The sequence below is a fragment of the Sorghum bicolor genome, chromosome 2, assembly GCF_000003195.3.
Source record: "Sorghum bicolor cultivar BTx623 chromosome 2, Sorghum_bicolor_NCBIv3, whole genome shotgun sequence".
Lineage (NCBI taxonomy): Eukaryota > Viridiplantae > Streptophyta > Magnoliopsida > Poales > Poaceae > Sorghum > Sorghum bicolor.
In genome coordinates, this window is record NC_012871.2 from 63,575,940 (window position 1) to 63,809,755 (window position 233,816).

Here is a 233,816-nt window from a genome sequence, read left to right on the forward strand (position 1 = left end):
GTGGTTTCGATCGATCGATCGATCGACGCAATGTGATGCTTGGCAGGCTCGTCATTGATCGAGTATATAGTGCTGATGATGAGTTGCTGGATCGTGCCGAGGCCAACGTGCTTGTATTAAAGACGGACAAGGATTCCACACCGAGTTGGGGACGGGATCGTCCTCCAGTACTCTTCGGAAATACTACAGTGGCACATGGGAAGTCTGCGACGGCCACCACATTTCACAAATCACAGCCGCGACATAAAAAAAAAATCATCTCATAAAACAACAATAAGATGATTGATCAAAGCAGATTTTGAGTTCCAAACTAAGCAACGACATGAGGATGATGGATAAAAACAGGTCACTTGACAAGCATCTTCATAACTGAATAATAATTTAGGCTACAGGAGTTCTACAATTATAGGATCAAATCAGGTGTTGGACCGAGTTCATGGACGCAATGGGCTACACGAGAAGGGAATTCACGGTCTACGGTTAGGAATCCCCAGTTCCACCCTGAAAAAAAACCCAGAACGGCAATGTAAGGCGCACAAAACCAGGGTGACCAAGTGCTCCATGTCTCGTGGCGTGACGACCGGACGAAGAAGGCGGCAGTGCTTGCTGGGAAAAGTTGTGTCCCTACAGGGACCAGTTCATTGCGTTGGTGGTGGAATGGCTGAAGGTGCCGCTGGAGCTGCCATGGTCGACGTGCGGCATGTTTGGCGGCGGCGGTGGCCCGCTTCCCTGCAGGGCGAGCTCGAGCTCGCCGGAGAAGTGGCCGTGGTGGACCGGGCCTGGATGGACCAGGTGCAGAGCATCATCGTGATGCTGCTGCGCGTTCCTGGCACCGTCGGCAGGGTCCCGTGAGGCCGTCCAGGTGCTTGACGCCGTGTAGCTGCTCGCCATGACGGACGGCGCCACCGGGGTGCCTTCGAAGGCGCTGGCCGCGGCGGACATTGCTGGGGACCGGTTGTGGCTGCCACTTTGGGGGGTTGTATCCCATGGCTGAGTTGACAGAAGAGAGAGAGCACAGCTGGAGTCGGTGGTAACTCCTGCAACACATCCGCCGGGCGGGAGCTCAAAGGCAGAGGGGAGCATGGAAGCCCCTGCCACCAAGCCACCATGGCAGTTGTATGCATGGTTGCCATAGCCCGCAGCTGCACTGCGGTGTGGGTGAGGTTCTTGGTTCCCATGCCACTGGATGGTACCCAGCATCCTGTCGCCGCCGGGCTGAACTCCTTGCCACGCATCTCTCACGCTGCTTGGAACCCTTGGGTACGAGAAGTCAAGCAGGAAGCTTCTGAACCTACCAGGCTCTGAACAAACAATAGATTTGAGAAACAGCGGATTGGCATATGCATTTGAAAATAACTGAGTATGCATCTCTACAACTCTAGTACATAATAAGATGCAAAAACACTTGATACCTTGAAATGATGCAGCAAGCCGGCCATATCGTGAAGTGAGAGGTCCAGGTGGTGGCTTCCTCCGGCGCTCATTGTGACCAATGAGGCGTCGGCGGCAGCTACGTTTCCCTTGGTCAAATTCAGGTAACTGGTGGAACCTGTGATTACAGTGAATAGGTTTACTCACAGTACAGACTTAACATGTGAATTTACTGATCAAAGCAGGGTCACAAGACAACCAATAGTAGTAGGTCAACGGCTAGTGCAGTCACCCAAAAAAATGTTGGGAAAATAGGTAGCACATCTATAATTCAGACCATTTATAACGGAATAATGTCATGAACACAGTTATAATCTATAATCAGCAATGAGATTGCACAAGATAATAATTAGTACTTACATAACAAACAGCAGACTAAGGAATATCCACGGATCAACAACAGTGTAGAAAACTATTATATTTCTAGCACATGGAAAGAGGGAATTGTTAACTCGGTAATCAAGACTCTGCTACTTGCTTATATCTTAATACCAACTCGCATCAGATGAACAAACATACAAAGCAAACCAGATGTCATGTGAAAAGCTGCGTCGATACAAGCAGCGTGCGTGTGTTTTCTAAGCCCCCTGAACTAACATTTTTATTCGAAGTATATGTAGTGACATTAACCAAAGACACAGCTTTCATGATTAGATCCACACATCAGGGCCCCATGAAAAAGATTTAAAAGGTTACCATGTGGGAAGAGCACCTGCAATCATTCACAGGGAGCGGACACGCGTATAGAGCCTTTGTAAAGTGATGTGTTTATCAATGAAACAAGAGGATTTATCTATCAATGAACGGTCAGAACCTTCTCTTTACCGGTGATGCAAAAGGCTACAGACAATGTGAGTACAACGCTTGGACCCCTCCCCAAAGAGTTCATCAAGAATTCAAGATGCAACAAAGCGACACCATTTGGAGTTAGGACTATGATATGCGCGTGTAACCTTACACAGTTACACTGTACACACGATGCAGATTTAGATTAAACAAAGTTAAGCAAAAGCACCGTTATCAACCAACAAGCATGGACCATACGTGATGAACTTAGAAATATTTTCAGCATCAGCAGTTCAGCACAGCCATTCCAGCCCTGTTTGTTTCATAACCAACTCCTGTTCCATTTCATTTAGGCGTTTAAATAGTGTCGTGCAGGTACTGTACCAGCCAATATCCATTCACATAGGCTACCTACAGTAGAATAAGAAAAAGATAAATCTAGGCTTCCTATTTATGTGCTGCTCAGACAAGATACTGTGAATGTTCACATCTATGTCCCTTACTATTCTGGTCAGATTCCACTTGCCCAAAATTTACACCAACAACTAGACGCACACCAAACAATTGTGCACCAACGGTACTCCCAGAATCCTATGTAAAAAACGCATGCGCATAGAAGCAGAATTTGTGAACTCGTCAGTGAAGACAGAAGACTATTAAAGAGATTAAGAGAGTTGGATGGTTGGAAATGGTCAGAAATCGTTGTTTTTCAGTTGGAAAGTGAAGTGAGATGAGCCAACTGCAGAGGTTGGCTTCTGAATTTTTTTTCACCCAAAGATACTCTACTCCTATGTGGACATGTGGTACATTCAGTCAGCTACTGCCTACTGACGAGACGACCCTGTATTTCCCAAGGTATCACGAGCGGAATAGTAGACCGAAGCAGCAGCTAGCTGGTCCAGTCCAGTGCTCACAGGAACGCACAATTTTTCGATGCCCAATTTGGGCTGGTACTGGGAGACGGAAGGAGAATGACTAGAGTAGTGGGATTTTTTTTTTACCTGCTGCACTGTTGGCAGAAGCGCTGCTCGATGCCGGCGACGACGACGCGCGGCTCCTTGGAGTGCATGTAGCACACCTTGTGGCGGCAGTAGTACTGCTTGACGGCGCTCAGATCCACGCCGCACCCATCCACCTGGCACCTCGGCGGCTGGGTGGCAGAGGCGGCGCTGGCGGACGCCGGCCTGCCGCCACCGGTGGCCACGCCCTTCCCCTTCCTGCCGCCCGCCGCCGCAGTCGCGCTCCCGCTCCCGCTTCCGCCTGCGGCGGCGACGGCCGCGTCCTGCTCGAAGTAGATCTTCTTGCCAAACGTGAGCCCGTGGACATCGTCGCTCCCGCTGCCGCCGGTCGCCATTGCCACCCGCTTCCGTGCTTCCCCCCGACGCTGTTAACGTCTGTGGCGGCGTAGCTTCCCTAGCCCGCCCTCCACTGACCCTCCTCTCTCTCTCTCTCTCTCTCTCTCTCTCTCTCTCTCTGTCCAGTGGTGGGAGTGGGAGGGAAGCGCGCGCGAGAGACAGAGCTTCAGCGAGGGTAGGAGTAGGAGGCCTCCCGAGTGTGGATGGAGGGAGGCGACAACAGTGGTTGCGCCGCCCTTAAAATAACGCTTGTGGCGTGTGTGGTGCAGTGTGCGCGCGTGTGCGCCTGTGTGCTGTGCTCCTGCTGCCGTCCCTTTCTTTCCCTCAGCTCAGCTCCCTCCCTCCCCTCCCACGTCCTCACTCACCAGCGTAGTAGCAGTAGTACACGCACTCCCACTCGGCTCCCTCCCAGTCGGTCGCGGCAGCCTGCCCTGCTGCTGCTAGCTCGGCCGCCACTACTACCACCGCACCCGCGCCACCAAGCTCCTCTTTTCTCGCGCCGCTCCCACTGTTCCACGCGGCTCCTACGCGGCTCCTACTGCTTGGCTTCCTCTCCGGTTTGCTTTCCTTGCTGGCTGCGCCGGCCTTATATAGCGCGCGTGTGTTTGGGTGGAAAAGTCCGTCCGCCCCGCGCGCGCCCCCGTTCGCTTCCCCGTTCCCACAGTGTCTGCCTCCGGCGATCCCATCACGCGCGAGCGCAGGCACAGGGGGAGGGCCCCCCGTCGTCAAGTGCCGTCGATGCTGACGCGGACGGTGGCGCGCAACAGTAGCCCGCCCGGCCTCGGCCTCGGCCTGTAACATGAACAGCACCGGCAGGGCAGCGGCAGCCAGCACTGTGCTCCTGGTGCGCGCGCCACCGTGGCTGCCCGGTCGATGTGTAGCGTAGCGTAGCTAGCCGCTGCGTCTCTGCGTCGGCTTCTCCCGCTCCCGCATGGGGGCCGCGCGCCCCCGCGCCGTGCTTTGCTCGTTCTCGTTGCTACGTCCACACCGCACCGCACCACCGGACCCGCACGGAGGCGTACGTGCGATCAAGTCAGGTCTATCAAACCACCAGCCGGCCGGGCTATGTGAACAGAGCATGCATCCAGGCCAGCGGAGGCAGGCGCGCTCGTGCACGCATGGCCATTGGCCGGCGCCAGCAGCTGCCACTGCTCACTTTTGCACAGCGGGCGTCGTGCACTATTGATGGCCGGTGGTGGTGGTGGCGGGTCCGGGGAACGGCCGTGAACAACGCTGCGGCACTGCATGCCTCCTATTATTGAGGAGGTGAGGCCGTGAGGTGAGGAGCTACTGTGTCTCAGCCGCGCGGTATATTTTACAGGTTGCGGTTGTGGTGGATCAGCAGGGGGCTTTGCGTTTGGTCTAACTCGCGTGACGCTACAGAGTACAACAGTCCGGCCTTTTTATTCCGGCTAGAGGGCTAGTACAGTATTCAATGGCATCAAGTACCACGCTCCTGAATCTTATTGTAAGACTCAGATATAGGTCTTGTCACGACTTTTAATCTAATTATTGGTACGAGCGTACCTTCCTTAAACTTCATATCATATGATTATTAGGTTGTACACTTGTACTTACTATATTAAAGTAAGTATAGAAAACATCTCTTTGAAGATATGACTACTTTGTAGGTACACGTAAAACTACGAAACTTTTCAGTTTGTGCCCATTCAAATAACTTTTACTCTAGAAAAACATTTCAGCCCTAGGCACTAGAAATTTAAGGCTACAAGAATTGTCTAATGCACGCAGGTTTGCCTAGAGGTACAAGCCATGCATGTCTTGCACATCGTCACTTTGCTCTCTTTTGTTCTATATATGTGGTTACATATATGACTCTTTTTAATATAGTATTCTCATGGCTTTCTATAATATGGTAGTTATACCTTGATCAATTAATTTGACCTATTTACAGACAAGATTTTATTAAAGGAGAAGACAAAAATGGAGCCTAATGATTTAGTTTACAAATTCAATTAAAATGTTTATAGTTCTTTTTTATTTGGAAACCTCTATTTTTATCTTAAATAGGATGTAATTTTGGTTTCAACTAGTCAAAAGCATTTTAACTCCCTCCCTCTTATCTTTTATGATAGACATTTGTAGATATATTCAATTAAAATTGTTTTTGCTTAGCTTTTTTGTCATGAATTATATTTTTTGATTAACGAGAGGTTTGTCAGGCGTGTATATCAATAAATAAGGAGCAAGTGACAACAATGACCACCAAACAAGACACAACAGACAAAACAACGAAGCCTCTTAATTAGCACGAATGATCAGTCTCTAAAACTAAGTACATACTTGTACTCTATCCGTTCCAAATTATTATAAATTGCTTTGACTTTTTTTTATATTTTTTTTATATGTATTTAGGTATATTAAAATTGATGTATCAGAAAAGTTAAAATGACTTATAGTTTTGAAAGGGGTATTTGATAGATTAAATTCAAATTTGAAAATAAAATTGCACAATGACAATATAAGCACTCCTCAATGTGCAGCCTCTGGCTTGCATGGCGCTGGTCTTCCGATCCATTTGCCGTTGTGCGCGTAGCTGCCTCCACAGAAAATATAAAGCAGGTAGCATTAGCGCAGTCTTCGGTGAGACATAACAAAACGAAGGGTTACATGGTGGGGGTATGGGGCGATGGACGTTCTTGGCCTCTAGCCTCACGCTTTTGAGCTCGACAAGACGTCTCTTGCCATAGTTTAACCGCTGGTCTAGCCCCGGGTCAGAGCATGCCTTGGCGTGTTCGGATTGGTGTAGAATCTCTTTTCAGCGCGGGAGCTTTCAAAAGTTCTCAGCAGTGAGCTTTGGATTTGCCTCAAAATGCTCCAACTGATTGGTATGGGGCTTCGTGCTCGCAGCTCGCTATACGTAGCAGGCCGGGGCACTATTTTATGCAACTTGCCTCTTCGAATGCTTGAATCGCTGAATCTGAAGACTGAAGTGCATGATGCCTTGATCGTTTAAAAAGAAAAGTTCACGGTGAGTTTAGTAATATGTCTCGTCATCTCAAAAACTAGTTGGTAGCTTATTGTACTCCGTTGAACTAAATTTTAGTCACCTAATATTTGTCCTAGATCATACTCCGTTAAACATGTAATGCAACTTTTAGTTTAGCGTAACTAGTTGATAGTCCCTCTGGAGTTCATCCCATGTATTCAAACACCAAAGAACCAAACTATAGTCATCTTAATTTTCACCTATGCTTTCACTGAACCAAAAAAAAAAATAGTCCAAATAATCTAAATAAACTCTTAGTTGCGATGTGGACTAAACATTAATAAAACCATTAGTTGATATCTAAGTATACCCTAATAATATTCAAGCTGAGAAGCACGTACGTACGTTCATGGACTAAAAATATACTCTAGTATTTAAGCTGAGAAGCACGTTCGTGAGTACAGTACTATACAAGAGCTTTGAAGTACACACATGAGTGCATTCGTGCAGGTAAACAAAGTGCAGGACCATATGTACAGGAGAATTAGATCAGTAGGAGGGATTAAAGAATTTAATAACTAGGGCATGGATGGCAGTGGCAGATTAATCTGTGACGACGGAAGTACATAAACCACGGATCGAAGTCATTCGATGGAGATCCAGCTAGCAACGGTGGCTGTCCTTGCTTTAGCTGCTGCAATCTGCTGGGTTTCTTGAAAAAGCCATGCCCTGTACTGTACTACTAGGTCCCATAATGACTGTCTGCACAAAGGCGAGTGCATCAGTTCTCCGATCTCTCATCTCATCTCTGTAAATACAGAAGCGCACAAGTCATGTAGTACCACTACTACTCACTCATCTTATCCAAGCTTTTCAGCTAATAGCCATGTGCATGTGCTCGATCGGCAGCGCTGAGATGATTTTCCGAGTGAAATGATTCGTTGAGGAGCAGGAAAAAAAAAAGCAGTGGTACGTACTCGCTCGCCGGCAGTGTGTCTAAGGATTGGCGACACAACAAGCACTGGTTTTTGGCAGTTGTGTCCTTCGCCTTTTGTCCCTCGAGGAGTTGGTTTTTGGCTCCGACAATAGGCCGGTTTCCCGTACTTGGATCATGCTTGAGCCAGCAACAAATCCATTTGGGACTTGGCGATTCACACACAGTCGCCTAACCTACGTAAGTACTCAAGCTGCTTTGTTGCTGTGCCAAAGGGATTCAAGAATCATTGTGACAAGAGAGAGAGGGAGGGAGGGAGAACTGTTTCGACGACGGCAGCAGTGGATCCTGATCTTTTCTTTTCTCGGTTCAATGGCCAAGGCCAGGCAAACAATGCATGCAATCGATCGAGGTCACCGGCTGGGTCGTCGTTCGCCTACAGTACCTGGTCGTACAGTGGTAGTACCACGGGGCGCGAGCGTTGGTATGCTGCTGGTAGCTCCGTGATCCCGTTGCTTCCTCGCCGTCGCGCGCTCCGCTGCCCGCCATGCAGGTGGGTGCCCCAGCCAGCAGCTCTCCCCGATCACCTCATGCAGTGCAGGAGCGCGCGAGCGCCCATGCGCGCGTCGTATTCGGAAACCCACCGCGGTGACGTCGTGTACACCGCCCCCGGGCCGGGCGGGCAGCAGCACGCATGCACCCAGCACGGAATCTTGCGGCTGCCGCTGGGGGCGCCTGGCTGGCGGCCTGGGCTGCTGGTGTACCGGCGCGCGGGCGGGACTGGGCGCGCTGGCCAAGCCTCAGCTACAGAGACGCGACGGCGACGGTGGGAGACGCCGAGACGGGGGATCAACAGAGAGCAGCCAGCACGGCCAGCCGGCCAGCGATGTGCCACGAAGCGAGCGAGCGAGAGAGAGAGAGCGAGACGGGGCCGGCCAGCCCGTCCGGCCGAGGGCCGACGATGCAGCTGCTGCTGCCGCTGCTGGCACTGTTGCTGACGCTTACCGGCGGTGACTGTGCGCCTGGTGGGTCGCTGGCGCACGTGGGCCGCGGCGCTCTGGGCGCCGTGCCGGCCCCCCGCGCGCTACTGTGCGTCTGTGACTGTGCGCGTGTGAGATGGGCCGGGGCGCGCAGCGACGGTGCCTCCTCCTGCGTGCCTGGTCTGGTATGGCGATTTTGACAGGCCGCACTTGTGGTGGCTCGGATATCCAAATGCGTACTGCTACTATTGAGAGTAGCGTGGTAGGCGAGTAGGCAAGTGAAGTCCAAAACATGTTACGATACGAGCTGTAGAAAGCAACAGTTGGACCGCTTTTCCCTCCTTGGTTGGTAAAAAAGGGCATGGCAAACATGGCTAGTAGAGCGATGTGCTTATCTTTGTTCCTCACAACCCACCATGCTTCTCTCCCGTGGTTCCTTCCACCCTTTTTTAACCAAGGTTCAAAATACAGATCCATCGATGATGATTCTGCAGTGGTCAGTGCTCTTCTCGCAGTTTTTGCCCGGCTGGCTGGCCCTGTGCTGTGCTGTCTGCGGAGGTGGTGGGGGGTCCGTCGCGCGAGAGCGAGATTCGGTCGCGGGTGGTAGTGGTACAGCGCGATGCGGATCCAGGCGGCCAGGCCCGCGGATTGGCCCGTTGCTGTGTTGGCCGGCCGGACAGAAGAAACAGTGCGTGGGCTGTGATCGCTGCGCGCGGAGGGAGGAGGAGAGGTCGCTTTCGGCTTTCCTATGGGCTGGCTGGAGCTGGACGCTGGAGCAGCCCGTGCACTGTTTCTCTCGTGCGGGGGGCCGCGACCGCGAGGCGCGCGAGCCCCTCCTCCTGCCAGCTGCGCCATTTGCCATCTTCCCTGTCGCAAGGCGCAAGCAAAGGCAGAACGCCCCCCCCAACCGGCGGCCTCGTTCGTACACACGCGCCGCAGGTTCTCCCGGCGCGGCCCGGTGGGAGCAGCCGGTGCGTACACTGGCACAGTTCGCGTCGGATTCGACGGCACGATAGAGTGAGTGTCCACACTGGGGGGGGGGAAATAATGAGCCGCTGACTGCTGAGGAACAGAGGAAGATACGTCTTTCTGGCTCCATCCATGCATAGGCGCCCGCCCGCCTGCGTGCTACACCTGCGACTCTTCTTTTTTGACGTGATTTTACTGTTGCCGTCGCATATGTGCAACGACAACAAAAGCGATCAATTGATGTACCGATGGGGACGGCTTCATTTCAGATAGCGCGCCAGAAACAAACCCACGTACCTACACCCGTCCTATAATGCACACACTGCTTCCTCTATCGCATAGCTCCAAAAACTCGAGCCTCTCGTTCTAGTTAGAGCCCCCCACAAGAATATTTTTGTAAATACTATGCTACTCTATAGATAGCCTTGGGATTTTCTTCACACGTTAGTGGATCTATGAGATTTCTCTCCTCAACCGCTTCTCGTCGTGTTCACTATTGACCTTCAGGTTCAAACGTCACGAGACTTGTTCTCTCCTACTCTATAGATAGCCTTAGGATTTTCTTCACACGTGAGTGGATCTATGAGATTTCTCTCCTCAACCGCTTCGCGTCGTGTTCACTATTGACCTTCAGGTTCAAACGTCACGAGACTCGTTCTCTCCGATGCAAGATAGACGGACACACCACAAGCGATTGGTGTGAACTCATAAGATTATAAGCCCTTTTGATGGCTAGAGCACTAGAGATGAGTCTCGACTTAGTAGAAATGTTCATTGGCTCTAATAACACTCAAATGACCGTTTGGGAGGGTATATACAACCTTCACTCCAAGATTATAAGCCATTGACATTGGATTGCACTCGTGTAGCATTCACCAGAAAGTTTCAGTGAGAGCACTAAAGTTTTTGGTGGCTACGACCTGTGCTAGCAGTTAAGGTAGGCGTTGTTGTCCATTGAGTGGCTCTTTATTTCAAACTACTTTCGTCATTCTACATATAAGTAATTTTTTTTCACATACATATAACAAGTGAGATCCCTTTACGAATGTTTGATGGGAACATGTGCTTGATTAACTGCTAACGCCTGAACGTCCGATCCAGACGCTAGCGTCTAGACGCTAGCGTCTAGACGCTCGTGGCAGTTGTGTCTGACCATGCGGCCCTACTCAAGTTATCACCTCCGCATCTGTTTTCGTCTGCTCTACGCATACGGCCTAATTTGAGGCATCTCAAGCACTGCTTGTATCCACCGCAATAAGGTATCTCAAGCACTTATGACATATAACTTAGCATCTCAAGCACCGCCTCAAATTAGTTGCTTATGGCTAGCGAATCAATCGGTAAAATGTATAGGAGTCAAAGAGACACTTGTATTTTGAGCCAATTCTTGAATCCATTCATGGGGAGGGATGCAAGAGCTGGAGCAATCGGCAGTATTCAAGATGTATTTCGTGCCTGCACTTCTTGTTAGCAGAGGTCATTTCAACATTTGGATAGCTTGTTTCATTTAACTCTTCAGTTTGATGGATCTAATTGGTAGGAGCTTCTAGTTCTAGGCTTCTAGCTAAGCTATTTATTACGAATGAACAAGCTATTTATTAGGAATGACCAAACACAATGTATTATTGTGCACAAGAAAATACATCTGAAATGCAATTATAGGTGTGAAAATGTGCAGTGCCCCCAAACAGGGCTATCTATTTTCACCTTATCATGTTTATCGTACAACATTTTTAGCTTGAGTAAAACCTAGTTTTGCCACTGGCCTAGATCGAAGATGAATATACTCATAAGCGCCATCTTGGAGAGCGGGTATAATAATTGTCTTATGGCCAAACAACTGTTGATATGAAGGAGAGAAGGAAGGAGAGAGATAAGAAGCTTAGTTCTCATGTAAGCACCAAACTAGACACAAATACATAGGTAGTAGTGAATCCATACACTAAGTGAATATAAGGAGGATTATGAAAGAGAAGATTGAGCATAAGTTAACTAACAATAAAAAAAAATTATAGACAAATACTCTCTTCATACCCACAAAAAAGTCGTTTAGGACACTGATACGGTCTTCAAAGCCTAACTTTAACTCTTTATTTTTATAAAAATATTTATCAAAAATTGTTATATGTATATTTTTATAAAACCATTTTTTTTCAAGACAAATCTATTCATATGGTTCCCATATTTCCACACTCAACAACTTAAAAAATATTCATGATTTATATTCTCAAAATGTTTGACTCAAACGACTTTCCTTACACGTATGGAAAGAGTAAAAGACTAATATTATATATCTTAGCTTTTGCAACTTGGCTAATAGATAAATATTTGGCTCTATTATTGACCTTGCCGGAAGAGAAGATGGAAACAACCGACTGTACATACTAGCTCATTCAGAAATCACCAATAAATGCCAACTTGTGTGGGTTTGACCGTATTTTTTGTGGTCATACTGTAGTACTTTATGCATGTCCGTTTATAAAATGGCCGTGTTGACACTTATTTTAGATAGATATTTATGAGGCATCATGCATCTACCAGTATCTTGTTAATTTATTTGCAGCTAGCCAAATTAAAATTGACTCTATCTAAAAACGAGGTATTAGCTAGCAACAATAAATGATAGAAAACGTATTTGATTTGTGCTTGCCTTCTTCTTTCTCTCTCTGTACAGTATATATGGAAGGAAACACCAAATCCAAACGAGGTTCTTCTTCTTCTTCTCCATCATGGCGCTGCTTGTTAATAAGAAGGGCACCGCCGGTGCTGTGTTGCTAGCGGCGGCTGTCATGGCCATCCTCCTCCTCCTCTATGCTGCATCCTACATGGTGAGCACGCCACCACGTGCAGCAAGCCGACGGCAATACTACGGCCATGCTGAATACTACCGAACCTACCTCGTCATCCTCCGGAAGCCACCAAACGCCGACGCCATGGACGAAGATGCGCACCGCCGTTGGCACGAGTCTTTCCTGCCGACCACCGTGATTGGCTACTCCGGCGAGCCACGCCTCCTGGACTCCTACTACAGGTACGTCAGGTACGGGATCTACGCCTTCTCCGCGAGGCTGACCTTCGCCGAGATCGAGGATGTGGCCAAGAAGCCAGGCGTCCTGGGCTCGCGGCATTGCCCTCCAAAAGGGGTTACTACGCAGTGCACAATGTGCCAGGCTGACGACTGGGATTGTGGTGCCCTTGTTGTTTCCAAGCCAGCTGCTACTGCTAGTCAGAAATAGAAATCGCTAGCTAGGAATGATTTGATTGCGCAACGATTTCTTTAATTTTCTCATGTATAAGTTGATCTGGTTCGGATCCTAACAAAAATAAATCAAAGCGCAGTGATTTCCCTTGCTTCTCTTTATTCAATCTGATTTCTGGATCAATTCCCATGCAATATTTCTTTTTCTCTCGATCTGGTGGTGCAGTGGTGCTTACTCTGAGCTCCGGTCCGGTTCACTTGCCTGCTTTCTCAACTTGTAATCAATTTAATGCGAGATTCTTCTTATTAAAGATATGGCTATTCCTCACCGTCCAAATGCTTGAATATATAAATACATGATTTTTTTAAGGTCAACTTCGGGGGATCAAAACAGATCCCCACCTGTATTCCATTTCACAGGTACTCTGGAGAGACTACCGGTTGGTGAAAGACGAAAGTCTTGCACGGTCTTACATCAAGTACATAAAGAGGGAGAGGGAAGTGTGTAGATTACATAGACCACGCTAGTCTCCAACTTTGGGTAGTTGCTTCATTTCTGATCCTTGATATACATGAAAATGATAATCTCGATGGACGGAAAAGGGCTTTCAGAGTTGTCTTCTAGGTAAAACAGTATTCAATAATTTCAAATGGCCTCACAAGAACAGTCGTTAATGAAAAAATGCATCGAATATTTTTGTTCTTGGCAAATTAAAGGAGAATAATAGTTCTAGGAAAATTGAGCAACATCCAGGTCTAGATCGAGCAGGGGGCCGGCGTGTTGCACAGTGAGCTTAAGGCTGGATAACGAGGCAGCTCGGCTCGTTTTGATTCATTAGGATAATGAGTTAGCTCGGCTTAGCTCGTTATCTTAACGAGTCAGAAAGTCAGTTTGGCTCGGCTCGTTAAAAGCTCAAGCTGACCCGTTAATCTCGCGAGTCAGGTATATAAAATATAATATTTATATATACAATAATAATATATCTAATAGTCTTAAGTCTAAAAAAATTTTCATATGAGTTAACATATCAACTATTTATAAAGTATAAGGCATTAACTAATATAAAACTAATAAGTTATGATGATTTTTTCTCTAATACTGTAGCTCGTTTGGCTCGCGAGCAGATCGTGAATTGGCTCGAGTTGGCTCGTTATAACTAACGAGCTAAAATCTTGGTTCGGCTCGGCTCGTTAACCTAACGAGCCAGCCACGAGCCGAGCGAGCTAATATGCTTCGAGTTTTTTGTCCAGACTTAAGTAAGCTTGCCCAGGCCTCCATGCATAAGTTGCTTATTTTTCCAAGAAAAATTCTATTATCAGCCCATTCTTCATCAATCCCTACGGATAGCAATCATGGAGTATTTTGTTTATTGAATCACATGAAATTCTAGGGAACTCCACATATGTATTTGATACATGTATTGAATAGACACGATTTCAACAAAAAAAAATGAATTTACCAAAGGTAGAATTAGAATACAAACGAATTGATAAAACAGCCCTAGCGGCCGGCCAGGTTTGTGGCTTTACTGAACCACACTAGATCTCTTTTTTTTTTGAGATTATACAGTACAACGCAGACACTCAATATGCACGCACACTCACCTCTATGAACACACGTACGCAAACTCTACCCCTATGAGCACTTTCTAAGGACTGAGCCGGCAAATCTTGAAGTTCACGAAGTCACCACAGGCAGCTCGCTGTCGATGGACACGTCGCCTACCACTTAATGCATAGCTTCGGAAAATCTTGGAATAAATCCAGAATAAAATGCCGCTCCCAGAATTTGAACCATGGGTAGGAGCCTCCCAACCAATGGCCTTTGCCATTGCGCCGTGAACCCCGGCACCACACTAGATCTCTACCAGGCTGCTGGGACTAGACTACTAGTATACGTAACCCTGCACGTGGTATTCCGTCCAAACAGCTAGCTTCCTTGTTTCGAGCTCAAGAATATTCCATGTGTTTCCCTGTTCAATGAACTACGGTCTACGGAGTATGTAAGAATACTTCCAGCATTTCTGAAGAAAATGCACATCCAAACATTTCCTATCCGGCAAGGCGCAACTGCCGTGGCGTGCGCCAGCTTTCGTGGACACTGAAACACCCACCGGCCACAGGCCAGCGTCGAGGGCGCGTGAGTTTGGCATCACAGGCACGTAACGATCCGATCGATCGGATGGAACACCCCAACTAGCAGTCGAGTGGTCTTGGGGGGTGTTCCGAGCTTAGCAGGAACATAGGGTACGTGGTACGTGAACGTGATACGCGGTACGACATTTCATAAACTATGGAACGTAGGGGGTATATAGCTTCGTCTCGTTCCTTTAAGTTGCGGAACGCGTTCCACTTTCTAAAGAAACGTGTTTGGGACGTAGTGGTTAGCTCAGGTAGTTTTACGTGTTGTTTTGAATCAAATGAGTTTGATTCCTAGTGTGATATAATTTACTATTGTATTTTTGTTTCATTTAGAGCTGTCCAACTCCAACCTTAAGGCTCATTGCAGGTATAAGCCAATGAGTCAATCACCATCTAGATTTTTCGCCGACCGCTCATGGACGGGCACGGCGCAGTATGCACACACACCACGAAGTTCCATAGTCGTTTGGGACTGACGTTTCTATGATTGCTCCTATATATGATTCGTGTTCCACCGCATTTGGGAACGATGTTCCATGATGTTTCCGTTCCACGTTTCGGGACGAAGTTGCCAGAACAGAGAACGTGCCCATATTCCCGTACCCTAAGCTTGCGAGTACGAGTCGTGCGGCGTGCCTACTCCTATGTCGGGACCGGCGCTAGCAGGAGTACATCGAGAGCTTACCATTCAGATGCCATGCCAGATGTATGGGGGACATTTAGCTTTGTTTTTTCTTTTTTTCTTTTTCTCAAAGGGTCCTCGCTTGGGACTGAATCAGCATCTGGACCTTCACGCGTATACTACGACGAGTATAGGAAGCAATAAAACTAGATCTGAACAGAAGGCGAAAATGTCATCAGTTGCCACAACAACTGTAGTAGTACAGGTTTACAATTGCATCCCGCGTTCTTATTCTAGGGCCTTGTTTAGTTCCTGAAAAATTTTGCAAAATTTTTCAGATTCCCCGTCACATCGAATCTTTAGACGTATGCATGAAGTATTAAATAAAGATAAAAATAAAAACTAATTGCACAGTTTGGTCGGAATTGACGAGACGAATCTTTTGAGCCTAGTTAGTCCATAATTGGATAATATTTGTCAAATACAAACGAAAGTGCTACTATTCCTATTTTGCAAAAAAATTTGGAAGTAAACAAGGCCTAGGTGTCCGTTGGAGCTTTGCCAGCAACAAGAAAAGCTATAGTCCCCGATTTCACGGTGATGACCGGGACGCTTTTTGCGGTACGTTGCGTGTATCGTAGCAACTGCCAAGGACCGAGTGACGTTGCTTAGACCTAGCTCATCTTGAACCGTCCGATTAAATTGACGGCCGAGATCCACCAGACATCACATATAAACCTTCGCTTCCCTCTCAACCCTAGCTCTGTTCTCCTTTCCCAGCCCATCCCGCGCCGCCGCGTCCACACTCTGCAACATGCTAGAGCTTCAGCGGCCTTGGTTCCTGCCCATCCCGCACCGGCGCGTCACCGGCCGCCGGCGTCGCGCCCGCGCCGTCATCGCCTTCAGCTCCCAGTGGAAGATCCCTGTTCCTCGTAGATGCGGTGCGGGAGCGGGTACGGTCGTGGATGTCCTTGGCGTGGGGCGCGGTCTCCGACGCGGCGCACGCGGCGCGGGAGAGGGATAGGCACAAGGAGGAGCCCGAGGGTGGGAAGAAGAAGCAGCGGCAGGAGGTGGTCTTTGAGGATCAGGCGCTCGTTGTGGTGCTGGAGGTCACCGTGGAGACACAGGTGCCCCAGGGTTGGCTCTCGTTCGACGCCGTCGTCTCCATCGAGCAGTTCGCCAGGTATGGTCAACCAGTATGTGCTTGCGCATCTATGCATTGGTGTGTCTCCTATGCTGATTCTACTACCGAATTAGCGAGGTTCATTGGGAAATCACTAGAGGTAGCCCTATCAGATCCTGCCGTGCTGGGATCCACCGAGGGCCTCTACTTCGTGGAGCGGTAGCTGCTTCTCGTTGACGTCTACATCTTTGGAGCCTGGAGCGGCATCTGCTCAGCTCGTCCAGTGCTTGACGGCTGATTTATTTGCCTGCTCTGAGATTTTCTTTTTTCCTTTGTTCAGACACATAGATCCAGCAACAAGGATATGTGAGAGCAGCAGCAGTTGGAACAGATGACGGTATGTAAAAAAACTTCAGTGCAAAGCGAAGTTCTAAAGTATTTTATGCATGCCTTACTTTATTTAGACACTAGTTTTTTTTCATCGGTTTACAAATGTGAAGTGATAGCCCTGTATTGTTCAGACACATAGTTTTTCTTCCTCAATATACAAATGACATGTGCTAGCCCTGTTATTGTTGTTCAGAAGTTATCTGCTAAAGTATTCTTATGCATGCCTTTCTTTTGTTGCTTCAAACATTGCTTTGCGATAACTATAATAATATCTGGATCCTTCGCTCCATACAGAAATTTGTACACATCCATTTGACTATTGTGATATCATTGTCCTTAGAAGAGTCCTGTATTAAGATTGACATTTTATCATGTACAATTGATTTACTTTTTGGCAATTTTTTTTGCATTGTAGAAGTCTGGTCCTATTTTAATTCATGGGAGAAGAAGCTTCAGCGTGCTCCTCTCTTGAAACAAAGTTAAACTTCTGTCCGTTTGTATGGCAGGTTCTTTTATGCATCAAGTGTCTGTGCTGCTGTGCCTACATCTACTTTGAATTTAAGCAGTTGGAAACTGATTGGCAGCTGGAAACTGTACTTAGAGGAGCCAAATACTGATAGCGAGGATTTGATAATTGCCATATAATGCAGATTCTTGAATTGTAAGACTGGTGATTTAGAGATAATATTATGTGATGTATGGGCTGATTTCTGTGATGTATGAGTTGTATTGGTTGAATTCTGTGATGTATGGGTTGTATTGCCTAAATTTAGTGAGCTGGAAAAATAGATGGACTGAAATTGTAGTGCTGAAAAATTGAATGGGCTGCAATTAATAAAATGGATATGGGCAAGAAAAAAGAAAAAATAATGGGTTCCACAATTTCAGCCCATAAAAAGAGCTTGTGTGGCCCATGAAGTGCCTGGTTGCTATATGGGCTTCAATAGGCCAAAATTGATTTTATGACATTTATTTTTCTGTGTCATGTCATCGCCATGTCAGCTTTTCATCTTAAGTGGCATTTTGCCATGTGGCGTGGTCTCAGATATTATGATAAATAACCAATGTCATACTTTATGACAAAGAATATACAGATGTCACATGATCTATTTATGAAAGTGATTTTTTGACATATAGTTTTTTGTCAACTAATTGTCACAACTCTAATGTTGTGACATTATTTTCATATATAATGACATAAATAGAAAGTCAAAAAATCACAGGATTCTTGTAGTGTCATATGCTAATAATAGACTAATTAGGTTTAAAAAATTTATCTTACGGTTTTTTACGGAGTCTATAATTTTTTATTAGTATAAGAACACCCCACGAGACACTCATATGTGACATTTATTGTGACATCCCAAAATTTTATACCGTGATTTTTCAAAAGATTATACTCTATTCCATCGAATATTTGAAAAATATATAAAATATTAAAAATAACTAACTGCATAAATTATGACTATTTTACAAGATAAATCTTTTAAGTCTAATTAGTTCATAATTTGATAATAAAATATTACAGTAATACATGTGCTAATGATAAAATAATTAGAGTAAATTACACGACCGGTTCTTAAAGTATTACGTAGTTTTCATCTAGGTTCTCAAACTACAAAATCGCACGTCTGACTCTCTAATGTATTTAAGTGATCTTATCTAGGTCCCCAAACTACGAAATCGCACGTCTGACTCCCTAATGTATTTAAGTAATCTCATATAGGTCCAAAATATACATAAGAAGGGTTAGAAACTGACATGGTCATCCATATTGATATGATTTAAGCACATGACCCCTGATTTAAGCCCACGTGTGCGGCCGCTGGCTCGTCTCTGCTCACCATCACAGTGCCCGCAACATACGACCTGGTCATATAGGAAGCAATGGCGGCCGGTTACACTACCGAGCGGGGTAAGGTAGATATGGGAGAAGAGGGGCTTGGTTCGCGGTTATCCAGTGTTACGCTCACTCGTGTGACCCGCCGCCATTGTCGTCTACATGATCAGATCGTGTGCCGTGGGCGCTGTGATAGTGAGCAGGGACGAGCCAGCGGCTGCACCCGTGGACTTAAATCAGAGGTCATGTGCTTAAATCATATCCATGTGAATGATCATGTTAGCTTTCTAACCCTCCTTATGTGTATTTTGGACCTATATGAGATCACTTAAATACATTAGGGAGTCAGACATACGATTTCGTAGTTTGGGGATCCAGATGGGATCACCTAAATACATTAGAGAGTCAGACGAGCGATTTCATAGTTTGAGGACCTAGATGAAAACTACATAATACTTTAAGGACCGGCCGTGCAATTTACTCAAATAATTATGCTGAATAAATTTATCTCGTAGTTTATTGATAAATTTTGTAATTTCTTTTTTATTAGTGTCAAACACCCCATGCAATAACCCTACCCCACACCCCGAACTTTCCACCTGCAACTAAATGCCTAATCATTCGCATTATCACAAACATCTTATACAGCATGCTCATGCTCATGCTCCTGGAAGCTTGATCAATGCAGCAGGAAGCAGGACCAAAAATGAAAAAAGAAATAAAAAACGCAATGCGCCATGAACAGGCTGCTAGACTCCACTTGGTAACACATCTTGATACTCGACAATTGGTATTTCAATATAGTACTCCCTGCGTCCCGAAATTATAAATCATTGTAAAAATCTTGGAGAGTTGAAATATCTCAAGTTTGATTAGATTTATATAATAAGATAATAATAATGATATCAACTAAATTTATCATTGATTTTTTTATTAACTATATTTTTCATAGTACATCTATTAACTAAACAAGGGCCTTGTATTTGCTGCCCGAAAAAATTTCGGAACAATGTAGCATTTTCGTTTATATTTGACAAATATGTTCCAATCATAGATTAACTAGGCTTAAAAGATTCGTGTCGCAAATTACAGACAAATATGTAATTAGTTTTTATTTTTATCTATATTTAATATTTCATGTATGTGTGTCGACGTGATAAAGAATTTTAAAAAGTTTTTGGAAGGAAGTTAAACAAGGCTCAGACCTAGGATGATCAGCGACGCAAGGCAGCGAAAACCCGAGGCGATCCAAGCACTGACGGACCTTCCCTATGGGCGGGGTGGGGCGGCCGCCCCAGCTACCGGCGCCGTAGCAGCAGACCCCAAGACCCCATCTTCGCCGTTCTTCTCTATCTCTGGCGAGCGGCGAAGAACCACAACGACGCAAGGTGAGCGAGCGGCATGAACAACGCGAGGACAATGCAGCATTAGCTAATTCTTGATGGGCTTTATTATTTTGTTCAGCCCACTCCCAGTAAAAGGCCCAATTAGGTCCTCTATTCCCCAAATCCCTAGCTCCCGTGTGACTCTACCGCCGCTATCCCACCCGGCGCCGGCTTCCTCACGACTTCGCCAGGCGCGGCGCCGCATCGCTCCTCTGTGGCTCCGCCCCGCTCGCTTCCTCGACCACCGCCTAGCCTAGCCACGAGGTCGTCGGGTGCGCTCGCTGCCCGACTAGACGCCGAGCAAGGCAGCAGCCAGCAAGCTCGTGCTCGTGGAGATGGAGGGAGGAGGCCAAGGAGGCAACGGAGGAGGGGAGGAGGAGCAGGAGCTGGTGCCTGGTATTGAGGGGTCTGGGGCTGGCCATGGTCGCGGTAGCGGACAGGTTAGCGCCGGCGGAGGAGCAAGCGCTCCTGTAGCTCCACCAACATCTGGATTCCACCGAGGTCGAGGTTCAAGCCTTCAAGGGGCGTCTCCAGGAGTGGCATTGGCAAGAAAAATGGTATTGAATCATTACTTCGTTATCAATTTAGCATCTCAAATTGTTAGCAACTTATAAATTCTATTTTGACAAATAATTTTATGCAAACTTTTTTTTGAGCAAGCATTTTTTTTGAGACAGATGCTTGGATAATATGTGATAATATGTCGCAAATTAACTAGGCTCTTGTATACAAATAATTTTATGCAAACTTGAAGAGTTATTTTCCAACTTTGAGTATTGGTTCGAGTTCAATGTGATAATATGTAAGTGCGGTGCGTTGATGTCTTCTTGGTTCATTTTCTTTGGATTTCGCCCCAGCTAAAAATTTTTTTCTAGGTCCGTCATTGGATCCAAGCATCTGTCTCCACCAGAATTGAGACGAACAATTGAGACGGCGTCCTCGTAATAATGCTATCAAATGTTCTCCAGTTGCCCTCCTTCTAAACCATCCAGACGAGCAGCAAGAGAGTCGAAGTTCGCTTGAAGGATATACAAGAGCCATCAGGCGGCACCAAATGCTGCATCCTCACCCTTGACAGCAGTTTGTGCCAAACCTCATGAGTGAACACGCAAGAAGCCAACAAGTGGTCGACTGGTCGGTGGTCTCGTGATGCTGATCACAAGGCATTCCGCATGTACTCCCTCCGTCTCTGAAAGAATCAATTCCTAAGATCCGTACCAGTCAAACTTTTTAAAGTTTGATTAACTTTATATAAAAGAGTAACAACATTTATAATATAAAATACACATTATATAAAAATATATTTTATGATGAATCTAATAATACTAATTTGATACTATAAATCTTAGCATTTTTTTCTAGAAATTTAGTCAAAGTTTAAAAAATTTGACTTAGAACAACTCTAGAAATTGATTCTTTCATGACGGAGGGAGTAACAATCGGCGCTGCAGCTGCACACGGCAGCCAGAACGACTTGGGTCTGGGCCTTGTTTAATCCCGAAAGAAAAAAAATTCGTAATACTTTAGCACTTTTGTTTGTTCATGATAATTATTTTCTAACTATAGACTAATTAGGCTTAAAAGATTCGCCTCGTCAATTCCGACCAAACTGTGTAATTAGTTTTTATTTTCGTCTATATTTAATACTTCATACATACGTCTAAAGATTCGATGTGATGGAAAAAATTTGGATTTTTGGGTGAAAGTAAACAAGGCCTTGGGTTTCTTTAAAAAAAATTCATCACATCGAATCATTAAATATAGAAAAAAAATAAAAACTAATTACACAGTTTATCTATAATTTATGAGATAACTCTTTGGAACCTGGTTAGTCAATGATTAGGTGTGCACACACGTATGTCACTCCTTTCAATTGTGAAATTAATTAAAATATATAGCTCCTAACATTAACATAATATGAACCCCATTATTTTAAAAAATATATTAATATGAACCTCTGGGCTTTATTTGATTTAGTTGAATTAAGTACGAAAAAGAAAAAAGTCTATATAACTCCCAAAATTATCTAGGGTGGACTACTTCACCTCCGAACTATAAAACTAAATTTTTTATCCCCTGAACTTTCAAAACCGGTCAAATAACTCCCTGGAGTGGTTTTAGACGGTGATTTTGTCTTTTTCTTTTTAATTTATTTCTGTTGAATCTTTGAAAAATCATAATAAATCACAAAAAAATCATAAAATAAAAATTTTAATTTTGTTGGACTCCTAATGAGTGCATCTACACAGTTGATTAATATGGTATACTTTAGTACAAAGTTTTTGTTGTAGCTTTAAATTTATGTTTTTCTATAATTAATTCGAATAATTCATATATGCAATTCCTATGGTCCAATTGTGATAAAATTTTTATGGAGGGCTCATTATTGTATGCTTGAACTATGTTAAAATTTTAATACTCATTGGATCATGTATAACTTAGTTTTAGATAAATCATAGATTTAACAAGAATAGAGCTAAATAAATCGATAACTAAGTTATACATGATCCAATGGGTATGAAACTTTTATCATAGTTCAAGCATACAATAATGAACCCTCCATAAAAATTTTACCACAATTAGACCATAGAAACTACATATATGAATTATTCAAATTAATTAAAAAACATAGATTTAAAGCTACAACAAAAGTTTTGTACTAAAATATATCATATTATATATTCGATATATCATATTATATATTCGCTGTGTAGATCTACTCATCGAGAGTCCAACAAAATTAAATTTTTTATTTTATGAATTTTTGCGATTTATTATATTTTTTCAAAGATTCAGTAAAAATAAATTTAAAAAAGACAAAACCACCATCTAAAACCACTCCAGGGTTTATTTGACCTGTTTTGAAAATTCAAGGGGTAGAAAATTCGGTTTATATTTAGAGGTAAAATAGTACACTGTAGATAGTCGGGGGTTATATACACAAAACGGGTCGACGAAGTGGCATAGCCAAAGGTCGAAGCAGAGTCCTCAACAGTAAGGAAGCAGAGTGACCGGAACGCTGATGCCAAATCAGCAGCTTACCATTCGCACAAATTCATAGTACAGCATGCTCATGCTCCTGGAAGCTTGATCGATCAATGCAGCAGGAAGCAGGAGAAAAAAATGAAAAAGAAATCGAAAACGCAATCCGCCGTGACTGGCATAGTCACATGCGCGACCTCACTTGCACTCCACTCCTGCCTCGGCAGCTCGCCGCGGGGTGCTCTTCCGGCGGCTCCCATGATGCCGGAATCCGCCGCTCCGCTTGACGGCCGCCTCGTCCTTCTCCTCGGCCGCGGACGAGTCGTAGCCGCGCTTCGGCTGCCGCCGCCGTCTCCTCTTCTTCCCTCCTCCGTCGTTCTCCGGCGAGGCCATGACCACCGGCACGACCGGTTGTTTCGCGTCCTCCAGCATGGGCTCGGCCTTGGCAGCAGCGTCGTCCTCCTCCTCCTCCCCGTCGGTGTCATCAGCCTTGTGGTAGTGCTTCTGCGGCCGCCCCCTCCTCTTGTAGGCTGGCGTCATCACGGCCTCCTCTTCTTCGCCGCCGCTGCCGGCATCAGCGTCTTCGCTCTTGGTAGCTTGGGACGACGGCGGCCGTTTAGCCTTTCCTCCTCTTGGCCTGCCCATTCTTCCTCCCGGAATGGGGAAACTCTCAGAACTTCTTTGGACCTGCAGGATGGATAAGAACACATGATTGATTCTAGTAACATCTGAAACATGCACTAGCGCTACTATTGTAGCCCAGAAGGAAGACCATGGCACGCGGGAGGTACGATTCGTTTATAGGAACACGAAAAGGTTAGGGGGAAAAGCAGGGAAGAAAAGAAAGAATCTGCAACTAGAAATACTCCTAGTTAATAGAAGGGAGATGACAGATCAAACAACTGCTGGTTTCTATTTTGACAATCGGATATTGGGGAAGGGAGATTGCAGCGCCATAAATCTGTTCTTGAAGTAGTATTAATGAATAACAGATCAGAAGCAACAACAACAACAAAGGGGACTACTGGACCATTCGATAACGGAAGGACAGTGTCCCAAGCTAGCCCACATATATCTGCTAGTAGTAGTTCTATCTCCAAGACATAGTAGACCAACTCAAGAAGCTCCGGAGCACGATATAGGTGCTGAATAAGAGCATAAAACAAGAACGAGAGTATGAAGACGCGGTTTTTACCTGCTACAGCCTACAGGAGGCGGCGTATTTTTCGACGGTAAAATAGAGCGACGAGCGTTGGAGGTTTCCCGCAGGAGCTCCGAGAGCTTATCTGAGCAGGGGAGGAGAGGAGGAAGAAGGCCGCGCGCACAAGAACTGGTTCCACTGTTCTGCTGCTTGTGCGGGGAGAGAGAGAGAGGGGGGGGGATGCTTGCTGCCTTGCTTGGCTTGGCCGCCAGAAATACTCTAACGAGTCCCTGAGCCAGAAACACTAACGAGGACTTACAACGTACTACCAGGCAGGGGGCCAGGGACAGGCGTCACAGTAAAAGCCGTTCCGCGCACTATTACAGCGCGAGAAGAAAAAAAAAAGAAAAAAAAGAAGAAACGGGAGGTGTCGTAAACCTGCGACACACCAATGTGCCGTGTCCCTGCTGGCTCAGGACACGCGCTGCTCCTTGCCGTACGTACGAAACGGAGGAGACGCCATCGATGAGACGAAACGTGAGGAGGAACACCCAACAAGCCTGTCTCGGCTCAGCGCTGAACCAGCCGCCGCCGGGCTCCCGTCGACGGTTTAAGCGAAACCGTGTGCGTGCCGCCGCGTGCGAAAACCAGCCCTATTTCGCAGATCCCGGGGGGGAGGCCATATTCGGATCGCTCGCTCACACCGGACCGGTTGGATTGGATCTTTTGCTGCAGGGTGCAGGGTCGTGATACGTCGTGGATGGCGCTGGAGCAGTGGCGTTGAGGACGGAGGCCATTGACGGCCGGCCCTCAGGGAACGATTTTTTTTTTTTGGCTATATGATCGTGTCATGCGTAGCGTTGTCCTTTGGGGATAATAATCTTGTGAGATGGAAAAGGAAGAAGCAGCGGCCGTGAGGTGGAGCCGTGGAACGGAAGGCGCCGCGCGCGCGCGGGGGGAGCTGGCGGCGGTCGCGTCCGGCACAAGGAAAGCCAGCCGGTACCTGCGGCTGCGGGCGGCTTCCCCCTCACTCTTCTACCTATCCGTCGTCCGCCCAAAGTCTCCAACCGCATCATGCACGGCAGTCGAAAGTCACGGCTCGCTCGTCGGTGCGAGTGATGTTCCTCGACGAATACGTGCGGGTGCGTGCCTGAGCTCTCTCTTTTTTTTTTCCCTTCTTATCACACTTTGGGCTTCCGAAAAGATTTCGGATTTCGGTACTGTAGCACTTTCGTTTGTTTGTGACAAATATTATCCAATTATGGACTAACTAGGATCAAAAGATTCGTCTCACGATTTCCAGTTAAACTGTGTAATTAGTTTCTGCTTTTGTCTATATTTAATGCTTCATGCATGTGCCACAAGATTGTGACGGAGAATCTTGAAAACTTTTTGCTTTTTGGGGTGAACTAAACAAGGCCTTGGTCTGGCACTGGCAGGCATGCAGGGCTCGGTGGCGCGGCGTCGATTGGGAGACAAGCGAGTACAAGAGCGAGCGTGGGCGCGGGCAGGCGGAACGGAGGCTCTGGCGCAGCACGGCATGCATCAGCGGCGTTGGTGGTGTCTGCCGGGCTGCCCGTGCCGCTGGTGCGCGCTGGCCCGACAGCCCCGTGCCAACTGCCAAGGCCGGCCCGCAGGCGCGTGCTCGTGCCCGCCTGCCGCCTGCCCCGCCCCCGCTCGCGCGCTCGGCTTTGCCGGGTTCAGACCAGCCACCAGCCACCACGGCGTGCCCGACTACTGCCCGCCCGTGGATGCATAGATATAGATGCAACAATGTGTCCCGCGGATGCGAACGCGGCCGTCCGTGTTGCGTTCAAACAGGCGAGGGAGGATGCGCATACGCCGGGCAGACGCAGACGCGTGCGCACGCTGGGAGGAGGGGCAGTCAAGGCTCCAATGATCCCTTGGTCGCCACGACGCGTTGCCTAGGACTAGGAGCGGCAAAGCCAGCTCAGTGGAAGCAGAAACGTGCTGCCGTGTTGCTGTCAGCTGACCTCTCTCTATTTTTCCCCTCTTTTTTTTTAGTGTGAGACAGAGGAACTGGAGTACTACTTTTCTTTGCTTTCATTTTCATTTATATGTCAAAATTGAGTAAGATGTATCTGTACTTATGTGTATACCTAATGTTCAAAGAGTAAAATTCTTCATTTGTCCGTCGTCTCTTACTTGCACTATTCTTATTTTCATGAATTTAGAGCCGTAAAATCTTTATTTACATCATGACTTGGCCTCTCTTCTCATTTTTAGTTTGGAGCCTCTCCTCATTTTGACTTCGGAGCAGCAAAATCTTTTTTTTTCAAAGACTTAGTTACCGCTTATAAACACGAGCGCACACATATCCCTATCAACACAGACAATCTAAAAGTTGTCCAATCCTAGCCTTTAGAATTTATATGCTTCCAATCATCCTAAACTCATATTTCACAATCTAGTTTCCACAATCTAGAACAATCCAAACAAGGCCTTAGTTGTTACTAGTGTGACTATTCCGAGCATAGCCGTTTTCTCTCTTGGCACGGGAGTCGAAACTTGTAAACACTAACTTTTTCTGTTCAATTTTGCTATATTTATACCTAAAATTTGAAACGGTGTATCGCAAGGAAGCATGAGAAGATTACACATGACATAGGTCCTTCAAATATGGAGGACCCTATTATCTCCTCACGTGACATTTATCTAGTGGGCATGTTTGGATCACCTTGAACTAAAGTTCAGGTGGACTAAAGTTTAGTTGGAATTAAGTTTGGTGGCTAAAGTTTATTTCAGTGTTGTTCGGGTACATAGTCTAAAAGTAAACTAGAAGGGAGTAAGTTCCATGACAAAGATTCATGTGCGCCTTTTGGTCATATTAGTTCACCTTTGTCAACTAATGAACTGACTTATAGTTTGGTTAAAAACTAAAAAATTAGTTCACTTTTAGCTCACCTATTTGGATACTAGGACTTAATTTCAAGGGACTTAAGTTTAGTCCATAGTATCCAAATGGGCCATAAGTTAATCTATTATCTTATTACGATAGCTTCATGTCATTTACATCGTAATTGTTCTCTTAACACCTTTCACCTAGCAATGCTTTGATATATGGTGAGTCATTCACTTTATCATAACTACTCAAGATGGCAACAGGAACATCCTCGGCAGGGACTGGCACTCGTCCCCATCCCCGATGTTTGCGATTCCCCCCACTCCCCGTCCCCGTTGCCCGTGTCGGGCCTGTCATTCTCCCATCCCGTTATCAATTGGAGTCACAGGGCCCCGACGGGTGCCATGAACCCAATTGTTGCTTCGTCTGTGTCGGTGTCACCATGGTAAAGCAGAAGGGTGAGGGGAAGCGGAGCCGAGGAACCGTGGGAGCAAGGCGACATGAGAGCTGATGTCGACAGAGGGAGCCACAACATCGCAAGAAGAAGCCATTGCTCAGACCTTTAGTCTCTAGATCTCCATGTTAGTTGTCGTAATGGAGGGCGGTTGTAGGGTCGAGATGGCGGACTAGAGGGGGGGTGAATAGTCCTTTCTAAAACTTATAGTGCCGGCTAACCGAAACAAATGCGGAATTAAAACTATCGGTCTAGCCAAGACTACACCCCTCTATCTAAGTTCTCTAGCACCTTGTAAAAAATCCTAAACAAGAAAATAAGGTGCTACCTTAGCAAGAGCTCACCTAACCAATTCTAGAAGCAAGGTCACACAAACCTATGCAACTAGTACTTTGCAAACCGGGGGAGCTCCTACACAAACTAGTGAGGCAAAGCGCACAAAGCCTAAGCTCACTAGCAAGCTCAATAACAAGGCAACTAATGCCAAATTAGAGAGCGCAACTTACTTAGCTACACAAACTAAGCAATGTGACTAACAAGGTTACACAAACCGAATTAGCCACGCAAGGGAACTACTTCTAGCTACACAAGCAAGAAGGTAACTAGCAAGCTACACAAGCTAAACTAATTACAAAAGCAACTACACAAGCACAAGTATATAAAGAATGTAAATACAAGCTCGTGTATAGCGAATGCAAACCACCGAGAAGAGTAGACAATGTTGACACGGTGATTTTTACCGAGGTTCACTTGTTTGCCACCAAGCTACGTCCTCGTTGTGGCGATACACCCACTTGATGGATCACGAGCTAATTGGCATTCCAAAGCCGAACCCTCAGCGGGTGCCGCACATCCACTCTCAAGATGGGGATCCTCCAAGCCACAAGCAATCCACTAGAATTGCTCTTTGCGATCTCCGCGGGGTGAGCACCGTACCCCTCACAATCTCTTCTCCGGAGCACCGCACAATCTCCTTGCGTGCTTCGACGGAGTCACAAGCCACCAAGCCATCTAGGAGGTGGCAACCTCCAAGAGTAACAAGCACCACCGGCTTGCAACACTAACACCTAGTGCCACACGATGCAATCTCTCAATGCAACACACTAGAATCGCTCACTCACACAATCGGATGAACACTATCAAGCATAAGCGAGTTAGAGGCTTTACTAGCACTCTCCAAGCATGGACACTAAGTCCCAAGGGTGCTCAACTCCAGCCAAGGCCGGCCACCACTTCTATTTATAGCCCCAAGGGCTAAACTAGCCGTTGCCCCTTCACTGGGCAAAAGTCGTGAGCACCGGACTCACTGTAGGTAGCACCGGACGCTGGAACAGTGCGTCCTGTGCTCCAGAAACAGCCACGTGTCACTAGCCATTTGAACTCGACCGTTGCCACCAACGGCTAGCACACGCACGCGTGTCTGGAACAGTAGCACCGGACGCTCTGCTGCTTCACACCGGACGCGTCCTGTGCGCAGTTCAACTTGTTAGGTTGCTAACTTTTAGCTCCGAACTCCGAATTCGATGATCTTGTACATTTTGGAAAGCTTACTTAGAGTGCTATCCAATCTATATGAATAATCAATCCAAATAAAAATGGATCAAAGCAGTATTCCAATCTAAAGGCCATCCTAATGTTCGGAGAACACCGAAAGACAACTCTCTCTTCTCCAAGTTGATCAAAATCAACTCCAACACCTTCTCCTTAGCAAATGTGCCAACACCACCAAGAGTACACCACCATGTGCAAGTGTGTTAGAATTTTCACAAATATTTTCCCAAAGGAGTTAGCCTCTCAACTTGCCACGTCACTCGATCCTAACACGTATGCAAAGTTAGATCGCTCAAGTGGCACTAGATGACCGATATGCAAACAAGTTTGCCCCTCTTGATAGTATGGCCATCTATCCTAAATCTGGTCATAAACTTCTCTACACACCTATGACCGGTGAAATGGAAATGCCCTAGGTTATACCTTTGCCTTGCGCATTCCATTCCATCTCCTCCAATGTTGATGCAACACATGCACCAACCAATCACCAAATGATATGATCCACTTCATATCATCACGTGACCGTATTGGTTCATCGATCTTGACCTCACTTGCTCTTCATCGTTGCCTAGGTCCATCAGCGCCAAGTCTTGCTCAAGCTTCATCGTCACACGCGGTCCCTCGCTTCAAAGCCTCCGACTTGCCCTTCACTCTTGCAACCGGTCCATCAAGCCAAGCCTCATCTTGATCTTCTCCACCTTGGTCACATGACTCCATGTCATGTCTCATATGCAATGAGCTCCTTCATCTTCACATAATCACCTGTGGACTAATCTCCTGTGTATCTCACATAAACACTATTAGTCCACCTAAGTTGTCACTCAATTACCAAAACCCAACAAGGACCTTCAGCGGTGCGGGCGTGTGGCGGGAGTCAGGTGTGGACGTGCAGCAGGAGTGGAGTGTGGCGGGAGTGAGGGAGTGGAAGTGCGTGGAGCGACATGACTCCGCATTCACATCTATGTCATATCCGACTTTGCGTCGCGAGCGTGAGTCATGAGGGCAGGCAGGCGGCGATCGCGAATCGTGGAAAGAACGGTGAGAGTGAGAGGTAGTGTAGCTAGGATTATCAGCAATTTATACCTTGTATTTAATTTGGATTGGGCTAAATATCTAGCACTGGGCTTTTTCTGGCCTACTAGTTGGGCCACCCGACGGGTAACGGGGATGGGGATCAGCTTTAGTCTGCGAACATCCCCGTAGGGATCAATTTTAGTCTACGAAAATCTCCTAATGGATGAAATCCCCGATAGAGATCGAGGATCGAGGCCCCGTTGCCATCTTGATTAACTACATGCAAATTTTGCATTGGCATCTTAAAGGCCGCTTGTTTTAAGTCCATTCAAATGCACCTATTGAGAGGGACTTCCACATGCTAATGGATTTGAAATCCTTATTTCAGTTACTTTTATTGTGAAATTAGTTTTGCTTCCATGAATTAAAAAAATGTGAAGATTGAAAATACATCTAGACTCTCTAAGTGGGGTTATGGCAAATTTTAATGTCACGACATTGAGGAAATAATGAGTTTACCAAGTGATGAGTAGATACTAAAATATGATATGAGAGTTAAATGTATAGGATGTCCATTAACTTGTGTCAGAGTTTTAGTTAGGTACACCAACTCTGAAATTGAATATTTGAGTTTACAAACCTTTTTAAGTTGTGTCATCCAAGGAACCGGATAGAGTGGGTGAATAGATAGTAGCCACTAACAATTAAAGGAACTAGGTAAATTTGATTAGTAATACAAGAGATCCTAATAGCTACTTCCTAACTATGGATGCTAATAATGTTGCCTTAGGTGAAGCATCAAAACAATCATGAATGTTAGTTCAATGGCTAAAGGTCTGTTTAGATTTGAAATTTTTTGGCCCAAAGAGAAATTTTTTGTGGAATTGGAGCCTGAGAACTAAACAGGGCAAAAAAAATTTAGGGCCAAAATTTTAGGCTGCAACTGTGCAGCACTTCTATGGAAGCCCACCAATAACAACTTGGGCTGCATGCAGTTGCAGTTGTCATTGGTGAGCTTCTATGGGAGTGCGTGCACAGTTGTAGCCCAAAATTTTGGCCCCAAAATTTTTTAGCCCCGTTTAGTTCTCAGACCCCAATTCCACAAAAAATTTTCTCTTTGGACCAAAAAATTTCAAATCTAAACAGGCCCTAAATGACTCTAAAATGTTGGTTTCAAAATATTTGTATTGATTGGCTCAATCCTTGTGTATGAATGTTTGGTTAATGGCTCGCATGATAAATGAAATGTTCTATCTAAAATTTGCCATGTTGTACTCAGGTAATTCACAATGGACATTAGCCTAGATTGAAATATTAAAAAATGGTCATGTCTTATTTTACTATTAATTGACCATTTTAGAGTTCACAAAAACAATTCATTCCGTTGGGCCTCACATTTCATTTCCTCATTATAGCAAATATATACATATCCCACATTAGGCTACACAAAATAACAAGAAAATACACTTCAATGGCACATGAATTTCATTTCTAATTCCTACTAAAATACCAATATTTAATTCTATATTAGAGTTCTTCACTTCGTTTCGTTTCACTTATTTTGCTTCACTGCTACGTTGTCCACCTCCAGCCATTGATCCCACTTACCTTCAACTCTTGTAACTTGATTTTTGGACCTTCAACAACTCCAAACACTCTTCTTCCCACTTCCAAAATGGCATTCATTACTATCAAGCTATATTAGAGCAATAACAATGCACAAGTTGAACTCAAAAGGTCAAAACTGACTACATTTGGCACAAATCAACTCAAAATAACAAACTCTAACCTTTCCAGTAAGGGACCTGTAGAGGATACTCTCATAATTATCATTCTTATGACTGCACACCACTATTTTGGTCGTGTATTGTTCGCATTTTTAGTACAAAGCCATATATAATGGGTCCTGTGAACTCCTTTTATGTCGTCAAAGAGCTCGACTAGGCTACCATGGCGAAGGGTAAGGAGGTGCCTACTCCTTGGTGACGACAAGTGGGGATAGTGGTGGCTGCTCCTTGTCCCCAATGATGTTGTGTCGAGGGATTGTGTGGCTAGGGATTTGATGGAGTTTTTTGTCCTGGTTTTATGTTAGGAGATGTGTGAATTTGCGCCTGAAAATGGATGGTAAAATCCATGCCTACCATAAAAAAAATGAGATCCAACCTAGGAGAAACTAGGTGTTTTTTCATTAATAATAAAATAAATACTTAAATTCAGTTCAAGACGGAACTTAAACCTAGATGGTTGGGTGCATTGCCACACCTCTCACACAACAAGTTGAGCTAGGCTCACTTCCTAGATCCATGCCTACCATGTACACACGCCACATCGATACCTTGTTTTGGATCAAGACTTAATTGGTTGACCAGTAAGACTCGAACATTGATTAGAGGCTTAAATATATATGCATTTTGAGAGGACAAATGATCAAGATGACACCGGCCATGCACATAATAAAAAGGATAAAGCTTAAGGTTGGCATTTCACTTAAAATGATAAGATTACACAGTATGCAACCATGTTACCATGATAAGAAGCTAGTTAATGCAGAATTTTTACTGAGTGCCAAACTGCAAATGCACTTGATCATTCAATTTAAGATGTGCTCCGGTACTCCTCATTTAGGAAACTGCACATACTGTATGCAGTATGCTATATAGCTAATCTAGTTGAAAGAAATGCAGAGCAGGAGAAAGACAGAGATTATCCGAGACCAAAGCCAACGGCGAGCATGAAGATCCGACCAACTGATTCGTTATTCTGGGACACCTTGTTCACACAAGATAAAAACCAGTGATCATTCCATTAGCCTGAAGCCCTGAACCTGTGAACCACGAACTAGTATCAGTTGCAGGGAGGGAGCGGCGTGCCGCACAGGCACTGGTTGTGCGCGTAGCAGTCTGCCCCGTGCATCGACATGAACCTTCCCGCCGGCACCTCGCCGCAGAGCTGGTTATAGCTGACGTTGAAGTGCTCCAGCTTCACGTCCATCAGCGACTTGGCCACTCTGCCCGTGACCCTGTTGTGGCTGAGGTCCAGGAACCTGAGATGGTGCGGGAAGCTGACCTCCGTCAGGTCGAACTCGAGCTGGTTCCACGACAGGTCGATCTTGACCGCCGGCTTCGTGATGCCGAACAGGAACGGCGAGGGGTCACCGGTGAGCTGGTTACGCGAGAGGTCGATGGTGTCGACGTCGCCGTCGCCGTAGTCGCTTGGTATCTCCCCCGTGAGCCGGTTGTTGGACAGGATGAGGAACCTGGAGCCACCGTGCAGCAGCCCCGGCGGGATGGCGCCGCTGAGCATGTTGCCGCTGAGGTCCAGGTACCGGAGGCCCTGGAGCGCGGCCAGGGAGGACGGGATGGGCCCGGCGAGCTTGCTGTTGGCGATGACGAGCGTCCTCAGGTTGACGGCGCCGGCGAGGAGGCAGCCCGGGACAGGGCCCGAGATGGAGGTGCCGTTGATGTCGAGGTCCAGGAGGCGCGTGAGGTTGGCGAAGGAGGCCGGGACGGGGCCCGCCAGGCCAGGCACGGAGTCGACCTGGAGGATCTCGAGCGCGGCGAGGTCGCCGAGCGCCGGCGGGACGCGCGCCGAGACGTCGGGGAGGGAGTAGAGCGCCAGCCCCGTGACGCGGCCCGCCGCGTCGCAGAACACGGCGGGGTCCCACGCGCAGCAGTTGGTGGACGGCAGCCACGAGGAGAGCCCGGCCGGGTCGCCGAGCTGCGCCTTCACCCGCAGCAGCGCGGCGCGGTCCGCGGGGTCGCAGTCCGCGGCGGAGGAGGGGCCGGTGTAGCAAGCTGAGAACAGAAGCAGCAGGGCGAGCGACATGGACGAGATCAGCGGTGTGCTCGACGACATAGTCGACATTGCCGTGATCGCCTTTGCTCTGGCCCTGGCCGCCATGGCACAATCTGGTGGTGCGCTTCATATAGCACTGGGCGCTGTGAAGGATCGGAGCAGATAGCATGCATGGGGCGTGATTCCGCATCAGGATCGTGTACCGGCCAATGAAAACTGCTCAAGCCGTGCATGGCTCCACAAAGATGCCTGAGCACGCTCCTCAAGTACAGGTCGGTTAGTTCGGCGAACATCTCGATCAGGATCAGTTGCAGGGTACGTACACACAGACAGTTGAAAGACTTCTACGCGCCCTGTTTCTGGTCTTCGCAGTAAACTTCAAGTTTTAAGGCCTTGTCCAGTTCCCAAAAAATTTTGCAAAATTTTTCAGATTTCCCGTCACATCGAATCTTTAGAGGTATGCATGAAGTATTAAATATAGACGAAAATAAAAACTAATTACACAGTTTGGTCGGAATTGACGAGACGAATCTTTTGAGCCTAGTTGGGCCATGATTGGACAATATTTGTCAAATAAAAACGAAATTAGTACTATTCACATTTTGCCAAAAATTTTGTACTTCTCTGAAAATTTTGCAAAATTTTTCACATTCCCCGTCACATCGAATCTTTAGACGCATGCATGGAGTATTAAATATAGACGAAAATAAAAACTAATTGCACAGTTTGGTCGAAATTGACGAGACGAATCTTTTGAGTCTAGTTAGTCCATGATTGGACAATATTTGTCAAATACAAACGAAAATGCTACAGTGTCCATTTCCCAAAAATTTTCGGAACTAAACAAGGCCCTAATTTTAAATAGCAGCACAGTTTTGGGGTTGAGGCCTTGTTTACAGTTTCTAAAAAATTTTGCAAAATTTTTTAGATTCCCCGTCACATCGAATCTTGCGACATGTGCATGAAGCATTGAATATAGATAAAATAAATAACTAATTGTACAATTACCTATAATTTGCGAGACGAATCTTTTGAGTCTACTTAGTCTATGATTAGACAATATTGGTCAAATACAAATAAAAGTGCTACAATGTTCATTTTACAAAAAAAATTTGAACTAAGCAAGGCCTAGAACTAACAAAGCAAACAAATAAATTTTAAGTTTGGGATCAATAATAATTCAGTGATATTTTTATTCAACTTTAAAATTTTAGGGAACTTAAGTATTGCACATGTTCATTGTAGTATTCAGCAGCAGCATTTCTACCTTTGCACTATATAGTGTTTTGTAGCTAATAATACTTGTCACAGCTTGAGTATGCAACAAACATGCTAATATTTATAGTAATTACACATTATTTCCCACCATAAGATTACTCTGTCTGGTAAATTAGAACAACAATAAAGTTAGATGGAGATTTATAAGATTAGTGTAGAGCTTACCAAGATTTCAAGAGCATGAGCCAACGACCCTAGGTTAGAGTAGATGGCTTGTTGGTGAAGCTTCTTCTTCTTCCTCCTCTTTCCTCTTCTTCCCCACCACAATAGGAGAAAAGAGCTCTTCCAATGTTCTGCCCTAGCAATAGGAAATGCCTTGGTGGTCTTTGCCGCAGCTTGGTGCTTCTCCTTCCCCTTGCCTTTTTCTTTCTTTTTCCCTACTTCTCCTTCTCATTGTTCTCTTCCCCCTTCCTACTACCGTTTCTTATCTTGCTAGAGAGATATTGCATTGAGAGAACAAAAGAAAGATAGAGAAGAGGGTGTAATGTGTTTCAAGCTGACGATGTGGTCCCAAGAGAGGTGTGTGTTTTGGAGTGGACAACTCTTTGTTTGCGTGGACTAATAGAGTGCTTGATTTCTATGACCATTTGAGTCACAACTTTTATTGTCTGCTTATTGTTGTGGCATGTCCAACAATCATAATTGGATCACCTGCCACTCCACATGAGTGTCAGGTTTGGTTGTACTTAACATAATTTTTGTAAATACATAAAGTTTCTAGTATGTTTATGCTTGTCATAAAATGCATAACCCGACAAACGCAAGTTGAGTCGTTACACTTTGTTTGGCTATTGAATTATCGTATTTTGTTACAGACTTTGTGAATTAATCTTGGTTATGATCATAAAATCCAATAGTGGTGGCAGTCTAGCTAGTACACACATTGGACTTTGTCATGTTTTTAGGAATCTTTGAATTAATCTAGACTATTGGATGGTTAAAAATTCCAAAAGTGCTAGCAGGATTCTATGGTCGGCAATTGGAAAGATGCATGAGTGACTTATGGCCCACCTATCACTGGTCGAAGGGACGAAGAAAGGAAAAAACACTTTTGGTTTAATATAAAATTGATTAAATTGAGATAAGTGGTCCAATTTCTTTCCTGTGAAGAAGACGAAGCTAATTATTCTTTTCATTATTATAAAAATATCTGTAGCGGGAACTTGTGACCCTAGCGGGGGCATCAAGGTGGTGTGGATGCTTTGCGACAGTTTCTCTGGGCCTGGGCCTGTGGTGTGCCTTTGCTGGCCTGCCCGTCCCAAGTTGGTAGTGGTTGGCGGGGCTCTTGCGAAAGCTTGGTCCTCTCTAAACCTAAAGCGGCAGGAATGGCGTGAGGCTGGCTTCACAGAGCAGCGATCATTGTCCGCTTTCAACGGTGGGAGGATAACAGGCCGCTGCATCATGCGCCCAACTCCAGGGCCGAGAGCCTCACTAATCACTATAACAGACCACCATCTTAAAAAAAAGATATTGTAAAAAAAAAGGTTGTAGAGTACCTCTATTTTAATTTCCTTTTCACAAGTCAATAATCTATCAATAATAAAATGAATCTGTTAAGGTCATGTTTGGATCCCTATAAATAATAATTATTTACTAATAGTTATCTATTTTAGAACTAAACATGTGCAACTAATAAAATAGCTAATTGTTAGCTAGACCTCTAGATAAAACTATCTCACTAGTTGGACCAAATCAGTTAATAACAATAAATAGTTATTAGTATTTTTATTACCTGTCTATTCAAACACCCTCTAGCTAATATATTGCTAATACTAGTTAGCTAGCTAATATTAGATATGAGCTATTACCAACAAACTACTAGCAAACAATGGATCTAAATAGGACTAATTAGTGGTTCTAATGTAACATCTTTTAAACAAGAACTTTTTCCCACAGAACTTTAATTTAACCTAAACTTTCTTTTGAACTAGAATATTTTCATTTAAACTGGGATTATTTTTTGTTAGGAATGAACGATTTTCTATGAACGGTGAGTAGAAGTAAAACATTTTTCTTCTATGTACAAAACCTAAAACAATTTTTTTTTCGAAGCTGAGGCATTATCTCTTGAAAGGAAAACACGCTCCCGAGTCCCGACGGCCAACGCGCCTTAGAGCATCTCCAACCATTATGCATTTGAAGTTATGCATTTTAGGCAAATTGCAAACCCCCAAATGAAAATGGCAAGGCTAAAATCGGGTGATCTCCAACCGTTATGCAAAATGCCAAGTCCATCATCTTTTTTTTTCTCAGAAATTTTGTTTCGCGGCACTCCTTCCCACGCGGCCAATCGATCCCGCGCCAAACAGCCCGCCGTCGTTGATGAAGAAGGCGTACCTGGCCGGCGTTGATGAGGAAGGCGTCGTAGATTCGTCCTATCGCGCGCTGCGTCGTCCTATTGTGCGCTGCTTCGTCCAAACGCGAGCGCGAAGCTGGCGAAGGAGGACGCGCGATGCTTTTCCTATCGCGCGAAGTGGTGGCGGCGCGAAGGGAAACCATGCGAAGGGAAGAAAAAAGCCCACGAGGTGGAACTGAGAATCTCGTGATCTCTATTTGCATAGCCGGACTCCTTTGGCATATATGTCAAGTTTCGCCCTCCAAATACATAGCTATGTAAAATGCAAAGTCCAAATGCATAACGATTGGAGGAGTTTTTTTTTAAGTTTTATACATTTTGGTAAATGCTAAGTCCATTTGCGTGCATAATGGTTGGAGTTGCTCTTGCAGCTAATCCGGCGGCTACGGGCCTACGAAATAAAACATCTCCCAGTTCACCCCCTTCCTTCCTTTTTTTTCTTTTCCCGTTCGCCTCCCACGCGCGCCCTCTCCCTCTCGCGGCGCAGCTGGGCCTGGGCGACCGCTTCCACCGGCGCGACGCCCTAAGCTACGCCAGCGGGTCGTCGTCGGTCCCTTTGCTAGGTATTCGTCGGGCCCTTCACCGGCGACGAGCACCCACCAGGTATGCGCAACTTATCTTTCCCTCCTGCTGTGCGAGACCGAGTGCCCGAACCCTAGTTTCAGCTGTTTGGCTATTTGTATTCGGATCTGATCTAGTTACAAGCTACTAACTACGATTCTTGCGCAAAAAATGTTGGGTGTACATGTGCGCACCCATGTCCTTTACCTGAGCTCAGACGCGCCGGTGCCCGGATCCGGCGGAATTGCTGCAGGTTTCGGCGGTTCGTCTCTCTCGTCGTTTCCGGCGGGGTTATGAAGGCGGCGGGATACAACCCCTACGATAGCAGCGGTGAGTTTGCCCGAATCGACCAAGTTTAAGCCTGATTGTTTTTTTTTCTTGGTTAAGGATTCCCGTTCTGTTGGGTCAATTTGTATTTCAGCCTGACTGTATGGTGGCTTGTTTTTTGAGATTGATATATCTGTTGCCACAAAGCAATGTAAATACAGCAGAAGATTTAAGTTGTGGCGTTATAAAGATAGCCCAATGGATAACTTGCTGAAACTTTCTTTTCCTCCAAACTTTGGATTTTTACTCCTGACGCCCAGGATTAAGGGGCTGTTTGCTTTGAAGCCTCCCAGGCAGAGCTCACGCCAGGCAGTGAAAATCGGACGCTTGGGAGAAGCTCCTGCGCCAGGCAACTTAGCCAGACTGCAAAGCAAACAGGATAAAGAAAACAAAGAATATCACAACTGTATAAGCAAGAAGTTTGAGAATAAGCATTATAATCTCCATTTTTTTCCATTAAGGAGTAGAGTACCCATTTTTCCTTACCACATGGATCCACTAGGATGGGCCTTCTTTATTTTGACACAAAAATAATGCAAAAACCATTTTTATTATTTTTTTCAGCTTCCATTAAATATAATCCAGGGGCTTGTTTATAGGGTTTTAGAGATGTAATACAGAGTATTGGCTATGAAAAACTCTATACCAGTGCTGTAGTAGTTTTACTTGATGAATTGGATGTGTCAGGAAATATTTTCTACTTTACAGTTTATACACTTATGGTAACCTGGATTTGGATTCATGATACCATGTCACTTACATTCCCTGACTAGCGTCTATTTCTGGGCTTCTGGCCCACTAGGTACCAAATTATAAATTCGAGTTACAAGTATAGTTGGTGGTGTTGCAGTCATAGGATTACATAGTCCACATGTATACCTTATGACTTTCTGTCAAGTTGTGCATTTCATATGCTACAGTATTGATTCGTCTCCCTTTGTTGTAGGGACTGATGACGATCTCCCCCCAGCACAAAATAGAGGACTAAGAGGACGATCTTTCAGTGGGAATGGCCGAGCATCTGCTGGGGCATTTCCTTACATGAGGGCAAATAATGATTTGGAGAGTGAAATACATCGGGTTGAGCAAGATGCATATACTGGTGTTCTTAGAGCATTTAAAGTGCAATCTGATGCAATATCCTGGGTATACCAAATTGAAACTTGTGCTGTCAGTTTGAGTAGTCAAATCTTAGCCCGTTTTTTGTGCTGAAAATAAGATAGATGTGCTTCTGTACAGGAAAAAGAGAGTTTGATTACTGAACTCAGGAAAGAACTGAGGGTTTCTGATGAGGAGCATAGGGAGCTATTAAATAAGGTCAATGAAGATGGGGCCATCCGTCGAATGAGGTATCTCCTAAAGCATTTATTATGCATGTGTTTTACTTTATCATCAATATATCATCCTTTATTATTTGCTTTCACCAAAAATGTCTCCAGGGAGTTAAGACAGGCAGGTGGAACCCCAGGTGGTCTGCATCGTGGCAACAGGGTTTTATATGATGCAGATCCTGGGCCCACTACCAAGAGGCAAAGGGCATCTCATTCGATTCCTTCGCAATCTGCAGGCCTCCAGTCCCCTATGATGCCCTCCCACTCAGTTCCATCTGCAAAATGGGGTCCTTTGTCAGCAAGAGGCAAGAAAGCGAAGACGGTATATGCATAATATTTTTTTTCCCATCCTGAGATCTTTTTTTATGACAGCCTGAGACCAATTTTATAATGGATTCTGGATTTGTACAGCCCATTCCTCTGGCGCTACCATCTGTTGATCCAGGTTCATTAATAAACCATAAAGTTTATACAAGGTGGCCAGAGGACAACAACTTCTATGAGGCCACCATAACACAATATAACCCTGTGACGGTTGGTTTCAATTTTCACTACTGTTTGCTCCTTGATGCAAATATGCATCAGTGCCCAGTAACCTTCTTTCATGATCTATTTAGGGTGAGCATTCACTCGTCTATGACATGGGCACACAAGCCGAGACTTGGGAATCGGTTAGGCTTTGTGATGTAAGCACTGTTTGCCTGCAATGCTTGTATCATTTTCTATATATCCCTTTCTTTCCTCTTTTACTCTGTTTAGTTGTGTTCTTCCATTATATGCCATCTAAGTGCTTACTTTTTTTTGTTATGCTTTCTCAACCATTGGCTATGAATATTTGTTTTTTTTTTGTTACTTGTGCTAGTCTCTATTGATTGATGCCAACAAGATACTATCTGCTCCAATAAGCTTAAAATGTAAAGTGTAAAAGATTTGTCGTTGCAGCTTTGACCTTACCAAAATTATGTTTTTGCAGTGGTGCAGTAGCCTAGATACTATACTCCTACTGTTCTGCTGGAGCTGAAATTTACTTGCTTGTATTGTATGATCTAGAGTATGGATATGTGTTGAATTAACATGTTTGATCTGTAGGTGAATTAAAATTTGCCTGCTGAATTTGCCTGGCTGATTGCCACATTGCCATTAATTATTCAGTTGAAGATTGATAAACGCTCCTTAAACAGATGGCACCTGAAGATATAAGATGGGAATTTGATGGACATCTTTCAAATCGTGATGGCTGGGGCCCTTCTGGCCCTATGTTGAAGAGGCACCCAACCAATAATGGTGCTGTGGCAGGTTCATTCAGGGGAAGAGGGAGGTTATCAATAAATGAGCCTATAAAGGACTATGCTCCACCTCAAAATGGCATCAATAGGAATTTTGATCATGTTGACATACCAAACACAGAAAGTGTTGTTACGGAGGTAAATTTCAATCAACGGTCAGACATAAAAAAGGTTGTCAGATTTAACTTTTATCTCATGGTTGTAATGTTCCCGACACAGGTGGAAAGGGTATTGTCCAATCCAAATATGCCTGAAATCGAGAAGGCAAGGAAACTGCTGAAAGTGAGTTGATTCTTCTGTTCAAATGTTCTTTTCATTTGAAAATGATGTGTGGTTGAAAAAGCTTGTTATCACACTTGTTTTTTTAGGATCAGGAGCAGTCATTGCTTGATGCAATTGCCAGACTTGATGAAGCATCGGATAGCGATAGTGGTAAGTTCCTGGCCAGTTTTACCTCGTTGAGGGTCAGATTATACTGTACAGAAAGATAGTACTCACTCCATCACAGAAGTTAGATGTTTTAGATTTTTCCAATGCCATACTTTTCTAACTTTGATTGACCAATTTAGAGTAAATTAGACCGTCTGTCTGTAAACTATTACATCATTCTCATCTAGGTCCCTGGACTAAGAAATTGTAGATCTAGGTCCCTAAACTATTAAGTACCCCAATTCTGATCCAAAGCAGCCATATCATAGCAAAGTTAGAATGTGGCGGCAGTGGCGCTCTAGCGTCGAATTTCTATGTTGCTCCATGGCTCATATACATGGTCGGTCCCTAAACTATACTTGATTCTCACAAAGGTCCCAAAACTATGAAATTGCAAATCTAGATCTATTGAAATACTCAAATCCCCGCCCAAAGCATCTACATATCTCCTCCATTGTTCTAAGGGCGACACGCTTGAGACCTACGCATGACGGTGGCTACTGTGCTGTGCATTATCAAGAATGACACCTAGTGAAGCTAACAAACATTAGTAGTTTACTATGACCACAGATAGTTTTGAATCAGTCACCATGAAGGCAAGAACAACCGATGTCTGTGCACACCGTTAGAATGAGCGAGGAAGCTCACTAAGACGGTGTCCATGCATGCTGCCCAGAATGAGTTGCTTCCACTTAGGGTCGTTGTGCAGATGCTCTTCTACAAGAAAGCATGTGTAACGACACTATCTGGCCCTAGTCACAGAAGATGGCATCAAAATGTTGCTTGCCACGACAAGATGGGTGGCGAAACACAAGGATGTCGAGAACGAGCAAAGGCTCTTAACGTCTCCGGTGTGACGGATGACAATTTTGTAATTTGGGGACCTAAATGAGAGTGATTTAATAGTTCAGGGACCACTGGTGTAGTTTGCTCTTATTGGAGAAAATATTAATTAACATCAATACCAAATACATGTACTTGGCAGGTGTTGTTGCCTTTTTCTACACACTTTCAAGACAAAGATAAGGTTGAATCAGGAGAAAACTAAAATGACAAAAAAATTTGGAACAGAGGTGGTATTTGCTAATGGTTTAGTATAAAATAGGATACTTGGATGAATCTTTTGAGGTATTGTAGTTTTAACTGGTGGTATATTGACGTCTTCCTGGATGCTTGTTAAATGGACATCAGAAATGTACATTCGTCAGCTGATGCGTCTGTCTTGGTGTGTTCATGCTTCGTATATTTCCCTGACCCTTTTTTTGTGTTACAGAAGATATGGCCATGGAAGGCCGAATGGGTTCTGCTGGGGAAAGGAACGGTATTGCTACTTAGGTGCTGTTTGGTTGTATTCGGTAACGTAAATGGAAAAGGATTGAAGCTATGGATGTTACGGCAAGACATACCACTTGAACAAATTTCATTTCCATTTGCGCTACAGATGTACGAACCAAACTGCACATTAGTTGCTTCTGCCATGTTGGAATTGGAATATTAACATGCATTTGTGTACCACCTACCTCGACCACAGAACAAAGAAACCGCATTATGGCAAAACTGACATGCCAGAAAATGGTGTCTTGGAAACTGTTGACGCCTGCATTGTGAGCTTTCGGCTACACCAAATTGAGCGCACGGAGGGGCAGGGATAGGCAAATGTTAAAGAGCTGTTTATGTGCCATCGCATGGTGTTTCCTATGTAGCAGACTAGAAGTAACTTAAATGTTGTAGTTTATCATTAGCATGGATCACTTAGCATTCTTGATTCAGTACAGGTAGATGTCTAACTCTAGCATAATATCCAACTTGGCTGTTCTTGTACTCTAATGTAAAAAAGGATACTGTTTTGCACGCTTTTCGTGTATGCTGCTGGAGTATTCTGGACTTTGGCCATGTTAGTTCTTTTTTCTTTTTTTTTTCTTTTTTTTTTTGCAAAATGGACGCTAGCACTTTCGTCTGTATTTGATAAATATTGTCTAATTATGGATCACAAGTGAACTGTGTAATTTGTTTTTATTTTCGTCTATATTTAATACTTCATATATACGTCTAAAGATTTGATGTGACGGGGAACCTAAAAAATTTTGCTAATTTTTTTTGTAAGTAAACAAGGCCTTTGTGCAGGCTTTTCATGTATGCTGCTGGAGTAGCTTGTCTGACCGTGTCCCGATGTGTTAACGATTCTTAAAAAATATTTATCATGATTGTTACTTCATTCCAAATTGTGAGTAGTTACCATGTAATTTTTAATATATGCATAGATATACACTGTTTAGATACATGTTTTTGTAGGGTTTTTTTGCCATGTAATTTTTAATATATGCATAGATATACACTGTTTAGATACATGTTTTTGTAGGGTTTTTTTGGATTGCTAGTGGTATATTTCAGAAGCGTGAAAATTGTAATGGCAAGACTCATAATTTAGAACGCATGGAGTACTATAACTTCTACTAGAACGACTAATAATGTGGAACTTGGATCGTACTAATAGAATTTGTGTTGTATAAGAGGGACGGTTATATTAACTTTGAACCTGGATCTTTTTCATTCTTTTAGTACAATGAACAATGAATGATACGAGGTCGAGGAATATCAACGAGGCAAAAAGAAACTTTGGAACACTAAAAAAAAAGTTTTTGCAGCTCGGCAGCCATCCATTGTTGCATGACCAAAGCTATGAGTTCAAGCGGAGCTCCACGACCAGAATGAATTTTAAAAAAAAAACTGCAGAACCAGAAACACAAGATCTGTCAGTCGCACAAACAGCATGTCAGCTCGGCTCCTTCTCTACCAGCTACCACAACCTACTGTACGTGATTTTACACACAGCTGAAACTGAAACAGTGAAACCACTATGGCTTTACTTCGGTCGCTAGTTGCCACAGTACCGACCACCACCGCTTATGAGGTCTTCTACCCTCATCCTCATTCTACCTACTTCTCCCGCCGCGCTTCCCCGTTCCTGACGACAACTTATCCGACCTGCCGTTCGTCTTGGCTCTCTTGGATGGCGGCGGCGTGGCTGGTGCCGGGCCTCGTTTCTGCGGCCGCCCGACGCCTCTCTTCGTCCCGGCAGCCTTGCCGCCCCTCCTGGATCCACCGCGCCCGGTGCCCTCCTTCCGGCCGGTTCCTCTCTTCCGGGTAGTCGTCGACTGCTGCTCCATCGCCGCCGACCGCTTTCGCGTCGTCCCCAGCTGGGACCCCGACCCCCGCTTTTTCCTGGGAGGCGACTGGTTCAGGCGCTTCAGGAAGTCCACGGCGTTCCTCTTCTTGGCGAGCCCGCCGGCGCCCTTCCTCGGCCCGTCTGCATCGTCCGCCGCCGCCGCCGCCGCCTTCGCCAGATTCCGGCCAGGACCCGCCGAGTTCTTGCCACCGCGGCTCTTCTTCGTCCTCACCCCCCACGCCTTGTCCTTAGTCGCCGTGGCCACGGATCTCTTCTCATCCTCGCTCTCTTCCTCCGCCGCCGCCTCAGCCTCACCCTTCATCGTCGTGCTCTCCTCCTTTCTCACGGACGCCGCCGCGGCCTTCGCGATGGAGCTCCGCTTGCGGCACACGATCAGCGGCTTCTTCCCCTTCTCGATCAGCGAACCGACGATGTCAGCGCCCGCCGGTGCCGGCGCCGCCGCCACGGCCACGTGCTCCTGCTTCGGGTCGTGGAGCACCGCCGACGCGTGCCCGGTGACGATCGCGCGGGCCTTGAGGGCCGCCGCGTGCTCGGGGGTGCCACGCGGGAAGAAGACCACGGCGTTCGTGCAGAGCAGCAGCAGGTCACGGTAGAGCTCGCGCGCGGGGAAGTGGTGGTCATCGTCGGCGCCGCGCGAGGCCGCCGCCGACGCGTCCAGCCGACGGCGCACGCTCTCCAGGTCCACGTGGCGCCTGATCGTGCCAAGGTACGCGGCGGACTCCTGCAATTGGATCGGATTGACCAGGACATAAATAAATAAACAAAAAAGCTTTAATGGAAAAGAAAAAAAAAAGGAAATATCTGCCCCCATCGTCTAGCTACAGGGCACCCGGCCACGGCCACATATGATTGATTGCAACGCTGCACCCAACTTGGTCGTGCTACCATAGAATGCACCCAGCAAAAAGATGGTAAACATACCTTTCGTCACCAAGAAATTGAATTTTTCACGCGGCTACTGTACTATTGCAAGAGATTCGCTGTGTTTTATTGAAACACCTTTAAAACTAGTAAGAAATTTTAAAGTCATGCAGCTATTATTATTATTATTGTACGAATCAGAGAAAAATGAAGCGTTTGCATGCGCTTCTTCCCAACCTCCATACGGTGCTACACTGCATGTGCAACCTGAAGTCATCCTACTCATATGCCATTTCGCAAATCAGGTAGCTCACGGATTTAGGGCTTCTAATCACAGGTCATCGGTGCATGCTACGTGCACGCCAAATTTTATCCAATATTTCCACACCAAGGAGACCAGTCCAGTTATTAATCAAGGGTGGGAGTGGGACCCGAACCCTGACATGTTACCAGCTTTTTGGAAAAATTCATGTTACCAGCTTTTAAAGTTTATCCTTTCATACTGATTTTTAACCCCGGTAAACATCCAAGGGCAGAAAAAGACGATCAGAGGCGGTAATTACCGGGGCACCTACCTCGCTGTCGTGCTCGCGTAGCCGCTGCAGCACGGGACCGAGCTTGGTCGAGACCGCGTCGACCAGGGAGGCGAGCGGAGGGGACCGGGCGGGAGGTGGGCGGGCCGCGGACGCCGCCTCCTCCTCCTCCTCACCGTCAGCCTTCTCGCTTCCGCCGCTGCGGCGGCGGCACAGGCTCGCGGAGCTCCGCACGTCGCTGCTCTCCTTGGACGCGGCGGCCGACTCAACGGACGCCTCCTGCTTCGCAACCTCCTCCTCTTTGGCGCCGCCGCCGCCGCCCTGGTGGCCGCCGGGGTGCTTGGGGGGCTTCAGATCTGTGGAGTTGGACTCCCTGCACGACCGCCCGGGCTCCTCGCTGGGGGAGGAGAGCCGGTCGTTCACGCTCACCTCGTCCGGCTTAGCCTCGCCGGAGACGCTCCGCTCCCGCTCTCGCTCCTCTCTCAGGCGTTTCACTTTCGACTGCAGCGACCTGTGCGAATAGAAAAATCGAATTGTAATTCTCCATTAAATAAATCCTCACCGGCCGATCGCCATCAAACGGTAAGGAAAACGGGCGAGGGTTTTCAAAAGGTAGTTTTTCTTGTTTGGATTTTTTCAGTCTCCGGCCGGATTCCATACCCGATGGAGAGATCGCATCGCTCGACGTCGCGGCGGAGCTCGGCGACGCGCAGCCGCCGGAGCTCGTCCACCCACCCCTCGGCAGCGGAGGCGTCGGGGTCCTCCTCGGCGTCGGCCTCCTCCCCGCCGCTGCCGACGGTGGAGAACCGGCGGTGGAGGTGTCGGAAGCGAAGGCGGCAGCTGTGCGGCGTCAGGCCCGGCCGCGCCGCCACGGGGCTCCGTGTCTGCACCTCCATGGCCACCGAGTCCCAGCTCCCCGTGCCGTGCCGGGTCACGGCGCACGCCAGGAGCAGCTCCTCCAGCGTTCCCCAGATCTCCCCGCCCTTCACGGCTGCCGCCGTCGCCTCCGACTCCGGCGACACGTCGGTGCCGTCCGACCCGTCCGCCATCCTTCCTGCGTGCTCGCCCGTGAGGCAGTGGAGGTGTGGTCTCACCGTCTCAACCCCGCCCTGGCCGTTGCCCTTGCGGCCTTGCCTCCGCCCTCCGTTGCTTCCCCCCGTTGCTTTTTCCTTCCTCGGCCTGGTTTGATTTTTATCGGTAATAAAGAAGATGGCATGGTGGTCATGGCAATCAGCCATTCAGCCGCCGAGTCCCGCGCGGCCGAGCGCACCCTGGCACCTGTGTCAATTTCTCAGTTATCCAGGGGCTTTTCTGTAAGAAAAATTCAAAGTGGGCCCACCTGCGGCTATTCCTTGTGCAATGACCGTGTTACCCCTGGTAAGTGGTCAGCTACCACCAGCCGTGTGCGTTCGTGACCTTCCTGCAAAGCACCCTGTTTAGGTCATATTTAGTTCCCTGTCCAAATTTTTTCATCCATCAATTTGGATATACATATTGAATATTAAATATAGATAAAAAATTTATTATATAATTTAGTTGTAAATCGTGAAACGAATCTTTTAAGTTTAATAAATTTATCTTACAGTTTTCAGACGAGCTATGTAATTTTTTTTATTAGTATCAAAAACTTCTTCTAACATTCTTCTAATACATGCAATGCGATATCCAAAAATTTTTTTCGCAAACTAAACAAGACATAAAGCTACACAACTGCACTACACAAGGCCTAAAGCCAAGTCCAAAGCATCCAAGATTCAATCAAGGAGAATAGCTTGATCCGGAAGGTAAATCCAGGTAAATGGTGAGTTTGGCCTGGTTGTTTTATAAATTTTAGGACGCTTCTGCAAATCAATTGCAAAATATCGTTTTGTATAAGCAAGTTTAAAAGCTGCCTGTTACTTGAAAAGCAAGCTTGTGTGAGCGTGTGACAAACAAGTTTCTCGCAAAAAGAAAGCTTAAACAACCAGGCGCTAGTTGGGGGCCTATCTTCTGGGGCTTATTCAGTGATCTGGTTGAGGGAAAATGTTAACTGTTTTAACTGAATGATGAATCAGCTTGATCTGGCAGTTTCAGCTTGTACGTGTTTGTGCCCAATCTAACATTGATCGTCGCCCTGAATGCCCTAAATTAACATAGGATTTTCGAACGGATATCACTGAAACAATTCAAAGTTTTATTGGAGCATGTTCAGTGGTCATGCCAGACCGTTACTTTCTGAGTTCCACATTTCAGAAGCCGTGGTTCCTACTTTATCAGCCAAACCGCTTAAGATATAGGCAACCTGGGAGAATCAACAACGCTCAACGCTCGATTCAAAGGAACAGATGCACATACCCAATTTCAGAGATTAATGCCACATCCATCAATGGTGTCTGTTGAAAAAACTAATCCTTCATTCATTTAAAATTGAAAGATGCGAATTTATACAGAACAGGATATCCTAACACAAGCAATGGAAATAGAATTGAGGCAAAACTACTACATCACCTATGGCTATGGCAAATGGCAACCTCACTTGCCTCCAGCGAGGGATGTAAACTGCCCTTACCAATCTTCTCCAGCAAGGAAATATTATTATTAAGCACAAAACTTGACACAGCCGTCAGCAGCAATGTCATATTGTAGGGCTTGCAATGTCAGCAAGCCCTAGCTAGGTGCTTCCTTCTTTACTTCCTCCGGGCCTCGAGTGCCTTCTTCAACTCCTCACTTGCTTCATTGGGAGCTGGTTTCGTCCCACTGTCCACCAATTCCTTCGCATTGCTGTGGAAATGGCGATCTGGTTTCGACACGAATGAATGCTGTGGAGGTGGCATTGCTGCTGGCAGCTTACGACCATCGCCTTTGCCAGCTCCAATCTCAGCACGCAAGTCCTCAACTGAACGACGCAGCATTGTGCTCTCCACATTCAGCTTCTCCAGTTGCCTCTTCATCAGTGAGAACTCCTCGCACTCGGCTGCTGGTGGGGCGTCTTTCTTCCTCTTCTTGTCCGTCTCAGACTGTGAAGGCACCTTGGGCGTGTGCTCGATGGTGATCTTGTTCATCACCAGCAGAGGCAGCTTGCTGATGGCGAGGCTCCCAGCCTTGCGCCCGTAGCCATCGTCTGCGAGCGCGGCCTTGATCTCCGGCGGCACGCGCAGCCCCCACTGGAACCGCAGACTCGCCTTACTCCACAGTGGCAGCACGCTCCTGGTCGTGAGCCGCATCCCAGACAGCAGCGCGCCAACTCCGCCGCCGTCCTTCCCCGCAGCGGCCGCCACGTTCGCCGCGAACCCATTCCCGGCGAAGGAGAAGCCGTTACCGTGCGCTTCGCGGTCGTGGTCGTCGCCGTTGGCGGTGAGGTCGGCCATCTTGATCGCCAGAGGGGGTGGGGTGGATGCGGGCGGCGGTGGCGCCGGGGAGCGGACGGAGCTGGCGACGGCGAAGTCCCCGATCCGGGGCTTGAAGAGGAGCGAGAAGGCGGGCGGGTTGGAGGAGGTGAGGTTGAATTCGGCGGCGAGGGCGAAGGGGGCGCGGATGGGGGACCCCAGCGGGCCCAGCCCCGTGCGGATGGAGAGGGCGAAGGGCTGGAGCGGCTCGTTGGGGCGGTACGAGAGGCGGAGCGCCGGGCCGGAGGGGAAGGCGGTGGAGAGGTCGAAGCGGAGGTCCTTGCCGTCTCCCCCCGCCGCGAGGCCCGAGAGGAAGGGCAGCCCCAGCACGCCGACCGGCACTTTGGCGCGCAGCAGCGGGCGGTCGTCGTCGCGGAACTTGATCGACGCCTTCATGGCGGGCGGATGGGCGGTTAGGGTTACCCTATTTGGATTCGGGATTTGCCGGGTTGGGGAGGTGCGGTGGTGGTGGGGATTTGAAGTGTGGAGGCGAGGGAATTGGGGGCGGAGGTTACGGCACCACGGGGGCCGGGGAGACGGCGGCGGCCGCGGCCGGATTTAATTTGGGGCGGAGGTCATGGAGGTGGAGGGGGCCTCTGACTGAAATGGGGGAGGAGGTGGAACTGGGATTGGATTTGGTGTCGAGCTCGCCGGACCGTTTGTTTTCTCCTTTTACTGCGTCGCTCCCTTTTTTTTCGCTTTTATTACCGCTGATTAAGCACGTTTTAGTTGGAGGAACATGACAGTAAAATGCGGCGGTTTGGGCCTTTAAGTTGCGCTTTTTTTTAGTGATTGATTCTTGATTCAGATGGGCTACGTCCAAATAAGGCCCGTTCTACTAGTCTGCTGTATGAAAAGGGCTGGTAAATCATAGACCAACTTTCATAAAGTTAGGCTAAGGCCCATACAATAGTTTTTTTTTTTGCTTTGCTCAAGTGTCATTTCTTTTTCCTCTCAAAAAGAAAAGTGTCATTTCTTTTCTTCCATAAAAAACCGTCATTCAAAAAAAAGTCACCCTATTTGCAGAACTTCATTCAATTCAATAAGAAATATGAAATTTCAAACCTCATCCATCTTTTCGGTTTTCTTGTTTAGATCCAAAAAGTTTTTGGATTTTGATCTTATAGCACTTTCGTTTTTATTTGACAAATATTGTCCAATCATGGGCTTAAAAGATCCGTCTCGTGATTTACAGATAAATTGTGCAATTAGTTTTTGTTTTCATCTATATTTAATGCTCTATGAATGTGCCGCAAGATTTGATGTGACGGAGACTTTTATTTTTTTTTTTTTGGTTTTTGAGGTAAACTAAACAAGACCTTATTTTCACTCGAAATGTTTCACGTCTGACGAAGCATTCAATATAATAGAGAGAGAGACGAAAAAATAAAACGGCATACAAATCAATTCTACACACGATTTCAATGAATAATCAATCCTAATTAAATAATCAGTCACTAATTCTAATAAGAAGCAACATGAAGCCATGAAAGGGAAGCTCTCCTTATGACTCGACGGCGGCGACCCTACACGCGCCGAACGAACGCGCGTTCCATGACACGCCCTCATCGGCCATCCACGCTCCGTCGTCGAAGTTGCGCGCGTAGCTCGCCGAGTCGTACTCGTACCTCGTCGCCGCCTTCGCCCGCAGCGGCCGGGCCACCCACAGCCTCCGCATGCACGACCGCCGCCGCCGCGCGGCGTAGAGCCGGGCGACCCCTGCGGCTGCCCGCCTCAGCGAAGCCCACGCCCACGCCGCCCTCGCGGCGGCGCCACCCTCGGGCCGCTCCGACGACAGCCTCTGGTACGACGTGACTCGCATCGCGGAGGCCGGCCGGCTCGACCGGAGCTGGAGCTGGGGCTTTAGCTTAGCTTTGCTTCTAATCGTCCTTCACTGACGTGCGCACGCCGACGTGGTTGGCGACTTGGTTCAATTCAATATGGACGCGGCTCGCCCGGGGATTTATAATCGTGGCGCAGCATGATCGCCATGCCACCGTGGTAATGTGTTCGATCCAGGGGGTGTTTTGGGGTTTTCCAGGAGGGCATCTCGTGGAGTTGTTTGGCACAACTTTCTCGGTCGAGCTGGAGCTGGACAGTGGGGCGGGCGGGCCTCAAGCTGGACTGGAGAAGGACGGCGACCTCCTCTTCGTCTCCCCAGCTGCCAAATGGACCCACTGCTACGGATTGTTCTCTGTACTCTGATCATTCTTAATTAGTGGCATTTTCCACCCCCAAGACTATCGATTTTTCTGTACGGTTTTTAAAAGAGTGGCTGACAAGGCTTTTGTGGTCTTTATTAGTATTTTTTGTTTTATAATAATTGAGTGTGTGGTATTAGCATTTTCTTAGTACAAAGTGGCACATTTCCCTAGTTGCCAACAACATAATTCTTAACAATTATGTTATTACTTAACAAAATATAATATAAACCGTATCGGCGTTTTCCTAGATGCCATGATTGGTATCGTTCGGCAAAAACATGATCTGCTTTCCTACACGACATGATTGGCATAGTTCTCAGACGAAGACGTGCATAAATTGGGACGACGAACGACAGGCCATTTGATTGCATCTGGTGAACTGAATTGCAAGCGCCAGTCGCTGCACTAAAACTTTGTTCGATTCTTTACTAGTTCCAAACTAGCTGTTCAGAACCGCAATTCCCCTTTGTTTATAAGTTTTCTGGGATGTTTACAGCTGGGGTCAGACTCAGACAACAGCAATGCAAGCTATCGACAGCTTCTTAGCATCCAATCAGCTCGAACGCCGACAAAATCTGATACACCAACCAGGCCACAGCAGAGCAGCTGACCATTTTTACGAACTCTGAACTCATATTTTAGAGCCAGCATTGGGCTGATCTAGCCGGCAATAACCTGTAAACATATCAGCAAGAACAAGGCATCACAACTAGCAACAATCTTCAGTTATCATTACCTCCCACTGTAGCTGTTCTAGCTGCCAAGTTTTTTTATATTTATATAAACATGGCAGCTTTAGCATAAGTATCTGCTATTCTATTAAGGAACATTCCAGGATTTCCTGTACAAGGAAAAAGAATAATATCTGAATCAAAATAAGGGTTTGCAAGACTATGTGGCTATATTCCAGCACTGACTACAGAGCATGTGTTGGTCCAGTTCAGTGCCAGTCCACCTCTCATTTCTTCGCCTTGGAGAAACGGAGGCACCTGTACTTCTCACCACTGACAGTGATCTCAAGGGCTCCATCTTGGTTGTCTTGGCTGGATGCTGTTCCCATGAGGACGCTCTTTTCCTTCTCTAAATTCTCCTTTTCCATCTTCAGCCTGGCTTCTTGCCGTGCAATCTCAGCCTGTACAGGACAGAATTGAAATAAGTCATGTTGCAGGTCCCAAATTACAGTTAATGGTGACGAATTGAGACATGCTTGGTTCTCATCCATCAGGAAGATCCTCGAATGCATACTGCTCGCTCTAAGCCTCTAATACATTTCAAGAAAACTTAACTGGCACAAGCTTCAATTAATTCTGCTCCTAATTAGGAAAAATAAACCCAGCTTTACAGTTCTCGCTCCAATACTACAGCCTACAGGGCATAACGCTGATGTTAATGATGATGATTCAGAACCAAGTGACTGAGCACTTTCTTTCTCCATAAAAGACCTTGTTACAGTTTGCATAACTAAGCCATTCCCATATCATACACTTCAAATTAAGCCTTCCCTATAATCAGAGTTATTGATTCAACATATGAGCACTTGTACATAACACAGCATCACTTGAACTTATCAGCACGGCTTATCAGCCATTGTACAGTGTTTTTCTCTCACAGCAAATCAGCAAACAGTATCAACATAAGCGAAATTTCAGCGAACGATAAAGACATAACTACACTACTGCAACAAGTCAGGTACTAAATATGTAAGGAGAAACAGGCCAAATGTGTGCAATCAGCTTCCACAAGTGAAGCAACAATGGCTAGACATATCTTATTCTAGTGGTACTAACCATGGCAAAACAATACATAGCACAACAAAATGCTAACACAAACACAAGGAGTAAACAAATTATGGATGTATATGTCTAATTCAAATGATTCCCCCCCCCCCTCCCCACCCACACACACACACACCTAAATTTGGCTAGATATCTCGTATTCTTGTGGTTGATGTGGCACCCCTGTATATGTATTTGACCTCCTCACCTATATACATTCTCCAGTCCAAGCACACAAGCACAAACCCCACCCAACACCTCTCTCTCCTCGGTGCCACCACTCAATCACATCCAGCAAATTACCAAGCCTCCACTCCCACTGTGCGAACCCAAACTTCCCTGCGAATCCGGTGTTAGCGGCTCACACTGCTGCCTTCTAAACATTTCTCGTTGCCCCTCCAATCTCCCCTGCTGACACCAATACATACTGCCAGGCAATGGCTGCACAGCTAATTCTTGGGTTTCACATAAATGAAACCTAAATCCTGAACTGACATCCCAGCTTGCGCCTTGGAGCACAAATCTCAACACACGGAATTCATGGTTGAAATTGGGATGATTTTCATCTACTATGTGAGAGCTATCAAAACACAATTTGTATGAAAGGATCAATTATTAAAAGGAGAACACCTTAAGACGGGCAGCGCCAAAAAAACATACTGTAGAATCCTAAACTCGATGTAAACTACTTCACTTCAATGGCTGTGTGCCTAAAGCGGATTACAAGCACCGATTGCAGAAGTGAAAAATTGTCGACATTGGGCAACATCGGCCAACTCATCAACGGCAAGTACAGCACGCAAGCAGGAGCAGCGCGCACTGATTGTTTGAGGTTTCAACGCTAAGACGTGAGTTGGAAAAAAAAAGGGGGCCTGCGGCGATTACCTCGCGGCGGGAGAGCTCGGCCTTCCAGGCGGCCTCCCGCTCGGCGACCTCGCGCTCGCGCTCCTCGATGTAGCTCTGCATCTCGCGCTCCTTCATGATGCGGTCCTGGATGTCCGCGTCCAGCGCCTCCTGCAGCTCCTTCACGAACCGGTCTACTACCGCCTTGATCCGCACCGACATCGCGCCCCGCCCGCCTCTCCCACTCGCTTCTTCCCTTCTCCCTTTCTCCTCCCCCGCGCCACACCGCACGCCTCGGGTACGGGCGTCGGGATTAACAAGGTCAACGGACGTACTCCTTTGCGTATCGCTATCGGCGCCTGTCTCCGGCGATATCCATGGGCGAGGGCGGACGGGCGGATGGACGGGGCGGCTAGGGTTCCGTTCCGAGGTGGCGAAGGGGGGGCCGGAGTTTCGTGGGCCGCTAGTTCAATTTCCTGGTCGGTCGTTTGGGTGCTTCCCGTTGCTGCGTCCTCGTGTCGTCGTGTGGCAGAGAAGAGGCCGGGTCCAGCGACAGCGAGACGAGGCAGCCAGCATACGTCTCCTCGTTTTGAAGGCGTCTTTTTGGAAGGCCGTAGATGTTAGCATTGTGAGTTTGTGACCTTCGCTAATCGCTATACATAAACGTATTATGAACGTGTATCGTTTTCATTTTTCCGAGCGGCAGAAATATATTTTGGGGATTTAGTTTACTATACATATACATATTTCCAATCCTAGAAAGTACAATCCATTTGATCTTTGCAGTGCAACGCAGATTATGGGAAAATTATCCGAGAGAAAAAGAAGTCTCATACTGAAAGTTCAGTAGTCAGATATCGGGTTCTTATGTGCCAAGCATTTTGACGAGAAAAGCTAAAGCTGACGTGAAAAATAGGTGATACATATTATTTGCTTCATCCTTCAACAAGGCGGAGAAAATCGCGTGTGCGCCACACAGTACTCAGTAGAAACCAAAGAACTTCCAACGTGCTGCATAGGGTCATAGATTCAGTACACGGCATCCATTCCATTCCATTCCAGACGACAGTAAGCAACCACCTAACAATGCACGATTAACACCTAGTACAGTACAGCAAGAGCTACAGAGTCTTGACACCACCTACAAGCTACTGTACTGCTGCTGCTTCTCCCTCCCTGAGTGAGCTTTCGTTCATCCTTCAGCCGCTGAAACACTCTTCTTTCTGCCAGTTCTACCACGGTCAGATTCAGACGGTATCCGGGATCTGGTCATTTCCAGGACAGGCCGGAGAAGACCCCTGGCTGCTGCTGCTGCCCATGGCCGCCGCCGCCGCCGCTGGCCCCTGCGTGCGGCGGGCTCGGGGCGCCGCTGGATGACTCGCTCAGGCTCAGTGTCCCTCTCGACGGCGGGCTGCTCGGCCCTGCCGCCACGCCCGTCGTCGCCGGCGCGAGCTTTAGTGGCGCCGGCGATGGGTCTGACGGTGACGGAGCAAGCTTCTTCCGCTTCGGCTCCTTCTTTCCATCGGCGTCGAAGCTCCCCACTACGATCTGTACAGTACAGATACCATTGGTGGTCAATGATCACTATGCAATCGGAGAAACAGTCGACGACAGCGATCTGTGTATCTTTCGGAAAAAAGACGACAATGCTCTGTAAATGCTTGTACATCTACTACCACGAATTGAAACCAGGAAGGTACAAATTTCAGCAGGATCCAGAGAGAGCAACGGTTGTTAGAGATGCACGTGTAAACAGCGCTGAATGAAGACGAAATCTACTCATCAGATGATTGATGAATGGGACAGAGATGTGGCAGACCTGTACCGGTGAAGCAGCTGTCAGAAGTCCGGCAACACTACCGCCCAGGACACGGCCATCTGGGCCTGCTAGCGAAACGCTGAGCCCACCAGTTCGACTGCGATGGCCGCCATTCTCTGACAGAAGAAACGACCCGGACAGAGACAGTATCTCGAAACGACCCTGTTCATGATTTCAGGAAACGAGATCTCAGTTTTCTTTTTTCTTTTTTTTTTTGCGAGAAAGATCTCAGTTTTCATCATCACCTACGCAGTACAAATACCAGCAACAGTGATAACTCGTAAACAGACTCCGGCATATCAATAAGATCACTCTTCTGAATCACTATACCTGGTCGCAAAGTACTCCAGCTGAAAACTTCTGACAGTTAAAATACGAACCTCGTATGTCACCGTTCCACCTGAAGTAGCAGATTGCCGAAGGGTCACATTTGATATGGCGCCATTTGCTGAAAGGATGCAAACCGCGCGTGTCCCGTGCTGAGAGAAGGACATGATCTTTGCCGATACGTCCTGGAAAGCAGAAAAAATCCAAACCATTTACAGCAGTGAACTGATAAAGGTTGTAAAAATGCAACCTCTCATCTAAAAAGATAAGAAACCTAACCACATCCTGAATGCTGATACTTTTGGGAGAAATAACAGACAGATGTTCAATTGAACTTTATTTATAATACAATAAACAGAAGCTAGTGAGTGGTGACCAGGCCGGTAAATCATTAATACTGCATTGGCTTAACTTAAGCATCCAGTGAGTTATATGGAGCTAAGCTTAATAAGCCTCAATACCAGGTTATAGTGGGAGATTTAGCATTCTGGCAACACAAGTTCTGCAGGTATGGAAGCCGAGCATATGACTACATTTTTCTCACATATCCGAACTAGAATATGATATGTTCTGCTTTAAGTGCTCAAATTAAGCCTTAAAATTCAGTAAAATGAAAAAGGCACCACTAATGCATTACAATTAATAGCTTAATGCAAACTAAGAGTTCCGTTGATGACAGCTGAATCAGAATTCAGAAAGATGGTATCTTTACTTGTAATGTTAAACCTTACTTTATTAACAAACTGAATAATTTACAGACAAATGGCATGAAGATATATGAAAAGAATCCAGGATTAGCTATACCTCTCCGGCTTTTACAAAAATAAGATGAGGTGTAAAACCTGCCCCTGTTGGCCCTGCAAAACATACTTGAATCAAAACAGCAAATCCAACACATGTAAACTGGTTTGAAATCCATGCAGGGACGAAACCTGGAGTCTTGAGGGTTAAATTAAACAGATTGGAGTATTCCATACTTCAGTAATGTAAACAGCCAAGCATTAAGCATCCTTAGTTATACATTCCGATAGAAATTGCAGAATGATTCAATTAAATTGTCCTACATGCAAACTAAAGAAGAGGTTTCTGCTTTCTTAAAGAAGGATGCAAAGTACTAATTTACTGCACCGCTCTTGCAGTCCATCACCTCAGATCCATTCAAAAGCCAACCAGCTCTTCTGAGCAAGTTCAGACTCCAGGCCGTATTTTATAATTTGTTGTATAACAAAAAAGAAATACAAGAAAAAAAGGGGTGGAAAAAAAAACATTCTCGGATGAGGATGCACCAATATTTACCAAGAGCAGGCACGTGCTTCTTGTTGGTGGAACCCTTCGGCCGGCCCCGCTTCTTCGCGCCGTCCGGCGACGCTGACGGCGCAGTGTTGAGCGCCTTCGGGCCGCTAGGTGAGAAAGGACCGGAAGCTCCAGGAGCCGCCGGCGCCGGCGCCGGTGCTGCAGCGATGGATGCGGGCACGGGCACCAATGCCAGCGACATGGAGCCGTCGGGGCCGTACTTTCTTGGCCGACCACGCTTCTTCTTGGCCACCGGCTCACCCGCGCCGCCCGAGTGCACCGGCGCGCCACCATTGCCTCCTACGCCAGCCAAGCTTGAAGCAGCCACGGGCTGGTGGTACGTTGCCGTTGCGGGCGGTGCGGAGCTCACCGGGGTGAAGATGGCGGTGCCGTCCGTCGTGTACGCCATGCGCAGGCTCTGCGTGACCCCCGAGGACGGCGGCGTCGCCGGGGTCTTCGGCAGCCCGAACGGCTCCCTTCCCGCCATCACTCCTTGCTCCGGAGACGGGCTCACCTCCATCATTCCACACTGAACAAGTGCGCCGAAGCAGAAACGGCTACGAATCTGCAGCTCTCTCTTTCAGCGAATTCTTTTGGACTGAAGGTTGCAGCTCTTCTGCTTCACAGCAAAGCTTACAACCGGCGACGGGAGCTAGGAACTGCAAAAATCATAAACCCCGAGCTGCTCAAAGCTGGAAAATTATACGATGAACATAGTGAGTTTTACAGCGTGTAGGATGAACAGAGCGAGTTTTACAGCGTAGGGTGGCAGCAGCTTTGAAAAAAAAGCTTTGTAACGGCGGGGAAGAAACGAGGAGAAATGGAAAACGAAAATGGGAGGAAGAAGCCGTAAATCACAATAAAAAAAAGAGAGAAAACAATGGAGAAGGTAAAGGATTTGGCAGATAAAGCAGATAAATTAGAGATTACCTGCCGGAGAAATGAAGCAGAGATTTCCTCCAAGAGGTCTTCAGGATTTCAGAAATTAGGATAGCATTAGGAAAATGGAGACAAAAGGCAAGAAAATGGTCAGGGGTAGCAAAGAGGTTAACCGGCGGAGCTCAAGAGTCCTCGCAGGCCACTCAAACAAACTCAGCTCAAGCAGACGATGAGAGAAATCAGCTTATGTCCGACGTAATTTCCCCTCACATCACAGAGCCTTATTCTACCTCCATTTTTCTTTCTTTTTTTTCTTTTCTTTTTCTTTTCCGAGCTCCCCTCTTCTCACGTAATGAAAAGAAAAGGGTTTTAGTCGGGAATTAAAGAAATAGACGGGTAAGTGAAGCACGTCAGGATTGCATTGGTAAGGGTCTACCTTATTTGACCCCATGCTTATTTTATTGAGTTTGTGGCCTCCTATGCTTTTGGCTTTATCTGCCTGCTTCTGCATTTCTTATCTTTTGCACTGTCTGTGATTTACACTGTGCACATGGACCTAACCATGACCATTTCCAACCACATGACAACTGGCATGCAAAATCGGAAAACGAATTAAAGGACCATGTTTCCATTTGACCAGAGTCTAGTGCTCATGCCAAAAAAAGAATTTGAGTTCCTCCAGCAAGCTAAACTTAGATCCATTTTTTAATGCGTGGAAATTTCTGAATTCAAGATATTTTTTTTTGTATGACCTAAGCTTATTTTATGTTTGTCGATTGTATTTTTAGCAGGACGTTACCTATTTTAACATTTATGAAAAATAGTTTCTCTTGCAAACAATTTTTTTGTACTGTATAAAAAATTAGATCATCAGCAAAATTCAAGTGAAGAAAACTAACCTCTTTGACATGGGGCTTCCCATTTAAAAATATATATAGAAATTTTAAAGCACGTACTAGCAAAATGGTACCGCTACACTTACGCCTGTTTAGTCGAAAAAAAAATATAAAATGACTACTATAGCACTTTTATTTGTATTTAATAATTATTATTCAATCATAGACTAACTAAGCTTAAAAGATTCGTCTCGTAAAATACAAATAAATTATATAATTAGTTAATTTTTATTTATATTTAATATTACATACATATGTCAAATGTGACGAGAAATCTTAGAACTAAACAACCCTTATAAATTTTTTGTGAGATTTCTCACATGCCCCTCATTGGGACCCGACCATCCCTGCCATCCTTTCAATTTAAAACAGCACTAATTAGCCCTAGTTACAAGCTAGATGAAGAATTAATTCACAGATTTCACGGGATTTGGTACTCTGTACCAGGAAATCCTGCTGCCGGAGGCTGGAGCCCTTTTGTTTTCTGTTAGGTGACACAAAACATCAAAAAGTCGGCACCAGAACCACCGAACCCAGCCGGTCAGCAAAATCGGATTTGGAGCAGAAACGGAATCGAAGCCAGACACGGCATCTTAACAAACATCATTTTTATTCCAAACGATTTTGACACAAAACAGTAGAAGAAACGTGCGGGCCCCAGGTTAAAATTTGAGCCTTTTTTTTCTTTTGTCCCGGGCCCCTGCTTAATTGATCCTTCACGGCAAAGCATGCGTTCGCATGAATTTCTTCCGTTCACGCGTGGTCCTCTGAAATAATGAATTGCAGTCACTTTAAAAGAAATTAATTGATGATTAGAGTGGCTTTTAAAAAACTGGGAAATGAAAATGATGCACTAGAGAGAGAAAAAGACGAGTGACCTACGCAGCTACGCTTGAGCGATTGAGTGTATGCCAAGAATTAGCCTGCAAAACCGAATAAAGTTTTTCACTTTATTTATTGTTATACCACAACTGGACACTTTTTTTTACTTATTAATAACTTGTCCAGCACGTGTCGCTTGCATCGTCCTTATCGCTCTCGCTTGGCTTCTTTCATCTAATCACCTTTTGTCATTGCGATTTGTGATTTAGCATGCGGCTTGTTTTGCCGTCCAGACGTGCTAATTTGATGCAAGGTTTTATATTAAAATTGGGGAGAAAGCCCAAACAAAGTGAAGGTGAGACCAAGATTTGTAGCTGGCAGCGCGGAATAATTTGGGCATAAACCTTGCAATACAAATATAACTGTTCTTTGTCTCGTTTTTTTGTTTCGTGTTGTAAGACCCTATGTACTCTTTGTTTTTAATAAATTATAGTAGAGGGTAACTCCAAGGAAAAAACTAAATTATGCAAATTTTTACACGATAGGAACATCTTGCATTTAATTTACTATACACAAATCATTACCAGTAATAGCCACCGGATCTTCATGTTTTCTAATAAATATCAAGCTCCACATCTATCATTATGAAAGATATTTTAAAATAAATCCGAACTTTGTATCTAAGTATAAACCTATGCCATTATAAGATAATGTAAAGTAAGCCCTATTTTTCCTTTTGAATTACATACAATAACCTTTTAATTTTATCTATCTTGCCAACCCCTCTCTCATTATAAAAAAAAATAAAATAAGATATCCTACACCTCTATGTCCAAAACCAATATAAGTTATGGCAAAAGTAACTCAATAACCACCAAGTATGCTATATGTTTCTAAAAGATGCACTTGTACCACTACTAAACTAAACATAAACATAAATACTATATGCCACCATGAAGACTAAGTAAACATGCATATTTAGATACTTCTAAACGATGTCATAAAAAAGATGCAAGAAGGTCCACATAGGAACAATACAAAGGATGAAAATACACTCTTAGTGTTACTAATTGGATGCTGTCACGCAACGTATGACTTATCTCATAGGGCGTGTTACAAAAAAAATCCTAAAAATTATATTAATAATCAGAAACATCTAACCATTATTTCGATTGACTCTAATCATCATCACCAATAATAAATATTGGATCCATTTTTTATGAAAAAAATACTTTACTGCTATGAAAAAAAATAAACCCTAATCTGCATCTAAACTACCAACCATTGCCACCGTTAAAGTTAATTTAAAGTAATCTCTAACCTTTGCATTTTGAAGTACCCACCTATGTTGTTACGAATGATAAAATAAAGTTACTCCTTTAACTAACATTTGAATTACTCACATATGTCATTATAAAATTTAAAACAAAATATCCCTTAAATCTAACAATATCTAATATGAAAGATTTATAACTGTAAGTAGCTTCTAAATTATCTGGTTCTACCATCACTAAATTCAAAGTAAACATAAATGCTATGTCTTACTATGTATACTAAGTATACTTGCATTTATTTCTAATAAATATACATTTTATAGTTTATTGACCACAAGAAAAAAAATATTCCCTTCACAAACCCTTTTACCAATGACAGTGACAATCCATTTAAAATTATATTAAAATTCTAGACAATATTTTTAAGTTCTTACTTGAGATAAATTATGATATATCAATGTTAGTAATTTAATTTAAACACTCTATTTTTTTATAAAAATGATACTACTAGAACTACGATTCTTTGATAGAGGAATTCAACATCTTATTGAGTGTTGTGTAGGATGGAAGGGTTTGCTTATGCCACCGTAATAATTAAGAGTGGATTAATCGAAGACTTAGAATCTAACTTTTACTAAAAACATAGAAGAATTTTTTTGAATAAAAATAGAAATAAGTACTAGGAATCTAGGATAGATAAAAAATTTGGAACAACTAGTAAGATCATAAGTTGAAGCCAAAATACGGATTCATGATGTCACAAGAGTTAATATAACTTTACCTAAGATTTCAACTAAATACATATTAAAAACCCACATAGACGCAATGAAAGAATACAAACACATACATAATTGGTAAAATTATCACAAACAAACAAAGTTTAAATTGCATCTGAATATTGTGTTAGAAAAACGGATAAAGAAACGATAAAGATAACCAATCTTGATGAATTATTCTCCATACAAAATTTATCCACGAAACTATTAATAGTATTTATGTAACCTAAAATTTTAGGCTATTCCAGTATACCATGGCATGACTGTCTAGCTTAAGCCAAAATGGATTAGTGTTCTTGTGTGTGATAGACGGATAGCAATGTAGTGTGGAAAGAATACCATGACTTGTTTAGTTCCTGGTTAAGTGGAGACAATAGGGAAGAAAATGATTTGTTTAGTTGGCAATTTTTTTTGGTTTTGGGTACTATAACATTTTCGTTTGTATTTAGTAATTATTGTCTAACCATGGATTAACTAGACTCAAAAGATTCATCTTACAAATTACATACAAACTGTATAATTAATTATTTTTTATCTATATTTAATGCTCCATATATGTGCTGCAAGATTCAATTTGATAGAAAATATTGAAATTTTTTAAGAACTAAATGTGGAGGTCGTGAATTATGACAGCCTGAACCTGGACAGTGAGAAGCCGCTACTTCAGCTGAGGCCTCGTTTAGTTCCGAAAAGATTTCGGATTTCGATATTGTAGCACTTTCGTTTGTTTGTGATAAATATTATCTAATTATGGACTAACTAGAATCAAAAGATTCGTCTCGCGATTTCTAGCTAAACTGTATAATTAGTTTTTGCTTTTATCTATATTTAATGCTTCATGTATGTGCCGCAAGATTCGATGTGACGAGAATCTTGAAAACTTTTTGCTTTTTGGGTTGAACAAGGCCTGAGCTGTGCTGCTCGCAAAGTTTTAATTGCACCAGGCCAAAAGGGAGAAAACTGATTGATTTATAAATGGGCGGAAAGGGGTGAGAGAAAAGATGGAAATTTATCGGCTACTGTACGTGGCAATCGTCTCTGGAACCAGCAGGAATATACTGAACAGCTTTCTGGTGAAGTGAAAGGAGAATATACGCAACAGTGAAAGGAAAACTCTCTGGAACCTGTATCGCTGGCTGCTACGAGGTTTGCTTTACCTGTATGGCTAGATACTACAGTACTTGATTTTTTTATTAGACAAAATCTGATTAAACTCATAATAACTTTCAAATATTTTAGTTTATAGAAACATAAGATTCGGATAAGTAAAGTAATTTTCACAATTTTATTAGGCTTTACAAATGCATATTCTGATACATGGATATTGGGACCATGCTCTGTCTAAAGCATCAAGTATCTTTGACAAAAGTAAGCATCACCAATTCTATTGATTTAAATTTGGCATAAATCTTTTAGTACATGTGCAAAAATATCGGTTTAGATTCTAGAAAGCGTGCAACGATTGCATACTGTGATGATGTTTGCGTGCACCTATATACCAGTGCTTTCTTTGTGCTATATACAATACTGTAGCTGAATAATGATATAATAAGTGCCCTGTTGCCGGCTTCCTATTTCCTGATGCCACGCCATCTGTTTCCTCCTTTTTCTGTATTCAAACCAAACAAACCGTCTATTTTCGTGTCCATTGACGTTCAGACTCTCAGTCTCTTTTGTAGTAGGAGTACTAGCTAGTGGGTGCAAGCTTATCCTTTGGGAGAAAAAAGAAAGAAATCTTTGTCAAAAGTGAACCCTTGCAATTTCCATACCTCGAGCGGCGCATGCGTGTGACTGACACAGAGATGGGAGGGGAAGATAAGAACGAAATGCAGCCACAATTTCTCAACGAAATATCTCTGCTTTAGATGATGATGGAATCTTTTGTGTTATTTTATTTTAACAGCCTATTTGAGACACGACAGTGTGAAACTGATGATGGCTGATCTGTGTGGTCTCTGTGGCTCCCAACCCTCCACTGTGCAGAGCTCTGCCGCGGTTGCCTTGTGAGCCAATTATTGGTTGGAGAACTGGGAAAAGTTGGAGGAAATTTGGCCGCTTTGTATTGACTAATACTAGAGTTTCTCATGTTTTATTTTTCGGGTTCCATAATCGAGAGAAAACCGGAGTGTCTAGGGGGCATGCACATGATAAATTAGGTACTGCAGCATTTTCTTCAGTTAGGCAGAGATCCTTGTTTGTTGGGAACTTATGCTTACTGAAAATGACAAGAAAACAGTGCACGCTTGGAAAGATATTGGCCCTGAAAGGTTTAGAAATTGTGTTGTGAATTGGCACAGAATTGGGCTCTTTGTATTTAGCAGAATATTGGTGTAGATGGAGCCAAGTGGCTTGTCAATTTCAGAGAAATAAAAAAAAAGGTACATGGAAATGTTTCCATCGATGCATAAATAATAATTGTAGAGAGAAAAAATATCACATCACTCTTTAAAGTACTACATAAATATAGGGCTATGTGTGTCAAATCACAAGAGGGGGGAAAACGAGCGCATGATAACTGACAGAAAAAGAGAAGGGGAAAGGCAGTGGAAGCAGCAGGGCTCACCATGTGACCTCCTCTCCCCCTAAACAACGAAATTGCATGCGTTCTTCTTTCAGAATAGTTGGCTATGATGGCTTTTGGGGGCCTTTGTATCTCAGCAGCCTATTCTTGTATAGTATAGCGGCTATAGCCATCAACTCCCTTCAATTTGCTTTCTTTTATCTGAACACGCAAAAACTCTGCGCACCATATATATTGAATTATTATTGATATAAGACGGGAGAAAGAGAAATTTCACTCTACGATGGAGCGTTACCATTGCAGTTGCAGAAGATGTGCAGTCCAGATGTTACAACGTGAATGCCCAATTGCTGAAGTGCCAATCCGAAAAGCACATCCTTTCGCCATAATAATAATAATAATATTAATAGTATGTGATTATACATCATAGATGGCTTAAATAAGGTGGAGGCTAGCCTGAATTTACCATTTCTATTGCTCTGTAAACTGTAAGGGTGTCCGCAGTGGTGGACGAGGTCCATGTGGAAGACAGAGAGAGAGAGGAGGAAGGCAAGCAGCTAGTGACCAATCGTCGGATGAAATTTCACGCGTGCCGAGTATTTGAGAGGAGAATAGGTGGGACCAAATGAGAAAGAAAGAGTAGAATATTGGTTTCTCTCTCGTCCAACTCACAAGAGTGTGGCCTAATTGCCGCGTTTTGTGCTTGTTGTGTCTTGTTGAATTTTTCTTTTGGCAACTGACAAAAGCTTGGTTTTGGCTTAAATGAGCATGGTCAGGCATTAAAACCTGGCATCAGGGATCTGAAGATCCAAAGGCCTTGAGCTGCGACTAGTAAGGCCTTGTTTAGATGTAACTTTTCTTTCAAAATGGATACGGTAGAAATTTCGTTTATATTTGACAAATGTTATCTAATTATAGATTAACTAGGCTTAAAGATTCGTCTCATAAATTACAGTCAAAATTATATAATTAGTTATTTTTTATTTATATTTAATGTTGCACGTATGTGCCACAAAATTTAATATAACGAAAAATCTTGAAAAGATTTACAAATTTCTTAAGTACTCCCTCCATCCCAAATTGTAAGTCGTTTGACTTTTTTTACCCAAAGTTTGACCACTCGTCTTATTCAAAAAATTTGTGCAAATATAGTTAAATTTAAGTCATTCTTGAAGAACTTTTATTAATAAACCAATACACAACAAAAAAGTGATATTTTGTACAAAACTTTGAATAAGACAAGTGGTCAAACTTGATATTAAAAAAGTCAAACGACTTACAATTTAGGATGGATTGAGTAGTAAACAAGGGCTAAACGTCCGCCATTTGCATTGAGGTGAGTGTGTCCGTCGTGGTTCGTGGGGTAGCCTTTGTCCGGGCGCTAGGGTAAAGTAAAGAGGGGAGAGAGAAGGTCGGCCTCTCCTCCCCGTGCCTGGACCAGACCTGGAGCGGATTGAAGTCCGTCGTCGCCGGCCGCCCCGGGGCCCGGCGGACGACGATGAATGCGGTGGAAGTGGTGGGGGCAGCCCGTGGAGCAGTGCAGTGCGTGTGCTGGACTCCTGTCCTCGGCCATGCTCATGCATGCGCCACGGCTTTGCTTGCTTGCTTGTTGGTGTCCGTCCGTTGTGCAGTCGGCAGCCAGGACCCAGGAGCCGCGTCGTCATCGTGTTGATCATGATCGGTGTTATGCCTCCGCTCCGAGGAGGAAGCGACGAGTTTTTTTTTTTTTTGAAGCGATCGGCAGTGTGATGACTTCACGTAATGACCATGACGCGCTCACTGCCTGTTCCTCCGGCGCGCTGCAGAGGGCAGCACGACGTCCTGGCCGGCAGCACGCGCGGCCAGTGTCCGAGTCCGACTCGCGCCGGCTGTTCCTGTCCGTTCGGCCGTCCCGTACTCCCGTAGTCCCGTGCAAAAAGAAAAAGAAAAAAGAAGTATTGGGCTGGGCCGCCATTCTCACGTAGAGGCAAAATCGGGCGCCGCGTTCTGCGCCGCCAAGTTACCGTGCGGCCGGGCTGCAATGCAAGCACGGCGCGCGAGCATGTTCTGTTTCTGTCCTGCTACGCGCGCTGCGGTGGAGTACCAACGCAACGCCTCGCAGAGCTCGACAGCAGCCCCACCACAGGGACGCATACATACTTACTCCACCAAACGGTACAACGAAACAGCGCCAGGATACACGCTTTCGCGTTTTTATTTCCATTTCCCAAATTTCTAAAACTGTATCAACAACACAAAACGTTTCCCGTCTCGCGTGTCCTGACGCGCGCGAGCTCACGACAGCGTCCACATGAAGAAGGCGGACCAGATGGTGACGGCGACGGAGGCGAGCGCGTACACCCACACGAAGATCACCGAGCACTCGCTCTCCCCGACGCCAAACAACTGCATTATAGTCCCTGAAAGAAAATATACAGCATCCACTTCACTTGCTACGACAACTTTTTTTTCGGACCTCCAACACGCATAATAGCTGCGATAATAAAACGACTACTATGTTCCATCAACATATTACCGATGTTCATTGCGGGTGGCACGGCGTATTGCAGATGGAGGATGAACTGGTACAGCGGGTCTGGCTGGATGAGGCCCAGCCGGACTGCTCCCTTCACCAGCGCCGTGCCGAGCAGCGGGAGCAGAATGTATCTAACAACTATGACGCCAGCTATCACCGACGGTGGAACACTTGCACCGCCTCGTACTCCTGGTAATAAGAGTTTCACGCATCATGCTTTTTGTTGTGCTCATCAGGTTTGATTTATGTGTTTTGCTTTCTCATAATATATGACAGTTAAAGATGACTCAACGTTATATGCATGCATGACACTGTTGTTTGTATGTGATCAGAGCAAAGCAAAGTTACCGTTCAGAAGGTTTGCTCCCATTATCAATGTGATGGACGGAATTGCTCCTCCACTGCATGAAAATGGTTAGATATGCAGACTAACTAGAGGTAAGGGGTAACTGGCAAGGCAACATCAAAGGAACAATGGGATTGACAAAAAAAGGATGACAAAATTAACTGATCAAGAGGACCAAGTATGTTCAGAAAGCGTAGGACTATATATACCCTATCAATTCAGCCGATTCCTGCAGGACACGAAGTGGGGCGCTGTCACCAATTATAGCATTTCTAATCAGAGGTGTTCCTCCAATTATGAAACCGACAATCTACAAAGGCCAATATATTATATCATTATGTTCAAATCAGTAGAGACAAGCGATCTAACAAAATGGCCTTCTTTTGAGATTTTAAGGTTGCAGAGATATCTTGCCAATATAGTTGTGATCGCAGCAATTACCATCGAGTTTCAGTTAAAAAATAAACATGATATGCTACTAAAGTAGAGTTATAGCTCATCAAACCAGTGTACCACTGCAATAGTTGAAGGAGCAAAGAGCTTCTTCAAGTCAACAGCTTCAGAAATTGATGATAAAACCTTCTGTGCTCTCTCCAACATTGAATGCTGCACAATTTTAATTCTTATAGTGCCGCAAGCAATCAAGCAAAACCGTAGAACATTTAGACCAGCGCAACTTGTACTTGTGGAAGAAAGAGCTTTCATCATTGACAAACCTTATCTTTAGTTGGACGTATGCTTGTCAATATCAAAGGGAGTGTACATTCATCGGCGCAATCATTTGAGGCGGAGCAGTTCTCTTCGGCAACACTTCCTATAGCATTTCCTGAATTTAACACTTTTGTTTCATTTGTTTGAGCATCAGCATCTCCTTCCGTCAAATTTGATGTGACACGGACAATATTATATGCAATCGACCACACAAAAACAGCACCAATCTGTAGCAAGCCATTCACGTTAGTGATTGAGTCTTGCAACTGATTACAAGAATAAGCAGGCTTACAAGACATGGAAATTATATTAAATACTCAAGCAGCAATTGACTTACAGCCATTGAGAGTGAAGAATATGCTAGTCCAATATTCTGACAAACATCAGCTGCTCCAAACGGGCTTCCCTTCTCTTGGCAAAGAGCTGGAATGATGATAAGAAAAATGTTGCCCAAATTGCCTGCATTCAACCAGCAAGTTGGCAACAATTTTTGAAAGATAAGAAAAGAACAAAGTATGGGTTGTACTAAATCCATCCTATTTCGCGGTTAATGACCAGTCGATTGCTATGTCTAATCAGGGTCAAATATCTTAATAACAACATAGCATTACAATATTAAATAGATAGGAGAAGATAAATATTCAGAGAAAGAGGATTTTTGAGCACGAGAGAAAGGGGCTTAGAAAGTTAGAATTGCTGAACAGGTAACAAACTAGGTCGTTTTGGCTTCTAGATTCTAGTAACGAAGGGGACATGTGCACTATACTATTTGTGAAACTAAACTTGCACCAGTTTTTTGGCTATCAAGGCTTCCACTAGTGGTTGGCCACTGCCGCAATGTATAAACTATGAAGACAGTGCGTTTTGTAAGATAAATGAAAAATATTTTGGTGGTTGTTGCTTTTGATTTGGTTACTACTAAGTAGTGTTCGGAAGCCTGTATCTAACAGCAATGCATAAGTTTTTTTTTTTTTTTTTTTTTTTTTTGACAACGAAACTAGATTTTTCAGCTGTCGTTTTTCACTTGTACTTGATTCTTGTTTCCTTGCTTGACTATTTACTGGTATCATTCTGACTTGCTTAAAGTTGAAGTCTATAAGATTTTCAAAGGAATAAAGTGGGTAAAGAATGTATATGTCTGAAGTAAGTTTTGCTCTGCACAGCCAACCTAAACTAGAGCCATTCCCTTGAAATATGAACTAAAGCCATGAGAATAATTTCTCCTTCACAAAGCACCAAAATCTAGAGCAAATAGACATCCATATAGTCTATCTGACATAGCAATAAACATTTGAAGGTTCTGCACTAAGTTTATCTAAAATTTGAAGTTTAATAATTATTTCTTGATGTAAAAAAAATGTGTATGAGTACATTTAGTTACCAGCAGAACAACAACCCAAAATGAGGCCTCTTAGCTTGGCAGGTGCTCTTGTAACTTTTACCACAATCCATCCAAAGGATAAACCAAAGGTAAAAGCAAGAAGAATATTTACTGGCATAAACCACCTGAATCAAGGAACAGAAGTAATCCTCTTATTTATTTCTCATTAGCAATTATAATATAATACACTAAAAGTACTTGGATACGCCGGATAGTCAGAGTAGCACTTAGCCACTTAACTGCCGTTATTGAATACTCACAGTTTGGCCAAGCTTTCCATGGTGATTGTTTTTGCCAAATAGATTGCAACAAGAGAGGGACTGAATACATAAAATACTATCTGAAGATTAAAAAAAAAGAGATAGAAATTTTTAGAAAAGGATGTTGTGGCCCATGGCCAGTACTAATATGATAAAATTATGACACGATATGTTAAACCTCTTTGCTGTAGAAAAAATAGTAAAATTATTACTGCTTTCATGCAGCCTTTTATTACTTACATTGTTTAAATGTTTTCTTGCTTCTTTGCTTAGTATGCCAGCAAAATCGGTTGCCAAAAACGACCCAACACCAGTTACCAGAAGCATGTTAAAGACCGGGACACAAGCCGTGACGAAGAGTTCTAAGAGATCCATATTCGGCTTTGAGGGCTCAAATTATGTAATGCTTCTTATCCTGAAATTAATCATAAAATTTGTGTGAAGTAATTGATCGAGATGCGTAATTACAATAAGCAGAAGTACTAACCAACATGTGGAAAATTGGTTAAATTGGGATAATTCAGAAAATAGCACTAGTTTCTTGTGGTGTTTGGGAAATAGCATTTGAACTTGCGAATTCACACAACAGCACTGGTTTAGCCAAATGATCTATGAAATGACATTCAGCTACCTTTTCTGTCTTTCTTCACATAGAAATGGACCAAATTGCCATTGAGCTTAGGTATTGAATAAATAGATAGTTGAACTGAACTGTGGAAAAGTACCAAACAAATCATAAAAGGGTCATGAACTACATAATCACCCTGGCACCCTGCATGTGCAACTCAGCCTACTACGGCTATGCGCGCACCGTTACTTTGCCTGCCATCGATCTCTTCATTGTCGATATATATTATCGCTGTCAAGAACACATGCAGGGGCAAACATGCCTTTTTGTTTTGGGTAGAAACCAAGTGGGGAAAAAATGATATTGAGAGTAACGAGGGGCAAACATGCCGTGATGCCGTTTCATCAATTCATAGTTTTTTAGTGCTGTTTCGTGAACTCAAGAGAGACCGGTGCTATTTTGTGAGTTTCCCCAGTTAAGTTTATAACATTTTGCCGAACTTTTGAAGAGCACAGAAAGCAAAAACGGTGTGAGAGATGGTTCGTTATCAATAAACAGACCATATATTTACAAACAAGAACAAACCAATATTGGAGCCATATAAATTTCAGAGATAAGTGCTCTCTTCATTCTCCTTTGTCAAAAACTCAAAATTTCAGCCCCCCCCCCCCAATCAAGAAAAGAAGAAACACCAAAGCCTTTCAAAGATTGGAGCCATATAAATCAAGACGGGTTCCCAGATACTATGTCAAAACAAGTGCGAGAGCTGGACGCGACCTTTTTGATGCTTCTCCCTCTTGAAGGATTCCTCCCACGAAGAGTACGAAGGAGAGAAAGGCCTTAATATGAGAAGCTAAGCGCTGACTTGCTCTGTGCTAGCTTCTTACGAGAAGCGCAAATATTAAGAATACAGGTGGTGCAGTAGCAGTACCCATCCAAATCGAGCCCTGGGGTTCAGTTCAGTACTGGCTACGCTATAACAACCTGCCTTCAAGAGCACACTGGCCCAGAGAGCCGTGCACGTGCACGTGCCAACCAAATCCCGATGAATGGACGAAGCTGAGCAAGAAGTACCGAGATTTTATGAGCTGGGCTATCTGGGTCTCTAGAAACGAGCTCATCTTCAATGGGGTCCAGCCAACGCCGGCAAGTTGTTGCAGAATCTTCCTAAAAGAGATTTCTGTCTTTCAATACAGGATCAAGCCTGCCCTATCTCAGCCCTACCTTTTATGGATTCAGCAACTCTTGTAATTTGTTCTTGTGTTCTTTTCTTTCTGTCTTTCAAGGTTCCTTAGCTTCCCCCTGCTCTTCTCTTCCCTTCCCATCTCTTCTCTCTTTGTTTGATGTAACTTTGTTTTCTTTGCTTTAAATAAAATCTCTGTAGGGACCCAGATCCCTCCAGATTCGTCAAAAAAAAAGTACCGAGATTTTAAGATCGATAGCTGGGACACTCTGGACCAGCTGAACGTAGCCGGGATCCTTTGGACCAGATACTGAAAGAGGAGGAAAACGAAACGAGAGCGCTCAAGAACAGCGTCAGACAGAGTTCGATCGTAACGCGATCCAGGACGGACGTACCTGTCCTCAACAGCAACCTCGCCGAGCTAGACGACGTGTCCAACGGCGCCGGAGAAGGGCGAAGCTAGGGAAGCGCTCCCTCCCTCTCCCACTCTTCTGATCGGAACTGATCTAGTTGCCCGGCCCGCGCGAGGCTGTGATGGGGAGATATGAAGCTGGTGGCGGTCGCGGCAGTGGGCCGGCCAAAAGGCGATTGCCTGAGGTGACCTGGCCGGTTCCGTGGCCGCCTTTGCCTCGGTGTCGATCGTCAGGCTCCGTGCGTCACTCGGCCACTGCGTGCTCTGAAGTCTGAACGTCGCCTGAATTTTCTTGCTCCTGTCCTGTCGCGGCCTGGCGGGGTTTGTTTGCGGTTATTTAAGCAGACTGCCCGCGGAACGTGGGGCGTGCGCCATCGACCATCGTGCCTGTATTCACGTTCGCTGCCGGTTAGACTTTTTTTTTCAAAATAATAAGTGGTTGTTTTAGTCAATACACATAAGTTATGCAAATAATTACTCGTCTCAGCTAACAAAGGACAAAGCCTATTACCAATATATGTTAGAAATTGATCCCTAGAGACAAGTTGTATGCTAATCTCCACGCGTGAAAGCGTTGATTAGATTTACCAACACGAACATGTAAGATCACATACGACCAGAGGCACGATATTTGTTAATGAGGTTCATGCGAGAAGCCTAGTCCCCAAGGCATGACTACGGACGCTCTTCTCCAATATTAGCAACACTAGCCGCTCCAGGCTCCCAGCAATATAGTGATGCCTTTCTGTAAACTTGTCGCTATGTTGTCATAGTTAACTATCTTTATATTTATGAGGAGATCAGGTTACAGAGTTTAACACCAACTCTACTCTATATTGCCAAATATAGCTATTCTAACAAACTCCATCTTGACAAATATTCCGTCATCTTGAAGCCGTCCATGCATGAACCTCCTTGTACACGTGACTTGAGTTATTGCCTTCGTTGTTCCACGAGAGCTACCTGACAAGTCACATCATAGCCCACCATAAAAAAGAGCCTCATTTTCTATGCAATTCTATACTTCGTGGCTCTACCTGCAGTTGTGCACCCTTCTCTTTATCACCATACTCTCTATCAAGTAAAATTTTGATTTCTCTTCAGCTCTTACACATGCTTGACTTCCTAAAGCATGTTTGCTCAATGCTAGGCACCAGACGAGCTAACCGAATCCAATACCATATTCAAACTGATTGTACACGTGACACTGAGAACCTCACAGTAGCTAAATGAGTCACATATAGAAATTGTCATAATTGTTCGTTTGGCTGATAAGCCATGGCAGAAAGTACTGTTGGCTGATTTGCTGTGAGAGAAAAATACTACTGCATGGCTGACAGATTCAGCTGATAAGTTCAAGCAAACAAGGACATGCATTCTGAGCTCATGCCACATATTGCCATGCCACAGAGATCAAGAAACCCCATCAGCCATCACACTCCTATGTCATCGTCACTGATCATGTCATCTTCTCCGTCTCATAGTATGACTAGCATGTCACCGCTAACCTCTCCACCATAGTCTGACTAGCATGTCTGCTAATCTCCACGCGAGGAAGCATTGATTAGATCCACCGAAACAAACATGCAAGATCACAGATGACACCAGTTGTTAATGAGGTTGAATCGATGACTATTCCCTGGGCATGACTACAGGCGCTCCTCCTCAATATCAGCAACATTGGCCGCTCCAGGGTCCCAGCAACATGCCACTGCCCTCCTGTGAACATGTTGCTATGTCATCATAGTTACAACAACAGTCCTCCTCTTATATTTATGAGGAGACCAAGTTAGAGAGTTCAACACCAACTCTACCATATAGTGCCAAATATAACTCAGAGTCCTAATGTAACTAAACCTACATACAATCTCTGTGCATGACAAAGAGTCCATCATCTTCGATGGCACTCTCTAGCATATGACATGCTCCCTTCAATCTTGGCCCACCATTCTCTTTTGAAATGATGAACCAAATACGAGTCTAAGGCCCATTTGGTAGAGCTCAACTTCACTCGTGAAGCTATTTTTTTATGGTTTTAGCTCAATGAGCAGATCTTTCGGTGAAGCTAACCTTTTTTGTCACCCGTTTCGCAAAACAACTTCACATGGTAGACAAAAACATAAAATGACTAAAACACCCTTCTCTCTCCCCCTATTTCTTCTTCCTCAACTCATCATTTTCTCCTGATGTCTCATTCGGAATTCCCCATTCGTAACCTCACCCTAACCTTGGACGCCCGCACCATGGTGGGCTCTACTTGCGTCCGGCCCTGGCGGCTTCGTACTGAGCCTCGGTAGTCGCTCGCGTGGCAAGCCATGGTGGCTACGCCTCGAGCCATGGCAACTACGCGGAAAGCCCCAACGCCTCTGCAGCCTAAGCTCCAACGGTCACGCACCCACACAGTGGTAGGGCGATGACGTACCTCCCTAGTGCAAGTCGCAACTCTCTCCTCTACGCTCTCCTCCAAGAGGGCACATGCAGTCTTCTAGACCTGTTGGGTCCCACTTGTGTCAGATAAAGTTAAGATAAGCTACTTTTTTTGGCTTCATGTATCCAATCTATTTGTGGGCTAATTCTAAACTAATAAGAGCTAATGAGGGCTAATTTGTGGTTAGAGGGCTAAACATAGGCTAATTTTTAGCCCTAGGATCCAAATGGGCCTAGAACTTAGATGAGATTAATAATTGAGAAGGCATGTGGCTCGAGAAGAAAAATAAAATGAACAAGCAGTAGGAAAGACTTAATGGACGTCTGGTGGTAGCTACAAAAAACTTGTCATAGCAAGTGTTTCCTTGTCTTGTTAAATGTAATGGTGTTGGATGCACTGCCCGCTAAGTGAAGGTTGATGCTAATGCCAGGTGTATTGGATTGTCGCATGGAAGGCAATATAGTCACGGTGGATTAACTCAAGAGTTGAAACATCACGATAGAGCATGTTCGTTGGTTAGAGAAGTCATGATTGAAAATACTGTTCATTGCTGGCTGGTAAAAAAAGTATCGCTTATAAAACAAGTGAACAGAGCCTCATATAGGTGATCGATAAACTCTTGCATAATGATTCTTGTGAGCCGCGTCATGAAATTAAAAAGCAATTATCACTTAGGCTAACTGAGCTTAAGCTAATTAGACTTAATAACTAATTACAAACTAGGGATCCCTAATTTTTTTTGGGGACCCGATATGGTCGCGACACTTGCGCTTTCCAATATACGACCGCGTAGCGGCGGGCAGGAAGGATGGCCGTGCACGTGCTTCCTGTAGATTTTTTAAATAAAGGATATAAAATCCGGCCTCTACATCCGAGGATGTACACTGCCCAAATTACAGAGTTTTATATGAAATAAACAAAGAGAGCCAAAGTTCTATATATGGACTGGCACGCTAGTTTAAATAATATAAATGTTTCCATCCATTAGATAGACGCTGCCAGTTCTCTCTAGTGGCCAAACGAGAGATGTTTTAATTCCATTTCCCAAATCTCTAACGCTTCTAGCCTCGCGTGTCCTGACGCGAGTTCACGACAGCATCCACATGAAGAAGGCGGACCAGATGGTCACGGCGACGGAGGCGAGCGCATACACCCACACAAAGATCACCGAGCACTCGCTCTCCCCAACGCCAAACAGCTGCATTATAGTCCCTGGAAAAAAATAGCATCCATTTCACTTGCTACGACCTTTTTTCTCCTCCCTCGAACATGCATAATAACTGTGAAAATAAGATGACTAGACTATGCAGGGTGTGCATTATAGGAGAGTATATTATACCGATGTTCATTGCGGGTGGCACGGCGTACTGCAGATGGAGGATGAACTGGTATAGGGGGTCTGGCTGGATGAGGCCCAGCCAGACTGCTCCTTTCACCAGCGCCGTGCCGAGCAGCGGGAGCAGAATGTATCTGACAACTATGACACCGGCTATCACTGACGGTGGAACACTTGCCCCGCCTTGTACTCCTGGTAAGAGTTTCATGCATCATCCATCATGCTTGTGCTCATCAGATTCGATTTATGTGTTTCTCAGCATTATATTTATGTGCATGATAGTGTTGTTTGTGATCAAAGCAAAGGGTTACCGTTCAGAAGGTTTGCTCCCATTATCAATGTGACGGATGGAATTGCGCCTCCACTATACAAGACATAACCCATGAAAATGATTAGATATGCAGGCTAACTAGAGGCAAGAGGTAAGGCAACATCAAATGAACACAACTGGATCAACAAAAAAAGGATAACAAAATTAACTGATCAAGAGGACCAGGTATGTTGAGAAAGTAAAGAAAGTGTAGAACTGTACCCTATCAATTCAGACGATTCCTGCAGGACACGAAGTGGGGCGCTTTCGCCAATTATAGCATTTCTAATCAGAGGTGTTCCTCCAATTATGAAGCCAACAATCTATAAAAGGTACATAGATTGTATCATTATGTTGAAATCGGTAGTGACAGGCGATCAAATAAAATGGTCTTCTTTTGCGATTTTAAGGTTGCAGATATATCTTGTGAATATAGTTTTGACCGCATCAATTATCATTGGGTTTCAATGAAAAAATAAACATGATACTAAAATAGAGTTAATAACTCGTCAAACCAGCATACCACTGCAATGGTTGAAGGAGCAAAGAGCTTCTTCAAGTCAACTGTTTTAGAAATTGATGACAAAAACTTCCATCCTCTCCCCAACATTGGTTCCTACACAATTGAAAATCTTATTATAGTGCTGAAAGCAAGCAAGGAAAACTGTAGAACATATAGAGCAGCGCAACTTATGGAAGAAAGATCTTTCGGCATCGACAAACCTTATCTTTAATTGGACGTATGCTCGTCGATATCAAAGGAAGTGCACATTCATCGGTGCAGTCATTTGAGGTGGAGCAGTTCTCTTCTGCAATAGCTCCTGTAGCATTTCCAGAATTTAACACTTTTGTTTCATTTGTTTGAGCACTATCATCTCCTTCCGTCACGTTTGATGTGACATGAACAATGTTATACACAATCGACCAAAGGAAAACAGCACCGATCTGCACCAAGCCACTCACGTTATCGTTAGTGACTGACTATTTCAACTGATTACAAGCAAAAGCAGGCTTACAAGGACTGGAAATTATGCTAAATACTTGAGCAGCAACTGACTTACAGCCAGTGAGAGTGAAGAATATGCTAGTCCAATATCCTGACAAACATCAGGTGCTCCAAACGGGCTTCCTTTCTCTTTGCAAAGAGCTGGAATGATGATGAGAAAAATATTGCCCAAATTGCCTGCACCAGCAAGTTGATAATGGTTTTTGAAAAGATAAGAAAATAACAAAATATGAGTTGTACTAAATCCGTCCTATTTCACTGCTAAAGACTAGTTCTGTGTCTAATGATGAGGGTTAAATATGTTAATAACTCCATAACATTGCATAGATAAGAGCAGACTATATTCAGAGAAAGAGCCTTAGAATTGCTGATCCGGTAATGAAATAGCTCGTTTTGGCTTCTAGATTCAAGCAAGGAAGGTTGTCTTGACATGTACAAGATACTACTAATTGTCAAACTAAACTTGCATCAGTTTTGGCTATCAGGGTTTCAGTAGTGGCAGGCCCCTACCGCACTGTATAAACTATAAAGACGATGACTTTTGTAAGATAACAAAAAAATATTTTGTGAAACTAAACTTGCATCAGCTTTGGCTATCAGTATTTCTAGTAGTGGCAGGGAATAATTGCTCCTTCACAAAGCACCAAAAGCTAGAGCAAATAGACATGCATCTAGCCTATCTGAGATAGCAATAATAAGCATTTGAACGTCCTACGCTATGTTTATCTAAAAACTGAAGTTTAATCATTATTTATTTACTGATAATTGAAAAATGGTGTATAAGTACAGTTACTTACCAGCAGAACAACATCCCAAAATGAGGCCTTTTAGCTTGGCAGGTGCTCTTGTAACTTTTACCACAATCCATCCAAAGAATAGACCAAAGATAAAAGCAAGAAGAATATTTACTGGCATAAACCACCTGGATTAGGGAAAATAAGTAACCCTCTTATTTATTTCTCATTCAAAATTATAATAATACACAAGAAGTATTTGGATATGCCAGATAGCCAGGGAAGCATTTAACCATTTAATTGCCATTATTGAATACTCACAGTTTTGCCAAGCTTTCCATGGTGATTGTTTTTGCCAAGTATATTGCAACAAGGGAGGGATTGAATACATAAAATACTATCTGAAGATTAAAAAAATAGATATAGAAAACTTTAGAAAATGATGCTGTGGCCGTGAGCATTATTAATAAGATAAAAATTATGACACAATATGTTAAAACTCTTTGTTGTAGATCAATTAATAAAATTACTTTGCTTACATTGTTCAAATATTTTCTTGCTTCTTTGCTTAGTATGCCAGCAAAATCAGTTGCTAAAAATGATCCAACTCCGGTTATCAGAAGCATGTTAAAGACCGGGACACATGCCGTGGCGAAGAGTTCTATGAGACCCATAATTTACTTTGAGGGTTCCGAATTATGCAATGCTTCTTATCCTGAAATGAATCATAAAGTTTGTGTGAAGTACTTGATGGATAGTTATAATAGGCAGAAGTACTAATCAACATAATCTTTAAGTTTGATGTGAGGATTTAGTTAAATTTATAACATTTTGATGAACTTTTAACCGTACAAAGCTAGCTAATATAAGACGGTATGAGAGATGTTATTTATCAACAAAAAAAATCATAGAAACAAAAGCAAACAAAACAACGAACATATGTAAAAAGTGGTAAAAGTTCTAAAAAAAATACAATACACCTTAAAGTTTGCTTATCCAAAAAAAAACACCAGTGCTCTCTCTACTCTCCCACATAGCTCAAACTATCAGTTTCCCCAGAGTCAAGAAAAGAAGGAACAACACCAAAGCCATTTAAAAGGAGTCATGGTATAAGGGTCTATTTGATCCTACGACTAAGGGCATGCACAATAGAGGCAAACATCCGTGTTAGCCTCATACTAAAATAAGCTCCACGTATGCCAAGAAAAAAAATCAAGACCACCACCTGTCCATGTCTGCTCTTCTCCTCATTGCTATCTTGCAGTAAAAAAGAAAGCCCATGTTATTAGAGTAGATTGTTGTTTTTCAGCTTTCCTTCTCTCTCAATGAGGCTACTGCTTTTGATCCCAGTGCACTCTTGGATAGCAGTTTCTACCATTTGCCAGTTGAAGCTAATAGTTCCTCTACAAGATACCAAGACCACTTTTGAGACCACTAAACTGTATGACATGGAATCTTGATGCACAATTAGAGGCTATCTTGCAGCAAAAAAGAAAGCCCATGTTATTAGAGTATATTGTTGTTTTTCAGCTTTCCTTCTCTCTCAATGAGGCTACTGCTTTTGATCCCAGTGCACTCTTGGATAGCAGTTTCTACCATTTGCCAGTTGAAGCTAATAGTTCCTCTACAAGATACCAAGACCACTTTTGAGACCACTAAACTGTATGACATGGAATCTTGATGCACAATTAGAGGCTGGGGCAGCACGCCAACATGGAGCGTTGGGAAGCTCTAATAGTTATCTGCTAAAAAATATTCAATGACTTATTTAGATATTTAGCTAATATAAGTTCAGTTAATGTCTTACCTACCACATAACTAAAAATTAACTATTAGTTGGTTTTTCTCTAGCTAACATAACTAATAGTTAGATCTAAATAAGACCAAAGTCAAGACAGGTCTATACACGCGCTTGGATCCTTTGCCTGTCACTGTGCTGCCTTGCCGAGCGACGATAGCAAGGACGGATAGCTCAAGCTTCTTAGGGACTGCGCTGGTGTGGTTTGCCATGCTCGGCAAGGTCCTCATTTCTCGTGTCAGCGTGGGCAATGCGAGGTTAGGCAAGGTCTCGCTCGAACCAAGTGCGCAAATAAGTGCAAGTAGAAAGTGTAGGAAGAAGAGAAAGGCCTTAGGCCAATTTCAATATAAGATTTCACCTCCAAGTTTTTAAGACATGAAACAGGTCTTCCCTAAGTGGATCGTTTCATTGCACAATTTTATGGGTTATTTTAGTCTTTTTAGGGTCAAACCAATCTCTCCTTTTTTCTCTCTCCATCGTGACCATGAAACCGTGGCTCGGCAAAGTCGATCTCGCCGATGGATCAAGACGAGAGGCCAAAGATTTGACCCACCACCACCAACATGGATGCGTAGGCAGAGGCAGACACGACATCGGTGGCCAGCGATGAAGTCGATCTTGCTAGTGGTGCCAGCTGCCGAGCTCCTACTCGTGCTCGCTCTCGCGATTGGTGGAGCCAGCGTTCGAGCTCTCGCCTGTGCCCACTCCTGCGGCCGGTGGAGCCCACGGCCGGGCTCATGCCCGCTACCACTCCCACGACCAGCAGAGACAACGGCCGAGGTCCCACTCGTGCTCGCTCCCATGGCCTGCGATCAGCGACTGCGCCTACGACCGGCATCGAGCTCTCATCTATGACCGCCCCTGCGACCGGCTCGTGTCCGATGAAATGAATCGAGTCTTCTCAGTAGGGGTTTCATGTGGTTTTTTATGTCTTGAAAATGACATTGATACGTTTCATGGGGATGAAATGTTTCCTTCTCTCTCATCCTTGTTTTATAAGAAAACTCCAAATTGGTACCCTATTTAATGTGCATAAAATTCCCATAAAACTTCATTGAAACTTGTCTTAGTGCACATTTGATTGCTGATGATAGTAGCCGTGCTAAAGCTTGGGCTGGGCAAATTTCTACGCAAAAATCTACTTCCCTTGCTCAAGCTCCTTGGGGATTGAGCTAGCGAGGTTTGCCTCGCTCGCGTAGGAGAGTCAGATCGGCTCGCCCGAGCAAGCAAAGTCCTCGTTTCCGGTGCCGGCATAGGCGAGCCAAGGCAGAGGCAAGGTCTCTCTGGAATCAAGCACGTGCCTATGTCAAATAAGTGCGAGTACAAAGAGCAGGAAGAAGAGGAATGCCTTAGGGCACATTCAGTCGCTGATGTTAGGCCTTGTTTAGTTCACCCTAAAAACCAAAAACTTTTCAAGATTACTCGTTATATTGAATTTTGCGGCACATGCATGAATCAGTAAATATAGTTAAAAACAAAAACTAATTACACAGTTTGCCTGTAAATCACGAGATAAATCTTTTAAACCTAGTTAGTCCATAATTAAATAATATAATTTACCATAAACAACAGAAAGTGCTACCGTTGTCAAAAAATTTTCATTTCGGCAACTAAACAAGGCCTTATATTAGTTGCCGTGCCAAAAGATTGGGCTGGGCAAATTTCGGCTCAAAAATCTGCTGCCCAGGATCAGCCGGAGACTGGTCGCAGTCTCACAGAAATAATCTACGACGCCTACGTCTGAGCTAGGCCAGCCAAAAATTTTGGCTACCATCTCCGGCCAGCCAAATAATTCCAAACGGGTCGGTTTGCATGCTGCCAACGGCCAATATTTGGCTGGCAGCCTGAGGCCGGCAGCCAAACGTGTCATATCTGTGTGTGAGTCACGACTCAAGCGCAAATACCAAAACCATAAAGCTGTCATTTCGTCAAAAGAAAAACCATAAAGCTGTCTAAAACAAATATTAAAACCAGAAAGCACCCATCCAGATCGAGTGGGGTTTCAGACTTTCAGTTCAGTACTGGCTAATGGCTACGCTAACAACCTGTGTTTAACATCACACTGGCCCAGAGAGAGAGAGGCGCCCGCATTGAATCTCGCACAAACTGTAGAAAGTTCATATCCAGGCCGTTCGCAATGCTAATTTACATATAGCTAGCTAGTTAGATGAGATATAAAAAAAAACATTACAGTGAAAAATTATATAAGTTGTGAGAGATGTGTTTTTAAAAAGATCGTGCTACACTTAATCACTAGTTATTTGATCTTTCTTTTTGATAGTCTATGAAATTCTTCTAAACTAGTTATTTAGCAACCATTTAGGACGCCGTGATTAAACGAAACTGAACGAGAACTCGAGAAGTCCTACCGAGATTTCAAGAACATAGCTGGGGATCCTCTGGACCAGCTGAGCATAGGTGGGATCCAGCTGATCGATCCTGATAGAGGAAGGAAAATGGGAGCGATCGCTCAAGCACAGCGTCAGAGTTGGATCGTAACGCGATCCACGACGTACCTCAACAGCCGCGCCGATCGAGCTAGACGATGTCCAATGTGGAGAAGGGCCAACGGGAGCGCTCCGCCTCTCTGGGCTCCGGGCTCTCCCACTCTTCTGATCGGAATTGCGTTGCCCGGACCACGAGTCCACGAGGCAGTGACCGAGATATATATAAAGCTACTAGTGGCGGCCGCGACGGCGGGCCAATGGGCGATTGCCTGTGGCGGGCTGGCTGGTTCCGTGGCCGCCTTTGCCTCGGTGTCGATGGCCACTGATCAGGCAACCCGCAACCTACGTCACTGCGTGCTGGAACTTCTGAATTTTCTTGCTCCTGTCGCGGCCTGGTGTTCTTTTTTTTTTTAAAGAACCTGGCGGGTTTGTTTGTGGTGGGTCAATTTAGGGAATGTTTGCACTTTCTAAATTTTAGCTACTAAAATTATTTTGGTTACTCTTAGGTGACTAGTAGAACTAAACTATTTTAGTTTTTTTAGTTAGTGTATTTAGAACTTTATCTATTAAAGTAACTAAAGTTTAACTGGCTAAACTTTAGCAAGGGGAACCAAACAGACTCTTAAGTGGACTACCCACTAAACACTGTCGATTGCGTGTATTCATGCTACAGTAGAGATCTCTTTTATCTTTTACAAGAGGAATTCCCCACGTTGCCACATGATTTTAGGATAGGCTCATAAGTCATCGTAGAAAGTATTGTTCGTGATTTGTTATGAGAGAAAAATATTGTTTAATGGCTAACAGATAAGCTCAAGCGAATAGATTGATGATGATTGATGAATGAAGAAAATATTATAGAACATGAAAGCAATTATTTAGGGATAGCAAGATGAAATATAATACTATATATCCTAGAGGGGAAATATAAAAACCATTAGGATGAACAATGGACACATTTTATATGGCATATGAAACGCAAATGGGCGCAAAAGTGCATCAGCATAATCCCCATATCAACCTTGAAACGCGCTTAGCATATAAGATGTGTGTGCGTTGAATATCTGGATGACATAACATAATTCTTAATCATAGGATTAGTGTATCTCGGATAAACTATGAGCACATGCCATTTTTTATTTGAACACGTAAGAACATGTCCAAAATTCAAATGGTATGGTTTGTTCTCTAATAATACTTTAAATTAAACTTGTGATCGATAGAACTGAAACGTCAAATTTATATAAATAGAAAAGGCTGATATGTGCAAAAAATAAAGAAATAAATGAGCAATCACATTACAGTAAGGAGAAACTGTAGAATCAAAAAATGGATGATTATATATTGTAATACACTGAAACAAGAGAGAAATACCTGACCATGATTTGTGGAGAATATAGTTTCTGGGAGAGAATTGATTCTCTAGCGAGAGAGGAAGAGGAAGCATGTACAGCAGCGGTAGTCCTGAAATTTGTTGTGATACTCATTTATGGAGCCAATGTGATGAATCTGTAGATTGATGGCGTATGCTGTATAGTGCCAGACTGCCGGTTAGTTTGCATTCCACCTCATGATAGTAGTAGACACGGGCACGGGCTGCCGTCGAGAGTACATATCCAGCTATGTGGTGGCTTCGGCCAAGGCAAAATATGTAGTTTTTAAAAGTACTTGACATCTTAGGATTTTTGTTAAAATCACAAAAAATAGCCTCTAATGACAAAACTACTTGACAATTTTGTGAGTTTGGCAAAATTCTCCCTTCACTTGACAAATATGTTAAGTCCTCCATCGTTTGGCATCACGTGTATATACCAATTTGCCAACTAGTTTTGCCAACTTGTTGGAGGCTCAATTTTATGATTTTGGTAAAAATCCTAGGATGTTAAATTCTTTTGCCAAGTCCAAATAGCAAACTGTTGGAGAAGACTTCTTTTTTCACTTAGCATTTGGTTTTGAGACTTGGCAAAACTATAGATTTACCAAATGAATTTTAGCAAACTGTTGGAGTTGCTCGCATTGAGGAGAGGAAGCGACTGGTATGGTAAAAATTCTAATTTGTTGTGTGGGGTCCTAGGTCTATGATGGATAAATACTGTTACATGACCCTTGGTTCCTCCATGATTTTGCCGCAATTATTTGGATGTCTCTTCGTTCTTCGTTGGTATTTGGTGGGGCCGCAATTTATAACTGAGCTTACTGATTTGGTGAGGTCTTGAGATAATATGACTTCACGAGAAATTGTAGAGAAATATTGCGGTGGGATTTTGCTTTATAAGGCTAGTATCAGTGGGAGTTTAATCTGAGTTTCATTCACATTAAATAGTTTACTACATAGTCATTTTAGATGACATGACAGTGTATTTAAGAAGAGAGAAGAAATGAGTTTCATCTAGATGAAATTCTCTTGGCACGATTACCAACTCTCTATGGTCTTGAAATTAAATGCTTATGAAACTATAGAATGAAACTCTCCATTGAGAGTGGACATTTCATCCAAGTTTTATTGCATTTCATATGACATGGCAACCTTGGAAACAACGCTATGAAACTCTCCACGTTTCATGACACAGTTACCAAAACGATAAACTAGTAACCGAGCTCACTCATTGAATGAAACTCCTTTATTTAATAACTCTGCCAAGTCAGCAATTTTGCTTATGTGGCATCTTATTTAATGTGCATGACACTCTCATGAAACATACATTGAGACTGGCCTAAGAGATATTAGCCTCTACATAAGTCATACAAATAATTATTCATTGGTATGGTTCCACCTAATAACCTTCCAAAAAAACAATTAAATAAAAGGAGACAAACCCTTGTCCCAACCAACAAACCAAGGACAAAGCCTTATTACCTACGTGCACGACGAAGAATCGATCGTCTTCAATAGCGTAGATCCTTGTTTGGAATGATGGACCAAAAGCGAGTCTAATATATAGCCCTCAAAATGACCATAAAAAAGAATATAATATCTCTTTTTTTAAGCACGCCACTTTGGTTTAACCAAATAGACAAAATGAATTAAAACACGCGCCTCTCATGTAAACCAAATATGACTTACAAACACTATCCACGCAGTGTACCACATGACTATTAAAGAACATGTGTTGCATGGTCCATTTGCTAAATTTAGTTCGCTTAAACAAATTTACTTATATACAAAATACATCAACATCTGTGATATAAAGTAAGTTTTGTTAAATCATTCAATAAATATATCTTGATAGTTTATTTATTATTTATACTTATAGATGTCATATATATTGTAATGAACACTTCACAAAAATTAGAAAAAATAGTGAACTGCAATGCGGAAATGAAGTAAAAAAGCAATAACTTTCAATATCTTTTTGCTTCTGGTCAATAAAGATTATATTTAGTCAAAACTACTCCAACTAAGCGGGAAAGTTACATTTTTATTATTATAACAATTACCACTCGTCTCTTTAGGATAACACTTACAAATTTACTAAATAAGAAAAGTTTTAACATCGAATTTGCTATTTTACACATGTGGCATGCTACACACATTGTCGTCGTAGTTGGTAAGACACGCCCGCTCGTATATGTAGCCGCACGGCTTATCCTGGCCATCGGTTCTTTGTGGCCCCACTAGTGAATAGATTTTTCCATCGATCAATCTCTAGCACTTCGCACGGCGCTGCTCGTCGCCATTGCTACGCCTGCGGCCACCTCGTCCGCCCAGCTTTGGCTCCAACACCCTCCATCGTGTCGATGTCGCCAGGACCTCTAGCGTCCCTGCCTCTGCCTCTGCCTCTACCGCCCTAGCTCTGGCTCTAGCCCTGGCCTCCGCCACCACCACCATGGTAGCTCTAGCTCCGGCCACCTCCCACACCCCCGCTCCGACCCTGGCCTCGGGCATACTCGCATCCATCGTGCCAGCTCTGACCACCTCGTCCTTCACCGAGCCCCATCACTCAATGCCACGTCCTGGGCCTCTGCGTCCCACCCCGCAAACGCCTATTCAGACGCCTATTCCGAGCTGCATGAATCTTGACGCCTTTGTGTGGCTACGACCCTTCACCACTAAATTTACATTGAGAACTGTGCAAATACACATCTCAATATAATTCTAGTGGTAGAGGGAGTACAAACGTATATGTCCTTAAAATGCAAAAATAATCTTACCGGTCAGCACGTAGGAGGGCACGACGTTCTACCCCTGGCCGGCAGCACGCGTGGCAGTCCCGTACTCCTCCAGTGAAAAAGGAGAAAAGAAAAAGGGGAAAATAATAAAACATGAAAAGAAGAAAATATGAGGGTATTGGGCTGGGACGTCATTCTCACGCAGAGGCAGCAGAGATCACGCCGCGGCCGTGCGTTCCTGCCACGGCCTGCGTTCGCTGTACAGTAGAGGCCTAGAGGGGATGGCACGGGACGGCAAGGCACTGCCTGTAGGAGTGCAGGCTACCGGCCGCAGTTGTCTCGTACTCGAGTGCCTGAAGCCCGCTGAGCGGCGGTATCGATGGAGATGGCTCTTCAAATGAATGTTTGTGGTTTTTCTTCAATATAATTTAATAAACTAAACGATTAGAGAAGAATCATGGGTATTTGTTTGGAGCACCGTCTCTATCCTTAGACAGCAGGCAGGACGGCCGTGCTCGTGCTTCCTGCCCATCGACGCCGCCGAGTTCTCTCTGGTGGCGAAAGCAGAGGTGTTTCAATTTCATTTTACAAATTTCTTACTCTATCAACAATGTACAACATTTTCCGGCCTGGTGTGTCCTGTTGTCGCGAGCTCACGACAGCGTCCACATGAAGAAGGCGGACCAGATGGTCACGGTGACAGGGGCGAGCGCGTACACCCAGACGAGGATCACCGAGCACTCGCTCTCTCCGACGCCAAACAGCTGCATTATAGTCCCTGGAAAAAAAATAACAGCACACACTTCACTTGCTACGACCTTTTTTTCGCCCCATCTCGAGCAGACGAGCACACATAATATCTTCGAAAAATAAATTGACTAGGCTACGCAGTTGGTGCATTATTATATTACCGATGTTCATTGCGGGTGGCACGGCGTACTGCAGATGGAGGATGAATTGGTACAACGGGTCTGGCTGGATGAGGCCCATCCGGACGGCTCCGTTCACCAGCGCCGTGCCGAGCAGCGGGAGCAGAATGTATCTCACAACTATGACACCGACTATTACCGACGGTGGAACACTTGCGCCGCCTCGTACTCCTGGCAAAGGTTCCACGTCACGCATCGATCATGCTTGTGCTCATCAGATTCGATATATGTGTTTTGCAATGTCATAATATGACAGTTAAAGATAACACAACGTTATATGCATGACACTGTTGTTTGTGATGAGAGCAAAGTTACCGTTCAGTAGGTTTGCTCCCATTATCAATGTGACGGATGGAATTGCTCCGCCGCTGTACAGGGCATAATAACCCATGAAACTGATTAGATATGTAGACTAGGAACTACCTAGAGGTAATTAAGGGGTAAGGCAACATCAAATGAACACAACGGTGTTAAAAAAAGAAAGATAACAAAATTTAACTAATCAAGAGGACCAAGTATGCTCACAAAGTTAAGAAAGTGTGTAGAACTATATATACGTACCCTATCAATTCAGACGATTCCTGCACGACACGAAGTGGAGCGCTGTCGCCAATTATAGCATTTCTCAACACAGGTGTTCCTCCGATTATGAAGCCGACAATCTACAAAAGATCGCCTCATTATGTTGAAAGCGGTAGAGACAAGTGATCAAACAAAATGGACTTCTTTTGTGATGTTAAGGTTGCAGAGATATCTTGTGGATATAGTGATCGCAGCAATTACCATGGGGTTTCAGTTAAAAAAAATGAACATGATGTGATAATAAAGTAGAGTTAATAGCTCATCAAACCAGTGTACCACTGCAATGGTTGCAGGGGCAAAGAGTTTCTTCAAGTCAATTGCTTGAGAAATTGATGATAAGAACTTCCGTGCTCTCTCCAACGTTGGTTCCTACACAACTTCAAATCTTATAGTGCCCCAAGCAAGCAAAACTGTAGGACATATAGAGAAGTGCAACTTGTGAAAGAAAAATCTTTCAGCCTTGACAAACCTTATTTTTAGCTGGAACTATTCTCGACGATAACAAAGGGAGTGTACATTCATTGGTGCAATCATTTGAGGTGGAGCAGTTCTCCTCTACAATAGTTCCTGTAGCATTTCCTGAACTTAACACTTTCGTTTCATTTGTTTGAGCATTGTCATCTCCTTGCGTCACGTTTGATGTGACACGAACAATATTATACACAATAGACCATAGGAAAATAGCACCGATCTGGCAAGCCATTCAAATTAGTCACTGAGTCTTGCAACTGATTACAAGCATAATAAGCAGGCTTACAAGAATTGGAAATATATACTAAATAGTAAATACTCAAGCAACAATTTACTTACAGCCATGGAGAGTGAAGAATAGGCTAGTCCAATATTCTGACAAACATGAGGTGCTCCAAATGGGCTTCCTTTCTCTTTGCAAAGAGTTGGAATGACAATGAGAAAAAGATTGCCCAAATTGCCTGCATTCGACCAACAAGTTGACAATAGTTTTTGAAAAGATAATTAATAAAGGGCAAAATATGGGCTCTATTATATCCATCCTATTTCACTGTTAGTGACCAAGTTCATTTCTATGTCTCATCAGGGTCAATATTCAGAGAAAGGGCCTTAGAATTGTTGATACGGTAATAAACTAGCTCGGTTTGGCTTCTAGATTCAAGTAACGAAGGTGACATGTACAAGATACTACTAATTGTGAAACTAGCTTGCATCAGCTTTGGCGATTAGACTTTCCAGTAGTAGCTAGCCCCTGCTGCGCTGTATAAAGTTTAATTTATGGAGATTTTTGTAAGATAACAATAAATATTTTTTTTGGTTCTGCTCCTTCCATTCTAAATTGTAAGACAGTTTGGCTTTCTTGCTATGTTGCTATAGACATAGATATTTAAGTGTATATAGCAAAGTCTATGTATCTACAAAAGTAAAAATATTCTATAGTTTGAAATGGAGTGAGTACTATCTAGTGTTCGGAAGCTTGTATCTACCAGTAAAACTTAAGTTTTTCTGACAATGAAACGTGATTCTTCAGTTGTCCCTTTTCACTTGTATCTTGATTCCTTACTTGACTATTCACTAGTATCATTCTAACTAGCTTTCAAGCTGAATGTCTGTAAGATTTTTGGAGGAATAAAATGGGTAAATAAAGAACGTATATTTCGGAACTCCAAAGTAAGTTCTATTCTGCACATCGAATCTGATCTAGAGCCATTCCCTTCAAATATGAACTAGAGCCATATGGGAGTCACATAACACTGAAATCTAGAGCAAATAGACACGCATATAGCCTATCCGAGATAGCAATAAGAACTTGAAGGTTCTACACTATGTTTATCTAAAAATTGAAGTTTAATCATTAATTACTAATAATTGCACAAAAGGTGATATAAGTACACTTAGTTACCAGCAGAACAACAACCCAAAATGAGGCCTTTTAGCTTGGCAGGTGCTCTTGTAACTCTTACCACAATCCATCCAAAGAATAAACCAAAGGTAAAACCAAGAAGAATATTTACGGGCATAAACCACCTGAATTAGGGAAAATAAGTCATCTTCTTATTTATTTCACATTAACAATTATAATAATACACTAAAAGTATTTGGATGCGCTAGATAGTTAGGTTAGCATTTAGCCTCGTAATTGCCATTGTTGAATACTCACAGTTTAGCCAAGCTTTCCATGGTGATTGTTTTTGCCAAATAGATTGCAACAAGGGAGGGACTGAATACATAAAATACTACCTGAAGAGAAAAAAGATAAAGAAATCTTAGAAAAAAAAAGGATGATGTGCCCTGTGGCCAGTATTAATAAAAGATAAAATCATGACACGATATGTTAAAACTCTTTGTTTAGATCAATTGGTAATATTATTGCTGCTTTCGTGCAGTCTTACATTACTTACATTATTTAAATGTTTTCTTGCTTCTTTGGTTAGTATGCCAGAAAAATCAGTTGCTAAGAACGACCCAACACCGGTAACCAGAAGCATGTTAAAGACCGGAACACATGCCGTGACGAAGAGTTCTACAAGATCCATATTCCACTTTGAGGATTCAAATTATGCAATGCTTCTTATCCTGAAATGAGTCATGAAGTTTGTGTGAAGTACTGATACAAGATTATAATAGGCAGAAGTACTAAGCAACATACGTATTTGATGTGAGTGTATTTGGTTTAATTTACAACATTTTGACGAAATTTTAACCGTAAAAAGCTAAAACGGTCTGAGAGATGGTGCATTATCAACAAACAGACCATACAAAAAAACGAACAAAATAATAAACCTATCTGAAAAGTTGCAAAAGTTCTAATTAAAAAATACAATAGACCCAAAAGTTTTCTTTAGGCCCTGTTTAGTTCCCTACCAAAAATTTTTTCATCCATCCCATCGAATCTTTGGACACATGCATGGAACATTAAATGTAGATAAAAAAATAAACTAATTACACAGTTTAGTTAAGAATCGCGAGACGAATCTTTTAAGCCTAGTTACTCCATGATTAGCCTTAAGTGCTACAGTAACCCACATATGCTAATGACTGATTAATTATGCTTAATAAATTTGTCTTGCAGTTTCCTGACGAGCTATGTAATTTGTTTTTTTATTAGTTTCTAAAAACCCCTCCCGACATCCTTCCGACACATCCGATGTGACACGCAAAAAATTTTCGTTTCCAATCTAAACAGGCCCTTATCCTAAAAACCAGAGACTCCGAAGTCACAAAATTCAAACTATCAGCTCCCTCACCCCCCCAACCCCCCAATCAAGAAAAGAAGAAACACCAAAGCCTTTCAAACATTGGAGCCATTTGTAAGGGTTGGTTTGAAATTTGGATCCCTACAATTAATAGTTACCTGCTAAAAATAGCTGAAGACCTACTTGGATCCTCGGTTAATAAGTCTAGCTAATGTCTTACCTACCATCCAGCTAACAATTTGTTGGTTTCTCCTAGCTAACACAGCTAATAGTTAGCTATATAGGTCGAAACTGGGTCTAAATCAAGATAGGAAACTGGGTCTAAATCAAGATAGGATCCTATGTACTACTCCCTTCATTACAAATTATAAGACGTTTGACTTTTTGACCTCAAGTTTGACCATATTCATCTTATTCAAAAAATTTATGCAAACATAGTCAAATTTAAGTCATTCTCGAAGAACTTTTATTAATAAACCAAGCCACGATAAAAGAAGTGATATTTTGCATAAATTTTTGAATAAGACAAGTGGTCAAACTTGATGTCAAAAAATTAAACGTCTTATAATTTGGGATGGATTGAGTATGTCAAACAACTGCGAGCTATATGTGACTTTAATGTTTCTCCTAGTGTCAATGGAAACGTGGTATGGTGCCATGTGCCCTCGATTCCACGTTTGGAAACACGACGTGAAACAATCTCGCTCCCAGAGCGAAACATCATCTCTCGTTTCACAACCCAATCACCCCATAAACTTTGTGACTGTGGCTTCTTCCCTCTTGACGAAGAGTACGAAGAAGAGGAAGGCCTTAGGCCAGGCAAAGTTTGGTGCATCTTGTTCATTTGACTGATAAGTCATGACAAAAAATACTGTTGCTGATTTGTTGTGAGAAAAAAATACTATTGAATGGCTGATATATTCGTTTGATAAGTTCAAGCGAACAAAATTGGAACGGTAGGTTTGCATGTTGTCAACGGCGGACTGCCTGGTTCCGTGGCCGCCTTTGCCTCGGCGTCGCTCGTCACTTACCTCAGTTACCTGCGTCACTGCGTGCTGCGGAACTCTGAATCTTCTGGCTCCTCTCCTATCGCGGCCTGGCGGGTGTGTTTGCCGTGCGTCAATTTAACTGCCCGCAGAACGTGGAGCGTGCGCCATCCACCATCGTGCCTGGATTCACGACATTGTTGCTGGTTAGAGATCTGTTTATTTATTTTTTTAATTAACAAACCAACCTCTCATAGATAAAACAATCTAGCAGAAGGAAAAAAACCATCGTCGCAACCAACAAATAACAAAGGGCAAAGCCTGTTACCTATGTCTATGTGCATGACGAAGACTCGACCATCTTCAAAGGTGCTCTGCAGCATACGACATACCCACCTCAATCTTGGTCTAATACCATTCTCGTCTGGAAATGATGAACCAAATGCGAGTCTAATATATATAGCCCTGAAAATGATGATCAAATAGGAGTATAGTATCCTTTTTTAACCACCCTATTTTGGTTCAACCGGATAGACACAATGAATTAGAACATGTGTGACCCATGTAAAACAAACACAGGTTCAACCACTCTCCAAAATGGAGTGTACCACATGATTATTAAGGAACATGTGTTGAGTGGCCTATATTTGCTACTCACTAATAGGTTCCAAATTTAGTTCACTTCTTTGTCCTACGTGTAACTTCTTTAATTTTGAACAATTTTATATAAAAAATACACTAATACGTAAAATAAGTTTCATTAAATTATTCACTAAATATATCTTGATAGTTCATTTATTTATACTTATACATGCTAATATATTTTTCTAAAAACTTAACTTAATAAATTAGAAAAGTTTGAATTAAAATAAAGGTAAGTGAACTACAATTCAAAACTAATGAAGTAAAAAACGACAATTTCAACACCTTTCCGCTTCCGATTAAGGTTGTCTTTAGTCATATCTTTTTTTTTCTAAAAATATTACATTGAATCTCTCATGGGATATTACAGAAACTTAAGAATCCCCAAATATATGGGGAAGTATCGAATTATATTTATATAATATTAAACATTTCTCCCTATCAGTAAAGGACCGAGGGCCAAAACAATCGATTTTTTTATTGAGGATCAATCAATGAACATTGTGTTCGCTCCTGTTTTCTTTTTTTAGTGGACTCTCATTCTTGTACCATCGCCAATAGAGCCTCTGGGCCCTGGCTGTCTCCAACTTTCTCTCTGTTAGAGGATAATGTCGTGGGCTGGAATTACTAAAATGCAAAGTCCAGCCCATTTCCTGTTGGGCCAACATGGGCTTCACGAGCCACGCTCTGTGGAAGGTTCTAGTAACTACCAGTGTCCGCAATCAGGACCGTCCGATTGGAAACTAGCAGCCGCCAGCCGGATGAAGTTTCATTCACACCGCTTTATATGCGCTTCTAGACGCGATTAGAAGCATCCACCAAATCCAGCCAGTCCGTACTCGGCTGCTTCTCCTCCGGCCCGTGCCTACGGCGGCGCTGCTCTCTGGTAACCGGTAAACCTCCTCTCCCCTATCTATGGCAGCGCGTATTCGAGATGTCTGGATGTAGTAGGTGCGTATCGGGTTCAGGATCGGATTGCGCCTGCTGCAACATATACCGTGTCCTTTTTGTTTACACCATGGATTGATACTTCCTCTGTCGATTCTTATCAGGTCGGAAGATGTTGGATCTTCCGCTACAAATCGACGCATAAAGGATACAGATTAGTTTAATTTACGTCAAATTTATTTCACTCCGTGTAGTTCTGTACGTTGATTTATTAATTTCGCCTGGATTTAAGCTGCTGCTATTTTGAAGGTTTCTTCTCTTCTCCGGGAAAATTTCAGATCCCGGAAACAACTGGAATTGAAGTAGCCACTGATGCTGTTGCCGTGTTCTTGAGCTCATAAATTGCTATTTGTTAATGCTCAAATTGTGTGCCTGACCACAGAAATCTCTAGGCGACGAATCGAGCAGGTAGAGGAGGAATCAGGCATCCATGGCTGAGCATCTTGCGTCCATCTTTGGCACGGAGAAGGACCGCGTGAACTGCCCCTTCTACTTCAAGATCGGCGCGTGCCGCCACGGCGACCGGTGCTCCCGCCTGCACAACAAGCCGTCCATCTCCCCGACGCTGCTGCTGTGCAACATGTACCAGCGGCCGGACATGATCACCCCGGGCGTGGACGCGCAGGGGAACCCCATCGACCCGGAGCGGATCCAGGAGGACTTCGAGGACTTCTACGAGGACATCTTCGAGGAGCTGAGCAAGCACGGCGAGATCGAGAGCCTCCACGTGTGCGACAACCTCGCGGACCACATGATCGGGAACGTGTACGTGCAGTTCCGCGAGGAGGAGCAGGCGGCGCGCGCGCTGCAGGCTCTGCAGGGCCGCTACTACTCGGGCCGCCCCATCATCGCCGAGTTCTCCCCCGTGACGGACTTCCGGGAGGCCACCTGCCGCCAGTTCGAGGAGCACAGCTGCAACCGCGGCGGATACTGCAACTTCATGCACGTCAAGCAGGTCGGACGGGACCTGCGGCGGAAGCTGTTCGGCCACCTGCATCGCTCCCACCGGAGCCATAGCCGCGGCAGCCGCAGCCCGAGCCCGTACCGCCGCCACGGTAGCTCGTCCAGGTCCAGGGACCGTGACGATGACCATGACTATTACTACCACTACCGTAGCGGTAGTGGCAGCCGCAGGAGCAGCGAGAGACACCGCAGCCACGACAGCGACGGGAGCCGCCGTCGGCGCGGGCGATCCAGGAGCCGGAGCAAGAGCCCGTGGAGGGAAGGCAGCGAGGAGCGGAGGGCAAAGATTGAGCAGTGGAACCGCGAGCGGGAGGCAGCGCAGGTGTAGGCAGGTTCCCCTGTGACTCTGCCGGCTGCAGCCTGCAGGTTGCTGCAGTACTGTTGGCATTGCTAGTCTGACAGGCTGCTGAAGCTGTCATCATGTATTTTAGTTATGTATTGTAGTTTTAGGCCTTGTTTAGTTCGTAAAATTTTTTGTTTTTGGCTACTGTAGCATTTCGTTTTTATTTGACAAACATTGTCCAATCATGGAGTAACTAGGCTTAAAAGATTTATCTCACAAATTACAGATAAACTGTGTAGTTAGTTTTTATTTTCGTCTATATTTAATGCTCTATGCATGCGACTAAAGATTCGATGTGACGGGAAATCTTGAAAATTTTTGCAAACTAAACAAGGCCTTACTCATCAGGTATTCAGGATCAGGTCGTAAATTGAACCTGAAAATTGGATTGTGACCTCCTTGCTGTGGACTGGTTGTCATTGAACTTTGATTTGGATGTGCTGATGAAATCTAGTTGTTGTTTTGAGTAACTTGCTCTAATGGTCAGGTCAGGTGGTGCTCAATGGTTGCACTGAACTTTTTTCCAAAGAAAGAAAAGGAAAATTGTAGCATTAGCATCTACTGATGATCTCCAAAGATGCATGGAGGGAGGAGGGTTTCCAAAGAGGTAGACATCTCAACAGATTTCTTCTCACAGCACAGTGAGAATCATATACACTTGCAGTCTGTGTTGTTCTGAAACTAATCATACACTTGCAGGTTGCAGCTCGTAATGTTTGTTTTGTCTATATGTTTCGTGGAGTCTGGTTTGCCTGTCAAGAGATAATCTAACATCGGTGTGTTTGGTATTGGTCTTTGGTGGCCATGATTTTTGCTTTCGATTTATCAGAGTCAACTTTTTTATAACCTGACTAATCTCGTCAGGTTATTTGGTGTTGGTGGCCATGATTTTGGTCTTTTTGGTGGCCATGATTTTGGTCTTTGATCGCAATACCCTTCATTATGCCTATCATCAGAAATATTTGGATCTAGATCAGCGTCAACTTAGCACATATTTTTCTTCGTGAACGCAAAGTTAGGATATCTGATTGTGGCCATTTTTCTGTACTTGACATTGAATCTAACTTTGGATGTGCTGATGGACGTAGGAACTAGTTATCCCCAGTAACGAGCCTGTGCTAATGAGTTAAGCTCTGCTAGTTGTTAGCCCCCGTATTTGGTATGTGTGTTAAAACTCCTTCAGTATACTACAAACAGAACCACTTTGCTCACTTCTGCTGTTGCCAACAAATTGTAATTGTAGTGGAGCTCGAGGGGAAACAATTTTGTCCAAGAGCACTTCAAGGTCACCGTTTCTTGTGCCTTGGACTTGTCATGTTGCTGGGATGTCTCGTAAGATTGCATATTCAGCAGCTATTGGGGAAATTGTACCAGAGGTCCAGAGTTAGGCTTTTTTTTTTGGATGATGCTTGGCTGGGTAGATGCCCTTTCCAGGGTACTGGGAGCAGGCTTGTGCACCATCCTTTCACAATCGATAACAAGCAAGCGGAATTCTGGGGTCAGAGATGACTAAGGCCGTGTTTAGTTTCACAGAATTGCACTGTAGCACTCCTGTAGCACAATCGATGACTAAATTTTGACCAAACTGTGCAATTAGTTTTTATTTTTGTCTATATTTAATACTTCATGCATAGATCTAAAGATTCGATATGGCGAGAAATATTGAAAAATTTTAGATCTCCGCCTGCGGTGCTCGGGAGCCGGAGCCGGAGCCCCAAGACGAACCACAAATCGACAAAAAGTGTAGCACTGTCTCCAGGTTCATTCTGCATAATAGGGTGTTTGGTTTGGGTGGTAAAGTTTAACAGTTACTATAGTAATTTTGTTTTATTTGACAATTAGTATCTAATCATGGACTAATTAAGCTTAAAAAATTCGTCTTTCAAATTACTCTCCAACTATGTTTTTATTTTCGTAAATAATCTATATTTAGTACTCCATGCATGTGTCTAAACATTTGATGTAATGGACGATAAAGTTTAACAGGGTAAACCAAACCGCGGCGTAGAAGTAGTCATTCCTCCACCCCCTTAGCACCAACCTGTCATGCGTCCATAGCCGGTTTTGTACTTTTGCAACGAGCTAGGCAAAGAATTTGACCAGCGGTGGCTCTTTTTGCTTTCCAGATCAGTTTGGGAAGGATGTCTTGTGTTGTCAGCTGAATTGGGAGCGTGTGGAGTATTCGCCTGTGCTTGACAGTGGGCATTTTGAGGCGTCTCTACCAATCTAATATAGGCCTTGTTTAGTTCCTTATCGAAATTTTTTCGGGACATTGTAGCACTTTCGTCCACACTTCACAGCATTGTCCATTGTGTTAGGTCTTGTTTAGTTCGCAAAAATTTTCAAGATTCTCCGTCACATCGAATCTTTGGTCGTATGCATGGAGCATTAAATATAGATGAAAATAAAAACTAATTGCACAGATTATCTGTAATTTGTGAGATGAATCTTTTGAGCTTAGTTACTTCGTAATTGGACAATGTTTGTCAAATAAAAACGAAATGCTACAGTAGCCAAAAAAAATGAAAAATTTTGCTAACTAAACAAGGCCTGCCGAGGCCACTCTGCTTTTAGCCTGCTGCCAAGTGCCAACAACCAGATCGAAAGGACATCCGTCTGCCATGGACTGGTCCTCACGGCTCCTTCTGATCTCATGCCTTCCAGCCGCTTGTGTGTTCGCCGCCGGCCGCCGCGGCGCCGAGTCCTGGCGGCCCAACGATGGCAAGGTGCGGCGACATCGACATGATGACAGCTTCAGCAACCTGGCAAACTAGCAGCGCCAACAAGCAACAACACTGCAGCAACCTGCAGGCCGGCACAGTGACACATGCGCTGCCTCCCACTCGCGGTTCCACTGTCATCAATAGGAATTGTTTGTCTGATTAATATACTTTGTGTTAGTCCAGTTATCTGGACATGCAAATTGCACCAATGTTGGTAATAATTATAAAAGTAGAATGACATAAACCATACAAAATCATTGTACAATTCTCATAAAAAAAATCATTGCACAACAAAGAAAATGTGCAGTATCTATCTGTTATATGGAACGATGCAATGAAATGTTATCTGTTATATGCAATATTGTAATGATAAAATGTAACATTATTTACAGTGGCTAACGCTAACGCCCTGATTCCAAGCCCATGGCAGCTCTCTTTGTGATGCTGAAATTTCCAGTAGTAGCAGGCGAGTTGACTGTAGACGGCTCTCCAAGCAACTTGTCCAATTCTTCAGGATTCTCATGTGCCCATGGATGTTGCATGATCTTCCTCAACCTATCAAGCTTATCCGCAACTTCCTTCATCGTTGGCCTATTCACACCACTCATCTCTAAGCACTGCCTCGCTAACTCTGCAATCTCCTCGAGATACTCGAGATTCTCACTATTCTTGATCTGATCATCCACGATATCCTCAAGCTTGTTTTCCTTCATCGCATACAGAAACCTCATCGACAGACTCCTGTCATTCTCAGGTCCTTCGAGGTTGAACGCTTTCTTGCCCGTGAGCAACTCTAGAAGAACAACTCCAAAGCTGTACACGTCGCTCTTGTCCGTCAACTCGTATGTCTGCATGTACTCCGGATCAAGGTATCCGCACGTCCCTTGGACAACCGTGACAAACTGTGACTTGTCATTTGGCGCCAGGATGGACGCGCCAAAATCGGAGACTTTGGCCGTGTAGTCACCGTCTAGAAGGATGTTGGTTGACTTGACGTCGCCGTGGAGGATCGGCGGCGACGCGCAGGAATGGAGGTAGGCCAACGCCTCGGCGGACTCGTAGGCGATCCTCAGGCGAGTGTCCAGCGAGACGTGCTGCTGCCTGCTGTGGTCGCCGTGGATGAGATCGAACAGCGTGCCGTTCGGGATGAACTCGTAGACGAGCATGGGGACCTCGACCTCGAGGCAGCAGCCGAGGAGCTTGACGATGTTCCTGTGGTTTATCTGGGACAGGATGAGCATCTCCTTGCCGAACTCCTTCTTATGCTGCTCGTCGATCGTCATGCACCGCTTCACGGCGATCTCGGTGTCGCCGCTCTTCAGGACTCCCTTGTAGACGGTCCCGTGGCCTCCGTGGCCGAGCACTCGCTGCCCGTCGAAATTGTTGGTGGCTTGCTGCAGTTCTTCTTCGGAGAAGATGGTGAACGCGGCGCCCTGGTAGTGCTGTGACTTCATCTCCTCGAATAGAAGCAGACCGCCGTGTCGTCGGAAATACCTCTGCTTGATGCGATGCAGCTTTCGCCGTTCTCGGACCAGGTATGCACAAGTAATTCCGATCACGAGAGTCACGAGTCCAACACTTGCACCTGCAGCATCGTCAGGATTCAAATTGAAGGTTCAGATTGACTACTTTTGTAAACTCCCCTGAAAAAAGCACTACAATATTTATTTAGTAGAAAAAACATCTCCCAGCAGGCAATTTCCTAATGCAACTTTTATTCTCCAGCGACGTACCAACAACTGGCAGCATCCAAGTTGACCTCTGACTTTTGACGCAAACGCCATTGATCATGTCTCTTCCTCGTGGGCATGAACATGTGAAATTCCCGATTGTATTTTCGCATATTCCAGCGCAGGGGTAAGTAGCGTTGTCCAAGCACTCGTTAATATCTGAAATCACACCCAAAAAAAACTGCATCGTTTGAAACCTGTGCAGCGATGAAAAACAATGGGCAAGAGGAAGGAAGGAACGAACCTGTGCATCCATCTACGACGTATGGGTTGCCTTTGAATCCGCTGGAGCACCTGCAGCGGTAGCCGGCGGCATCACTATAGACACAGTCGCTATGGTCGCTAACACACGCATATGCAGTCTCGTTAGCTCTGGCTTCTTCACACGTCTGCCGTGCAATCGCCCACTCCATCACCACAGGCGTCCTCGAGTCGTCGGAGTCGTAGAACGCCGTCGAGGTGAGGTAGGTGGTGCTGAAGTTGAAGGCCGCGCTCTCCATCACGGTGATATAGTTGCAGGGGGTCTTCCTCCATATCTGGGTGGTGTTATATCGCTCGTTGAAGAAGCCTTGGTAATACTGGACGCCTCTCGGAAGTTCCGCCTGGCAGCAGCCAGCGGTGCCGGAGCATGAGCCGTTCTTGGGTGTGTCGTCGCATGTCGACTTGCAGCCGATTATGTACTGCACATGTACAATACATATATCAGCTTGGCGCTGATCGAGTTTGGTTTGGACATGTAGTACATAAACACAGCACAGAGAGCCGAATACTTACAGAGTCGCTCAGCATGTAGGCCATACTATTGCAGCCGAGGACGATGATCTTGTTGTCGTCCGCCGACAGAACGTAGGGCTCGGTGGTATAGTTGACCCACGCGTTGTTGTAGAACATGTCACCCGAGGTTGAGTCGTAGCACTGCCGAGAGATCGGAGTCTTGAACCAGGCCTTGCCATCCTCCACGGAGATCTTGGTCACCTCCGAGTTCTTGTCGAGCAGCGTGGTGGCGCCATCCGCGGCGGTGCTGCAGTTGAGCCAAAAGCCGGCGTGGATCGCGCACTGCGGGTCCAAGCTGAACGGGTACGGGACGTCGATGGCGCCGCACCTCGCCATCGTTGGGCAGCCGGGACTCCGCGCTGCGGCGGCGAGCACCCACGCGGCCGCCGGAAGGCATGAGATGATCAGAAGGAGCCCTGAGGACCAGTCCATGGCAGACGACGGATGACTCTGCCTGCTGCTGCTCGGATGACCTTTTGGATCTCTGGACTCTGGTTCTTGGCACTTGGCAGCAGGCTAAAAGGCTAAAAGCAGAGTGACCTCGGCTAACACAATGTTGTTGTCAAGGCAGGAAACGCCAAGGCGTCCTGGGGGCTGGTGTTGGTTCCTACGAGGCATCCTTCCGTTGCCGTATCTATCTCATCATTATAATGACCAAGTCCTCTCTAATGCAATAACAGTAACGCGTCACAATCAGATATTTTTGTTACATGCAAGAACAATGGCCAGTTCTTCTCGTAAGAAAAGTACTTCAAAATGGTAGACGCCTCAAAATGCCCACTGTCAAGTTGTATAAAGTCTTGTGGATACCAGAAGATACACATGACGATAAGATTACCTGGTGGACTCTTGAAACCACAGTCCACAGGCGAATACTCCACACGCTCAGGCCTTTGTTTAGTTCTCAAAATTTTTTAGTTTTGGGCATTGTAATATTTTTGTTTTTATTTGACAAATATTGTTCTATCATAGACTAACTAGGCTCAAAAGATTCATCTCGCGATTTACAGACAAACTATATAATTAGTTTTTATTTTCGTCTATATTTAATGCTCTATACATGTGCTACAATATTCGATGTGACAGAAAATGTTGAAAAGTTTTATGTTTTTGGAGTGAACTAAACAAGGTCTCAGTCTACAAAATCAAATTCAACGACACTAGTCATCATTCCCAAAGCTGATTTGGAAAGCAAATGGGCCACCGCTGGTAATGACTCAAATTCTTTGCCTAGCTCCTCTTGCAAAACCAGCGATACATCAGCTCGACACGCCCCTGCGTCGCTCCCCATGCTAGTGACTTGAGTGGCTCCTCTCCCTTGCGCCGTCACCCCCACCCTTCTCCTCACTCTCATGTCGTGCTGCTACCGGAGCAGGCCGCCAATAGGGCTGGGCGGCGTGCCGAGATGACGGCGACAGGGCTCCTTTTTGGCGCGAGCAACGAAGTGGTGGCATGGGTGCTCCTTTCTCACCCCTGTTTTTTCTCTCCTTCCACCATGGCTTAGCAGTGGCAGTGCCACCAGCATGGTCCTTTTCAAGGCCTGGACGACCGGATCCAATGCCCTATGGGGCTGGGGATGACGTCTACGCGGCTAGGCCTCTCCTAGTGGGTGGTCGGGGAGACGGCCGGAGCTAGAGGCCTGGTCGGCAGTGACTAGCTTGGTCGGATCTCGTGTCTCTCACCCCTTTGCACCCAGACACAGGTGCATCAGCATGGTGGTGGACAGCGTCGGTGGATGCGAGCCCTACGACATAGAGATGCAATGGCGGTGGCTCCAGCTCCGCCTCCACCATGTCATCCTCCTCCTTGCCATCTGTTGTGCTAGCTGTGGCGGAGGTGGTTGGGCTCACGCTTGTAGTCCGTGTTGCCGAGGGATGGATGGTTGGTGATAGTAATGCTGGTGCGGCAGCAGCCCGACCTATTGGCGGATGTGGTACAACTCTACAAATGTGTTGCTCCGCATTGGTTTTCTCGTCACCGGAGCGTCTCATGGTGGTCGGTCAGGTCGACGATGGCTCAGAGATCAATGCTTGTTGGAAATTTAACTTCGTCATAAAAAAGCAGCCCCAAATTACTTTGGAGTTAGAACTTTAGAGTTAATATAATAACTTTCATAACAAAGTTTGCTTGCACAGGAATTGACAGAACGAAGATGGAAGTTTGACTTCACCAAACAGAAGTTGACTTCGCTTGAAGACTTCATCTTCACTTCCAACAAATCAGGAAACAAAACAAGGCAAGGCGAAGACAAGAATTTGGCTTCGCTTGATAACTAAAGGAGAAAAGAACATGGAGCAAGAGACGACTAAGTCTAGAATTCAAGAATCAATCAAGAACTCGATGCGTGAAGTTGAAGAATGAAGACTTAGATGTAGGAAAAAAACCACTTTGCCCTTATATGTGTAAAGGGTTGCAACTATTTATGTTAAGGGTAAAATTGTCATTTAGTGTAAAATACGAAGATTGGCTCCCTATAAATACCCTCACTGATATGTACAATACGATCAAAGAATGAATACAACTTCAACTTATGTTCAACTATCGATGTTTGTGTGATTGTTCTGTTTACATGAAACTTTCACCCAACAACGCTACATCAATGGATGTCGCAGCGGTAGTTGGCCTACGACAGCTTACCTCAGTCATGGCCAAGGCGGTTGGCCTCACAATGGTTAGGTTCGGTGGGGTTACGGTGGCTTGTTTGCTTATGTTGGTCATAACACTGCATACTTGTTTTTTGATGCAACGCTGGGGAAGCTTCCCACCCTTTTTCAATTGAATAAAAGAATTGTTACAAAAGGCAAGTGTCAAGGAAAAATAAAATTACAAGGCAGCATGCCCAAAAGGAGAAAGCAAGAGAATTATAGGTATGACTCTTTCCAACTATGAATAACAGCGCTTTTACTGGGCTTGGCCTTTGTACAAACCAATCCAAGTTGGGCCTTGAATTGCATTTTCCACAGCTGTAGATTTTTCTGTCCATTGTCAAAGATGATGTTGTTTCTTGTGTTCCAGATGATCCAACATGTCGTGATGAATATTTCTCGGAATATGGCACTGCCAAAGGTCAATCTTGCTTGGATAATCATGTCCAAAGGATTGAGGTTCAGGTCCCAAATAATAGGGATGGATGCCCAACACTCCTTGCTGAAACTGCATTCAAAGAACAGATGGAAGCTGCTTTCTTCACATCCTTGGTTGCATAGTACACAACTGTAGTCCACTAGATGCATATGTTTGGTTTTCTGGTGTTTGCTACCTATGGAGTTTAGTGGAAGGGTTTAGTTGTGGCGCTCGTTTCAAATATCCTAAGGAGCAGCGTGCTTCCTCTAGGAGCGATCTCCTATGGGTTGACATCTTTTGGTTGGCTGTGGACTACATCAACCGACGCGGTTATGACTAGTCACGCATGCCTATGGCCGGCTTGTCGTGGCTGTGATAACAAATGGATGGTGGCTCATTGAAGACGACATCTTATGCTGGGATGCTCATGGTTTCTCTAGACGCTTGTGGGGCATCGACGTGCAACAGCATGGATGGTGCTCTGTGTTTGATGCAGGAACAAATTGTGCCTTTCCCTCTGTGGCTAATGCCATGTAAGATGATGGTGCCCCTTGTGGACTAGCATGGCAGTGGCAGGTCACACATGCCTATGACCTTGCTGGTGTTGGTGGGAGGTTGGTTGTGGTCGTCCATGATGTGAAATAGTTTGGGCTTGGGTGCCAAGGATTATCGGGCGAAGGCCTTGCTTGTCCCTTTGGCTTTAGCTGACAATGGTGACGCCTTTGGTAGCACATCCCTTATTGAAGGCATTGTTGTGAAGCCCTTTACCCTCTAGAAGTTTTGTTGAAAAACTTTAGTTCTTTTTTCAACATTGATGACATCTACGAATGTCGTTCCCCTCCTTGGAGGCATCGTTGTGGAAAGCTACTCCTCCTACTAGTTTACATCACCCATGCTCTGGCGTGCAGAGTGTCGCTCGATAGTTGGTGCTTTTGAGGATTGTGAGCTTTGTGTTTCTAGCAATAGTGGGTTGTTGCTGCCTCCTTCATGAGGTTATTGTTTTTTATTTTTGTACTGCAATTAATTCGTATATATTAATATATGCTAGATTGGTGCTAAGGTGATTGAGGGATTACTTCTGCACCCTAGTCCCTAGGTAGAACGAACCTAGAGATAGTGCTACACTTTCTGTCAAATGCCTTTTCATTAAGGGCGAAGCCATGTTGGCTTTTCCTAGTGCATGTCTACCATGATAAAAACAAAATATTATTAATATATACATCAAAATTTTCATATATTTTCTTTCAAATTGTACATACTCTTTTACATTTGATAGAGAGTGCACTAGGGTTAGTTTTGAGTTGGCTTCTCCCCTGCTTTCAGTAAAGAAGTTTGGAAGAAAGTGAACTGCTGGAGCAAATGCCATAGTCTGAATCCTACATACTAGAAACCAGAGCTTGGCACTCAAAGCTGGTTTCTAGAACAGACAATTGCTAGAAATATAACTAACCACTCCCTTAGACCATCTCCAGCAGTTCCTTAATACTTCATCCCCATTAGAATGATATTGGTGACCACTAATACTATTTTTTAGATTATTGGAGAAGATGCTATAACAGATCACCAAAAATCTCTCCCAATAAATAAGACCCACATGTTAGATTATTTTTTATCTTTCCTTTCTCCTTCACGACGTCTTCTTCCTACCGTTAGTCCACACCACCGACGCCCACCATCCCTGTCCTAGCCCTAGCCACCACCGAGGCGCCTAGCCCCCTGCCCCTTGCCCCTACCTCCAGCCAACCCAAGCGATCGATGGTGCCCTGAGCCATAGCGATGACCATGGTGGCTCCTTTCCTCCGACTCTCTTCCCAAGGCCATGGATCCCAGCCACCTACGTGTCGAAGATAGCCATGGGGCAGTGTCGTGTGGGAGCAATCTGGGCACCGAGGCACCTAGCCCTTCTGCCCTTCTCCACCTCCACTGACAGGAGCTCGAGCAGATCCACCTCCACCAGCACGAGCTCGGCCACCACCACCTCCAATGATGCAAGCTCGAGCGGATCCACCTCCATGAGGGGTGGGTTTGGATTGGATGGCGACTGGGCTTGGCAGCGAGCGATCGAGGTAGCAACGACAGCACAGGTGGAAAAGTGGCGGTTGGCGTGGGCCCCAAGTATTATGGGAGATCTAATTCTCCCTTTATTTGAGGGAAGAAGGGAAGTTTTTTTGGTGACCATAAAAAGGAGGGAACGTACTATAGAGATTCTGGAGCAGTGAAATTTGTCCATCTCTTCTAATATAATAGGTTTATGGGGATGAGCAGTGGCGGATCCAAAGGGGGGGCTGGGTGGGCTCCAGCCCCCCTATAAGTATGATTTGTCCATTAGATTAAGGTTAATTAGTCTTAAACTTTTATTAATCTTTAACTTTAACACTATAAATTTATTGTTTAGCCCCCCCCCCCTTGGCCTTCATCCTGGATCCGCCACTGGGGATGAGGGATAGGAAAGGAGAGCTGCTAGAGATGCTCTTAAGTAAGCTCGTTGTCACCGCCATGGCATGGAGTCCTGGCTGCGTAACAGGTGGCCACATCGACGTCCCATACCCGTTCGGCCTGGGACCCCAGTGCGCCATCCACGAGACCACGATGGCTTCCAGTGACATCTCAATCATTCTGGAAAGCATAAGGGATCAGCTCAGACTGTCCTTTTTCATGGAAATCATTTTTACAATATGTTGGCCTATTTGGATTATGAGAAACAATATCATCTTCAAGAACATTGCGCATTTGGTTTAGAGATGCAAAGCTGTTTTCAGAAAAAAGTTCGCTCTTGTTATTCTAAGAGCAAAAGCACGTCATCACCCACTTATAGATCAATGGCTAGAAGGCTTTGTGTGACCCTTGCTATTTTCTTTCTAACTTTTTATGTCTCTTGAACTTGGGACTTGTATCTGTTTATACTTAATTGATAATTTCCAGTAGGGGTACCTGTTCACAGATGCTTCAGTTAATTAATTATAGATAGATACAGCAAGGAACGATGCCGGGAACAAACCAATCCCAGGAATGCTCTGAGCTGGAAAACTGCGAAGAACGGGTCTGCTCAGTGCACCCTTGTTTCTTGTGTTGACATTGTGTTAACCGAGGTCACTCTGCTTTTAGCCTGCTGCCAAGTGCCAACAACCAGGTCCCAAGGACATCAGAGCGGCCGCAAGCAAACATCGTCTGCCATGGAGTCCTCACGGCCCCTTCTCATCTCATTCCTTCCATCCGTGTGGGTCGTCGCCGTCGCCGCCGCCGCCGCCGCGACACGGAGTCCTGGCTGCGCAACGAGGTGCGGCGCCATCGACGTCCCGTACCCGTTCGGCCTGGACCCGCAGTGCGCCATCCACGACGGCTTCCAGCTCAACTGCACCACCGTCGGCCGCACCACCAAGCTGTTTTACTTGAACGTGGAGGTGACCAAGATCTCCGTGGAGGATGGCAAGGCCTGGCTCAAGACTTGGATCTCTCGGCAGTGCTACAACCAGACCACGAACGACATGTTCGTGGAAAACGCATGGATCAACGCTACCGACACGCCCTACGTGCTATCGGCAGACGATAACAAAATCATCGTCCTCGGGTGCAATATAATGGCCTACATGCAGAGCGACTCTGTAAGTATATACTCAATTGACATTACCTGCAGGTGTTGTTCTTCGGTTCTCTGTGTTATAAACTCTGTAAGTATATATGTATGTGTATGCAGTACGTAATCGGCTGTATGTCTACATGTGACGACCCACTCAAGAACGGCTCATGCTCCGGCACCGCAGGCTGCTGTGAGGCAGAGCTCCCGAGAGGTGTCCGCTATTATCAAGGCTTTTTCAACGGGTTATACAACACCACCCAGATATGGAGGAACACCCCCTGCAACTATATCACCGTGATGGAGAGCGCCGCCTTCAACTTCAGCACCACCTACCTCACCTCGACGGCGTTCTACGACTCCGACGACTCGAGGACGCCTGTGGTGATGGAGTGGGGGATTGCACGGCAGACGTGTGAAGAAGCAAGAGCCAACGAGACTGCATATGCGTGTGTTAGCGACCATAGCGACTGTGTCTATAGTGATGCCGCCGGCTACCGCTGTAGCTGTTCTAAAGGATTCGAAGGAAACCCTTACATCGTAGATGGATGCACAGGTTCGTTTCTCTTGCGCAGGGCCCATTGTTTTTCACAAATGATTTCTAATAATGATGCAATTTTTTTGTGCGATTTCAGATATCAACGAGTGCTTGGACAATTTTAAATACCCCTGCGCTGGAATATGCGAAAATACACTCGGGAATTTCACATGTTCATGCCCACGAGGAAGAAACATGATCAATGGCGTTTGCGTCAAAAGTCAGAGGTCAACTTGGATGCTGCCGCTTGTTGGTACGTCGCTGGAGCCTGGGAGACGTTTTTCTACTAAATAAATATATTAGTGTTTTTCCCCGGGAGTTTTTGTCAGTCTGAACCTTCAATTCGAATCCTGATGCTGCAGGTGCAAGTGTTGGACTCGTGACCCTCGTGATCGGAATCACTTGCGCGTACCTGGTCCGAGAACGGCGAAAGCTCCACCGCATCAAGCAGAGGTATTTCCGACGGCACGGCGGTCTGCTTCTATTCGAGGAGATGAAATCACAGCACCACCAGGGCGCCGCGTTCACCATCTTCTCTGAAGAAGAACTGCAGCAAGCCACCAACAATTTCGACGGGCAGCGAGTCCTCGGCCACGGAGGCCACGGGACCGTCTACAAGGGAGTCCTGAAGAGCGGCGACACCGAGATCGCCGTGAAGCGGTGCATGACGATCGACGAGCAGCAGAAGAAGGAGTTCGGCAAGGAGATGCTCATCCTGTCCCAGATCAACCACAGGAACATCGTCAAGCTCCTCGGCTGCTGCCTCGAGGTCGAGGTCCCCATGCTCGTCTACGAGTTCATCCCGAACGGCACGCTGTTCGATCTCATCCACGGCGACCACAGCAGGCAGCAGCACGTCTCGCTGGACACTCGCCTGAGGATCGCCTACGAGTCTGCCGAGGCGCTGGCCTACCTCCATTCCTGCGCGTCGCCGCCAATCCTCCACGGCGACGTCAAGTCGACCAACATCCTTCTAGACGGTGACTACACGGCCAAAGTCTCCGATTTTGGCGCGTCCATCCTGGCACCAAATGACAAGTCACAGTTTGTCACGGTTGTCCAAGGGACATGTGGATACCTTGATCCAGAGTACATGCAGACATACGAGTTGACAGACAAGAGCGACGTGTACAGCTTTGGAGTTGTTCTCCTAGAGTTGCTCACGGGCAAGAAGGCGTTCAACCTGGAAGGGCCTGAGAACGACAGGAGTCTGTCGATGAGGTTTCTGTATGCGATGAAGGAAAACAAGCTTGAGGATATCGTGGATGATCAGATCAAGAACAGTGAGAATCTCGAGTATCTCGAGGAGATTGCAGAGTTAGCGAGGCAGTGCTTAGAGATGAGTGGTGTGAATAGGCCATCGATGAAGGAAGTTGCGGATAAGCTTGATAGGTTGAGGAAGATCATGCAACATCCATGGGCACATGAGAATCCTGAAGAATTGGACAAGTTGCTTGGAGAGCCGTCGACAGCAAACTCGACCGCTACTACTGGAAATTTCAGCATCACAAAGAGAGCTGCCATGGGCTTGGAATCAGGGCGTTAATCAGCCACTGTAAATAATATTACATTTCATTGCCACATTCGATATAGCAGATAGATACAGCACATTTTTCTTGGCTGTACAATGATTTCGTTTTCTTGGCTGTACAATGATTTCGTTAGATTAATATGTTATTCTACTGTTACATTATCAACATGAATAAAATGCAAAGACGCTGACACAATCTCTCTGAGACGTTGCTCATATTTAGCCATGGATAACTGTGGTATCCGGTGCATAAGCATTGGTGAAATTTGCAAGTCGAAATAACTGTTACTACTAGCACAGGTGTATTAACCAGACAAACATTTCTACTCCTATTTATGACACAATCAAGATCAACAAACAAGAGCAGTAAGGGACAAAAGTTGAAAGGACGTCTGGAGTATATGTAAATGGCTCAATTAACTTATGAGTTTGTTCCCCTCACAATTTATCCGTGACCCAAAAATTGACAACAAAAATTACAATTCTCTTAACCCCTCACAGAAAACTAAGAAGCCGGAGGTAGGTAAGATTACTTCCTAAATGGGTACATGCAAAAGTAGAGACTTGATGCAGGTTCAACCTACATCTTGGCTTCCTTGGCGTCCTGGTACTCGGCTTCTGGAGTCTGGTCTCCGCCACTACTGCTGCCAGCGCTGCCACCACCACCACCTTGTTGCATGTGCTCCCCAATCTTTGACACAGCCTTGTTTGCTGCTTCCAGCTTCTGCTTGATCTTCTCCAGATCGTCCTCAGCCATAGCTGCCCTCAGATCAGAGACAGCAGACTCAATCTCCTTGGTGACTTCAGCAGGTACCTTGTCCTTGTACTCGCTGACACTCTTCTCAATGGTGTAAATCGTGGTATCTGCAGAGTTCTTAAGATCAATGAGAGACTTCCTTTCCTGATCCTTCTGAGCATGCAGTTCAGCCTCCTTCACCATCTTCTCAATTTCACCCTCTGACAAACCCCCAGAAGACTTGATGGTGATTTCTTGTTCTTTGCCTGTGGCTTTGTCCCTAGCTGACACCTTCACAATGCCATTGGCATCAATGTCAAAGGTAACCTCAATCTGGGGCATGCCCCTTGGAGCTGGTGGAATGCCCTCAAGCTGGAATTCGCCAAGGAGTTTGTTATCTGTAGCCATCTCCCTCTCACCCTGAAGCACCTTGACTCCAACCTGTGTCTGGTTATCTGCAGCAGTAGAGAAGACCTGGCTCTTCTTGGTTGGAATTGTGGTGTTCCTGTTAATTAACCTTGTGAAGATGCCACCAAGAGTCTCAATACCAAGGGAGAGAGGTGTGACATCCAGCAAGAGGAGCTCCTTCACATCACCCCTCAAAATGCCTCCCTGAATAGCAGCTCCCATGGCAACAGCCTCATCAGGATTGACACCCTTGCTTGGTGGCTTGTTGAATATCTGAGAAACAACCTCCTGGACCTTTGGTACTCTAGTCATACCACCAACCAGTAGAACCTCATCAATCTCCTTAGCAGAGATGCCAGCATCCTTGAGGCAGTTCACACAAGGGATGCGAGTCCTCTCAATGAGATTGCTCACAAGAGACTCAAACTTCGATCTGGTCAAGGTAATGTTGAAGTGCTTTGCACCAGAGGCATCAGCAGTGATAAATGGGAGATTGATTTCAGTCTGCATGGTGGAGGAAAGCTCAACCTTGGCCTTCTCAGCAGCTTCCCTGAGCCTTTGCAGTGCTAACTTGTCCTGGCTCAGATCAATGTTGTCTGACTTCTTGAACTCGCTAACCAGATACTCAAGCAGTGCACCATCAAAGTCCTCACCACCAAGGAAAGTATCACCATTGGTTGCCTTGACCTGAACAAGGTGTCAGAATTAAGAATTACCACACCTATTTCAACATTTGCACTGAGAATCTATACAAGATATGAGAAAAATTTACCTCAAAAACTCCATTTGATATCTCAAGGATTGACACATCAAATGTGCCACCACCCAGGTCAAACACAGCGATAAGGCCCTCCTTGTTGTTCATTCCATATGACAAAGCTGCAGCAGTAGGCTCATTGATAATCCTCATAACCTCCAGTCCAGCAATCCTACCAGCATCCTTGGTAGCCTGGCGTTGAGCATCATTGAAATAAGCTGGGACAGTAATAACAGCCTTAGAGACTGTCTTGCCAAGGTAAGCCTCTGCAGTTTCCTTCATCTTAGTGAGAACAAATGCACCAATCTGGCTAGGGGAGTACTGCTGGCCACCCATCTCCACCCAGGCATCACCATTCGGTGCCTTGACAATCTTGTAAGGCACCATCTTCATCTCCTTCTGGGTCTGCGGGTCATTAAAAGTCCTACCGATCAGACGCTTCGACCCACGGATTGTGTTCTGGGCATTGGTTACCGCCTGTCGGCTCGCAGTGATACCGATCAGCAGGTCACCATTCTGATTCTTAGCAACAATGGAGGGAGTTGTCCTTGCGCCTTCCGCATTTTCAATCACCCGTGGTGTCTACACAAGCAAAGTTATCCATCAGTTCCTAACTACCAGCATCATAACAAGAACCAACAAGAACCAATTGAACAAGTACTCAAATTGCAGCAATTTCAAACCATGACATCACGTACATATTGAAACAGCAGCTGACCCAAAGCAATTTCAGCATTCAAGCATGACATCTACTAAAGATGGATACAGCAACCCATTTACAAATAACAGAATGTACTCAAATTGCATCTATTTCAAGCCATGACATTACGTACATATTGAGATAGCAGCTGACCCAAACCAAATTCAGCATTCAAGCATGACATCTAGTACAGATGGATACAACAACCCATTTACAAATAATGGAATGTACTCAAATTGCAGCAATTTCAAGGCATGACATTAAGTACATATAGATACAGCAACTCAAGCATTACATCTACTACAGTTGGATACAATAACCCATATACAAATAACAGAATACAGCAGATTTCAGAGTGAACAGGGTAAAAAACACACCTTTCCTTCCATGACGGAGACGCAGGAATTCGTTGTGCCTAGATCGATACCGATGACATCTGCCGCGGCCGGCTTTGTGCTGCATGCAGAACATTCACTTTCACTTAGGAAACAAATTGCCATGGATAAGGAACCATTGATGACAACACATCTTGAGTTCCTAATTACCTGAGAAGACGAGCTACTGCTCCAAGCCTGGAGAGCAGAGGAGGCGCTGTCCGCTGGGCCACGGGACCCTAATCAGATCGCAAAATCAGAGAACAGATCAACACATCGGATCAACCCAAACATCATCAGAAGAACGCGCAACGCCACAAATCGGCCTTGACCAAGGGGCACGAACTTCAAGCAAAGAGCTGGTTCACGGGAACAGAGGTGTCACGGACCTGGGCAACGGCGGATGCGAGGGTGCGGCCGGACCTGGCCAGCCTCGACGCGACGAGAGCTCCGAAGGCCATGTTTGGTACTAGGTCTTGGGCTCGGCTTCCGGCTGCGGCTTGTGGGCGCGGGAGGGAGGGAGGGAGGGAGGGAGGAGGAGGAGGAGGAGGCGAGATCCGAAAAACCCTAGTGGGCGGCGGCGGGAGCTCTGCTTTCTCTTAAACCCCTCGCGGTCCGCGGCATTGGCTTGGGAGAGGGGAAAGAAATGGCGGCCAGGGGCATTTCTGTAATTTTCACCAGGACAAGTCTGTGGCTGACGGTGGGCCACGATGCTGGTGGGAAGCTTCTAGACGGCATCAATCTGTCTCCGTCCGTTTGGGCCTGGGCTTTCTTTTTCATTCAGGACTCCAGTCGTGCGCCAATCGTATTCTCGCCTCCCTCTTTCTCGCTAAACATTTATTTTGAATTTTGGCATTAAAAGACAAAAAAAACTTAAAAGAGTCTCAAGAGATCATAATAAAAATAATAAATTATATATTTTAAATAAAACTAAACATAATTCTAAAAATTTTAGTATTGTATATTTTATCATTTCAAAATAATTAGTACTCCCTCCGTCTCAAAAAGACCGTTATTGTTGACTTTCAGACATCTTGTTTGACCATCCGTCTTATTAGAATTTTTTGTATAAATATCATCTATTTTGATATTACTTATTTGATCATTAGAGATACTTTAATAATGGTTTATCTATTTTAGAATTTGCACAAAAATTTTGAATAAGACGAACGGTCAAACATGATTGGTCAAAGTCAACAACAACGGTCTTTTTGAGACGGAGGAAGTATTTTGCATTCCACGAAGAACTAAATAATCTCTAAATCATCATCATCCTGTTGTATAAAGAGACATAGAAACAAATAAACTGACAAGGGTCTCAATTCACTTAAGTTTCAAAATAGCATAACTAAACTATACTAGCAAACACTTTTTGAATTACACTACATATGCATATAAAAACTGTCCCCTATAAACATATTTAGGTTAGAATTTTTGAAGACAACGCAACAGGGAGACATGGGCGACGATGTGGAGCAAGTGAGTACGACGTGTTGGGAATTGGAATGAGCACTAGGCATGTCACCAAAAGATAGACACACAGGATAGCACGTGATGTTGGCTAACGGTGTGAAAATCACCATTCATCCAATTAAGTTAAATTCTTCTAACCAAACAAAAAAAAAGAATGAACCATCCCTCTTAACCGGACGCAAGTACAGGACTTATTTTATTATTACAGGTTCTGATAAACTAGATTATGTTGTACAAGGTAGGAAAACGGTAGGGAGCCCCCTCCACGTCCTTTAGAAAGCCAGCCTGCTGGCAGAACTCGACGGTCTCCACAATTGTTTCCTTTAGAGCAACCGCAGTGTATACACCCAGTTGGGGTAGTAACGTGGGACCACGGTACAGGCGAGAGTAGCGAGGCCACCCGCACGCAATGTGTGTCCAGTTTAAGGTGGGGCCTGCAAAGAAAAAATGGATTTGAAGTGGTTGCTACAGGAGGACCAACGGCTAGAACAAAACTGCTAAAATCAGCCAACCGCCCTTCATTTTTTTAATGCGGGCACTGTATAAATATCATACTTTATTTCCTTGCTACCAGGAGTAGTACTACTCCCTGGCATTTACTACTCCCCGTTTCCACAATGTATCCACCCGGTACTAAGAGGGCATTAAATGCTTCCTACCCCCTTCTACCCTCCCATTGCGGGTGCTCTTAGCGGCCTGACCTTCCATCCTAGTTTCTTCAGCTTATCGGACATAATTGGAGCTAGGTGCTCCATGCCATAGATGCTCTCCCTACCAATTTTCGAATCAAGTAAGTTAGGCATTCTCAACTTCAGTATATGAAGGAACAAAAGAAATGGTTAGGTAAGAGAAGGTTTACTTGGTAATGAAAGGGTAATCATCAGGGTACATGGTCTTCAGCAAGTCCAGCAGGCCACGGGCGTTGACGAAATGAGAACAGATGTGTCGGGTGCCTCATAGACCAGTAGAAGAGCATCAGCAGTGTCCCGAACGTCAACGATGTGCCAAAGTTTGTCCATCACTTGATCAGGTCCCCTTGCGTTTCGCTAAAATTTGACTTATGTTGATGTTTAAGCTAAGATGTTATGAGAAAAAAACATTGTGCTTTCACTAAAAGGTAGTGCATTTTATTTTATTTTGGGGTAAAATAGTATTTTATCCTTTACTTAACACTGCCATATGTAAAAAAACGGATAGAAGGTCATAGGAGGAAGATAATTTTATTTTGGAGCCACACAGGTAAGTTCAAAAAAAGCAGGTCATATAAAGAAGAGGTATAAAAGTTTATAATATACGTATCTGCAATTAGATAATATTCCATATCAGTTAAATTTAAATCATATTAAGAATTGCTTTATTTTTGAATGGTTGACATAAAAGTTGGGAGGTTTGATGCTTTTTTCAGTTGAGTTCACCTTTCATATATGTGCTTGTTTATACTAACGACTAACTGGAGGTGTCATATTGTGTTGTATTGCCTTAGATCTTATCTGGATGCTATTGGATTCACCTGAAATAACAACTGTTGGGGTGGAATTTAGTTCAAGTTCCACTCCAATACATGTAGATTGACATGAATTTGACTACATCCAAACAAAGCCTTAAGTGTGTTGTGTAACATGTCTCTTGGCTTGTGAATGTATAAGTATTGGGTGTACCTAGGTAGTTAACAAACGATGCAGAAGGTTAACCAAGAGGTCTGTGTGCTATGGACTGAGAGTGGTGAAGGACGAACGAGAAAGCTTGTACTGAATGACCAAAAAAGACCGAGGACAGACCATGGGCTGCTCATATTGAACACAAAAAAGAGTTAGAGTACATGTGTGATAAAGACAATGTTGATTAGAGTCTAAGCTACAGAAGTAGGGATAGACCGAGTCAAGAGTTAGCACTTGGTGAAATGTTGGGCCAAGGACATGAAGGTTGGACAAGCGCCCACTGATATTGATGAGTGACATCTAATGATATGTGGCACCGCCATTAGATGAACACTACTTTTCCGTGGATCTGGGTGCGCTCCTTGGACGCAACAAGGCGAATACAAGAGGAAAGTGAAGAGGTGATGACAGCAAGAGTTTTGGGCATTGCCACCAAAGTTGGCCATAAGCACCGGCAGAACAAGGGGGCCAGCAGGGCCATGCCCCTTCCCCAAGCACAGTAAATTCTTTTAAATATCTATAAAAAAGTAATTGCAAAGTAAAAAAATTATAATTTACTCTTCTTTGATGATAAATATCGTGTTTTTTTATGAGTACTAAATATATATGTAAAAACATTGAAAAACATTAGACCTATACTTGTACATATTTATTATGTTTATGAGATGTCATCGTATTGTCTGGTCCTGATCAAAAGTTCTTTCGCTTTTGCCCACCCTTCGCTTGTAAGTTATACTTTTTTTGCCAGCGAGCAGTGTTTTTCCCTCACAATAAATCAGCGAACAGTACTCTTAGACATAGCTTTTTAGACCAGCGAACAATACTAAGAAGTAAGAAGAGAGTTTTGGAGCAGCTCTGGACTACAGATTAGTTTATAAAAAGCTAGAATGTTTTATTTTGAAATATATAGTAGCACATGCCGAGACATGGACGAGCCACCAATGTTCTGAATTCTTTCTTGCGAGGAGAAGATAGCAAGTTTTGATAAACCTAACTCGTACAACCAATTCAATTAATCTGATCCAATCTTACAACGACAGAGTTAAAATCTAAGCTGGTACATGACCACTAGAGAAACAAAAAATTACACAGAAATAGTTGTACCAAGACTCATAGGTTTTCATCCTTTTCGTAGGAAATAAATAGACGAGAAACAAAGTAGGGACAAGAATGCGAACAACCTCATACTAAGGTTGTTCCATGCATCTTATGTAGAAATTAAACACAAACAAAGTTTTACAAGTTCGAATGAACATCAATCAATACACACATAGCAGCGCCACCGAATACAACAACATGCAAGCTGATGCTTGTCCAGATTATTAAGATAAATAAAAGCAGCAATCACCCCGATTCAATGTTTTGTTGAAACATTGCCGGCAATCCATGCTTTCGCCGAGGCTAGATTTTGTTGAAGATAGGAGGGAAACGACAGGGAGTCTCCCCAGCCACACCGTCAAGAAACCCAGCCCGCTGGCAGCACTCGACTGTGTCCAGGATCGTCTCTTCCAGCGGCCGGCAGCTCCACCCGAGGTTCTTTAGCTTGTCAGAAGTCATCGGTGCTGGGTGATCTCTATCACATATGCTCTCCCTGCCAACCAATTCGACACCAGATTCAACGTTTAACAAAATGGAAGAGTAGCCTTTTTTTGTTTTTTATTTAATAATAAGCGAGACTTTTTTTTTTACTTGGCAATGAAAGGGTTGTCAGGGTACATGCTCTTCAGCAAGTCCAGCAGGTCGCGGGCACTGATAACATGAGGCGCGCAGATGTGCCTGCCGGCTGCTTCAGGCACCTCGTAGAGCAGCAGCAGCGCGTCGGCGAGGTCACGGACATCGACGACGTGCCAGAGCTTGTTCCTCACCAGGTCGGGGCCTCCTGCATCGGCGCTCAAAAGATGTGCTCGTGTCAAACTCAAATCGACTGTGAGCTCTGAACGGATGGCGAGACATGCATGGTCCAAACCTTTGAGGAAGTAGATGAGGAACTGGATGCTTGCGTTCACCGTCGGCTGCAGCAGGGGGCCGAACACCAACCCTGGATTGATAGTCACCACGTCAAGCCCGGTTTGCCGCCCGTATGCGAGCGCCGCCTCTTCTGAGATGATCTTGGCGACCGGGTACCAGCTCTGGAGTACACAGAGCAGCAAATCGACTAAGCAGATCTTGCAGTTGTGTCCAGATGAAAAAAGAAAACAGATCTTGGCTGTGCGTACTCTAAGTCTCTAATGCAGAAGTTAGCAGTACAGGTACCTCAATGCTCCTGCAGAATTCTTTGTCTGACCAGCAGCTCTCATCTCGGATCTTACCTTCAGGCCAATCTTTGGGGCTGATCTCAACGGCAACCATGGATGACACAACCACCACTCGCTGGACATTCGCGGCAGAGGCAGCCTTGAGCACATTAGTTGTACCAGTGACAGCAGGACCCAACATTTGTAGCTGCACGTTGTTTGTGAGGCCATGTTTTTAATCCAGAAATCGATAGATGCCTGTTTCTATATTTAGAAAAGAACACATCAGATTCAAGGACAGTGGGGGAAAAAAAGACTTGCCTCTGGGTCAGTCAGGTTCTCTGAAGGCACTGGAGTGGCCACATGGAGAACTCCCTGGCACCCGACGACCGCAGCTGCCATGGCGTCGTAGTCCAGCAGATCAGCCTTGAAAATCCTGAGGTTTCCGGCAGCATTCTCCAGGCGCTTCAGATGGTTCGTCTTCTCGTCACCTGAATGAAATGCATGTCCTGAATGCAAGCGAAAGAAACCAATCCAACAGAAAGGAAGAGTATAATGCTAGATTGCGCACTGAGGTCGCGGACGGTGCCGTGCACGGTGTAGCCGCGGGAGAGCAGGAGCTTCACGAGCCACGAGGCGATGAACCCGCCGGCGCCGGTCACGCACACCGTTGTACCTCCGGCCATGGGTTGGCGCCGCCTCCTCCGAGTCACCGGCTCACCGCCGCAGCTAAGCAGCCCGTCGATAGCTAGCTAGGCGCAGCGAGTTCAGCTGGCTTCTGAGCACATGCACATTCACTATCACATGGCCTGATGGCCAACAGGCCAAGGGACCAGAGTGAGTACGGATTGGGTTCAAAGTACATACTACAGTAGTAGTAGTATACAAAGTTATCTCGTTTTTGACACGATGTCTCAATCAATTGCCTGCTGATATGGCATTTCTGATCTCTCAGCAGGTAATGCTCCCTCAGTCCCGTAAAAAGAATGAGCTCTTTTACGATGGTTCGAAAAGTACCTGGTACTTCCGACTACTTTTGTTCTTCTTATTTTATGACCATTTAATTGAGGGTGATTATATTTTCAAAAATTAACTAATATTATTAAGGGTAAATTAGTAACTGACCTTCTTCCTCCTTTGCCGCTAGCTAGTTGCTCCAGGGACTCTGCGCGCTCATCTGCTTGTGGCGCGCAACTCAGTCCAGGCGCTACTGGAATACGTAGTTTTGCCGAGTGGATGCGGCCGGCCGGAGTGACTAGCAGGGGAGGAGGCGGCGCGCGGGCTCGGTCGGCCGTCCCGGCGTGGCTGATGCGGCAGCGGCGGGGTGAGTGTGGCGGCGGCGGGGTGAGTCTGTGTGTGTGGATGTGTGTGTCCGTGTGTGTGTGTGGATAAGGTGTGTTAGTGTGTCTGTGACTCGTGGGTGCTTTGCCGAGTGCTCAGATATGGCACTCGGTAAAGTTAATTTTTGGAAAAAAAAATTACTTTAGTCGAGTGTTATAGCTTGACACTCGACAAATTATTATATTTTTTTATGTTTTGATCTTTAAAATTTTTCTGTGGTCCTCCTACAGTAATTTAAACTATATGTTAAAATTTGGCATGCTTTTCGAAGTGTTTGCTATATTTAGTCAATTTATTTCATTTAATTGATTTTTTTTGAATATTTCAAATTTGAACTAGAAGTCACTCGAATAATGGAAAAAAATAAATGAAAAAATATATTCTTGTTGTTGAGATTAATTTAAGGCCGTATCTAGGAACAGGCCACCAAATTCGAACATCTTGTTCACGGAATATGACCACAAACTTACGGGTAAGTTGGTTTTAAATTCTATAAAAAGAAAAAGAAGTCCAAAAATCAAAAAACTGGTCGACATGTCATGATATCGTATGTGGAGGCTATGATAAAATTTGATAAGGTTTCACAAAAGTTGTGACGTACGATGCTTACAAACCTTAACATATCCACACATATGACATGATATCGTATGTGGAGATGTCTTGGTTTGTAAGCATCCTACATCACAACTTTTGTGAAACTTTATCAAATTTTTATCACAGCCTCCACATATCATATCATGACACGTCGACCAGTTTTATGATTTTTGGACTTTATTTGCTTTTTATAGAATTTAAAATCAACTCGCCCGCAAGTTTATGGTCATATTCCGTGAACAAGATGTTCGAATTTGGTGGTCTGTTCCTGGATACGGCCTTAAATTAGTCTTAATAACAAGAATATCATTTTTTTATTTACTTTTTTCCATTATTCGAGTGACTTTGTCACACCCATATTTTAAGAACAAAATAGGATGCGTAAAAGACTCATATGTGCCCCAGAAACAGTCGCACACATAAGTAGACAAATCTCAAGTGTACCATAGCAGTGTTTATTACATAGCGAAATATATATTGAATCACATAGTCTCATACAAAAATGATAGCATAAAGTAATCAACGCTCTCGACGGAAGCTCCACACAGGGACACTGTTGACTGGTTGACTCCAAACCTAGTACTCATAACGGTAATCCTCATTCCAGTCATCTTCATTATCATACCCTGAGGTGTTGGGAAATTGCAAGAATGAGCACATATCGTACTCAACAAGTATAACCAGGGGTTCATGAGGCTCAAAATAGCTGACACTGGTTTGACTGCATTTAGCTTTTAATGGTGGATAGCATGTTCATAATTAAAGAGTAATTGTCAAGGTAACATAATTAATCCATTAATCCCATGATCAAGTGTAAGCATAATTAATCTCATAGCATAAACGATAATCAAATGAACATAACAACTTAATAAGCTCATCGTCGGCGCAGCAAGAACCCCCAAGGCCGCTCATAACCGTGAGCACGGCTAGTATACCAGTTTTACACTCTGCAGAGGTTGTACATCTTTACCCATGAGTCATGATTTACCCTTTCGCCCGAGGTAGCTAGTCTCTTAACCCCCTTCCTAGGGAGGTCGGCAGGGATCACTATGAAGCCTTTCAAAAGTTCGTCTAACATGTTAGGGCCGCAAGGTTTCCTTTGCGAGCAGATATAGATACCCCCCTTCCGAATGGCACAATGACGCGCAGCCTATACACATAGGGACAGGGGCTCGCACTATACCCGTGTCGGTTCAGCCCCTCCGCCCTTTCGGGTAACCTCTAACAAGCTAGAAAAGTTCTTCATACTGAGCTAAAGCCAGAGCCATTATAGCCCTCATGGTTGCACTGTTGTCCCGGTGATCACTTACAGACAAGATCTCATATCGTTATTTGTCATTCTTTTATGTTCATTGCATAGCTATTAATCATCTTACAAGATCATGGATCATATCAAGCACTAGCACATCTACACCAAATGCATCTCAAGTAGGTAACAAGGAATCCATGTAACAATCATCTATGATTTTGCTAAGGTCGACAAGGTGATAGCATGCATAAGGTATATATGTGTAATTATAAGTGAATAGGTAACAAGGATAATCCCAAGTTATACTTGCCTTGCTCAAAGCTCTCCTGAGCCTGCTGGTCCTCAAAAGCTTGGTCTTGGTCACCAACGTACGGCTCACCGTCTAATCCCAATCATCAATCAACAACACGCAATCCAATGTGGACAATCATACACGAAGCAAACAAGATATAATTAGAACAATACACCAAACAGTGGTAAAATAAATATAAAAGTTTATGAAAATAATCTACGCAGCGCTACGATCACACAAACGTAAAGTTCACGAAAATCGGAATTAAAACGTGAAAGATGTGAATTTTCTAAGATTTCCTATAGAGAAATAATTAATTAAATAGTACTGCAGAATAAAAAGCTTCAAAATAGTAAATTTATGTTTCTAACATGTAGAGCATCTAATTACGAACCTAACGCAATTTGAATGGACACAAACGGAATTAAAATGAATATTTTATGAGCATTATAAAATCAGTGGCAATTCTGTAATTTCTGCAAAGCGTATTTGAACTCGGCCGACAGAAAATACGCTTTCCAGTTGAGAAAGCGTATTCAGTGAACTACGCAATGGACTGCGGGTTTAATCCTAAAAACAGCAGGGGCTCTTTAGCAAAAACGCGGTTGAAGGGGTATCGGTCGATTTCGGCCGTTGGATTAGAAGCGGAGGGTCTTGATCCATTCAGGGGGGAAAAGAGGGATGAACGCCGGCCGGAACAGGGCACCATCACGGCGGCGCCATGGCCGGGAGCACCCCACCTCGCCGGAGTTCACCTGTTTCTCGATTTGGTGCACCAAAGTTTAAGCCGAGCGCATGGGGAGCTGGAGAAACGCACTGCGAACTCACCTAGGGGGAAATCTCTGGCCGAGAGCAAACGGAGAGGCGTGTCCACGCCCGGCGGCGGAGACAACCACCGGTGAGATGCGAAACGCAAGAAAACAGGGCTAGGGCACGAATTAGCCGGCTTCGACGTGAAAGGGAACCTGCGGGGTGGAGATGGGAGCTTTATAAAGCTCGGTCCCACGCGGAAGGAAGAAATCCCGACGAAAACGGGATCGGCTGCCCACCCTGGCGGAGTCCGGGTCGGTGACGGCGCGAAGAAGAAAGGGAACCCGCTGACGTGCGGGGCCCGGAGGTCAGCGAGCCGTAGGAGGGAGAGGGGGAAGCCAGCGCGCAGCGCCGATGCCAGGCCGCTAGGCGGGCCGCGCTAACGGGCCGGAAGAAAGCCGGGGGGGGAAAGAAAAGCGCCAGGGGGAAGAATTGGGCTGGCTGGGCCTCTCGGCCAGCAGGCCACCAGGCCGAGTCCGGCCGTTCTTCCCCTTTTTTTTTTTCTATTTTTTTTTTCAAAGCCTTTTAAAGTCAAATTTTGAGAGCAAATAAAATCTAACAAATACCAGCAGCACAAATAAATAAAGATGCTCCAGCATGAATGCTCAATCAAGGTTGCTAAACCTATAATGAATTTTAATTCCCCCACAATTATTTAGTTGCTAGATTTCTATGCCCACAAAAGTACTTAAATAAATTAAATTAAATCCTATTATTTGAAAAACAAATTTTGGGTGTTACAAACTCTACCCCCCTTAAAATAATCTCGTCCTCGAGATTGAACGGTGCTTACTCGAACAGATATGAGTATGACTTCCTCAGATCATCCTCTCTTTCCCAAGTTGCCTCTGCTTCCGAATGCCGATTCCACTGTACTTTGCACATTCTGATGACCCGACTTCTGGTGACTCTCTCAGCTGTCTCCAATATTTTGACCGGATACTCTTCATAAGTGAGGTCACCTTTAACAGAGAGTTCTTCCAATGGTAGTTGCTCCTCCGGTACACGCAAACACTTCTTAAGTTGTGACACATGGAACACATCGTGCACACCGGACAAACTTTCAGGCAAATCTAACCGATATGCTACTTCTCCACGCCTTTCTAAAACTTTAAACGGACCAACATACCTTGGAGCTAGCTTTCCCTTCATATTGAACCTCTTCACACTTCGCATAGGTGACACTTTCAGATAGACATAATCACCCACTTCAAAAGCCAGCTCTCTCCTACGCGTATCTGCATAGCTTTTCTGACGAGATTGAGCAATTCTCAAGTTATCCCGAATAGTTCGCACTTGTTGTTCTGCATGTCTAAGCACATCTGTCCCAAACACCTGAGTTTCTCCTGTCTGATTCCAAAACAAGGGTGTTCTGCACTTCCGACCATACAGTGCCTCGAACGGTGCCATCTTAAGACTTTGCTGGTAGCTGTTGTTGTAGGAGAATTCTGCATATGGCAAACTCTTGTCCCAACTAGTCCCATACTGCAAGGCACAAGCTCTCAACATATCCTCCAATATCTGATTTATCCTCTCGGTCTGCCCATCTGTCTGTGGATGATACGCTGTACTGAAATTCAACTTTGTTCCCAAGGAATCATGCACTGCTTTCCAAAAGTGAGATGTGAATTGAGTACCCCTATCTGACACAATCTTCTTAGGTACTCCATGCAAACAAACAATCCTTTCCATGTATAACTCTGCCAGTCGGTCTCCACTATATGAAGTTTTGACAGGTATGAAATGAGCAACCTTGGTTAAACGATCTACTATCACCCATATTGAGTCATACCCTCTTTGTGTACGTGGTAATCCCACTATAAAATCCATACCCACTTCTTCCCACTTCCATTCCGGAATCTTCATTGGTTGCAACAGTCCAGCTGGCCTCTGATGTTCAGCTTTCACTCGCTGACAAGTATCACACAAAGCAACATACTCAGCTACATCTCTCTTTAAACCATACCACCAGTACTTCTGCCTCAGATCTAGATACATCTTGGTGCTACCAGGGTGAATGGAATATGCTGACTCATGAGCCTCTCTCAGAATCGTATCACGAATAGCCTTCACTTCCGGAACACATATCCTTTTTCCAAACCACAATACACCATTGTCATCTATTCTGAATCCTGGTGCTTTGCCTAGTACCACATTCTGTGCTATCTCCTTTAGTTTCTCATCTTCCAATTGTCCCTTCACTATCTCTTCCTCTAGGGTAGGGGTGATCTCAATTTCCGTAGCATTTACTACCATTCCCAAGTTCAAATATGCAAATTCAGCACACAACTCCTCAGATTCAGGTGTCGCCTGAAGCTCATTAGCATATTTCTTTCTGCTAAGTGCATCAGCTACGACGTTCGCCTTCCCAGGATGATAATGCACTTCCAAATCATAATCCTTTATCAGTTCCAACCATCTTCGTTGCCTCAAATTCAGATCTGTCTGAGTGAAGATGTACTTCAAACTCTTATGATCAGTGTATATGTCACTCTTATGCCCAATCAAATAGTGTCTCCAAATCTTCAATGCATGAACCACAGCTGCTAACTCCAAATCATGAGTAGGATAATTCAGTTCATGTTTCCTCAACTGTCTAGATGCATAAGCAACAACTCTACCTTCTTGCATAAGAACACAACCCAAACCCAGACGGGAAGCATCACAATAGATAGAGAAACTCTTACTCAGATCTGGCAAAACCAACACAGGTGCAGTAGTCAATCTCTTCTTGAACTCCTCAAAACTAGCTTGACACTTGTCAGACCATACAAACTTAGCATTCTTCTCCAACAGAGCAGTCATAGGCTTTGCAAGTTTTGAGAACCCTTCAATGAACCTACGATAATAACCAGCCAAACCAAGAAAACTGCGAATTTCACTTACATCGGTAGGTGGTTTCCAATTCAACACATCTTTCACCTTACTAGGATCCACTGCAATACCACCGTTTGAGACAACATGACCAAGAAAAGAAACTTCCTCCAACCAAAACTCACACTTACTACGCTTAGCATACAACCTATGTTCTCTAAGTTTCTGTAAGACCAATCTCAGATGTTCAGCATGTTCTTCCTTGGTTTTAGAGAATACCAGAATATCATCAATAAAGACCACCACAAACTTATCAAGATACTCCATAAATACTTTATTCATCATGTACATAAAGTAAGCTGGTGCATTGGTCAAACCAAAGGACATAACTGTATACTCATATAACCCATACCTTGTTGTGAAAGCTGTCTTTGGTATATCTGAATTCCGAATCTTCAATTGATGATAACCAGAACGCAAATCAATCTTAGAGAACACACAAGCACCTCTTAGCTGATCAAATAAGTCATCAATCCTAGGCAATGGATATTTATTCTTGATAGTGACCTCATTAAGTGACCGATAATCGACACACATCCTCTGACTACCATCCTTCTTATCAACAAAGATAACTGGTGCACCCCATGGTGAGGAACTAGGACGAATGAACCCTTTATCTTGCAATTCCTTAATTTGTTTCTTAAGTTCTTCTAGTTCCTTAACCCCCATCCTATATGGTCTTTTAGCTATGGGTGCAGTACCAGGTAGTAATTCAATAATAAATTCAATGTCTCGGTCAGGTGGCATACCTGGCAATTCGTCTGGAAAGACATCCGGAAACTCATCCACTACCAAATTTTGAGGGTCAACATCATCAGTCAGTTGGTTCACTTTAGCTGCGAGTGGTGCTTGCATTGTTACATCAACACTGATTCTTTCTCCCTTTGGTGTTGTCAGAACCACTACTCTCTCTTTGCAGTTAATATTTGTCGCATGTTGCTTCATCCAATCCAAACCCAAAATCACATCTATGCCTGAAGTTCTCATAACCATGGGACTGATAGGAAAATCTACCCCCCTTAAAGAAAGACTTGCTGAGGGGCAACGTAAAGAAACTGGTATAGTCCCACCCGGTGAATTAACTATCATAGGGGTGTTCATTGCAACAAGAGGAAGGCTATGAACTCTAACAAATGCTTGCGATATGAAAGTATGTGAAGCTCCAGAATCAAATAAAACTGTAGCAGGGATAGAGTTGATGCTGAACGTACCCATCATGATTTCTGGTCCCTCCTGAACAGTTTCTGCTGCCACGTTGTTCACCTTTGCTGAATTAGAAGTGGATCTCCGGTCGTTGTACTGCGGATTAAACTTCTCTGGGCAATCATAGGACATATGCCCTTCCTTCCCACAACGGAAACACCTGGTAGGAGTGTTAGAAGCACTTCTTTTTGTGGAGTTGGCAATTGAGTTCCCTGAGCGAGGTATCTGCTGACCATGCTGCTGCTGATTATAGTTACGTTGTTGGAATGGAGGACGTTGGTTCCCACTCGGTGACTGATTCTGGAAACGCTGGGGTTGTTGGTTACGGTTCCACTGACTAACTGGTCCCTGGAACCTCTGCTGATGGCCTTGATGAGAGCTGAAACGCTGACGGTTGTTGCTCCCAGATCCTTGTGCCAGCATCCTTCTCTTCTTATCCTGACTCTTCCGCATATTATCAAGCACAATGGCACGATTCACAAGAGCTTGGAAGGTGGGATAAGTGTTTCCTGCCAACTGCAACCTGAGTTCATAGTACAAGCCCTTCATGAATAAACGCTGCTTATCAGCATCTTCCCTGACATCATTCGGAGCATAGCGAGCCAACTGTTCAAATGTGTCATGATATTCTGCCACAGTCATGGAGCCCATCCTGAGTGATCTGAATTCTTCTTGTTTGAGCTCCATCACTCCTTCATTTATATGTCGAGCTCTGAAGTCCCTACAGAATTCCAGCCATGTGACAGGAGAAGCATTGTTGGGACGAGCAGCTTGATACGACTCCCACCATGTCTGAGCTGCACCTTGGAGCTGTCCAGAAGCATACAACACCTTCTCCAAGTCGTTGCACTGTGCTATGTTTAGCTGCCTCTCCACAGCACGTAACCAATCATCTGCCTCCATGGGATCAGCTGAGTGTGTAAATACTGGAGGTCTTCCCTTCATAAACTCTCCACGCTTGTCCCTCACATGAACAGGTGGTGGTGTTGGTGGAGGTTGTTGCTGCAGGTGCTGCATGAAAACGTGCATCATCTGATTTTGAGTTTGCATGAGTTCCTCCACGGTGATTGGGGCATTGCCCCCATTGCCATTGTCATTGCCATTGCCACGGCCTCTGCCTCTGCCTCTTCCCCTTGCTGCCATCTGCATTCCAAGGTATATAAACACATCTTAGTAATGTCCAACATGACAATTACAAGAGTTAACCGAATCTGAAATTTTCTGGGTAACATCCATCAGCAGCAGATCAGAAAATCAGTAATATCTCGAGTTCCAGAATTCAAAAGGACACATGCTGTACACCGTTGGAAAGATAAAGAAATTGTCTACAACTTTCATTTAGATCATATTACCAGATTCCAACGTTAGTTTAATCAAAAACTGTGTACAACCGAAACTGTTCCAGAATTCCAGACTGCGCAGAAACCTCAACTTCAAACAGTCATAACTCACAGCTCATAATAGATAATATGATCATTCTTGTGGCATTGGAAAGATATGAAAGTCTACTTATTCTCAGAAAAATTTGATGAACATTGCACGAACAGAATTTGATTTATTCCAGAATCATTGCAGACTGCTCCCGAAAACAGCAAAAGACAGAAACAGGATTTGACCCCAAACTACTATTTATTCATGTTCTTACTTAAGGTCTTTAACTAGGGAACTTGTGGACATGCCCACAAAGTCCCAGCACTCATTACAAAAATCCAAATCACACATATTCATAATAACAAATCAGCAAGCACACCAAGTTTCACACCACACTAGCAAAAGACTCGAACTAACTCGCAACTACTAACGTTTACTATTACATATGGGTTCTTTTTCTATTCCTCGGGTGCAGCATCCTTCAAGATGGGTTCAACATGCAGCCTCTTATGAAGTTTGGGACGGCCTAACTCTGCTCGAAGGTCATCCGCTTCCCTTTGCTCTTTCTCCAGCAGCTTCCTCTCACGGTGTAGTTCATTCTCCAACTCTATCACCTTGAGTGTCAGCTCATAAGTCAACTCCACTTGTGCTTGAAGCTTTGGTTGTGAAGCATCTGCAACTTCTATGGCCCAAGTCATCTTCTCTGGTACAAAGCGAGGATAGTGGTATGTTGCATTATACTGAACATCCTCAAAGCGTCTACCACGGTAGAAGATCAAGGCCTGGTAAGCTGCATCTGCCATGCTCTCTCTCATCGTGTCCCGGCTGATTCGAGCAATGTGTTTTGATTCCACCTTTCGAATCCCCTTAGTGGCATCCAGTGTCTTGACTATCAGGTCTGCAATCCAAAGTGATCTCCTCAGAGGGTGTTTGTGCTCCGTGCAGTTATACTCCAGTGTGGCTTGCAAATCTGGGTAATGGTGTTTCAATGTCAGCACCAAATTCTCATGGAAGAAGTCCTTGGGATCTGCCTCTGGAATCCACAGCTCAGTAGTCCACCCCATCCTTGCATTAGCAGACTGTGGTGGAGGTGGATCTTGCATCTCCTCATCTTCAGGCACTTCCTCCTGAGCTTCCACCCTTGATTCCTCATCTTCCAGCTCAGGAACTCCATCCACATGCTGTCCTCCTAGGTTGAACATGGCACGGTACTCCTCGGCAGCCATGCGTGCAGCACTACGGGTGCGGGGCGGCATCTACAAAAAGTTTTTAGACATAGGTCAGATGGATGCAATAATTTCACAATAGAGCAAGACAGAGAAGCATAAAACTTTTAGCAAATAACAAGGCCATAGTGGGAAGCATGAAGTAAGTAAAATAAGGACCTAAGTTTTCGACCATTTGCTAACTAGGTTTGCGTCCTACAGTCAACAAAGCTTTGATACCAATTTGTCACACCCATATTTTAAGAACAAAATAGGATGCGTAAAAGACTCATATGTGCCCCAGAAACAGTCGCACACATAAGTAGACAAATCTCAAGTGTACCATAGCAGTGTTTATTACATAGCGGAATATATATTGAATCACATAGTCTCATACAAAAATGATAGCATAAAGTAATCAACGCTCTCGACGGAAGCTCCACACAGGGACACTGTTGACTGGTTGACTCCAAACCTAGTACTCATAACGGTAATCCTCATTCCAGTCATCTTCATTATCATACCCTGAGGTGTTGGGAAATTGCAAGAATGAGCACATATCGTACTCAACAAGTATAACCAGGGGTTCATGAGGCTCAAAATAGCTGACACTGGTTTGACTGCATTTAGCTTTTAATGGTGGATAGCATGTTCATAATTAAAGAGTAATTGTCAAGGTAACATAATTAATCCATTAATCCCATGATCAAGTGTAAGCATAATTAATCTCATAGCATAAACGATAATCAAATGAACATAACAACTTAATAAGCTCATCGTCGGCGCAGCAAGAACCCCCAAGGCCGCTCATAACCGTGAGCACGGCTAGTATACCAGTTTTACACTCTGCAGAGGTTGTACATCTTTACCCATGAGTCATGATTTACCCTTTCGCCCGAGGTAGCTAGTCTCTTAACCCCCTTCCTAGGGAGGTCGGCAGGGATCACTATGAAGCCTTTCAAAAGTTCGTCTAACATGTTAGGGCCGCAAGGTTTCCTTTGCGAGCAGATATAGATACCCCCCTTCCGAATGGCACAATGACGCGCAGCCTATACACATAGGGACAGGGGCTCGCACTATACCCGTGTCGGTTCAGCCCCTCCGCCCTTTCGGGTAACCTCTAACAAGCTAGAAAAGTTCTTCATACTGAGCTAAAGCCAGAGCCATTATAGCCCTCATGGTTGCACTGTTGTCCCGGTGATCACTTACAGACAAGATCTCATATCGTTATTTGTCATTCTTTTATGTTCATTGCATAGCTATTAATCATCTTACAAGATCATGGATCATATCAAGCACTAGCACATCTACACCAAATGCATCTCAAGTAGGTAACAAGGAATCCATGTAACAATCATCTATGATTTTGCTAAGGTCGACAAGGTGATAGCATGCATAAGGTATATATGTGTAATTATAAGTGAATAGGTAACAAGGATAATCCCAAGTTATACTTGCCTTGCTCAAAGCTCTCCTGAGCCTGCTGGTCCTCAAAAGCTTGGTCTTGGTCACCAACGTACGGCTCACCGTCTAATCCCAATCATCAATCAACAACACGCAATCCAATGTGGACAATCATACACGAAGCAAACAAGATATAATTAGAACAATACACCAAACAGTGGTAAAATAAATATAAAAGTTTATGAAAATAATCTACGCAGCGCTACGATCACACAAACGTAAAGTTCACGAAAATCGGAATTAAAACGTGAAAGATGTGAATTTTCTAAGATTTCCTATAGAGAAATAATTAATTAAATAGTACTGCAGAATAAAAAGCTTCAAAATAGTAAATTTATGTTTCTAACATGTAGAGCATCTAATTACGAACCTAACGCAATTTGAATGGACACAAACGGAATTAAAATGAATATTTTATGAGCATTATAAAATCAGTGGCAATTCTGTAATTTCTGCAAAGCGTATTTGAACTCGGCCGACAGAAAATACGCTTTCCAGTTGAGAAAGCGTATTCAGTGAACTACGCAATGGACTGCGGGTTTAATCCTAAAAACAGCAGGGGCTCTTTAGCAAAAACGCGGTTGAAGGGGTATCGGTCGATTTCGGCCGTTGGATTAGAAGCGGAGGGTCTTGATCCATTCAGGGGGGAAAAGAGGGATGAACGCCGGCCGGAACAGGGCACCATCACGGCGGCGCCATGGCCGGGAGCACCCCACCTCGCCGGAGTTCACCTGTTTCTCGATTTGGTGCACCAAAGTTTAAGCCGAGCGCATGGGGAGCTGGAGAAACGCACTGCGAACTCACCTAGGGGGAAATCTCTGGCCGAGAGCAAACGGAGAGGCGTGTCCACGCCCGGCGGCGGAGACAACCACCGGTGAGATGCGAAACGCAAGAAAACAGGGCTAGGGCACGAATTAGCCGGCTTCGACGTGAAAGGGAACCTGCGGGGTGGAGATGGGAGCTTTATAAAGCTCGGTCCCACGCGGAAGGAAGAAATCCCGACGAAAACGGGATCGGCTGCCCACCCTGGCGGAGTCCGGGTCGGTGACGGCGCGAAGAAGAAAGGGAACCCGCTGACGTGCGGGGCCCGGAGGTCAGCGAGCCGTAGGAGGGAGAGGGGGAAGCCAGCGCGCAGCGCCGATGCCAGGCCGCTAGGCGGGCCGCGCTAACGGGCCGGAAGAAAGCCGGGGGGGGGAAAGAAAAGCGCCAGGGGGAAGAATTGGGCTGGCTGGGCCTCTCGGCCAGCAGGCCACCAGGCCGAGTCCGGCCGTTCTTCCCCTTTTTTTTTTTTCTATTTTTTTTTTCAAAGCCTTTTAAAGTCAAATTTTGAGAGCAAATAAAATCTAACAAATACCAGCAGCACAAATAAATAAAGATGCTCCAGCATGAATGCTCAATCAAGGTTGCTAAACCTATAATGAATTTTAATTCCCCCACAATTATTTAGTTGCTAGATTTCTATGCCCACAAAAGTACTTAAATAAATTAAATTAAATCCTATTATTTGAAAAACAAATTTTGGGTGTTACAGACTTCCAGTTCAAATTTGAATTATTCAAAAAAATACGTTAAAAGAAATAATTCGACTAAATATAGCAAACAGTTCAAAAACCATGTCAAATTTTAACATGTAGTTTAAGTTACTGTAGGAGGACAAAAGAAAAATTTTGGAGGTCAAAACTAAAAAAAATAGTTTGCCGAGTGTCACGGGGCTGACACTCGGCAAACCATGTGTTTGCCGAGTGTCAGCCCTATAACACTCGGCAAACTTGAAGCGCTGGTTGACGACCGTCAGTTGTTGTCATGGGGGCCAACGGTACAAAATTTGCCGTGTGGTTGACACTCGGCAAAGTGGTGCTTTGCCGAGTGTAAAATTCTGCCGAGTGTCGTTAACTAGGCAAAGGTCTATTTTATCTAGTGTTATTATTTACCGAGTGTCGAATACTCAGCAAAGAGTTAGTTTGCCGAGTGTCGCGTTTTGCCGAGTGCAACACTCGGTAAAATAAGTTTTTGCCGAGTGTCCGATTTTTAACACTTGGCAAAGATGTTTACACTCGATAAATTTTGTGTTTCCGGTAGTAGTGAGGGTAAGCAGCGGCACCGGCCGTCATCGTCAACAACACCATGGTGCCAGGCTACGCGTGAAACAATTCGCTTCCGTGCGCTGGTTTGCTTCGCTCAAAAGTCAGGTGAAAGCAGTGTTCAGCTACGGTAGTCCCCGTCGCTCACAAAGCCCCGTGTTGGCTTCGCTCAAAAGTCACGGTGAAAAGTATTGACTGATTTGTTGCGCTAGATGCTTCCCGGCCTGTCGTCCGTGCCCTCTGCACGCCGGGCTACATTGCCAGAGGCTGACGCCCTCGCGGCGTCTGACGAGATGTCCCACCGTTGCTGCTCGTCGTTCTGACCTCGGCGGCTTGGCCCCATGCGTGTCTCCACGGGGGTGAGAGCTGCTGTCCAACCTGAGACTCCAGCCCACCGTCGACCATGCTTTCTCCAACAAGAGACTGGAGCCCGGTGCCTAGACTAGAGCTAGAGGGACGATCGGATAATAACGAGGACTCTGAGAGCAAGAGGGGCCTGAATGTCCAATTGTGATCAACCAATTTAGTGAAGACGTTAAAATTGCAGATTTATCTTTATACCTGAAAAGGTAAATATAAAAAAAATCAGAAATAGCCCACCTATTTTGGTGCTAGTCCTGCCTATTTTTAGTACCGTCTCTACCATTTAGGTACTTCTAAGTAGCTTCACATAGGTACTTTCTATTTTATCACCATCCGATCTGGCTATATGGATGATCGTTGTTATTTTCAACCATTGTAAAATTTCTCTCTACAAATCTACACTTGCGAGGTTAAGTTAATTAGCAGTGGAGTGACATTACGTACCAATTCTGTCCTAATAAATAAATAAATATACATCTCATATTTTCTAAGGAGTCAAAATTTTAAAGTTCAACTAAATTTATATAAAAATATATAATATTTAAGACAAGCATTGGCGTGCAACATTCGACTCATTGTAAGTGAACTATGGAAAAATATGAGAAACAAAAAGGGATTGTGTGAAACGATGAAAGAGAGTGGCAGGGCCAACATTTTGTGAATCAAAAATCAAGCATAACACAGGTGACAAATACACCGTCCAAACCCATATTATGATGAGAAATATGAAAACTACATGATAGTCACACATGACACATTGGACTTTGTTTTGTCTCTAGTTTTTAGGGTGTATGGTCAACAAGCCGCTTTGAGTGGACCATATACTTGCTTCATACTCCTTCCATCTAGGATAGAAGGTGTAACTGTTTTTCTCCTTAGTCCCGTGATACAGGACACCTGCACTTCAGCTTCCGCATGCAGCATCTAATGTTCGGTTTCTGAGCTCAGTTTTCCTTAAGAGTAGGCTAATATATTCTAAACTAAGTGATGTTTTTGCCATCTTGTTTGAAAGAAAAAGATGAAAGATAATTTCCATACAAAACTGAGTGATAAGGTTGCACTTTATTCCATATAGATTAGATCACAATCCACACATTTTATCTGAAAACAACCACTCTCCATTGAACATCATAAACAATGTTGGTGTGTGATTAGAACATATCCAACAATGTTTTAAGTGTAATTAGGTAACACTAGAAGCAATGCAGAGTTTCCTTCATTTTTCTATAGCCATATGAAAAAGGTGAGGAAGACGGCAAGGGCATCCCTCAACATCTTGCAGAAGCCCCATCTTCTCATAGCATTCAACACTATCCATCAATGTTTTATGTAGCGTCTTCCTTGGTTTCCAGCCCAAATTCTTCAGTTTCTCCGACATTATTGGCGTAACTATAGAGTTAGGAACCAAATCATTGCCGCTGCAGCAAAGAGATGTAAACCATGTAAAATAAGAGCTATCCATTAAAATTCACTCATAGATGTGTGATAAGAGATTCACCAGTTTACGTAATTGTAATTAGGATGAGCCTTCTTCAGCATGTTCACCAGATCTATCGCACTGATGTAATTTGGCGCGCAGATGTATCTCCTTGCTGATTTCTCTTTCTCGTATACGAGAAGCAAAGCATCAGCCACATCACGGACATCAACTATGTGCCAGGGAATGTTCCTCATCACAGTAGGACCTCCTTTAACCAAGCTAATGGAATTTCAGGGTGTTGTACTTTCTCATACTTTTAAGAGCATGAAGCATAGTGTAGTGCAACTCAGTGTATAAGGCAATTAAAAAATAATATTTTGAGTAACATTAGCGTTATTACGCTACTACATAGGGATAATTATATATTTTTCTGCTGTGAATATTCATTTATGTTCTGCTAAAAAAATCATTGTATTTAGCTATGTCAAGATGTAAGGCTGGAATCATGAGACAAAATCTTGATGCCAACCCCCACATGTTTGCACATAGCAAGTTACAAATCACACATTTGCCACGTGAATATGCGTGTATGCATGTATTTTTTTAGATTCAAACCCACAATCTTTCCCTTACTTGGTCACTCTTTGTTACCATCCCACGCATACTTTGTTACTGATTAAAATATGAGTTTTTTTTCTTTGATGCCAACTAAAATTTAAGTTGATTATTCTGTCATCTCAATGACTTAAAATTTAAAAGCTATAGAACTCGTCGATAGCTATAAAATTCATATAAGCCTTTTTATTGTTTAAGTATGAATATTTTATGAGAATTTTAATATTACACTATGAACTAACGTATATGAAGGGCACATGGGCATGCAATCATTTTATATATAGGTTTGATGGCTTTGTATTGATTGGGGAGAAGGGTCCACTCTATTACAATTGTGACATGCAATGCATCTAGAACTAAACCATAAGAGCTTCTATGTCCTAAGAGGAATCAAGTGTTACCATAGGATACAATGAACCATCTTGCGCTGCCTTAGCTGGGTATGGACTCTTAACTTTGTATCCGGTTAATCACAAGGATTCTGTCTTCAACCGTGCATGCATGATTTTTTTAGATTGATGAGTTTGCTCCTTCACTTTTGCTACAATGTATATATATAAATGCACTTTGAATGTACATAATTTTAAAGTTTTTTGGAAACCTCTAAGTATATATAGGAGTATGTTTCAAGGGGCTTTCATGATTGCACCTAGGAGTAGTTTGCATGAGATATTTTGTCCTAGAACATTATTGTGTCTAGGGCTCTACTTGGTCCATAATCTAAAAAAAGGTATTCCATTTAATGATACTTTAGATGAGTAAACTAACACTATTGTAAGTCTATTAAACTAGTGTACAGTTATCCTAGCTAAAAAAACTTCAACCAAATAAAGTTGGTTGTTGCTAAAAGTAATTAATTTTCCTAATAAATAACAAGAAAATTCAATATCTGTGACGATCCTAATAAGTAACAATAAATATCTAAAAAAGACAACAAATATGATGCAACCTTTAATAATGTATAGCAGGAATTCATGGCTGACATTGACCATAGGCCGTAGGAGCGGTCCTAAAGCCATAGTAGGGCAAACTGTAACAACATTCAGTCCATTTTTCTCTGCATATTCCAAGGCTGTCTTTTCAGCAATAACCTTGGCAACCATATACCAGTCCTGCCAGCAAAACTAGGTTAGTCATAACTAAGTCCCCCCTAGAGACAACAGTTAAAAATAAGAATATGTAATGGTAAACATAATTAAATTTGTTGCTGTACCAACCTGCACTCTGTGGAAAACATATGCTGAGACATGACCTCGAAAAAACCCTAAAGTTTGTGGATGGACTTTTATTGATAAGGAACTCATTGTTTTTCTTCAAAGAGACATAACTATTAGACCCATTGTCCCATATTCCCCTCCTGTCCCTACTCTCAGGAGTTCTATTGTTCTCCAATCTCCACTTGGGTTGGGCACTAGATAGAGTAGGTGGAGCTATTTGCTTTGTCTTTTCCTTTTTATATACAATATTAATTTATATAAAGCACCCCCTTAAAGCAACTCCAAAGGCCTCTCTACTTTCTTCCTTATTATAGGAACCAAATATTGATATTCTCTATTTCGGATTTCTCGAAAGATAAAGAGCGAGATTGACCTTTTAGAGTGAGCACAGGATTATAAAAAAAAGTTTGGAGGACAAAAAGATATAGAGAATAATTTTTTATTCAAATGACTCTTTAAATGATTATTTAGAAAGTAAGTTTAAGAAAGACACTTAGAGATGTTCTTAGGAGTTCTTGGCTTTTCCTTTTTATATAAAGCACCTCCTCACGAGTTCTTCTGTTCTCCACTTAGCTATATACTTAATCTTTTATTTTTGTGTACATATATTTATATAAGACAGTTCCTAAAAAAATCTCTAACTCACAATTAATAAATATGTATTATGTTTCTTTTCATGTAGCATGTTTTAGATTCGATTGAAGAAACGAATCAACAATGTGTGATCCACCTTGTATGAGTGCCGAAAATCATGTCAACCAATTACTACGGATGATTGCATTTGGGGAGACGGCAAACTGCCCAATACTACTATTTTTTTGGCAGACTTCGAGAATAAGATTGAGGTGTACCAAAAATCTATTTGTTTGTCTGAAAAGTCATGGTTGAAAGTACGGATTCTAGGTTTCTTTAGTGTGACCGTGAAGCGTTCTTTGACTCAGCCTAAGAGAGATAACAGTGCGTCTTGTTCAAGACGAAGTCGTGGTCAAAACAAGAGTAACCAAAGGGATAAACGACTAAACCACATGCTGGAACACAATGGAGAGGAAGGACATGAGAGAGAGTAGACGAGAGGAGGACATAGGAAGGAGATGAACCCTCCTAAGGCCGTGTTTAGTTCGTGAAAATCTTGGATTTGGCTACAATAACACTTTCGTTTGTATTTAGTAATTATTGTCCAACTATGGAATAACTAGACTCAAAAGAATCGTCTCGTAAATTACAGACAAACTGTTTAATTAGTTATTTTTTATCTATATTTAATGCTCCATGCATATGTCGTACGATTCGACGTGTTGAAAATTTTTGAAAACTAAACCAGGCCTAAGTAAACTTCTTGCATCTGGCACTAGCACTAACCTCATTCATTTTGCAAAAGTTTATGTCCGACCAGCACTCCTCGTCTTTGGGTATGTGTTGAGGCCAATTTGGGTTGAAATGAACAGCGGCGGTGGACGAAACCACAATAACTTTCTGAATATTATTATTTGAGCAAGCCTGAAGAATGTTCAAGGTACCTTGCACAGCAGGAGCCAGTACTTCTGACTGCATGGTTTAAAAAAAATATAAGAAATCTCCTATGTATAAACAGCTCAGTACGACACAAAATGCAAATAAAAAAAAATTGCATCTTGGTATCAATGAGTCAGTGGAAATTATGGCTGTGACAAAACCAAAAATCTGGATTATACACTATTCTCAGTCTTACTATTGCTAATAATTGGAGCCCCAAAGAAGCCTACACGTTAATCTTACAAGACACAGTAGGAAAAACAAGAGAAATCTCTCTTCTTAAATACGTTGTCATGTCATCAAAAACATGTATGTGGCAACCTATTTGATGCAAACAAAACTGACAATAAAACTCTCACTGAGACTGTCCTAAGAGGTTGTAAGGTGGCTAAATGCTGAGGTGGAGGAGAGAGAGGAGAGGAGAGAAAGGAGAAACGGGTTGTAAGCTTATAGTTGGCTTAAACAAACTTTGTGATAGAGACAAGTAGGCTATGCATTAATACTAGAGAGTAATGCAAACGAGACTCACATTGAAACTTCACTGAGACTGGCCTAAGAGCTGTAAGGTAACTAAATGTTAAGGTGGAAAGGAGAGAGAGAAGAAATAAGTTGTAAGCTTATAGCCGGTTTAAACATAAGAACCGAGAAATTTTATGAGAGAAATAAGTGGACCATATATTAATACTAAAAAAGCTAACTTCTATATGAATGAGCTGAGTGAAGGCTAAAATAACCTTTACAACCAGCATCGACCATTCTTGCTCTAATTCAAGGTATGCATGTGTAGTACCCGACACTGTGCTAACCATATAAATGCACATAAATCAATCATGCATGAGCATGTTGAGTATTCAAGGCAAATACTAAATCTAGAAATAAATGGGTATAGGTTGAGTCAACACATTAGCTAGTTGACTCACCCATAAAAGCAAGATTAAAGTCTAAAATAGATCGATAGGACTAGAACCTATTGATCTAAGGACGTACAGGTACCCAATCGTTACATAATTTTTTTAATGTATTGATTTTATTTATTTATTTTTTAAATAAGCATGATTGATCATAACTTATAAGCACGTATATGCTTGGAAGTAGATCGGAAAATATCATTATCTTTTAAAAGTAAAAAAATAATAAAATTAAAATTACAGTTCACTTGTAAATTTATATTTATACACCTAAAAAGACTTAAAGTAATCATTTATTCCATGATACCAAATCTTGTTCCTTCTATATATCCAAGTCCAATACGATATTGTCAGATCTACGTGTCTACGTCTAATATGAAATCCTCAAAGCTCATGCGTCCATGTCTGAGTGATGAGGTTAACTAAAAAAATATGATCCTAATATAATGCACGGGCATAAATCAAGTTTATATATGAAAGTTCACAAGGCGCGTGCGCTGATTCAGCAATTCGCTCCCTCGACCCGTGGTCTCGGTGTCGTGCTGGCGCTTATCAGGGCGTCGTTGTGTGTTGCCTGAAGCTCGGCGTGGAAGTGGAACCGTTGCTACACAGCGTTTCTTTCCGTCCTTGTCCATGGTGGGACGACAGTCTCTTCTCGGCTTCGCGTCCCATCACTGCTCCTGCGGATGCGCTCCTGACAGCAGTCTTCTCAGCTCTGCGATGTGCGTAGGACCGCAGAAGCCTCGCCTCTGTGCTCTGTCGCGGCGCCGTCGCATCTTTTGTCTGCCTCGGTCGCCCAGGAGGGACACGGTTCTAATCCAATCCTATCTCCTGCGCACCTTCGCCGGCGGCTGGCTAGGTCAAGTATCAATATGAATGGTGACTAGTGAGTTAAAACTAAACGTAAGTTTATTGCTGAAATTTCTATGCCTAAAAGCTGATTGTTGCCCATTTCAGTTCATTTTGTTGCATTATCGATCACGTGAGGGAAGCCAGTGTTCCTACGTTCACGCAATTATAGTGAACTTTTTTTTTTGCAAATACAATTATAGTGAACTCGACTAAAATTAAAAGGCCATGCCATCCCCGACCATGCGCGCAACCAGTCGTTCCCAAACCCTATAAACACCTAAACACTGTGTCCCTTCCCTAGAAATTTCTTTCCAGATTTTTTAAAAGATGCTCCATAAATTTACTTTTGCTACATGATATTATCCTAATACTGATTCTTGAGTACATGGCTTCCTAATTTTTTTTGACAATATCCATGTACAGAAAAAACTCAAGTGTGCTTAGAGCTAGGGATGAAAACAGTCGGAATATATATACCGTACCGAACCGCATTGTTGTCTACATTTGACGCGATCAAATCCGTATTTTTGACAAATTCCAATTCAATTCGAAATACATAATACTAAATTCAAAAATAGAACGAAAATGGTTTAGATTTTTTCCAACCATTTTCTACTTTTTATTCGGAATATCCTGTTTTGAAATCGGTTTATACCGTTGTGGCTCGCAGAATCAGACTCACGCGCGAGAGAGGGGAGAGCTGCGCGTGTGGTGGCTTGTATTACGATCACGGGCCGCCAGTCGCAGAAAGCGCTATTGTTTTTTTTCTTTTTTTTTTCCAGGTGTGATTGGATCCCTGGCCGCACGAGCGCATGCGTGGGGTGAAGGGCGGGCGGGGCGGGGTGCGGCGTTGAAGCCTGGCATCAAACTTATTCCCTCAGCCATCAGATTCAGTTTGAAGCCTGCTAAGAATGTTTTTAGCCTTTGATTTTAATAGAGACAATTTCTTGTGTACATTCTTCTGGGTGCAAAATAGTTTACGACTCTCAGTAGGGGACGTTTTTCTTGGGAGATCTAGTATAATTTTAACTGGTCCATTATAGTATAGATACTGATTCTTGAGTACATGGCTTCCTAATTTTTTTTTGACAATATCCATGAACAGAGAAAACTTAAGTGTGCTAAGAGCTAGGGATGAAAACAGTCGGAATATATACCGTAGCGAACCGTATTATTTTCTACATTTGACCCGATCAAATCTGTATTTTCGTACAAATTTGAATTCAATTTGAAATACATAATACTAAATTCGAAAATGGAACAAAAATGATTTAGATTTTTTTCCAACCATTTTCTATTTTTTATTTGGAATGTCCTGTTTTTGAAATTCGGTTTATACCGTTGTGGCTCGCCGTGCATATATACTAAGAAATTTTATGACAAGATACTACTTTTAAATTATGAATTTGGATGGTTTTTTCTAGATTGATTCTACCTTGTACGTGTATATACTAAGAAATTATATGAATACTACTTTAAAATCATGAGAAATACATACTATGAAGTCATGTTCTGTCCGACACGTTCACAGTCACGTATATATGTTACCATATATGTATGTCATTGATCTTTATCCATCGCACTAGTAGAGCTAAAAGATCCTATCACAAGATACTCAGCCTACTTTTTGGTCTACTCTCTAATATATATATATATATATCTCTTCTAATACCTTCCTGAGGTAATATATATTAATAGATATTTAAATCAAAGATTCATAGTAATTTAACTTTATCGTAGCAAAATACAAATGTCAAAGCAATAAACCAAGTGGTACGGTACTGGCACTTGCCTCCGGATCAAGAACCTTATCCGTGGGCACCGGACAGGCAAGATGGAAGACCCCCCGGCACCCGGAGACTGCGGCAGCCAGCGCGTTCTGGTCGAGCACGTTGGCCTTGAACAGCCGGAGGTTCTCCGAGGCCCCTTCCAGCCGCCCCAGGTGGGCGTTCTTGGGATCACCTGAAATATTATCGTAAGTCGGCCACGATTATATTAGGCCTCTAGTTCGTGAAAATTTTTGAAAAATTTTAGAAACTACTGCACACCTCGGCCCGGAAAGGCAGAGAGACGGCAGCACCGCAGCAGCCATCGACATAGCGGCGGCGGCGGCTGGTGTGTGCGGCGACTACCGGGACGGCCGGCGTGGTGCTTACCCGGGTCGCGGACGGTGGCGTGCACGGTGTAGCCGCGGGAGAGGAGGAGCTTGACGAGCCACGAGGCGATGTAGCCGCCGGCGCCCGTCACGCACACCGTCGTCTCCCCGCTGCAGCGAGCCCCCTCCGTAGTGCGTCCGGCCATATCTTGCGTGTGTCTTCTACTGTCTAGTGCAACGTGCAAGGCTCCCCTCTTGCACCCTGCTGCTGAAGCTTAACGTATACACTAGCTTGCCGGCCTCCGTCTTCGGCTAGCTCTGTGCCTGGGAGCAACGGCCACGTCCAGGCAGGCAGGAAGCCAGAGGCAGAGGTATGTAGTGTTGGTAGTAAACGTTATATATATACACACACAGCAGCTCGGGGATGACGGAATGGTGGTGCAGCTACAGAGCATATATCACTGATCAATTACTCATGCATGCCACCAATTATATATATATTCTTTTCATTCACAAATACATATACGTCTCGTTTCCTGAGACCTCAGGAGTTAAATTTTTTTAATTTTGACCAAATATATACAAAAATATACTAATATGTATCATTAGATTGACCATGAAATATACTTTCATAATAATATACTTATTTGCAGATACAAATGTTGATATTATTTGATATAATCTAGTTAAACTTAAAAAAGTTTGACTTCTTGGAAATGTGAGATGTGTATTTATTTGTGGACCGAGAGAGTAGTCATTATATATAGTCATACCACAACTCTACGCCATGTCCGCCAACTAATCCCACTATAAATGGTTGCTGATCAACAAATTAGTCCCACCAGTCGCAAATAAATTAATGAATTTTTGCCAAACGGAGCGTTAGAGGTTGATAGCGCCGGTCACGTGGATGGCGAGATAGGTGGTGATGTGTAGACTTTGTGATGATCGACTCAATAACCCATATAATCCTAGATTAATGCCATTATTTTTCTCGAAAATAGAAATGTTTTTAAAACGAAGAAAATATAAATGTTTTGCCTCTGTGACTCTAAAAACCTAAATTCTTACAATATTGTATACTTAATAGCCGATCCATATAAGGGAAAAGAGCACACAAACGAAAGTAAATAATGAGCAAAGTCTAGCGCCTGTTTGGACGATGCCTATGACTGCCGGGCCACACCTGCGGCTGAGCCAAATCTTTGGTGTTAAAAACGCTCACCACACATTATTTGGCATGATGTGACACAGCAAATTTGAATTATGTTGGTGTGGTTTCATTGCGTTGCGGCACGCCTTAACTCTGTCACCAGCCAGAGTTCACAACATTTACGGCACCGTAGCCTGCAGTACACCTAGGCGCCAATTAAACCTTCAAAGTTGTGCTCACCAAGCTGACAATATACCTTGTATTATCACATTGCAGCAGCATCCACAACTGTAGGCAATATATTCTTCTCAAGGCAGCCCACATAAAAGAAGTGAAATGTTTTTTCTAGAGAAACAAAGATTGTTACGGGGGCACCATGTAGAGCCAAACAAGGACAACAACCACACAAATATCTTCATTAATATAATTAGTCATGGATTATCCATTTTGCTACAGATTATATAATCTTATTTATGGATCATGCTAAGAATATAAAATTATTGCTCAGCGTTTTATGAACAATTATCAAGTCTAAAGATTAATTTCAATAAAAATGGAATTTTCTGTTGTGGTCATGCTAAGCATTATGAGCATGAGTATACCCAACTTTGCTTGTGAAACTGGGTCATATCCTTTCCACTCCTTAGGAAATTCCTATGCATAAACTTGACTAAGTGTTATGTATATATGTATGTTTGCTTTTACTTATGTATGATCATGTCTTAGATGCACCAACCTGTAGTCTTTATTTCTTGTTGTTCATAACCATGTCTTCAAGTGTTGTTTTTAAATTTTTAGACTGTTATACATGGTTAGCTTGCTTAGCCCGATAGAAATCGAGCATGTAATGGGATTGTCATTCTTCATGCAAACTAGGAGTCGATTGCTTTAGCTAATAAACAACTAGGAGGGGAAATAGCTAAAAATATGACTAAGAAAATGAGTGTGGCCGAAGACTTGGCGAGGAGTAGGGTCATGGCGAGCTCAGGTCTCGAATGGGATAACTTGCTTCAACTGACTAAGGACCATTGCACATGTCGTTGTGAGTCTTAAACACCTTTCATATAGACCCCATGTCATATATGGGATTGGTAAGCTGAGTATCATATTTAGCAGGGTCATCATGTGAATAATATGTGTTTTGGGGCAAGGAGTAACTAGAAATCTAGTACTCTTGCACATCTTGCCCGTTTATTGGATAGTTTGGCCAACTATGAGAAAGGATGCTGTGATGAGCTATCCTTATTTACCAATGAGACTCTATGAACGGTGGCCTTATTCACTTGTGCGAAAAGTTATGCCCTTGCAGGAATATTAATCATTTAAAAATGAAATGCTCTCGGTTATGAGCAAGTTCTAGGATTCATAGTAGACTTGCGAAAGAACTCTGCATTAATAACCGACAAACTTTAATCGCAAGTGGAGGCTTAGCCTCCAATAATTCGGTAATCTTTCACATTAACTAATTATTGGAGACTGAGCCTCCACACTAATCTTGAGGCGAGTTAGAGAAGTAAAATAAATATTCTCAAAAATGTAGTAATCATTCTGCGTTCTAATCGAGAAACTTTAATCAATGGACAAGATGTTCCGATAGAAGACAAGCTAGTATGCAATGATACGTATTACAAGTGCCCCTGCAACGGATACATGGCACCTCCTCCACCTCCTCCTCCGTATGGTGGTGGATGGTACTATGGACAATATTCTTCGCAGTATTCCTCATAGCAATCTATGTTCTATGGATGTGAGAATGATTAGGACCTAACTTGTGTTGTTTCAAGCTTAAGTGCAACTGTATCGTATGTCTTTGAATCTGTAGTTTGTAGTACTTTGTGTTTCTAAAATTCTTGCAATGCACAATAGCTTGTTGCTTCAGAAATTATGATGACTAGCCTCTAAAAAGGCTAAGATGTAGCACTTATTTCGTGGAACATTGTAGTACCAATTACACTGAATTGTCCAATCTCTGAAAAGACTAGGGTTTATGAGTTTATTACAATACTACAACCTCTAAAAAGTCTACATATGGTGATTTATTGCTGCACTAGAATCCTAAAAAGTGGCAAGGTTTCCATGTCGTCCTCTTCATGGACTTTGTGACCACTGCACCAAATAACCTCGCTACATAAAGGCCTCGTATGTCTTCATTCCATACCACATCTTCTCCTCAAGCCATCAATCTTGCACTGCACAACGATGTCTTCTAGAAGTTTGACCCATTAGGAGTGGTAGACTGACATGAGCGACCGAGGTGCCATTGCAGCTTTAGGACAAACAGATCAACTTTATGGTACTTCACGTGCTTAGATCTGGATGACGACTTCATGGTAACGATGACAACTAAATCCTTTGTTTCTCATTATCATTTCTCAACCTGATTCCATGACATCTACAGCTACACACGTATTGCAAGTTCATCAAATGGGTGGATCAGGTGTCGTCGGCATGTGGCCACCCTCACGCCCAATGGAGGTGTGAAATAAGGACAATAATTTGTCAAGATGAGTCAAGCTCACGAGGTGGAACGACAAATGCGGGTTGAGCAAGAGCGGCGATTAAGGGTGTGCCAAATCCATTTGAAGGGCAAGAAGGATGAAATTGCAAGGAGGTAAGAGCAGCTAAGTCTGCATGATGTAGCCATCAAGTGTTAGGAGGAAAAGCTTCAAGCTCGTGAGGCAGCACTCACCATCTTTAGGGCGCAAGAGAAAGGGGAACAACCATGCTACACCTAGTAGAAAATGTAATAGACTTATATTCCCTAAGACATGTTAGGACTAGTGGTGGAGTTCTGAACATTAGAAGTATAGAGTTCCACACATGCAATTGCATGTCGTGCTTGGTTTAATTTCGCCAAGGCATGTTAGGATTAGTGATGGGACTAATTATCTTAGCTATGTAGAGTTCTACATATGTCATTTATTATGGCATGTTTGGTCCATGTAGTGTATTGGGTTAATATTAGAATCTGTTTGTTTCTTTAAAGGTTTTAGTGTTCCTTGAATAGTACTGAAGTTATAGTTGATCAGGTTATGTCCGAAAAAGGAGAGCAAAAGTGTTGCTTGAAAAGTGCTAAAGTTAGTTTTTTTTGTCGAGTGATGGTTGTATTTGGAAAAGAGGAGCACATTAGCTGATGGTTGTCTGGAAAAGAAGAGCAACAATATGAAATAGTGTAATTCACTTATGGGCACCCGATGGGCCTACCTCCGCTTGGGGTCGACTGGCTTATCGGCCAACCAAGAGCCTATTGTCAATCCAGCTAGCGACAGGACTGCTATTAGCACCAGCCAACACCAAACAGGCTCTCCCGGAGGACGTTGGCTCTTACGTTGTCGCCACGTAAGCCAGTTGGCTTGTGTGCAGCCAACAAGTGCCTTGCCGGCCGTCCAGCAATGCCGCGGCTAGCTGACAGACAGGATGCTATACTTATGATATTTGTATAACAATTTCTAGATTTGCAACTAATGAATAAAAAATATTATTTTTTAAAAAAATGAGACAAACTGGTCGTCCAGAGACAGTTAAAGTAGATGTTATAATTGTATTACGGAGTTTACTTCATTAGTCAGAAGCAAAATGAAAAAGATGAGGAAGACGGCAAGGGCAACCCTCTACATCCTGCAAAAACCCTGCCTTCTCGAAGTACTCAACGCTGTCCAACAAAGTTTCCTCCATTTTCCTTGGTTTCCAGCCTAGACTCTTAAGTTTCTCTGATGTAACTGGCGAGACTTCGGATTCATAGTCCTTGTTTTCGCTGCAGCAGAGAGTTGCATATAGTGTAAATGTAAAGGGATGGGAGCTAGACATTCAAGTCCAAACAACAAGGACATTGTAAGAGATTCACCAGTTCACATAATTGTAGTTGGGGTAGGACTTCTTAAGCAATTTCACAATGTCGTTTGTGCTGATCCGATCCGGTGCGCAGATGTATCTCCCAGATGATCCCACTTTCTCATATACCAAAAGCAAAGCATCAGCTACGTCACGGACATCAACTATGTTCCAGGGGAGGTTTTTCATCAGCCTAGGACCTCCTGTAATCAAGCAGATAGAATAAATAAGTGCGTGTGTCAAGAAAACTGTTTGCACCCGACTGTGATTTTGAGACCAACAATGTCAAGGTCGTCGGGACCGAGGGTAGGAGGACCGCGGCTACGAAGTTCGTAGCCCCTGTCCGTGGTTGACGATCGGGTTATCCCCCCAGATCGCGATCACGTCGAGGGGTTATACCCCTGTCGCCGGCTTAGGAGAAGAGGGAGATTAGATTGATAATTCTTTGATACCCCTCAAAGTCTGATTACATAGATATATATATATATATAAGGCCTATGGCCCAACCGAAACTCCTAAACTCTAGGACTCATAAAGGAAAGACCCAAAACTAAATCCTACTCGATCTCCTGCTGCCCCAGGCGGACGGCGCGCTCAGCCGCGCGTCGCACATCACGCGACCTATGGCGCCTGGAGTATGTGCGCCCGTACATGACATCTCTCCGCTCCTCGAGAGGCAGCTCGTCCTCGAGCTGAAAGAGTGGATAGGCAGCGCGGAACGGCTCAACGTCCTCCCAGGTTGAAGAAGCTGGTGATGCGCCCTTCCACTGCACCAGGACCTGGCGAACTTCACGAGCAAGGCGGGTCTTGACCACCCGTTCAGGCTCTGGTATGATGGCACCATGACGAACGAGAGGCAGAACTGGTGGCTCTTGGGGAGGCTCGCCGTGGAACTTTTTGAGGAGCCCGACATGGAAGACGTCGTGGAGACGAGCTTGAGGAGGCAACGCCAAGCGAACAACAACGTCGTTGATGAGCTCGATTACTCGGTATGGCCCGTAAAAGCGTGGCTTCAGCTTGCCAGCGGCTGGCTGGGGCATAGAGGCCGACGCTGACGAAGACGTAGCAGCACCCAATCTCCCACCTGAAAGTCGACCGGACGGTGAAGCCGATCGTAGTAGCGTTTCTGTACCGCCTGGGCTTGCTCGAGCCTGTGGCGGACGTCCTCCAGGAACTCAGCGCGCTCAGCTAGAGAGCGAGCCACCGCCGGCACCCGTGTCTCGCCGTGTTCATAGGACCGCAGGGAGGGTGGGTCGCGGCCGTACACAATGCGGTGAGGACTGAAAGGCGGTGTTGAAGATGTACTCTGCCCATGGGAGCCAACGCAGCCAGTCGCGGGGTCGATCACCTGTCAAGCAACGCAAGTACATAATGATGATTTTGTTAGCGGACTCCGACTGCCCGTCGGACTGAGGATGGAACGCCGTAGTCATCTGCAGCTTGGTGCCGCTCAAGCGCATCAGCTCGCGCCAGAAGTTGGAGGTGAACACCGGGTCCCGGTCGGAGATGATAGACTGCGGGATACCATGCAGCCGGACGATATCATTGAAGAAAGCTTGGGCCACAGTCTCGGCTGAGTATGGGTGCGCCAGGGGAATGAAATGGGCATACTTGCTGAAGCGATCCACCACGGTCAGGATGACCGACTTGCCCCGAATGCGGCAGCGCCTCGACGAAATCCATAGCAATGTCCATGGTGACGCCCGCGGCCGACACCACGTGGCCGAGGTATGCGACCGACGATGCCGCGAACGCGCACTTGGAGCGCTTGACGAAGAGCTGGTGCTGCTGGAGCGCCCCGAAGACAACGCGGAGGTGGCGTAGATGGTCCGCCCAAGTGTAGCTGTAAATCAAAATGTCGTCAAAAAATACCAGCACAAAGCGGCGGAGGAAGGGTCGCAGGACGTCGTTTATCAGGGCCTGGAACGTCGCCGGAGCGTTGCACAAACCGAACGCCATGACCAGGAACTCGTAGAGGCCGTCATGAGTGCGGAACGCCGTCTTGTGGATGTCTCCCGGGCTCATGCGGACCTGGTGGTACCCCGAACGGAGGTCGAGCTTGGTGAAGAAGCGCGCCCCGTGGAGCTCGTTCAGCAGCTCGTCGACCACGGGGATGGGGAAGACGTCCTTGACCGTGAGCGCGTTGAGTGCCCGGTAGTCGACGCAGAACCTCCACGAGCCGTCCTGCTTCTTGACGAGGAGCACCGGGGACGAAAAGGCGGAGTCGCTGCGCCGTACGTTGCCCTGCCCGATCATGGCAGCGCATTGCCTCTCCAGTTCGTCCTTGTGAGCCGACGGGTACCTGTACGGCCGAACTGCCACCGGCAGCGCGCCTGGCTTGAGAACGATGTTGTGGTCGCGCGCGCGCTGCGGGGGCAGACCCGCTGGTTCGGCGAAAAGGCCGCCGAAGGCGGACAGTAGCTCCTCTAGCAGGTCCTCGGGCGAGGTGATGGCAGCAAGGCGCGGCCCTTGTTGAACAGCGACATCGGCCCAGCAGATGGACCGGCCCCGATGAGTGAAGGCGACGGTGCGGGTGGTGAAGTCCCACAACATCTTTCCTAGGGTGATCATCCACTGGGTGCCGAGGACCACGTCGTAGCCCGCGAGTGGCATGACATAGAGGTCGACGCAGAACTCCTCGCCGTCGATGTTGAGCGGAGCCTGCCGGATAACGCCCGGGCATGTGATGCGCTCTCCATTGGCCACTGTGGCGGTGAGGCGCGGCTGGGGTGGACGGGAAGGCCGGTACATGCTGCTGCCGTTTCCGCGATGAAATTGTGCGTCGAGCCTGTGTCCAGAAGGGCAGTGAACGAAGCAGCCCCCACGGTGACGCGCACCTGCATTGAGTCACAAATAGGCATACCAGCCACCGCGCGAAGGGAAAACACAGGCGCAGCCAGCTCCTCCGCGGAGTCCTGAGCTGCTGGAGCGTCCCCCTCAATCTCCACGCCACCGACATAGAAAATACGGCGGCAGACTCTGTTGTGGCCCCGAGAGTACGGCTCGTTGCAGTTGTAACACAGGCCGAGTCGCCTCCTTTCTGCTTGTTCCTCGATGGAGAGCCGCTTGGTCTGCGTGGGAGCGCCAGCAGCGCCACGGGCCTGCGGAACAGGAAGGACCTGCTGAGGGCCTGGCTGCGCCGAAGGCGGAGGTGGAAGCGCCAACAGCGGTGGCGGAGCGGGCAGCGCCGGCCGAGGACCCGGGGCTGGCAGGGGCGCGCGAGGCGCGGCCTTGGGTGGTGGAAACTGTAGGCGGTCCAATTCCATCAGCTCGATCTGCCTAGCCAAGCTCATTGCAGCGTTCAACGTCTCCGGATTGTGGATGCGTACGGCGTGGCTCAACGGCGGCAGGAGTCCTCCCATGAAAAGCTGCACTCGCTGGGTCTCATCCATCCGGCCCGCGCGCGGAAGAAGCTCCTGGAAGCGATTGGCGTACTCTTCGACGGACCCCGTGCGGCGGCATTCAGTGAGCTCAAAGAAGGGCGCCGATCGGAGGGCTGGTCCGAACCTCAAGTTGAGGAGGTCCTTGAACCGGACCCAAGACGGCGTTCCCTCATCCTCCTGCAGCTGGATGAACCATAAGTGGGCGACGCCCTCCAGCTGATTGGAGGCCATCCACACACGTTCCTCCGGCATGGTACGCTGCTGTCGGAAGTACGATTCGCACTTGTTGATGAAGAGTAGGGGGTCCGACTTTCCATCGAAACGCGGAAAGTCTAATTTCTGGAACTTGGGAGGGCGATCCAAATCCCGAGACGCGTCGATGCGGCCGCCGTTGTTCGCAGAGGGGGAGCGGTCCTTGAGTGTCTCCATCTCAGCCTTCATGGCGGCCATGTTGGTCGAGAGCGCGGTCAGCTTTTCCATGAGGTTAGCGAGGGTAGGCTGATCGCCCATGGTCGGGGGTTTGCTGGTGGACGGTGGTGAAGGTGGGCTGTTGGTGGTGGTGTTTGAGGATCGTGAGACTCTAGATACCAGGTTGTCAAGGTCGTCGGGACCGAGGGTAGGAGGACCGCGGCTACGAAGTTCGTAGCCCCTGTCCGTGGTTGCCGATCGGGTTATCCCCCCAGATCGCGATCACGTCGACGGGTTATACCCCCTGTCGCCGGCTTAGGAGAAGAGGGAGATTAGATTGATAATTCATTGATACCCCTCAAATGATTACATAGATATATATATATATAAGGCCTATGGCCCAACCGAAACTCCTAAACTCTAGGACTCAGAAAGGAAAGACCAAAACTAAATCCTACTCGATCTCCTGCTGCCCCAGGCGGACGGCGCGCTCAGCCACGCGTCGCACATCACGCGACCTACGGCGCCTGGAGTATGTGCGCCCGTACATGACAAACAAAATAGAGAAGAAACTCAGAATCTGATTTTCGCATTGAAGTTATCAATGACAAAATTGGTTTCAAAGATGGCTATAACTTATAAGGCAAGGTGAATATCTGGTTAGGGCTCTTCCCTTCAATAAAAAAAAAACCATTAACCACAATACCACATCAAGTTAGGAATTAGTCACAGGATGCTAGTAAATTTCACACAATCAAAGGCAATAAAATCACCGTACGAGTAATAATTATCCAATTAATGGATAATTGAAAGTAGTAAGAATATATACATGCCACCTTTTATAATGTAGATGAGGAGTTCACTCGTGGTATTGATCAGAGGCTGCAGAAGTGGACCTAAAACGATACAAGGGCAAACTGTAACAACATTTAGTCCATTCTTCTCTCCATACTCCAATGCTGTCTCTTCAGCAATTGTCTTGGCAGCAGTGTACCAGTTCTGCAAGCGCAACTAGTTAACCCTACTAACACAGTCCTCCCTCACAGCACCAATTGGCAATAAGAATTGAAAATAAATGGTAAAAAAAATCTAGTTGTGTTAGCAACCAGAAAAATTGATATGACTTCTATATACATGAAGAAACTGAAATAATCTTACTAACCTCATTCTTCATGCAGAAGTTTTTGTCTGACCAGCAGCTCTCATCTTTGATTCTACCATGGGGCCAACTCGGGTTATAATGAACAGCAGCTGTGGATGAAACCACGACAACTTTCTGAACATTATTTGCCGAGCAAGCCTGAAGAACGTTCAGAGTGCCTTTGACAGCAGGAGACAATACCTCTGACTGCATGATTTTTACTCAACATATGTTCAAGAAGTAAAAACTTCCATACAACTATTTGAGCAATAAACTGGACAAACAGTCAAAATGACAGCAGTAAACCACGGAACCAGAGAGCCAGTGAATTCTGGAAAACTGCGATTCACGCACACGGTTCAGAACAAAGCGAACTTAGGTGTCAATCCGAAGAGATTTGGACGGGAACTTGCCTCAGGATCGAGGACCTTGTCTGCAGGCACAGGGGAGGCGACGTGGAAGACCCCCTCGCACCCGGCGACCGCGGCCGCCAGGGCGTCGCGGTCGAGCACGTCGGCCTTGAACAGGAGCAAGCTCTCCGGGGCCCCGTCCAGCCGCCGCAGGTGCGCGTTCTTGGGATCACCTGAAGCAGAGAGCCAGCCGCCATGCATGATGAGTCCTCAATTCCCAACGCGTCCACCGATCAAGACGCGCAGCCGCAAACGCAGAGGCAGCAGCCGATCGAGCGTCATGGAGGGTACGGTGTGCGTGTGCATGCTTACTCGGGTCGCGGACAGTGGCGTGCACGGCGTAGCCGCGGGAGAGGAGGAGCTTGACGAGCCATGAGGCGACGTACCCGCCGCCCCCGGTGACGCACACGCGCGGCGGCGGCGGCGACGCCATCCCGCTCCACTATAGGGCCTCGCTCACTGCTTCCTCTCCTCTTCGTCCGTCCGTATAATATCTCCGGCACGTACGGTTTCCGCTTGCCAGTTGCCACTTCATTGTCCCGTCCAGCACCAAAATACAAGGCGCAAATTGACGAGAAGAACACGCGGAAAGAACCGGCCGGGGTTGATGGAGACAAACGAGTGTGGATCACCCAAGGCGCCGCCCTGGGCCGGCATGTTTTTCTGTACCGTGGTGCTGCAAAGTTCGTGCTGCTGGAATGGCGTGGCTCAACAAGACCATAGGCTCATCGCTCCTCTGTCTCACATCCAACTCCGGCAACGAGTCCATGACTTTGGGCCATGGGATGGGTCAAATTGCATTGTCCGTATAAATAACTACTCTGTCTAGGTTTGGGTCGATTTGGGCCTTGGCGTCCAATCGTGGAGCCAACTCTAGGTGAGTTCTCGTTTTTTTTTCCTGATGAGTTGTTTGTTCTGATCTGGTCAGCAAATTGCATTTGCATACATGCTACATGCTCGGATTTATACTCATGGTAGAGCATTGAACTAGTTTGTGATAGCCTAGATCCGTGCATGAAATTTCTCGTTGTTTTGCTCGTAAGGGCACGTCCAACACTGGCATACATCCTTGTTAGCTTGAGTAAAAAATAGAGATCCATGCATGCATCAACCGAACGAACCCACAAGACTCAGTGCAACGTAGCTATTGTTCTGTGTTGAGGCAGCTGCTAGTTGTCTCACAATGCGTGCTTCACTGTATGGTATGCAGTTTTATCGGGTGAAACCACCGGCGCCTCTGCTGCTCTGCAAGACATCGTTATACTCTGCGGGGCAACTTACTCGCGTGATATAGAAGCTCGGTGCTTGCATGGACGTTTTTCATTCCGCCAGCGTGGTGCATTGGGGCTGGCCTAAGGAAGATGCAACGCACATGCACAAATGTTTCTCCATTGTAATGGAAATTTGATCCTCTTGTAACAGAGATTTTGAACGAGTTTTTCTTCTCTTCCTTGAATTTTTGCTACTAGGCTTTCTATTACCTTTTGTTATTGCAGTTTTTTTATTACAATTTAAATTGTTTCTCTGAACGGTTGAAAACTACAGTTAAGTTGTCTAAAAAATCATGTCAGCGGCATGTTCAAAACCTTGGTATAAAAAATCCGTTGTAACAGCGCACGCGCTCTCTCTTTCTCTCAATTTGAATTAAAACCCAAACTATCGAACATATAGCAATAGCTTCCAAGAAAATACTATAGACCATACAAACGCAGATGTCCATGTACAATTAATCTTATATGAAAGTATTGTTTAGATCGACAAAAGGAGGACTTGGAACTCGTGGGCAGGCATGTTGCTCTTTGCAGACTACCACAATGGAGATCGTTGTCTCTCAAGGATGGAGATCTCTATTTTAACTTTTAAGTATCATTTGTTTGTTTGAGCTTATCTGCTGAATCTGTCAGCTATTTACTTTCAGTTATGACTTATCAACCAAGCGAACAAGCTCATAAGAACCATTCTGTTTTGTTATTATAGTTAGTCGTTCTATATGTTACTTCTTTTTTCTATTAATATATGTTTGGCACTATGTTCCACTTTCTCATATACATCAGCTTGTCACGGACATCAACTATGTTCCAGGTCAAGTTTTTTATTTGGGTGTCGCAAAAAATTCGGTCAAATTAACAAATTTCGCAAAATTCGGCCCGAAATTTTGCGATTTTTTTTTTAGACTAGCACATGAAGTATATTTTTCTTTAAAAAAATAGATCCAAATAGATATTAGTATGATTTATGACTAAACATCTGTTGAATAAAAGAATATGCAATATAAACAATAGAAAATATGAGTCTAAAGTTATATAGCACGTCTATTAGTATATAAAGAGATTTCAGATTTTTTTTCGGCCACCACCAAAATTACCGAAATTCGCGAAATTTCGCCGAAATTTTGAACCGTGTTCCAGGTCAAGTTTTTCATCACCCTAGGACCTCCTAAAATCATTAATCAAGTAAAAGAAATGAGTAGTGTCAAGAAAACTGTTGTACCCAATCATGCTTTTAAGATGACAAGATCTATAGTGGCAGTACAGAACAACTAATTAGAGAAGAAACACAGAATCTGAGTTTAACATTGAAGTTAGCAATTTAAAAAATAACAGTACACTAGGGAGGGTATGAGCATCCATGTATAACTCTTACCTAGGGCGCTGCTAAGGCGTGTTGTATTAAATTTTTTCTCTACCTTAATACAAAGACACGCAAACCGTACCTTTTGCATGATCAGAAAAAAAATGGTTATGCTTGCAGCTAGGCATAAGGCAAGACAAATATCTAGAGGGTTAGAGCTCTCCCCTTCAATGCCAATATCAAGTAAATAAACTTTATTTGGGAATGAACTTTCAAACGAGTAATCTCTCTTTCACTATTACCAGTCTACTGACTGTGAGTGTGATCCCTTCTAACCAATCATCAAGTTGGGAACTTGTTACTGAATGCTAGTATAAAATTAAAAGTTTCACGCAATTGAAGGCAAGAAAATCAGCCTATGAGTAATCATCCAGTTAATCAATAATTGAAACTAGAAGGATAAATTTACAGGTGACCTTTTATAACGTAGATGAGTAATTCACTCGAGGTATTGACCAGAGGCGGCAGGAGTGGACCTAAAACTAGACAAGGGCAAACTGTGACAACAGTTAGTCTACTCCAATGCTGTCTCTTCAGCAATTATCTTGGCAGCACTGTACCAGTCCTGCAAGCAAAACTTGGTTGGCCCTGCTTAGTCCTCCCTGTAGTATTAATTAGCAATATGAATTGATAATGAATTGCAAAACTGATGGGTGCTTCTGTGTAAAGAAAGTGAAATAATATTTCTAACCTGATTCTTAATGCACAATTTTTTGTCTGACCAGCAACTCTCATCTTTGATTCTATCTTGGGGCCAACTTGGATTAAAACGAACAGCAGCTGTGGAGGAAACCACAATAGCTTTCTGAACATTATTTTTTTAGAATACTTTCTGAACATTATTCGCCGAGCAAGCCTCAAGGACATTCAAAGTGTCTTTGACAGCAGGAGCCAATCCCTCTGACTGCATGGTTTTTCTCAGTGTATGTTTAAGCAGTATAAAAGCTTTTATGCAACTACATTAGGCAAGTAAATCTCAATAGGACAAACGCAAATTAAATGCATCTTGATCCATTCCCTTACACGGTTCAGAACCAAAGTGATGAGGCCTTGTTTACTTCCACCCTAAAACCTAAAATTTTTCAAGATTCTCCGTCACATCGAATCTTTAGACGCATGCATAAAGAATTAAATATAGACAAAAATAAAAACTAATTGTACAGTTTGGTCGAAATTTACGAGACGAATCTTTTGAGGCTAGTTAGTCTATGATTGGACAATAATTATCACAAACAAACGAAAGTGCTACAGTGTCGCGAAAATTTTTTTCTTCACTAACTAAACACGGCCAGTGGTGTCAAATGTCAATGCGAAGAGACTGGAGCTGGACCCAAACTTGCCTCGGGATCATGGACCTTATCCGCGGGAACAGGGGAGGCGACATGAAAGACGCCCTCGCACCCGGCGACCGCGGCCGCCAGAGCGTCACGGTCGAGCATGTCGGCAGTGAACAGGAGCAAGCTCTCCGGCGTTCTTGGGATCACGTGAAGCAGGTCTTGTTTAGTTTTCAAAATATTTTGCAAAATTTCTTAGATTTCTCGTCACATCAAATCTTGTGATACATATATAGAGCACTAAATATAAATAAAAGAAATAACTAATTATATAGTTTACCTATAATTTATAAGATAAATCTTTTGAACCTAGTTAATCTATGATCAGACAATATTTATCAAATATAAACAAAAGTGATACCATTTCTATTTTGTAAAAAAATTTAGAAGCCACAAAGAGCCAGACGCCGACAAGACATGCATGGGTTCCCAATTCGAACGCGTCGATCGATCAAGAAGAACAGCGCACGCGCAGGGGTGCGGGCTCACTTGGGTCGCGGACAGTGGTGTGCACGGCGTAGCCGCGGGAGAGGAGGAGCTTGACGAGCCATGAAGCGACAAAACCACCGCCCCCGGTTAGGCACACGCGCGGGCGCCGCGGCGGCGACGCCATCCCGCTCCACAGCAGAGGGCCTTGCAGCCCCCTCTTCCGGTCCTCCTCTTCGTCCGCTTACCAGTTGCCACTTGTTTGTTCCAACACCAAAATACAAGAGGCAAATCGACGAGAGGAACACGCCGAATGAACCGGCCGGGAAGGCTTCTACAAGATTCCCTTTTTGTAATCTTCAATCAACGCTTACGAGGTATCATCATGGGCGATTAAACTAAAGCTATTGTGCCAATGATTAAGGTTGGAGCAGTAGCAGCTTTGTCCATTGCCCGACCCGCCACCGTAGATGTTGTCCAATTCCTCTGCAGCCATTTGGGTGAAACACTGAACAGTCGATGCACACGCGTGGCCATAAGTGTGTTGCGGTCGACCACCTCCATCTTCGCTGTTAGTATGTCGTGGTCGAGCACGTCGACGGCTTTCAACAGAGGCACATTCTCCGGGGTCCGGGCCGGGGTCCTGTCCCAGCCATCGGCTTCAGCAGGATGGGCATTTCTTTGGCATCAAATGAGGCGGTGCACAGATGGAACCCCTGCCTGCGCGCTGTCCGGTGCCACGACGACCACGAGGCACGAGCTCAGACAGCATGCAATCCTCATTATTTCAAGGCATGTTCACAGTTCAATAATGTTCCAAGGCCAAGAGTGACACCACAAGTTCAGAACAACGAGGCACCGCTAAGGGCCAAGGCGCCAACGCACTCGTAAAATCACTGGTCACATGCCAGACGGAAGAGATGGGGAAGGCGGCAAGGATGCCCGGCCACATCCCGGAGAAGCCCTGCCTTTTCGTAGCACTCGACGCTGTCCGAGAGCGTCTCCTCCAGTTTCCTTGGTTCCCAGCCCAGGTCCATCAGCTTCTGACATGTTAACGATGCTTTCTGATCGACATCAAGGATGCTGAAAAACGCAAAAGGAGTGGTTCAGCAGGTCGCGTAAACGAAGCAATGCACATTTCAAAGTTCTGTCATGGCAAACCCTACTTAGTTATGTAGCTATACTGTGAGTGCAGCTTCTTCAACAAGGCCACCAAATCCTTTGTGCAAATGTGATTCGGTGAGCAGATGTATCTCCCTGACGACTCTTTCTTCTCGTACAGCAGGAGTAAAGCGTCGGCCACATCACGGACGTCTACTATGTGCCACAGTCTGTTGTTCATCACATCAGGACCTCCTATAATCCAAACAATGGAGTTGTTATAGCGAGAAAGCAACATATACTCAGTAGTAGCACTTTGCAGTGTGCAAGATATACATGCAAGATGAATATCAGTTCTTCAAGGACTACTCATTTCCAGAAAACATCATTACTGCACTGAGCACGCGAATGAAATGTGGCCCTTGTGGATGCAATAATTCTAGCATGGCGTATGATATAGTAGTACATTATTTTGTCGTTTGTATTCATTTTAGCGTGTAATAGCAAACAATAAATGAGCTGAATGGGGAATGGCATGCAATAGATTCTGAAGAATCTGCTTCTGGATTAAGGTTTTGATTAAACAGCTGTTGAGCATTTAGAAAAAGCATGGCAGCTAATATTTCTTAAATGGACATAATGGGCATGGAACAAGAAAGACAACCGGTGATCAACAGATTCTAGATAATGATCAGTACCATGACATTTGAACATGCCCATCATTTCTATTTTAAAACACAAATTAAATCTAACAACAGTAACTATTAATGTGATCTAATCTCCAGGCCTTAGATTGGACCTCATAAATGCAGTCCAGAAACAATGGATGGATACGTACGATTCACATTTAAACACAACTTGACTAGTGGTCAGGAGCACATCATCGTTGTGAGCCATAACAGAAAATTCATCAAAGAAATGATAATCCTAGTAGCAGATGAGAAGGAATGTGAGAACATTAGGGAACCTTTTATAACATATATGAGGAATTTGCTGCTGGTATTCACTGCAGGCTGCAACAGTGGGCCAAAAACCAAAGGCGGGCAAAGTGTAACAACATTGAGGCCATTTTCAACCGCATATTCCAAAGCTATCTGTTCTGCAGTAATCTTGGCGACAGAATACCAGTCCTGCCACAAAAATGCAGATAAGGTTCCGATTTAGTCCTCCCTCAGTAAGCCATCTCTAGAAAAGACTAGCATATGTTAAGAAAAATCACAATAGGCCTTCAAGGTAGATATGACTGTTTCTGTCAAAAAAGGTAGATATGACTGGAATGAATCAACAAATGGAGTAAACCTGTATGCGTATTGCTGTCACAAAGGTTGATGTACTAAGCACTAAATAATCTTACTAACCCTATTTTCCTTGCAGAACTCCTTGTCTGACCAGCAACTCTCATCTTTCACTACATCCTGAGGCCAATTTGGGTTAAAATCCACAGCAGCATTGGAGGACATCACAACAAGTTTGTGAACCTTTGAAGCGGAGCAGATCTTCAGTACATTTAAGGTACCTTTCACAGCAGTATCGAGCACTTCTGACTGCATTGATGCGTTCAGAACATGGTGAGTACAGAGCACAAGTATTCTGTAAAGCACAAAACTTTCAGCAAGGTTCACAGTGCAAACAAACAATAAACTTTCTCGGGAGGAAGAGATACAATGTCAACACCAAAAAACTTGGAGTGAATTTTTTTTTATTTATGAACGGAGTGAAATTTTGTTGTCAGGTGTTGGCAGTACTTAGGCATCACAACTCACATGGGATACAAATTTGAGGAAATGGCATGTCTACAGCATGAATTTATGATGGATAAAGGGTGAAGAGACTAAGGCCTTGTTTAGATACATCCAAAAACCCAAAACTTTACAAGATTCCCCATCACATCGAATATTGTGGCACATGCATAGAACATCAAATATAGATAAAAAAGATAACTAATTACACAGTTTCTTTTAAGCCTAGTTGCTCCATAATTGGATAATGTTTGTCAAGTAAAAACAAAAGTGCTACAGTGTCAAAATTCAAAAAAAATTTGCATCTAAACAAGGCCTTATAACAAGCTTCCTCCATGGAAATATTGACAATTGCGATATGGAAGGTCTGGAAACAACTGAATGGTCACATTCTTTTTTTTGGGGGGGGGGGGATCACTTCTTTTGGTACAAAAGAAAGATTATCAATCTAACTTTATCTGGCTACAGCTCAAAGCCTCTTAGTTCCACTTGTTCTTTATTTCTCCCTGTTTTCCTATGCACATCATTTCTATTTTTCTTCCTAGATTGGTCTACCTTACTGTTTTCCTTGCCCTCAAAGAAAAGAGAAAATATGGTGCTAACATTCTCCAGGTGCTAGTATTAAAAGCATGCGTCACATAACAGCTTTGGTTTTGCAAGCATAAATGACTTCCAAGGATGAAATCCACTCACACTTCCTTCTGTTCTTCAACAGTTAGAGCATACTGTATGTGGGCACAAAGGACAAAACATTGGGCAGGCTGGAAATGAAATAATTGAGAAGTGATATTATCTTACTAGAACAAAACACACTGATCCAAATGCCAATTCATAATACTATCAATACAAGCTTAATTTCTGTACTCCCGTCAATCTGTGTAGATACAGTACTACATAATCTGATGATAAGCATTTGTGTCAAGCAAACAGGGACTTGCCTCAGGATCAACAATCTTATCTTCAGGCACCGGAGTGGCGAGATGGAAGATCCCCTCACATCCCTCAACTGCAGGTGTTAGCGTGTCGTAGTCTAGCACGTCGGCCTTGAACAGATGCAGATTCTCTGGGGCCTTCTCCAGCTCCTTCAAATGGGCATTCTTTGGATCACCTGAACGAGCACCCACACTTAATTAGCACAGTATTACTCCTAGCACCACCAATGAGGCATTTGGATATCACACGCTTCAGTACCAAATCCAATTATTCTGTACGTTATCAGATAATAATAACAAATGCGATTGCAAAGAACGTCTTTGCACAGGAATCCAAATCGACAGCAAGGTACGTAGCAGTTTTGTCAGACTGTCAGTGGAATATAGATAGGTTAGCGTACTTGGGTCGCGAAGGGTGGCGTGGACGGCGTAGCCGCGGGAGAGGAGGAGCTTGACGAGCCAGGAGGCAATGAACCCTCCGCCTCCGGTCACGCACACACGCCGCGGCGGCGCCATTCCTCTCCCCCCTCCACTGCTCTACCACCGGCACCGCTCACCGATTTCAGAGCAAGAACCCCGCAACTTGACATCGCCAGTTAACTAAGCTCGAATCGGAAGATCGATGGGGCCTCGAACGCGCAGAACGATTAAACAACACGCCGAATAAATCAATATAATTTGGCCCATCAAGACAAGCGCAGAAGGGAACAAAATCACGTGGAGCAGACTCAGCTGAGGAGCACCTCGCAGAGTCGCAGTCACCAACCTCTGCAGGCATGAGGCATTCGTTATCGGCGATTCGTGAATTCTCCGGTGGCGATTGAGGTCTCCGTCGGACAGTCCCGCAGCGCGGCCGCCGCAGCAAGACCACAGGAGCACGTTCTCACGTTCATGCCGCAGAAAAAGAAGAATATGTCTATTGCAAACTCAGGTGTTTCAAAGCCTCCTGTCACCCAGCTGACAGAAGCCTTTAAAACACTCGAATCTCACATCAAGTAAATAATGGGTGACAGGAGACAATCAAATACCCGAAATTTAATATTACAAGATCTATATCAAAGGGACCAGATAAAAAAGAAAGGAGGAAAAACTGAACAAAAATTCAAAAAATAGCAAAATTAATTCTATCAAAAACAAATTGAAAGAAAGACAAATAAAAAAATCAAATAAAATGTGGTAATTTTTTTCTATTAAAGGCAAATACGAAGAAACTCAAATTGAAAAACAAAGAAAACATACACATTCCAGATTGCAGAAAAATACAAATGACAAATTATTTTTATGGAAGGCAAATTGAAAGAAATTCAAATTGAAAACAAATATTACAAACAAATTACATAGAGCAAATAAAGAAACCATATTTACACCAGTAATACAAGAAATTTACACTGATAAAATCAATGTAAATATTACAATCAGAGACTGTAAGAATCTAAGGGTGTGAGAAATAAAGAAAGTAAGGCTTTGTTTAATTCCGAAAAGTGAAAAGTTTTCGGTACTGTAGCACTTTCGTTTGTTTGTGACAAATATTATCCAATCATGGACTAACTAGGATCAAAAGATTCGTCTCGTGATTTACAGCTAAACTGTGTAATTAGTTTTTGTTTTTGTCTATATTTAATGTTTCATGCATGTGCCACAAGATTCGATGTGACGGAGAATCTTGAAAACTTTTTGGTTTTCAGGGTAAACTAAACAAGGCCTAACTGCACTCAGTGAAAAGAGTTGCAATTAATGAGTGTGGTTCCCAAAAATCCAAACAGTGGCAGCTGACAAAAAAGACCCACAAAGCAAAGAGTAAAGAAAGATGGACAGACTAGATCAGCTCAAGGAAAACATCAGACGACCATGAATTCGAGTGACGCAAACAAAAAAATGCCCAGGCAACATACAGATTTTTCGAAAAAGAAACAGTGGACTGGGCTTAGTTGGGTCCCGTGGGGTTCATCTAGGAGCCAATGGTTGGGTTCACACACGATCTATCGGCCCAACACAGCCCGGGTCATGAATATTTCCTGCACCATGTACGCTGCTGTTATATCCTCTGATTTTTTTAAAAAATTTCTATAAGTAGAACATATGTTTTTTTTTCCAAGACACTCGTAAACATGTGCACATGCTTAACCTATGAATGCACTTATGACATATACTCCTATGAGCACCTCTTAGACTGGCAAATCTAGAGATTAATGAAGACATCATAGATGACTCGACGTCAACGGACACATCACCTACTACTAAAAGAATAGTACCGTTAAATCCTAAAATAAATCCATAAAAATACAAATATCCGTGTCAAGTTAAGAACTTAAACTTATGGACAGAACAAGAAACCCAACCAACCGAGCTATGTATTTGTTTGCATAACATATGCTTCTTTTCTGTTCTTTTTCTTACAAATGTTAACACTTATATACAAGATTTATCTCTATAAACATATGCGCTTGTATTCTACCTCAATGAATACCTCTGAAAGGCTAGACATGACTGATATATTTTAATATTAATGAAGTAAATACAAATGTCTTATTGTCGACAAACACATAGCTAACCATCAAAAGAATAGTGTTGTTACATGTTTGAATAAATCTAAAAAAATATGAGTACCCAAATTAAGGGTGTGTTTGGCAGCAGAAAACCTTTCAAATTCTCCGTAGCATCACTAAAATTGCTGCCAAATGACACATAAGAAATTAAAATCGTTTCAAGGAGAATCATTTAGAACCGATTCTCATTTTTTATAAGTCTAGAGAAACAACCAAAATCTGATTTCTCCTAATTTTAATTCTAGTTTTTTTAAAAAAATACAACGAGCTAGACAAACAGTTCTATAAAGTGATTCTATTCAGTAGAAATGTTTCTTAAGAGAATTTTTTTACGAGAATCTGAATCCCTACCAAATGTACCTTAACTCAGGTTCAAGAAACCAAACCAGATAAGTCGTCTTAGAATAATAATAAAAAAATATATGAACACTCACGTTAAATAGGTTCTACCACACAATGTTCCTCACCTATATTTCATATAGAACATTTAGTTATTCCAGTCGTAAGAATATCCCCATAAAAGTTAGAATGAATGAAGTATTAAACATGCCAAAAGTATAAAATTGTTCAACGTAGAGAAAAAGGAATTTGTTTGCGCGAATCATATCGCTACCTTGTCGATTATAACGGCTTATGGCGACGCGTAACATTGCCTCCACAGGACTACATCGAGCTACATTATGCTGGCGGCCAGGCCCGCCCAACCAACGAGACGAACCGCGCTGCCACGAGTGAGCCTGTCTTTATTCTCCGACGAGATCGCACGTCAGATACAGTTAGATTAGCTAGACACACCCCCCCACAATATTGATGATGGCTTGATCCATCGATCAATATCTGTCGCAAAAAAAAAAAAATCCATCGATCAATATTGATGATGGCTTGATCCATCGATGCGCATGCATGTCCAACAAGAAAGATACGATTATTATTGTTCCTTCGCTGCGCTAATATATGCCTAGCCGACTTGCCGAGCTACTTTACTGTTACCAGACAACAACGTATATTTTGGCTTGATCGATCGCACACCGTGTCACCGAACGCATGCGGCAGGAACAGTGTATGTTGCCAGTGGCGAAGCTAGAACAAATTCGAGGGAGGTGCAGCTGTCTTATAGATATATAGATTTGAATCATAACCATGATGGAATTTTAACTCTATTCATTGATTTTTAAAATTTTAGTGGATGCATCCGCATCCACGATCTTATATGTGGCTTCGCCACGGCTTGCGCGTCCAGGACGGACGAAGCGTTGTCTTTTATACGAGGTGCTGCCGACCACCGCGCTTACCAACGAACGTAAGTTTTTTTTTTTATAGGCCAACGAACAGAAGCTAAGCTGGGCTCATGGGTGCGTGCACGAGTCTATGAATGTCGAGATGCCCTTAAGCCTTTTTTAACACATACTCCCTCTGTATCGGATTTATAAGTTGTTTAGGACATGGACACGGTCTTCGAAATACAACTTTAACCTCTTATTTTTATGAAAATATTAGAAAAAAAATGATATAGATATACTTTTCGACATAGCAGGAGATGGACGTTGTCAGTGAAAAAGATACAAACAACGATGGTACTAGTGGTGGTGGCGTGAGGTTGTCAATGAGCGACGGAGGAAGAGCTCGGAGCAGTATTCGACGGATACAATGTGATGTAGCATCGTCTGGCTTAGATGGAAGACGACCCATCATGAAGGTTGGGAACAGTCACGCAAAAAGCGCTTCGAAACCTTAATTATTCGTCCACTCGTGGTGCAAGATCGTGACGAAGGTTCCGGAGACCTACTCATCTGGTTGCCGGTGCACACAAGCGATCAGGCTGGAGAAGCTATGAGTGTGGAGCAATAGTGAGAAGAGGCAAAAATCCTAGCTCAATTGGATGCGCTTTTGGCGTGGCCGATAGGATGCTTATATAGTCATGTTCAAACCGATCTCGTGTCGTGATCACATTCTAAATTGTTTAGGACTTTGCAAACTTGAAGGCTAAAAAACAAAACTTAAAAGTGCAAAAAGAGGCCACACCACCTCAAGGTGAGGAGCTAGATTTCAGTGAATCATTCACACTCTGCAAATTTGAAGGCCAAGAAACAAAAACTAAAAACTACAAAAAGAGGTCATACCACCGCAAGGCGATGAGCTAGATTTCAACGAACCATTCACACAAGTGTCACACACCCATGCCCTTCGCCCCGTCCAATGAGGCGAGTAAGTGAGTGATTGCATGCGTGTGGATTTTCCTTTCTCCTCTCACCAGATTTGAGGAAGTGGAGAGGACTCTTATATTTGAGTATGGTTATCTCTACTTCCACAAGTATAAGGTGAGACTGAGTGAGTGCACGCGTGTGGATTTTCTTTTCTTCTCCTTGTACTAGACTTGAGGAAGTGGAGAGAACTCTCATATTTAAGTATGGCTACCTCTACTTCCACAAACAAAATAGGACTAATTAAAGAGTTCACACATTCCTTTTTTCACAGATAAATGGCCTTTGAGATTTTCTAGAAATTTTAAGAATTTTTTTATATGGGCCAAGCCCATGTAAATTCCAACGTGTGAAGTCTGCCGAAGAGAGCAAGCTAGATAGATACTCATGTACCTTGGCGTGTGTTTTGTTACGGATATTTTACCGGGGTGATCTCATCTCCTCGGATCCTCTTACGAGGAATCATATCCTAACTACGACGTCCCCCACGACTGCTTACGGGATATCACCCACGACTACGCACGTACCCGTGGAGACCGGTTCCACCTCCGTGATATCACCCACGACTCATCGTGGGCACGAGTTTACTTGGGGCAAGAGTTTCCTCTCCCCCCAACTTGTATAAATACCCGTGATCAATGAATAAACAGATACCCGGAGTTCATTCTATTCCTCTCTGTTCTCGTACTCTTGCATTCTACTCGCAACACGTTATCAGCACATCGCTCTCCCCTACCCCAGAGGGGAATAGCTCGGTTGGATAGAACATCGTCGAGGGATCGACCTTCGCCTAGGGCATCACCCCAAGGTAGAATCATGTCTTTCCCTCGCCGTAATCCTGCCTCAATGGCTTCTCTCATCCTCCAAATCGTCTGGATGGCAATGAACCGTGCCCGGACATTGGGCACACACTTCGGCAACAACCGCCTTCAGACGGAACTACTCGAGGACATCCGGGAACTCCTTGGCGAGGCTCGCGGCTATCGCTTTCGTGGCGAACACCGTGATCTCAACAGGAACCCCGGGCGTTTTCCGGTACGACGTCGTTTCGGGGGAAACCGACATGCAAACGTCGGCCCTCCGTCACGGCGTTCGGTGGTGTCGTCCGCGGCTCCGCCCGCGGCGCCACCGTCGAGGGCACCGACTCCACCGGCGCCTCCATCGCCGGTCCTCGCCTTGCCGGCTCCACCCCGGCCTCGGTGTCCGCTTCACGGCGACGGCTCGTGCCCACCACCGCCACCATCCATGGTGGCCGGCCAATGGCTATCACTAGGCATAGAGCCGCAGTCGCCGATTCGGTACCCGACGCCGACGCCGTCTTCCGAGCGGGTTGCGCACAGCCCGCCTCCGCGCCGTCCGTCTCCACCGACCATCGCAGCACGGATGTCGGCGCCGACTCATCTGCCGGCGTACATCGTCGATCAGGCGCTCGCTGCACCACCACCGCCGCCACCAACTCCGCCTCCGCGTCTCCGCCGCACGTGGATCAGCGTCCCCCACGGGCCTTCGGCTCGGGGACGCGCTCCGCCGGCTTGAGCTCGTCCATGGGGGAGGGGAGGAGGCGGTGGAGCTGTCGCTGCTCGGCGACGGTCGCCCACGCCCGGCCTTGCCGCGGTCCCAGCTTCGGTACGGCCCCGCCCGGGCTTCTGCTCGCCAGCGACGGCTCGGCCGGCCAGCGCGCGGCGTGACCCGGCCACCTCCACGCGAGCCGCGCCCGGAGCTCCTGCGCGACCTCGGCACGGCGGCTTGGCGGCGCGGCCCCGCTCGCCCGCGCGCGTGGCACGGCCCCCTGTCCGCGCCGCTGCGCGGCTTCACCGCCCCGAGCGAAGGCTCCGCGCGGCGCCCGCCTTGGCTCGCCGCAGCTCCAGGGCGCGTGCGCGGCTCGACGACGCGGCCACCACCGCGCGCGGCACGACGTCGGCACCCTCCTGCGAGGCGTCCCAACCGCGCGGCCTGGCCACTCCTCTGCCGCGGCCCCACGCGCGCGGATCGAGGGGGCCACGCGGGCCCCACGCGCAGGAGGCGCCCCTCCCTGTTGGCACCTGGCGGCGGCGGCTTGGAGCCGCCCAGCACCCTGGCGGCGGCGGCTGTTGGGCTGGGGGTTAGGGTTTGGAAACCCTAGCCCCTGGCCTTATATATGGCCCATCTCCCCCTCCCCCAATTGGGCCGAATTGGCGGCCCAGGCTCAGGTTGGAGCCTGCGAGCTTTCAGCCTGGGCCAGTTATTATTGGCTTTTCATTTTTATGCATTAGCTAATTTTATTTATTTATTTATTTACATAGCATTTTTCATTCCCTAAATTACATCAGTTTATTAGTCTATTTTTCTTGCAAATTTAGACCCTGGTGTAAATTGCATTGTAAATACATTTACATTTCGCAATCATGTTATGAATGAAAAATTTATTACATGTTGAACGCGTTTTGTCTTTACAATTCTCTATCACATGTATATATGTAAATATTTTTATGGTCAATTTTTCTCCCTATTTGGAATACTTTTTTCACTAGATGTCACCTTACTTTATTATTATTTTGGCGACCACAAGGTAGTACTCATACTACTGCGGGATTTATTCCTCAAAGTGCTCTCCCAAATTTAATAATAAACATACAAGGACTACATCCCAAAAATGAAAATATAAAATGGTCTACACCTCCATGGTGACTACCTATGTTCCACAAAATGAGAAATCAAAATACCATAAAACATATGCAAGTTTACCTTGCTACACATAAACAAGTTTACCTTGTTATTTACATACGCAATTTTACATTGCTTTACATACGCAATTTTATATTGTCTTACATACGCAATTTTACATTGCTTTACATATGCAATTTTACATTGTTTTTATATACGCAATTTACATTGTTATATAAATATGCAATTACACTTTTGTTAATTTTACAACCCCGCAATTAATTAAATTTATGCAAATAAACATATAGGCAATGGCCACCAAAGAGTCTGATGCCCAAGTTTCTTCTAAGAAGGAATTTGCCGAGCTAGCTCTTGATGGACACAACTTCCCTATATGGGCGATGGATCTCAAAGTGAGTCTATCGTTACGCGGAATGTATAGGGCAATTGACACTCCCAAACAGGGAGATGCTCCATTGTCTGAACCATCCAAGTACCATGCCTTATACATAATAAGGAACCACATCCATTCAGATCTCAAAGCTGAATATCTGATGGAAGAGGACCCACGGGCTCTCTGGCTTGCTTTGCAACAGCGGTATGAGCAACAAAAGGCAGTCATTCTCCCGGAGGCCACTCATGAGTGGAACCACCTCCGCATTCAAGATTTCAAATCTGTGAATGAATATAACCATGCCATGCACAAACTCAGTTCCAAACTGAGGTTTTGTGAAAAGGAGCCATCTGATGCGGAGAAAATTGAAAAGACTTTGTCTACCATGCTTCCCGCTCAAATGATCCTCCAACAGCAATACCGTGAGAGGGGATTCACAGTCTATTCTGATCTCATTAAAACATTACTTCAGGCTGAGAGGCACAATGAGCTCCTCATATGGAACTCCAATCAAGGCCCTGTCGGTGTCAAGCCCTTACCTGAAGTACATGCAAATGCTCAGAAACAGACACCAAAGGATGCCAACAAGAATGGCAATCCTAGATCCTCCAAAGGCAAAAACAAGCGCAAGGGACCCCGTAAGCCTCGAGGTGCTAAGGGCAAAGGCAACAACTCTAAGTCAAAAGACAAGTCCTCAACTTGTACAAAGTGTGGTTGCTACAACCACCCGACTAAGAAATGCCGCACCCCTAAGCACCTTGTGGAACTGTACTTGCATTCCGTGGGACGAGGACGCTCCAACCAAGGACGCTCCAACCAAGGTGGACAACCGTCTGAAGCACACTTCAACGATCTGTGTGGCAGAACCTCCTGAATTAAGTGGCCCACATGCACCCATCATTGTCTCAAAGACTTCTGATCAGCGTGCACGAGTTCCAAATGACTCAAGAAGTCTGTCGGGTGTCCTCGGGAAACCCGAATCATCCACGTAACAATCTTTTCAGGAATTCCCTCATCAAGTATCACAGTATTACAACATTTCATAGATAAGAGAAATCAGAGTAAAAGCGGAACGGTTACATAACATAGATTGAAACTTAAGTTCATAGTTTACAAACCATAAGTATTTGATACATAAAAGCTTCGGAACTTTATATTACATAAACCATAGATCACGCAACAAGTTTTTACTTGCCCAAGGTCACACATCAGGTTCATCATCACCACTCTCCTCCACAAGAGTAAAATACCCATGACCATCAAAAGGATAAACAAGAGGTTCACCTGCAACATGGGTTAAGAAACCCTGAGTACAAGAGTACTCCACAAGACTTAACCGACTATAAAAGAGATGGACACTCAGGTATGCAGGCTTTAGGAATTCAAGGTAAAGCTTTATCAAGATCAAGTATTTCTTTTGCATAAAAGCTTACTAAGAGTAAAGCCTACTTTCAAGTTTTAACTCAAGATTATCACTTATAGCTAGCCAAGATGATTATCCAACTTTCATAAGCAAAACACCTCTTTCTTATACCAAAGATTCACTTATTACTACGATGATGGTGTGAGGATTGAGGCTCCATGTCCGAGGAAACACGGCGATTCGAATCGATTAAACCCAGCTGGGGATTCAGTACCACACGACATATGTAGAACTTAATCTTGCATATGTCAACCTTTTCTATAGATCCTCCCATACAAGAACGGGTCCAGCGTCACCCGAGAGTACAGTACACCACCATCCTACAGCCAATCTAGATGTTTCCCGGTCATCTCAGATTCGTAAGGTGGGTACACGCTACTCTCGCCATCTTTCCACTCCCAGTACGCGGTTAGCCGTTCTCAAGTATCGGAATAGCTATAGGTAAGGCTTACCGCCGCATGTGGGCTGTACTCAAAGGTCTCAATCACAACAGGCCAATCAACGGTACGGTCCTTAATCGACACAGTTGGAGACACTACTTTAAGACTCCATTCTTAAAGCAAGTCCACCGACCGGTCTCAAGTTGAACATTATTGACCTTAAAAGTATTCCACAACAACCCTTCAAACTTTCTCATTTGAAAACTTATCTAATAAGCAGGACTAAGCATACTAAGTATTTTCATAAAACAAGAATCAAGGTTAACATGGAAATCATCAAGGTAGGTAATGCAGCAAATAGGATTCACTCAACTCCTATTCACCTAATGCATCATATTACTCAAGTGATATAAATAACTTTATGAAAATACAAGGATAGGGTTTAATGTCCGGGGCTTGCCTTGGTCGGAGGAGACGTTCGGCAATTCAACAACACCCGAAGGATCCACAAACTCGGAAGAAACCCACTGAGGATCAGATTCTTCCGGAGCGTATTCTATACGTAAAAGTGCGTATGCATGATTATGATATACTTATTGCATGATAAAGACAGGTTACATGTTCTTGGATGACAACCATAAGCATGACTATCTCAAGTACAATTTACCTTCATGATAGAGAAACAAACTAATCTAGCTATCAAAGCATGGATTATTAATAAATCAATTTTATTATCTTTATTAAGCAATGTTGTGGACCTATCATATCATAAGGATCATGTACATGAATTAAACCATAACCAGGGAGCATACTATGCTAAGTAACCATGGTTGTCAAACAATCCAAAATATCACCCAAATCCTAAAGGGATTAATTATTTCTATTTCTTTTATAAACATTTTAAATAGCTTTATCAAGAAACAGAGCATACTTGATCAAACAGAGCTGAAATTAATCATGAAGCTAAATAACATTAACACAAGCTCACATATTAAATTTCATGATTTTTGGATATACCCATAATTTACTAAAAATCATGGAAGGTTTATTCATTAATAAACAAAGGCAATTTAAAGATATATGCAAACTATCATAAAACAAAATTTAATATTTTTCCTACACTCTTTACATCATCTGGAACCTACACAAATATTTCCATGATTTTTGAACCAGCACAACATTTACTACACAATTTCAAATATAACACAAAAACTGCATAAAAGAAAAGAAAGAAAAAAAAAACAACAACAGCACTGCCACTGCGGCCCAGGAGCTCGGCCCACGCGCTCGGCCCAAACCAGCTCGGAAGCGCTCTCCGCGCGGACCGCGCGCTGCTTCTCCCCCCACACAGACACTGACGGGCGGGTCCCGCCCGTCAGCTTCGCCTCCTACCTCGCGCCACCGCTCCGGCGAACTCCACCGCAACACCGGTGAGATCCCGGCTTCCGCAGCGAGGCGCGCTAGCTTCCCCAGATCCTTGCGCACCCGTAGACCTCCTTTACACCCGCTCTCCCCTACCCTAGCTGCCACGGCCATGGACACGGCGGACGTCCACCCCGGCCGAGCCAATGCCGGCCACCACGCTTGAGTAGAGCGCGAAAAGAGCAGCGCAAGAGCATCAGTGGCTCACCGCGATCCCAAAGGAACAAGAAGCAGCGTCGGAGAAGCTCGGGTTGATGCTGGCCACGTGAGGTGCTCGCGGCGGCGATTCGGCCGGAGTTGGAGAGGAAAACGGCTCGGTGTGAAGTTGTGGAAGGGTAGAGCTTGCGCTCAGGGGCGCAATCGATGGCTAAGGACTTGGCGAAACTCGGGGAGTGCTCGGGTGGATTGGGAAGGGAACGATCGAGGCGAATTTGGAGTTGGACGAGCCGCTGCCCGTCGATGCTCCCGTGGCGAAAAAGAGGTCGGTGATCACAGGAGAGAAGGGCACGTCGCGTTCCACTTCGCCAGCGGCTGCTCCACTTTGCCACGGACGCGGACACGCGCTATGACAGGGTGAAACGGCGGTTCACGAGTCGGCAAACGCCGATCGACGCTCGGCGGCACACCGCCATGAACAGGGGCCGAGCTTATCCCCCTTTTCCCCAAAATACCCTTTCAGAAAACTTAAAATTACTCTGAGATTTTGAATAGAAGATGAAAATATACCAAAATAAGAGTTGTGCAAAATTTTGTGAGCTACAAAACATCTTTTGGTGGCCAGAGCTAATTCTGAGTGGAAAATAGCTAAATTGGCCAAACAGTTTGAAATTCAAGCTTAATTCCAAATTTTTGAATTGGGGCAAAACAGAGTTTCCAAAATTACTTTTGATTTTGCATAACAACTTGAAAAACTCCCAACATGAAAGTTGTTCAACTTTTCAAGCTCTACAACTTTCATGTTTACCACTTTTCAAAATTCCAAACAGATTTTGAATTGGAGATTTAAGTTTGAAAAGGGGACATTTTTCGGAAATCTGTATTTTCAAAATTACTTTGAATTTTGTACTGAAACTTCAAAAACTCAAAACACCAAAGTTGTACATTTTGACAAGATCTACAACTTTGCTTTTGAACTCAACTTCAAATTTTGCTTAGTTTTTAAATTACACAAAAGGGGACAAATCTAGGGTTTTGAAAACTAGGGTTTCCCCCCTAAGCCTTTCGGAAAAACTTTCACCCAAGGTTTTTAAACTTCAAAACAAACATCCATACATAAAATAAACACACTTTACTTCCTAAACACATTCATCCAAATTTTAAACTTATTTTAAGTTAATGCATCAAGGTTTACTTAACAACCTATTATGCAATGCTCATGATGACATGTCATGTTTTAGTTCGCTTAACACGAGAGTGTTACAGCTCTTTCCCCCTTAAAGAAATCTCGTCCCGAGATTTACCTTAAAGTCTAACTAATGGAAAAGGAAGTTTGTCAAGCACTTCCAAAACCAACCTTTACAAAAACAGGGGTAGATCATTATACTATAGATTACAAGGATAAGGCAGAAGAAAAGAACTCAGGAAAACTTTCTAAGAGAAACTCTTCGGATTCCCACGTAGCTTCATCTTCAGTATGTTGATTCCATTGCACCTTGTAGTATTTGATAGTTCTTCTACGAGTGACTCGATCTTTTTGATCCAGAACCTTGATAGGATACTCTGAATATGTCAGATCAGGCTTTAACTCAATTTCTTCAACATGAATGATATGATCAGGTACTCGAAGACATTTCTTCAATTGAGAGACATGGAACACATTGTGTACTGATAACAACTGTGGTGGTAAATCTAGACGATATGCCACCTTTCCACATCTTTCAAGGATTTGATATGGACCTATATATCGAGGTGCCAACTTTCCTTTTACTCCAAAACGAGTTACTCCTTTCATAGGTGACACTTTGAGGTATACATAATCACCAGCCTCAAAAGTAAGAGATCGACGTCTCTTATCAGCATAACTCTTTTGCCTGGACTGTGCTATCTTCATGTTCTCTCGAATAAGCCTGACTTTTTCTTCGGTTTCTTTGACTAAGTCAACCCCGAAGAGACTATGTTCTCCAGGTTCTGACCAATTCAAGGGTGTTCTGCACCTTCTGCCATATAGAGCTTCAAATGGTGCCATCTTAATGCTCTCTTGATAACTATTATTATAAGAGAATTCTGCTAAAGGCAAACATTCGTGCCACTTCTCTGAATAACTGAGCACACAAGACCTTAACATATCTTCTAGGATTTGGTTGACTCTTTCAGTCTGGCCCCCAGTCTGTGGATGATAAGCTGTACTATGCAGAAGTTTGGTACCCAAGGACTTATGCAGATGCTTCCAGAAAGCATTTACAAATTGTGTCCCTCTATCAGATACAATAGTCTTTGGAACACCATGTAGACTCACAATTCTGTTAAAGTATATCTTAGCATATTCAGAAGCTCGATAATCCTTTCTTACTGGAATGAAATGAGCCGATTTGGTCAGACGATCAACAATGACCCATATGGAATCAAACCCTCTCGATGTTCTGGGTAGACCCACTATGAAGTCCATACTAATATCATCCCATTTCCAAGATGGAATTGGCAATGGTTGCAATTCTCCAGCAGACCTAAGATGAACTGCTTTCACCTTTTGACAAGTATCACATCTAGCCACATAACTAGCAATTTCAAGTTTCATCTTAGTCCACTAGAATTTTTGTTTTAGATCATGATTCATCTTATTACTGCCTGGATGGATTGAAAATCTTGTTGTATGAGCTTCATCAAGAATTTGTTTTCTGAGTTCAGGAACTTTTGGGACTACTAACCGATCCTTGAACCAAATCACTCCAGCTTTATCTATTCTGAACTTGGAATTCTGCTCAGACTGGATCTTTTCTTTCAAAAAGCTCATACCCTTATTTTCTTTCTGAGCTGTAATAATCTGATCGTTGATAGATGAATGAACTGTCATATTTGCAAGACTTCCTTGTGGAATCATTTCAAGACTTAACTTCTCAAATTCATAACACAAAGTAAGGTTTATCGGCTTAATTTCCAGACAATTGCAATGACTCTTTCGACTGAGTGCATCTGCCACTACATTGGCTTTGCCTGGGTGATAGTGTACTTCAATATCATAATCTTTTATCAGTTCTAACCATCTTCTCTGACGCATATTCAACTCTGACTGAGTAAAGATGTATTTCAAACTCTTATGGTCAGTATATATGTGACAAGTATTGCCCAATAGATAATGTCGCCAGATCTTTAGAGCATGGACTACAGCTGCCAACTCTAGATCATGTGTTGGATAATGCTCTTCATGACGCTTAAGTTGTCGTGAAGCATATGCAATGACTCTGCCTTCTTGCATTAGTACACACCCAATGCCTTTGCCTGAAGCATCACAATACACATCAAAAGATTTTTCAATATCAGGTTGAGCTAGCACTGGTGCAGTGGTCAACAACTTTTTCAAGGTCCGAAAAGCTTCTTCACACTCGGATGACCACACAAACTTGGTATCATTCTTCAGCAATGTCGTCATTGGTTTAGAGATCTTGGAGAAGTCAGGGATAAACCTGCGATAATACCCCGCTAATCCTAAGAAACTCCGAACTTGATGTACCGAAGTTGGTGACTTCCAGTCAAGAACTTCCTGAACTTTGCTTGGATCTACTGCAACACCTTCAGCTGACAGGACATGACCCAAAAATTGAACTTCATCTATCCAGAATTCACACTTGCTAAACTTAGCATATAACTGATGTTCTTTCAGGCGAGTTAACACTATTCTGAGATGCTCTTCATGCTCTTCTTTAGTTTTGGAATAGATGAGAATGTCATCAATGAATACCACCACGAACTTATCTAACTCTGGCATGAACACAGAATTCATCAGATACATAAAATGTGCTGGGGCATTTGTCAGACCAAAAGACATGACCAGATATTCATACAAGCCATATCTGGTAGTGAATGCTGTTTTCGGAACATCTTTAGGCTTGATCTTAATTTGATGGTACCCCGATCTCAAGTCTATCTTTGAAAATACCTTAGCACCAGTTAGTTGATCAAAGAGAAGATCAATACGGGGCAAAGGATACTTATTCTTGATTGTTACTTCATTTAAAGGACGATAGTCCACACATAACCTCAAGGTATGGTCCTTTTTCTTCACAAAGATTGCCGGACAACCCCATGGTGAGGAACTAGGTCGAATGAAACCTTTATCCATCAATTCTTGCAACTGAGTTTTCAATTCTGCTAATTCTTTTGGTGGCATTCTATAAGCTCTTCTAGATATTGGTGCTGTCCCTGGCTTGAGTTCTATCTCAAACTCCACATCACGATCAGGTGGCAGACCAGGTAAATCCTCTGGAAACACATCAGGAAACTCACAGACCACTGGAATATCCTTGATTTCCTTAACAGAGATAGCACACACTTGCTCAACTGCTCTCTTAAGGGTAGGAAGATGGATAAGAAGTTGAGACTTGCTATTAGGTAAGTTGACCTTGATGGTTCTATTTAAGGTGTCTATAACTGCACCTCTCTGGCTCATCCAGTTCATACCCAAGATCACATCTATACTTGGATCTTTTAACACTATCATGGATGTTGGAAATATATATCCACCCAAGTCTATTGGCACCTGATGTACCATTTCCTTAGTGCATAGTCGACCCCCAGGTGACTGTATAAAGAACTCATCTTTGGTTGCACCAATAGGTATATTATGCTTTTCCGCAAATGTTCTATTCATGAAAGTATGTGATGCTCCAGAATCAAAAAGTGTAAGTGCTGGGTGTTGGGCAACGGGGAACATACCAAGCATCACTGGTTCTCCTTCAGGTATAGCTTCAACTTGAGTATGGAAAACCCTTCCTGTTTTCTGAGTACCCTTACCCTTCTGCTGATTCTGGGCATGACCCTTGTTCTGATTTGCTTGCTGATTTCCAACTGGTCTTGGTGCATTGACATTTGGAATATTTTGCCTTGGATATGGACATTCACGAGAAAAATGTCCACTCTTCCCACAATTGTAACAAGGGTTGTTTGCAGCTTGTGGCATTGGCGGACGAATGGCAGGAGCATTTGGCTGACGTTGAACATTGAATGGCATTGGCGGCCTTGCAAAACTCCTCTGCATATTCTGCTGCTGAGGTGGCTGATAAGGAGGACGATAAGATGGGCGGAACTGCTGAGCTGGATGATATATGAGCCTCTGGCGCTTCTTGTTGCCGCCAGATGATCCAGACCCTGAGACAAACCCCTTCTTCTTCTTAGCCTCCTTATGTTTGCGGTTCTTTTCTTCACTGGAGATAGCAATGTTCACTGCCTCATGATAAGATATATTGCCACATGATGCCATCATCAGTTGAAGCTTTGTATTCAAGCCTCTCATGAAACAATCCTTCTTCTTTTCATCAGTGTTGACTTGCTCAATTGCATATTGGGACAGATGATTAAACTTTCCAATATACTGTATGACTGAGTCATCCCCCTGACGGAGAGCTAAGAACTCTTCGAGCTTCATTTTCATAACTCCCTTGGGAATGTAATGAGCCCTGAAGGCTTCCTTGAATTCTCCCCAAGTGATTCGGTGGCGGGCTGGTTGAACAGCCAGTAAGTTTTCCCACCAAACTCCTGCTGCTCCTCTCAGCTGCTGAGCGGCGAAAACTGGCTTCTGGGTTTCAGTACAGTTGATGAGACTAAACTTTTGCTCCATAGTGCGAAGCCAATCCTCAGCTTCAAGAGGTTCATCAGCCTTTGTGAAAACTGGGGGACGAGTATCTGTGAAGTCAACATATGTGGTTTCCTCTCGGTTATGGCGACCACGGCCACGCTGACCAACATTCTGGTTTTGTGCTAACAGAGTTGTTACATTGACCAATGCTGCAATTGCATCAGCCAAAGAGGGTGGAACTGGTGGTGCATTAGGAAAATCATCCCCACCCTGGGAAGAACTAGCTCCATGGTTGTTAGCAGACATCTGTTTAAAAACACATCACACTTTAATTAACATACTTACTTAAACATCATACATCATGGCTTACATAGCACAAACAGTTCATCTTATTTATCATACAAGTCCGCTCCTGGACAGGACTTCCGAAACCACTATCTTACACACTTCCCATACTAGAGGTTTTCTGACTAACTAAGTTACAAAGTCAGAAGATCACACTCGTTCATACTTCTTGCCTTCTCAACACCTAGTCGTCATCCATCTCCGACTCACTGGTTGTAACACCCTCATCTGGAGTGGGAGTTATTGGTTCCTCTGCTTCATCCTCAGAAGTATCACTATCCACTTGGATGACAACTGGTCCTTCCTCTGCTGCTTCAGGAGCCTCGGGTGGATTGAGGGCATCCTGCAGCTGGTGCACTTCCTCATGGAGGGTGTTGGCATAGGCTTCCAGATTGACCACATACCCCGCCATATGGTACAGCTGAACTTCCATGTTGATGTTGTCAGTGAGCATCAGGCGCAGATCATTCTTCATAAGCCTGTAGGTTCTTGGCGAAGGAGGACCTCCACTGGTGTCACTCCCGTTTCCGTCGCTGGAGTTGTCAGTGCTGCTGTCGCTGCTGTCGGAGGGTGGCGGATCCCTTGATGCCAACTGGTGCCTGGGGACACGACCTCCGGTGGACTTGCGAGCGGTTAGGCGGGTACGAGCCATCTGCCAAAATATTTTTATTTTGAATATTAGAACTATATATGTTCCAAGGTTAAAGGATAGAGTTTTACAATTAGATAGACATATTACCTTTAATTATTAACAACTTTAAGGAGGAAAGTTAATTACATGTTATCAATAATGATGCATGAAACGTACTTACGAACAAAGCATACATCAAACAAATAATTAACTTTAAGTTAGGCACTTGATATAAAAGTGCATAAACGTTCTTTTCATAAATAGGGCAATATTATAACATTATAAGCATTGTTCCTTATATATAAATATCACCATAATTATACTAAGAACATATCCATTTAGATAGAAGGATAAGTCTAAAGAATGAACTGAGACAAGTTAGAAGCATAAGACAAGCTTAGAAGCAATTTGGACTCAAACTAATTTGAAATTTAGTTTGACTCAAAAGCTTTTGAAGTTTTCCAAATTGAATACTGTTATACTTTTTAAGGGAAACCTGCTCTGATACCAGCTGTGGCAGAACCTCCTGAATTAAGTGGCCCACATGCACCCATCATTGTCTCAAAGACTTCTGATCAGCGTGCACGAGTTCCAAATGACTCAAGAAGTCTGTCGGGTGTCCTCGGGAAACCCGAATCATCCACGTAACAATCTTTTCAGGAATTCCCTCATCAAGTATCACAGTATTACAACATTTCATAGATAAGAGAAATCAGAGTAAAAGCGGAACGGTTACATAACATAGATTGAAACTTAAGTTCATAGTTTACAAACCATAAGTATTTGATACATAAAAGCTTCGGAACTTTATATTACATAAACCATAGATCACGCAACAAGTTTTTACTTGCCCAAGGTCACACATCAGGTTCATCATCACCACTCTCCTCCACAAGAGTAAAATACCCATGACCATCAAAAGGATAAACAAGAGGTTCACCTGCAACATGGGTTAAGAAACCCTGAGTACAAGAGTACTCCACAAGACTTAACCGACTATAAAAGAGATGGACACTCAGGTATGCAGGCTTTAGGAATTCAAGGTAAAGCTTTATCAAGATCAAGTATTTCTTTTGCATAAAAGCTTACTAAGAGTAAAGCCTACTTTCAAGTTTTAACTCAAGATTATCACTTATAGCTAGCCAAGATGATTATCCAACTTTCATAAGCAAAACACCTCTTTCTTATACCAAAGATTCACTTATTACTACGATGATGGTGTGAGGATTGAGGCTCCATGTCCGAGGAAACACGGCGATTCGAATCGATTAAACCCAGCTGGGGATTCAGTACCACACGACATATGTAGAACTTAATCTTGCATATGTCAACCTTTTCTATAGATCCTCCCATACAAGAACGGGTCCAGCGTCACCCGAGAGTACAGTACACCACCATCCTACAGCCAATCTAGATGTTTCCCGGTCATCTCAGATTCGTAAGGTGGGTACACGCTACTCTCGCCATCTTTCCACTCCCAGTACGCGGTTAGCCGTTCTCAAGTATCGGAATAGCTATAGGTAAGGCTTACCGCCGCATGTGGGCTGTACTCAAAGGTCTCAATCACAACAGGCCAATCAACGGTACGGTCCTTAATCGACACAGTTGGAGACACTACTTTAAGACTCCATTCTTAAAGCAAGTCCACCGACCGGTCTCAAGTTGAACATTATTGACCTTAAAAGTATTCCACAACAACCCTTCAAACTTTCTCATTTGAAAACTTATCTAATAAGCAGGACTAAGCATACTAAGTATTTTCATAAAACAAGAATCAAGGTTAACATGGAAATCATCAAGGTAGGTAATGCAGCAAATAGGATTCACTCAACTCCTATTCACCTAATGCATCATATTACTCAAGTGATATAAATAACTTTATGAAAATACAATGATAGGGTTTAATGTCCGGGGCTTGCCTTGGTCGGAGGAGACGTTCGGCAATTCAACAACACCCGAAGGATCCACAAACTCGGAAGAAACCCACTGAGGATCAGATTCTTCCGGAGCGTATTCTATACGTAAAAGTGCGTATGCATGATTATGATATACTTATTGCATGATAAAGACAGGTTACATGTTCTTGGATGACAACCATAAGCATGACTATCTCAAGTACAATTTACCTTCATGATAGAGAAACAAACTAATCTAGCTATCAAAGCATGGATTATTAATAAATCAATTTTATTATCTTTATTAAGCAATGTTGTGGACCTATCATATCATAAGGATCATGTACATGAATTAAACCATAACCAGGGAGCATACTATGCTAAGTAACCATGGTTGTCAAACAATCCAAAATATCACCCAAATCCTAAAGGGATTAATTATTTCTATTTCTTTTATAAACATTTTAAATAGCTTTATCAAGAAACAGAGCATACTTGATCAAACAGAGCTGAAATTAATCATGAAGCTAAATAACATTAACACAAGCTCACATATTAAATTTCATGATTTTTGGATATACCCATAATTTACTAAAAATCATGGAAGGTTTATTCATTAATAAACAAAGGCAATTTAAAGATATATGCAAACTATCATAAAACAAAATTTAATATTTTTCCTACACTCTTTACATCATCTGGAACCTACACAAATATTTCCATGATTTTTGAACCAGCACAACATTTACTACACAATTTCAAATATAACACAAAAACTGCATAAAAGAAAAGAAAGAAAAAAAAAACAACAACAGCACTGCCACTGCGGCCCAGGAGCTCGGCCCACGCGCTCGGCCCAAACCAGCTCGGAAGCGCTCTCCGCGCGGACCGCGCGCTGCTTCTCCCCCCACACAGACACTGACGGGCGGGTCCCGCCCGTCAGCTTCGCCTCCTACCTCGCGCCACCGCTCCGGCGAACTCCACCGCAACACCGGTGAGATCCCGGCTTCCGCAGCGAGGCGCGCTAGCTTCCCCAGATCCTTGCGCACCCGTAGACCTCCTTTACACCCGCTCTCCCCTACCCTAGCTGCCACGGCCATGGACACGGCGGACGTCCACCCCGGCCGAGCCAATGCCGGCCACCACGCTTGAGTAGAGCGCGAAAAGAGCAGCGCAAGAGCATCAGTGGCTCACGGCGATCCCAAAGGAACAAGAAGCAGCGTCGGAGAAGCTCGGGTTGATGCTGGCCACGTGAGGTGCTCGCGGCGGCGATTCGGCCGGAGTTGGAGAGGAAAACGGCTCGGTGTGAAGTTGTGGAAGGGTAGAGCTTGCGCTCAGGGGCGCAATCGATGGCTAAGGACTTGGCGAAACTCGAGGAGTGCTCGGGTGGATTGGGAAGGGAACGATCGAGGCGAATTTGGAGTTGGACGAGCCGCTGCCCGTCGATGCTCCCGTGGCGAAAAAGAGGTCGGTGATCACAGGAGAGAAGGGCACGTCGCGTTCCACTTCGCCAGCAGCTGCTCCACTTTGCCACGGACGCGGACACGCGCTATGACAGGGTGAAACGGCGGTTCACGAGTCGGCAAACGCCGATCGACGCTCGGCGGCACACCGCCATGAACAGGGGCCGAGCTTATCCCCCTTTTCCCCAAAATACCCTTTCAGAAAACTTAAAATTACTCTGAGATTTTGAATAGAAGATGAAAATATACCAAAATAAGAGTTGTGCAAAATTTTGTGAGCTACAAAACATCTTTTGGTGGCCAGAGCTAATTCTGAGTGGAAAATAGCTAAATTGGCCAAACAGTTTGAAATTCAAGCTTAATTCCAAATTTTTGAATTGGGGCAAAACAGAGTTTCCAAAATTACTTTTGATTTTGCATAACAACTTGAAAAACTCCCAACATGACAGTTGTTCAACTTTTCAAGCTCTACAACTTTCATGTTGACCACTTTTCAAAATTCCAAACAGATTTTGAATTGGAGATTTAAGTTTGAAAAGGGGACATTTTTCGGAAATCTGTATTTTCAAAATTACTTTGAATTTTGTACTGAAACTTCAAAAACTCAAAACACCAAAGTTGTACATTTTGACAAGATCTACAACTTTGCTTTTGAACTCAACTTCAAATTTTGCTTAGTTTTTAAATTACACAAAAGGGGACAAATCTAGGGTTTTGAAAACTAGGGTTTCCCCCCTAAGCCTTTCGGAAAAACTTTCACCCAAGGTTTTTAAACTTCAAAACAAACATCCATACATAAAATAAACACACTTTACTTCCTAAACACATTCATCCAAATTTTAAACTTATTTTAAGTTAATGCATCAAGGTTTACTTAACAACCTATTATGCAATGCTCATGATGACATGTCATGTTTTAGTTCGCTTAACACGAGAGTGTTACAATCTGGCAGCCCCAGGATGTTCCAACCCCGCCCCAGCGGGACCGAGCAACACAATGGCGCCTCTTCCACCTGATGGCATGGCAAATGACTCCACCAACAACATGATCATCGAATACAATTCTGATGATCTGTTCGGCGACTACAACTAGATGATAGTCATTTGAGATTTTAGTTTCATCATTCGCCTTCGGGATTGTAATAATTGACAATTTGTTTTTGCTGCACTCTGTTTGATGTTCGTTGACTTATGCACAATTCAACATCAATAAATGTTTATATTTCATATATATTCATGTTGAGAATTTCATTCTTTTTTTTATTGTTCTCTATTTTCATAGATTGTACGGGAGTCAATCCGATGGATGAGGAAATGTGCCTAGTGGACAGTGGCACCACTAACTCTATACTCAGGGAAATAAAATATTTCCAAACTCTCACAAAGAGCAAAGGAAATGTTTTAACAATCGCTGGACGCGATGCCGTAATAGCAGGTTCTGGAAGAGCCATTATTACGCTCCCTATGGGTACAACGATTACAATCGAGGATGCACTTCTGTATCCTGATTCAACTCGTACCTTATTGAGTTATAGAGATATCCGTAAAAATGGGTATCATATCGAAACCCATCACCAAAATAATGAGGAGTTCCTCCTCATTACAAAGGATAACGGATATGGCAGAGATACTCTCGAAAGAATTCCCTCAACTTCGTCTGGATTGTACTATTCATACATAAAACCCGTACAACATGTTGCGTACAAAGTAATTTTTCAGAATGTCAATGCATTCTAAACTTGGCATGATCGCCTTGGTCACCCTGGCATAGGAATGATGAGAAAAATTACTAGCAATTATGTTGGTCACTCGCTAACCAATGCAAAATTTCCCCAATCCTCGGATTATACTTGCACCGCATGTGCAACAGGGAAATTAATTTTGAGGCCCTCTTCCCTCAAAATCAAAGTTGAACCACTCAACTTCCTTGAAAGCATTCAAGGGGACATATGTGGCCCGATAAATCCTTTATCGGGACCGTTCAGGTACTTCATGGTTCTAATAGACGCATCCACACGATGGTCTCATGTGTCTCTCCTATCGACACGAAATCATGCTTTTGCCAAAATAATTGCGCAAGTTATCAAACTCAAAGCGCAACATCCTGAACATCAAATAAAATCCATTAGGATGGATAACGCTGCTGAATTTTCCTCTTGTGCCTTCAATGACTATTGTATGGCCTTAGGAATACAAGTACAGCATTCCGTCCCATATGTCCATACACAAAATGGGTTAGCCGAGTCTCTCATCAAGAGAATCAAGCTCATTGCTAGACCGCTATTGCAGAATTGCAATCTACCAACCTCATGTTGGGGTCATGCAGTCTTACACGCTGCTGAACTGATTCAATTGCGACCAACTGCATACCATGCAACGTCCCCGTTGCAACTAGTACATGGAAATCCCCCAAGCATTTCCCATCTGCGAAAGTTCGGTTGCGCTACATACGTACCGATCTCACCACCGAAGCGTACAACAATGGGCCCCCATAGAAAATTGGGGATCTATGTGGGATACAAATCTCCGTCGATTATAAAGTATCTGGAGCCCACCACAGGGGACCTCTTTACGGCCCGGTACGCTGATTGTATCTTCAATGAAGATCATTTTCCGGCATTAGGGGGAGACTTACCACATCACAAACAATGCCAGGAAATCAATTGGGATGCCCCAGACATACCCAACTCAGATCCACGTACTTCAGAATCTGAACTCCAAGTTCAGAAAATCATAAATTTGCAACACATTGCAAATAACATGCCAGACGCATTTACTGATTATAAGGGTGTTAAAAAATCCTATAATCCAGCTAGAAATGTACCGGAAAGAGTAGAGGTACCAAATAAAACTATTCAACTCCCTAGTAAGAGGGGGAGAAGTACGGCTATCTCCACGGATACAGCTTCTAGCAAGCAAAGGAAACGGAAGACAAAATCTTCTGATCCAATAAATGCAGCTCAACCTCATGTTGAGAAACACCCAGTGGAGGTTCAACCTTCACATCCCACATCAACAGTGCACTCAATTACTGATGCTGGGACATCGGAATACCCTGATGCGACCATCTTGGGAAATGATGATGCATCAGAAAGGGTCCATGAAATTTCCATCAACTATGCAGAAACTGGAGAGTCATTTGATAGAAAGACTACAATTGTCGACTCATATTTCTCCGCAATGATTGCCGAAATCCTTGAAAATGATCCAGATCCTAAGACCATGGCAGAGTGCAAAACGCGCTCGGACTGGAACCAATGGAAGGATGCAATCCAAGCAGAAATATCCTCGCTCACAAAAAGACAGGTATTCTCACAAGTAATACCTACACCTCCACAAGTATTCCCTGTGGGATTCAAGTGGGTTTTCGTCCGAAAGCGGAACGAGAACAATGAGGTGGTGAGACACAAAGCGAGGCTTGTAGCACAAGGGTTCACGCAGAGACCCGGCATTGACTTCAATGAAACATACTCTCCAGTCATGGGTGGAATAACATTCCGATACTTAATCTCTCTGGCTGTACAAAATCGTCTATCTATGCAGTTGATGGACGTAGTGACTGCATATCTCTATGGGTCACTCGATTCGGACATATACATGAAGGTTCCTGACGGAATCCCAATACCGAATCAAAACGCAAATCGCAACATGTATTGTGTAAAGCTACAGAAATCACTCTATGGCTTAAAACAGTCGGGAAGAATGTGGTATAACCGACTCAGCGAGTACCTTCTGCAGAAGGGCTACTCCAACAGTGATGATTGCCCATGTGTCTTCATCAAGAAATCCCAAACAGGATTCTGCATCATATCGGTGTATGTTGATGATTTAAATATCATCGGCCACAAACAAGATATTGATGAGGCATGCAAACATCTTAAGACGGAGTTCGAGTTGAAGGATTTGGGTAAAACCAAATTCTGCTTAGGCCTACAGCTTGAGCATCTTTCAACTGGAATCTTTGTGCATCAATCTGCATATGTCCAAAAAGTATTGGAGAGATTCAATATGGACAAAGCATATCCTTCCAAAACCCCTATGGTTGTTCGGTCTTTGGGACTAAACACTGATCCATTCAGACCACAAGATGAGGGGGAGGAAATCCTAGGACCTCATGTCCCATACCTTAGTGCTGTTGGAGCACTGATGTACCTTGCCAATAGCACCAGGCCTGACATCGCTTTCGCAGTGAATTTGCTAGCAAGGCACAGTGCCGCTCCTACCAAGAGACATTGGACAGGAGTAAAACAGATCATCAGATATGTTAATGGCACAAGGGATCTCGGATTATTCTTCCAAAGAGGAACAAATCCTGAGATGATAGGATACACCGATGTTGGATATCAATCAGACCCCCATAATGGCAGATCACAAACCGGTTTCGTATTCTTACAAAACGGAACCACCATATCATGGACATCATCCAAGCAAACCTTGGCAACAACGTCCACGAATCATTCTGAAATAGTCGCACTATATGAGGCCTCACGTGAATGCGTTTGGCTTCGCAGAATGATCAACCACATACAACAGTCGTGTGGTCTTAAAGCTATCACAGCTCCAACCATTATCTATGAAGATAATGCTGCTTGTGTTACACAGATGGAGACAGGCTATATCAAGAGCAATATCAACAAACACATCTCTCCAAAGTTGTTCTATCCTCATGAATTACAACAAAAAGGAGAGATTGATATCTTGAAAACCAAATCATGCGACAATCTCGCTGATCTATTCACTAAGTCCCTACCAGCTTCCTCATTTGAAAAATGTGTCAAAGGAATTGGTATGCGACGACTTAGGGATTTGCAAAGTTCAGGGGGAGAAATCTCCTAGACATTGGTCTGTCTACACCATCGTATTATACTCTTTTCTCTCTATGAGATTTTCCTCACAAGGTTTCTCATAAGAAGTTTTTAATGAGATAATATTAACACAAGAGTGTCATATTTCTTGTTTTCCCCACAGGGGTTTTTAAAGGAGTATCAAAGACACATATTGTCCTCTAAACTACAACATGAGTTTTCTCCTGCAAAGGTTTTCTCATATTAGTTTACAATGAGGCAATCATTAAGTGCTATAACTTCCTCCTTCTTTTCCCAAGCGGTTTTAAGGAGTTTTACTATAGCGCATATACACACGTATTTTTCCTCGTTTTTATCCTACAGGAATTTTTGGAGGAGCAATACGATTCATTGATCTCAACAAATGATTCGATCAAGGGGGAGTGTTACGGATATTTTACCGGGGTGATCTCATCTCCTCGGATCCTCTTACGAGGAATCCTATCCTAACTACGACGTCCCCCACGACTGCTTACGGGATATCACCCACGACTACGCACGTACCCGTGGAGACCGGTTCCACCTCCGTGATATCACCCACGACTCATCGTGGGCACGAGTTTACTTGGGGCAAGAGTTTCCTCTCCCCCCGACTTGTATAAATACCCGTGATCAATGAATAAACAGATACCCGGAGTTCATTCTATTCCTCTCTGTTCTCGTACTCTTGCATTCTACTCGCAACATGTTTACGTGGGAGTATTGTTGTGGCCGCTGCCCGCTGTTTAGTGGAAGGAGATGGAGAAATTAAAGAAGCGATTTTGGCGTCGGAAGATTGGCGCTGTCGTCGATTCCACCTTCCCATCGCATCAAATCGACAGAAGAGTCGACCGAATCGAGAGAGGAGGAGGCATCGAATGAGAGCTTCTCGTACAATCCTGCTTCAGCCGGCGATTTCACTTTAAAATTGGAACACACATCCATTCTCGCAATGCAAGACTCTATCACAAATTGGAACACACATCCACCTATGACCTCTGCTACCGTTACCGTGCGTAGTTACATACGCGCACGAGACTGGCAAGCAATGCAAGACTCTATCACAGTTACATACGCGCACGAGGCGGGCAAGCAGTCACGCACACGAGACAAGCGGGGCGCAGAGCCTCGTGCGCGTTTGGTAGGTGCCCACCACCGGCGGCATAGGCTAGAGCTATAGGCCGCGCGCGTGGCGAAGCGGAGCACAAGGCGAGCACGCATGGCGAGCGCCTTGGCCGCTGCCAGCACGTATTGCAAGCATCGCGTCGTCCGTGTCCATGGCGAGTCGCGTGCTCCCACGTCCCGAGACTACGCACGTACGGTAGCAGGTCGTAGGTGTCCGATCCGCCGCCGTCGAAGCAGGCTGTAGCTAGCAGAGCACATGTGCGGCGTGTTTTAGCGCACGCACACCGGCACACGTACTGCCTAGATGAAACGACCTGAATTCGCACGGGCGCAGGCACGTGATTGCTTAGTTTTGGGCCTGTACGTGATTGCTTAGTTTTTGACTTAACTAACACTTAGCCCATACGTGATTGCATTGTTTTGGGCCTGTACGTTTGATTGAGTTAGCTGCGTAATTTGGCGAGAGGTGGCTGCCTCTGTGCCGACTCTATTCCAGACGTGGACACTGCTCGTCGATTAGGCACGTAGCGAGAGGTACACGACGATAACACTGCACGTGGGGTGTCCGACACGGAGCGAGGTCAGTCGAGTCTGTCTATCTAGCAACCATATAGCAACCATATGTTTCATACACTTTTGAACACATAAATTTTTTTACCATAGAATAAAGATTCAACGGCCTTCATCTTTCTTCTACCTCCAGCCTCTAGCCTTCTTCTACCTCCAGACAATCACAAACCACATATTAAAAATCACATAATACAATTTTTTCTATGGAAGGAGAAATCACAAATCACGGAAGAGGAAGAGGAGGAGGAGGCCTACTATAGCCGGATCCGCTGCCGCCAGCGGCGAAACCGCCGCCACCGCTGCTACCATGGCTGGTGTCGGCGGGGGCGGGCGCTAGGAGGCGCGTCGAGCACGGGTGCTGGGAGGCGCGTCGGGCATGGACGTTGGGTGCTCGCCGGCATCGGGGCAGGGAGGAATGAAGCCGCGTCAGGAGGGAGGCGGCGGTCGGGAAGGAGGGAGGGAGGTAGGCATGTCTGAAAAAGGAGGGACGGAGGGAGAAATTGGATGCGGGTCCCAAAGTCATAGACACAGAAAAAACCATGTATTTTTTGTTAGTAAAAACATGGGTGTTGTATAGCATTAGTTTTGTTGAGTAGCATATATATGGACCGAGACGATTGTTTTGATTAGTATAAGACGATGACTAATAAGCGTCGACGGATGGAGTGGCGGATATAAGCCTAGGCTAATATAGCCATAGCTCTAGGTGTGTGAAAGAACCGCTAGAGTAATCTCTTTGTTTTTTTCCAGCTAAATCAATGTATTAGTATTATTTTTATCATTAGCATATGATCCGATGTTGGAGGTTTAAAGTATTGAACATCGTCACTTGCCGGATGTACGTGTGCGCACGGCCTTGGCTGGCCGCTGGTGAGGTGAGGGCCGTCGCCGCCAGTCCGGCGGTTGTATAGGGAGCAAGCTTAGGAGTGTGGCACGCAAAGTTTGAGCAATATCGAAAGGCAAAACGTGATATCATGTAGACGACCGTGCCGATCGAGCAGGTGCATGTAGCTAGCAGTCCTCCTAACTCCTAACAGCCAGTACACGTTTCACTACTAATCACTAGCTAGCCGACGACGGAAGATAGATCTCTCGGCTTGGAGACATGCACGCACGCACGGAGGAGGAGAAGAGGACGACGTGCTGGTAGTACAAGCCGGTACGTTTTTGCTTCCTGGCGATTACGACTGCGGCCGGGTCTCTGGTCCGCGCGCGACGACCGCGTTAAATTTGCACGTCGTCCGTGTACGGTTCGGGCGCGCGCAGGTGGTGTGGCCGTGTGGCCGTCGGCGGGGCCGTCGCCCGTCGCCCCAACCACCGCCGCCCGCCGTCGCTTCGCTTCGACGACCGCATTCAGTGGCGCGCGCGGGGGCCGGCGCGTGGCAGCCATCCCTTCGCCTCGACGGCATTCTTCGATCCGCCATTGTTATGATATCCATCGTCGTGCGCGTCCCTCTCGCTCCGAAGGCGACAACTCGCTCGTCGTATAATAATACTCCCGCGGCCATGTATGCGGTCGTCGCATCCGGCATCGATCGTATGGATGGATGGACACGACCACACTGATCTCCCTGCCATGTGTGTCCATATGCAGACCGCGCCGCGCGGCACAAATGCTCGCCGCAGAATAGTGATACACTGCCAACTGCCATGCCCTTAGCCTTAGCCCCATACCGATACCATTCACTCCTGCTTCAATGTGCTCCTCCTATATAATTATTAGTATGTGTTAGTATGACGTCCTCAATAACAACTTGCGAGTACTAGCTAGCTAGATGAGGCTTAAAAATAAAAATAAAAAAATATTATAGTGGAAGATTATGTGAGTTTTGAGTAAGTTGTTTATGAAATATTGTGCTAGACTAGCTATTTAAAAATCGTTAACTATTAAATTTTTTTAATAACTAATAAATTTTTTTTTAGACAAGCTATTTAAAAACTATTGCGAATGACCGTAGGAAGTCAGCAGTGAGAGAACTACGCTCAGCAGGCCAAATGAATGCTGTAGCTTTCGGTCAGACAGTGTTCAACATAATGGCAGATAGGGATGGGAATAGACCGGATCGATTCTACTCATAAAAATAAGGTTACTACAGGTCACAGAAACCGAGCTTAATAAAGTTTAGAATACACCGATAGAATTGAAACCTATTGGCCTAGTTAATAACATGGATCGGTCCAATCACCATACATGTAACAATCTTGCTTTAAATAAGGATTTGTTTGGCACTACTCAACTTTCCTAGTAAAGCTGAGCAACTTTATATGTATATGAAGTTAAGCTATTCTATTTTGAGAAAAGTGTTTGGTAAAAATTGCTTCACCAACAACTTTATGCATAGATGAGAGAAAAAAAATTAGGGAGAGAGCTGTAATATATAAGCTACTTTTTTCAGTTTCATCTCAACTTATATCTTTGTGAGAAGAGAAAAAAAACAGCTTTACTCATGAAGCTGTTTTAGAAATATATACATGAGGATTAGGTTGATTTCACCAAAATTTATGAAATAAACTCATAAAATACGGGATGACTCTACGAACTAAACACACCATTAATTTGCATTCTTAGTCGACAGTACTAGCCTACTAGTACGTGCTAGGAGGAATGCAATGTATTCATATATCGTATAAAAAGGCGGCTACAAGCCAACAAAAGGAGTATATGACGACGATCGTCGACGATTCAAATGGGACTGGAAACTGCAGTTTGATGAACGAAAGCTGACTGACGCTGCAGCTCGTGTGGCGACTTGCGACGACCCCTTTTATGGCGGTGTGGATGTGGACACATACGAATTTTTTTTTCTGTGGAGGACGTGATCTCATTAATCATTGCTACTATGGAATCAATTTTCAGTCGCGGTCCAAGTCCATATCGATTTAAAGAGAAGATTTCTCCAACTACTTCTTTTCATGTATAACTATAGGAATCCATTACTCCCTCTATTTCAAATTATAATATATTTTGATGTTTTTTACATAGTACATATCTATCCATTATCTAAAAATCTAAAAAAGTTAAAATATCTTATAATTTGGAAATTAAATGGATACTATGGAAATAAAAAATTGATTTTTAAAAAGAACTTTCTCTAATCTAAAAGAAATAAAAAATTAAAATTGCCTTGATAAATACAAAAAAAATGCCCGCGAGTGCCACACTACTACACTAGGAAAGTTGACACTAAAGGACGCTAATTGTAACTAAAGAATGATACTGGTCCTGTTCGCCTGCTGATCCCAGTGCTCGTCAGCAGCCATCATATAGTATTTTACGCTAACAAAGGCCACAGCGGCAGCCGAGGTAGCGCTGCCTTGAAGTGCAGCCGAATGGAGCCACTGGTGAATCTGGTTATAAATATTTGAGCTTCTCAATGATTTTGAATTGAATGAAAAAGGTTTGAACTATAAAATTTAGATTAAGTCGAAACTACAGGTTTGGTTTATAACATCTTTTCATTCACTACTAGAAATCCAACTTACGTGCCAACCGAGAAGTACAATAGCCAACGGGCAGTTGGGAAGATTATAAATGGCCAACGATTAAGGTTTTAGCTATGGTTAGAAGTTTAACCGTACCGTCAGTCATTGTATCAAATACACAACGATACATAATATTAATGACCGTTAGGTATTGACCAGTCATAAAGATCGTAAAAAAATCAGTGCTCAAATAAAAATTGAAATGCTCTATAGTATTTTGTAACAAATTTGTTCATTAAACAGTTACTCATTGTGTTATTTAAGGCTTTGTGTATTTCGAAATTTCATGGCCGAGATTTTTTAGAGTTGAGGTTTGTCTTTGGATAAATCATATAGAGATTTAAAGAAGGGAGTATAGATCCTTACTACTTGTACTTTAGGTAAATCTACCATATTGATAGTGCATTGTTCTTCTACCAAGAGTGGCCGACAAGAACTTACTGACGCTATACACTTGGCTATTATCTTGCCAAAGGTGTAGGACAATGCCCAACGGTTTAAAAATTGTTGGCCATTCTCAGGGCACTCTAAATTTTAAAAATTACATGTAGTTTCTATAGCTATTAACTTTTATAGACACCATATCGTTGGCCATTCTTACTCTCAATAACTTTTTATCCAATCACATTCATTCTCTCTGTATTCTCAACCAATCATATCACTTCATGCCGTGGATCTCGTGTAGACATGATTTCTAACTTAGACCCAGTTTCTATGATTTTTGCTCACTCTCTTCAATAACTACCTTGTCACATCAACAAAATGCTTAGGTGACACTACAATTAATGTCTATAGAAACTATGATTGTTTCTGCATTGGGAGTGCCTTTACAATCCTAATAATGATTAGAGATAGTTTGGAAAATTCAAAATATAATTTTTAAAACATAATTCCAGGACCTTAATGATTTCAAATAAAAAAATTCCAACGCCCTTACAACTTTTACATAAAATTCATCTTGACCTAACTTATTTAGAAAAGTAACATTTGTTTTTGTGCTACACCTATGTTTAGAGGCTGGTTATTATATTGCTAACTGCCTTTAGAAAATTTTATTTTTTGGAGGTGAATATTGGAAACACTGGCCACCTTTAGAAATAGGTTTCTAGAGGTGCTTTCAACCATCTCTAAAAATAAAGGACATTTGTAAAAGGTGTCTAGAAGCATCAAACCCTTTAGATTTCTAGAGACGAACTACTCTGAAATTATTTTCGGATATGGTTAAAAAAAATCATTTCTACAATGTATAAGATTGGCCGACTGAAGTGATGCATGTAGAAGACGCGCACTGCAATCACTCAACGTCTAAGTCTCCTAGCTATTTATGGAGGTCAAATAAACATGATTGCCTGGCGTAGTGGCGTGAGAGACAAACCAGCTGGGTTTGTACTCCAGGTTCATTTGAGGCACATGCAATTTCTTCCAGGGTTTGAACCAAACTAGTGCAGCTCTATACAGGCATGTCATGAGAACTCATTACCTACACTCCGTACTTACGTAGTACTCCTACTAGTTTTTGCGTATTTTCGTGCATTGTACTGCCTGTCCCGGCTGTCTGTGGTGGAATTAAGCAGAGCCTCACATCGATCACAACTGGTCCTTGTTGAATAGCGGACAGATAGTTATTATTGTTTAGTTGGTAAAAGTTTTAGATTTAGCTACTGTAGCACTTTTGCTTGTATTTGATAATTATTGTTTATTATGGACTAACGAGATTCAAAAGATTTGTCTCGTAAATTATAAGCAAACTGTATAATTAGTTATTTTTTATTTATATTCAATGTTTTATGTATGTATTTAAAGATTTGATGTAATGAAGAATTTTAAAAAAATAGAATTTTTTTTAGGATTTAAGGCCATAGACGGTGTACCGCTGCCACGGGTGAACTGAAGGGTCTTTGGGTCAGCTGGCTCTAATTTCCGATCATGTTTTATGTGTTCAATCGTCATGACCATGCTCTATATCACTATTCCAAGACGATACGTCTCAACTATCGGAAGGAAAGGAACGTGCGTACATTTGTATAAAAAAAATACATGTAGATGCTCCGACATTGTGTAAGGCCTTGTTTAGTTCGCAAAATTTTTGGTTTTTAGCTACTGTAGTATTTTCGTTTTAATTTTACAAATATTATCCAATCACAGAGTAACTATGCTTAAAAGATTCACCTCACAAATTACAGATAAACTGTGCAGTTAGTTTTTATTTTCATCTATATTTAATGTTCCATGCATGTGACCAAAGATTCAATGTGACGGAAAATCTTAAATTTTTTTGCCAACTAAACAAGGCCTAATAACTATGCTCGATATGACCTAGTAGAGGCTACTATCTTGTTTAGAGCAAGGTTAATAATATAACATTTGGTTGGCTGAGCTTACCTACATACCAACCCACTCATTTAGGCCATGTTTAGATCTCTTTAGTTTTTTTTGCCAGTTTTTAAGATTTTAGTTTTTAAAAGCTACTCAGTCCATATCAAATTATAAGTCATTTCAAGAATCTTGGAGAATCAAATCATCTAAAGTTTGACTAAATTTATGTAATAAGATAATAATATTTATAGTGTCAACTTAGTATCATTACATTCTTCATTAATTATATTTTCATAGTATACCTATTTGATGTTATAAATCGTTTTAATTATCTCTATAATTTTGATCAAAGTTGAGATGCTTTGACTCTCCAACATTCTTGGAATGACTTATAGGTCTTGTTTACTTCAAAAAATTTTGCAAAATAGGAACAATACCATTTTCGTTTGTATTTGACAAATATTGTGCAATCATGGACTAACTAGACTCAAAAAAATCGTCTCATAAATTACAGGTAAATTGTGTAATTAGTTATTTCTTTTATTAGTACTTCATACATGTGCAGCAAGATTCAATGTGATGAGGAATATGAAAAATTTTGTAAAATATTTTAGAAACTAAACAAGACCATAATTTAGGATGGGGGAGTATATGAGATCCAAACAAGCTAGTTTTTGTACTTTAACTCTAAAATTTAAAGGAGGAAATCCAAAGAAGTTCTTGGTGGCGGCACTCGACTAGCCCGTTGGTACCTACCTCGCTAGGACGTGTGGAGAGGGCATTGGCCATTCAGGTCACGTAACGTGCGTACGTGACAGAACTAGCAACAGAAGTGCACTATATATGGTAGCAGAAACGAAGTTAGAAACGGGCTGGAAAGTGGACACCATCTAGGCGTGCATACCTGTCCGCCTGTCCAGAGTCCAGACAACCCAAACCATCCAACTGTAGCCGCAGCGGCCCGGGCCCCGGGCCGGCTCGAGAGCAGAGCAGCAACAGCCAGCCAGCCGAGGAGGGAGGGAGAGAGGCCAGGCACGGCTGGGGCCCAACGAACCATGGTGGGCCCAGCCTGTCAACGAGTCCGCTGAGCTCAGGGTAGCGGCGGCGAAGCTATATGAGAGCGCCCGGCTCGAGATCGATCCCTCCTCCCAAATCAAATCCCCAAACCCCCCCGGGCCACTGCTTCTGCTCCTCCTCCTCCTCCTCCGCCGCCGCGCGGTCGAGCGCCGACGAGCGAGCCCGCCCGCCCTATGGCCATGGAGGTCCGCCGCAGGGTTCCGCCGCCGCACGGGAGCACCGCCCCGCGGCGCCAGCCGGCGGCCGGGGCCGGCGAGGGGGAGCGGGTGCGTGTGCAGGCGGGGGACGCGCTGCCGCTGCCGATCCGGCACACGAACCTCATCTTCTCGGCGCTGTTCGCCGCGTCGCTGGTGTACCTGATGCGGCGGTGGCGGGAGAAGATCCGCGCCTCCACGCCGCTCCACGTCGTCTCCCTCGCCGAGATCTTCGCCATCTGCGGCCTCGTCGCGTCGCTCATCTACCTCCTCAGCTTCTTCGGGATCGCCTTCGTGCAGTCCGTCGTCTCCAACAGCGACGACGAGGAGGACTTCATCATCGACTCCCGCCACAAGCAGGCGCGGGCGCCGCTGCCGCCGCCCGCGCCGGCGCCGGCCCCGTGCTCCCTGCTGGGGAGCCCCGCCGCCGCCCCCGAGAAAATGCCGGAGGAGGACGAGGAGATCGTGGCCGCGGTTGTGTCAGGGAAGATCCCGTCCTACGTGCTCGAGACTAGGCTGGGAGATTGCCGCCGGGCCGCCGGGATCAGGCGGGAGGCGCTGCGCCGGATCACCGGGAGGGACATGGACGGGCTCCCGCTCGACGGCTTCGACTACGCGTCCATCCTCGGCCAGTGCTGCGAGCTGCCGGTGGGGTACGTCCAGCTTCCCGTGGGCGTTGCCGGCCCGCTCCTGCTCGACGGCCGCCGCCTCTACGTACCAATGGCCACCACCGAGGGCTGCCTCGTCGCCAGCACGAACCGCGGGTGCAAGGCCATTGCCGAGTCCGGTGGCGCCTCCAGTGTCGTGCTCAAGGACGGGATGACGCGAGCCCCGGCCGTCCGGTTCCCGTCTGCACGCCGCGCCGCCGAGCTCAAGGCCTTCTTGGAGGACCCAGCGAACTTTGACACCCTGGCTGTGGTGTTTAACAGGTAAGGACGCTAGATTCCAAATCAACGTCATATCGTCCCTTTCGCTTTCGACCCATGCTCCACGCGCTCAACGATTACCATTAGGCTAGGGGGTGCTCTTGTGCTTGGCGACACGTCTCTGTGCATCCATCCCGATCAAAGCAACAGTTGCCATCCGACAATTTTTGGACCCATAAATTGCCTGTCCTGTTGCCCTGTTTTTGAACTTGAGGATTTAGACTGATCATGTGACCAACCTGTTTTGGGAAATATTTGTGCAGATCGAGCAGATTTGGAAGGCTGCAGGGAGTGAAGTGTGCGATTGCAGGGAGGAACCTGTACATGAGGTTTAGCTGCAGCACAGGGGATGCCATGGGGATGAACATGGTCTCCAAAGGTGTACAGAACGTGCTGGACTACCTCCAGGCTGACTTCCCTGATATGGATGTCATCAGCATATCAGGTTTTCCCATGTTATAAATTCTTAAGCTCTGTTTGTGAATTTGAAGTTCTTTATTGTGCATCTGGTTGTTTCTGTTTGAGATAAGCACATTCGAATTCAGGAACCAGGTAGAAAAAAAATCTTACTGATTATACTTCCTTTGATTCAAAATATGAGTCCATTCAGGCATCGACACTGTCTCTAATACAACACTATGATTATTGACTAGCAATATGTATGAAATACAATATCTTAAATGGAAATAAATATAGTTTATGATGAAAATTATTGTTCATAATCTGTATAGTATGCTAATCTTATGTTGGAAATCTATAAAGAATCTTAAATATTGATAGTACAAAGGTAAAAAAAAGGTTTGACTTGGAGCAAACATAGATGGACTTATATTTATGAAAGCCATTTTTCTAACTCAGATAGACTGGGAACAATCTAGGCATGATCCCAGTAGCTGATGTTGACAGTTGACTTCAGCTGCGCCTTTCTGTCTGGTTCGTCCACCTGTATGCAATGAACATTTGAAGTACTAGTACTTATATGGATAATTCACCCAGAATAAGTATATATTTTGTCGTTTTTTTGGGTGCAATCTTTATTAGAACCCAAAAAATTATCTCTTGCCATGTATCTTTGATGCCTTGTGTTTACCTAACTAATATAATCTGTAACAAAATAGGTAACTTCTGTTCCGACAAGAAGTCAGCTGCTGTGAACTGGATTGATGGCCGTGGGAAGTCGGTGGTTTGTGAGGCAGTAATCAAGGAAGAAGTTGTGAAAAAGGTTCTCAAGACAAACGTTCAGGCTCTTGTAGAATTGAACGTGATCAAGAACCTTGCTGGTTCAGCTGTTGCTGGAGCTCTTGGGGGTTTCAATGCCCATGCAAGTAACATTGTGGCAGCCATCTTCATTGCCACTGGTCAGGACCCTGCACAGAACGTGGAGAGTTCCCAGTGCATCACGATGTTAGAAGCTATAAATGATGGCAAAGATCTCCACATCTCCGTTACTATGCCATCTATCGAGGTTTGAAACATCCTATGTTAATTATGTCTTGCTCTTCGTGGAATTTATGATCCCTAATAACTAATAATTTGGCATCCATGAATCTTTTTAAGACCTAGTGTTTGATTGAAACAATTATATACCATGCCCCACTAAAAATAGTTAATTAGTAATTACAATAAATATATTGATAGCATCAAATTCCCTTGTTTAAAACTTTTAATCTGTGGTACTCTCATGGTAACACTATTTGCTTCATCATTCTAAAGTATCCCTTCATTGAGTATATACATGGAACCTAGGAACTTGATCAACAAATCATTGTACAGTTTAATGACTAGCTATGCTGTTATGATCTTTAGAATAATGGATGGGGACTATGTCATTACATCATGGCCTTACCTATATTAGTTATTACATTCCTACTTGATCTGGTTTGTATATAAAAAAAAAATCTAGCAGTTGTTCATTCTTGTTTTCATAATCAGCAGGCGCTGGCAGTAGCAGTCCATGTCTGTTTGATTAGCGTTTAATCTTGTAATTTTCTGTTTGCTATTATTGAGATGGCATCTGGAATGTTAACGGTCTATGCCATACACTTGCAGAAGATTGTTTGCTAGTGTCATTATCTTATGGCCATGCATTATGCTATAGCTGATGAGGTGTTGTCCTAACCCAAACACAGGTTGGCACAGTTGGTGGAGGCACGCAGCTGGCCTCACAATCTGCCTGCTTGGACCTGCTTGGCGTCAAAGGTGCTAACAGGGAATCTCCAGGGTCCAACGCGAGGCTCTTGGCCACGGTGGTTGCTGGTGCAGTCCTAGCTGGGGAGCTGTCCCTCATCTCTGCGCAGGCCGCTGGCCATCTGGTCCGGAGCCACATGAAATACAACAGATCCAGCAGAGACATGTCCAAGGCCCTTGCAGAGGCAACAACAGACATACCCAAGAAATGCTGAATAATATCCAGTTGTTGTTTTATACCCCTTTGGGTGAAGGGAGCAGAAAGGGTCTCACAGGATGATTTCCTTGCGGCATGCTCAGGTGGAAAGGGGGAAAAAATCCTTCAGGCGAAAAGAGAGAATTAAGTCGACATGTCATATTTACCAGGCGGTGAGACCTGTTGGGGATCCTGGAGTATGACCTATTTAATTCGTTGATGTTGTTGTTATAGTTCCTCTACCGTCGTTGACCCTGCTTCTAGCATCTTGTTTTGCCCGTCCCTTGGGCATTGGAGAATCTGATCTGACCATGGGTTTTGTCCCAAGCTTGTATCACAGTGGCGTATCCAGTGACCCCATAGGGATCTCTGCTTTGCCGCGGTTCCATCGCAGAAAAGTTTTGCGCTGGCAACTGCCGGGTGCTTTGTATTTCAGCTTTGTAAATTTACTTTTTTATTGTCCAAACCTTTTGAGTCGAAGAGTCAGTGGAGTCGGTGATGTGGTTGTAAAGAAGAGGGTGTGGTTCAGAACAGTTTTTTATTATACATCATGATGTTGCCTCTCCGCTTTCTCTATATCGTGCTCATCTCAATTGCATGCTCCGGTCCCGGTTGGCTGCCTGTCCACGGATCAGGTTTATGATTTAATATAAACCTGACGCTTTAGCAAAGCCAGATGCCGTTCACCATCTTCTATCGGTCGTCAGTGCTTTGGGATCCAAAGGTTGTTTCTAGACAAGTAGGAGTAACACTAATACACGGGAAGATTTGTCTCTCTTGCGAAGCAGGAATTTCAGCAATTTGCAAGGAGGTAGAGATTCCTTGGAGGAATACTGGCGTGGAAAATGGTCCACCGCTTGTCAAACAAGCCCATCTTGAACGAGGTTCGCGTGCTCCAGTGCGTGGTCAGTCTACTCCTCTGCTCCTGTGCGCGGTCTAACCTCTTGCCGATGCACGCAACGCAAGGGCAAATGGGCAATGCTTTGATGCTGCGCATGTGGAGTGTGGTTACTGTACTTGGTTAGAGGTCAAATGCAATGCACGACCGCTACCGATTTGGACCAACGGCCCGGCATTGCACATGGCATGGCCCCTTACGGATTTTATAGTACGCCTTTCCCCAGCCCTCACGCCTCGCTAGCTGGTGATCCGATTAAGACGATCGCTCGTCACGGTGTGCCGTGTGCAAGTGCCAGTTCGCTTCAGCTATCGACTACCCCTCCGTCCATGAAAGAGTCAATTTCTAGAGTTGTCCTAAGTCAAATTTTTTAAACTTTGACCAAATTTCTAGAAAAAAATGCTAAGATTTCTAGTATCAAATTAGTATTATTAGATTCATCATAGAATATATTTTCATATAATGTGTATTTTATATAATAGATATTGCTATTTTTTTCTATAAAGTTAGTCAAACTTTAAAAAGTTTGACTGGCACGGATCCTAGGAATTGATTCTTTCGTAGATGGAGGGAGTATTTAGTAGTATTTTTTAATAAATTTATCAATTATTTAATAATATTTTTATTTTATAGTAAATTAGCTACAATATTTTCACAGTTAATCCCGAGGTCCGCTTCAGTCGATCGTTGTTGCCCGGCCGGGCGAGCCACCGCTCCAGACAGCAAGTACATCGCATGTGACTGGCTGGCGATTTGGCTGCTTGCTGCTGCCACTTTCTCCGTGTCGCAGCCGTCAGTGGACCTACTGTGTCAGGGTACGAGAAGCTCAGCCTCACTGGCGCGCATGTCCGAACCATTCTCACGACGGGCTCCGCGCCTCCGCCGTCCCCTCTTCTCGACACCTCCGGCGTTGACTGGGTCTCCAAGTCCACGGTTGATTTGGTTCGCAGTACACGGACGCGCGGTGCCTGATACTACCTCCGACAATTTATTGAAGTCATTTTAGTGTTATGTGCAGTGACTAAAAAATTTAATTCGGCCAGTGAAAAGAGGTGCATTCGGATAGTTGAATTAATTAGATAAATAAGAAAAACCATATGTGTTTGGGAAAAGATAAAAATAGTAATTTTTAGCATAGACAACTTTGATTCTTAAGAAATTTTTTAAAGATAACTCTCGATGATAAATGGATGGAGAGAGTATCTGCTTTTTTAACTGGGAAGTCGCAAATGGACCACGGCCCAGCACCACGCAGATCACCCAGCTCTTCATCCGGTTGGTGGGCAAGATCATACAAGTGGGCCGGCCCCAGCGAAACCCTCACCCCCTAGTGTGGTAGGCGTCGTCCTGTTATCTTTGGTGCGCAGTAGTCACGAAGAGGCCAGGCTTAATGTTATCTGGGCTGAGTTTTGTGGTACACACGTACCGGGGTTTTGTGGATCATGTACGACTGGGCCTAGATACTTTGGTGCGCAGTCGAACCTAAGAGGCCGGGCTCCATTTTGTCAAAAAAAGAGAGGAGAGGCCGGGCTCAAGTCCGGGCCGTGTTTTGTGGTGTAGTACAAGGTTGTCTTGGCCCCTTGGGAATCTTTGAATCTCGAACGTGGTGGTCACGACGCGGAAGGTCTCCATTGCGCTGTGACGGTACGCGCCCGTTTTGTCTAGACGTACAACGGTACAAGCACACAATCCTCCGTTCCGTATCTGATGATGATGATGATGTGGACGTGGCGCACGATTATTTTTCTTTTGTTTGTTCTGATCACCCAGCAGGCCGGCTAGTATTTGTTTGTAATAATGACATTTTGCACTCATGACCATCTGCTGCTTTTTTCTCTCCCCCTTTGTTGGTTTGTTCGTTCATCTCATCTGCGTTTTCTGGTACATAGTCTCTCTGGACTCTGGAACAACGGGTGGAGGAGGATTGGCGCACACGAGTGGCCTCATCTCATCGGCCGGAGATCTGGAGTGGAGCAACGTTACTCGGTCCTGGGCAGTTGCTACGATACAAAGCAACATGCGTTTTTTTTTTAAAAAAAAAGATATAAGCAACATGCTGCAAAAGCATCCCGATCGGTCATCATCGTGAACAGCTAGAATAAGAAACGCCGAATCGGAGGCAATTGTAAACCTGTATACTGCTAGGGAACGCTAGTGAAAACTACAACCTTCATGAAAACCCCTACAAACCACGAAAAAAACTTGTCTAAATTCACCAAAAAATCACACATGGAGATAATATGATGATACAAAAACTTGTAAAATATCTTCTCCAAACTCGAATTCGTTTGTGAGATATAAAAATAACAAATTTCTAACAAATCTTGTGGACAGCTTTTTGGCTTGAAATTTGTTATTTTTATATTTCACAAACGAATTTGAGTTTAGACAATATATTTTACAAAGTTGTGTATCATCATATCATATATATGTGTGTGATTTTTTGATGAATTTAGACGACTTTTTTGCCATAGTTTGCACGAGTTTTTATAAAAGTTGTTGTGGGAACTAATGAATTTTCGCCGTCTGTTCAGGTCTAATTTTATTGCTTCCTACTCGATGCGTGAAGGTGTTCAAAGGCTGATTCAGGGGCTGTTTGGTTGCTAGCCACAGTTTGCCACACTTTTACCTTAGACATGTTTGACAAAGTTGGCAAGTGTTTGGTTGACAACTAAGTTTAGGCGTGATTATTTTGGGCTCCACATGTCATAGAGTTAAAAAGTTTGGCAAGATTCCTTTAGACATGGCAAAGTGTGGCAGCCAATTTGCTAACCATACTTTTTTGTGGTTTGCCACACTTACCTAAAGTTAGTTGTGGTAAACTATGGCTAGCAACCAAACATCCCCTGTCCCAGCGAGGACCCTTTCAAAAAGAAAAAAAAACCAAGCTAGGCAGACACCCATACATCTTCCTCCAAATGTCCCCCATAAAGCTGGGCCTTGTTTAGTTCCTAAAATATTATACAAAAATTTTCATATTTCTCATCATATCGAATCATATGCATGGAGCATTAATAAAGAAAAAAGAAATAACTAATTACATAGTTTAACTATAATTTGCGAGACGAATCTTTTAAGCCTAGTTAGTACATGATTGGATAATATTTGTCAAATAAAAAAAATATTACTATTTTTATTTTACAAAATTTTTTTGAAGTAAACAAGGCCCTGACATGGTATCTGAATTCCTTCAAACGGCAGCATTATTTATGCAGATTGTAGGAGTATAAGTGACTGTATAGCAGTTCGAAATGGTAATCGCTCCATATACTCCTGCTAGCCCCGGACGGAGATGACAACTCTAGACTACTCGCAAACACCCCAACAAGACCACTCAATTACTAGTCGGCTAGTCGCTCTCTTATCTTGTTGGGTAGGAGGGCCAGATCTGCGTGCCGTGATCTCAGATCCAGTTTCTCTGCCTCTCCAAGAGCATTTACGCGAGTCGCCGAGTCTCACTGTTCCGCCCGTGGCCGGTGTCCAGAAGAGCCCAGAGATCCAGTGACAGGAGGCTGCCCACGCCCGCCACCAGGCCGGCGCACGCGTGATTTTGCTTTCGATGCCTGGAACAACCTGATCCTGATCCTGATCCGATGAGCTAGCTGTACTAGCTCGACCTGTGCCATGCGCATGGGCTCGCTCGCCCCGTGACGCCTCCGCGCCGGCCTGGGCGGCCGCGTCGTTGCTCGTTCCAACGGCCTGGGCATAAGCACGCGCGCCCCGATCGTTTCGTGTGCCTGTGACGCCAAACTCACGCGCGCGCTCGACGCTGCGGAGGCCGGCCGGTGGGTGTTTCACTGTCCAGGGAAGCTAGCCGGCGCTGCACGCCACGGCAGTCGGCGCCTTGCCGGCCTAATCGTGTCCAGCCACGGCGCGCGCTCTGCGTGGTTCCTTCCTCCGTGGGCTGCAGCAGTCCTGATCAGAAAAATGGACTTCCGTGCAAGGAAGAAAAACCGGCGCGTGCTTTGCTTTGGAAACAAATTTCCTGAAGAAAAGAAGCCGGCGCTTCCACAGTGCCAGTGGTGGTACTGGTACCTGCAGGTGCATTTTTTTTTTTCCCTTCAGGAAATGCAACGCGATTTTGTTCTTACGTTGAACAGGGAAACGCGTGGAACATTCTTGAGCTCGAAACAAGGAGGCTGTTTCGACGGAAATACTACGTGCAGGGTGGTTACGTAAACTACCGGTAGCTGGTAGAGATATGGCGTGGTCAGGTCAAGAATCCCTGCTGGTGCTCACCACGTCGTTTCGGTTCAGTTAGTTCATTCTGCGTAGGTAAGCAAAAGCGGTCATTGATGTCGAACGGAACCCTATTCTCAGGGGTGGGGGAGGGGAAAAAAAAGGGTGAACAGAAGCATGGACTATCGACCTATCGTACAGGGGGAATGGGAGCGCACTCAAATTCTGGAGAAGCGGCTCAATGCATTGATGGCGTTTTCGGGTACAGAGAAAAATTACCATGAGGCAATCACCGCCTGTCATCTACGGAGTGGAGTACTCATCTTTCCATAAAAGTGTACTCCCACGTGTGCAGTGGTTTCTGTAAATGGTAAAGTTGGACATGGTGTATGGAGCTCGCCCACCACGAACCAACCCGGGTGAACGACAATGATCCTGATAACGCACTTGCAGGACAGACTGGGCGCGACTACAGTCTGCAGAAATGCTGATGAAGATGAGGCACTGATGATGATGTGCAACTCCCTTCTCTCTCTCTCTCTCTCTCTCTGAGAAAGTAAGGCCTTGTTTAGTTTCGAAAATGAAAACTTTTCGGTACTGTAGCACTTTCGTTTGTTTGTCACAAATATTATTCAATCATAGACTAACTAGGATCAAAAGATTCGTCTCGTGATTTGCAGCTAAACTGTGTAATTAGTTTTTGTTTTCGTCTATATTTAATGTTTTATGCATGTGCCATAAGATTCGATGTGACGGGGAATCTTGAAAAATTTTTGGTTTTCAGAGTGAACTAAAAAAAGGCCTAATAGAGAAAAGTAGGAAGTGGTGCCTGTATCCAGAACAAAAACAGCGAAAGCAAGCAACATGCTGGCGCCTCCGGTCAGTCAAACGCATTGGCCGGACACAAAGCAAAGCTTCTTCTGATCCACTTGGCTGTGTGTGTGAAACGACCCGAGGATTACGCCTTTACCCCACGTGCACGCCTGCCTGCCTGCCTTGCCCTTAAGGCCTGTTTAGATTGGGAACGAAAATTTTTTAGGTGTCACATCAGATGTTCGGGAGGATGTCGGGAGGGGGTTTTAGAAACTAATAAAAAAACAAATTACATAGCTCATCAGGAAACTGCAAGACAAATTTATTAAGCATAACTAATCTGTCATTAGCATATGTGGGTTACTGTAGCACTTAAGGCTAATCATGGAGTAACTAGGCTTAAAAGATTCGTCTCGCGATTCTCAACTAAACTGTGTAATTAGTTTATTTTTTTATATACATTTAATGTTCTATGCATGTGTCCAAAGATTCAATGGGATGGATGAAAAATTTTTAGGTGGGGAACTAAACAGGGCCTTAGTTCAGCTGAAAACCAAAAAGTTTTCAAAATTCACCGTCACATCGAATTTTGTGGCACATGCATGAAACATTAAATATAGACGAAAACAAAAACTAATTACACAGTTTAGCTGTAAATCACGAGATGAATCTTTTGATCTTAGTTAGTCTATGATTGGATAATATTTGTCACAAACAAACGAAAGTACTACAGTAGTGAAAACTTTTTACTTTTCGGAACTAAACAAGGCGCAATGGAAGCAATAGTTCCACATCCCCCAGCCCCGGGGCTTTCCTTCCTTGAGATCTCGCTTTCCTTTCCTTCACAGCAGGCGTCCAGGCGCCAGCGCAGTCGTTCAGATTAAAACTAGCTGCTTGTCGCGGTGAAAGAGGCGCGATTGGTGCACCGGGAGGGAATATGCCTTGCGCGCAGCGATCTCGATGCGACGCGGACGTCCACGTCGCTGTCAGGCAGAGAATTAACGCCAGGACGATGGGATTATTAAACAACAGTATCCGTTCGACCACTCCCCTCTCCAACGGACGCGCGCGCCCTGGCCTTTGCTCAGCACAGCAGCGGCAGGTCCTCGGATCGCGGCGCGAACGCGAGGCGGTGACGGTGACGGACTGACGGTGATGCGGTCGGGTGGTCCGTGGTCCCCTCTCGCTCGCCCGCCACGCCTCCGAGCCGAGGTGTCGCGTGCGTGCCGTGCGTGAGCGCGAGTGGCGGTGGCTGGCGGACGAGCGAGCCTCTTCTTGGCTCTTGCCCCGGTCCCGACCCCGCGCGGCAGCGTGCGCGCCGTCGCTTTCGCGGGGCGGGGTGGTTTGTTTGGTTGGAGTTGGACGGCCTGCTGCCCGCGCGGCGCGCCCTCTCGTGCTCGGTCAGGCCCGGTCGCGGACTCGGCGGGGGCTTTGCTCGTTTGACCGCGCGCGATGTGGGGGGTGGGGGGGGGGGGGGGGGGGGGGGGGGGGGGGGTGCTCAGTTCTCGGTTGGGTTGGTTCTTGGTTTCGGCCATCGCCATCGCGCTCGCGCGCGGACGTGCGTTTCTGCTGGAAACCAGCCGGAAAACGGTGGAAATTTTGGAACAAGTCATGGTGCGGCGCTGACAAGTGTCGTGTAGGGTAGGCTAGCTGTTGTTCTCCGATTTCCATCACCGGCAATTTTCTCTGTCACAGTAGGTGGAGTTACTTCCAGGGCGAATAGTCAGGCCAGACCTGGCTGTTCGCATTTTTTCTCTGTGGAATACTACTTCTCCACCAGCGTCGACGCATCAATGAACGTTTGTTACCTTTGTGTTGTTGTTACGGTACGGTGAAAACTCAGCCAAAAGGTTGTTGGTTGTTACGGTACGGTGATACAAGATCTGAACGTGCGTGCGTGTGAACTAACGGTCTTTGGTAGATGCCATGGATCGATCGAGTCGTTGTCACCTGCCAAACCACCCGCGCGACGAGCGTTCATACGTAACAAAGTGTCCCTATCATGTACGGTGCCCGCAAATTGCGATGGAAGGACGCATCCAATTCATGTAGCCGCCCGTATGTTGTGCACAATTTTTTTCTAGGGTGGCAGGGTTTTTTTTTCCCCCCTCCAAACACCGCTAGATTTTTAATGACACGTTTCAAGATTTTATTATGAGTCACAAGTATCATTATCTACTTACCTCTTATATATGTTCAGTCCGTGTGAATCGTGAGGATCACCTTATGTTTGCCTGGTTTAAAATTTTACTTTCTCCGTCTGAAAATATAAAATGTGTTGTTTTTGCTAGATGCATCATTTTTATTATGTATCTAGACATAGTGTGTATCTAAGTGCATAGCAAGAACTATGTATCCGAAAGAGCCAAAACGCCTTATAATTTATAAGAGAGAGAGAGAGAGAGTAAAGTAGACAAGCAAATGTGCTCATGTGTGTTATAATGAAACCTAATACATATTAATCAAATTTTGTATCATCCCTGGACACGAGCTGTTAGTATGAGCATGTCTCGTCATAATTCTGTGTCATACATATACGAGATACGGAGGGTCCATCCAATACGTCTTGGATTGACACTTCATATTGATCACCACTAGAGACACGAGTTGTTTTAATTCGTATGAGCATGGATCATGAGTTCAGTGACATAAGAGACGTGGAGGGTGTAGGTACAATTTAGAAAGTAAAAAAAAATAGGACGGAAGAAATTCTCCATTATTTGATAGTTAGAAGGTGGTAGATCAAATATAGAATAAATTTTGGTTAATCTTGGATAGATAGATAGATAGATAGATAGATAGATAGATAGATAGATAGATAGATAGATAGATAGATAGATAGATAGATAGATAGATAGATAGATAGATAGATAGATAGATAGATAGATATATAGATAGATAGAAAGAAAGAAAAATAAACACATAGCCATAACCAGTATGATTGTCAACTTTCTCTTTGCAAATTTAAATTTGAGCTAACTCTCAAACTCAAAGCATAAGACTTGCCCCCATATAACGACTAAGTCATTTTTCAACACAGTTGCCTCAATAGAGAGTGGAAACACGAACCTCAAATATCTATTTATGGAGAAGAGTCTACGTCATGCATGATGTAACTTGGTTACCACTTTTTTATAAACTTTTTTAATGCATGTTGTAACATTTTTTTATTGTTATATATATATATATATATATATTGCCGAATAGGTAAGATTACATGCTTAAAGCTAGTGGTGTTTTAGGTTGAATGTTGTGGTTAATCTTTAAAAAACTAGTAGTGCTCAAGTGTCTAGCTACACTTCGGATAGCTACAAAATCACTCTATATTATAGTTAGGTTGAGGCCTTGGGCGCCCTTCTTTGATTCATATATGTAACCAAAATCTACAAAAATATGTTGCATTTGTGAAAGACACATGAGCAATAGCACGCTTCAAATCCAAAATTTAAACGAAATGTTTACTATACAAGCAATTTCTACGTGCCTTGGTGTTTGATGCTTTGAATTTATCCCGCGCTATCCTGCATGGCGCGAGTTAATATCTCTAGTCATAATTGTATTTATCGGATTCGATAACGACAAATTTGAAGACAATGATCAACCGTTGACTTCATTGTTTAATTAATATTTTAATTTTATAAAACTATGTACCTTGGATCGTAATCGGACGGCTGTGAGGCGGCGAGTTGAAGCGACGCGCTATGTAAACCTATATCTTACACACAACCTAGATAAAGAAAAAGATAATACCATGAAAACCTTAATAATAGTAAGCTATATATGGGCTAAAGGAAGACAAATGCATTCCAACAGAAGAAAAGCATGTGCAAAAACAGTCATAGGCCAGCTATTTTCTCCAAATAAGACTACTCTCCACGCTTAAAATAGAAGCACAAGAATGACAAAACGCTGTCATCTTTCTTCTCTCATTACGATGTGTCGACAAACTAAGCATATCATCATCTTAATGGGGGCGACAAAGTGAAAAGAAAAGCGCAAAAGGCCATGAGCTTCTAGAACCGCTTGACCTGAGCACGGTCACGCACCAAAGGAATTTTGTCTCATTTTTTTGTACTGTCCCAACTTCCCAAGGCCTGCGCTGCGTATAGCCTCCAAAAAATCTCACGACGACGACGTCACACGCAGCAGGAGACGCCGGCCGCCGTCTCGAGCCTGTCGGTGGTGTGGCTCGTGCTGACCACTGTTTTCGGCCGCGCGGGCCCGGCCGGACCCAGAGCTCCGTCTCCGTGTCCGTGGTCGCTACGATCCGGACGCAACGATGTGAGAGCCTAGTAGCAGTGACAGTAGGAGTAGCCCGCCGCTAGCCGCCCGCGTCTTGTGATGCGGAATTCGACGGCAAAAGCTTATCGTAGGCCGTATAAATCCAGATCCCAACTGCGTGTGTTAAGCCCAAATCGCGTCCTCAAAAACCTCTCGTCCCGAAAGCGCACACAACAACTCCTCAGAAGGCACGCGCGACGGCCAGGTACAGACAGATCCATCTCTCGCCTCGCATCCCCACCTCCCTCGCCGATCGAGGCCCGCCGCCGCGCCCAGATCGCTTCTTCGCCTCGGCGCGGAGGTGGCCGAGGGGGGAGGAGGAGCCTCCCGGATCCGCCTCGCCGTCTCCGTCGGCTGTAAGTGCTTCTCACACCTGACCTCTCGATCTCTCTCTTCCTGCGAGCTTTGGGTTTTGTGTGTCTCTCGATCTCGTTCTGCGAGCTTTGGGTTTTGTGTCGTGGGAGCCTTGGAAGTGGTCAATCCACGGTGATCTCTGATCTGCGATCTGTGTTGTGAGGGTGTATGGGTCTGGTGTCTAACGTAATACGTGTTTTTGCTCTCTGGTGTGCAGGATCGGGGCGCGATCCGCGGGGGAGCAGCAATGACGGCGGAGGGGACGCCGTGCAACGGCGCCGGCGAGGCGCCGAAGGTGGAATTCGCGCCGGAGAAGGTGGTGGTGGCCGCGGCGCCGGAGGAGAAGACGGCGGCCGGTGAGCGCGAGGGCGAGGAGGACGTCGGCGGGCCGTTCGTGATCGTCAACGGCGGCGACTCCGACGGGCACTCCGACCGTGGCTCAGATCTGGGCAAGGCGCCCGACGAGGACTCGCCGTCCGAGGAGGACGGCGTGCCCGTCTCCAATGCAGCTCCGGACGCGGCCGTGGGCGGAGATCACGGGGCCGCCGAAGGGGAAGTGGGTGCGGCACTCGGTGCTTCGTCGGTGGAGGGGGGTGATCGTGCTTCCGACGGGTCCGAGGGTGGCGCGGATGAGGGCAAAGGTGAGCCAAGTTCCGATTCTGTTGCTGAAGTGGCGCAGCAGGAGGCTGCTGGTGAAGAGAACGGTGGGGCAGCTGCTCTGGCGTCCGGTGGGTGCGAACCTGCCATCACCAGTGATTACTCTGACGCACCTGCTGTGGATTCTGAGGTTGAAGGCAAGGAGGGCATAGTGGATGCAAGTGCTGTTGCTGATGTCGCTGAAGCAGTAGTGCATCAGGAAGCTAGCACAGAGCAGGATGGAGATGCCGCTGTGATGTCCTTTGGCCATGATGATGCCCTATCATCTCCCAAGTCTTCTTCTGCTGCCATGGAGTCCGAGGTTATTAGAGAGGATAGCAAAGAAGAGAGTACCGCTGATGTTGTGGCACCACAGGAGCAGGGTGCAGTTGGGGCAAATGCTTTGGAGAATGAGCATCTTTGTGCTGATATGAGGGCTGATTCAGTTGTAGCTGCTACTGAGCCTGACAGTCAAGAGGATGCTGCTGTGGAGTCCTGCAGGCAAGATGCTGCTGCTGTGGAGTCTTGCAGGCAAGATGATGCCCTAATTTGTACTGAGTCTGGTTCTGCTGACATTGAGTCTGAGGTTTATGGGGAGGATAGCAAACAAGAACAGAGCAATGCTGGTGTCGTGGAGGTCTTGGAGCAGGGTGTTGGTAGGGCAGATGCACTGATAGCAAATGGGCATCTTTGTGCCGACACCCAAGCTGATTCTTCTGAAGCTACTACAGAGCCTGAGAACCATTCTAATGAGAGCAAATTGACTGAAGTTGCAGAATCAGTGGAGGAGGATGCTGCCAATGCCACAGATGCATCATCACAAACCAATGGCAATATTTATGTTGCCTTGAGTGCTGATTCTGGTATAGTTGCTTCTGAGTCTAAGGCTGATTCCTTTGAGAAAGATGGGCAAGAAACCGATCAGCAAGAAGAGGGAGCTCCAAAAACTGAAGCTGAAGTATTGGAGGGAGTGTTAAAAACAACTGAAAGGAACTGTGCAGGTACTGTTGAGGAACTCATAGGAGAGGAAGTTGACGCAGTTGGGCATGCCAGTGTAGAAGATACAGCTGATGCTTCTGGGGAGCAAGAAGCCAATCCCATGCAGGTAGAAGGTGAAGCCACATGTGGTATTCTCGAATTTGAAGAAGTGGATATGGATAAGGACAGTGAGGAGGGTTTTTGTGATGACTCCACAGTTGGTAAGGAAAAAATAGATGAAGCTGTCCCCAGTGTTAATGTTGGTGAGTCGGAGGAAGTAACTGAGAATACAAGCCAAGATACCATGCAGGGTGGATTGGCCAAGGATGGAGTTTATATAGGCACAATTCATATTAAGCCAGGATCAGATCCTTATGTTGAATCAAGCCTTGAACATAAAGTCAAGGCAGAAGTTGATTTAGTTGATGAAATCACAGCAGAGTCAGATTTGAAAGCTGTAAATATGGTTGAAGTAAGAACAGCTCATGAAGTTGATGAAGTAGAGGTAAAAGAAGTTGCTTTTGCTGATGAGGCTAACCTAGCTCCTTTACACCTTCAGCAGGACTGTGAATCTGTTATGGAAACTATAGAGCATGAGAAGGTGGAAGCACCAGGTGGCTGTCAAGCTCATGAAATTGAGAATTCTTCAGAAGTAGAACCGAAAAAAGAGTTTGAGATGGAGGTTGATGATGACGTTCCATTGCAAGAAGCTGCAGCTTCTGCGGTCTCTGTTTTCCACAGTGAGCCAAGGTCCATTGATTTGGTTGAGAATGATTGTTGTAACCATTCTAGCCCAACTACTGTATTGGAATCTTGTGACCATGCGCTAACTGAGGAGAGCAGATCACAAGAAATTTCTATGACCACTGTTGAGCAACCTATATGCGGTGCTTCTTTGGAACATGGAACAATGGTGGTTGATGAAGCTGAAACAAACTCTGCAACAGGAAATGGATCTAAAGAAAAATCTAGCGACGTTGCTGTTGATCAAGTTGAACCTATCAACCTGAATGTAGATGAACTTGTTGCGGTTAATGATGATCAGCCCAGTTTTGTTCCAAATTGTGAATCTGCTAGCTTGGATAAACCCGGATGTTTTTCCAAAAAGGACGATTCAAGTGAGATTGTTGAAGATAGCAAATCACTAGAAAATCAGTCAGAAATTTGCAATGCAGAGTGTTCCTCCAGAATTGCAAATGAAGGTCCCTCTCTAATTAATATGTCTGATGAGTGTTCCTCCAGAATTGCAAATGATTGTTCCCCTAATGAGGCTTCTCATCTAACTGAGGAGCCTTGCCTCTCAGACAAGTCATGCAACACCATCAATTATGAAAATGGAAATGAGCCTGCTAAATCTTCTGATGTGGTTGAAACCAAATGTGTGGAAGGTATGTGGTCATTATTTTCTGGGTGTCCATTTTATTTTCTTAAATTTAAATGTATTATTCTCCTTAAATGCTAATTATAACCCACATGGGAGTTAAATGGTCACTTTCATAATCCTTGAGCAGCACTAGTGACAGAACAGAAGGACAATGGACACCATGCTTCTGGTGAGTGGCATGGAGATCATGCGCAAGTCATCGGACCACAGAGAGTCTACATAATTAAAGTTCCAAAGTTTGCCGGTGATGATCTCTGGAATAAGATCCAGGCTGCGCAGGCTCACTTAGACCAATTGACCCAGGAAAGAGATGCGATTAACCGTCGTAGGCAAAAGCAAAAGGTAATAATAACCTTCTAAATGTTTTTTTTTCAAACAAACCTCCAAATGACCATCTTTCTTTTTCTTCATACCATGCTTCAATTTTTTTTTTTTTGGAAAAAATATTGCAGGCTGTATGTGATCAATACAGGGAGAAGCTTGAGGCAGCACGTCAAGAAGAGCGGGAAGCTAGGATTGCCCATGGAGATAAGAAGAATGATTTAAATAGTGTACGTTCGGTATTAGGGAAATTGCACCAAGCAAATTCAGTTGAAGAACTTGATGAGCTGGTATGAATTCTGCAATGTTGTACCTACTTTGCTCCCTTCACCTTCATTACACTGTTCTTTAAATCTTCTCATTTTCTTCTTTTCCTTGATGTCTTAGATTGCAAAGAAAGAGAGGACTATGCAACATGAGACCATTTCTTCTTTGAAAGAAGAAAAGCTTTTAATTAAAGAGATTAATGAATTAAAAGCCCAACGGAAGCAGCTGTCTGCCACTATGGGCTCAAAGGCTGAAATCAATGAGGCATTTGACCAAAAAGATCACATTCATGAGCGGCATAAGGTATTGAAAGCAGAAAATTCTGATTGTGCTCTTGATGCCATTCCATCCTCTATATATCGACTGATTTTCTTTACCATGTCTAGGTGTTAAAGAAGGATTCTGATGTTTTATTTACCAACCTGAAAGCCCTAGAGGAAAACACAAGAAAGATTCAAAAATCTTTCGAAGATGAAAGAACAGCTCTAAGAAAATTAACAGAGGAACACCGAGCAGCTAATGAAATACGCCAAAAGGCCTACAGTGAGTGGACTGAGCTTAGAAATGAGCCCAGCAAGAAGGTACAGATCTTTACTTGTTGCAGTTCTTGTCCATTTGGTTCAGGGAGTGGTTTATTGAATATTCAGTCTGTTTCATTTTGCACCATTCGCAAATTTTAAAAATATCACGTGGTTAAATATCCAGAAATACAAAGTATTGGATATAATGGTGTATTGGATACATGATTAGTTCAAGAAGATTCCTGGTTACATGGAATGAAAGATTAGGAATAACATTACACTTCAAGTTTCATCAAGTCATCACTATCAGTGATGTGGTCCTCATCAATGCCACCTGTTATGTGCCTGTGCTCATGTTATCAGAATTTAATATTACCAATGATGGGCATTTTCTATGTGATATGCTGCTCCTGCTTCCTGGAGGGAGGGGTGTTTTCATTTGCCAGTCTCATCACTTACACACAGTCAAATTTCTTGTAGGGAAGCATGTGATCTGTAGTGTTTAAACTTTGCTTATTAGTTTTCTAAAAGCTGAACAAGTTTCTTTGCTATGTTTTGGATTGCAGAATGAATACTTTTTCGAGTACAGGGATGCCCGGAATGCAGCAGAAACTTTCAGAGCTAATGGAGATGCAAATGGACTTAAAACACACTGTAATAGTCAGGTAAATTGCACAGCCTGTCTTCAAATATGGCTGCAATTACTATATCAGCGTTTGGTTTGGTTTTTGTTGATTAAGCTGGTTTGACCCATATGTTTTTTGCTAATTATTAAGGAATGGTACAAGTTCATACCATTAATGTTTCCAAGTGCCTCTGCACATTATATGTATTCCCGTACTACAGCTAAGCATTGTATTTGTAGTATTACCCTTCTAATAACTGCCAGCATTGTGGAGACTCCTACATTTTTTTTCATTTGATTGTTATTAAAGTTCAACCCTCCTGTGCACTGGTTCTAAAATACAACGTTGTCTTGTCTCAACATTTTGTGATGTGCCAATATATTTTTTTCCCTCTTTTAGATTGAGAGAATTATGGAAATGTGGAACACAAACGAGGACTTCCGCAAGCAGTATGTTGAATCAAACAAGGTTAGCACACTAAGGAGATTAGGGACCCATGATGGACGAAGACTTGGCCCTGATGAGGATCCTCCAGTCATTCCAAGCAGAAGACCAAGCAACATTTATCCATTGTCTGCCTCAAGCCCAGAAGTGCCCACTTTAGCTTCAATGCCAGCACCTGTATTGGCTGCTCCAGCTGCAGTCCCTGCCAAAGAGGACTCCTTTCCTGCTTTGGCAGCCCCCCAGACCAGTAAGCGCGCCAAATCAAAAGCATCTGGTAGCTCTGCCCAGATTGAGAACAATTCTGTTATAGTATCAGAGGCAGAAGATTTGAAACAAACTTTAAAAGAAAAGGCTCGTCTAGTGGAGGAACAATTGGAGTTAGCTAGGAAAGCAGAGGAGTTGGCACGGAAGGAGGAGGAGGAATTAAGGAAAGAGAGGGATGCAGCTGAAAAGGAGCGGCTTAGGCTGGAGCAGAAGGCTAAGGCTAAGGAGGCTGAGGAGAGGAAGAGGCGGAAAGCAGAGAAGGACAAGGAAAGAGCCGAGTTCAAAGCACGTAAGGAAGCTGAGGAGAGGGAGAAGGTATGATATGTTCCACTTGTCCTCTGCTTTGATATTTGAGTTATGTTATTACTTAATCATATGATAGACCATTCATGCAACAAGTTTCCAATCCTAACTCCGACCCTTGTTCAAACATCTGCAGAAGAAAGCAAAGAAAGACAAAAAGAAAGGCACAACCCCAGCAGAGTCGAGCGCCATTGCTGACAGCAATGCTGCGGCTTTGGCTACAGCGGATACTGACAGCAATGCATCAGACAACCCAAGGGAAGCTGATGTTTCTCAACCAGCGGCTCCCAAGAGGCTGTCTAGGCCAGCAGCGGCAATCAAGCAACTGAACAGGTTGCAGCCGATGCCAGCGCCCCTGCGCAACAGGGGCAGGAGGAAGCTGCGGCAGTACATCCTGATTGCAGCGGCTGTGCTATCGGTGCTGGCGTTGTTCGTGGCAGGCAACTATATTCCCAGGCTCAAGTCGGTTCACTCCTAAGTTTATCGGTAGGAAAGGGGTGCGGTGAACCTGGTTCTTCTACCTAGAGGATTCCTTCGTCTTATTTCGACTGTTCCGGTTGATTTGTATTTATTTTCCCCTTATATAGGTTGTGATGATGAGAGTTGAGGGTGCATTGTGTTAAAGTTGTTTACCGGATGGTGGTGAAATATTCGTTAGAACATGGTAATAATGACTATAGATTCTTTTTTGTATATAGGCCCTCTGGTGGTCTCCTTAGCGTATATGATTTTTAATCCTATGGCGTTTTGGCTGTCTCTGGTGTGAGTGTGAATGGTGTCGTCGACAAGAGGCAAGTTGCATGTACATCTTCTGTGCGATGTGGACATCCATACTCCGTAGTTGTCGGAGAACGAGCAGTAAAGACGAGTAGCATATTGGACCATGATCAGCTCGTTGGCATGTTGGACCATGGTCGGCTTGGAAGATTCCGTGCACATGTGCCGGTTATTCTAGCTACGGCCTTGTTTTTGACCCTGAAAACCAAAAAGTTTTCAAGATTCTCCGTCACATCGAATCTTGTGGCACATGTATGAAACATTAAATATAGACGAAAACAAAAATTAATTACACTTTTTAGCTGTAAATCATAAGACGAATCTTTTAATCCTAGTTAGTCTATGATTGGATAATATTTGTCACAAACAAACGAAAGTGCTACAGTATCGAAATCTTTTCGCTTTTCATAACTAAACAAGGCCTACATTTGGATCGATATGGTCTTCGGAAGTTTAATAGTCTCAACAGTAGGCAAAGTCACAGCTTCTACAAATCATCACTCCTCGCAAGTTCAGTGCATCCTAGCCTTCGTGCTACAATGCTACTCGCAGGGCGACGAGGTCTTAGACAAGTTGCCGAGGTTCGCCACTTGACTGCCTGAAATTGAAGTCTGAATCGTATGGTGATTGTATATGAACTGCCTAATCGACCCAACAGGGTCGCATATATAAGAATGAAATGCGTGGACTAGGCAAACGTCTTTTTTTCAGTAGCTTCACGTACAACTGCATCCTACTATACGTCCCGGTTGCCGACTGCCTGATGATCTAGCATGTGAACTTCTCGCTGCTGATCCGTGTGATGGGCAGTCGCTCGTCGAACACTGCCCCGTGCTGGTTTCTACAGAACCAGCGACTGCTCGTTCTGCCTGGTGCCTGCGTAGGATGGCCTCTTTACCCCCAGCAATAGTTTTTTTCCCCCACGATCGTGCGTCCGTGCGACACAGAAAGCCTATGAGAAGTCAAGGAATATCTAAACTGGCTTGGCCAACCTGTGCAGGTGTGGCGCAGGCGCAATGCCGGTCCTGAGATTTCAGAGGCCTAGAGCGAACTTAAAATCAGGGTCCTCACTTTCCACGACGAAAAATAATACTCTCTTTGTTCTAAATTATATAGTGTTTTGATTTTTTTCCTATATTTATAGTTTTTTTTGCTATACTTTGATATAGTGTATGTCCAAATACATAGCAAAAGCAATATATCTAAGATATCTAACAACTAACATGTACACTGCGCAGGTGTAGCACAACAGGCTCAATACTTTGCTAGTAGTACCTTTTTGTTTTGTTGTTTTCCTCTTTTCTTATGTTCGTTTCGCAGAAAAAATGTTTTAAGATGGTCTGATGATGCTTTTGTTCTTGTGTTTTTTTTATTTCTCTCATCTAATAAAAATTGCGCAAAGCTCTTGCCATCGTTTCAAAAAAAAGTACATTAGTATATGTAAAATATTATCAATACATTTACAACTAATCAAACGAGAGGTTCATATCAAATATTTTTGTACAGCTTACCTCAAAAGTTTCTTCTAACATTCCTAGAAGCTAAGTCAATAAACATGGTGTGAATATGAATGTAACCGAGCAATTTCTTCTCATTGTGTAAAGCTGTCAAGCTACTTCTCCACTAATATGTCTCTTGCACTGTTATCAAAATTAACCCAATGCATTGAATCGTCAATATGCATAACGAAAAATGATTGTTCATCAGAACTAGCTGATCATTATACAACTAACAGATAAAATAAAATCTGCATAACGGGACAGATTATTAAAAAGCCAATTAACATGTACATCCTAGGGATGCATAGATTGTAACAAAAGCTACCCATAATTTGGTTGAAATAGGGCATAGAACTTGTTTAATCGGTTAGGGCTAGTTATTAACAGAGACTAAAATTAGTCTAAATTAACTATGATTGGTCAGCTAGTTAACTAATGGTTGAAGTCTTGGCTAAAAAATTAGCCCACCTGTTAGGCTTTTAGATGAGCTAGAACTAGAAATTAAGGTTGACGTCATTTTTGTAGAGATTCGAGAAGCAGGCATAGTCCTTTGAAACATGCGAGTTGCTAGACCAAATAATACTATGTATAATATACAGTATGATTACTGTAATTACGTTCACTTTGCACGAGACGAGCGATACAGAGCAGATCGATGACACAACACAACACAAACTTAGTAAAATTTGCTGATCCGAAACTAGCTTCTCCTGCTTCTCCCAATGCTCTCGACGAAGGCCTCCCCGATGCCCTCCCCGATCCCTTCGATGAGTCCGCCGATGACCCCGAACAGCGCGTTGACGGTGACCCTGGCGGCGGTGGCCAGCGCGTTCTTCTTCTCCGGCGGCACGACGCCGTGCACGTAGAGCCCGTTCACCATGTCCTTGGCGCACCTGGCGTGGAGGTAGTATCCACACGGCAGGCACTGGTACACGTGCTGCCCCGACCGCTTCGTCCGCCTGCACACCTGGCACACGAAGCTCGTCTCCGGCTCCCCGCCGCCGTCGTCCTGTGCCAGCAGCAGCGGGTGCTCGTGCACGGCGGGGAGCTCCAGCCGCCGCGCCATGGACGCGCAGCACGGGTGCATGTCGAAGCTGCACGACGCGCACCGGAACGAGAACCCCCGCACGGACTTGCCGCAGAGGTCGCACTTGCGGCGGAGGAACCCGCCGCCGCCGCCGCCGCCGCCCGGCGATGGCTTCACGAAGAAGAGCAGGTGCGGGTGCTTGCGGTGGAACGGGTGGTCGTGCAGCGCCGGCGGCGCCAGCGCGCAGAACTCGTGCAGCTGGAAGCCGCAGGCCTGGCACATGAACCGCTTCCCGGCGCCGTACTCCTTGCACCCCATGCACATGAACAGGTACGGGAAGTCGAACCGGGCCAGCCGGTGCTCCGGGTGGCTGAAATGCACCATCGTCTCGCCGCCGTCAGCCTCCGGTCCGCAGTCGCCGACGTGCTGATCTCTCGTCGTCTCCAGAACATCGTCTTCGGACGACGACGGCAGCCGGTGGCCGCTGAGCTTCCTTGAGTTCATGGACACGCACCTGCTGTTCATGCTGTTGCTTCAGCTCTGCCTCTACCTGGCTTGGTGGCTACACGCTCTTTCGTTCTTTGATCTCTACCATTGCCAAGGCCAGAGTTTTGGGGAGTTATATACGGCAAATATAAGGAAGAAATCTTGATCAGGAAGATCTCGATCGCCGCCTGGTTTTAACGTTGCACAGAACACAGGCATTGCTGGTCCTGATCTGCAGCACTGTACGCTGCAGCAGCCTTTTTTACACCGTGTGGTAAAGCTAAGTTTTGATGCTTGTGTCACGAACAAGTCTGGACTCCTCTGTGAAAGTTACAGCATCAAGAAATCTTCATCCCCTTTACAGCTTCCAATTCTGACAGATTTAGAGCCCATGGCAACCTAAGAAAATTGCCACATTAAGAAACATACCAATTTCATGATGTGAAATGGTCTATGTCTAATTTCTCATAGTCATAGCCTTATCCTGATTACTCGTATGGAGTTTGAACCATTACAGTTAAAGGTCGCTTTGAAATTAAAAAGAAAACGTTCAGTTTCAAACGGGTCTTAGTGAAGTTTAATCAAGCACGAAGGTAAAATCTATTGGGAGCCGGGAGATTCTCATTTATAGCCAGCCCTTATGAAAGTAAAATGCCATTTTTTTATTAGAGCTATTTTCCTTTTACCTTTGCAATAGTGCTCATGTTAGGTTCTAGGATGATAGGTGATTAGGAAACTTTACTCTAAAAGATAAATATCCATTTTTATACATTATTGCAAGAAATAAACATAGACAGTGGCTAAGACGTTTAGAGGTTTAGTATTACATCTCTTAATATTTCTTTTTCACAGAGCGCCAGTGGAGTATAAAGTGCAAACAATGGATCGAGTTAGCCAGAAAAGTACCATTTCTGTAATTCGATGACCAATTTCTACCAAATGGAGCCTTATGATCCAAGTAGTGCTTTTTGTAAGCTCCTCAAATCTTGCTGGGGTCGAAATATAATAATGTATTGATTAGTCAAAACTCTTGCGAGACTAGAATAAAATTTTCTTCTAGAAAGGATCTCTACTTCAAAAGATGTTTTTTCCCTATGCATTATTACAACGGCTAGGTGCACCAAACATAAAAACAGTTCTTTTTAGAACAAGATTGTTAACAAAAAGTTGGTTCACGTGGCATTCATCAAATCTAGTTACTAAACCTTCAGCCATGACAAGCTAAGATTTTCACAATTTTTTAGGACCTATTCGTTTACCCCCACAGCTTATACTAGAATCTGACTTATCTCAGCTAGAATCCAGATTATATAAGCTCTAGTGGTTAGCAAACATCTAAACTTGTAGGCCTGCTTATATAATCCTATAAAATGTTCTAGACAAGCCTGTTTTAAATTTTCTTCTTCGGCACCTATAAGAGCAAGTGTAGTAGCAGGCCATAAACTAGCTAAGTGCTGATTGCTGAGGTAGAGGAGAGAGAAGAGGAGAGAGGATAGAAGTGAGTTGTAAGCTTATAGCCGACTCAAGCATAAGAACCAAAAAAGTTTGTGAGAGAGACAAGTGGGCCATGTATTAATAGTGATGAGCTAACTACTACATGAGTAGGCTACGAGAAAGCTACAAAGAAACCTTATAACCTGCGGTCGACTGTACTATTAGCCTTGCTCTAAGCTGACGGTAAGCAAACTATTCCTAGCCCCTAGGTAACCTAAAAGCCTACACGGACTGCAGCTGAATTTCAAAATATAAGCGCAATGGATAGTAGCGTGTGTTTCGAGTCCTCGAGTCCAATGTGTCACGCTATTTTCAACCACTGCAAAGCAAGACTATATTCAGTACTATAAAAGGATAACTATTGGGCTTTTTTCATTCGAATTCACCTGCAAAATCCCTAAAGGGACTGCTCATCAATTTATTTATTCCTCCATAGTTAAATATCTCACCCATGGTTAAGATGGTGTTGCAAGTCTATTGTATTCTACAAAACAAAACTAAATGAATTTATCAATGCTATAAAAATTTTAAAAAGCTGAGTACAACATACTTTTTTTGGAAAAAAAGGTACCCATTCCAATTCTAAAGGAGTGCAAGACTAAAGCATATCATAAACCAGAAGTGCTAGAAGTGGTACAATAGATAGTCATAATGGACTAGGTCATTTGAATTTCACATTAAAACTATATTTATATTTTCATTATCCATCATTTATGAAGACTCATATAACATTGATATTCTAAACATCAAGCTTGAAATATTGTTTACCATAATGGTATAACACATGTTCATATTCGTATTATCATAGCATTATTTTTTCTCCTTGCAACGCATGGGCATTTACCTATCTCTTCATATATATGGGTAGATAAACATTATGTAAAAACTTTAGTTCTCCACAAGATGTATAACTTATTAACAGATCTATTATTCTCTCATGTTTAATCGACCAAAGCTTACACAACATACACTGATAGGTTAAAATATTACAATGCTACCTGCAATCGGTATTTGTGGGATGGCAAAAGAGGTTATGTGTGAGGCCTCACATCGTAGATTCGGCTAAAATACGAATGATACGTTTGTGAGAAATTCTATGCCGATGCATGATAAAAACAAGTGTATGGACTTTCTTTCTAATAATTCACGGTGCCTCCAAATACACTATGGCGTGAATAGTTATTGTACTCATTAGTTGTGAAGCTCGTGGAGATACTTATAAGCAGAGTTATAAGAACTAGTGGAACGCTTCTTTCCTATAACTAAAACCAGAGCATCTCCTCACTTTCTATGGACACACATTTAAAATACTCCCTCTATCCTAGTATATAAGGCATAACCACTTTTTGCTCATGTCCCATAATATAAGGCATGCTCTCTCACAAATATAAATGCAGTACTACTAGTGCTGCGAGAGAAAATTAAATATGTTCTTGGTCTTTGAATCAGAAGTGGTTACGCCTTATATACCGGGAGGAAGGGAGTATTGATAAAAAACGATCATATACTTTGCCGAAATTTAATCAATGTCTCATGAAAACTCATGATATGATCCATCATCATATTAAGCTTATAAGATATCATACATCATATGGATCTAAGATACAAACAACTTTTGGAAAAAAACACAAATTATCTAATTGAAGTTGAAGCAAAATACATAGATTTGATGATGATGAAGAAATAAAAGAAGACCATGCAAGGACTTCTTGGAATAATTTCTAGATAATTGAAAATAGAACCCTATAGTGAGTTCTTTTGTTCCTTTTTTCTTTGCCCTCATCTTCTTATCAAATGTAGCTCAAAATACGGGGCACATCAACTGCTTTGATAGGCTTTATGATATACTCCTTGGCCCCTGCATCCAAGCACCTGCATATGGCATAAATTAAGTATATAGATGATACTGATGTATATAATGCAATTGCTTGATAGATTTAAGCTTCACTCACTTTTGCATCCTTTCAGGGATGTTGTCACTGGACATGATCACCACAGGGATATGCTTTAGCTTTGGTGATTCCTGAGTGGGTGTAACAAATTTAGTTAATAATTAATTTTCTATATATTTCAGGACACAAACATAAAACATTCAACACAATATATATCATAAAACTATGTGACCATGGATATTATAAGTTTTTTATTTAAGAAAAGAGTCTACCTTCACCTCCAGCAGAAGATCATACCCCGTCATACCAGGCATACAATAATCAGTTAGAATTAGATTTACATCATTCTCCTGTATACAAATGTTATGTCGAAAACATGTCAAAACACAGTATGAAACCAAATAAACTAAATTATGTGCATTTCTATTAATATTAGTTATATATAAACTATTGATATACCACATCTAGAAATTCCAAGGCTTGCTTTGGGCCCTCCACAATTGTCACTACAAAATAATATTATTATTAAAAAGGGGAAATTTAAAATTGAAAAACTTGAGTGAAAGCATAGAAAACTTAAGACATTATACCTTGAATGTTACAATTCTTTAAGACTCGAGATGCCACAAGGCGATCAACAAAGGTGTCATCAACTATGAGTACATGTGGAGCAACAGTGTCCATGATACTCTTATGTAACTTCTTATTCCTCCCTCTGAGGAAGACCTTGCAAACCTTTGATACTCGATTGTTTGTATTGCGATGTTGTTGATGGAGTGAAGCCAAAGTGGACCTCCTTATATAGAAGTTTGTGGATGTACTAATGGTATATGTAATATAGTATCAAATACTTGCTGGCTACTATCTATAGCCTTAACTCCTTAAGATAGAAATGATAAGTTGCAGCTGTGTCGATGGTATCTTTAATATAAACGACAAGTTTGTAATTAAACATATGATATCCTTAAGATATGGAATAAGCAAGTAGGTATATTGATACTATCTTTAAACATAGAGAAAACAATAAACAATAGTAGGATTTAGCTATCATATCTTTTAACATTAGTGAGTATATCCTTCGGATATAGAACGTATCTGTAATATATATATATATATATATATATATATATAGACACACACACACACACACACATATTAATCATATAAATCATTTAGGATACGTTTTTTGGTTGCTTAGTAAGCCTTTCTTCAGACTTGAGCTAACAAGCATTTTCCTTGCTTCTACAGGCAAGCAAATTTGGCTCGCCAGCGGAAGCAAGGTAAGCTTGCTCAGGCCAAAAAGGTAGTTGTGCTCGCTTGGGAACCAAATTGGCCCTTAATTCCTAGAGCACCAATGGTAAGCAGATCATAGGAATAGCATTTGGAGGGTTTTAACACTCTCATAATGCTACATCTTGTTAACAACTTGGCTGCAAACATTCCAATTGTGCTAACTTATTGGTAAGTATAATACTAGATGTATGTTTCCTATTTATAAACAGGGTCACATGATTGAATATACATGTGCACAAATTAGAAACTAACAACTATCACCACTCTAGAAGTGAACTTCACTCCTGGCCCATCCAAAATAGGTTGGCCACATTAAGAAACATTATTGGAAGACATTTAGAGGTTTAGTATTACCTCCTTTAATATTTCTTTTTCATATAGCGCTACTGGCATATAAACTGTGAATCATGGAATGAGTTAGCCAGAAAAGTACCATTTTGTGTAATTCAATGACCAACTTGATTCTATCAAATGTAGCGTTATGTTCCAAGAGGTGTTTATGGTACAATCTATGTATAAGCTTTTAGCTAACCAAATTGTAATGCTTTAAATAGATTGATCTGTAAGCTAAAGTTACCTCTAAAATGGAAGATTTTTGTTTGGTTCTTAATCAATAGTTAACTTGACAAAAGAGAATATCTTAAAGAGACATTTAAAAATGTGATGAAAATTGTTGTTTTTTAACAATTAAAAAACCATCCAATATTTGATGTTTGGTTATCATAATACAATATTATTTTGAGAATAGTTTAATTCGCATTTAGTCTATGACCACCAAATTTTGTGAAATACATTCTCAATGTATGGATAAAATAACTAGACCCTACTTTGCAATCTCAAATCCATGTGGGAGCAAGTGTATGATTGTCTAGAAATATATTTTTTTCATAAATTGTTGCACTCTTATTTACTTTTTATTTTCAGGACTAGTCACTGGACCATTCATGGTCCATTCTACACAAAGAGGCATAAAGAACTAGAGTGAAATGAGCATGCCAAATGTTGAAAACTGCGTCAATGGAGATTTCCTCCAAGAATAAGTGGTTGGACATAGTGCTTAGTTTGTTAGTTTCTAGTTTTACTTGCTTTTTGTGAGCTCTTCAAATTTTATCAGGGGTTAAAATGTAATAATGTATTGGCTTAGTAAAAACTCTTGCAAGACTAGAATAAAAAATTCTTTTCCTAGAAGGGTCTCTACATCAAAAGATGTTTTTTCTATGCATTATTACAATAGCTAGGTGCACCAGCAGTAACATAAAAAATAATTCTTTTTAGAACAAGATCGTTAAAAAAGTTGGTTTATGTGGCATTCATTAAATCTAGTTACCAAACCTTCATCCATGACAAGTGAAGATTTTCGCAGTTTTTTGGGACCTGATCATTTACACCCACAACTTACACGACAATGTGACTTATCTCAGCTATAATCTAGATTATATAAGCGGCTCTAGTGGTTAGTGTTGGGTGAAAGATCTTGAACTTCCCAACCAGTCACACAAATATTCAAAATCAAACTTGAGTCGTAAGACAAAGCTTTATTACTTAATCCGTATTGTACATGTCAGTGGGGTATTTATAGGGCCCCCAACTTCGCCTAATGTACAAAATGACTAATTTGCCACTTATGTAAATAACTACAACATACTACTCTGGTAAGGGTGAAGTCATCATTCTTCACATCCAATCTTCATTTCCTCACCCTCGAGCTTCAAGCCTTCTAGCAACTTGCAATCCTGACTAAGCTCATTTGCATGGTCAATTATCAAGCGAAGCCAAACTTCGTCTTCGCTCTTCTAGGCCTGTTGTCTGAAAGCGAAGACGATTTCATCGTAAGCGAAGCTGAACCATGATCTTGGTAAAGTCAACTTTTGTCTTCGCTATAATCTTTCTCCTGTAAAAAAACTCTGAAACAAATTTTAGAATAGATTTTCTGAGAATCTTCGACTACAAAGTTTGGAACTATTTTTCATGACTAAGTTTAATTCCCAACAGTTAGCAAATATCTAAAGTTGTAGGTCTACTTATATAATCCTATAAATGGCCCTGGACAAGCTTGTTTTATTTTTTCTTCTTCGGCACCTATAAGCTGATGGTAAACAAACAAGGCTTAGGTGACCTACAAACCTATGGACTGTAATTGAATTTCAAAATATTAGTGCAATGGACAATAACACGCATTTTGGCTCCTCAAGTGCAATGTATGAGGGCAGTGATAACGTAGAAACTGTGATAGTTTCTATAGATATTAATTGCACTACCATATAGGCAATTTGCTGATGTGGAAAGTGATTTAATGAGAAGAGAGAAAAATTAAGAAATCAAGCTTTAACTAAAAAAACTGAGTCTTCACGGTTATCGATGGATAAGAAACTATTCTACCTGTGTTGGGAGAGCAAATATGGTTTTTATTATCACTACTTATGCCTCATGCTATAGAAAATCTTGCACCAATAAGAATAGTTTTTTTGGTACGATGTCCTATGCTATAAAAACTACTAATAATGTCTTACATTTTGAGTGCCCTCATGCCATTTTCAACCGCTGCAATGCTGCTCCAGTACTTAAAAAAGGAAGAAGTCCACTTTACGTCCCTCAACTTTCCCAAAAGTCTGATTTTCATCCCTGAACTTCAAAACCGGGTAAAATACATCCCTCAATTTTTGAAATCATGCATATTACGTCCCTGACATGGCTATGAGCGGTTTTGAAGGCAGTTTTGTCTTTTTTATTTTTATTTATTTTGGCTGAATATTTGTAAAATTATAGTAAATCACATAAAATTCATAAAATAGTAAATCTGATTTTGTTGGACTCCAGATAAGTAGATCTACATAGTGAACATATAATATAGTATGCTTTAGTACAAAATTTTTATTGTAGCTTTAGATCTCTGTTTTTCTATAATTAATTAGAATAATTCATAGCTATAGTTTGTGTGGTCTAATTGTGGTGATTTTTTTATGTTAGACTAATTATTATATGTTTAAATTATGGTAAAAATTTCTTACTCATTAGATCATGTATAACTTAGTTATAGATTTATTATAATTTAACAAGCATAAACCTAAATAAATCTATAACTAAGTAATACGTGATTCAATGAGTATAAAATTTTTACTATAACTCAAACATAGAATAATTAGCTCACCATATAAATTTCATCACAATTGGACCATAGAAAATGTAGCTATAATTAGTCTAATTAATTACAGAAAAACATAGATCTAACGATGCATCAAAAAAATTTGTACTAGAACATACTATATTATATATTCAATGTGTAGATCTACTGATCTAAAGTCCAACAAAATTGAGTTTTTTATTTTATAATTTTTATGTGATTTATTGTGATTTTTCAAAAAATTCAGCCAAAATAAATAAAAAGAAAAAGGTAAAACCGCTTTCAAAACCAGGTCAAGGATGTAATGTGCACAGTTTAAAAGTTGAGGGATGTATTTTGTCCGGTTTTAAAGTTCAGGGACGAAAATTAGACTTTCGCGAAAGTTGAGGGACGTAAAGTAGACTTTTTCCCTTAAAAAAAGGGACAAACTGTTGTATTGGGCTTGCATTCAGATGAGAAATCACTAAAGAAATGCCTAACGGCCTGCTCGCCAAGCCCAGCCTTTTCCACGTTTCAGCCACTCCGTGCAGCTCTTCCGCTCAGGCTGCAGAGAAGTGCCGAGCAACCGATGCGGCATTGCGGCGAGCCGGCGACTCTTGGCCCCCGTTGGGAATGCGAAGCTGCCAACGCAGTAGCAGCTAGCTTACCAAAATACCACTAAACGAGGTGAAAAGGTTTTCAAAGGGATTTTCTTCGGGTGAGAAGACGAGATATTTTTTTTTGAGTGTCACCTGAAGGCCTTTGTGTCGACTCTACCCCTGGGCCCTGGCCTCAAAACAGACTAGAATTACCATGGGGACCTGATGGTCAATTGTCTTACTTATTATCCAAAAGAAAAAGGGCTCCCTGATATTATTGGGAAGAGACAAAACTTGAATATTGATTTGGTTGAGATGTACCAAGCCCATACAATCCTAGGGTCCTAGCGCTGACAATAGGACCCAGGAGGTCTTGTGAAAAAAAAGGGACCTAGGAGCAACCAGGAACACTAATAAGGCCTTCTAAGCCCAGCCGAACAAACCCATGAGCTCTGCACGAACCCATGAGCTCATTGATCCGACAGATGAAAATTGTGAAAGTTTGGCCTTGTTTAGATGTCTTCAAAATTTTTTAAAATTACAAGATTTTTTATCATATCGAATCTTTGAACATAAGTATAAAATATTAAATATAGATAAAAAATAACTAATTAAATTAGAAGACGAATGTTTTGAGCTTAGTTGATTGGACACTAATTGATAAATTCAAGCGAAAGTGCTAGCTAAATTCTAAAATTTTTTGATCTAAAAACAAGGCCTCATTGACCCGACAGATGAAAATTGTGGAAGTTCCACCCTCTGTGCAACCACCACAAATTTCCGTGCTCGTCAGCGCGTGGCAGAGAGGGTGGCTAACGGTCTGGCTGGTCCGTCTTGTCCTCATCATCCTCGTACTCATACGTGTACCTTCGTCACTCGGCTCGCAAAATTTTTTATTTTTAGGTACTGTAGTATTTCGTTTTTATTTGATAAACATTGTCAAATCATGGAGTAATTAGGCTCAAAAGATTCATCTCACAAATTACAGGTAAACTGTGCAGTTAATTTTTATTTTCGTCGCTCCATACATACGACCAAAGATTCGATGCGAAGGGAATCTTAAAAATTTTTGCGAACTAAACCACGCCATGAGGGGCTGACCAGCCGACCCGGGCGTCTGCTGCCGCGAGCGGTGACGATTGAACTGAATATAGAGCCGCCGCACATGCAATGCATTCAGGCACTCCCCGCGGACGCGTCAGGCGTGACCTTTGAACGCGAACGGTGGATGACAGGTCCGTCGCTGTCACCACTTAACGATCGGTACCAAGCCGCCATTTTGGCCGGCGAACCTGCTGTCCTGCTGGCTGCTGCTGCTGTCCCGATCGTCCTAGCAACTACGGCAGGCGGCACGCACGAGCATCACTGGTCGCTTTGACGGACCAAACTCCTGCCTTGTGCAAGATCTCCCTGTCGCCATCGACACCGACAGCGACACAGCGTGACGAATTGGCCTGCGTCATCGCTCCAGCACGCCAATGCTCTTGCTCTTTATAAAAGCAACAGCATTACCACCCGTGCTGTCGTGCAGCAGCACTTGTCTGAACAGGCGCGACCAAGACTCCCGAGACCCAACCCCACACCTAGCCAGACGGGGAACAAGGCGCACACGTCACGAGCAAAGAGATGGGCGCCTGCGTCTCCTTCTCGCGCTCGCCGCCGGCGTCGTCAGCACCGGAGCCAGAGGCGTCCCAGTCCCAGCGAACGGCGGCCACGGTCAAGGTTGTGAACCTGGACGGGTCCATGGCGCAGCTGGCGGCGGGGCCGGTCACGGCGCGCGAGGCGCTGGCGGCACCGGCACCGGCACCGGGCGACGACGGCGGGCGCCACCGCGCGTCGTCGTCGCCGCCGCCGCCGCCGCGGGTCTTTCTCTGCAGCGCCGACGAGCTGGGCTTTGACGCGCCCCCGCGCGCGCTGGCCGCGGGCGAGGCGCTCCAGCCGGGTCAGCTCTACTTCGTGCTCCCGGCTTCTGCACTGCGCCGGCCGCTGTCCGCCAACGACATGGCCGCGCTCGCCGTCAGGGCCGCCACGGCGCTCGCCGCCGCCGGTGGCTTGTCACCGCGGCGCGATAAACAGGGCGGAGCGACGCAGGCGAGCAAGCGGCGGCGGCGGTCGACGGCGCGAGTGGCTCCGCTTCTGGTCGCCGTGAGCAGCAAAGAGGGCACGCCTGATGGTGATGGTGCTCGGAAGAACGACGTGAGCCCACCGCGGTTCAGGACGGTGAACGCACGGTGGGGAAGACGAGGAAGAGAGCTGCTGGTTACAGAACCGGCGGTTCTCGCCGTCGTGCCGTCGTGCAGAGGTTAAGCGCTATCGCGGAAGACGGCGAGTGATCCATCCGTATGTTCGGCTCAGGTGTTTTCATCCTTGCTGCGCTGCATGGACGGTGCGACAAGCGATGGATCAGGTTTTGATCACGGGCCGGGCAATGCCTGGCTCCTCCGTGTTTGAAGATAGGAGGAGATCGAAGCGAACATGAACGCCAATGTATAGTGCGTAGAAATTACAGGCTACCACTGCGATTCTTTCGTGTGTAACATGGTAATTTGGGTTATGGAGACCCATGGACCAACAACAACGTGATAAACCGATAATTACAAATTTACAATACACCTCGCCCTTGTTGATGTAGTGCAATGTGCAAGGCACATTTGCCATTATATCGAGTCGTCACTTGAATTCGTCCATGCTGCTGTTGCACATTGCACTCGTGTGCTCCCGTTAGGCGGATACTGTTGTACGCCTCGAGCCCTCGAGCATGCGTGAATGACAAGAGATCTCCAGCAAGACCTTACCACTTTGAACACTTGTTGCCTTCTGATGCCGGTCAGGTTAAGCAATAGCCTCAGTGGTCAGCGGAGGTTACCTACTAGGGATCAAGCCCCAGGTTTTTTATACCGATGTGCCTCATTGTGCACATATTTCTTCTTCCAGTAGTAGGTGTCATTTTCACCCATAGCAAGATGCTTGTTATAAACCTCATTAATCGATGTCACAATTTCCAGATCTAATCTTCCATAGATACTGCAGGGATTTAGTACACGTATGTATTCATATAGGTAAATACGGAAATCCGGCCAAAATCAAATAGTTGCTTGTGTGACGTACATGAAATTGTCTGCAAATAAGTAATAGTTCAAATATGCTGAAATAGATCAATTGTGGCGATAAAAACATTTTCGAATGTGGTTTAAAACCTTCGCCTTTCATGGGCACTGTCGTTTTTTAAAGTGATGCCACCATGCATAAATGCTCCACTTTTACTGGCCTTTTCACACTCGTGGATGAACCACCTCTAATAAAGATCAAATTCTACCACCAGTATAAATTGTCTATGTACTATTGTTTAGAGGTACTCTAGCAAAAGGAATTTACCGGGTATCTTCCAAGGACATGAAAACAGGTAAATTATTCTTCAACGTGACATAGCCTTTAAGTTGAGAGATGTTTTACTTAGTGTAACGACATAAATTTGTTTTGAGTAAAACGATAGTGGATGAAAAGTCCTCGTCTGATATATTAACCATAGATTATTCCAGTCAATAATGATGGTGGAGAGCAATGCCTAACAGGGTGGACCCTGCATGCAATATAATTACAAATCATAGAACTTGAAGAAAAGGATGTTATAATGGAACATTTGACACCACACTGTAAGATTCAAATGTAGCTAGTGCGAGGGTCGGTAGCTCCATGCCATGGTAGAGTCCCTATGGGTAGCGAGCAGTCAAAGAAGACTAGGGTGTTTCCCACAAAACACCACACCATTGCGATGTTTCTAGAGCTCCCAATAGCATAGGAGTACAAAGGTGGTCTCTTTCGTTGGATCTACCGTGTTCAGGAGCCTATTTGGAGTTTCACAGCATGTAGATAGGGGCAGTGTGACGTGTCTCCACTCCAACATGATTCAACAAGCTAGCCACAAAGGGACAACCGGAGATGATATATGATCTGTAGATTCCAGCTTGCAACACGCATCCTATTAGGCTAGGGTTGTCTCTAGTCTAATTCTGTTTTGCGCCAATAGCCACCAAAGAATCTCACCCTAGGGGGGCAAAATTTCTCTACACGAACATGTGCACAAAAATATTTTTATAGCCTAGCCTATTGTAACAAGGTGGTGGTGGGGGTGGCTGGCGACATGACTCCAAGCAGCGGCTAGGGTTACGGCGTGGAGGAGGTGGGCGGCGGTAGGGTTTGGGAGAGGGCGGCGATGCAGAGAGAGAGAGAGAGAGAGAGAGAGAGAGAGAGAGAGAGAGAGAGAGAGAGAGAGAGAGGAGGGGCGATAACATAGAAGGGGGAGGGGAAGATAGAATGCACTTTGTCTATTCTTTGTTTGATTCGATTGATACATCTTTTATCCTTGTATAGAAAGGTTTAATCCCAACCAAAACTTGCTTGATCCCTAAGTAAACGACTTTTATCTCTAATTAACAACACTAATGAGCTACGCCGTCCACCTAGCCCCAATAGACCTCAAACATACTCTAACATTGGGCCTATCATTAAACATGTGACACATGTTCACCTATATTACATACTAATAGGTTGTCTCATGTAACATTTGCAATGCCATACATGTAATTCATTGAAGTTAACTCAGTGCAGCATGTCAACATACATGTCGTGCTGTTACGTTCAGTAGACCTTGTCCTTGTCTCATCTTCCGTAGGACGAAGTCAGAAACCGTTAATGTGTTTGTAGTAAAATATTGTCGCAACAATTATCATCCCATCCAGATCCAGTAGTCTGCGAGCACGCGCGGAGCCTCGACCTCCGAACGTCGCGAACTCGCAATCTCTTTTTCGTGACGCTAGCCGTGACGATTCGAAGCCGCCTTTGGCGCACCACCACCGCACACGACCCTGTACCTTTCAATTTCAGTCTTTCAGACAGTCAGCGAGCTCCTCCCATTCGCCTGCCGATTCGTCCTTTCCCACGGCCGTACTGCTCCGAGAAAGCGAACGCAAGTGCGCAAATCTCTATCGTCCCTGTCTACGGTTTGACCTCTCCAGCTGAGCTGCAGTGCAGTGCTCCTATCAGTCCTCTATACTACGTCCTCGCTCGCTCGTTGACGCGCACAGCTGACGAGCTCACGTACGTCATTGCCTGAGCAGATGTCGACGTCGTGCCTTGCGTTCCACTCTCCAAGCACCTCTATAAAACTAGCAGCCAAGGGCTGCACTCGCCCGTATCGACCGTTTCGACTTTCGACTCTGCTCCATCGCCATTCACGAATTAGCCATAAAACTCTCCATCACGATTCACGAATCCACTCGGAGATTGCAAGGCAAGAAGATCAATGGGATCGTGCGTCTCCCGCTCTGGTGCCGCGGCGGAATCCGTGTCCGTGCACGCGCTCACGGCCAAGGTCGTGGACCTCGACGGCTCCATGGCGCAGTTCGCGGCGCCCGTCGCGGCGCACGAGGCCCTGGCAGCCGTCACAGCCGACGACGGAGCTGCGCCGTCGCCGGCGCCGTCGCGCTTCCTCTGCTGCTCCGACGCGCTGGACTTCGACGCGCCCATCACCGCGCTGGCCGCGCACGACGCGCTCCGCCACGGGCAGCTCTACTTCGCCCTGCCAACGTCCATGCTCGGCAGGCCGCTGTCCGCCCAGGACATGGCCGCGCTCGCCGTCAAGGCCTGCGCAGCTCTGCGGACAGCGCCGGTCGTCCCCGCCGCGGACGTGGGCGCAGCCGGCACCGGCAGCGCGCCGCCGTCGTCGCTGGGCAGGAGCGAGGGCGCCGGTGCGGCGAGCAATAGGCAGCAGCGGTGGCAGGCCACGGGACGAGTCGCGCCGCTCGTCGTCGTCGTGAGCGCAGACGCGCACGGCGAGTGGAAGAGTTACCCCGTGCACGACGGGTACAAGGACGCGCGCAAGGCGGCGCGCGGCGGCGAGACGGTTGGGAAGGCGAGGAACGGAGTTGGCTACAAGGGTGTCGCCCGTGATCTTGCACCCGTGCAGAGGCTAAGCGTGATCGTGGAAACAGCAAGCGAGTAGCGAGTGATGATCCATTGATCGGTAACAGTTTTGATCATGGCTAGCTGGCAATTTAGCTAGTTTACTTGCTCCCCCATTCCATTTGAGAGGAGATCGGTGTACTACTGTTTTCAGTAAAGTTTTTGATTCTTTGGTGCGTATAGGTTCCAGTAATACTTAGAACTCTCATAGTATTTGAAAAAAAATGATGATTGATGGACGAAATTACAAGCTATCAAAATCAATGCAGCATACCATCATCAGATTCTGCTAAATCGCGGATCACTTGCATTTACAGGATCAGTTTTTTTTTTTAAAAAAAAAACTCAAAAGAACGCGGATTGGATTTGGAAATCCGCCGAGGGCTTTTGGGCCGACAATGATAGGGCCCAAGACACGTAAGCCTACTACACTTTCTAGTAAATTGCTGGGCCGGGCCATCCACCCATTCGGCCATTTGAGTCTGCGATGACACTTCTTCGCCCGTCTCTCTCACCACCGCCTTCGGCCGTTGGGTGCATGTGCTCGTAGCTCGAATACGCTGTAAATGGACTTTCATAAAAAGACACTAGGCCGAGTAGATTCGCAACGTTTTCAGCGCTAGCTTTCGCGGCAGGTGGAAACATGCAGGTTTCGAGAAGTACGTGCAAGATTCCTTGATTCCTTGCTTCCATCACCATTCACCAGCCGTGCATATATAGGCAGAGCATATCCACCACGCAACGGCCGAGAAAAAGCTCATACCTTGCGCCGCGATGATCGGCCGTAAAGCAGTAAAGATGTGTCAAGTGTTCACGTGCTTTATTCTGATCATTCGCTCAAATGTCTCGTTTAGTCGTTTTCCCCCCCTTTAGCTTGCCCTTGAGACGCCATATCGATTTCTGAATAGTACGGGTACGGCGCACGGCGCATGCAGAGGTGCCTCCCTTGAGACCGACGTTTCTCCGATCTCCATGAAATTCAACATGTGTGCATGCGTGCGCGTAGGGTCGTTTCAGGCTTCCAGCTCCATCCTGACGTCCGATCGAATTCATTTCTCCGACGATCCACACACGGCAAGCTAAGCTAGATCGTCGGTTTTATTCATTTGGCTCAGAAGTTAAGATAGAAAGTGTTAGCTAATTTGTTGCGCGAAGGAAATACTGTTGAATGGCGCTACACCCAACACTGAAGCGATCGTTTCAGGTATCAGGTTGCTACTCCTATAGTAATAGATACTGGACCAAGACTAGCTTAACTAGCGTAGAGGCAGGTTGCCATGCCTTTAATCAAATGCATTGGCGTCGTCTCAAGCTTGTTGTTGGGGTGGCGTCAATGGATAGTGAGATTATCCATACCTGTTCAAGTCAACTGCTATTTGTTGATTGCATCGATCGTAATCGTAGGTTAGGTGAAACGTGCATATGCATATGCTGGAGACTGAAGGAACGGTACCGAACAAGAACGACCTAGTCGACACTTCGGATTTTGCTGGCTCGACAGTCGAACCAGACTTTGCACAGTAGTCGCCACTTGAACAACAATAGTACTACGTATTAGTTCATCAGATCAATAATAATAGTTCTAGTCCACATCGATCGATCGACACCACAGTTGGAGATATAAATCAGCACTACTTCAGTAGTAGTTTTTTTTTTCAAACGTGTTCTTCTTAGGCAGTGACAGAGAAAGAGAGGGACAGAGCAGTTAGTAGCCACTGTACGATCCATGCCCACCGGAGCACACGTAGCAATGTCGTCTTGGCGTGTTACAAATTAAGCTGGGCAGGCTTCTTAATCATGGATTACATACCTTCTCCTTTGGCCCAGTACGCTGTACGCCCACTGTCCTACGTACTACTGATAGTATCAGTCCTACCGATCGCAACGATTACAACAGTTTACCGTCGCTCATTGAACGCAGGACCAAACAAAGGGTCGATCTACTGACAATTATTTTAATTTGGTCCACGACGACAATTGTTTCATTTTCCTTCCTACCGGAGACAGGACCAATTGCTGCATTAACGTCAGGATCACAGTTTTCAGACGACTGGGAATAGAAGAATAAGTAACCACAGTACGTTCTTCAGATATACTCCCTCGCTCCAAAAAAAAAAGAAAACTGAAACGTATAGGGTCTTTTACAGGTCGACTAATTTTGTACTTCCTCTATTTCAACTTATAAGTTACTTTGACTTTATATTTGGAACAGAGAGAGTAAAAAATATTAGTAACGTTTGTTGTTCAAATAAATTTATTATAAAATTAT

General features: G+C 44.2%; 25 protein-coding genes, 1 long non-coding RNA gene and 3 pseudogenes across 43 annotated transcripts; 8 read left to right on the forward strand and 21 right to left on the reverse strand.

Annotated features, from left to right (window-relative positions):
- On the reverse strand, nt 330-4,117 carry LOC8064852 (squamosa promoter-binding-like protein 17). The gene is made up of 3 exons (XM_002462526.2): nt 3,219-4,117; nt 1,413-1,549; nt 330-1,301 (listed from the first exon to the last, which is right to left on the reverse strand). Exons 1-3 carry the CDS (start codon nt 3,569-3,571, stop codon nt 625-627), a joined length of 1,167 nt encoding a protein of 388 aa, XP_002462571.1. The 5' UTR covers nt 3,572-4,117; the 3' UTR covers nt 330-624.
- LOC8064853 lies at nt 16,111-17,748 on the forward strand. 4 transcript variants are annotated; one of them, XM_021452275.1, is made up of 4 exons: nt 16,111-16,551; nt 16,626-16,710; nt 16,832-16,888; nt 17,297-17,748. In XM_021452275.1, the coding sequence occupies exons 1-3, from the start codon at nt 16,334-16,336 to the stop codon at nt 16,859-16,861; spliced, it is 333 nt and encodes a 110-aa protein (XP_021307950.1). In that variant the 5' UTR covers nt 16,111-16,333; the 3' UTR covers nt 16,862-16,888; nt 17,297-17,748. The 4 variants fall into 4 exon arrangements, with proteins under 4 accessions (XP_021307950.1, XP_021307949.1, XP_021307951.1 ...); XM_021452274.1 differs by having other exon boundaries at nt 16,113-16,551; nt 17,388-17,748; XM_021452276.1 differs by lacking the exon at nt 16,626-16,710 and having other exon boundaries at nt 16,117-16,551.
- Nucleotides 23,015-24,577, reverse strand: LOC8055878. Its single transcript, XM_002462527.2, has 2 exons — nt 24,284-24,577; nt 23,015-23,775 (listed from the first exon to the last, which is right to left on the reverse strand). The coding sequence occupies exon 2, from the start codon at nt 23,731-23,733 to the stop codon at nt 23,287-23,289; it is 447 nt and encodes a 148-aa protein (XP_002462572.1). The 5' UTR covers nt 23,734-23,775; nt 24,284-24,577; the 3' UTR covers nt 23,015-23,286.
- On the reverse strand, nt 32,575-34,036 carry LOC8064854 (annotated as a pseudogene).
- On the forward strand, nt 37,964-43,367 carry LOC8064855 (protein EMSY-LIKE 3). 2 transcript variants are annotated; one of them, XM_021454607.1, is made up of 11 exons: nt 37,964-38,143; nt 38,319-38,431; nt 39,375-39,574; nt 39,668-39,777; nt 39,868-40,081; nt 40,171-40,293; nt 40,377-40,445; nt 40,941-41,183; nt 41,265-41,327; nt 41,414-41,477; nt 42,751-43,367. In XM_021454607.1, the coding sequence occupies exons 2-11, from the start codon at nt 38,395-38,397 to the stop codon at nt 42,807-42,809; spliced, it is 1,182 nt and encodes a 393-aa protein (XP_021310282.1). In that variant the 5' UTR covers nt 37,964-38,143; nt 38,319-38,394; the 3' UTR covers nt 42,810-43,367. The 2 variants fall into 2 exon arrangements, with proteins under 2 accessions (XP_021310282.1, XP_002460457.1); XM_002460412.2 differs by having other exon boundaries at nt 37,965-38,143; nt 42,748-43,367.
- LOC8055879 lies at nt 44,085-47,340 on the reverse strand. Its single transcript, XM_002462529.2, has 3 exons — nt 46,716-47,340; nt 46,098-46,566; nt 44,085-45,382 (listed from the first exon to the last, which is right to left on the reverse strand). Exons 1-3 carry the CDS (start codon nt 47,291-47,293, stop codon nt 44,408-44,410), a joined length of 2,022 nt encoding a protein of 673 aa, XP_002462574.2. The 5' UTR covers nt 47,294-47,340; the 3' UTR covers nt 44,085-44,407.
- Nucleotides 48,422-50,105, reverse strand: LOC8064856. The gene has a single exon (XM_002462530.2). The coding sequence runs from the start codon at nt 49,814-49,816 to the stop codon at nt 48,722-48,724; it is 1,095 nt and encodes a 364-aa protein (XP_002462575.1). The 5' UTR covers nt 49,817-50,105; the 3' UTR covers nt 48,422-48,721.
- On the reverse strand, nt 50,840-52,178 carry LOC8064857. Its single transcript, XM_021453649.1, has one exon. It carries the CDS (start codon nt 51,240-51,242, stop codon nt 50,925-50,927), a length of 318 nt encoding a protein of 105 aa, XP_021309324.1. The 5' UTR covers nt 51,243-52,178; the 3' UTR covers nt 50,840-50,924.
- Nucleotides 52,335-54,784, reverse strand: LOC8064858. Its single transcript, XM_002462532.2, has 2 exons — nt 54,285-54,784; nt 52,335-52,756 (listed from the first exon to the last, which is right to left on the reverse strand). The coding sequence occupies exons 1-2, from the start codon at nt 54,462-54,464 to the stop codon at nt 52,583-52,585; spliced, it is 354 nt and encodes a 117-aa protein (XP_002462577.1). The 5' UTR covers nt 54,465-54,784; the 3' UTR covers nt 52,335-52,582.
- On the reverse strand, nt 55,149-58,996 carry LOC8064859 (AT-hook motif nuclear-localized protein 10). 4 transcript variants are annotated; one of them, XM_021453647.1, is made up of 7 exons: nt 58,734-58,996; nt 58,612-58,649; nt 57,685-58,340; nt 57,193-57,245; nt 56,442-56,573; nt 56,062-56,223; nt 55,149-55,790 (listed from the first exon to the last, which is right to left on the reverse strand). In XM_021453647.1, the coding sequence occupies exons 3-7, from the start codon at nt 58,202-58,204 to the stop codon at nt 55,512-55,514; spliced, it is 1,146 nt and encodes a 381-aa protein (XP_021309322.1). In that variant the 5' UTR covers nt 58,205-58,340; nt 58,612-58,649; nt 58,734-58,996; the 3' UTR covers nt 55,149-55,511. The 4 variants fall into 4 exon arrangements, with proteins under 4 accessions (XP_021309322.1, XP_021309323.1, XP_002462578.1 ...); XM_021453648.1 differs by having other exon boundaries at nt 57,685-58,373; XM_002462533.2 differs by having other exon boundaries at nt 58,612-58,996.
- On the reverse strand, nt 64,647-65,562 carry LOC110432188. Its single transcript, XR_002449602.1, has 3 exons — nt 65,316-65,562; nt 65,145-65,226; nt 64,647-65,067 (listed from the first exon to the last, which is right to left on the reverse strand). It is a non-coding gene; the product is annotated as an uncharacterized LOC110432188 (long non-coding RNA).
- Nucleotides 66,989-72,497, reverse strand: LOC8064860 (protein PIN-LIKES 1). Of its 6 annotated transcripts, XM_021453952.1 has the most exons (12): nt 72,209-72,493; nt 72,053-72,123; nt 70,303-70,477; nt 70,063-70,142; nt 69,803-69,927; nt 68,759-68,880; nt 68,427-68,648; nt 68,224-68,316; nt 67,920-68,020; nt 67,713-67,765; nt 67,365-67,553; nt 66,989-67,248 (listed from the first exon to the last, which is right to left on the reverse strand). In XM_021453952.1, the coding sequence occupies exons 3-12, from the start codon at nt 70,435-70,437 to the stop codon at nt 67,124-67,126; spliced, it is 1,245 nt and encodes a 414-aa protein (XP_021309627.1). In that variant the 5' UTR covers nt 70,438-70,477; nt 72,053-72,123; nt 72,209-72,493; the 3' UTR covers nt 66,989-67,123. The 6 variants fall into 6 exon arrangements, with proteins under 6 accessions (XP_021309627.1, XP_002462579.1, XP_021309628.1 ...); XM_002462534.2 differs by lacking the exon at nt 72,053-72,123 and having other exon boundaries at nt 72,209-72,491; XM_021453953.1 differs by lacking the exons at nt 72,053-72,123; nt 72,209-72,493 and adding an exon at nt 71,855-72,030.
- LOC8064861 (protein PIN-LIKES 3) lies at nt 75,464-82,509 on the reverse strand. Of its 2 annotated transcripts, none has more exons than XM_002462535.2 (11): nt 82,354-82,509; nt 78,579-78,754; nt 78,361-78,440; nt 78,103-78,227; nt 77,361-77,482; nt 77,023-77,244; nt 76,823-76,915; nt 76,522-76,622; nt 76,301-76,353; nt 75,993-76,181; nt 75,464-75,865 (listed from the first exon to the last, which is right to left on the reverse strand). In XM_002462535.2, the coding sequence occupies exons 2-11, from the start codon at nt 78,711-78,713 to the stop codon at nt 75,741-75,743; spliced, it is 1,245 nt and encodes a 414-aa protein (XP_002462580.1). In that variant the 5' UTR covers nt 78,714-78,754; nt 82,354-82,509; the 3' UTR covers nt 75,464-75,740. The 2 variants fall into 2 exon arrangements, with proteins under 2 accessions (XP_002462580.1, XP_021309632.1); XM_021453957.1 differs by lacking the exon at nt 82,354-82,509 and adding an exon at nt 82,207-82,322.
- Nucleotides 86,787-92,461, reverse strand: LOC8066930 (protein PIN-LIKES 3). The gene is made up of 12 exons (XM_021452864.1): nt 92,387-92,461; nt 92,104-92,241; nt 90,278-90,452; nt 90,037-90,116; nt 89,779-89,903; nt 88,716-88,837; nt 88,375-88,596; nt 88,182-88,274; nt 87,885-87,985; nt 87,639-87,691; nt 87,306-87,494; nt 86,787-87,172 (listed from the first exon to the last, which is right to left on the reverse strand). Exons 3-12 carry the CDS (start codon nt 90,410-90,412, stop codon nt 87,048-87,050), a joined length of 1,245 nt encoding a protein of 414 aa, XP_021308539.1. The 5' UTR covers nt 90,413-90,452; nt 92,104-92,241; nt 92,387-92,461; the 3' UTR covers nt 86,787-87,047.
- On the forward strand, nt 93,462-95,126 carry LOC110432231 (splicing factor U2af small subunit A-like). 4 transcript variants are annotated; one of them, XM_021452234.1, is made up of 3 exons: nt 93,462-93,593; nt 93,753-93,950; nt 94,031-95,126. In XM_021452234.1, the coding sequence occupies exon 3, from the start codon at nt 94,079-94,081 to the stop codon at nt 94,937-94,939; it is 861 nt and encodes a 286-aa protein (XP_021307909.1). In that variant the 5' UTR covers nt 93,462-93,593; nt 93,753-93,950; nt 94,031-94,078; the 3' UTR covers nt 94,940-95,126. The 4 variants fall into 4 exon arrangements, with proteins under 4 accessions (XP_021307909.1, XP_021307907.1, XP_021307910.1 ...); XM_021452232.1 differs by having other exon boundaries at nt 93,753-95,126; XM_021452235.1 differs by lacking the exon at nt 93,753-93,950 and having other exon boundaries at nt 93,503-93,593.
- On the reverse strand, nt 97,532-100,771 carry LOC8074697 (putative wall-associated receptor kinase-like 16). Its single transcript, XM_021452782.1, has 4 exons — nt 100,182-100,771; nt 99,652-100,087; nt 99,411-99,566; nt 97,532-99,262 (listed from the first exon to the last, which is right to left on the reverse strand). The coding sequence occupies exons 1-4, from the start codon at nt 100,611-100,613 to the stop codon at nt 98,079-98,081; spliced, it is 2,208 nt and encodes a 735-aa protein (XP_021308457.1). The 5' UTR covers nt 100,614-100,771; the 3' UTR covers nt 97,532-98,078.
- LOC8074698 (putative wall-associated receptor kinase-like 16) lies at nt 106,389-109,243 on the forward strand. Its single transcript, XM_021453774.1, has 4 exons — nt 106,389-106,846; nt 106,939-107,374; nt 107,454-107,609; nt 107,719-109,243. The coding sequence occupies exons 1-4, from the start codon at nt 106,418-106,420 to the stop codon at nt 108,900-108,902; spliced, it is 2,205 nt and encodes a 734-aa protein (XP_021309449.1). The 5' UTR covers nt 106,389-106,417; the 3' UTR covers nt 108,903-109,243.
- Nucleotides 109,281-112,437, reverse strand: LOC8055880 (heat shock 70 kDa protein, mitochondrial). Its single transcript, XM_002462538.2, has 5 exons — nt 112,252-112,437; nt 112,034-112,101; nt 111,866-111,944; nt 110,804-111,370; nt 109,281-110,718 (listed from the first exon to the last, which is right to left on the reverse strand). Exons 1-5 carry the CDS (start codon nt 112,321-112,323, stop codon nt 109,468-109,470), a joined length of 2,037 nt encoding a protein of 678 aa, XP_002462583.1. The 5' UTR covers nt 112,324-112,437; the 3' UTR covers nt 109,281-109,467.
- On the reverse strand, nt 116,092-118,597 carry LOC8074700 (cinnamoyl-CoA reductase 1). Its single transcript, XM_021452158.1, has 7 exons — nt 118,353-118,597; nt 117,799-118,036; nt 117,549-117,718; nt 117,247-117,435; nt 116,960-117,122; nt 116,683-116,872; nt 116,092-116,584 (listed from the first exon to the last, which is right to left on the reverse strand). The coding sequence occupies exons 2-7, from the start codon at nt 117,911-117,913 to the stop codon at nt 116,395-116,397; spliced, it is 1,017 nt and encodes a 338-aa protein (XP_021307833.1). The 5' UTR covers nt 117,914-118,036; nt 118,353-118,597; the 3' UTR covers nt 116,092-116,394.
- On the reverse strand, nt 133,124-141,056 carry LOC8074701 (annotated as a pseudogene).
- Nucleotides 145,357-151,582, reverse strand: LOC8054739 (cinnamoyl-CoA reductase 2). The gene is made up of 6 exons (XM_002462542.2): nt 151,332-151,582; nt 151,023-151,192; nt 150,631-150,816; nt 150,305-150,467; nt 145,691-145,880; nt 145,357-145,600 (listed from the first exon to the last, which is right to left on the reverse strand). The coding sequence occupies exons 1-6, from the start codon at nt 151,450-151,452 to the stop codon at nt 145,408-145,410; spliced, it is 1,023 nt and encodes a 340-aa protein (XP_002462587.1). The 5' UTR covers nt 151,453-151,582; the 3' UTR covers nt 145,357-145,407.
- LOC8054740 lies at nt 153,243-155,889 on the reverse strand (annotated as a pseudogene).
- Nucleotides 156,158-160,073, reverse strand: LOC8054741 (cinnamoyl-CoA reductase 2). Of its 2 annotated transcripts, none has more exons than XM_021452553.1 (6): nt 159,949-160,073; nt 159,189-159,358; nt 157,870-158,055; nt 157,479-157,641; nt 156,577-156,766; nt 156,158-156,493 (listed from the first exon to the last, which is right to left on the reverse strand). In XM_021452553.1, the coding sequence occupies exons 1-6, from the start codon at nt 159,965-159,967 to the stop codon at nt 156,304-156,306; spliced, it is 918 nt and encodes a 305-aa protein (XP_021308228.1). In that variant the 5' UTR covers nt 159,968-160,073; the 3' UTR covers nt 156,158-156,303. The 2 variants fall into 2 exon arrangements, with proteins under 2 accessions (XP_021308228.1, XP_021308227.1); XM_021452552.1 differs by lacking the exon at nt 159,949-160,073 and adding an exon at nt 159,584-159,827.
- On the forward strand, nt 193,700-197,696 carry LOC8054742 (3-hydroxy-3-methylglutaryl-coenzyme A reductase 3). The gene is made up of 4 exons (XM_002460414.2): nt 193,700-194,770; nt 195,031-195,212; nt 195,886-196,232; nt 196,897-197,696. Exons 1-4 carry the CDS (start codon nt 193,821-193,823, stop codon nt 197,167-197,169), a joined length of 1,752 nt encoding a protein of 583 aa, XP_002460459.1. The 5' UTR covers nt 193,700-193,820; the 3' UTR covers nt 197,170-197,696.
- Nucleotides 207,371-214,175, forward strand: LOC8055881 (titin homolog). Its single transcript, XM_021452559.1, has 9 exons — nt 207,371-207,677; nt 207,893-210,677; nt 210,801-211,015; nt 211,126-211,284; nt 211,382-211,564; nt 211,648-211,842; nt 212,349-212,447; nt 212,808-213,431; nt 213,556-214,175. Exons 2-9 carry the CDS (start codon nt 207,923-207,925, stop codon nt 213,895-213,897), a joined length of 4,572 nt encoding a protein of 1,523 aa, XP_021308234.1. The 5' UTR covers nt 207,371-207,677; nt 207,893-207,922; the 3' UTR covers nt 213,898-214,175.
- LOC8055882 (diacylglycerol kinase theta) lies at nt 216,396-217,247 on the reverse strand. Its single transcript, XM_002462545.2, has one exon. It carries the CDS (start codon nt 217,245-217,247, stop codon nt 216,396-216,398), a length of 852 nt encoding a protein of 283 aa, XP_002462590.2.
- Nucleotides 220,252-221,343, reverse strand: LOC8054743 (two-component response regulator ORR12). Its single transcript, XM_002462546.2, has 5 exons — nt 221,185-221,343; nt 221,054-221,100; nt 220,867-220,944; nt 220,655-220,725; nt 220,252-220,574 (listed from the first exon to the last, which is right to left on the reverse strand). Exons 1-5 carry the CDS (start codon nt 221,276-221,278, stop codon nt 220,493-220,495), a joined length of 372 nt encoding a protein of 123 aa, XP_002462591.1. The 5' UTR covers nt 221,279-221,343; the 3' UTR covers nt 220,252-220,492.
- Nucleotides 227,118-228,213, forward strand: LOC8054744. Its single transcript, XM_021454380.1, is given in 2 exon segments — nt 227,118-227,786; nt 227,789-228,213. Coding segments are annotated over 2 exon segments (705 nt in total). The 5' UTR covers nt 227,118-227,212; the 3' UTR covers nt 227,920-228,213.
- LOC8055883 lies at nt 230,790-231,727 on the forward strand. Its single transcript, XM_002460417.2, has one exon. It carries the CDS (start codon nt 230,889-230,891, stop codon nt 231,585-231,587), a length of 699 nt encoding a protein of 232 aa, XP_002460462.1. The 5' UTR covers nt 230,790-230,888; the 3' UTR covers nt 231,588-231,727.

Coding starts and splice junctions, on each gene's coding strand:
- LOC8064860 (XM_021453952.1), bottom strand. CDS start 70,437: ATGGATCTCTTAGAACTCTTCGTCACGGCTTGTGTCCCGGTCTTTAAC. Junction 68,881..69,802: donor TTTGGGTTGTTGTTCTGCTG/GTAACTAAATGT, acceptor GGTTGAATGCAG/GCAATTTGGGCAACATTTTT. Junction 67,766..67,919: donor GAATCGGCTGAATTGATAGG/GTATATATAGTC, acceptor ATTTTCATGCAG/TGGAGGAGCAATTCCGTCCA.
- LOC8066930 (XM_021452864.1), bottom strand. CDS start 90,412: ATGGATCTTGTAGAACTCTTCGTCACGGCATGTGTTCCGGTCTTTAAC. Junction 87,495..87,638: donor GGGAGCAAACCTACTGAACG/GTAACTTTGCTC, acceptor AACCTTTGCCAG/GAGTACGAGGCGGCGCAAGT. Junction 87,173..87,305: donor GCCACCCGCAATGAACATCG/GTAATATAATAA, acceptor TTTTTTTTCCAG/GGACTATAATGCAGCTGTTT.
- LOC8055881 (XM_021452559.1), top strand. CDS start 207,923: ATGACGGCGGAGGGGACGCCGTGCAACGGCGCCGGCGAGGCGCCGAAG. Junction 211,565..211,647: donor ACATTCATGAGCGGCATAAG/GTATTGAAAGCA, acceptor TACCATGTCTAG/GTGTTAAAGAAGGATTCTGA. Junction 212,448..212,807: donor AAACACACTGTAATAGTCAG/GTAAATTGCACA, acceptor TCCCTCTTTTAG/ATTGAGAGAATTATGGAAAT.
- LOC8064852 (XM_002462526.2), bottom strand. CDS start 3,571: ATGGCGACCGGCGGCAGCGGGAGCGACGATGTCCACGGGCTCACGTTT. Junction 1,550..3,218: donor TTCTGCCAACAGTGCAGCAG/GTAAAAAAAAAA, acceptor CTGTAATCACAG/GTTCCACCAGTTACCTGAAT. Junction 1,302..1,412: donor GCTTGCTGCATCATTTCAAG/GTATCAAGTGTT, acceptor TTGTTTGTTCAG/AGCCTGGTAGGTTCAGAAGC.
- LOC110432231 (XM_021452232.1), top strand. CDS start 94,079: ATGGCTGAGCATCTTGCGTCCATCTTTGGCACGGAGAAGGACCGCGTG.
- LOC8054739 (XM_002462542.2), bottom strand. CDS start 151,452: ATGGCGTCGCCGCCGCCGCCGCGCGTGTGCGTCACCGGGGGCGGCGGG. Junction 151,193..151,331: donor CGCCACTGTCCGCGACCCGA/GTAAGCATGCAC, acceptor TCTCTGCTTCAG/GTGATCCCAAGAACGCGCAC. Junction 150,817..151,022: donor ACAAGGTCCTCGATCCTGAG/GCAAGTTCCCGT, acceptor AAAATCATGCAG/TCAGAGGTATTGTCTCCTGC.
- LOC8055882 (XM_002462545.2), bottom strand. CDS start 217,247: ATGAACAGCAGGTGCGTGTCCATGAACTCAAGGAAGCTCAGCGGCCAC.
- LOC8074698 (XM_021453774.1), top strand. CDS start 106,418: ATGGAGTCCTCACGGCCCCTTCTCATCTCATTCCTTCCATCCGTGTGG. Junction 106,847..106,938: donor CCTACATGCAGAGCGACTCT/GTAAGTATATAC, acceptor ATGTGTATGCAG/TACGTAATCGGCTGTATGTC. Junction 107,375..107,453: donor CATCGTAGATGGATGCACAG/GTTCGTTTCTCT, acceptor GTGCGATTTCAG/ATATCAACGAGTGCTTGGAC.
- LOC8064858 (XM_002462532.2), bottom strand. CDS start 54,464: ATGTCGGTGCGGATCAAGGCGGTAGTAGACCGGTTCGTGAAGGAGCTG. Junction 52,757..54,284: donor CCGAGCTCTCCCGCCGCGAG/GTAATCGCCGCA, acceptor TGTCCTGTACAG/GCTGAGATTGCACGGCAAGA.
- LOC8074697 (XM_021452782.1), bottom strand. CDS start 100,613: ATGGACTGGTCCTCAGGGCTCCTTCTGATCATCTCATGCCTTCCGGCG. Junction 100,088..100,181: donor CCTACATGCTGAGCGACTCT/GTAAGTATTCGG, acceptor GTACATGTGCAG/TACATAATCGGCTGCAAGTC. Junction 99,263..99,410: donor TTGGATGCTGCCAGTTGTTG/GTACGTCGCTGG, acceptor ACGATGCTGCAG/GTGCAAGTGTTGGACTCGTG.
- LOC8055883 (XM_002460417.2), top strand. CDS start 230,889: ATGGGATCGTGCGTCTCCCGCTCTGGTGCCGCGGCGGAATCCGTGTCC.
- LOC8064857 (XM_021453649.1), bottom strand. CDS start 51,242: ATGCGAGTCACGTCGTACCAGAGGCTGTCGTCGGAGCGGCCCGAGGGT.
- LOC8074700 (XM_021452158.1), bottom strand. CDS start 117,913: ATGGCCGGAGGTACAACGGTGTGCGTGACCGGCGCCGGCGGGTTCATC. Junction 117,436..117,548: donor AGAACCTGACTGACCCAGAG/GCAAGTCTTTTT, acceptor AACAACGTGCAG/CTACAAATGTTGGGTCCTGC. Junction 117,123..117,246: donor AATTCTGCAGGAGCATTGAG/GTACCTGTACTG, acceptor TGTGTACTCCAG/AGCTGGTACCCGGTCGCCAA.
- LOC8064853 (XM_021452275.1), top strand. CDS start 16,334: ATGTCCTTGGCGTGGGGCGCGGTCTCCGACGCGGCGCACGCGGCGCGG. Junction 16,552..16,625: donor TCCATCGAGCAGTTCGCCAG/GTATGGTCAACC, acceptor CTACCGAATTAG/CGAGGTTCATTGGGAAATCA. Junction 16,711..16,831: donor GGCCTCTACTTCGTGGAGCG/GTAGCTGCTTCT, acceptor TCCTTTGTTCAG/ACACATAGATCCAGCAACAA.
- LOC8064855 (XM_002460412.2), top strand. CDS start 38,395: ATGAAGGCGGCGGGATACAACCCCTACGATAGCAGCG. Junction 39,778..39,867: donor GGGGCCATCCGTCGAATGAG/GTATCTCCTAAA, acceptor AAATGTCTCCAG/GGAGTTAAGACAGGCAGGTG. Junction 41,328..41,413: donor AGGCAAGGAAACTGCTGAAA/GTGAGTTGATTC, acceptor TTGTTTTTTTAG/GATCAGGAGCAGTCATTGCT.
- LOC8055879 (XM_002462529.2), bottom strand. CDS start 47,293: ATGGCTGATTGCCATGACCACCATGCCATCTTCTTTATTACCGATAAA. Junction 46,567..46,715: donor CGATGCGATCTCTCCATCGG/GTATGGAATCCG, acceptor CTATTCGCACAG/GTCGCTGCAGTCGAAAGTGA. Junction 45,383..46,097: donor TACGCGAGCACGACAGCGAG/GTAGGTGCCCCG, acceptor ATCCAATTGCAG/GAGTCCGCCGCGTACCTTGG.
- LOC8055878 (XM_002462527.2), bottom strand. CDS start 23,733: ATGGGCAGGCCAAGAGGAGGAAAGGCTAAACGGCCGCCGTCGTCCCAA.
- LOC8064861 (XM_002462535.2), bottom strand. CDS start 78,713: ATGGGTCTCATAGAACTCTTCGCCACGGCATGTGTCCCGGTCTTTAAC. Junction 76,916..77,022: donor TACGTCCAATTAAAGATAAG/GTTTGTCGATGC, acceptor TCAATTGTGTAG/GAACCAATGTTGGGGAGAGG. Junction 76,623..76,822: donor CTCCTTCAACCATTGCAGTG/GTATGCTGGTTT, acceptor TACCTTTTATAG/ATTGTTGGCTTCATAATTGG.
- LOC8064859 (XM_021453647.1), bottom strand. CDS start 58,204: ATGATGGAGGTGAGCCCGTCTCCGGAGCAAGGAGTGATGGCGGGAAGG. Junction 56,224..56,441: donor GTGGAACGGTGACATACGAG/GTTCGTATTTTA, acceptor AATCATGAACAG/GGTCGTTTCGAGATACTGTC. Junction 55,791..56,061: donor CAGCTGCTTCACCGGTACAG/GTCTGCCACATC, acceptor TGTACTGTACAG/ATCGTAGTGGGGAGCTTCGA.
- LOC8064856 (XM_002462530.2), bottom strand. CDS start 49,816: ATGAAGGCGTCGATCAAGTTCCGCGACGACGACCGCCCGCTGCTGCGC.
- LOC8054743 (XM_002462546.2), bottom strand. CDS start 221,278: ATGGACACTGTTGCTCCACATGTACTCATAGTTGATGACACCTTTGTT. Junction 221,101..221,184: donor AAAGAATTGTAACATTCAAG/GTATAATGTCTT, acceptor ATTATTTTGTAG/TGACAATTGTGGAGGGCCCA. Junction 220,945..221,053: donor CCTTGGAATTTCTAGATGTG/GTATATCAATAG, acceptor ATTTGTATACAG/GAGAATGATGTAAATCTAAT.
- LOC8054742 (XM_002460414.2), top strand. CDS start 193,821: ATGGCCATGGAGGTCCGCCGCAGGGTTCCGCCGCCGCACGGGAGCACC. Junction 195,213..195,885: donor GGATGTCATCAGCATATCAG/GTTTTCCCATGT, acceptor GTAACAAAATAG/GTAACTTCTGTTCCGACAAG. Junction 196,233..196,896: donor TTACTATGCCATCTATCGAG/GTTTGAAACATC, acceptor ACCCAAACACAG/GTTGGCACAGTTGGTGGAGG.
- LOC8054741 (XM_021452552.1), bottom strand. CDS start 159,698: ATGGCGCCGCCGCGGCGTGTGTGCGTGACCGGAGGCGGAGGGTTCATT. Junction 158,056..159,188: donor ATAAGATTGTTGATCCTGAG/GCAAGTCCCTGT, acceptor GCATCAATGCAG/TCAGAAGTGCTCGATACTGC. Junction 156,767..157,478: donor CCTCATATATGTTATAAAAG/GTTCCCTAATGT, acceptor TTTGGATTATAG/GAGGTCCTGATGTGATGAAC.
- LOC8055880 (XM_002462538.2), bottom strand. CDS start 112,323: ATGGCCTTCGGAGCTCTCGTCGCGTCGAGGCTGGCCAGGTCCGGCCGC. Junction 111,945..112,033: donor GCAGTAGCTCGTCTTCTCAG/GTAATTAGGAAC, acceptor TTCTGCATGCAG/CACAAAGCCGGCCGCGGCAG. Junction 111,371..111,865: donor TCTCCGTCATGGAAGGAAAG/GTGTGTTTTTTA, acceptor TTGCTTGTGTAG/ACACCACGGGTGATTGAAAA.